This window comes from Varroa destructor, unplaced genomic scaffold (genome assembly GCF_002443255.2).
Source record: "Varroa destructor unplaced genomic scaffold, Vdes_3.0 BEIS01000007.1, whole genome shotgun sequence".
Classification (NCBI taxonomy): Eukaryota; Metazoa; Arthropoda; class Arachnida; order Mesostigmata; family Varroidae; genus Varroa; species Varroa destructor.
The window spans coordinates 22971115-23259472 of NW_019211460.1; the positions used below are offsets into that span (position 1 = coordinate 22971115).

Below are 288358 nucleotides of genomic sequence, written 5' to 3' on the forward strand. Positions count from 1 at the left end.
CCTTTTTTTTTTACTGTTAATAAATAATTGAATATCCAAAAATAGCTTGGTACTAGATGCCCTAAATTCGCGATAGATGGGCAGACGGCACACGAAAGCGATTTACGTCGCTTAGTTGCCCACACGGTGAGCAGCGGAAGGGCAATTCTAAATCGTTTACGAACGAGTACCCGCTCCGCTTTCGCCTGTAGTCTGCTTGGTCGGCCTTGCCTTCAGTGCAATAAGGAATGCACCGAGACGCAGGACGGTTTCAAGGAGCAAGGAGAGCCTGAAACGGTGATCTAAATTCGAAGACACTGGCGCATCCGATGAGCAAAGCATACCATGGGGATGTTGAAATTCAGTGTGTTAGAAGAGAGTTGGTGCTATCAAGATATCATCGGATCTAACAATCGCACCTTATTGCAACCAACCCTTTTTTGTAACCCATTTGATATCGGCTTATCTTAGGATATTTCGGTATGACAACTATGTAATGATAGTGTTTATTCTATTTTAATGCAATTTGTTCCCAGAGTGTATTTGAGTGGTATTTTTTTTTAGTAAAAAAAAATGCTGTTCTCTTTAATGTCATATGTTATGGCAAGCAACAATGTTTTAAAAACAGCTTGTACATAAATTTCAAGGTATGCCAATGAAACTGTCATGCCAAACATCTTTGTCCAACAGAACCAGCAACAGATATACTCTCACAAATAGCTCAAACGCATGCTTCATTCATTTTTCAACACACAATCAACCCTTAATCTAACACATACTTCAAACTATTAGTTTTTATAGTGATAAATGGCGCTTTTTAAACAAAGATTTTTCGAGATTTACGCCCGGACTCAGACAATGCGTCAGACGGCTATCAGTCCCCAGCGGGACTGCAAAAGAAACGCGTCTGTTCCGAGATGAAGCCTTGAACCGCTGATGTTTCTGACCTGTCAAGTAGGATAACTACCTTTACTTTAAAGAGGAAGCATTGACTGGACTTTACGAAGACGTTCATGAGCGTAGGTGTTTGATTTGAATATTAAATTAACTACAAAGGGCGAAAGTTAAAATCGTTCGTATACAACAGAAGCTACTCATTTTCTCTCGTCAAGTTATGTAATCCTTATCGTCTATTCAACTTTTCGTCAAACGAATTTATTAGTAAGTTAGAAGTTGTTAGAAAATGAACAGTCACTGCTAAGGGATGCATTGCAATTTAGACGATTAGTTCAGATTATAAGAATGAGAACCTTCAATTAGCCTAAGTAAAGCGGCCAGGAAGGCAGTTGTTTTAATTGCATTACAAGAACTGCCTCACAATCGGTCCCTAACTTTAAGTACACTTTAGATACGTTTACAGCCGTAAGAATAAAAGATCCATATATCATAGACCACTCTTTGTTTAACCTACATTCTGCTAGATTCAGAGCGTCACACATAAACATATTTAACATTGCGCTGAACCTTTCCATTAGTTGCCGTTATGTAGATTGTAGAAGACGACTTAATTTCTACATCTGTCATCTAAAATTTTCTGTTTTCCGAAATAGGCTAATCTCACTCTTTATATTCAAGTAGGCCTATAAAGAAAGTTACCGACCTGACAGACACCATTAGCACTAATACATTTATTAGGGCTCGAGGTTTATACGGAAATCGGTGCGGCTCAAAAGTCCTGCAAAATTGTCACCCCGAAATCTCTACCAAACTGAACTTTATGCGTCTATCCTGAAGTCTTCGTCCCATCTTATCGCAAGCTGAATATGAGCTGATGAGAATTTATCAGACGAACAGAAGCTAATAGGTTCAGCATTTAACAACAGGCTATCGTCGCTGTTCCTGAATAGGATTCTTCAATATATGACAAAACTCTAAAGACCTCACGCAGGTCTATTTTTAATAAATTAAAAACGAAGTGATAACTTTGACTCACTGCCCTTTACACTGCAAAGGAATAAGAGGCCTTGAAAATTGTCAAAATGTGTAGAGAAGACACAGACTGTTAGTTAGCATACTAGTTGGTGGCTTTGTTACATTATTTCCTATTCTACAGATGAACGACTTATATTGAAAAAAAAATGCCTGACTGCGTAAAATCTCTATGGAAACGCTTAATTTCGGTCTAATATATTAGCCACGATTTGCTCTAAAGGAAATGATTATAAAAATATCGCTGGTGCGTAGTATAATATAGTGTAATGAAACGTGCAATGTTAATGTGCTCCACGATATCACGTACTATTTTTCTAGAATCCATCTATTTTTAGTTAACCCCTATGTGGCGCGTGCAGTAGATTATGCATCGTGCTTGCTGCCGCAGTAAGGTCGTTTGTTATGTACTCAACGCGCTAAGTAAACAATCTTGTGCCCTTCGTAATTTTGTTCGAGCTAAGTCTTTTTCATAGCCTTCGCTTGATAGAAAAATAACAGTATATCCTTGAAAAATTGATCCATGAACGACTGACTCACTTTGCAATAGAAGGCTTGGAGAAGGTGTGAACGCACTTCTTAGAAACACATTTCTAACCTATAAAGAATTTATTTGATGAGGAGCACGCTACCAGTGATGTGAAAATGAGACACTCGCATCATTTCAAGTACCTTCACTTTCAGCCCTACATCGTCTTTCTCTTTGACGAAGTGTTCTTCTGTAGACAAATTGTACGGTTTGTAAATTTCAGTATAGAGATTTTGGCCGTTAAGATTTTTTGAGGGAATTTCAGTGATAAAGAAGGCCGTTGTATACACTCATGAGTTTCAAGAAGTCGTACTAGCGGTGAACTTAAAGATGGCCGCAGTTTTTGAACTGCGAGCTGATACATCATGGACGTACATCTGTGCTATATGCTTTGAGAGTAAGCTGGTGTGATTTGTGCGCCGAATAATCGTGTTCTCACGAGAGACCACTGAAAAATTCTGTCGGATGGAAACACCCATATTACTGATAAAAGCTTCTAACGTATTCAGTTTTTTAGCAGTTACTGAAATGGCTTTCAAGTTCATCAAATCCATCATTAAAAATAAGCTTTTTTGCTATCGCGCAATGTGGCGTAAAGTCAAAGAAGGTCTCCTAACTCTACCGACCTTCAAATATAAGTCTGGCTCAGAGATAAAGCTAACAATGTCCCTGTTCATAGGTGGATTTTGCAACTAATCTGTCCCTTGTAATCCATGTGAGTGGATGATAGAAACGTAGACGATATTGACTCTTGAAACGAATTATCAGCACTCATCGGTTTTTCGGCTAAAGAAGCTTCGCAAATCTGACCTGTCCGATCCTATTATCTCTACCCCATCCGCTGTCCAAACAAACGAATGTCGTCGTTAAAAGGGTCGAAGGTTATTCTGCCGCCAGAATCTAATTTACACTGACACAAAAAATCGTAGGCCATAATGAAGCAAAAATAATTATCAGGCAGCGGTATTACTACGATTAATATGACGAGCAGCACTGTTCAAATAGCCGAAAACATACGGCGCTAGAAATACGTTTTGATAGTTATATTGATTTACACCTTCACAGGGGTACTTGATCTACACACAACAAAATGTTTAGACCCACCTACCCACCCACCCACACACGCATTTGTTAAGCGTCGACCTAGTTGCTGACGCTCTGGCATGAAGGACGCAACAATAGACGCAACGTTCGTGCGCACGTTGTTACACCAAGCTTTAAACTGACAAAACACACAAGCTTCTCTCTTTTTGTTTTCCGGGCTCGCGATTCAGCTGTCGCGTAACTAGGACAAAGCCAGCCTGAGAGGTTCAAACTCTTATTTATGCAGCTTTTGACGGATCTAGGACAACCGACAAAAGGCGAACCCAGGAGAAGCCCAAGCGCGTGGCCACTTATCTCTATGCTTTGGGTGACGCTGGGGTAAGAATACGTGACAAAGGGTTCAGTTTTACGGGCTATGTCTTGGTTACGTTGCTGATGGCAGTGGTAAACACTGAGTCGCTTGCTGGAGGCCATTTCCACGATTTTTTTACGAGCCCCACAAGCTGATCTAGAAGCGCAGCAATTACAGATGCATATAGATACAGGGTGGGATAGAAGTATTTTGGTAACATACTTTTACACGTGAACCTTGACTACATCTTACACTTATTAATTCTGTCAGATCTAAAAGGACGAATTCTAAATGGTTAGATGACTTTTAATTCTAACTTGTCAACAGACTTTTGTCCCATCATATATATATTCTTCCTTGTAAGCATTCGATGGCTCTGATTGAGTCAGCACTTATGATAGACACATGTAAGTAGTCTCGGCCTATGGCAGGATATTGATGCTACTTGTAGGATAGACTGTGAGTTCGAACTAACGTCCGCTAGCAAAACGCTACCGGTTCGTTTGGTATACTCTTTTTGGTGAAAGTATCGTCAATAGGGGACATTTTTATAACCAATAGCTTTGCATTAGCAATTGTATTCCTACACGTGAATGCATGAGTGGGCCTGTTAGCTTACGCACCTTAAATGCGTAGGACAACAGATCATAAATCAGTGAAGTCAAACATGAACTAACATGCGTAGGAACTCCTGATGTTTACCATATTATACAGTCATCTATGGAGCAGCGTTGTAGCTAATGGAGCCGGAATAATCGGGCAATCATGAACGACGAATTTTAAGAACGCATACCCCACTCGACTACTGAAGTTCACGATAGGAATTTGTGTTTGTTCGAACTTAATTCGAGACGAACGTGTAAATAAAAATTCAAAGCTAGCATGAACGCTGGCATTACTTTGCAACTGAATATAGCGAAGGCTTGAGTAATTGGCCTGAAGTTAGTTCTATCGAGGAAAGTTTAAACGGACTCCTCCACGAAAAAAAATCATTATCCAGTCAGTTTGATTAGAGCACATCCTAGACTTCGACAAACAAATGAGATACATGTAACAGAAAAAATCATTGTTGTGTGTCTAGTATTTAAGTGCTAACGTACATAGCGTAGAACATATAATAACAATAGCTACATTGACCTTCTCACGTGAGAAGAGCAAAAGATCTAACATATTGGAGATATAAGCATGTATTAGTACTGGCTACCTGCTGTAAGGCCACAGTGGTGCTAACAATATGCCGAGAGCCAACTATGACGAAGGTCATATAAACAATGAAAACAAGAACAACTGTGACTCATCGTGTTGTCTTAACACGTATTGATATCATTATTGGAAGGTTCTTCTGTGAGTTCGTCTATTACAAAGTATTATATTGGCTGTTTTAACAAAACATGTTAGTTTTGAATATCAGATTGCCTTAGGCCTTGTAATAAGCATAGCGGGTGCGATCCGGAACCCAAGCGACCGTCAAGTCGGGCAAGCGGGACCTTCCGATCAAGATGTCACTTATTACCCGTTGTTATTGCTCTTCTCTGGTGTTCTTCCTTTGTTGTTTTACCAAAAACGAACTTCTGCTGAATAAATAGAGAAGTATGAGCCTTTCCAGCCAAGCCTCATGTCTACAGTAAATACAAAATCATACTTTAATAAATAGATTTGATATCGCCATAGCCATTCACAAGGATACATATACAGGAGAGAACTAGCAACAATGAGCGAAGCACTGTGTCGCTATTTTGAGAATAAGAGCATCTTGCAAACATCTTGAGACGTCAGACAAATTGTATTCGCCGTCATGCGCATTAAATCAGTTTCCCTCAGCTGTCAGATTTTTATAGCAGGGGGTAAATCAGAGTTTATAGCAGAGTTAGGGCCCACGTCCCGCTGTTTCGCTAAGAGTGAGAGGAAAAACTGAAAGAGAGAGAGAGCGTAGCTGGAAAACAAGTGGAATAGCCTAGGCAAAATGCTAACTCAATGAATGACGCCAGTTGTTTTTTTTGGGGCGAACCTGTTTGAAACGGAACGCTAGAACGGGAGAAGACGAGCTTCTACCGACGATCTGAATGAGGCAAATTCACACGGTATCTGCGTGCGATATAGCCAACAAGCGTTATCTGGGTCTGTGGTCCAAAGTGGGCAGCAGGAGGCGACAGTAGGAGAGGTGCCTTTCGCGCAGCATATAATTACTGCGCTCGGAATTTTCCAACTCTTAACCGTAATGGCTGGTTTGACCTCTCCCCGTGCCGAAGAGAGCTCCTAGCTATTCTGTCTTTTCGACCCTCCCGTCTAATCGTATATCTTAATTATAGTCATTTGCGTATAAGCAGACAGTACAAATTAATGGCTATCATTAATACGATTAAATTCTGAGGAGTGAAGTTTTATTTCGACGTCGGGACGAACAACTAGAGTACCTACTGGCACTGCTTCACACCGATAGATTAGGCGACGTTAACAATTCGGGACCCACGGCCAGCCATGCATGTAATTTCGCCTGCGCATGTCTTACGGTTGAATCTCTAAGTCAGCTTCAAGAAGTGGCCAATTCTGTCAACCTTACTGTAATCAACAATGTCGGCCCAAGTCCTACTAGACTTAAACCTGAGCTCGCGATACGGCGCAGACTATCACAGTCCCGTGTCCTAGGATACTACTTGAATATTTAGGATTGACTGTTTCAGTCTGCCAATGGAGTGCAACATTTACGTGCCAACGTTTATTTGAGCATTGCACTTCCTGTATAATGCCCCTTGTTAAGGCCGATTTCGAACCTTTGGCTGCACTTGAGCTGGATGTGAGGTGCTGAGGCAGAGTCCAACTACAGACGATAGCTGTCAGTGGTCCGCGATGAACGGCGTGGACCTGGCACGGCGGCGAATGGGGCACTGTAGGGGGGGGCTGGTAGCAATTTAACATGATAAGCTGTGACTGCTTACCATACTAGGCTCCTATTTGAGTGTCTATAATATGCCTGTCATGTATATGTACTGACAAATGTACTACTTGGCCCGATTTCGAAATGCACGCGTTTTATCTAGGAAGACGCGACGACGAATATACTTTTTCACTAAACAGCAGCGTTATCAGCCGGCGCAGTAAAATCTAAATGGCCAATTTCCTTTCACAAATAGTATATTTCGATTACAAGTTTGCGATTTGATGAGGTATTGAATAGCTATCACGAGGCTTTCGTATACCGCAGGAAAAAACATCGCAGGCTAACAGCTAAATGTGTAAGAACAGTGCCAAAAGAAGTTTGTTAACTTCGGTGGCTGGTAAGTAGGGTGAGGCATGAGGTAGGCAAGAGGCTGAGACTAATTTCTAAGCTAAAAACATTAGGGCATTGTCGGTTTTCCATCAGCCTAAAGGAAGCCCGTAAGGTATTTTGCTTTGCTTTTTAGTGGTTTTCGTGTCGTCAAACATTTCCGAACGCGATAAATACCGAACTGAGAGAAAATAAAGTCATCATATTATGTGCGGAAAGGTTTGCTCTAAAGAAAATCCGATGTCCAGAGTAACAGCTGTAAGGAGACAAAGCGCACCTTCACTTAATAGATAAACATAATTTTGGTGTAAGGTCATAGAAATTAAATAGTCTCTTGGACAAAAGACATCGTACCACTAGAGAACAACTAGGTATTATTATATATACAAGCGAGATCTTAGAGAAGTTATTGTCCCGTTAAGTTCCATGAGCTGATCAGAAATGCTGGGCATGTAATGTTCCTCATTTAATGCCGATGTGGTTCATATTCATATAAATGCAAACACTAAGATCTGAAAACCGTCAGAGATACGATTCGATTCGGACTGACTTCGGCGGTGAAAATTTGACCCCAGTAAATGATATTTAGATAAATTCGGTGATGATGAAGTAAACTTCAAGTGAGTCAAATAAAAAGAACTTTGGCCGTCGTCAAAAACTGCAAGTCCCAAGCTGACAAAAATTAATTTAGTTACCTTTTATTTGCACAACAACCATATTTAGCTAGTGTTCCCTTATCATTTTCTATTTTATGAAATAAGCAGAGAATTAAGCTTGATAATTCTTCCGTCTGCTTCGTACAGTTTAGATTAGACCGATCAGATAGATTAGGTAGACGATTATGGATTTCTGCGGAAGGAAGTTTGAATAACTGTCTATTTATTCTAGTAGCGGATTTTATGTGCTACCTTGCAGGCTTTATTGAGTCTGTATGCACTAGTCGGACCCGTGTGCCGATTCACTGATTAGCCGATGCCAGACGACCAGGTTATTTGAGTACATCTTGTGTACTTATTTAACAGAAAGCCTTTTTCTCATATCTCCGTCATAGATCGTTCACACCGAAAGCCGACCAGAACACTGCGATATCCTTCCCATCTTTCCTGAAGACTATAGACATTATTGTTGAATTGGCTAAACACCTTTTCCACCTGTGAATTTTTACGTGGTATACACTCCAACTGAACGGCTCATCATGTACATCGCTCGTGTTCTTGTTCTTCTACGGGCCTAGCTGTTATTGTGCATTGAACAACAGATGGACAAATTCAATACGACCAATTTTGAGGTCGGTAATGAAGGAAGCCTATTTAAACGATTATTTTACGCGATCGGCAATGACATTGATGACGAAAAACCTACTGTACATATTGCGGGCTATATGCTGTAGCTTTTTGACGGAAACTATTTTTAACGTTGTGAAAATCAGTCCACGCAGACTGCAATTTAGAACAGACTATACTCCAAAAATTTGATATTTTTCTTCAATACCAAACAGCGTGCTTTTCTCGCGAAGGAATAGACTTCGTAAGCGGCAACAAGCGGAGCAGCTGCACGTTTACTCACGTTCATCTAACAGCGCTTTTTCTTAGCAAAACATACGATCAGTTAACTGGGGTCTACTCCGCCGTAGTGCCGTTGATGTATAGCTAGTCCCTGAAATCGTATAGTTTATCAAAACCACACTCCCCATGTTTACTCTGTAAAAATAAAGTCCGTCGCTAATAAACTTGTTTAGAGGAGCATATAGAGATCTTTGTTCTAAACCGACTGCTTAAACGAAATGTAGCTCCGTTGTAGATCTGGTATAAGCCTAAATCATAATTATTCAAATTTTTCACGCCCTAAACATCTTCTGTATGTGTATGCGATAAAGGCAAAATTTGTGCCGGCTCTTACAGCCCCTAAAACAACGTAATGCAAATGAACTCGCCCGAATGTTACCAAATCACTCATGTGTAATAGTACGTTTTCGGAATGCGCTTGGTAAAAATCATCGAGACATATGAGGGTGGTATAAAACTATAATTTAAATACCTGTCCCCTTTCAAGTAAGCCTCTCACATATCAGTGCCGTCATTTTCCAGCTAGCAATAGACATTGGTTCTGCTCTGTTTTTTCCTAAATTTCCTCGGCGGTTCCGAAATACTTTATCCTTCAGGTACTTGCTAGGCTTTGGTATTGGGGCGGAAGAGTACGAGACTTGATACGAGCGATGAAGTAATGAAGGTACTGATACTAACCAAATAACGCATTTTCAAAATGTTTACTAAATAAAAATCTAGGATTTTCGAGAATAATCTTTCTGCAGATATCTAACATTGTTCAGATTCGAGGCTTCACATCTACTAAGAAAGAGATCTATGTTCAGAAGAGAGGAACATATATTCATCGTAGGGTTGCGTCATCATTAGATTAAATATAATATTGCAGACGTAATATAAACTAAAGATAAATATTAACTTGATCAGAATGCAACACTATACTACTGAATCTAGTATGAAGGGTAATTTTTTGCCCTTGACAACAGTTGTGGCTAGACACCCTAAGTATCAATCTTACTCTTGACACCGAACGTCTGAGGTAGAATGAATGAAGAAATGAGCATCGCTTATATATATATATATATATAAAAAATTATATATATATATATAAAAAAAAACTTTTTAAATGAAAATAATACTATGTGATATGACATCTATCAGTGTGTACGGATAAGATGTTTACGGTTTATCAGAGAAGTCGATTCGAAATGCACGGATAACGCTTGAGGCATAGATACTTTTACCGAGGCGAACGCTATACATATTTATTTACACGGGCAAAATGGCTTTGTTATCCGGAGACGTTTGTCCTATTTGGCATAAGTGTAACAGAATACGATCGAAGGTAGATTCTAGCTTATTTTGCTGACATAGGTCCATGTATACGTCGGCACCTCAGCCTGCACGTTGAATCTGCATGATGCATGTTGAATGACAGCTAACTATCGGCTTGAAACATTGTTTATCATGGTAACTTTCGGTTATGTACCAGTAAAGTATGGCAATACTAGTTCTGCCCTCTGTTCGTTTCAACCGGACATAAATCAAGTGAAGAGGTTCAGACAATTTAAGGATTTCATCCTATTAGTCACTTGTACATTAAAATCAGGCACTATTTAGAATTCATAGATATGTTCAACACGACGGTGAACATGTCTTGAACCAATTTTCAATTGCCAGTTAACATTTGTATGTTGTTGTGGATACTCTTAGTAGAGCTCTCAAAAACCCCTATAGTATTTTTCGTAAATATCTTTTTTACTAAATACAAGTTGCGAGCGTAAAATGGCGCAGCCAATGCTTTTAGGGCTCGAAAGCCCAATGATTCTTTTTGCTTTGCACTTAGTCACTGCCACATGGAGTTTAAATATTATCAAATACTTCAATACTATGCTTCATTGCATATACAACCTAGTGTATGTCGATGGCGGAAGTTGGACCAGTGGCCCCCGGTTCTTACGATGCAAGGTTGAGTGCGTGACGGTTCCTCAGTTCGTGTTTGTCATTGCTAAATTTCCATACACGTGCTTCGGTGCTGTTCGCCACTGCACATAGAGCAGCAATGATAAAACCATTTGCCCTTATCAGCGAAGCGTTCCATTACGTTACTTTAAGTAAATGTACTCCTCACGTTCACTGCAATTGAGGAAGACGCGAAGAAACTATGTATTTCATATTGCTTCAGCTAATCTAGATTACTAAAATACTGACTTGCCGCGAATCAATTGGACTCACACGGTAAGTAGCGTTATTCGGGCCAGATGTATTTTGCTTGGTACATATATTCTACCGGTGCATAGGAGATCAAACTTTTGAGCTGGCGTATAGCGTTAGCCTATCGAAGGCATAGAACAAGAAAAAACCTCGCGTTACTCTCTTCGCAAATACTGCTTATTTTCGCATAATACGTTTGTTATTCGTGGTATATACGAGGTTCGAATCTTTTCAAAAAAAAAAAAAATCTAACACCCTAACGCACGGCCCGAATATTTCCGGTATAATACTACGAGTACTTGCACCACACTCACCGGACCCACCACGCCCCTTAATATACACTGCTATCTCTAACTCTCAATAAACGAAGACAGCTGTGTCCTTAAGTTATATAACCTAATTATATCTATCGTTAATAGCTGAATCATGCGGAACGAAATCTGTACGTCTATGATTTCCTATAGCAAATTGCCAGTTGCCCGTTGCTTGCTAGCTGTCTTGGTCTGTATTCCGCCGCGAGTCGTGAGTTGTCAACGAAAGGATTCATATACATGTACTTCGAGAAGAATGAGTAGGCAGTGCCTGTTTCGGGTGTCCCACAGGGCGCCTAGAAACAAGGCAACCCATAAATGGCCGTTTCGGCGACAGAAGGTGCTTCAGTTGATTAGGGGTAGGAACAACTCGAAATTGGTACGGCAACGAAACGGAGAGGATGACAACGCTGGGGCTAAATCCTTGGAGAATATCCTTGGGGCCTAACGGCAAGAGCCTGGAATTCCAGTTATCACTGTTACCACATTCGCATAAACAGCGCTGCTCCTGCTGCTGCTGCAAGTCCTAGCTATTGAATAAACGACCGGTCTTTTCCTTTTCATTACCGATCTACGAAACCAGTCAATTGGACCGGCTACACCGAAAACTCGAAATACCATAGTGGAAAACTAAGCTACGGACCTCGAGCCTTGAATGAAAGGAGATTGTCTAAGTATTATTATATGAACATATATGGTTTGTACAGACGAGTTACAGACGATTTTACGGTGTATCTGTATACGATATCAGATTAAAATTAATAACGCCTCATACGGACGAGTTAGTAATGGCAGCCGTTTACTTTCTGTTCGTTTTAACCTTGTCCTTGTTGTGTATTGGAAAAGCCTTGAAATACCTCAGACTTATAGATAGAAATGCTAGCAGATCTTTATACGGAAGTAAACGACAGTCAATAATGGTTGGATGCTATAGTTAATTCAGATATCCATTCACCATGCTACAGAATCACAGAACTATATATTCAAAATTAAAAAGAAAATCCTAATAATCATTATAATACAGGTTAATAAATTTATAACTTCTATGTCTTACCATAATTTTCTGTCCTGTCTTTCTGCATCTTGGTTACCAATGTCTAAAAATTGAAGGCTACCTTCAGAGCTTCAGTACACATATGCATATGTACTGAAGCTCTGAGGGTTCTGGAACAATAGTCACGAATCGTCTTTAATTAAGGAATGCTTAAGAATTTCCTTCTGCCTGCAAACAATCCGAGGTCGCTTGACGTTCCTTGCAGATGACAGCCTCTGGAACCTTTTAAACTTTCTGACTCTTACTATAACTGTTGCTGTCGCATTAGCCTGCTACCGAGTGTCACTTCCCCTGGCTGATGTCAACCCAGAATGTCTTCTCCTAAAGGCCTTTAAACGAAAGGCGTTAGTTGGTCGATTTATATGGCGTAGGCCAGCCTTACTCAACCGATTGATCTGAACCGAAACCGGGCGACTGTTACTTCCACTAGTGCTTCTACCGTTTGCTTTTCTGGGTTGGGTGTTCTGAGGTTATGGCAGGCAGACGTCACGCGGCTAACTTGCCCCAGCTTCGTTCATTCGGCTAGTTCTGATTGCATGAGGTGGAAGTCACATGCACATTTCGCTCGTGTCGTTCCTTCACTTTACGCTGTCCAAAAAGGCAAGAAAACCACAAGACCAAACGACGGTTCTAAAGGATAGCAACGATGGCAGCGCTGTTGGCAACTATAACACTTTTGTTGCGGCAATAGCTGCCGTCGTCACATTTTCTGCAAAACACTGGGAAAAGGAGGACACTACTTTGAGTTGATTGTTTCACGCCAATGGACGTGCAAACGTGCCTCCATATGTGCATTGCACATGCACGTCTTTAACTTCAATAAAGTCTACTGACTTCAGTAAAGTGGTAGTCACGCATTCCTATTCTATTATTGCTATGAGCGAAGGATCTAGATTCCAATTTATTGTTAGAGTTATAACCGGAGCCCCATTTCCCTAAGCCAAGTACTCGTCGAGCCTTAATAAATGTATGGAACTGAAGTCTGGCAGCCTCTTCGAATGCACTATTTAGCGGGTCACAACGGTCCATGCTTTTGACTGGTGGCACGAACGGACTGCACGGTGTCGTCGTGTGGTACATAACCGGTTAAACTCCCGTGTGCGTAAGTGGCCTTGTGTTCCACAGTAATTAGGTCTGGAATTTTCATTGTCGCTTGATCCTTACTATTCATAAGATGTATGTTTGCAATTCATTTAGGTTGATCAACTTACGCTAAGGCGAGGTGACATAATTCATTCAAAGAACTGCTAGCGTGCCCTTAATTAATCCATACTCGAGCAGCAGCTTTCTCAAATACTAAAATCTGGTCTTGATTATAAACCAGTCATCTTTTTTAGGCAGTGGTATAGCGTGGTCGAAAAAGCTAGCAGGTCCTACGATCATGATCAGAAATGTGGTTGATTTTGTCATAAATCATTTTACTGGTTCTTGCGGGAAATGAGCAACTAGCACCCTATAAGGTCCAGAAAACGTACAATAAAGCTAATGCAAGTATATGATGGGAAATAAATTAAAAAAAAAAAAACATTACAACGAATTACATCCTTCACGTTTGCTCGTTTAAATATTTATAACCGACCAGATAAAATTAACTGAATAAACTTGTGTAAGTCACTACTATACACCAGTTTTCAATCAAATTCAAAAAATCAAAGTTAACATATTTTCTTTTAGTTGACCTGCTACTGTAAACGTCAAGGTCCGCTATCTTGATCGAAGTAGTCTCCACAGTGCCTCAGTAAAACCCCCTCTAAATCTTCAACCGTTGTGTATTTTGATGCGTCTGCACTCGATGCTATGCGTACAAAACAGAAAGACTTACTACCCTACTACGAAATTCGGTGTCGCCCCATTGCAAACGATAGATAAGCCAATATTGGATCAAACCAAGTACTGCAAATAAAAGCGGTTTCGTCCTTCTATGCCTGCATGTACATATAGTGATCGATTCGATTGGACGGCCTCTGGAGGATCTCCTCTATGAATGGCAATGGCAAACAGTCTATGGATAGAAGTTGGATCCGATCTAGGTTAACATCGAAAATGCTGCTGGCCTAGCAACGTTTTATCCGTCAAGTGCTTCTAAAGGCTATGGGCAACATTGTGCGAATAGACTCCATCTACCTGTCTATGCGCCTTCCTGCGCACAAAGCTGTGTTTTTCAAACCAAAGCCCAAACAGAAGTGATCTCCTGCAACTCGAAGGCGCAAGGCTTGTCTAAAACAACAAACTACGAAACAATACCATTCGGCTTAGTGCATCAAAAAATAGGTCTATGCGAGGCGGTGTAAGGCCGCCAAGTACACTCTATACAATGGCCCTTCCTCAGAAGGCCCTTGCATTTGTCGGTGGACCTTTAATGATAATGTAGCCTAACATCCAGAGCTAGCGGCATGGCAGAAACAAGCAAGGAAATGAGACTAGAACAGTCGCGGCTAAGACAAGACGTCTTAATTACCTACTTTTCATCGACTCCTCATCGCCTCTCTGTGGAGTGCGACCAGTTGTATACCCGCATCAAGCTGTAATCCAGCCCATGTACAGCTACTATGTGATGTACCAATGGAGTGGCAGTGCGACCGCCTGCGTACGCATTCGCCTCACAAACATACATATAGTAAACGAAACCGTAGCCACGAAACAAGCTAGTTGTAAGCATGCTCAGGCGTAGAAGGCGCCCGACGAATCGGGAATGTACAAAGTGTGGGATCATAAGAAAGCTAGAGAACGCTAACTTTAACAGTCCTGTGGCTTTTCCGTATGTAGATTTTCGTGTGGGGGCTTATCCCATGTTTTGTATTAACACTTACGTTAGACGCCCAGCAGCCGCATGGCAGCTACACCACGGCTGCTGGAACCCCGCCGGCTCTTTGACCGTTCGCAAGAGGATTGTTAAGCACTACAAGCGAACCAGCTCGTAACCGGTGTTGCCCGCTGATGCTATTCATTCAGCGAACACTACTAGTCTGTAAAATCTGAAAAAAAAATCCGCACCTATCCTAACACCGTTTGCATACGACGGATCTGCGCGCCCGTGTTCTCTGTTCTGCTACGTCTTGGCCTGTTTTCACGACCGAGAAGTGGCCGGTTGAAAACTCACTTCTTGGCTGTTGCGGTACAGTGCGGTGAAAACCAATGGAGAACGCCGACGGCGCCAAAGGCTAAGTGGAAGGGGAGGGGGGATCTCCGAAACGTAAACGTGTCTTCGCATTGAGCCCGAATAAGGCAGTGTTTTGGTTGGTTGGCCGTACCACATTCTTGGTCAGTCACAATTGTGCAATCACGAAGCACACTGAGGGCAGAGGCGCGTATTCATACAACTGGGCAACAGCGACTTGCGTGGGCCGGCCGATACTAGGTACGAGCCTGCTAGGTGAAGGGGAGTGGAGGCGAGGGCGGTAAGCGGAGAAATTGAGGGAAGTTCACAAACAACAAAAGCAAAGCGGATCCAAAGCCGGCCATGACTTTTTAACTTATCGACAAAGGAGGGGGCAAGTTCATTGTTGTTCTCAAAGTCTCACGACGGCGATTCAATAGGCTATCGTGTTGTATTTATTTGGCTCTGATTACCTGACAGGTTTAGTTTCGTGGTCATTGGTTCGAGCTGGAACTCGACTCGTCGAGCAAAAGTACCTTCGAACCTGGCTAGTGATGCCAGAGTAAACAATTTGACATGCGTGAGTGCGCTACCATTGTAAAAGTGGATGTCGAAAGGTAGCTTGCAGTTCGATGGTCTTATTATAGACGAAAAACATTTTGTGGACGAGTTTAATCACACGATACTCGAACGTTTCTATCGCCTATCACATGAAACAGGTATATTCAGTAAATTAATTTTCGCATGTTATGGAAACCAGCGATTATTCTAAGGGCCGACAAAAATAACTTGTATTGTACGTTCGATAACTTATATTTTCAAGCAGAGATTTGTATTGTTTCGCCATTTCAATACGCCATGAACCGGTGAAAATGAACTGCGAACTAAGTCGAAACGTTCCGTTTCCTAATGTTTTCGTCCGCTACGTATGTGGCAACCGTCACGATACAATTAAGATTATACCCTTCTTCCCGCTATACGAATCGTTCGTAGCTCGCACTTCTACTGACGTCGCGTGAGTAACTCTCTGCGCAAGGCCGAAACGGTGGGTACAGATAGCACTAATTATTTTGCTCACTCCGTAGATTACGATGGCCAGTCTGTAGTTGCCTACACCTGAGCAGGCCGTTTAATTTATCGATCGTTTCAGCGGATGTATACATATAGATATAGGCAAATATGGATCTACATGAGGCTGAAGCTATATGGACAACTCCCCTTGTTCTTGGAAGGCAGCGTTCATTTTAACTTTATGAAACTTTCAGACATTTTTAGATGTTCATGGGTTAAATTTCATTGGATTTCTTTTTGTCCGAATTTCAAAAAGTCCGCTTATACGGAGTATGTAAATATTTTTTCGTATGTTGTCCTAAGGCCACAATTTTAAGGACAAACTGAAAGCAACTTATGTTTCATTTCAAGAATCATCATGATCAACCTGGGGTCGTTCCGTCGTCGCGGAAGGAAGATCGGGCTATTGCATTTTAAGCCTACGCAAAATTAAATCTAATTCTAATAGCCAACCTTACAAAAAAATAGTCCTACAGTAAGAATGCATACATATTTAGTCAAACTAAGGCCTGCGATATATCGTTGTTGTCAACATGTTACAACACAGGATGAAAATTGTGCCAATTTTACGCAGCGTTCGAACAAAACAGGTATTATCAACATATGTACGGTATAACCGTAGTTATAGATCAAAATCTGTATCGTCATGACCGTGTATTAGAATTTTGATTTGCCCCACACTATTAAACTAGCATATGGCCAAAGTATCTTTGCTTAATATCTTCTCGAAAATGAATAAATTATAATGAGCTCATACTGGTCACAAAATAGAAGAGTTTTTAACGAACATATTGCTCTGCTGTTGCGCCGTGACATCAGTTGCTCGCAACAATAGCAATTGCCGACCCATATGGCCCTGGTCTCCCACATTAGAGGCTACATACATTAAAGATGATTAATAGTTCACTAGCAAAATGCCCCCGTTTGTATAAACCAAAATTGCATATTGTATTAACGATACTGACGAGGTTCTGTGCTGTAGCGCTGGAGCGGTTGACGAAACGCAGGTCCTATAATCCCATGGCCGTTTTAACTGCTCATTTAGCATCAAGTGTTGCCCACGCTTAGACGTCTGATCTAATTAGTCGTCTTAAAGCTGCGCTCCATGGCTTGGCAATAACTAAAGATTCCCACCTCGATTAGTCGTAAAGGACGTGCCTTGCCTTTTGCAACCTGTGCCCTGATCCTGTGCAACAATCGATTCCTTCTCTACGAGTCACGTGATTTAGCGAGGCATCGTCTATCAATCCGCATTCTGCAATACATGCCCATTTACGAAATAGAATAGGCGGTAGCGCCGGCGACCTAAAACTAGTAGGTCTAATCCAATTGGACGCATGCAAATTGATAAGGTCTTGTACTTCTAGATTTGTTAATAAAATGACTTCATTATACCTTGCCGTCTACGTTTTCGTGCTGTGCAATACTGCGTTATTCTCATTGGCCGTCACTACATGTAAACGTTATGAGCTAGTAGGGTTCAATGAACTAGTAGGGGTCGCATGACGTTTTCCTCAATGCAAGCAGATTTTATCATAAAGGGTATAAGTAGGTTGTTTGTTCATGAAGATCTTTGGCTTACCATGTTCACCCAGAGTAAGCTACGCTACATGTCACACTGGTCAGATCGCTAGGAATAAACGATTTCGGCGTTCTTTGAGGAATAAAATGGCTGAATAAATAATTAAAGAAAGCAGGCAAACGCAGACACGACACCAGGCCTGAGAAGTCGATGGTTTTCTTCGTGGTTCAATATGATCGCCTATACGGGTGAAGTTGAAGCAGACTCGATCGCAAAGTGAAAACTTCTTCGTTGTCATCTATTGAGATGCGTCTCCGTCGCTCGACAACAAGCGAAGCGTTGCCAATCCCAAACATTTGAGCTATAAAAGGGCCGTGCACATCTTGTCAATGGCATCGTGGCAGCCAGCCACCGTTATACCTGCAAGTGTCCTCGCTGTCAGCGCGTCGAGGTCACTCAAACAGAAGTTCTGCCAACATTTAAGTTACTCATATGCCTGTTGGAATGATCTGCACACAGGTTCCTTGAACCTACAAGCATCTGTTTTAGGCTCGCCCCTATAAAACGAAAAAGTGTAGTATTCGCGGCTCATGTGACGAATCAGTCCTCTTATCGTACCGTCTATTGGTTTTATAAATGAGGTCGGCTGTAAATAAACTTCGCAGAGCGAAAACTCAAAAGACAGCGTCAAACAGTGCGAGATAAGTCTGTATGAACAACAGCTGTAAATATGAGAAAATACTAGTTTAGTATATGATTGTATTACTGCATTTGTTATAGGGAATTAAAGAAGTGCGTAGCATATTTAACTAAAAAGAGCGATTGTTTCTTTTTGAATATCTGAATTGTTGAAGTTAGCTTGAATACTGGCAACAGCTTTTTCTTAATAAGGTGACGACAGGACACTACGAACTAAGCAGCCGACCTAGATGCTTATGACAGTACACGATACATTTACAGCGAGGCCAAGAATGATGAGCTATTTTTTAGCACATTTGTAATATGGCGCCCATTTCTCTTGGTACGGATAAATCTAAAACTTACTTAATAACCTGTAATTAGGTGCAGTGGTGACCTGCCCATAGGTAAGGGAAATTATAGTATATATATTTGTTTGTAAAGAGTCGGACGTTTCCCTCGAGGGACTTGCTTCCTTTTTACCCCCCCCCCCCCCTGGTTCACATAAAAGTCAAGCAAGATGTGCTTCCATCATATATTGCGTACATTTATTTCGGATTTTGAGCCTGTATCATACAGCATTCATTTTAATAGGTTCTGTTCCACACTTTAATCATTTTCGAACTGATTTCACTACACTTCACTTACATGGCACGTAAATATTTCTAGCATCACTTACCTTCCGTCTGGGTTTCCATGCAACCATAGTTAATGAATCCGAGAATGATTCAGCGTAAACAAAGTCAGCTGGGCACTTTAATCTTTACGACCGGTGATAGATAAACACCACTGGACTTTAACTCTATGCCATCATACAACCATGTCTACACCTTCATATTTTACTTACGAAGCCTTTTTCCTCAAACTTGTATAAGTTTGTCCAAGGACGAAATTTGCACTCTCATAATCTATTAAATCTTTGAACCGTTTCAAAGTACACGCTGGAATGAGAAATGCAAAGTACCACATTGAACTTGAACGGAATTTCTACAGGGACGTTCGCGATAACAGAATCGATTGATGTGCCTCTAAGTTTAGCTTTTCTTTTGCACTTCTTTTTTTGTCTGACGGAGAAAGCATAGTTTGGCTTCTAAAACTTGTCTATAACTCGTAGATTGGCGTATGATCGCTTTCCTTTTGTGTCAGCTTTTGTTTCCAATATGCCAAACTTCGTTTGTGGATAAATGAGTTCTAAGTAATCTCTCTCTTAAAGGCACCATCGGGATCGAAGGCCAAACGCGTTCCGCGTGATGGAGACCATTTACTAGATTTGGTGAAGATCTGTTGTGTCGTTTTAAAGAGCCACGCTAGAGTCAAGAACTGCGATCAGTCTCTGTCAGCCGGGCTTATATACATTGTCGGCTTAAAGCGACAAACTATAATCCATTGGGTTGGAGGACATCTGCTAAAACAAACTCTGCATTGACACGTTGATATAATAAATCGGCATTGAAGCTTATCTAAATCGTACTGTTATCATCCATGTAATTCATATGGAATGGGATAACGTGAAATGAAAAGGTTCGTTGGCCTAATTATGGTCATGGTCAAATGTTTAGACTAAGTAAAGCAACTTGTTAATTTGGCCTAAACAGCACTTAATAGTAATGAAATCAAGTGGTAGCTTGAGTTTATTAGAAGCTGTTTTTCCCTCTTTTATAAGAAGTGCTAACAAAGTTCCGACATGCTTTAATCAACTTTCCTGAACAAGACCTGCGCCATACGGTTCTCAGCTGTACCTCCATGTAGCAATATCGGATCACCCATGTACTAGTAAGATCAGCAGCAGCACAGAGTGACCGCATAGATTCGACGAGATTACGCTCGTCGCCGTCGCCGCTTCAGAATTGTCCAGTACAATTTTCCAACGAACGGGTACCCTAACGGCTCTGTACCAGTGGACAAGTCGTCTTAGATCGATTCTCGGTTGTCAACACTCGACCGCTTGATAGAGTCCCAATGACCCTGGGCATTTCGCCAGCTAACCGTGAAATGGAAGAACTGTGACCAACTATAACCTCAATTGATCAACGCGCCCAAAGCCAACCTATTAATCAAGCTTCTGGCTAAACATTTCCGCCAGCGGAAAATAGACGGAGTTAAAGGTAAAAAGAAAGAATGCCAAGATTAGCTGCAGATGGATTGAGTATAGTTACTTCCTGCGGTAGTCAGACCTAGCAGAGGACCAAGCTGAAGTAGATAGGCTTTAGTAAGCCTTCGCTAATACAGATAGTAGCAGAGAACAGGGCTGTTTAAAAGAGTTTGTCGGTTCGCTTTTTTTCGAAAAGGCCACAACACAAGCATCTAGCAAGGAGGCCTGAAAGAACGATCAAAATATATCTGACTTGATTGGAAATTAACGGCAGGGAGTGGACAAACCGAAAACTAATTTGCATTAGTTTGCTTGTCTACTATTGATCGAGGTAGAATCGGTTGTCGATACAAAACGGCATCAGAGAGAGAAGTGTCATTCAGACAAAGAGTATATGCCCCGGTTGTGCTAAAGGCGCTATTGCCCTAGCGACATGGTAGCGTTCATTCCCAAAGTCTCCCAGTTTAAAAATGGAGCTATTTATAGCATTTAAATGAACAGAATAGCACAGAGGTACGATCACTGTCATGCGCCGCTGAAAGCGCTGCCTCTTAAAAACGCCAAATTTTGGCTCAATTTGGTGAATTTTGGCTCATCAATCCGAAATCTAAGAAACCGTTAAGCACATCAGCAGAACTGAATTTATTTGCTCGAAATGAAAAGGACTTTTAATCGGCCGTGTCTTAATCACCTGTTTGTCGCCCCCCAACCCACTGATCTAATAGACTGAACGTTTCTATTTCGGCCGTGCTATCAGATCTTGAGAGACCGAATGTTTTCTCTTGAGCAATACTATTCGGGGTGGTCTCAATATCTTTTTCAGGCAGCACCACTGCCAGACCGCTTTCACTGTACCATCACACCGTTCAGTACACACGGGATCTTCTAGTTGTCCCGTTTTGCCCCCATACACTTGCCGAGTTTACCACCCCTGTTTTTGCTGTTACGGCCCTTCTTGATCTACTGACGAATTGAGTTTGCCCGCCTGCTCTAGTCTGTGTAAAGCCTTACTAACGGCAATAGTCAGTAATGACGGTAGTAGAAGTCACTGTAGTATCATTGAAATCGACCATCGATGTAAGGAGGCCCGATATAATGAAATCCTACTGGGTTGCCGGTGCATCCCGAGCCAGTTTGAGCGTGCACTCATTGCAGTGTCACCCACCCCGACTGCCTCTGTTGCCACTATTCAAGACAGGAAAGTTATATAGAGATAGTTATATAAGAGGGTAAAAGGGGACACAAGTTCAAACGGTGTCCTGAACAAATCGAAAAGGAGTCTTCAGCTACAAAGGGAAGCTACAGTTGCATTGGATCGCAGTCTGCTGCGAGAATCGATTCAATCGAACGCGCTCAAAGGAACTTAGGTAAAATAGGAATCGGCTTCGTGTAGAGCGTGGTCGCGCAGATCTAGTGTGGTCGCCATGTCCACGGCGATGGCCTACGAGTGAGCGGGCCTGACCGAGCTAGGCCCGTTGCACTAGCCTTATCTTGGCGTTGCGACGAGACATTGCAGGCCACCGCTGGAACTCAGGGGGCGTGGTAGCGCAAGAATGCACCTCTATTACAAACGAGAGAGTGAAAACTCAACAGTCGTCCGGATAACATCTAACTTCCCTTCTCCAGCAGTAGCATTATATTATATATTGTAGTAGAGTAGTGGAGAACACTGCGAAAAGAGGTATACAAGGAGCAGGCAAAGCGAAGTCGTATGGCACACGCCTTGAAGATCAAGTAGACGCGTGAAACGATGTGAGTTTCGTTTCCTCGGGCTCCTAGGCGAAATTTCATAGCGAGCTGGTAGCATAAAAGGTAATGTGCTTTTCATGTAGATAGCAAACCCGACGATGAGCTAAATTCGTTTCGCTGACCTGAGCAGGACCTCGGCGTGCAAATTCACAGTCCCTAGTCAACAGAAAAATCCCTGGCCTGCGAAAAACCCCAACGCACATCATAATAACTTACATCTACGGTATGGATGTGAAAATTGATCAAACACGAGCTTCTACATGTTTTACTACATCGTACTGGAAAATCTCTAAAAGGAAAGGTTGCAAGGTGAAAAGTACACATTCTATCTGCTCACTAGAAGACTAATTGATTTAAGGAACCTCACTCCAGAACTTTCGTTTTTGATAAAGTGACAATGTTTTTTTTTACATTTTCGTGCCGCATGTGCCCCGTCTATACAAAAGCGTTGTGGGAAAAACCTAGACAGTGTTTTCTAGCTTGGCAGAAAAACGTCAAATGATCTTGCGAAGCTTTGGACCGACCAGGCGAAGCAGTCTTTCCTCAGAACACGACGTGAAAAAAACTTGACTACTATTTACTGAACAACCAAATTAGTTTGATCTGCTTTTTTAAATGACTTCATGGACACATCTGCGCGCAACAAAATGTAAGGGCTGAAAGCATTTCAGCTGACCACCCCCCTTCCACGACAAAAATGTCTCATTAGAATTGAGATTGGAAGCTGGAAAACATGATATTTCTATACCAGCGTTCGTCTCAACTTATACTGGTAAGTCGCTAAAGCTGAAAGATGTTGGCTTTATTGAGAGTCGGAACAGATTTGATAGGTCCTCTCTCTGATTGAATAGTTAACTGGGTGACTCATGGGGCAGCGGCACTACAGCATACGCCCGGATCCAGATCAGGTCCAAGATCTTGGCTGGCTTTGCCAGTGGACTCTGCCCTCTTTAGATACCGTCAGCTGGAGTAACGCGATCCAAACTAGAGCAATACTATCGGCTCAAGTTTGTTAGTAGCAGATCGCATACGAATGTAACCATTGATTTGCAAAACAATTGGACGCAAGCGTATTATTTATATGTCTTGTGACAAGGCTAGCACAAATCGGCATCAATAGCACTCATTAGTTCTAACATTACGTTTTTTTTTTAATGTTAACAACTTACATTGTATGTGAACCCTCGACCTTGACCACAGGAGTGTTTTTTAGTTTTTTTTTATAAAGATACAAGGTTTTATTCCAAGAGTCCAAGAAGCCGTTTTCGTCAAAGTCTTTCGATTTCTGTTAGTACTTTTTGGAACCTTTTAAGAAGTTTCATCTACAGACTGGCGTCTAAAGAAAAACATGTTAATCGTTCATCTATTTTTGACACTGAATGAAACCTTTACCGTAATAGTGCTCAATCTCCTCATCAGAGCTTGACGATTATCCACGGTTTTTGAAAATCTTATATGATATCTCCTGTAAAGAAGATTTAGTAGCAGTCCTTTTAATTGCAGCAGGTATGTGTGGAACGAAGAAAGATGCTAGAAAAAATAGTCCGAAGTCTTACTGAAATTTTATCTATTGTGAAGTAATGATATCTTCCTTTTTATTTCTAAAATTCGCATTTGTTAGCAGATCAGAACTTTAGCGCAGTATTAAATTGTTGGTAATAACCTAAAGTCAGTCAGTCGGCCCATATGGACTGGCCTGTCTATTTATTTGTGGTGTCCGTACATCCTTTTTTATACGCCTTACCGTATACATTGTACAGCACACAGTGTAGGCCTTTACACATCAACATGCCTCATCTGGTACTATATATGCGAAGTATATGTGAACTATGAAGGAATAGCTCTTATTTATAATTTGCCTAGGGCCTCGAGGAAACTTAGCATTATACTTTCCATTTTGACTTATATCAAATTTGTTAGATTGTACCATGATATTTTTGCAAGACTTGAAATCCTCAATCAGTAGTACGTAATCAGCGATGGTTATATTGATTCCGTGTGGAGTTAATAAACGGGAAATTTCGAATCACTGCTATTCAAAAATTAGGGCAGTGTCAAACGTGGGTAATTGCGTAAAAGCGTAGGTAATTGAATATGCAATCTGTTTCTAATGTTTATTCTTCCCGGCCTTTGTCCGGTGGTAAAGTTCATTGTTCATTCCCACTCGACATAGAAACTGTGGAAATGCTGGAAGTAGTCCCTCGCAGGTGCCCCGCGTACGTTATACGGAATATGCATACTTTTTATGTGTCACTTCTATCGGGGTTCATTGGGCATTCTCTAGCTAAATTTAATTGATGCTAAATAACTACGAACGTCACACAAAAGCATAATGTGATATTTGTAAATATAATTGTATTTTTTGCTTGTACCATTAGTGTGATTTTGAACTGAACGAACCATTCTATGGGCCTTTTTGCAAACCCCTTTTTCTGATTAGTGCTAACCGCTAGATTAGAATTCGGATTCGTAGAGCTAATGACGGTCATTTGTTTCATTGTCGAAACTGCCAATAAATAGGTTTAGCAGAGGGTTATAGGTAAAGGGTGATCATAAAATGCTTAGAAGAACTGGAACATACATGGCGTACAAGGCCCACAAGTTGATTTCGGGGGCCACGATTTACCATGTATATATATATATGAGCTTCCACATCCGCAAAATGAAGACCTCAACAAACCTATCTCACGTAGTATTGCGTCGTGTAAAAAAAAGCTACCGTTCAATTGTGTTGCATTTCCAAAGCAAATAGGCATATTACAATGAGCCTTAATGCAGAAGGAACCCAAAGTGATAATGTTTACGTACAAAATTATTTCCCGAACCCAAAATTGCAACAGTATTTTTTCCTATGCTTATGTAGGCTACCTGGCGCCGGCTTGATAACTGACGCAATGTTGTCGAATCTAGTCTCTACACACCTACTATAGCGTGGCCGTTAGACGCAAACTTATTTAGTTACAGCGTGCAAATTAAATAAACGGACATTAGCCCCTGTTTACTTTGTGCCTTTTTTAATAAATAGATATTAAGGGTTTTACATCTCGAACTACGTTAGCAGTACGTTAGCTCCTAGCATAAAAGAAAAGAAGTAATCTCGCACGCTCCTAAGCCTTGTGGGCAGACAAGTTCCAACTGAACTATCGAGAGTGCCACCACCGCAAACATTGCGCTATCGTATCATAGTACGCAACGTCCACATATGTGCGTCCGGCATTCGTAGAATTTTTTTCTTATTTCCAACTGTAACTTTACCTTCTTTCTATCATTCCCGTCCTCGCATGTCAGCAAATTTGTCAGCCACACACAAATTGCTCATTGATAAGATATGATGTTTACTCATATGGACCTGCACCTAAGAAACGACGGTTACAATGAAATATTCCTAGATAAGTCACAGATCTGCTGAAACGCACGAACGATACAGAATTTGCAGGAGCGTGTGGCGCAAAATGCTACCAATGCCGGAAGAATACGCATGCGGACTGCGTGAACTCTGGTTAGAGTAATAGTCTCCGCAGTGGTCTGGGAGCGATACACGACAGTGGTCAATTAGATGAAAAGCCATATTTTATCGGTACTATATAAAATCAACTGGTCTAAGTATTAACTTTCAAGCGATTTATACTACATAGTAACAAATAAAAATGGACGAAGTTTTCTTGTCTCAGCGACATTTATCAGCTGACCTCATCGACCTATTAAGCATAGCTGAACCATACTTGTTTAAGGTTTCCTAGCGATTCGATGAGTGGTAAACCTCATTAATTTTTTACAGATCATTTCACATCGGTTCGAACCCCAATCGAATTATGAAAAATTTACAATACGAATAACAGTTGCACAGTTGCAAGAAACACGTTGCTCTGTACGACAATTAGCACGATTAGATATTTTACTCAAACGACATCGTCTTCATTGAGTCCGTGTGTCCTATTCCTGTCATAGAAACACTGCTGCTGATTGTCTATGTGAATTACCTTAAAATATTTATTCTGGACACAGTAACACTTACAAACCCATCTGCAACTTCATTTTCTGCCCGACTATTTAGGGGGTGTTCAGCTTCCTAATGTCTGCTTGTCTAGAGCAGCGAAGTCGACCCTATTGGCCGCCTTGAAAAACCGAGATTATTTGAATTTTTTCCGGTTTCTAGATGTTTCGAATTTTACACCGACGTTAGGTAGTCCACCAGTTTCTCCCTGTTTCCAGTTGCATTACCATTAATTAGGGCTGTCCTTTGCCGTAGCTTCATCAGCGAATTGCAAAATTTTCTTCTCCTAGAGTTCAAGCGTGATAATATACTCGACTAGAACGTATCAGCGACCACATCAGTGGGCAAATCCCTCGTGCTATTTCCTTTACGAGTGAGTAACGTTCGTGGTTATAATTTTGTCTGTTCTTAGTTCCCTTTAGCGCAATATCGCTGCGCGAGCGGAGTTGCCTAACGGCCGAGCCGTATTGTAAGCATTACTGATTCTTGACCCTCGATACGACTATCAGAGAATCTGAATTCGTTCGATATGAGGTCAATCCTTCTCTTTTCACATGTGTGCTGCATAATAACTCGCGGGGTTCTTCTCTCTCTGTCTCGTACGATTGGATGCTTATCATTGAAAGCCGGTTCTCGAAAGCCACCCGCTGCTGGTCCGGCTAGCATCACCATAGCTGCACTGGGTATTGTAATTGGGATCAGACACAGATAGTAGAGGGGGAACAAGCGATACTCCAGCTCCATTTTAACACTTGCAACGTGAATACCAGACGTGTCTGTTAAGTGACCACGAGGCCGACGTTGGAGTACCTCGTCTTGATGCGCTAGAGCTCGTTGTCACCGTCGGATCAGGGAGGCTTATGGATATACGGCGATTTCATCAAGGTCATTTTATTCGCTGTTAACCTTCCGTAACAGAAGCGACATCTTAGCTTAATAAAGTGGCCTTGTAGCCACATCATGCCAATAAGTGCAATAGGAGTGCAGATAAGTGCAGCCTCAAAAACATTCATTTATCTGTAGCATCCACAGTATAGAGGCGATACGCCATATATATTAGCCATTGTTATTATGGTTGCAGGGCTTAGATTTTGCTTAAACGAGGATGATGCCTTACTCAAAGTGCAATGCGTGCTTTCGCTTGCAATTGTGGGAAGTACCGAAGGGCCGTCCTGGATAAGACCTGTGACACCTTCAAAAAACGAACGCAAAGAATATAGCGGTTTGAGACAGTTAGGTTGAAGACACCACTTTTTCTATGAATTGCTTTTGAGATCGTTACCTGAACGACCAGCGGAAGCAGAACAAGAATATTTAAAGTAAAAGAATGATACAAATCACCCAAGAACTTCTACCTATTTATATGCATTTATTGTTTAGTTAATAATGATTGTATATCAAGTTGCAGGATACATGAACCTGGCGTAGCGGCAGCCGGCATACTATGACAGCCTGCACTATTTAGTAAGGACCACTGTTTTTTTGCTGGAAGAGGAAAGACAAATAAATCATTAAAATTGGTCTTAACACCTTTTCGGATATTTGTCATCCGGAAAGACATTTTAGAAGAATTTTGATAATAATTCGTACCAACCATGTTTTAAACCCTGCCTTGCAGCATTATGTAGAGCTTTAAGCATATGCCTGAGGAAAACTTGAAGCATTAATTAGAGATCGGAAACATATACGTATAGAAAGCACTCTCTGAAATGCGCACTAAGGCTGCAGATAGTAACTTTACGAGCGCTAAGTTCATTGTATTCTGCCGCGTTTCCAAACTCAACAGTGTCTATTGTTGTGAAGAAACAGGCTGTAAAACTTTTCTTTTTTTTTTCCTTCTAAACATAAAGGGTACTTCGTAGTGAAGTGGTGATTAATCGATTATCGCATTTAAATTAGCCGTGTCTCTATCAGCGTCCTTCCTTTCAATCTAACCGTTGAGGATCGTTGACGAGTCACAATAGGAACTTGAGTGAAGTATGTCCAACGAGATGACAAGAACCCTGTCGGCCAGCTATTTAGATAGAACGTTAGCATTTTCTCAGACATTTCATTCGGTTCATAGGGTCCTATAATGAGCTTCCTTGCTTAGTAAAGAAGGCATACAGAAAGTGGCATCTGTATTTAGAGTCTCAGAGATAACCATACCGGATTTCTAGAAAAAAAAAACTTGCTATAATTATGTATTAAATTCTTTGCGCTTTTGATAGGTTGTTCTAGGCAAAGTTGCCTCGTTTGAAGATAGTTTATAGTAGGCTCTGTTCCTTAATTAGCGTTACTTTTTTCCCTTTTATCATAAACTTGGAGAGAGCCAAAGTATTTATCTAAGCTATACTACAAGAAAAAATTCATCGATTTTTTAACCTATCTAGTTTTAGCTTCCGCGATAAAAACGCTGTTTATATCTGCTACGGCTACCAGCATGAATGTGTTATATCTAGCCACCTCATCTAAATCCAATTGCGTTATCCAACGGTAAGTTTTCGTCAGAGACGAATTTAGGATATCCACAAAGCACCATACGATTCATCCATTGGAGGCTGACGAAAACCGCTAAGAAGAGGACAGAGACCCTACCAAAAATGGACTCTGTCGTATACAGCTGAGCGTTCGGCATTCGTTCGTCAAGTTCTATAGCTGTGAAGCGTTCTGTCTTCACGAAGACATGTTTATACGCACAGCCCGATGCGAGCCTCAAAGTCGTTCGTTCTCGTCGTCACATATAGGAACTGCGCGCGACGCTTTTGCTAGTTGGCTACGTAAATTCACGCTAGGTTGGTTACGGGAAGGGATCTGCCTGGAGCAGCGTCTAATTCAAACTACACCTAAATCCACTCAAACGTCAGGCGAGACTCACTGATCATGGTGGATAGGGCCTGGTCTGATGACGGCCGCCAATTGAGAGCGGACGCTGCAGCAGGGCCGAGGCTGTCGAAGCGAAGCATATTGTATGGGGGACATTATTATGTTACACGGTGGCCACGGTCACCACCAACCTACTGTAAAACGAAGCGTTATACAAAATATTGATTCGAGCAATTTTTGTGTACGCTATCACAATGTCTGTGTATCTGTAGGTATTCAGTATAAAAGTGATGATAAGTTGACGACGAAACGAGCAAAAGCCGAGAAAGAGAAACTGGCAGAACGGAGAATTGTTTATTGAACGAAACAAAAACAGTACTAGGAAGTTTACGGGGATTTTTTGAACGATGGCCGCTATCAATTTACCTTGATCAGATTAATGTGTGTAAACGGCTTTTTGCTTTCGGCTAAGATACACATTTTTTCAGTTCAAACGATAACTAGAGTGGTGCAATTAGATTAAATCTAAGTCGTAACAATCGTTAGTAAATAAAATGTACCCATCATGCGTGTTGCCGGAACGGAAGTTCCGACGGGATCATAGAGCGATCGCAGGAACTTCTCACTACAGTCGATCAACATAGGGTTGCATGAAACCTCGAATTGATTTCAACACACAAATTCAATGATCACTATGGCGCTTGCAATCGACAAGCTCTCAGACTTACAACTATTAGTTGGCCATTGCTGGATTCAATGGTCTGGCAGAGAATATTTAACTAGTGCAAAAGTAATGGATTAGCGGTAATTGGAAACAACGTATCTAAATATAATCAAACTTGTATTATGGTCGAGTTAAATTATACAGTATTAGGAGACGGGAAGGCCTTTCACTCGAAAAGCAGAACGTTGCTACACGGGCTGTTCACGTTCGAAAGAGCTACACAGCTTGCCCATGAAACACTGCGCGAAACGCCCAGAAACGACACGTAACATAACCTTTCAGACACGCATCTCTCAGCAAGTCGTTTCGACATAACTGTTCGTTGTAAGTTAGTGTGGAGCTCCTAGGTCAGATGCGACTTGTAGTAGAGGATCACGGCTATTAGGTACGGCTGACCGAGTCCGGACCCGTTTAGCACATATGATCTACTAGATAAAATGAGTAGTACAGCAAATTCGATACCTGGTCCAGAGGAATTTTAGCCCTTACGAAATTAAAAGTTCCCTGTAAGTTAAAAAATGCCAGCCTATTCGTCATATTTCATGTAAAAAAAAAAAGCTTTTTTATTAAGTGATCTTAGAAACAATATATATACTTTTTATATTTAAGTAAATATATTCGATACAATAAGATGGGTATTAAATGTCACCAAATAGCTATTAGCTTAGAGAAAAATCTCGAAAAAAATCGCTCATCTTTATTCTATTTTTCTACTAAAATTTAATGCATGTTTTATATCAAGGCACAGAGATAGTGTAGCACAGTTCGGTGACATAAACGTAATCCCTAATGTGTTATCTAGTTATGTTCAAATTCCGGAAACAATTTTGGGCACCGAAGTAAGCTCAATGGAAACCTAGAAACCCAACAAGTTTTCATCTTAAGTTTCTCTAACAAAAACATCCGCTGAGCGAAATATTACTAGAATATTGAGTAAAAAAAATCTTTAGTAAGCCAAATTAATCGACGTCTTTCTTAAGTTAATGAGTTTGCCCGTATGCACATAAAGGTCGCTACCAAGTTTGACACGTTATACCGTTAAAATCGTTCATTTTTCATAGAACATTGGCTGACAGCCAGATGTATGCGGGATGCTTGGAATTGTGCGAACGAAGATTTCAAAGGACGATCAATCACTTTCCTAGGAGGCAATACCCCTTGTCCTGCCCGTGAGCAACGGAGCGATGCCGTCCTCATATTGACAGAGCCTACCCTTATTTTTCTATGGGCTGTAGTTTTATAGAGTTAAATAACTTCTCCGTAGAGAACCGGCGCCAAGCAGAACTTGGCCAGGCACAGAAAGAGTAAAATTTCTATTGAAATAATAACAGTGCAGCCAATGTGCAACCCAGTACTTCGTTCAATAATATCCGGTATATCATTCGTGCAAGTTTATACCCTCTCAATCATGAATGTTCTGCCATGTAGGTAAATTATTTATTATTAACGAGCTGTAAAGAAGTTGTCTGCTTTTTCTTTTTGCATTGAACTGTCCAGCAAGTTTCATTGACTAAATCAGGTTTATCTTAATTTACCTATCGTTTTTTTAAACCATACCTAAATGCTAAGTCTAAATAACAACAATAAATAATTACAAATAATTTTTCTACCAATGTTTATTAGTATGATAATGTTATATCCTAGCTTTCCTTACATGTCTGGCAGTACAGAGCGATCACTTCCTCAAACTTCTAACAGAATATGTACTTGAAAACGTCTTGTTTCCGTTATCAATGTCCTTATACGATTATATGTATCATCGGTTATCTTCGAGTTTGATGTAAGTATGCTTCATTTCGACCTTTGTAAATCTACTTGTCTCAACAGATCAGTATTCCAGACAACCTGTAACCTAAAGGGGTCCCAACTCCAATAGGAAGATGGCAGTTCTCTATGTACTGGATCCTTGTGTACGGACCGAATACCTCCAGTTTTGTGCAGCTCAGTTTCGGACTGACGACGATGTTCAATGCAGACGAGTCATACACCGCTAGTCTAGGCGAGCGGTCCTTCTCCGTGGCAGGTACGAGACAGAGTTAGAAGCCGTCACTCGCTAGATTTGCCTTTGTCGTCACTTGCGTCCACATCTCTATTGCGTTCGCTCTAAGTCGCGTTGGCCCCTATGTTTTGCCCTATATTCCCCTTGTCGTCTCTTGTGTATACCTTCTAGGATGATCGGTTTCGTTCGTATCTGGGAGCCGTTATACACGTGTAAGAGTGTCCCATCTCTGTGTTTACCGCCTGCAAGCAGAGCCTGAAAATAAAAGTTTGGATAATGCAAACATGAACCTAACTAGACTTTAGTACAGCTCGGATATATAGTCAACAGTACCCTACCGGGTGCGATAGGCGCTTTGGTGGCTAATCTTAGACAAAAGCAACGTTTGGCAGCAGGAACAGCGGCGAATTAGTGCGATTCGTCACTGTGCCTGCGGAATTAGTATATTTAGGGGTCCCTTTATTGATGGCAGAGTTAATTGAGCTATAGTTATTGCTCAGCCTTATATAAAGATGACTACCAGGCGTCCGGCGACGGCTGTGGCTAAAGCGTCGTAAGCCTGAGAGGTTCCCTTCATTAAAGTCGTCTCTCTTCGCCTTCGTAAACGGCGACTCCATTTGTTATTGCTTACCCCATGCCTTCCTATCGTCATCACCAATAGTAGCGTCGGCTACAGCTTGCTGCTCACACAAACCAAAAAACTAAGCGTTACGCAGCCGCCACACTTCACGTCCCTGCGTCATGGTTGGGGGGCACATGCACCTTTACCTATTTTTACTTCGGAGCAGCTGCCGCCATTAGCGTCATTCTTGTCAGCCGTTCTGCAGTTGGTTCACTTTGCTCAATGTCCCACATTTTTTGACGACGCCGCCGAGATGACGACCCTGCTATAAAAGTATCGCGGTAAAGTGGCATAACACATGCACTAAACGTACAGTCTCTGCCGCTACCAACTTTGCTTGTCTCACCCAGTTCTCCAGTCTCTTTGCATGTCCTGCGGTAAGGTTTTCCTAAGTAGTTGGAGAAACGGTGCGTGAAAAAATAAACGAGACAGGCCAAAAGAGAAAGATCAGCACGGAACGAAATGGCATAGCCTCGACAGCTTGACTGGCCTTCTTTCAGGTCTCGGTGGTAGTCGTTGATCATTTCACGACCAATCGGCCAAGTGGCAGCGAAATCGGCAGACAGAAAAGCAACAAACCACGAGATGAACAACTCGTATGTATGTGCTATTCGTACGTTCCATGCACGTATGTGTAGATGGTATTGTTGATAGAGGAACACAGAGTGCTGTTAATCGAAGTTGTGGCTGTTTTTGCTGAGGCCAGACGACGTCGATGACGGTCACGGAACGACGATACCAAAGAACGCAAACAGAAACGCACTTAATGAGTATGGATGATATGGCTCAATTGGTAATGCAGTATCGCGAAACGTTTGCGGCCTCAAATGCCTCAGTCAAAATAATTTCTGGATCTGGTATGATCGTAGAACTAGCGATTACCCCCTGCACATTTTCCCGACCTCCATTGGTAGGTACATGAAAAACTAGCAAATAGACAATATATTGAAAAAAATAATACTCAATGAAGCCGATGAGCTAACGTTTTTCCACAGTAAAGCATAGAACAGATTCGCGGCGGGCACATTAAGCGAATTGTTCTTCCACTCCTAGTTGAGACATGGATAACAATAAAAAATCAAATCTGGAAGCTCCTTGTGGAACGGACTATTGAACATTATATCAAGCCGTAGTAAATCGAAGAAGAACGTTTGCAAAATATATATTCAAAAGTTCTTCTATTCTCGTTGAAGCTCGTCGAAAAAATTCAATTCTATTTTTATAATCTAAGCGTCACCGTTGGAACAAATAGATGTTTAACGTTTGCGCTTTCTTTACGCACTGCCACTGCTGGAGATCACTGATCGTACCCGTGCAAAAATAACGCAATGTGGCGAGGGTTCTTATCAGATCACTCGGTGGCAATAGAACGCCATATAAGTATTCCTAACACGTCAATTGATTCCGTTGGTTTGGAGGTCAAACGCCCACTTTTTCTTGGTTCAGTCGCTAGTGAAGCGTATGCGCATAACTTTTTTTCACCATTCCGCAATTGTGCCGTGTCCTTATACGCATATCCTGCACGATACCCTGTAGCGGGACTGTATCGTACCGTGATGAAATCAAATGACCGGTCAATAATTCGACTCACGCCGAAGTGTGGCGTCAATCCAAAAAAACACATCCTACTCTATTGTGGGAGATATTCCTTTTGTAGCGTGACCCTACGAAAGTCTCTGAAAGATCCAATTGCATAGATCGTTTGGGAGCCCGTAATGCCAGGACGAGGCTAAAGTTTTTTTTAATCTTCGCAACGATTTCCACGACAACAATAATGGCCTAGTGCTCTCATGGCGGACAGGGAAAACGAGTAACACCAAATGTATCCTGAAATTTTCCAGTCCTAAAAGCAACACTGTAAAAAGATCAAAATCAATTTCGGTGAGCTTCACACGAAGTTACTCACATATTGTTTTTAATTAAAATTAGCTTGCTGCCATCGTGTTCGTTCGCTATACTGTTTACATCTTGTTTCAATCAGTGGTCTGCTGCGACTGAATCATAGGACCGAAAGGTTGCCCGTCGGATACTGTGTCATCAATTTGTCCGTTAGCTTACCACCAGAAAAGGTAAGGTCGAGACAGCGGATAAGTTAAGACACGTGATACAAGGTAAGCAGTATCCGATAGAGCTTGCCCAAACTAGTTTCAGTGCTTTAAGAAGTTAGACCTGGATGTAGAGCAATAAGAAGCGGACGTCGATAAACTGCAGGTTCTGGCTACGCGGAACTTTCATGTTCTCAACTTGCGAACCTTTTGCACGGCCAATATTCGATTGCTAGACTGTTTTAAATTAGCTGCATACACTAATAACTATTGTAAAGACAGGGAGGTGAGTCTCACATAAACTCACTTTAAAAGAAGACACTTCCAGTGGCTTTAGCATGCATTCATGTTAATTCGTACCGATGTTAACAACTAATCTCTGCACAAGTTTGGCGTCAGGTACAAATGTTGCGCGACAAGGTTCATCAGTAGAAGAAAAATAGAAGACATTCAAACGGACCTCCTACATTGACACCGTACAAAATTTGGCGGGTCTTGAAAGGGATCTGACCGAGTACATGTTTCCAAAACGCAGTGAAATTTTCTATGAGAAAAGAGGCTCATTCGACCGTATCAAAAATAAGTAGCAAATTGCCAACATGAACTTCCTGGCAAGACATTTTCCCTTACAAATTTCGTTAGAGTAGATGCATTTTACGTTTATGTCGCTATTATCAAGTCGCTCCGGAGGTTAACGGGTGTTCGAATGAAAGGTCTTTGCCATTTTCTGCAATTCAGATGGACGCGATAGCGTTTGGTCATGGCGAAACCTAACAAGTAACTAGAAGTTTAGTAATTTAACATATAACAATAAGCTGGGTTTGAGAATTTCTTAATTGAAAACTTAATCTAAAAATCAACCTTGGTACTAGGTTCTTCTTCAGCTCGTAAGGATAATAACAGTCTACACATTACATATGGTGCTATTGATGTTCTTTCTAACCTATTTATATTTAGAGCGAATACAGAGTTGCAATAAATGGTTACCTTAGCGTATATGAATTGTATTTGTAAGAAAGTCTAGCCCAATGTATTATTATGTTTTTTATATAAACGTTTTATTTATAAAACGTTTATAAAACGTTTAATTTTATATAAAACGTAACACGTAAGGCTTTAATATTTATCTCATCTTGGCATATCTCTGAGGCAGGTAGAAAACGCTTTTCTATAATTTCAAAATTATATCATATTGGCTAACGTAGATGGAGAGTCAGTAAGGACTCAATGTAAGCCTCCGTGGACTAACGGAAGCCGAGCTTTTTATTGTATCATTGTCTATGTACCTAAAACGTTGCCTTAGCATTACCAAGGGGCCCGGTCGGGTCGGCCCTGTGGTCGAGCTCAACGGTATTTTCACCCCCTTTATGCGGCGATAACTTCATTAGCCTAATCCAAACAGCGCAGCAGTAAAGGGGTGCTTCAGCGATTCCAAATGTCAGAGCTGGTCGCTGAAGTACTCTCATGAGCTCTGTCGATTTTGGCGGTACCCTATTCCTACTTCTTATTCGTTGAGGACGACGGCTCAGGCTAGGATTATCCGTCATCGCTGACTTCTGCTAGCGAAACCCGCGGACATGTCATCTAGTATCTATTGTTATCGAGATACTGCTGAAAAGAGGCTGTTAATTAGACGAAATTAGCAAAACCGTTGGCATCATCCTTCCAACGTTTTTAAAAGCAAACATACGCTGCTTAGACCTGTGTGAAAGCGAACCTAATAAATTACCCATTTTGGTGCCAACGGACGAAAGGCAAATCTACCTATTTGTATTATTTCAGAGTTCGTATATCGGCAGCATCGAATGTAGGCCCAATGTTGGGTATGCGATTCGTCTATCTTGCCAGAGGGAAAAACTACTACCGAACCGTTACTTCGTTACCCAGGGTTCGGCGAGACCGATGTGAATCACGTTATTCAATTCAACTCAAGAGGTCACTTGCTGTTACGCGTAGCGCGCCCTAACGGTTCTTTTAAGCACCATTCTACAACCAGGGTATATATATATATAAAGGTTATCTGCGTGAAGCTGGACGTCCAACAGCGGAAAATGTCATCGGCTCCTGTTGAATCATAATTTAGTTGAGGTTTCAAGAAAGAAATATCAAAAGTACTATTAAACCATTACTGCCGTGTATAGCACAGACACGAAATCAGCTTTACGTTATACTTCAGCTTTAACGTATATATATATAAATAGCGGACAACCTAGCGTTGCCTCCAAAGTCCAATCAGGCCGCTTGCTATTAATATGAGGCATCTACTTCTTTGAAGATTCGTAGCCAAGAAATTTTCGTCTGCATGGAATAACCACGCGTAGCGGAGCATTCACATGTGTTTATTTGATAACGTATTCTTACTGTTTTTTCAGGGTGGAAAAGTAAATTTATGCAAACCCATTTGGTGTTCTAAGACCAGTTGTTCAACGAGCGATAGTAATAGTTAAAAAAAAAAAAAAGAAACAGTGTTTCAACAATTACAAGTTATATGACAAAATTTAAGATAACACTTGCTTACTCTGAACTAGCAAGAAGCAAGGGAAAGCATTAGTGAATGCTACACAAAGCAAATGCTAGCTAAAGCCCTATACGGCAGTGATAAGTATTTAAAAGTGCGAACCAGCCTTCTATGAAGGAAAAAACTTGATATATTGAGTTTCATAGACGTTCCTTTTTTCCTTCATAGACGAGTTCATATTATAGTAACTTCTTACACAAAACAAAATTAGTTTGTCCAAAGCCGACTTCGGTGGCTGCGATACGAAGCTTTCTACTTGTTTCCATTTGTCACTTACATCGTACCACCGTTATTGCTTGAACGAGCCTCAAGAACAATGAATTTTGCTGTTAAAAACATTTTAGACTTATTGAATCAATCATAGACATCGGCACCGGATTGCATTTGAGAGACGAATTGTAAAATTATCATCAATAACATGACTTTTGAGTCTCGACCTTGACTACCGTCTACAATACGATGTAGACAATCAAAGTGCTGGTCAATAGTATCAGAAGGTTTACATTTTTCTGAGTTCATCGAAGTTCTCTATGCTTTTTAATCTAATCCAACGCTTGAATTATAGCCAAAAACCATAATTCTATCACGTAATGCCTATTTAAAGTGTGCGTCTTTGAGTCTAGGAAGTAGACATGCATTATTTTAGTTACGTTTTTCACGTTATACCTTGCCTTCGTATCTCCACATACGACACATAGTGAATCACGTCCTGTGGAAAAGTGTTTAAGAATTGGGCATTTTGACGCTTTTATAATAGCTACACATTTGCAGCTTTTTGCCTCACGCAACTTGCCTTTACAGTCATTTTGCGCCTACGGATGTCTACTCCTATTTGCTTATTTCCCTGCATTTATGTAAAATTATATACATGATATATGTAAACAAATTAGTTTGGTCGATAGCAGCTCTAGAGTTGCCTATGGCGTTTCTACAGGGTGTGTCGCCTGGCTACTACTACTTGACCTGTAATTTTCGGGGTCTACGGATGCAGCTCTGCCGAATCATCTAACTCCCTTCCACATGCTTATCCACGTACCCCCCCCCCCAGCCCCCGTTTACCCCCGTGAACACCAACGCCTACATAGAATACAACTAGTGAAACTGCTATCGGCCTTGCGGCGTTGAGCTTTTGATTCTCCTGTAAACATGTATGGCTATATATGAATCTTTGTTCAAACGAATGTTTGTACAGATGGCAAGCAGGTCAGTAGAACGTAACTCCCTAACAACGACCGGCGGAGTTTGTGATCTACTGTCCCGTACCTCTCAAGCTGGTGGTGGCAAGCTGGCTAATTGGTCCTGGTTTGCGATGTCCATGGCAGATCTGGCAAGGCCAGACCGACCGCGAACACCGCCAGACCAAACAATCGAACCGGGGTAGTCCAGTTGGACCGGAGAGTTTCCTTGTCTGTCCCGTTGTTCTTTTCTGGAATACTTACTGCGAACAGGGGGCAGCTAGATAGGCAGTGGGAGAACGCGAGAAAGTCGGAGTCTTTCATGTGCCCCAAGGGAGTACTGAAAAGCTCTCACACCCGCAGGCAACGCAGGCCGACAAAACGGTCAGAAGCTGTCTGTTCTACTGCTCGGTACCTAAGAGGACGTAGGGGCGATAGGAGAAACTAATCATCCATGAATGCTTCCTCCCTCGGCGAGTGGAGGCGACATCAAGCTCCATAAGGAGAAAACTCCCCAGACCCACTCTAAATAAAGAAACGGATATAGACAAAGACAGAATGGGAATGAGCAAGAGCAGTTGAAGTCACAGGGATTTTCCTCAGCACAAGATAAACTTTTCGAGCAAGAGTAACAACCTCAAGAGCAAGTGGATAAGGTTGCACGCTAAGTGGGTCTGTACTCGTCGCGGCGGCACTCTTAGCGTCCCGAAGAAACAACGATCACGTGGCACTAGATAGTCTTTATCTACGCTAGAATCGTGGCATTCGGTAGTAGTGATCTCTCTCTTTATTACTCGATGCTTGCGTTCGTACAGATCTATATATATATATATATATATATATATATATATATATATATATATAGACGGGTTATATACAGCTCGTCAGGAAACCGCCTTATGACCTTGGCGGCTATCCTTGCTTCAAGCGTTAAAATTCATCGTCAAAGAAGTTGTCAACAGACAGCGGGGACTCATTGTGCGTCTTCATTTGTGGCTTACAGAGATGATTCATGTGCAATGAGCTGCATACATGTGCGTGTCGGTATAAAGACCTCGTGTATACCATCTAAGTCTTGACAATCTTGAAAATATGGTATTTTAATAGATACGTTGAGAGATTTTTGCTATTACGACTAGATAACGTATATGATTAGTACAGTTTCATTTCACTTGTACGTCTAGGTACGTATTTGATTCTCACACATCTCCTAACTAGTACTTGCTCTACCTAGCGTTCAATAGACCCTTCGCTTTACCTTCAAGCTAACCTATTAAAACACCTCGACGCAAGTTATCCAGTATTTAGACATCAAAACGTATATAAATATTAAACCGAAGCCAAAAACAAATTATCATTTGTTGTTTGAATAGCCCGTGCATTGATCCGTTACAACATATCGCTGAATAAATCTTCTCAGCAGGCGTGTCATGGTGTCCCGCCAGGCTATTGGCTTAATGTCTGTTGGGCTTCTCCTATTTAATCTTTCTCTTAAACGATTACAAGCGCGTCCCTGTATGTAGTCCAGCCATTGTCCGTGTCTGGCAGCGTCTGTACGTCGGACCTGTTCACGCTTCGTCGTTAAATATATAGCAGCAAAATAGTTCGCCTTGTGATGTCTATTAAAATAGTCACTCGCAGATATCTACCTACCTGAGAGTGGTGGTAGCGTGGATGGGGGGCGAGGATGGCGACGGATTATGGATGCGCAATGAACGTGCCATCTCGGAGATATAAATGCGAAGTTTTTTTTTATGGCAGACATGCGATGCACAGATGCGAGAGGGAAACTGAAGGACAAAGAAATGGAACAAGAAAGACAAAAGAAAAAGAAGTGACTCTTGGAAAAGGTAAGAACTTGATTATTGAATGGGTCATCGCAAAAATCCACGAGAGCGCCAGCGGCTACAATTATACAATGGGAGCAAGCACGAAGCGACTGACGACAACGAATGGTCTGACGGGGCCCTATCTGTCTTCAAGGACACGGCCGTGTCTCGCACGTTTTTGCCAAAGCGCCGTGCGTCCTTTTACTCTTTTGGAAATTGTAACGTCCACGAATACTCTGCGCATGTTTCTCTCCATCTCCGTTATTTCCTGACTTCTTGCGAGCGCTGCAATCGTTAGTCAGTGTCATGGTACTGCCTCGGTTCATAGTTCAGGCCATAGGTCGACACGCAGATAAAAACAGACTCGTACAAGTAAGGCATGTTCCTCTTAAAAAGGAATAGGTCTGGAAGGCGAGACGGGACTCACGAGCGTGGGTATAATGATAGTGGTAACGCGTCTTCGTAGCTATTGTCATCTCCCGTCTCTTTGATCCTCTATCGTTATTTTTCTTGCCTTGTCACCGTTTTATGTTGACTGCGTTCTTTTTACATTGACAAGAATTGGCCTCAAGCTGACATATTGAAGAAGCTGTCTTTTCAAACTCCAGTAAAGAATATTGGGAAATGCACCAGCCAGTTATTTTAGCGGTGGCAGATATATTCGAGACCCCATTTGAAATTGCGCATTGTGAAAGGCACCTAAATCACAGCTGCTCTATGGTTATAGTCACAGGTTCTAATAAATACTCAAACCAGTACCATTGTTATTGACTGCACCTTTCTATGTGGTCATTGCCCTTACGGAGAGATGGTGACAAGGTGCCTATTTTGTAGGTACTTTTTTTTTATTTGCAAGTGTTTTCGTTTGGTCGTTTGTTTAGTTGTTAAGCGGTCCACGCGTTATCTATTTGCAGCATACGAGGACACGGTGCGTACGGATTCACGCAATCTGCGGCCCAGTTTATTGGTGTTTAGACAACGAAGTAGTTGCAGCCGATGCTGAAATTTTGATCACGTGTTGAGCCACATCGTCGAAGAGAAAAGGTCAAACAATAAAGAAAAGCGCAAAAAGTGGACCTCGAGGCAAAGTTTGGGTTTAACATTGATGGCCATTTGCATACGGATAGTAAGACCAATAGTAGTAGCAGTTATCAGATGGTTAACGTCGCTGTTACGGAAGGGTTTTCATGATTATCATTTTTTATGCGCCCATGCTCCTGTTGCTGTAAAAGCGTCCTGATGATTCAACACAGTAAATATGTACCATAGAACAGATTATGCATTTTCACTATAGAAACCTATAGAACAACTCTTAGCAGGACTACCGACGACAGCTTCAACTATACTATAATGTATGGCCTTGAAAAAAAAAATGAAAGAGCCGAAAATAACTATAGTATATTGGAATAATATATAGTTCACGTCGGTCGCGAAATGATTTCTGAATTGACGATCATCTGTACATTCAATAACACAGATTATAATAAATTTATAATAAAAAAATAAATAATAAAGCAACGGTTGATGCTTTACTAAACTTAACACGCATCAAACCTAATAAATCCGGATTTTTCTTTTTGCAGTTTGACGGATTTTTCACACTAAGTTATAACGATTCTGTTCTGTCTGGCTCTGGTTCTTTTCTTTTCTTTTTTCTATTCAGGCACATTTTTATTGCAAGCTATTGACGCATTAAAAATTGATTCAATAAAATAGAACAGTATGGACCGGATGCTTGACATATGCGTTCAATGGAGTCATCAGCAGGTACGCATAGAGCAGTACGATAAGCACAAGCCAATGTCTGATCCGGTTTCCAATCGAATCTGGTTCTCTACATACAACACGTTCAGTCAAACAGTGTCGCTCTTACCAAGGATTCATTTGCCTATAACTACCTTCCTACCGAACAAGCTTGCATGTGCCTTCTGCTACTATTATTCTTACCATTATTATCCAAGGGCTTTCCGGACATTCATCCTTTGTTTCTATTTAATGAATCCGGTGTATTTTCTGCCGACGCAGAACAACCTGAAAAGTACGAAGACCCACTTTTTCGCCACCATGTCGAAGCTAATGAACTTCTGAAACAAGATAAGCGCTCTGACAATTAAGAAGCAGTGTTCCTTCGAGCCTCCACAGCCTCTTTCATGGTCGTCGGTGCTAGTAAAATAGCGCATTCGTAATCCTGATTCTAAGATTTCGCTCTTCTAACGTAGGGAAAAAAATGTTCATGAATAAGTTTACCCTTCATTCAGGATCCGATAGTAGCAAGATTGCTGGCAACATGTCACTTACCTGACAACTAGTACATGCTCAAAGACAATTTGCCTTTTAACCACGTAAACGTGCAATCCTTACACAAATACTATTCCAATAAATGTTTACCCAGCTTGCGTTCAAAACCTGCGCGATCAGGAAACATTTACCCTAGACCTACCCCTGACAGATACTTTGGAAGAGTAACCAAGGGCCAGCAAAATCGTTACTCAAACATGTCCTTACGCTTGAAATTACATCATGCACTATAGCAATGGAAATTCAATCCATGGCCCCTGTCAGCACCTAAATCGTGGTTAGATTTCGTGAGTGACTTGTTTGCAGAACATAATCTAATGAATGCCTTTAGGAAATGTCGGACATAAATACTATTTATAGCTGCCCAAATAATAAGCTAATTAAAGCTTTTGTTTCGCTTAATAATTAAACTGTTCAATTGTCAAATAAATTAACAACTGAATAGAACTGTTTTCATAATGAAACATTTCTCTAACGAAATATTTGGGTTGTGGCACTCTTAACGAAATTAAACATAGTAATAACTGGGTTTTACTTCAGCTCCCGCTTTCGCTCTCTATTGAAGTGAATCTATCCATTTTCATTACGTCCATCATGATAATCCCTTATCGAACTAGCGCCAGGCCGAACTTAGTTCCTGCAAACCGTGCGTCCACTCAGTTTTATCAGATATTTATTCTTCACTTATCTGTAAGTGGCTTTTTCTTATAACTATCTTCATCTGATCGTAACGACGTAAAGAGGCACGTGATAATAAGCGGCTATTCAATGCGTTCAGTTATTCTGTACAACATATCCTAAGTTATGGGAGCAAATTTCAAACGATTTGCTTGCCCTGATCTCTTTTGTTTGTTAACTAGTCGCGTAGATGCTACGTATGAGAACGTTCGTGCACAAATTCTTTTGTTGTATCAACATAACCACCAAAAACGCTTTACCTGAACATGCTATCAGACGCAATTCAGTCAAAGCCAGACATCGAAGCGTCAGAAAAAAGCGTATAGACTGATGAGGCTAAAAAGAAACCCAATACGAGCGAGCAATCGCTAAGTGATGCCGCGAGGCTCTGCCAAGATTTCCTAGCTCATGTAGTCTCTTCGTCGAGCAGAAATTAAGCAGGGCAGTTAACGACTCCGGGACTGTTAATACTTCACTTGAAGCTAAGTGAGGAAATAGGCCCCCGGGAGCATGCCCGTTAGTCTTCGTTTAGCAGAAAAGACAACGACGCAAACAGTCTCGCTGACGCATTTTGACACGCCATCACGCAGTTAATTCAGTAATAATCACCCTGCACCGGTATAGATAAACACAATTTTAGCCACATGGGTGGGTCACTTGTATGAAACAAAGACGCTACACGCCATATAGGCTAGCCGGGCATGTACGTGGACTAAAAGGAAAGAAAATTGCAATATTTTACTGCAATAAGTACCCTGCTTAACGTTAGTAACTGATAATTAGGACGGTAGGCATTACATCGCCTAATATAGATACGTTCTTCGCACGACTCTATATAAGGGTAGACGTGTACTAACTAGGAATTGCTATTCTTATGCATAAACCAATTATATCGAGTCTACTGAAGGCCTTCATGGTTTATGTTTGCCTAATCAACTTTATATCGTTTTTTTATGTCTCTAATAAACTATCCTACTTAACGTAGATCTTAGGAGAGCACGTATTTACGAAGCGCTTCTGAAACAGGCTACCTCAATTTTAAGCACGTTGCATATACTGCCATCTAACTATTATAGGTTTAAAATACATGCTCCCCTTAATACTACATCACACTAAACCGTAACACGGTTTCACAGAAGAAAGCGTCGTGGGTGAGCGCAGGACGACCGAACGGATACCTATCAGAGTCTAAAATTATCTATTTTAAATTTGAAAACTCATATATATATGGTAACAAATAAGAAGGCGATTCTACACGTACCGAGACGCTAATTGCGGGCGTTAACTCGAGAAGTCATCGATGTCGAATGAAGACCAGCACGGCCAACTCATATTTACAATTGTCTTTTCCTATCTGTGCCTCAGCCTGTCTGTGCTTCAGGTATAAAAACGAGTGCTTAATGCAGACCGACCGTGCCAAATTTTTGAGCAGAATAACGCCATCCATTGGCAAAAAAAGTTTGCTGGTATCGGTGAATTGTGAACTTTGAGAAATACTACTCTATTGTGTTTTACGTCCAGTATTGCGGTTAGGCAGTCCATCAGAGTTGCCTCCTAACACAGAGTGTCTGAACTCGGGTTCGAAATTACACCTAAAATTAGCAGTCAAATGTCTACCCGTTAAGTTACCACGAGAACGTCCCTTGCTGAACGTAGAATTTTCAACTGAATCTGAAATGTCTCGTAGTATCTGTTTGTAATGACTCGCAAGTAACTTCCAACCCCGATATATACGGCGTAATCCGATAACTTTCGACTTGAACCCTGATAGTAACAGTCTAGACTGGGCGGGAGGGTAGGGGGCAGGGGGTCAGCTCAAAGTTGATTAATATCTTAAAATTGGTTATTAGCAGTAATTATACTTATATATATAGCGGTTATATTCACTATAGCTCCGTCGAGTGAAATACGATAAAGGTTAATATAGGAAACAGCATGCAACAACGAGATTACTTGAGAAAGTTGAAACGAGCGCGTCTGGACACGAGTTTTTAACGGCAAACACAACAGCGTTGAGGGTAATAATGTCGTCAAATCATACTTTCGATACCAATTTCAGCTTTACGTGCGGCTCTAATATTAGAGTTCTAGATATGTTTTATGAAAAGTTCGCTCCCACTCAACCAGTTAATCATACAGCACTTTTCGAATTTTTCTATGTAAAGCCGAGGACTAGACTTGACCGATTAAACCTAAAGATGTACCAATTCAAACTGTAAGCAGCGACTGCCGCACATGACACACTCTAAGTATAATAACGTTGAAATAGTTGAAAGTTAAATTTTGCATCGAAAAATATTTTCAGAAAAAGCGGATCCACCTCGTCCAAGTTAATTAGTCATTGCCTTAAGCAGATAGAACTTTTCTGTAATGATATTTATATGTTTAGATGTTCATCCAGTAGCTTTGATTGCTGCAGATATCGCCGTCGTTCAGAAAAAGAAAATTCTGGCCTTTTTTTTTTTTATTTCCCTCTTGGGGCGTGACTCTGAAGCCGCAATTCGCTCGTAAATTTGTATATAGTGTTTATTGCTAATAACTTCCACAATCACCCAAATAACTGAAACCCGGTGGATCGAGCCGTTTTGGTATACTCCGTGCCATGTGTAACGTGCGTATTGACGTGTATTGAAATGGACTTTAAACCGACTTTAAATCGAACATATTCGGTCTGGATAACAGTGGAAATCCTAGAGAACACGTCATTGTTGTTTCAAACGGGCATACGATAAACGCTCAATCAGAATACAATCCGATACGATTCCGCGCAGAGCTGCTAGCTTTTTTTTTGTAGCGTTTGACCTACACGAACATTTAAGCCTACTATTATAGAGGAGGCGCTTCGAAACGCCAAACATGCAGCATGAGCCAAGCCATACAGAGTACGATTTGTCCCAGTTCTGTCAAATTATCGATCAGGTTATTGACACTACGGTACGTGTGTGTCAATGTGCTGTTATGTCAGCAGTTTTGTGTCCTCGTTACGGACTAAGGATAGTAGAGAACTTCAAGTCGACTATTTTCCCCCAATCGCGCTTATTCTCTTGGCTGCGGTAGTTTCTTCAGTCGCCGTTAATGTGGTTTCCTTGCTTCGTTGGTTAAGTGTACACTACGATTGCCATGTTCGTAGCCACCGTTTCTGCCGTCGCGAACGTTGTCGGGTGCGTAATACTGGGTGAATGACAAGTTGATGAGGCGACGACCTGTTCTCTATTACGTCGTACGGTCGTCGTGGATGCAACTGCAGCTGTTGTTGTAGCTGATGTCGTTGTCATCACCATGGGCGGCGCTGCAATAGCTATAGCGGTCTTCGTTGCACCGAGCAGTCTGTCCTGCCCTGTCTTTCCGAGGCCTCATCATCGTCTCTCACCAGTGTTCCCGGCGTGTTTTGTTATGTCGTAGCCCGTTTCCCCATCTCATGCCTTTTCAAAGCTTACTCCTTCCACAGAGTTGGACCTCTTGACGACATCGGTGATGTTAGCGCGCCATAGGGACAGAGTACAGCTGCCTAGAAGAAGTGAGCCTTTTGTTAAGTCCCCGCCCTCTGTTCCGCCTATGGCGTGAAAATAAACGTGTTGTCCTACTGTTACCAGCCATCCCTACAACAGCATCGTCGACTGCAGAAAAAGAAAAACGGAGAACGAAGCGTAGTATCGAAAGCTCGAAGCGCAGCCAACGGCGACCTTTTACTTTCAGGCTCCAGCTGCATCGTACAGGCCTACTCCTGGACCTACAATTTCCGTAGTTTTTCTCTTCACATTGCTCGCCGTGTCTGTAATGTCCGCGGTAGTGGAGGCAGTAGTAATGTGCTCACATGGGGTCCTAACGTGTGTGCCTACTGACTTTAGGCAGGACTCACGTGTATATTAAATGCCGGCTGTAGACACAACGTTCCTCTTGCTGAACAGGCAGGAGGGACAGTGGCTTAACGGCGGTAAAACGCGAAGCATTTAATTTAACTAGTTGTACAAGTAAAAATAGTCATAGCTCCTGGGCACTAGCTTTCTTCTTCTCCTCTTTGAAATACTTCACCCTGTTTGCTAAGTGTAGGGAAAAGGCTCTGCGAGCGGCACGGGTCACCCACAGTCGACCAGAACAAACAGCCAGCAACCAGGCGGCACTGAAGTAAGGATGGCAAGAAAGGAGTCGCGTAGAGACTACGGGATCAGGGCCTCCCGATGCATTGAGGGCCACGGCGTGTGACGGCTGCCGGACTGACGGGAAAACGGCCCATGACAAATAGATAGCACAAACGAAGACTCAGTCCACAACACTGGAGAATGGCAACACGGAAATCACGTCCAATTTGCCCTTTAGCTATGGCAGACAAGGTAGGGAAAAGGCAAAGTTTCGATCGATCGTACACATAGTGCAAACAATGAGGATTACAAGAGGCCACTGCTTCCATTAATAATATTGGAAAGGCAAAAGAGAAGGAAATAGAACAACACAGAGACGTGTTTAAGGCCAATACGAGAATGTAGGAATACGAAAACAAAGACGATCGGTTGATTTTTTTTTTATATTACAGCGTACCGATATGGTAAGCAGGCAGCCTCCATGTTGACCTCAGTCGGTCGACGAGCTCGTAGTTTGTCAACAAAGCTTTAGATATCCATGAAATGCGAATTTATTATCCTCTGGATATTATTTTGTTGGAATTTAGATATTTGTAAGTATAGGTAAGTGAATTTATAAACGAACATGTTACCTGTTTTATTAGTTATTTTCGACACGCCTAATAGTTGGTCTAAAATACCATCGATAAACATACGCGTAATGAGTGTGTTCCTGCGTATTCGTAAATAGAAACAAACAGACAGTGCTGATAGTCAGTTAATTAATACAGAATCCTATTTGGGTCTGGGGTCTTAAACTACGCTATAAAAACGATCAAGCTACCTAGCCACCTGGAGCGGGAACAATGAAAGGCCATCACATATGAGCGTTGGAATAAATCTCTTCTTTTAAAATAACCACATCTATATTTGTGTTTCATATGCATAGAACATATAGAATAATTGCATATATAATACATGGAATAAACATAATAGTTTTAGGAAAACAAAAAGAAACCAGCTACGTCCGTATTAGGATAACAAACCTATAATATATATACGCTTGCAATGGAATCATCACAGTAGTGTTTAAGATGTAGATCGTCGTGAAACAAAATATAACGCCTTATACTTGCGATGTTTACAATAAATCTGAAAAAATATGATAAATTAGCTAGCGTAGCGGACAGACCAAGATGATCGACTACACCTCGATAATGAATCATAGGATAGATCTGATTCTATCAAGGAACAAGGTGGCCAAAAAATCAATATATAAAATCAACTGTTCTACACTACGGGCTGATACTAAGCTGGAAGGACAGCTGGTGTGGTAAGTATTGGGAAATTCTAGCTAAGAAGAACACCGCGCAAATGCTGCACTAGTTTCTCTTACAGTGACCAGCCTAAGTTGGCGGACACTTTTGATTTGGGTTGTGGACCTCTTACCTGTACACAGGCTGTGTTAGGGTGGTGAAGTGTCGGTGTGTACATGTATATGTGACTTTTATGATCCTTTATAATAGTACTATCTACGCCCGGACTGTTTTCAGATGAGGGTCTCAAAACACTAATGACCTCTTAGTCTGGTCCTGACCATTCCTCATTATTCTATACTTGATTGTCATTTTGATGAGTATCAAGGTTTGCTGTTTGGTTTTCGTTTGGTCCTTACAGGCACACAGAGTCGTTGTTCTGTTATGTTTACGGGAGTCGCCATCTTCACGTGGAGAGCACCTTAAAGCGGGTCAGATATCGGACAGTCTGCCCTATATTTCTATATGTTCGACCACCGGCAAAGCGGCAGCTGTTAATCTCAACAGCTTCAGTACACCAATATGGTAAAGAAAATCTTGAGAATTCAGTAATAAAATGAAAACCAGCAAACTCGTCATTGGATGAATTTAATCGACTTCAGCATAACGAAGATGTGCGACACACTAAACTCTATTTTTATCTATTGCGCGCTACGATCTTCACATGTGCTTTAAGGATAAATATGTTCGAGTAGACATGGACAGAATACGGCTCAGACATATCGCCCTTATGCATATCACCAGAATGTTTCTATCATTTAAGACAGGCTTATATAAAATAAAAGCGGTAATTGCAGAAGACAAAAAACTGAATATGTCCGACAGATATGCTCAACGAGATTACTATATCTTTGTCTTCTCAACGACGCCTAGTAAGGAAAATCTACTGAATCTAGTCCTTTGTTGGCCTATGGTAAATTGTCATTTTATGTGTGATGCATATTGACGCTTGCTATCCACTGTGGTTGTGAATATCAATGACAAGCTACGTCTGAGCTACGCCTTAGGCGCAAAAGCATCAACAACAACAACATGGACAACAAAAATAGCCCTGGTTTGTTTTCGGTTGTCTACTTACGAGCGTAACTTTATCAGTATGACAAGTCTGCCTCTCAACTTCCGAAGCTGCATAGCCCAAGGGGGTATTCGCCGCATCGCAAATAACAAATGACCTTGCTTGTTTCTTCTTTGAAACTTTCGCATTCTTAGGAGGCAATTTGAATTCTCCTTTTTTCTGAGTATCTAAAGAACCCCATGAATCTCAATTGGAAACTCTTCCTTCAAAGTTCTGTTCCGCTACACTGCAGGCGACGGAAAATTGTTTATGCAGAAGTGGCATACAGGTGCTGACCTGTTAAAATCTTCTTTTTTTTCGCAACACAGTGAGTGTGTTTGTTGAAAAGCTAATTCAAAAGAAGAATCAGGAGACTTTACCGACAACTGTTCAAAGTAGGCTGTGTAGCAATCGGTTGAATGTTATCTCCTTCCATTGATTGGGAAGGGTCGAAAGCCTCTGTTACAACCCATAATGATATAACTCTTGCAGTGAATCCAGCTAGGTCTTGAAAAGCACCCAACAGTTTCAATAACAAGCACAGCTAGTTAGTCGTTTACAAAATGACGGCCAACAGCCACCTGATTATGACCTGAAAATACTTCTGGCTGACACTAATTAGCCTGCAACTCCTTCGGCCTCGCCACCTTTCCTGTCTCATCCTATGTGACCTGATGGCAATATTCCTACTGATAATTACGTGTCTTATTTGTTAGATTTGCCAGTAACAAAAATGGCATACCTTATTTACCCTTCCTTCAGGTCGATCCGTACCGGTAGCAGCAGAAAGCGTTTAGCATACTCGACGAGTTATAACATAAATTACTATTTCTACATTTACGTAGCATATATTCGTCGCACCGTCGAAGTGTGATTCTCTAACCAGCCGGAGGAGTTCGAGTGGGCAGACGTTTGTATCGAACAATATATTCCCTCATAACTTCGGTGTCGCATTGTTCCACTGATCCGTTCAGATGCTCGTGTACAGGCGTGAATAAATGCTGTTTTCGTAGCAAAGATCCCATGCACTCTATGCGTAGTCCACACTGAGTGGAAGTTCTTATGAATTTTCCTCTTATGTTAGAATAGTGGTGAAAAGTTACGATGTCGTTACTGCTGTAGCTAGACACATAACAGAAATGGCGAAGGTGACGAGTCCTAGGAAAAACTGATAGCTCAATGTTATGCAGATATGTAGCAATTTGTTCATATAATACTCAAACATAATTTCAGCACTGTGGATGATGTTTCTGGGTTGAAAAGTATTATGGGCCAGCGCAAAAATCTAACCCGAATGCTAAAATTTACGGAACTCTCTAATTTCAATATGTCTTTTCTGTTAGCTAATCGTGGTTTGGTCTATAGCATGGCCTGTGTTGAAAGTTTCAGCCGCTTTCTTTACATGAAGATAATAGAAGTTGATATAATCAACAAGCAGTCCACGGCCACTCTTTGCATTTAAATATACGCAACAACTTAGACGTTCATTGGCAAATATCAGCAGGAAATCGCTGCACTTTAGCTATTCGAATACAGAACTGGGTCACAATTAAACACTGTAATATAAATAAATTTTAAAGCATTTACCTTTAGAAATCAGTGTTATATATATATATATATATATATATATATATATATATATATATATATATATAACCGTTTGTTACAGATTTCCAGTCAGTTATATGGAACACTGCATCACAGACTTTACGCACACAAATCTTACCATCGTTATCAAAACTCCACTGAAGTACACGTTTGCTGAAGTCGAGCAAAGAAACTAGCTGGTATCTGCGAACACGAGTATCTCAATAGTAATAATCTACCGGCGTGTACAACCATCCTCACGCTGAGAAGGTCCTACTTTACTGTCTTCTAGTTGCCTTCCTCCCTCCGTCATTCAGGCAGCCCTAAGCCGCGTCGCGAGTACGCTCATCGCTAATTACCACGTTTTCACTGGGCTCTAATTACCTCAATTTTTAGCATTTTAAGAAGCTGCTACTGTTCTTTTGCATAGCTTCAATTGTGAGTATTCTATTTCTCCGCACTCCACGTTGTCATGAGTCCTACTACGCCATCCGCAACGAAACGGCTGATAAACATTTCAGCCGAAGTCGCACTATGTTCGAGCTTTTTCTGACACCTCCTTTACCCTCAATATACCCTTCTCTGCGTGAGCGTGCTACAAAACAATTGCCCTACTTCTTGTGGTAGACACCTCAGTTTTGCGTTTATTCCATTAAAATTAAGAGTAGCTATCCTGCCAGATCCGCTGATAGAGAACTGAGCTCATTGCCGCTTTTCCACTTGCTGCGCGATCCGGTTGCTTTATCTCAAACCCTTGTCCGACGTATTCGAGGGTTTAGAACGAAAACTGTTGGGATATTACTCAGTGTCCCGACGCGGATATTGCCAGGGTTGCCGAAACTAGGGGATAGGTTGCGAAATGGGGTGCACAGCAGGCGGAGACAACCGCACTGTAGGTAACATCAACAGCAGCGGTGTGTCAAGAGAAGTTGGGGTGCCAACGCTTTCCAACGATGGCGACGGCAACAGGCGTCAACAACAACAACAACGTTGGCGTCGCAGAGGATATTAAAAGTTACCACTGACTTGTGTCATGCAGACACGTCGAGTGCTTGTCTTTGTCTCAGTCAAAAGCTACTACTTTCTTCATTCTCGCTGTCTATCCCTCCCTCCCTCCCTCCCTCCTGTTCGGGCTCATTCTTGGTGTTTGACGCAAGAAGCCACTGCGGTATTTCTAAGCGCTATCCGATGCTTTCCCTTTTTCCTCATCATTCATTGTTGTTCTCTGTCAGCTCTACAACGTCCCTATCCTGAATCCTTCTCGACAGCTTCCTCGTAGTTGTGCTCCTGGTGTGCCATGACGGTGGCAGCTTGCCATTATCATCAACAGCGCCTAGAAGGTTGTCGTTTACTGTCCATAAAAGGATGGCGTTCGTATTAGACCGTACGTGGCAGGTCGTTCGATCAGCCATTCTACGAGCCGGTTGTTCGAACACTGTGCCAACGGTTTTAGTAACTAAAGCACCGGCGATAAGCTGGTGTAAACGCCAGGCGAGATGGTTGCGCTGAAGTCGTCAGCCGGCGCAACAGCGGAACGTCTGCTTGCGAAAGCGGCGTGCACCGTGTATGTTACTGTTACTAACTCCAGGTTAGCTGCGAGTGCAAGAGTGATTAGATGTTTGTTGTGTACGATCCTATTAATGGATGTTATTAGTGTTATTGTTTCGCACAGGCGCCAGTAAGCGTCAACATTGCCATGTTGCAAGCAGAACTGCTCAGTGGTTTCTCCTAGGTTTTAGCGAGCTTTGCCTACAACCAAAAGCGGGAGAATAACGTCGAAGCTGCTTGCCGTTGTGTTAACATTCTGCTCATCTAGAACGACTGCACCTGAAGATGAGGAGTGGCAAGTGCCTGCATGACTAATAACCTAAGATCATATCTTCCATATGAATACACTGTTGATTGTTGGAAAAAACACATCGCACTCACCAATAAGCAGCGGGGTTTGCGGCGGTCAGCCATACACCTGTGACAAAATAGGCACACGAGATTAAGAAATAAGACAGGACAGAAGGTAATTTTCTGTTGCCTATAAGCCACGAATAAGATGACCGACTGGAAAAACAGTTATGAAATTGTATGGACCGGCGTAGAGAAAAAATGATGTCGGCTTCAGCAGCCAGGGCTATTTGGCTTTTCGAATATCCCGCATTTGATCGATTAGCCATTACTTTGAACGGCTGGCTTCTGCTAGTCCGAAACGAAGTTCGTCGACGCCCGGATTCAAACCTAAGTGTCTTTAAACTGAGCAGGGGAACACGTTACAAGCTGCGCCATCACGGGGCTATCCACGAATCCTACCCAGTCATATGACAATGACCATAGCACCAGTGATAACGGAAAGAAGTCGGCTATGGCCAAATGCACCTGCGTGTGACTGCTGCGTCAACGGAGGTCTGACTCTACATGCCCTGTATAATAGGACGCTGACTTAGTACACATAAAGCACTTCACATTTAAGGATCCAACTGGATAAGCGTTTTAACGTTTCAGGTCATTGTGTCTATTTCAGTTCTGTTCACTTCGTATTGTTGCACATGGCTGAGCTCCAATAAAATTGCATTTTGCATTATTACTGTATCTTTGTTACACACGAATTTACGTCAAAATTGGGCACCTTTCAAATCCACTTGAAAATGAACACTATGATTCTATTAGGTTAAAACGTATAAAAGTATTCCTCAAAAGCGATACAGGTTCTATGTACATGGTAGTTCGTGACCGCAAAGATCAGATTAACCCGATATAGCGCATCTGCAATCAATGCTTACGATACCTATTCTCGCCTACTCACTTCATTAAACTATATGTGGCTTGGGGCACCCAAGGCCAAATTTCTGGAAGTTGATGAAGCAACAAAAGGGCCTAGTATATTGAGTTTGGCGGTCGCCGGTCTTCCATAGCTTTAGCTTCTCGTGGCGTCTGCAAGTGGAAAAAACCGTCAACTGAGCCAGTTAGACGTAAATCTTTACTGCTCCATTGCACATCTCACTTTACGCAGCCACGTATAAGACTGTCATATCGTGGTGCTGTTGTACGAGATCCAACATACCAATAGACTTGTTCTTGTCGCTTCGTTAGCTCATCAGTCAGTCTCCTCAGATGTTAGGAACTCGAACGCAGCTCTTTTCGTCTCTCTTTCTAGCTCCACCTTACCGTACGGCTGCCCGTCAACGACGAGAGTGTCATCTGCTTTTTCATCTTACTATTCATTTATTTCTACTGTGGGATATACAAAAGCAAAGCCGAATTTTTGAGCAGAGAAAACAGCGTCCTGGCAAGCCGTAACCACCGCTAGTGACCCAGCCCCTCCGGCACCCGACAGGATGTTCCGGTAAGCAGACTACGGCCGTGCTGGCGGCCCTTGAGGGAGGATGAAGACGTGATCTGCGTCTTTATGAACCAGCTGAACAACGAGGAAGGATGAAGACCACGGATCCGACCTTCCAGCGGTGAGTCAACGACAATAGACTCTCGGCTACCCTCAGTTTACACCGCACATGCGACATCTCGGCATCACAACGGCTGCCCAGTGAACCGTTGGCGGTCATCGGCTCGATCGCTACCGCCAGTCCCATCCACAGTATTGATATAGCATTGTGGCAAGGAACGTTGCCTGCTGAGCTGTCAACCACACGCTTCCAGCAGCTCCTACTCAGCCCCTGCCAGCAGCGCTCCTGTGCTAGTGCTTCTGCTATTTTTGCTCAGAGTTCCGCTTGCTGCACTTCATGACCAAAGGCTTCGGACTTTAAGGATCGTAGATCTATAGACGGCCAAACATTTCCTGTCTTTCCGATTCGGACAAAGATTTCAGATTTAACCCCGTTTTTACCCCCTATACACGTCGTTACCTCATATATTAGGTGACGACGTGTATATATATATGCATATATATGCATATATGAGAGAGAGCGACGGCTTAGACGGTAAAAAAAGCCTGGCTAAGTAAAGAGGCATTATTTTATTCAGGCATCGCCATCAAACGCACACCTACTAAACGATGACTACGAAGAAATGCATAAGTCAGTTATACAAGTGCATCTTTTTCGTGTTAACGGGTAATTCAAGTTTGAAATCATCTGGGCCTTGTTTTTAGAATAGTTGTACAGTCAGTTTCTATCAGGAAGTCATCTTTTGCCGTACGATTTCATTACACTTAGTAATTCATTCGAAATTAGCTTTGTGCCAGTTTTCAAACTACATAAATATCAACACAGCACTAGGATCCAATAGATACTGTGGATCTGTCACGTCGTCCTCTCTGAACACACCGTGTCGTATTGCCTGGCAGGCACAATAACATAGAATTTGCCTGCTCGTTTAGCGAGCAGATGGTGATTTTTGGAACAGTGTAGGCTTCCGGTCGCTGATAAAGTCGCTGCAACGACAGCGTCGCGTTGACCTCGCGTATCGGGATCCGACTATACCTAAAATTAAGTAGTTAACCCTCGTGCTCGATCTAACCTTGTCATTCGAAAACGCTAAGCGTCACTTCTATTCCCTTAACGAATTCCCTTCCACTTCTATTCCCTTATAAACGAATCGAACTTGTAAAGAAGCTTCGAACAATGGATTCGCAGCAAAAAGAATATATTGGATATAATTTTCTTTTTCATTTCTCACTATACAACAATCAGATACTACTTGCATCGAACCTGTAACTATACCTAAACGTCCTTGATGATCCTAATGGCCTTTAGCTGGACCGCCAGCCGGTGAGTTGTGCGAGCCATCGCCCGTTCCCTTAATCGCTTCTTGCAGTCGCTGCCTTGTCTTGTCTGCACACTATTCCGTTACGATAGGTGATAAGGTTTTTCAGATTATTAAGGGTTCAGTGTGCAAATGCACGGAAAAGCCGAACCACCGTCTGCCATTTCTAGACTAATATGTACCAACAAGTAAACAGTAACCACTGTTATTAATGGCTTTGGTAACCACAATATTATTGTCATTATTTAATTAAAGGTGTTCGTTTTTTCAAGTATCAAATAAATATCTGAATAGCTCTGATTTGCTTTTTTACACATCCGCAATATTTTTTAGAACAGCATTTTGGCTTTATTTAATTCTGATATTATACTAAGTTTACATTGGATTACAAATCGAGCGTCCGCTAGCGTTCTCTCCTGTAAAGTTATTTTTTTCCGGGTTTTGCGTTATCACCAAACATCACTGTATCATTTAACTGCGTGCAAATTAGGACTCCTTGTTATATATTTTCAATGTTATTATTATTATTATAAGTATTGTCCGATTTCCACAAACTTATGAGAATATGAAAAAGTTCTCGAAATTCGCTATTCGTAATAAAAATAAAGAATATATATATATATATAAAACGTTCAATAATCATAGTTAAAAAAAATATAATTAGAAAAAAAAAAAACAAATTTGAAACCCGTCTTGTAAAAATCCGTCCGCCATTTTCCTTCTAACGCGATAAACGGTAAACACGATAAACAGCAAAATATTTTTACTGTTTCAGGTTAATCCAGCCAAATAAATAAAAAATGTTCACCATCTGTCTGTTTTCGAGTGGAGCGTGTTTGCAAATTAAGCAATGACTCAAGCCTGAAAAATTGAAACGACCGCTGAGCCTCAAAAGGGAAAGACCGATTCGTACGCGCCATGCCCGAGGTACTTTCGGAGCATGTAAGGTTGATTGTAATTGGCTATTAGACCTGCTAGCCTTGTCATCCAGGATTCTCTTGTTATAAACTGCCATTTCAGTCGCACGGATCGAACGTGATCAACTTTAAGTAGTAGAGGTAGTTATAATGATAAGGTCAACTGTAGTTATTTTATACTGTTGGCGACCTTGTAGTTCTTTGATGTCCTCGCCGTTTGCACTTTGATTGATTGCACCGAGTAAGAATGGTTAGGAGAGTTCGAAGGCTTTGAGCCAGCGTACGCAGCCTAAGTGCCTTGACGCATTGAGGTATTTGAAAAAATTGAGGAGCTTGGATGGTCAGTCGTTCATGATCACTTGAGGAACCTAGGCCGTTCGGTGTATCTAATGTATCTGGGTCACCTGGGGTTCCAATGCCGTTTCATGGCTCTTTGATGTGCTTGCAATCCTTGAAGTGCCATAACCGTTTGGACTGTCTGGGTTTTTAGAAGGTATGCAGTTTTTCGAAGAGCTGCCCTTTGTTGAGGCGCTACCGTCTTTCAAAGTGTTACGGCCTTTTGTGTTATTACGGCCTGTTGAGATGCTATTGTTCCTCGAAAGATTTGACCCGTTTAAGTCGACTGTGCCATCTGGGGTGCTTGAGTGGCTTGGAATGTCTAGATCTGCGGATTTGTTTAGCCAGACTGAGGGACATGATGTATTGGATAGCTCTTTAGAGGCAGACTCATCGGTAAATGGTGAAAAATCCTTTTTAGAACAAATAATCATTGTGCGAACTAAAGGCCAGTCGTATTCGTGGCACTTTATAAGCTCCCATACATCTTTATATGACCAGCCTGATTTGTGAGCCCAGAAGCGAACTTTGTACGTAAAGATCGCACTTTCCGTCAAGTTGACCTTTGCGACTTCTAAATCGACGTCCCAAGAAACGTCATTTAAAACTTGCAGCATATGTGATTCATCCATACCGAATTGAAGCGCCAAAATCCTGACTAGAAGCTTATTCTCTTTACGTTGCATCTCAACAGTTTTACCTGTAATCGGTAACAGAACACATCGTTGCGTTTCTGACACGTCTACGAGTGATATTTTACATTTGCCAGAGGCTAGAGCTTCCTGACTAATGCCCCCTCTAAAACCCTATTGTTCGTGGGACAATAAGAGCGCATATATAACAATACTGGTAGTGAATGTAATGCGCTGGTGAATTAGCTACGCTATGAGTTAATATTATTATATTAACAAATCCTTTAATATCAATATGGAGATCAGCTCATGTGCAGAAACAGATTTGTTTATACTTAGTACCCTTGAATAAAATATAAATATTCGGTGCAAGCACGAAGCCAAAGTATGCTTCGTCAACATTTTATCACTATAGGCAATTAAAAATGATTTAATATACTCCAATATATTTTAAAAAATGTGCCGCAGAATTGTTAGAAATCGAACAGAATACATCGCTCAGAGATAGTTCAAGCTAACAATCAATGACGAACGCCACCATGTAAAAATAGTAACTGATTGGGCTTCTGCGCTTGAGCAATTTCTTCTAGTGTTTCGTATTTTTCCTATATTTAGCACGTACCTATTCTTAAGCCAAAAAAAAACCTATATGTTATTTCAAAGTCTCATAATCTCCTTGGTGTATAAAATGCGCCCAGATAATGAATGAATGGATTAAAAGCATCATCTGTAGTCGACATTGTGTCAATTTTGACATTTATCAGTGGAGAATTATTTTATTAAAATTAGCTTAATCCATAGAAACTGTATTTATATTCAGCAACTTATTTTTCTTTTCTGTTTTGTTGTTTCAGAGTGTAGGACCCTTTTACGAAGATGATACGTAAAGGTGCTCCAGTGAAAAGCAAACTCGGTAACCAGAGCACTATTTAAGGGGTATACCTGCGGGATAATCAGAGGAATCTAGCTCTCTTTGTTAACTTGGCTACCTAAGTAATTATTTATTCCCAGTAGCGCAGAGCAAGGTTCTGGTAAACAGTTACTCGAACTTCCTACATTAATAAGTTGAATATCTAAATACGAATTGCCTTTAAGTCTTTATACTAAAAAGTTACTCATTGCTGAAGGAAAACAGAAATCGTAGCGAACTATGCGATCATCAGTTTGACCATAGTCATTTATTTATGGAATATTATTCTGGGCGTACTTCGAAGTAACGTTTCTATAATAAGTGAAACTTGCGATGATTAATATCACAGTATATATATATATATATATAAGCTGCTGTACTATTTGGCATCTTCTTCATGCATGAAGGGCACATGAACACATAGCAAAGTATAAGATCGCGTCGACCTGGAATGATTTCTTATTTGAACGGTATCCAGAATCAATATTATCAAAATAACCGTATTGGCTTAAGCCTACCTGAGGGGCGAGGAATAGATTGCTTAAAATTACGGCTAAGAAAACAATCATTTGTTCCCTGGATTTACGGTCTTTAATTTTACAGTTTTTTGAAAAATAATTGTTCTTATATAAACTCAATATTTATTATAATTATCAACGCGATTCATCAATGATATATATGTGTCTGTGTGTATCTGCGCGTGTGTGTGTGCGTGTATGTACGCATGTATATATGTAAATGTGCGTGTGTATGTATGTATGTATGTATGTATGTAAATATGTGTGTGTGTGTGTGTGTGTGTATGTATGCATGTATGTAGATGTGTATGCGTGTATGAATGTGTGTCTGTGTGTATGTATGAGTGAATGTAAGTGTGTGTGTCTGTGTGTTTGTATGGATGTTAATGTGTGGGTGTGTGCGTGTGATTATGTGTATCAGTGCTGAAGATTTACAGAACAGTCTAAATGTTTCCATTTGGTATTCGCCTTGGACGAATGCGTCTTACCTGGGTTAATTACTTTAAGTGAACGTTTATCACTCTTAGTCGTGACCATGATGTTAATTCTGCACAAGCGCGATTTTTTCACAAATTTGCTAAGCCAGTTTGTGTATTGCAGCCTTTTTTTACACCTGTGTGTTTGCTGCGCCATCATTTCGAATATCAGATGTTCTTCGCTGTCGGTAAAAGGCGACCTTTGCCTAGAACGGTGCAAACAACATCGCCAGTTGCACGCATAAGGATCAATGAACATCATATGCATTCTTAGCTGCCGATCGTCATCGACAAGGAGGTCTTTAGCTTTCTGGATACACGTGAGTCTGTCGAGTTCGAAAATACGCCGCTCTGAGTTTTAGCAAACTATTAGACTCAACAAAATTACTATTAGCAAAAGGCTATAGATTCAATTGATGAAGAAGCGGCGATGTAGATGCTAACCTCGAAGGTGGACATCATCATGTTTTTTGTTCCTGTTTTTTTGTTTTGCGACTTTTGTTCCCTCGTTACCCCCAACCCGTAACATTTTTATATGTACAGCAGCATTGAAAAGAATACAATATTTAAAAAAAAAAAATAAAATAAACGTGCGTATAAATAATCAGCAGTGTTATTTACTTCGCCGTTGTAAAGCCAAACTGCTTTCTATGTGCCTTATTGGAACTAGACCGGATTTTCCCAAATTCATTTCTGTAAATGTCTATCTTTTTTGTGTGATTCTGAGACGTGTGTTCTAATCGTATCGATTTGCTACGCAGTTCGTCGCACAGGTATTCATCGTTACGAAAACAAGATAACCAGAAGTTCACAGGGAAATACTTAATTCCTTTATGAGGTTTATGAGCTGTCAACTAAGGTAAAAAGAGCCCCTGCTGACTGCTTACTATATACTTAGTACTAATTGCTATACTATAGTTTGAGATCGGATATTATTTTTCCTAAACATACTATATGCTAATACTCTCTTAAGGCATAGATAGTATATACTATATCAGCAACATGATTTTTGTGTAGGCCTTGACAGTCAGAGTAATAGGTATAATTTTATAATGGGCGGCTATAGTACAAGAAAAAGGGATGAAAATTGACGTATTTTTGGATAACGTCTAGTCTACGCATGCAAAATATAAGTAAAAAAAAGAAAAAGTAGAAAGTTTAAGCTAAGACGAACGCTACTTTTTTTGCTAAGGAAGTTATTTTCTTTGCCTGATTGTCAACGTTTCATTGATCTTTTTTAACTGACCCCCTTTCCAGTGCGTTCCCCCTGAAGAATACGTATAGATCTACTCCTAAATGCGTTTATCTACTTCATACTACAAATTGAATATCACGCTTTTAATTCAGGCGTGTTTCCTCTCAGTACTGCTACTTTAAAGCACCTAATATGACTATCAGCAGATTACTGTTATTCGATATTTCTTATCTATGCATTCGTCTCTGCCAAAGCCTGCCCACACACAATTTGATCGCTGAAGGTGCGGAAGCCGTGGAGACAGCCCAATTTCCAGTAAGGTCGTGGTGGTATCGTTAGAAAAGGCGACGCAGCTCCGAAAAGGTCGACAGTCAGGTCAAACCAAGACCTGTGGACATGAACAGCTCTTAGTGTACTTATGCGACGCTGTTAACTTTGCATGCGTTCAGCCGCACCCAAGTAACCAGCTAAATGCCGATAGACAAGACTAACCTTAAGCTTCACACGCAAATATTTTACAAGTATGGATTCAGTTTCTTGAATAGTACCATATTTGCTAAATGGCTCATTCATTGTGAAATTTTAACTTACTGGTCAGTAAATGGCGACTTGATGATAAGTGGTTAGCGGCCTAGGTTTATCCTAAAGTAAATATGGATTTATAGTTTGAAATAGTTTCTTAGGCCACTTTCTGATAAGACTGAATACCTAGCTCTTTTGCGTTCTATCTTAGAGCTGAACACTTTCGCTTTGGTATTTCTGTTGTTACTTGACACTGGCCTAGAGGCGTTCGCACAGAGTGTCAGACCACCCGAAAATCTTTGTGGGATCAATAAGCTAAGCTGTAAACGCGTCAGACGAAGGACACATTTGCACTTCCTAGGCGTCTAGGTTGTTCTGACGACGAAAAACAGCTGACTCTGCAAGCACGTTCGGTGTAAACTTCACTTTGGAACTTCATGAAATAGACTGCAATCATGAAGGAATCGTGCTTAGAATGTTGGATCATTTGTTCATGTAAGAAAAAAACAATATAAATAACCTATCGCTGAGAAGCTGAATAGTGCTGCTTCTTTCGATTGCACAATTGGACCGTACGTTCACTTATACTGTGCCGTAGCATTGGGTCGGGCTGATGAAACAATTGCTATTGGGCTGTTTCGTAATAGATATACTGTTAAATCGGCATTGAAAATTCGATCTATTCAAGACATTGTCAAATTGCATTTATCGGTAACATTAACATACATATTATCCATTGCACCGAGTGTTTCCACCTGCCAGTGAAGGCACACGGCTAAGATGCACGTGACTATTATAACGTCGGTATAAACTCTTCGTTTCCACGGAAACACTTCGTTTTCCACGGTACATACAGTAACCTTCATAATGTATAATAATCTACACATTAAGTTAGTAATGCATGTTTATAAAGGCGGTCAGGGTTAATTTATTTTTATCATTAATAATAGCAAAAGTCTTATATATACATGAATTTATAAAAATTAAAAGAAAAATCTGGAATCGTTTCTAGACTACGGGAAGATTAGGCGTTAGAGATCGAATGCTGTTCAACCTTTATATATGAACTTAAATAGTGTGTATTATAACAAGATAGGCGAAATAGACGCAAATAGACGAAGTAAACACAATTAGGCACAAAAACACTTATTGAAATGTGTAACATTTGTGTAAAAACTGTTTGTTCAGATAATTATGAAACGCATCTCCACGACATTTTTACTCTGTACCGTCATTTCCACACCACAGCACGATCTATTACAAACACTTACCGCCATTAGCGGGTTGGCTGGCACGTGAGCATGCCAATGCTTACTTCATAAGAACATCACGCTGCAGCCAATCGAAAAGTCGTTAGACTCGTGTGCAAACGAGGAAATTATATACGTATTGCTTGGTACACAAGCAAGGACCGTATTGACATAGTTAAAACTTCCGCAGCTAATCCTAATTGCCAGTTACTTGGATCTTAAATGGTGCATTTGACGAACAGCATCTGCGCGGAAAGCTTTGTTTACGACAAGTTACTTTGTGCTACGTTAGGTGTACTTAAAACAGCCTAAGTCTGGTATGGAGACGAAGTCCCATGGCAGTTCGTAGGAAGTGCGCAGGATTCGTAAAAATATTCGTAAAATATATAGTTATGTTCCCTTAATTTTAGGATTATCGGAAATTAAGCTAAACCGAGCGCCTTTTAAAGGCAATTGATTTGTGTTTCATTGAAGTAATCGGCGTTTGTCACTGTAGATAGGCATGCTTATCCTGTGGAAACGCTTCATCATATGCTGATATGGAAAATTTACGCCTATTTGTGTACATATATTTTGTTGATACCAGCGAAAGCAATCGCGCAGCCTTAAAAATAGGTCCTAATCAGTAAAAATCCTGAAAAAATATTAAACAATAATAGAAGTGCTCATTAATTATTATTATTATCACTCTTATCGATTAATACAAGTGAATGGTATATTGCATTAAGGTAGGTAATACATTGTTATTATAATACAAGTATAAACGCGACACAAAACTTAGCGAAAGCATTTGTTCCTATATAGCCCTGGTGTTATGTTTACAATATACTCTTTCGGAATTTAAACCGTCCTTCTTCTACAAGCTCCCATACGAAAATCTTGTCTATCTTCCATATATACATGGTTTTAGCAATAATGTAATATTCAAAACACATCACGTTCTTTTCCCAGCTTCCAGATCGCGATAAATGATAGTCTACGCTTATTTTGCGTGCCATTATGAACCAGTGTCTCCGATCGAACCGAGTTTTCTATCAATTCGCTCGTTCACTCAAATATACACTTGAGCAGAACGCTCCAACTAATTGATCGCGTACGCGATTCTACTTCTCAGTCCCTCAAGCTTCTTCAGTAACCTTTCAGCCCCCTGCTTTGTTCCGAGTAGTACCTGAGAATAGTTGCTGGCAACATCAAGAGCAGTAATAGCGGCGGGGGTGCCGTGCGCTGCAGGCGTGCTTGGGCTAACTGGGGTGAAACGAATGATAAGTCAAACGTCAGAAAATCGGTCTGGCTGAGAAGAGGCGGGTAACTAGCTAGCCAAGAGGCGAGGTAAGCGGAGCGCAATAAAAAACTAGACGAGCTCTAGCTACCGACTGACGGCAGCAGCTACAGTAACCGGCAAAACGCAGTCCCGATAAAACTAATTGAGTTGCCACTCTTCTTCCGGAAGTTTTCCTCAGGAAACGATAACTGCCGACTCAAAGGGGCTAGGGCTAGCTGACTGTGTCTAGTAGGTGGGTGAGTCTAGAAAAGCGCTAGCAGAAGCGATTTGGTCTCCTGCGACTGAAATTGGAATTGCGGAAGCTGCCGTTCTTGCGCGGCCTGCCGTTTCTGCAGGGCATGTCTGTCTTTTTCGGGGATAATACGGACACCTCTAACTTTTTTTGGTCAACAGTCTACACCAATATTTGTGACTGTAAGGCGGCTGGCCAAGAAACGTTGTAAGGAGGACACAAAAAATGGTTTAATATCGGGGCCGTCAAGATAAAGGGTGACATTTCCAGATTTGCCATTTTTGTCATGTTACTTCAAGTTGAACATTTAATAGGTATGGACAACAAGAAACTTTGATATATAACCGATTGTGATCGCTATCGACCGGAAGGGGTATGTGATATGGGTCCGTAGCAAGCCGAGCAGCACCGGTTAGGGATGTTGGTTTAAAGCGCACGAACTATAATTGAGCACAGATTTTTGTTTTCTAGAATATCATATAAAGGGAAACGGTTATGGTAAAATTGAGATGGGAGACGAAATTATCTACAGATGTCTTATGTGTATTACAGATTATCAAACAATCACCATTGATTCCCATGACAACAAGAAGAAGGTACGAGTATAGAAGTGGCAAACGACGCTTGAGTTACCCCTGAAAAGAACTGTATTGTTCCTTAAGTGAAACAAAATACATATATATTTTAGCATATGAGAATTTGGTCGTGAGATTTGGCCGCCGCCATGTTTCCCATGCCGGCTCTCATTATACATATGCAAGGTTCATCGCTAAAAGCTGCTATGTGGTGTTACCGGTATAGAAGGGGTACGTTGTAAAAGTCGTCCAGTGCATGGACGTGAATTTAGAAAAAATGTTCACGATCTCGTTGTGTTTTTATGTAAATTTATCGGTTCGCCCTATGGCGATGTTTTCTTTAGCCCGCCCCCGCCGTATAACAGCTCTAAAAGAGGTAAACAATGTCAATTTATCGGAAAACTAACTCCAATAGTAGTTCCCCTGGGCGAACAGATTACATCTACAATTGCGAATACGTTAAACAGCTACACTTAATAGATGGATGTAGTAATCTTCCAGCGCAGATCCAGCTGTATCGATCACGGCCAGTGCATGAATTAGCGAGCATTCGTATTTCGTGCGTTGAGCCTTGAGTTCATTGTCTAGAACCTGTACGTCCTGAAATGATCGACTGAAAAAGTCGAGTGGGGTCCGCGGTCACATTCATACGGCACACTCATCTGACCTCCCAAAAGGCGTCCGCCTCCCTCGCAACGTCACCCGGCGAAGTCAAACAGGCAGTGACTAGTGGTTTAAGCCTTAATCTTACTTCTAATTTTTCAATATGATGTAACCACGTGTGCGGCTCGAACGCAAGGTTCGCATCTACTGCCTTACGATTACTGGTGCATCTTGCTGTATAGCTACCAATGTACATCGGGCCGTAGCTTAAAAATGAAATCTGCGACCTATAATCACTCAAGGGAGCGGAAATCAGTGCTAGATGACCTTAGTACTATGCAACCTATATTAGAGTTAAAGGTCGGCTTTGGTCCGGTAGTTTTCGATTAGGCAACCCTATAGCTTCATAAATCATTGCAAGAGACAACTCGTATCTATTCCTGTATGCTGCTAATTGTAAAAGCTGGTATAAAACCAGGAAACATGCTTTTCGGAGAATTTTGGAAGGAAGTGCAACATTTCACTAGCTTTGCTGGCACATGCATGCAGGTGCTTCGACTGCGTAAACCTGTCACAGACGACCGTTACTTTGAGCGTAAGTATTCGTTTAATTTGAGCCAACAAGCCTATCAGTGCTATTTAATAACTTCTAAGGTTCTTTGGTTGGTTAGGAAAGGTATAAACAGCGTGCGATGGGGGCACGTACACAGTAAAAAAATCTAATGACCTTACAGAGAAAATCATTTTACGTTACAAACAATTATTTTTTAAACATGATTGTAAAAATATTGGATTGTCAGAAAACTGCTGATGGTATTTCTAGCTAAGCGGCTTTAAAGTCACCTATCTCAGGTTATGTGAGCGGCATCGAGTTGCTGCTGGTGTCGTTTAAAAGTCAAATATGGACAGCAGTAAACGTTCTAAAATTGTTGAAAAGCCTTTATTCAGATTAAAAATGACGCATTTTAAAGGTGAGTACAGTTTCTTCAAAAAGTCATTATAGTTTGCAGTGTCTTAGAATAAGGATACAGCACACAAGGAAGCCCATAAAAATGTGATATTTATGATCAGTAGCTGAGTTATCGAGCGGCAAGGCTCAAAAATGGTTATCGCTTTTGTTCTGGAAATTTCGATGCGAAGTACACTCCTCGTAGCGATAAAAAAATTAATGAAATTGAAAAATCGACCGAAACCATCATAACAATGCCAGACTTTCGTCTTACGTTTAGCTACTCCGGAAAAATGGAGCTAACTTGCATTGGAAATTTTAGTGCATTCACCATTTGAAACGAAACCTACACCATCAGACTATAACCTGTTTCGGTCCCTGCAAAATTCCAATTGTCTAGGGAAAGAAAAATCTGTTTCCCTCCCAGAAACCACATTTGCACAGTGGTAGGATTATGGTGTTAAAAAATTATAGGAAAAATTGACTTAAGTCGCGCATATGTAGTTTACTAATATTATTGTGAAAAGAAAGAAATATTGGCTTTAATGCTAGCCTGAGAACTGATTTTTTGACTGTCAGCGTTCTCTTAGATATTTGAAATTCAGATCAACTGTCGTCTCTCGGATACTTTAAATGGTGCCCATGAAAAACATTATGCTGATTGATATTAGTACTCATAATCACTCTTACTACCAATAAGTATAAACAACTTTAGACATGTACTTCACTATTAAAAAAACTGTTGCTATGTTCTCACTAGAAGAGACAACCTTAATGCAGGCGTAATTTATGAAACGAATAGCGAATGATTAGAGATATGAGATACGAAATAAAAAAATTCTACTAAATCAGAAAACCTTCGACCCGTCGCCATATCCAGCGCCCCTTAAGATGAACGTCATTTTTTCAACGTTTGGCGTGAGTTCACATGCGTCCCTATTTTGATTCTAGTTGAGCAACGCTTTTACAATCTTTTCGCATTCCATTACGGACCGTTACGGTACATCACGGAACGTTCCAACCTTTTCCCACCAGATGAACACGCGTCCCGTTGCTTACTCGTTCAGGCTAGATCTACGCGAGCAGAATACTATGGGTAAAACAGGACATCATTCCATGATCTCCCGTGATCTTCACTTCGACGACGGTTCGTCGAATTGGCACTTTCGGTACGGACATATTGAAACCGCCTATCACGGGTTCGTCTTTGTTGATCGGGCATCGTACTGCCGCTTTGCAGAGATCTGGTTCAATTCCAGGAATACGGATAGTGAAACCCATTATGCTCACGTAAGCGTCGACCCTGAACGTGGTACTGGTCATGTCGGGAACAAATACGAAATCGAATGTCGTCACTCCGCCCTTCTTAATCTCGCAGGGGTCTGAATGACATGGCGTCGCAGTCAACATCCTTAGCTTGCCCTTTCCAGGGTTGGCGCAGGGAGTTGTTCGTACTTCATTTTGTGCTGTGGTGATTGCGGCCATCAAGACAATGGAAAATACGGCGAAACGAAACATCAGTTTAATGATGCACATTTCTACCAAGCACAACAGCAACGATAAGAACAATTTGCTTGTCGAGACTCAATAAGGCACAGCAGCAGGACTTTGTTGTTGCCTGTAGCTGATTGAAGCATACAGAATAGAAAAACATAAAAAATATTAGGTGTACTTAATCCTGGGATACGAACGGATTTTGGGTTAGCTGACTCATAAATTCCACTGTCAAATGACTATATTCAATGTATAGGTTACATGTTAAACGCTAAAAGCCAGGAGACAGTCCTTAGAAATCGGTAGCAGCTAAGCCGTCTTCCAATAAAAGCGTCGAACAGGTTGAAATTAGACAAAACGAATGCTCAGGGAACAACTACGCTTCGATACTATCGGTTACAAGTCAACGCAGCTAGTATAGCGGGATGTTGTCAGCATTTCAAGTCGAATTTAAATGGAAAGGTTGGTCGGGCAAAAAAAAAGTGTCACAAACACAAATGGTTGAAGCACTCGACATATTGAGGAATTTTACACAATTACTGAATAGGTGAAGCAAAAAAAAAGGAGACCAACACATTGAATACAATTTAATCAATCGCAAAATAGGTATGATTCAGCGCAGTGTGAAGAGGTCTAAGCCTTCTAAGTCTTCTAAGCCCATAAATATCGTTTGATACTGTTTTCTTCAGGTTTTAGGTATAAGGTTCGTTACCAACAAATATTCACGTTTCGAAGGGGTTATCGTATGTGCATGATGCCTCTATTCGAATAGTGGTATAGTGAAGCGAAGTTTTTTTAATCAAAGTTTTAAAACGTCGTTCTATGGAGATTTTTGTGACGAGCTTTGTGGAATCGTTAAGCTTCTCCACACTTTGTATTCGAGAAATACCCGTCGTAAATGGGGCACAGGGTACCAAGTTTTTGTACTTCTATAACAATAAGCTATAACAAATGAATTGGGTAGTACTGTACAATCGATGCGACATGTTGTTGGGCCGCTAGTATTCAACGAACCCTTCTATAAACCTTATAAATTTCTAACAAGGCAAGGCCAATTACTAGTATTGTAGGATATAAAGTTGCTTTTGTTATTTATCCACATTATCATTAACCGGGTTTCCGGCAGTGACCTTTCCTCTCTTTTCCGCCGTCGATGTATAAAATATGTGATAATATATATGTAGAAAATTATACTTTATCGAAAGCACTAATTGTAGGCCAATAAAATGCTATTATGCAGCCACGATATTTTTGCTTAATAGAAGAGAAGACCTGCATTTAAACTTAAGGTCGGTAATTATCAGCCACTGTGACAAAGCGTAGGCTCCACCACGCGGTAAGGGTTAAATTTGCACGACTTTTACTTAGTCAACCAATTTTATATGATTTTAAAAATCAGTAATCAGCAGGATTGGGTTTTTGGGTATTTACGTTGTAGCTGCTTAACGAAAATACTGGCATGTCAACCAGAGCCTATTTTTCTTACACATTTTCAGGTTTAGCCATATGAGTATATTTACAGATATCTAAGAATTACGCACATAAATAGGCACACGCAAACAACTTTATGAATAAAATAAAAGAAATTGTTGGTATTATAATCAGTTTTACCACTATCCTACATTTACAAATGCAGGAACTTGTAGAAATACATTAATCTCACCCTATCAAATGCTTACTTGGCACATTTCACGAAATACATTTTTATTTCCATACCATTCACTCTCCGGTATCACCCCCAAAAGTCGAATCGATTTTTATTGATTAAAATAAAACAAGAGTATTCTCGAGTTCGGTGCTCGTTTCCATATCTCGGATACCTTTACTATACGTGGAATAGATACGGCGATCCGACTGCCCACACCTTGGTGCACACACGCTAAGCATCCGATATTCGTGTGTACGATGGAAGTCTTTTGAAAGGCAACAAAAGCGACTGGTAGGGTTAAGAAGCTCAAAGATGTTTATATGTGTTGGATACTTGTCATAGATTTTCTGGGTCGAATGCTATTTGCTATGATTAACTAAGCATTATTAGAACTAACGGAAACGTAAAAAATGACGTCAGAGACAATACGCTACTAAAACTCGATAATAATAATATGAGTATCTATATTAGTAAATATACTAGGAGTTAATCGTGGTCCTGTTTTAGGTAACAGTGAAAACGTATTTCTTTCTCCGTAGCGTCACTACACCAGAAGGTAACGATAATAGTTATGCTTTCAAGCGCATATTTTACGTAGAACCCTAAGCAAAACGATAAAATCCACTATTACTAGATATTTTCAAATGTGTTAAATAACGTACTAAAGTGTAACTTTCCGGCTACTTCTATACAAAGCGCCAATGTTGTGTCTCATGGTGGTCCAATACACAGCTTTAATTTGGGCTTGCTAGTTCTGTCTTCCTAGCTTTGACAGTGAATTCTCTTCTGGAGACGAACTAGAGTTGAGCAGATCATTACAAGCAGGGAGTGGCTAGAAGGCTCGTTATTTTGTTGAAAAGGACCAGCTCCCGGAGCGATGGGCACACATCTTCGTCATTTGTTGCTTGGCCGACTAAAGAAGGCTAAAAGACGAGTCCGCCAGAAACGTTAGGGTTTTGTTGAATGAAAAAGAAAGACCCTTGAGAAAGCAATGAAAAGCGATGCAGTACGCTCTTCGCATCGAAACTCAAAAGGATGGTTGTCTGACATATTTTAAAAGTTTGGGCAACCTATGGTGTAACTATCTATTTTGAATTTTTTGATTCGGTGACGTTTGAGCAGTGCGCACCTCCGTAATCCACAACATCCAGGCGGAAACGAAGCTAAATTCTTGCAATGAGGTTCATTACTCTTTATTTGTCATATTCGTGCATAAAATTACGTTGTTTCATGACTTTTAATTTTATATTAATAACACTGTTTCAAGTAACGTACCTAGAAAATTAATTTTTTTCTACCCAATGTTGTTTTACAAAACACAGTTAGAATGGTGTTTTGTAACGTCCACTAAGAACTTGTATAGAAAATAGCGGTAATTGTTTGGAATATACTGTACGTGGATCATTCGACGCGCGATTCCGGTACTGCTACAGGATATGGGTCAAACTTCGGTTTGCTATAAAAGCGTAGAAAAAGTTAGTCCGCTCAGAAAGTTCCGGTCTGCGTGAGCAGTGAATATATAGTATATAATTAAAAATTAAAATTGAATAGATAGTTGACAATCTGATATGATTGGCACAAATCTGCAATATCCAACATTATCTCTTAGACACGTCTAGGATTAATAAGGGCTTTAGAAATTCCGACTCGAGTACATATTGTATAAGCACATGGAAATATACTATCTAATCAAACGGTGATTTAAGACGAAGGTTAAATGGTTTCTAAACAAAACCAATGAATACTAAAGAGGATATTTGGCTGCAAATAATGTCTTTGGCTTACAATGTAAGATGAAAAAGTATGGCTCGCATGCCTCTATCATTTTTAACAGGCCTTAAGCAAAAAATGTATTCATTCATTCGCAGGTTTTCATGACAAACTATTATATTGTTGCCCGTTTTTAATAACAATAAAAAACTTTCCCGCCAAACAGAAGCAATTATTTTACTCGGCTGGGATCGACGATACGCTGAGCCAGCACAGTATAATCTAATTAATTTTCTTTGCAGGACTACACAGCAGGTTAGCGTGACCCCGTGTAAGCCATGCATGCAGTATTCCCAAAAGGTTAACCTCTTTTGGGAACAAGCTGTGCAGAACTTCACCCAGAAAACGTTTTATATTTTAAATATATTGGACTGGGCATTGTAAGACAAACATTGTTTTGTCATCGTGTTCAATGTACGGTTAAAGTGAGATTAGAAGATATATCCTAGAGCTTCATTTGTGTCAACTTATTCAGAATTTATGTATACTTTATATATATCAAGGCGGGCTGGGTTATCTTTGCTGGCACGTCATTGCTATTTATATAGTTATAATCGCGTATATATTAATTAAGTTATATTGTAATGCTTGTACCATTCGAACTTGGCCATGCTTACCCGACGGGACGTCCTCATCCCGCGGCTGGTGTTTCCTAGCGCTTAATGGGTTTTACTTCATATCGCGATGTCCAGAATTCCTCGTGATCTCTTCCTGTGTCGGGTAGGACTCCGTTGTTTCCGAAACGGATTGCAGAACTTCCGGTTCCCGCCGCCATCGGGGCGCCTCGCACGAGCCCTTGGCAACAGGCCCACGTAACTAGATTTTTCGTCCTCTCGAGGCACGACCTGTTGTCATGGCAATACTCGTTTTGACCGCGATAATGCGCTATGCCCAATAAGATCCCGCGATCCTCAGATCCTTATCAAACTAGATAAATAGGGGGGCACGTACCTTACCGGCTTTTTCACACAAGCCGGCACAAATCGTATCCGCATGTGTACTCATTTGCTGTAGTCCATTTCCTCTTTCGCAGAGTAGCACGTCGTCAGTGGGTATAAAATTTTGTCTACATCTGGGTGACGTCGACTGGGTGATGGCAGGTTAGAAACACCGCAGCCTTTATTAAATCAAAACCGGATTCTGGCGGATCTGGTTGTGTTTTCTTCAGACGTACCTAGGGTGCTCTCGTTGAGAACAAATTCATGCAATTTTAGTTCTTCCTGCCACGCCCGTGTTACCGTCGCTCACCGAGAACTGTCTGGTTGATACGCCATGATCTGTTTACTGAAGGTGATATTTTTGGTGGCGAGCAGATGGCTTGGCGAATCCGAGTTGCCGTACACATGTATTCATTCACTAAATCATATTGTAATGCTTGTATCACTACATGCTATATATATATATATATCTTTTCATCATATATTTGTGTACAATTCAAGTTTGTTCGTTGTTTATTCCCCTTCTATATATGTGTCATAAAGAACCTTATCTCTAGGCAATCTTTGTAGTAGCAGCTTCCCTCCCAGTGCACGGATTGAGGTATACCCCATGTTTATTTGTGTCAGTTTTTCACATATTACCGACGATTATTTACGAAAATCGGCCGTGTAACTTTCCAAAGTTGTTAAACAAAATAGACAACGCCTTTTCAGGTAGCTGTGTAGTATACGCAGAGAGCACCGAAGACACAGCCCTTTACACCCTAGTGGCATGACCGACGCTTGATCACGTGAAAGAGCGTTTCGAAAATGCACGCGTGCTGCATTCCCTTGGTGAAAATGAAAGGGTTTATGTCTTGCATGACTCGCTCGCGCCAGCGTTCAACTTAGAGGGATGTCCTGGCTAATGAAATCTTGAGGGAAAAGGATTTCCTGGCCAAGATGTGTCTAAGCAGAACGGACGGCTCAAAAAATGCTCTGGCCTCAGGCTTAGAGGACCCATGGGAGATATGCCCTAGTGCTGATAATTAGCTTGTATAGTGAAGTGTGAAACCTGACCAGAACGACTTCGGCTTGATGATCCAGTGGTGCTAACCTTCCCTTCTTATTAGACTATAGAGATGTGACAGGAAAATCTGGATTGATTCGAAGTGCAGCAGAAAAAAAACTAAAAATTTGTGGGTACTGGTCAGGGCGGAAACAAGCCCAAGGCTGAACCTCACATTCGGCCGACATAAAATAAATTTAGTTGCGATAGCGTCGCACTGCTTAAACCTTATTATAAAAAAAAAATAAGGAACACGAATCCAAGATTATTTAATGATGAACATTAACATTCTAATTAAACAACTATAGCAACAATAATAACTACGCCAACATAGCAGGGCGGTGGTCCCCTATCAACAAGTGCACACATATACAAACTTACATAGTAAACAGGAAAACAAATAAAAAGGACGTGAAGAGGCGAATAGATGATTCCAAAAAGCCGAGACAGATACACAGCAAGCAGAATTAATAGATAAGCAGGCTGGCAGACAAAGTGCTAGCAAACTACTGAATCATAATGAGAAAATCCGTCGTTAGTGAATACAATAGATCGATCAATGTATGCCACTAGGATGATACAGTCATCGGAGTAGTGGCAGTGCCGGAATGACTATCAGAGAAAGTGGAACTCTCGTTGATAACGCACGCAAACCGCACCGATGCCGCGGCCTGGGATGCCCTGCAAGGCCACACATGAACACATAAATACATACACGCATAGACACTAAGGGTGAAGTATTTACATGACAGTGAGCCACCGGCAGCAGGCGGCTGCAGGCAAAGTATCAGGCTAGTAGGGAGTGCGATCCCTCTTCGCTTCTTTAGACAGCAAGACCTAAACCGGCCGTTCTGATCATACATATTCATGAGACACAGTAACGGCGCGCAAATAGTATCGCTAGTTATCCCAAAACCCATGCAAATACTCAGGCCGCAAATGGTCCAGCAGAATCGGGCTGACCACCTGCACCAACAGCAATCTCACCGACAAGTGACCACGGTCAACCTACAATCGACATCCGGGCAGCTGTTATAACGCTATGTAGCAAATGTACATCAGTTTGTGAAGCTTGGCTTCCACTAGTGGTTACCCCGTACCCCTTCGCACAGAACACTGTTGGCTGCCTGGCAAAGTGCTTTACTGAATGCTGCCGCTACTACTGCTGGGTACTACTAGTAATACTCGTAAATAGCTATTTCATGCAGCTAAACGGTTGATATCTCTACAGAGCCTGATTATCATTCAGCCATGTTCCTTCGATGCGGAGTTTTTACCACGAATCGAAATTACGGCCCGCCTAAGCAGAAGATACCGCTTGAGATACATTGATTGGGTACAGCACGCGTCGAATCCTTCTCGGAAGAGAAAAAAGGTAAGTATATTAGGTATTGGTTAGTCGTTACATAAAAATAATGAGACGATTTAGTTTAGACGTTACAGGAAAGCATAGATCCAATGGATTTAGAGAACGTTGTATTTTCTATCAGATTTCATTTAAATTTAAAGATTGAAATAATAATAATAACACATATATGTAGGCACAGAGTTTTCTCTACGTGTGTTCTTAGTGTAAGGAATGAATTGGTAATTTGTCTTTGCTACGGGTGGCCCGCTGCTCGAGATGATAGGGGGTGATATATCCTTAATGAGAGCGACTAGATGAAATTCCGATTCAAAACTACTGTTAAATGCAATAGGAGAAAAATGCACAGCCATAGTGTTTCGCATTTTCCTAAATATTTCCACTTAGACACACTAGACAAAGGCTTGTATCTCTACTAAGCTATCCTTCCATATGTCACGAAAACCTACTTTTCCATTAGCTAATTTAATAGAGCATATTTTCATGTTCATCAGTTCTTCTGACCAAGAATGAATGGCTCTCAAGGAAGCCTCAGCGTAGCAATATATAAATTGTCTTCTACACGCAAACGAAACTATGTTTTCTAAAGACAAGCTATGGAGCGTATGTGCCTGCTTTCTAAATAAAGCTCCTTTTTTCAACTAGATGGCGGTACAATTTTTGCATAAACAATACGACGTCTTGCTATATCACATTTTTAATGAATTGCTAACAGGGTTTGCCACTGTTCCAGGTTATCAGATGTGGCATTTCTCTACGACGTCAACGCCCACAGGTACGATTAACTGCTATTTACAGATTGTCGGATAAAGTCAGGGTACGGTATCGTCTAGCTCAACGTTAAAAATTTAGGAAAATCGCGTAAATTCATAGCAAGATTATGCATTTCGTACCCTACGATCCAGCGATTCATCCTTCATGTACACGTTTCTTTTTAGTGCCTGTTCTTCTGTCTGACAGTCCAACTTGTTTTCGATCTCTTTTAGGTGTTCCTTAAGAGGATTCTTCATAGGTCTATAGAGATAAAATGTATGAACGGTCCGACCAGTAGCAAAGACGATGGACATAGTCATAATACCTTCCCCTGCTCGGTCCTTCCAGACTGTCCCCGTGATAGCATAGCGAACGACATATTTCTCCACTGAACTTAAAAACACGTTATAGTCTAGACTTGGACCTGAGTATAGACAGATTTCGCTTCGTGTTGGGAGCCAGCCATCTGATAGAATACCTGACGGCGATATCGGACGTAACATAGATATTATTCAAAGTAAATTTCCATGCCTTGATAGATCTTTGAAGTGATGCTAAACAGCGGTACCAAGTCCTAGGTTTATAAGCGAAACATTTAAAGTTAATTATGGGGAAACTTTAGGTAGATCACATAAGCTTAGATGATAATACTCTTAGTAAGAATACGAAAACATTTTTTTCGAAACAAAGTGATGAAACTACAAAAAGTAGGCTTAGATATCATTTTTTCAGCTCCCATCGACAAGACTACAAAACGCGATTCATGTTTCTCTACCCACACAGAGCATCTTGGGTCAAAAACATTACTGTGTTTAGCGAGGGATCTCAGTTTGGTATCAATCGATCGTTGTGGACTAGCAGGCCAAGCGCATTGTTTCTACGCGTAAAATTGACATTTCGAATGACAGTGGAAAATGACATAATATAACGTTATCTACCATGCGTATTTTCCTTACTTATCTATAACTCCCGCATGCGCTACAATGGAGTCCGTTGTCGAAGTTTCCTTTAGTCTTTTTTTTAAGTGTTTTAGAAGCAAAGCAGGTTATTACGAAAATCGATCCGTTCTCGGCAGATTCAAAACATACAGCTGATACTTTTTGTGAGCTAAAATGGCTAGAAATGACGTCAACCTAAAGGAAGTCTATACTTTAGTTAATATACACGGCAAAGAAGTCAATTTCGAGTTCTAAGCTGCAGAAATGTATTAAAATAAATCCAGCCAAGGTCCAAGCTCAGTCTATCGTTGCTTGCACGACTGTTGGCATCTGTCTCTTTGTCCTTCGGTCGAGCTTGTGTCCGATAAACGGACATCTACTTTATGTTTGCTGTGGAACGGCGATTCGATCGACGTATTCGGCCGAGATGTACCACGCCCGAAACCCATTCGACTATTCTACTACATATGCATCAAATCATATATGCCTATGCATAGATCGTATGGGTAGATTATGTGGCAGACATGGGGCGAAGACTCGTATCACTTTCACTAAACTTGTTAAAGTAGGGAATTCGATGGCTTGCTTTTTACAAAGAGCAAGCAAGACCAGAGGCTATATGCAGTAGATCACGCTATTGGGTCTACGAGGCGCTAAGTTAGGGATTTTTTTTTGTTTAATTATAATTATGAGATATCACAACGAATATACGGAATATTTTCCGACCACCGCCAAGATATTCTCTAAGGCGCTGATGATGTTATAATTATTTATGGCCAAGCTAATAATGTAAGCTTGTCTTTGGGTCTGTTATGATCAGTACCAAGTTATTCAATTAGTAAAAGCAAGGACAGTATACACCGCATTGCAGAGATACATATAATATAATTACTAAACGTCCAAACAAAAACTGTATACAAACGTTTTACACAATGTTTAGGATTAAAGAAGAATTATACGTGTGAAAAATAGTTCCTTTTACGTCAGTGAACTTTTCGTCAGCGAGGAAATTTCCTGTATGGTCTTAATAATAGAACATTGACTCATAAGTTAAATCATATCTGTCCTGTTGGACCCTCCCTAAGAGCTAAAGGAATTAATAATAATAATATACACAAAATACTTAAGATCCAGTAGCTTGCGAACAGTTTCACCTGCTTTTCGACAGTAGAACCCCTGAGCGATGTGTATTTAAGGACTAAAAGCTCTGGCAAAACAAAGTAGAAAAGCAAATGTTTGCTCTTCATTTTAACTTTGGCTTGTTTTTTTTATATATTGTTCCTTGGACCAGTGCTTTAAAGAAAAACGTTCTAAACTTTTAGGACTATTCTATCTGTAGTTGCTATTCAAAGTCGGTCAAGCGTTGTTGGCTTCCAGCTTCCCCTGGCGGCTCCGAGACACATCAAGTAGGTGCACAGCTTTATCAGTTTTTCTAGACTTCAAAGAAGGCGGCTCCTTCAGCATAGTTCGAAGCTCACCGGAGAACACCCCTTAACTCACTAAACTTCATTTTCTTTATGGCTAGTTTTATTCGCGACAATGTGGATGTTCTCCGAAGCGCTGCTCCCAAGGTTACCTGTTTCTAGAGAAATCAAGAAGTTTTAACATTTAAACGACGCAACCCAGTGCTTAATCTACCATTATCACATTTCCGGTTGACACATCCGTACGTCGTATCCGTTTGGTCGATTGAGCTCGTTTCTGCTACCTAACCCGAACTACATGCGAAAAACTTATTATTATTATATACGCAGTTTTCTAGCCTATATAATTCTGTACTAAACCACGAAAATTACGATCTGTTTAAATACACATAGACAGCTGCTAACAGATTTTTAAAAATTTTCTGGATAGACCCGCTTATTTTGTCCCACGCTTGTTTTGCTGCTTATCTTTGCTGCCGATTTGTTGATTTACAGTTTACACATTCTACTTGTTGAAGGTTGCCTGTTCCACCTGGCTCGTTAACCTTTCGCAGATTTTTAGCCATACTGTTTTCATATGAATAAATTTATTACATCCTGCGATTTTAATGAGGTACGTTATCTCTGTAAAGCTAAGGAAGCGTTAGGCCTTCAAAAACCTGACGTTTCGCTGGGATCGGATTCGCCCTTTACCACTTAGTACAGCGTGTAGGACAGAAGACCCTCACTAAGACCCCGTGTTTTCTGCTGAGACAATATTCGAACAACTACTGCATGCAGCCCCCTTTGCAGCTTCGGGAGTACCACAGTTTTTTAGTGATCGCCATATTATTACTAGAGCGTACGATTATCTAATACACTTCTTTTTACGCTAAACATATCCAAATGTTAACGATGTTACTTGCTCTAACTGTTTAGTCAAATCAATTGTTTATTGCAATAACAGATTCGTATTTACTTACCTATGCGGCCATTCTCCAAACTTCTACGTTTATGTTGTCTCCCTCGTCCAACCAACTGATCTGATCTTTAGAAACTCTGCATATCATTTTTAGCGTATGCGAACGATAGTAACAGTGTGCTCAATTCATCTCGTCGCTATAGCCGCTGCAACTAAGACAAGGCGGCGTTCGCGGACGGGCTGGGCAGTCTACTTGTAGAAGTGGCGTTTTACAGCCAGTAGAATCGTCCGCTTTTGTGGACGTAGCCAACACGTATTTATACTAGCGTAGTTTTCCTTTTTTTTTTTTTGCTGCATGAAGACCTTGTGCTCCCGACTACCTGTCCGCGCGGTCCGGCTCTATACTAGAATACTGTATAAACTTTAACTAACCCAAACAGGATGTAAGTGGCCCGGTACGCTTTTGGCTATCTTCCTTCTACATTTCGTTGTTGTGATCGGTAGCGGGGTCGGTCGCTTCTTAGTCGACATCGTGGAATATGACTGCAAGCGAGGAATGCTTTCTGACCTAGAACCAGCTTATTTTTCATTTCGTGTATCCCTTGCATGCCGCATCACATCATGACCTTCAAGTTTAGACCGGTGGTGGAACCAAGGTCAATATAGGCTTTTCCGCCTTCTGCTTCCCGTTGAGCATTGAAGCCACTGCCCACAATAGGCAGGACCCTGGGAGTCCTTTGGGATTAGTTGAGATGAAGATTAGAACAACGCAAGCAAACCGCCAGCAGGGTACCAAATACTGGTAGACAGTTGGGCTGCTAGACAAGTAGGCACAATGTCAGGAACAACAATACCTGTGCGCCGAACGAAAAAAGTCGACTGGTAAGAAATCGGTAAGTTGACCAGGCAGCATCTATTCTCAAGAAAGAGAAAAACGCTGAACCAAGATGTTAACCAGTGTGCCCCACTAGACTAATTTACCTCTCTAGATCGACCGTACAGCACAAGGCGACCACGTACGTAGGGTAGTTGGTAAGTTAGGTAGCTATAGGTAGACCATTACCGTTGTTCGCTCACATAGGCTAGTACTGATGCTGTTGTCAGGTGCCGACCACGCGCGCACGTATACTGTCTCACATGGTTTACGGTCTTAATTTTCAAGCCGATAGCGGTTCCGATAGCGATAATGCTTTGGCTTGCTATATGGGACTAATAGTAGTGTTTTTCGTTTTTTTTTATAAGTGGTAGCCAGCTATGTTTACTTGAGCTAAACTGAATCGTTGACTGTCCTTCAAAGCGGTTGGTATTATTATTGGGAATGCCAAACAGCATACCTTTTGTTACACATAGCAAAAAAATCAATCTTATAAGATTTCTAGTACAGAAGATATGGCAATTTGTTTCAGGTTGACTTCCTGTAATTCATTGTTTGATCCAGGAATCCAGATATTCGATCGGTTACTCGGATAAGATTTACTTAGAATGATCACATTCGGCTTAACTATAGTATTGATCTGCAAACCCTGACGAAACTCTAAAGAAAGTAAATACTGCAAAATTAGGTGTGAACGTACACCACTATATTTTTCGCGGGTGACCTATAAGGTCGGTCCCATCAAGTTATATGCCTTACAATAATCACCGTGTTAATCACAGAAAAACTTCTGAAATTGTCAACCGAGTAAATGCGTTATGTCTACCATTTTGGGTAACTCTTCAAACCTTGACCTCCTTACGGTGAGCTAAATTAGCCATACATTTTCTTACATTCCCTTCCTAGAGTAAGAGGCGTACATACACACACATGTATTCAGACACCTCGAATCTAATATTTGAAACCTTTACACGTGAATTTTGATTCAGCCGCAGTCCTTTTCCTAGCATCGACACTGTACTGGATAAAAGCCCTCCCAGTAAACAATTGCCCTTCGTCTCTCGTTAGATTCACAAGTGCGTTTCTGATTACCACAAGCAGAGTATAGTCATATTTCGCCACCGACTAAAGGTTCTATTGAAGCCCCCCAATAATTTCGGTTCTGTAGAGCCATTCGGCTTCTCAATTTTCGACGCCCCGTCCCTCTGGCACCTTTTCCGTAAAGGCTCCCCTGTTCTACCAACACCTTGCTCGCATTAGGTCAAGCTGGGTTCAATTTCGATTATTGTTATTTTTATTATTCTAGTATCGTTACATAAGCCGAGTCGTGATGGGGGCGCGGCGATGTAGTGAGTCGCCACGTCGGTCCTTAGCTCCCTGCTAGGTAAAGCCTACGTTCAAACAAGATTCCGGAAACTTTTCGCTGTTTGCAATGCTTGCCAGGTCTGCCGTCACTAGTCTCTTGTGAATGTTCCCGAATTCGATGGCTGATCCTGGTGGTAATCCGCCAAAGTCATTTTGTCGACTTTGACTTGTGCTAGCACCCTCTGCAACATCACGCTTCTGCACTTCGCTTTTGTGACAGAGGGCGCAGGATGCAGCCGACCGCAACAGCCACAGTTGGAATCGGAAATACAGAGTGGTTATAGCAAAGGTGGACGGGGTTTTGGGGGTCTTCGTGGTGATAAACTGGTATTTGCATTAGTTGTTCGTTGCTATATTGCAATGACCGCATAATGCAACAGTAGAGTTGGTGTGGTGTAGTGCCGCTGCTTTGGTACTGCAATCGGGACGAAAAAAGACGATACCAGGGCACTGGGATAAGAACACGTCCGGATCATAAGTTACTGCTGGAACGGCGTTCGACAATTACTGTAGATATGCGTGTCATATCTATGTCTGGCAGTCCACACCTGGTATTAGACAATCCGGCTTATTTTAATGTTGCTGTTATTGTTGTCACAGTTGGTTTTTACGCCCGCGTTGTGATATATACTGGCACAATCTTCCACTTAATCTCTGGTGAATTTCCGGGAGACAGAAAGTCCTGCGTCTCAATGCGTAGTCGCCAACTGGATGGAAAGGGGAAAGCAGCCAAACGATGAAATGAGAGCATTGCTCGGCTGGCATATAATTGAAACATTTGAAACGGATCAATTTATTCTCACGAGGAATACCAGCGACCACGAACGAGATTAGAAAGACGGAATTAATCAAAATCAACTCGGCCTGTGAGCCTTTGGCCTGCTGGTCAGTCACCCTTGTGGCCTCTGCCACCGAACCAACAAAGTTTGTCAGCGGTCGACAGAACTTGGAACGACAGCAGTCTAAACGGTAGAATAGTTAAACGTCGTTTTATAAACGTGTCATACAGTCATGTTCGATGTCATGGTTCTATGGTGTGAAAATTCAACGTGATCTAATATATGTCGTATAACGACGTGACGCCACATGTTTCATTCAAATTAATAACGTATAAGAACAAAATAAAATATAAAGACTATGTTTTTGGAAGCGAGTAGGTTTAAGGCTACGTATGTGCTAATAATATTAATTATAACAGTTATCATTATCATTATGGAACTGTCGGCTACGTGCGAGTAAATTGCTTGATAAAAGCTGGCTTACTAGTTGTATCATAATTGTCACAATACGAAGACGTAGGGCAACTAATTTAGATAAGCAGTGCATTTATCTATGCAGGTACGCCGAGGCCATGCACACTTTTTGTGCAGGAGACAATTTGGGGTGTACTAAAGCTGTGCATTTTTGAAAAAGCCTCCACATATAATATTAGATAAGCCCTATCAGCACATTACCACTGTCGGGAAAGCAAAAACCAGAAGGCGCGTGAAACATCACTAAGTTTCGTAAATATTCATGAGAAACTGTCTTTTTGGATATTACCAGCTATTAGGTAACTAGACCGTATGAGGATATTGATATGTAATCCAGTCTCAATTCAACTTTTCTATACGGGAATAAACATTTATGTTATTAAAGGGTGATTTCAAATGTTCGGTTAGTATTGGCTTAAACCGCCAGAACTCGAGCTATCACCCCACTTCTATGATTATTGTAAGGTATATTAAAAAAGTCATCAAATCAATTGGCTTTCTGCGAAGTCTAATGCATCTACGGACTAGCGATACGTTATACGGTGCAAAAAAACGTATTTATATCTAAGCTTTCTACGTGTTTTCTATGCCGCTTCCTTATATGAAAGTATATCACGCCATGTCTAATTGATCTTTCTCAAGCTCATTTATCTAAATAAGTGTTATAGAATTCTGATGAGTACCGTACGTTTCTCGGAAATGTGTGCTCAAATAAATACGGAATGAACGCTAGCAGTATTATGAGCTATAATATCATTATATGTAAATCTAATAATATATATATACAGTGGCAATCTTCTTGCCTGCCAATTTTAGAATAGTAGTTTAGGTTTAAGGCCGAAAACAGGCACGCGATTCATTTCGTGATCGAATCAACCGCTTGAAACAAAGCTTAATTAAGATCATTTGATTAAATCGTACAATTTGAAACATTTATCTAAGACTGCGTATCTGGAAATATATATAGGTTTAGGGTTATAGGGCTGGCCAAGGTGGAATTTTCAAAATCTTATTACAGTCGAAGTATAACTAATAACCGATAGTTTATTTATGTACCATTTCTATATCACTTGGAGATCGATATGTGTTTTCTTTACGGATTACGTATCTTATGTGTTTGATCACGGCCATTTAATCTTTCTGCCGATTTCAAGGTTGAAGCCTGTAGCTTAAAAAGCTTATCGAGGCCATTGCGCGAGCGTATTTCAAACTAATATATCGAGTATCAATTATGTGCTAAGTTGACCGTAGTACTAGAGATTTACCGTGGACGGTACATAACCTGGTGGATGCACGAACGTCTGGTTTTTTTGGCACAAAAATTAAACGAGACCTCCCTGAACCTTAATTACAGTTTCCGAGATCCTCAGCCGATATCGTCCATAGATGTAGCCAGGGCAAGGATAAGTAACGTTAACTCTTTATAAACAAACCGGATTCTGAACGTATAGAATTTTCGATTATTTCGATCATTTTCTTAGTCGCGATGATGCTACGGAGTCCTTGTTATACTTCTCACTTAGTAGCTCATAACGCTGCTGTAATACTCCTTTGTAACAAAAGACATGTAATCTTGATTTGTAATTAGACCGTTCCGTTAACTAAAGCAAGACCTGACTTTATTTTTGATATTTCTTTGTCATTTTCGGGTTTCGCAATATTAAACCCATAAAGCAAATCAACGAATTACAAAAAAACATGCCACATGTTCATCGACTCACTGATCTCATATCAGAGTCACATGTTGCATAATCCTGTACCGTATTTGCTGTCTCTACATATGTATGAAAGCCATACCATGAATTGCAGATGTGTATCTGTAATCAAAATGTTCCATTCAATCCATTTGACTTGAATCACAGTCACACCCTATACTAGACCCAGCAGCATTTCTATTTTATACGCGTTACAGGCTGCCCAGCCAGCGTACCCCAAAAAGCACTACTACTGCATTGCTTAGTCGGATCGATTCCCAATGCTCAATAGTCGGTTGGTCTCGCTCGATTATAGTCAGAGTGAGCCTTTTTCCTGCTGAGAGTAGTCAAGACTAGCTTGACAAACCGAGACAAACCTAGAGCTGGTGTGGCCGTGGAACAGGGTAAGTTTGTAGTAGGGTTAAATAGATCCCAAAGTCGTAAGCTATGAGGCACTCCAGGCCGGCACGTCCGCCAAGGCCCAAAAAAACCTCAGATAGCCTATCTAATGGGTGAATAAATGTCTATTGTTTTTCTTGTTATTAGAAAAGGAGGTGACAAAATTACCTTAATAGCCTAACTATATTGCTTGTTGTATCCGTTCATCTTTCGTCCATTGTTTTCGTACGGCTCTACAACCGCCAGCAATAATTAAGACCTGTTCCACACCAGTAAAACACAAACAAACACTTAGATCAAAAAGTAAAACTTAAAAGGCACAAAGAATAGATATCCATATCCTTGCCATAGTTTGACTATTATTACTGAGTAGAACAATATGGGCTATCATCGACTTCAAGCTAAATTCAAGGTTTTTCTCGTCAATGAACAATAATATTATCAACATAAATAAAAGGCACCTGTCTGATATCCCAAGCTTGTATTGAGAAATAGAGGGTCTCACACTATGGCCTGAGTGTTCCTATAGAACACTTCATTCCGCGTAGCTAAAAGCTAATCGACTAAGTGGATAGTTTTTAAGTTGGGTTTATATGATGAAATCCAAAATGGCAGCCGCTTTTATTTGCAGTTAGCCACATGTGACATCGATGAGAAACTATCGGTTTATAAACGAAACACTCTTCCTTCGCGTCAATTCAGGCATACGCGTATGCATACACCCTCGTGCTATATATGACGAACTTGAACAGATGATTTATAATAGAAAATAAGGCAGTAAAAGTAGCAGCACTCGGTGGCTGGTCGAGGAATGGGCAGACGTTTTTTTTATTGATCCAGCAGCGAGGGAGATTTCCTATATTTCTTGCTCTTTTAGTTGTACGAGTCGCAGTTTCAGAAGCATTTTTCTTTTGGGATTTAAGAAAAACAATAAAGTGTGTTCTATGGAACCTTAAAACTGTTTCTACATATGTATCGTCATAAAAATGCTTCCATGGTTGCAAACCGTTATATGTCATCGTTATCAACAATTATTCATTACCAGACTTAAGCATTTCCGATCTGTATACATGCATATTAGAAATTTAATTACATGATAATTAATAATAAGTATCCACGGATGATCTGCTTTTTGAAAACGTATTCATAATGGATTCTTCTAGGTCCCATTTTATTTCTGCTATATATGTACCCTCTTTTCCTACATTCAGCCAACCAAAGGCCTTGCATATCAAATCGGAAAGTGGTAACCCTTAATTAGGCCCTGGCCCTTGGTAACGACCACCTCTTTATTATAGACACCCCTGTCGATCACTTTCTAAGACAGCCAATATTTTCAAAGGAATAATGGTTTTTTTTTTGAAAAAGATTTTCGCCCAACGGACTCTACAACTTTGTCCACTGTGAAATATGTAGTTTTTAGCAATTTTACTTTTTTAGCTGGCCTCCATTTGCACGGCAGTTTCTGCCGATCGCCTTCTTCGTAGACATCTCTGTGTCCAGATTTCCATCTATTCCGGCTCAAATCTTTTGGTTTTTTCTCCGAAACTTAAATTTTTGTTTCGAAAATTTATTCTTATCTCTCGCGTTCATTTATTATGCGAGAGTAAGGAATTAAGTTTTCTGTAAGGTAAAATAATTTTAAGTTGTACCAAATGTTGCTCTTCGAGCCATTTCCGAAATTATTCGTGTTTTATCTAGATAACTTATATTTTTGTGAAGGCAGCCTTTACTTGTTAGCTTAACGTTATATTCATCAGAAGTTTTTACGGCACTAAGCGTAATTGCTGTGTTCTGTGTTCGTTTACCCCCGACGTCCTCAGCTTTTGCTCACTCTCCTAGTTTGCGTTCCCCATCACCAATCGTTGCAACAACGTTTAAGCTATAACTTTCTGTATAACATCTCAAAAATGCACTCTCTTTGCCCTACTCCGCCTTAGTAAGTTGATTAGATAAATATGGTCTCACAATATTTTCTCTTTATAATTTGATTGATCGAGTGATTTTTCATGAGGCACCTATATTGTCACTAACCACAGAATGCTAAATATTTTAGGCACAATTGAAATAATTTTATCTTGGTTTCATATTAACAGCAGTTAATCCTTTAAGTTAAGCCTTTCCGAACCTCTTAGTGAGATATGAAACTTTTCGCAGCATATACGCGCCTACCGCATACCTATTTAATAGCTCCCCGTAGCAGCAAATCGATGTTCTCGTGTATTCATGACAGCATATCTCGACCGGGGAAAGAGCTAGTCAAAAAACCTTGAACCCTACCGAAATACTGGTAACTGGTAAAGACGAAGAACGTGTTCATCGTTAAGTTGATTCATCGGCCTGTCTTTGTCGTATGTGCGGCTGTACTCTTGATGGCAGCCCCGCGTTCATGTCCTCTACGTTGGTGGGCGTTCTTGTTTGGAGCTCTTACAAAACGGCGTCGTAAGTGAGCATCTCTCTTTGTACATCGCTGCGACGTATTTACACTCAGCCTTCGTCAGTGAAATCTCAACGCCGTTGACGACGCTAGTGACAGCTGAGGGGCAGGCCTATTTCACTAACTAAATGCGACAATTATCGGATGTCGCAAATTTACATATTAATAGGTGGCTAAGGGCTAAGCTTTTATATTTTCTGCTTTTGGAGTCTGTCGCTTTCGTGTCTAGGCCCCTCCTGACCCGCCCGTTTACGGAAAACCGTAAAGTGACTCAATTTTGTGCTATATACAATGCAATAGGTTGGGTTTATCGCGTTGACGGCCATAGCGGCGCTTTGTGCGCCATGTCTAGGCATGTAGTGACGGCCGATATTGCTTTCATGTTTTGTTTGTACGCGATTTCATTGGTTAGCTTTCGCCTCTGTTGGGCAATGCAAGCCAAATAATCGTTGGCAGACTTCCTATTTTAGTGTTAGTGAGTGCCGACAAAGCGAGTGTTCTGATGGCCTGAATAGACCCGAACTCTAAATGAGGCACCGCGGATCTTATAGGTGCCATTTACTCAGTTATTTCTGTAATAAGCAGAAAAAACAACTGTTGGATATATATGAAATAGAGACAGGTGCTTCGACGAATTTGTTGCATGCGCTAGAAATGTGTTTCGAAACGGTTATGGTTATTTAAGACAATTATCAATCATTGCAATGCAACTTTAATGCAGGACGTAAGCCACGGACTAGTTTCAATATGTTCCTCTATTTAATTGATAGTTAACTTAGCTGTAACTGCACACTGGCTAATATTGGTAGGTGTGAACTTAGTGAAGTGCCACACATCCAAACAGTTCTAGCGGAATTACATTTCGACCTGACAACAGCCTAAAAGTCTTAAAAAACGATTGTTGGGGGTTTATTTAAGCGACCTAATTAGTAGTCAATATGCTCCCCTTTTAAAGGATCGTTGATTTCTGTAGAAAAATCCAAGTGTATCAAAAATGGCATTATTTTAGTAACTTTTGGAACCGTTCGAATTGAAACCCTACTGAGAATCTTTCGGTTTATCTCATAACAAATCTTTCTCGTTTTTTCCATAAGCCATATAAAAACTGACGACAGCGTAGACGGTTCATTTCGGACAAAAGGAAAATTTCTATTACTTTATTAAAAAAAGAGTAGCTTTTTTCTGGTATTAGCAATGGCAGACCAATGTGCGCCTGCTACGACAAACCGTGAGTCAAATTTTGAATATCGCGCGCTATGTATAACATAACTGATTGGTGCGTTATGTGAAGTTGCGGTGCGGACAACGGCATGTAGTTACGTGACGATGCCATATGAGATTATGGCAAAACGGACACGTTGAAAACGGCCGTATTTCCCATAATAATCATCGTGCCCGAAAGAATCGCGACGAAGGAGTCTTTGCACGAGATACAACGAGTGTACGTGAGGCAATATTTGTGTGTGCTGTTCGAAGTGTAACAAAGTGATATATATATATATATAGCCTGTGGGGCTAGCTATCAGGCTGATCTGACAATCGACCCAGCAGGCAAGTTGCGTTATAGGGTATACTCTGTGCCAACATTAGGCTGATCAATAGAACAATTTATGAAATGCGCTAAAAAATTAATCAATAGGACGTTCCTATGTCATCAAGCAATAGAGTTGGGAAAGCAAGTACCAAACAAACAAGCAAAGCAGAAAGGCGGAGAGTTAGGCAATCAGCCCTTTTAACGTACCGCGTTTCTATTGTGCATGCTACTTTTCAATAAGGAGAAACAAACCAGGCCGCCCTCGCGGATGCTTCTTCACTTTCTATAGTTATAAGATAGGCGGCCTCACATCGTGCCTAGTCATTGCTTTACGTGGCCAACGGCTAAATTTCGTAGCAGCCCAGTTTGGCCTGCTGAGTCGGAGTCAACGTACGTACCGGTGAAGAAATCCGTCAGCGGACCGGACAGACTGTCTTCTCATTCTGCCTCCCCTCTAATGATTTCAACGCTTACCTGGATCAGCCGAACTCGAGCAGCACTATCGCACTTCTAAATACGCTTATAAAGTTTAGTTGTGATGTAGTCAATTTTATTTCGACAACGACTTTCGTAGGGTAAAATTTCCTAGACAAACGTAATCAGGGATAGGGTAAAAATCATCCTCTGACAGACGAAGCAGACATTTGTGCTCACATACTAATGGCGATAGACTTTACTATGTCAAGTTACACGTACGCCATACCATTAGCCAAGCTCAATCGTGATGCCTACTTGTAGACAAGCTCCTATACGACACTCACGAAACTCTCTATGTACCTAGTCTGCTTGATACTTTCCAACGTACAGTCTCCCTGGGAAGCATAGGCACTAATTCAGTTAAACTTGCAACGTTGCCTAGAAGGCAAAGATGGCCTTCAAGCTTATAGCCGAGGTACATGCAGCCCGAGTTCTGCCCTTTAGCCTACATTTTTAAAGCGATTTATAGAAGAACGTATGCGTCTCACAGGCAACAATGCCTTGAACGACAGAATACCTGTTTGATCACCGTTGTAAAACGTCGACCATAAAAGCGGCCAACGCACCGCGACAGCTCGGCTGCTTGTCTAATTAGCTCCTCCATAGACCCTCATAACTCACTTCTCGAAGCTGATTGCCTCAAGGGAAACAACACCAGGCGCGGTGCCTTTTTTCGCAGTAGTGTGGTAAAATGGGATCTCAATAGAACGCAATATCCTTACACAATATTTCGAAGTGCGCAAACTTATGCCTTGAGAGCCTATAGGTTTAGATAAAGTTTATAATGAGCAAAACCTAAAATGCGCCGTCATTCTCGCGCTTTGTTGGACAACACTGTTTAATGAATGTTTATATACTGGTACATTTCCAGCCCAGTAGAGAGATGCTACCCTACAAGTAATTCCTAAAGAAGAGAATTCGGCTCGACAAGAGTGCCGAGGTAAGTGTCCTTATAAATATACTCAACATTTTCATTGCGATTCTACAGCACAACAGTAGTACCGTTAATAGTAGAGTGGTTAAACTACCGCCCTTCACAGAGATACTTCGTTTGGTTCATGCAATAACCTATTCTCCAGCTAGCTAAAGGGTGTCTTTTCAGGAAGTCGAAGACATCAGTCGAAGTTATCTTCTATGCAGATAACTTAGTGATGTACGGGTTTCAAACACAGCAAGCTCTCTCTTGGTTTCACGCAGCAGCCACAGATTTTAGACTGATGACAAAGCTAACTACAAAAGTGGAACGTAAAGGTTAGAAGAAAGAGCAGGACAGCGATCTTTAACATCTTGTACTTAGCCAATTGTCTTCTTGCCTATGCAAACCGTTCACCGTACTGAGGTAGCTTTTTCCGCCGCAAACAGCAAATGTTCCGCTACGTACATCACTGAAAGGTGCAGAAGATCGAATCACCTCATTACTCGCCTACTTTTAGCCTTGTTTGATTTCAAAATTCCTCTAATCGCAACCTAGTGCAGTAGTTCCTACAGTGAAGAACCTCGAACAATTAGATCGTGTCAAAGCCTCCTTTCTAAAAAAGCACTAATACTATACATAATGAGTTGAAATCGCTTCGTGTATTTCTTAGCAGATTTCTTGCTACTGTTCGAAAATCTATGTCATTGCTTTGGGCTTCCGGCAACGGAAGCATTCAGGACGAACCTGGAGAACTCGAACGAAAATTCATGGAGATTGGTGAGAATTCCTTTGTTTTGGGCGCGATGAAGATGTACGAACCGGCTAAATAACTTACTTTGATGTCAACCCGCTTGATGGACGTTGATTTAAATGGTTTAAGTTGGTTACCCCGATAGCGGGATATTAACTTGTATGTATGACGGTTTCGACCCCCACCACCAGCAAAGATGGAATTTTTATGGCGGTGGGTCCATGTAAGATTGAGTAACAGTTTCTAGCTAAAAATGCACACAAAATATTAAATATGGAATACAGCTCTAGCTGAGGCGTAATCGTTTATCACGCATTAATATGCTGTCCTCATATATACTAGTGTTTGATCAGCTGCCTTACGTTTGATGCGTTATATAGCTGCGGTGCTCAAGGGGCGGTTCGAAAACGAGTTAACCCTTAGTTGCATTATACAGAAGGTCGATCCACGAGCTAATACAAGCCATCTATACAAAATAGCATTTTCAAACAATCTCGTTAACTAGGTTAATGAAGGTCGTGTTCATTTCCAACAGTCCGATTGCAAGCGTATTTTCTCCTAAAATCTTTAAGGTAAAAGAATTCATCAAGAAGCATCGTCTCAACGAAAAAGAAGAGCTGCCACGGTGTTAACGTAACGTAACGTAACGTAATTCAGATAAGCGTATTTCAAGAAAGTTAGTTCGTACAATATCCGTCGTACAATATACATTGACATTCTATTTTCCATAAAGCTTTGCAATAGGCTCTCTTTACTATAACTTGAATTTCCACTACTTCTGACTCGGACAGCATCAGGCAGTAGTCCAGCACAAGCAACATAGTTTGCCATTAACTGGATACCCAAACGCTCACTTAGCACGCGAAGCGATGTTAACCACATGCATACGTGCGTTCCCGTCAGATTACCGAGGCTAACGTATAATAAGTCTGGTTACAATTGTGAAATGCGACAGGCAATTGCCGTACACGCTATGCACGCACACCCGATGCTGAGACAAATGTTATTATACTTGAGATGATAGTCTCGCGTATGCTATCTACATACGACCATCATAGGTGGATCTGAAGATCGAGCATGTTCGTATCAGACTTGAATCGTTCGGGCTCATTATGCCAACAAGCAAATGAACACTTCATGATGAACCGACATGCCTCTGCAAGGCAGTCAATGGCAGAAGCTCATAACAACACACGCAATAGATTCCACAAAACGTTTGCTATACGCTCATGTGCCCAATTCGTTCGCAGAGTTTGTTGACGAGAAACTGGACCTTTGCATGCAAAGGCTAGACCCGTCGGCCCGACAATGGACATCATGGCTACGAACGCTTGGCCCTTCCCCTTTTTCATTAACTGAGCGTTCTGCGAACTTTTCTATAGACAGTTTATAGCCGTAAGGTATATGCGGGTACGTATGTTGCTGTTGGTATTTCGTATTGGCTCGCCTATTTTTCAGCTTGTACCGCACTTCTGATTAAAGCATCCCTTAGCTCTAATTAGCTTGCTGAATAGACAATCTTGTTGCAAATTGCCTGTTACAGTCTACAAATCTACTTTAGCAACTATAAGGTTCTAAACATGAACCTGATGTATTAACATCCTCTACTATTCGGCCGAGATCATGGTAAGTCACCTGATTTAAAGCCGAAGTCCTGGTAATTGTCGAGTAATTCGTACCTGAAACCGTGCTAAGTGTCAGATTTTGTCCAGCCGATCTTAAAGTAATTTTGAAAAAATTGAGTGCCGGAAGCCAAGGTTATGATGATTCTAACAGAATCTTCGGAAGGAATCAAGGGTCGAAGTTGCAGTGTTTCCGTTATGACTGAATTTTCTGATGATTATTCACTACGCACTAGGTAACGGGTTTGTTGCCAGATTACAAATCGGTCGTCGAATTAAAAAACAGAAGTCGACACGATGCTGATCCGGAACGGACCGGACGTTAAGATTATGGGCTGTTTGGGTCTTGGCCTTGTTAGATATGATTGAGCTTATACTGGGGGAAAGCAAGCTGGTTAAAACCAAAAGGAATATATGGACGGCGTTCGCCATGACGGCTCTTTAGAACGTTCGCCGATTCGCAATCTAAGCTGATTTGTTTTAGGGAATGTGCACAAGAAAAAAAAAATATATATATATATATATGTATATATATATATATATATGCTGCTCACGGCGGTAGTGTAAAGGCAATACGGTACGTGGTACGCTTATCAGCGCGCACATATTCACAAAATCTAGCAACATCGAAAAACGAAGAGCTCGACGTCTTTTCGTTAAGACCTTGTTTCGTCATGTCATCACTAATACGGCAGAATGTTTTATGCATCACCTTAGGGGATTTACAGCTCCTGCAACAAACACTGCTGACTATAAGCGGATTTTCATTTTGGTGTATACATTTTCTATTCGAATTAATTTTAGCGGGATTGAACCAAGTCAGTCATCCTCTATTCAAAGTAAACATGTTTATACATGTATATATAGATATATACATGTTCCTATTTAAGTAGGCCAACAATACCTGAATTTTCAGTTTCAAATACGAAGCTGAACCGGCTTAATGTTCTGTAAATATACAGCAGATATTTTAAGGCAGAAAAATGCACGTAATCAATTGCGGGTATTCTGTGAAAAATCAACCAATTCTAGTGGAATTTCATTTAGTTCGTCTGATATAGCGCACCTGGTACATATTGAACTTCTGCTTTTGAGATGGATATTGTTTAAGAAATATTCCACAAAGTGCCTTTTATCAGGCCACATCGTGAAGGCTCTATTTATTGAATAAGTTCATAAATGTATTACATCTAGACTTACAGAAATTAGAAGCATATGTGCGATAGCACAAAGCGTCCTCGTACGTGCAAGGTCATACCTTTTCCTGTATCGCTCATATACTCTCGTCTTTGAGAACATGCGTCCTTCGAAGTCCCGCCACAGCCAAAAGGTACAAACAATCAATACGGGACGTTAAAAATTCGACTTCGTTGACGATCTCAACGATAGCCGGCATTAAGGTTTTACCGTATTTTTCACAAGATCTGTGTAGATTCGTGTTCATTCTAGATAGTAGATTTGAACACTTCAGCGTAGCTTATTGGTGTTCAAAAAAACTATGGACTTTCTATTCATTGTCAGCATCTGCTCTGTTCGTCATTTGCGCTTCTGTTTTCTGCCCGACATAAAAACTGCATAAGAAGTGCATAACTTTTCTACACCAAGAAAAGGTCGCCTGATTATAGGACGAATCTCGACGAGGTGGCTGGCGTAGACGTAATTCGTTGAGTTGACCGTCGGCTCGCTCATTAAGTTTTGTATCATTGAAAATGGTCGAGCTGAGGCAGATAAGGCGATGTAATGTATACTTTTTCAAGTAACTTTTGCTTATTGTAGGTTATAGGAGTATAACAATGATGCGGTAAAGAGTGCTCTGTTTATCTTAAAAACTTGCTAGATTACCATTTACTTTGTGCCGTTTCGAGAGGACCTGATCTATAAGAAGTTGTGACGTCCATTTAATTTCAGTACTGGTAAAATACTGCGACATAAAGGATAGTATATTATAGTTATTATTATCAGTTGTGATGATGATGATGGTAATCATTATTCAAAGTCAAACATATCACAGCTTTTATAGGTATATTTAATCCGTAACATTCAGAATCGTTAACAATGCTATCCATTATGATTGTATGGATCGCAGTTAGCGTAGGTGTATATTACAACCTTCTCTATTTGTAAAGGTTACGTACTATGTATCATTCAAGCAGTGACTCCTGGTGTTTTGTAACCCGAGGCTTGGCCTTCCAAGTTATCGTGCCGGCACAAACGCGTATAATAACTAGTTATTTTGGTTACTGTCAATTCGTTCGTTTGCGGGACCGAAAGGCCAAATAGGTATTAGACATAAGTTGTGGCAGTTACAGCATTAACCCTACCGCTCTTTTTTATTTGATTCGGGCTGAATAATTCTACTATACAAATCGGTTATTAAGAAAAACTTAATTCAAAACGAGGATTTTACATGGAGGGTGTCTTTATTGACAGCTGGTGTGTAATGCAGAGATTTTACCCCAATAAGCTTGTCCAGGTAATACGATCTAACACAAGACATAATAAAAAAGCTCTGTTATTTCCAACCAAGGACAATCGTTGAAAACTCCCACTTTCCAGTCCGGAAACTTGTCTTTATTTAAAAACGTTTAGTATCAACAAAGCGCACCATTTTGATCTAGCTATCACTGACGTTTAGGAAAATTACGAGTAAGAAACGTATTACGCTGCTCGCACTAAAAGGCCTTGAATGAAACAGAGTAATTCCGGATTAAACTTCTCTTTCCGATGAAAGGCCCTATCGGCGGGGCCGTGCTTTTCAGCTTTTTTGCTGGTGCACGCAGTGCCACTGTACTCTCACTGCGGACAAAGTTTCGAAATAAAAATACTATAATATAGGCCATTCTTCGGTGTCTGCGCTTATTGTTCGCTATAGAGGAAGACATTTTACGCGCGCCCAAATCGTAGTAAATGAGAGCGCCGAAAAATAAAACGATTTTCCATTCGTGCTACAAAGCAAAATATATGACGCCTCCCAGTGCACAATGAGAAAGTAAACATTCACTGCGTAACAGCACATCCCATTAGTATTTAAAAGATAATTACCATTCAAGTCCAGAAAACTGTAGCATATTGAGTAACAAAAAAATTAGTCATCACTTTGACTAATCAATATACCGTTGTCGGCTACCATCAAATATTTGGGAAAGCATACGCTAAAATCAGCTAGGTCATTATTATGGACGACACCCAGCACGTGAACATAGGATTTTAAGCAGATAAGGCCTACATTGTAATTACTGATGGCTTAATCTTACTATTGTGCAAATACTTCATGTGCTAACCCGTATATTTGTCGCGTCCTATCAGTCCTATCTATGAGATGTCCAGCACACACTGTTTTGCTCATACATAATGCCTCTCTTCGCGCCTGTTGTCTTCACGGGTCATGCGCGACCCACAACGTTACTTCACTGTTTGCTTCGATGCACCGTAGATCTTATGATGAGCTATTTTTTCTTGTCGCTTCTGGCCGCAGTTTCTACTCTGTTCGACCGAAAGCACGCCTGATGAATAGAAATGGCGACTTTGACCACCTTCCCCCGTAGAACTCCTCCCCGGCTTGTATGTAGGTGTTCAAAGGGTTTCAAAGCACGTTCGGTCCATCGCCCTTCCACTTCCCGTTTTCGTACCTAGCAAAGTTCTCGACCTGCCCGTAACCGCCTTTGGCCTTTAACGGGGTGTAAGAAGTCAGGGGGCAAACGGAAAAGGGCGTGAGGGGAAAGCTGCCTCTAACCGGGGCTTTTCCATCACGCTGTCTAGGGGGCTTTGCTTGCCTCATATAGCGTTGGTCGCTGGACCCTTTTTTACCATATCATCAGCATCGAAAGCAGCAACCACTTGGAAGTAAGACCAAAGCCGGTTCAGGCACCGGTACTCGCTCTGCATCTCGGGGGACTAGTGCAGTTACCACTTTCTTCTTCACGCTGTTGCGGCAGCGGCGATCAGTAGCAGTGCACATTGTCAGCAGTGTTCCCTTTTTCGCAAAAAAGCGAACAATAAGGAAAAGGTTGGTTTGGGACGCCAGGCTAACAGCGGAAGAGCCAACGCCTTCGATCTTACGCTTTGCGGCAACCAGCACGAGCGCATCAAATAGGAATAGCTATAAGAACGGGAAGTTGAAGGTGAGGGCAGGCCATTCATACGGACGGTAAACGACTTCAGTAAAGGGTTAGGGAAATTGGTGAAGCGGGCGGTAAGAAGCGAAGATGTTCGAAAGCACCCGTTGAGGTTGAAGATAGGAGGGTTAACGGTAGTAGCAAGAACACATGTAGTAGCAGTAGTGGGGAACCTCCTTGGTATAGCCCCGGCGTGGCTTGTGTGGCCTCATTCGCTTATGCTACGGTATGCCTTGCTACTCAGGCTCTGTTCTTCTGTTCTATCCAATTTTGTTCCAACTTATACTCACTGTTCGCTTGCTAAGGTTTCTTTCCCCTCGTGCGGGAGTGACATGGTAGTTATGGCGGGAGGGCGATGCCTCGACAAGTGTTCCTGTCATAGAAGCTTCTCTCATCTATTTTTCTTTTATCGCATTCTCACTATTTGTGTTTGACCTACCCTGCCTTACTGGTCGGCCGCCACATCCTACGCAGCAAAAACATCACCGTTGAGCGTAGTGCAGGCGAACATCCGCTGCAGTGGTGGGGGATTGCAGCTATTTTTCGTTTCTTTGTGGTGTAGGTGGTCTTGTTTTCCTCCGACTGCTCCTTGGATCTTTGAAGATTTGGCCTCGTCCTCGGAGGCGCCGGTCAGTCGGTTCGAACCACCACGAACACGAAACATTTGTCCATCCCCAGCCATTTAACCAACGAACGGTGCTTTTGCCACTATCCACTAACATCTGTCTATCCATCTATACCCGTTCTCTCCATTTCGACCTGCTCTTACCGCTGAGCAGCTGATAGATGTTTGGTTTGACTAACTCGGTCGCCTGCTATGGGACAAGGGTGGTGGAAAAGGGGGCAGCGGATATGCCCCGACTCTACTCTTTTAACTTACAAGATGGCTGCTTGTCTTGTCTGACTAGTACAGCTGATGGTAAAGCTCGGGACTACTAGCACAGACAAGCCTTCTACAGACGGTAGGTGAAAAATGCCAAGAAGTCGCCGTTACCGAGCTTTTTTGCGGTTTTCGTCTGGACGTCATTGAGGACTCGGCAGTTTATGTTAGTGCCGCCTCTAGTGACCCCTGCTATTATCCCGGTTTTACTGCTGATATCCGCACAGAACGACTTTAGCGACGGACGAGCACTGCCATGAGCGAAGTTTAAGAGACATATTTGACCGGTAGCAGGCATTCAGTTGCTGCAACCATGCCGGGGCCTTCATGCTCGAGCAGTCTACTGGCGCCCATGGAAGCTTGCATTGATCGTAAGTAATAGCTACTCAACTCACAAAATTGAGATGTCAAAATGCAACGTGTTATTAAAAAAACGACCGCGGTAAAAGTCAGCATGAAGAAGCATGAAGACGCGTGGAAAAGACTAATATAGCACGCTTAGATGTCTCGAACGGTTTCACGAAGGTAGACGGTAGTGAGTACAGAAATGGTAACCGGACTTATGATAGCCGTAAGCATTGTATATACTGCCGTAAATATAAGTACCGTTCATTTTCGACTTCCATTATTTTGCAGAATGCGCCTTTAATCTAATTGTTTTCATATCATTATTATTAACTTATAACTACTGGTTAGCTATGGCTATAGCTTTCGACCTCGTTGCCATGGCTTCACAAACTTCCGCGGTAGTCTCATTTTGTTGTTGAGTTGATACACACTGAAAATTATTGTGGACTTCATACGATTTCTATAGTAATAAATGCAGCAGACGCTCAAAGCAGAAGATTCCTGCGCTGCACAGATATTGTATCATAATCGAATAGATAGGCGTAATGTCAATAAAAGCATTTCTGTAAATTCATTATCGATCTTGAATTTAAAGTACATACGTCATGACTGGGTCTGTATATACGAAACTGCCAGCTGTTGCTGAAGGATTGTTCGTCCCTTTCAAGCCACCTTCTCACAGACTCCTGCCCTAACTTTCGTTCATAAGCTGCCAGTTCCTCATAATTGCGTGTCTAATGATGAATCCTGCTTCAGATTGGTTAAAGCTTTATCAAATGCCATATTCCTTTAAATAACGGGTGAGTCTGTATTTCATCATCTGATGCTGGAACGAGTGTCAACAGAAGCTCTCACTTCTTACCTTATCAAGGCCAAAGAGCAATAAGTTTTACTCTTGCCAAAAAAAGCAACCGTTAGTTTGAAGTTAGCCTATCAATCTTTCGTGTGGCCGTGAGTCCGGCTAATTTCAAGTACTTTCAACCTGAGGGATGAGCACGCAACTATTTATCAATAGCTTTAATGGTCTTCTTCTTCACAAAATTGGTGCCAGTGTGAAACTGCAATCATCGGTGTGCGACTCGTTGACAAGAACTCGGCCTTCAGCCATATCTCTTTAAATTCGACTGGAAGAATCTCGGATTGAAATGCCAGAAGTCTTGTCGTACAGATGGAAGCATTTTTGGAAATACATGAATTAGATCTAACATTGCTAGCTAATGGCAAACATATGGGCGCTTATTTTTATAATTCAGTCCTCTCATTGATGACAAGAAGTCATCACTAGATTTTATTTGACCATCTTGTGTCTTATAGACGTTGTCAACTTTTATACTAACGACACTACGCGGAACACGTGGTGGTAGAAGCCAATGTGCTTTTATTGGGTTTCTTGCTTTTCTTTTATTCATAGTCACCTTAGAATGGGCGACTGGGTATCACCCCTGATTTATCGTAAGTTATAGCCGTCCTGTTTTTATCTGAACGAAGCGATTACGATTAGGTATAACGGGGTTCGGTCTCATTAAATTGTGGGGGTGCAGATGTGTGCGTCCAAAACAGCAGCTTGATCGTCGTTTAATAAGCTAGTAATGTATTATGCAAATGACTAAGAAGTACGATAAACCTTACTATAGGTAATTATAGTACTAATAACAACAATAAGATGCTTTTTTAAACGCAACCAATTTCCCAGGTATTTCACTTAGGTTGGCCAAGTATACATTTAGAGTTATTTTGAGAATGAATTGGATTTAATTCAAAAGTTGCATCGAGATGTAACTAAAGTTTAGGGCCAAGAAACATTAAAAAGACGTCTCAATTGAAAGCGAAGAAGTTCAGTACTTTCAGAAGGCAAAAAAACTACATTTTTTGGCTATAATATCGATTATAGCATCAGGCAAACTTCAAACTAAGAAGATGTCCGAACCTAAAAAACAATCATCATTTGTACGCAATTATTAATACATCTTAGGATGACACAGAGCTGCACGCACTAGCAATCTCTGTAGCATATTCTATCAGTTCGAGGGGTCAGAACTACCTATGATTGCAAATATCTTCTGAAGGGTATCTGGGGGCATAGTTGCAACTGATTAAGGTAACGTATTACGTCGAACGAAGTCGATGCTGTTTCGTTAGTGTTTGACTTCGACCGTTTTCTCGACGAACCAGGGGCATAGATGGATATAGGAAACTTGAATCATTAAGCTTGATAATTCGGTGTTTCGCGCTACACAAACAGTGTGAATTAACATTTATAATTTGATATTCCATTTGAAAATTGTGCTCGTTTTACAAATCGATCACTCAATTAACGTTTCCCTTTTTGAGACTAAAAAACATTTTGTTTGCAATAAAAATTTCACAAGTTCTCTTAAAGAGAACTTTTTTCTTGACTCTGATTACGGCAACGTAAGACGTAAGTATTTGCCGCGGAAGCTCCGTATTCTTCAGTTAATAATTATACACTTCATAACGCGACCATCGTAAATTCGTTTACTCTTATAGCTTTGTCCGTATTTTGTTAGCACTTTCTTGCTTACTTGATTTAACATTATAGCAAAATGTCTTACAACGACAATCCAAAAACAATCTGTCTGACCGCCGACGGCTGTATTGGCAAGTACATCTATCCGAACATTGGCAAAGCACCCGTCTTCAGTGAACACCCCAGTGAATTGCGCTGTGCAAAACATCTTCTTCTCCTAGTCGTCACTGTTCTACGTTGTGGTCCGTCTGTTCATGCTTCATTACGTTCCGATGACAGATCTTCTCTGTGTCTCCCTTCCAAAAAAGTTGATCCTTTCCAAAACCTCTGACTAAGCCAACATGATTCTGTCAGTGCACAAAAGTCGTAAAACGCTTTCTGATCTGCTTATGCCTTCGTTGTCCCCGATAGCTACAAGTACAACTGCGACCTTTACCACCGCGGTAGGTAGGACGAATAACTAGGCGCTATGCTCGAACGAGAAGAAACGATATCAAAGTCTTACAGAAGCGTACAAGCGGGTTTGCACGGGTAACGACGAGACCCAGCCTTTGCTCCGTCGTGCACGAGAAGAACCGGAAAAAACTTGACATAAATGGATAATCTGCAAGTTATCGTGAGTGAGAATCTATAATCACCGGTCGAATTTTGCAGGAGCGATGCAGAGACGCAAATATTTGTCAGGGTTGAGTAAGGAAATAAGCGGTTAAAGATAGGAGATAAAAACACAGAATCATCGATGGATTATATACAGTATCTGGCGGTAGATAAACACACTGCCATACTGACCTGAGAGAAAATGATGAATGGAACTAAGAAAACGCTAATATCGGGTCCATAAAAAGGCTCTGGCAGAATGATTTTCAAAAGATCTGGATACAGTCGGGTACCACCATGAGATATCGTCCTAGCGTGAAGGCTAGAAACGAGTAAGCATGATTAATGTAAGTAAGCTAATAGTTTCAAGGTTCTGTTGCATAGGTAAACTGCTACCTCTTAAGAATAGAACCTCGATATTATGCAGAATATGCTGTGGAAACTCTAGTAAGTCGTAGTCCAATTCGTTTGCCAGATGAAATTGTATATATTTAGTCGATTACATGGCTCTTTAGTTCGCTGGGGAGGTAATATAACTGTCGTAGGTTGCTGACATATTTATTTATTCCATTCATACAACTTCAAGTTCTCGTTGATCATTCGTGCAGTCAATGTAGTGTTTTAACCGGTCCAAAAAAGCTTCTAAAGTGACAAAATCGTAGAGTTTCGTCTTGTGCACAGCAGACGAATTATACGCGCAACGCTGGGTATCACCAACGCACTAAAAGACCTTTGTTACCTGTTACCAAAACAGTTCAAAACAAGAATATAGTTTATGATAATATTGCACTTAATGGATACAAACAACATACGTTCACGTTATTATATGCGGTCATATGTTGAATAAAACTATCATCCATCCTAAACGTACAATGTCAGTGCGTCACCTCACAAAATACAATATGCACCAACAAGGCCTTACTGGGGGTTGTCCATACAACTTCATTTATAAATTCGGCAATATGCATGAGCGCGGTTCGAAGCAATCTTTCACTCCGAACCCCAACTAGCCAAGCTACCGTATCGGGCACTGCCCATATGAGTGTACGTCTAGTAGTTGCTTATTAATCGTTGGTATAAATTATCAGAGGCCGGGACAAGAGTTTATTCCAAACTGCTATTGAGCGATCGAAATCCGACCTACGGATACCCTAAAAAAACGCAATACTTGTGTCTGTCTCTCTATCTCTAGCATATATTACAAGTCCTGTCTCAAAAATGAACGATCCGTGATTTAGCTCCAATCGCATCTATTGAACGGAACACCGAAAAGAGAAATTAAGCCGCAGGAATCGCTTGCAAAGCGACTAGCCGCAACGGAACGGACGCGGCAGAATGGACGTCCCGTCGCCCATGTTTTCCATATGAACCAATGTTGAATTCTCCCACTGTTTCTCAGTAGGGCGATTGTGGACAGAGCACCACAGCATATATTGTTGAGCCTGTCACGTAGCGTTGGATGGTTACAAACAGCTAGCGGCCGTCACGTTGTCCTTATAGCTTTCCCTGGGGAGATCCTATTGTTCACATGAGCTTTCTGTGTTCACCCGTCAGCTCGGGCTACGGTTGTGCCCGGAACTGCCACAGGAACTGAAATGGCTGATCACGCTGTTGGTGAGGGGGGCGCCAAAAAGTTCACCGCGAAAGCTTAAGCGAGACGGCTTAAGCCTGCGCGAACGCTTATTTCCCGTCGACCCGATCCACTATAGCGACTCCTCGACTTTCAACGATTATATATATCATGATTGCTTCAACTGATAATCACAATAGGATGGTCGACAACAGTATCGGATAGCTTCATTTCGCTACTATATTACAACGTCTTAGCATTTATGTGTTGTGGCGAATTGAAGAAAACGGTGAGAAACCCTAAGTACTGATACATAGATGAAAAGGGGTGAGAGAACCTGGCATGGTGACTGTATACAGACTGTGAAACATGATGAGGAGAAAAACAAATCTTGGATGCGTCTTAGACCGTTAGAGTTAAAATTTTGCAACATATGCATATAACGATGACGGCGCACGTTGCTAATATGGGCTAGAACTTTCCGGATCAGAATTGTTTCTTTTTGGTTAAGAAAAACTCTTGCTGCATATATGCGTGTGTCGTAATATTAGCGCGTGCTACGTGGGGAAACACCACAATAGAAACAAATTACAGCTGTCTACGGCAAATAGTGGTATATAACTTCTTTGTATTAGTATTCAACCCAATAAACTAACACTTTGGACTATTACATTCTAACATAAAACCATCAGTTTTCGTTGTTAGTGGTCCTTTGCGGGTTTGGATCGGGGAACGTAGGGCTCCAAACCTGGATGGCTGCGCTTATATTCTTTTGGACAAGATCTAGTTAACATTGACTTTGTGTCAGAAATTGTATTTCTCAAATCGTGGCAATAGAAACGTTACATCTGGTATGCGTTAACCGTAGGTGTGCTAAAATCCAGATTTATACCCAGTTCGTTTGATATATGAGCTGTGCATGCAGCCCACAAGCTTCGTCACGTCAAACAAGATTGGGTGTCCACACAACCTATAATTAGTTTTTGGAATAAATCTGTATCTGTGTTGGGGCAGAACTCAAAGTAGGTCTTTTCCGGGGCTGACCCTGATGAGCCATAACCCCTCGGATGAAACTACTAGATCCTGAACACTGTAGGTATGTGTACTATAATATCGAATTATCAACAGAATGTGCAAAAAGATCTTATGTCCTAGAAAAAAAAAAGGCGAAGACTTAGCACTACCGCCTAAAAATCGTAATCAAGATGTAGATACACTATGATTTTATATCGGGTTTAGAGTGAACGCTTTTCCTGTATATACAGTCATAAGCTGAATTGCGGCCTTTCGTAGGTTATAAATATCTTCAAAGAGGCGCATTACCGATCATTTCTAAGAGTGCTTGCGCTACTAGGTCCGAACGTTGTTGTATTAGAACCTTAAAAACTCACACTTATGGATATTGGGTTATTCAGAAAATATAACGCTTCATAGTCAACCGACTCGATACTGGCTATACGCCGACTTACGTAACATAGGACGTATGATTGTTTTAACGACGATGAAAGATACACTGAACTTCTAATAGAAGCAATAATTCGAAGCCTTTTTTCCAAGTTTCTTTTTAAAGCCTTCGGGACAATATATATATATATATATATATATATATACATAGACAGAAATTGGCAAGAATTTGGCAACCATTTGGTCGGTGTGTATTATATATATAATATTACTAATGTACTAGTGTAATATACCAATGCAACAGTACGAGGTCTATTCACGTATAAATAATCCACCAGTAATAAAACACGAGAAAATACAAATCTAGCCTTCGAACCCTCACGGCTTCAGAAAGGCTTGCAAAGGTAGTTAGTTATTCTTGACAAAAAACTGTGATCGTTCTTCAACTCTTGAATGCGATTTGAAAAGGATTCGTCTTCATATGCCATAAAATAAACGAGTCAGCTAGTGTGTTGGAATCGCAGGTCTATTTCGGTCATATTGAATATAGTTTTTTTTCTCCCTTGTACATTTTTGTTTGAATCATAACAAAACACGCCGTTTATATCTACGAAAAGTCTGCACTTTCCCCGATAATTTCAGCACCCACTCAAATTATCGATTTACCTGACGGCTTATAAGTAACCTTCGAAGTAAGTGGATGCGGCGCGCAGGCTCTTTTATTGGGCTCTGGAGGAGAGCTTAAGCACCGAGCTGTCGTTGACTCGCACGTTTGTGAGAGAAACGCTAAAAGCAGAGGGAGGGTGAATGGCCTTTCTTGTAGGATAATCCCGTGATTCAATAAGGACATAAAGAAGGAAAACAGCCATGAAGAAAGCCCGAATAAATATATGACGACCTCTAATGATTTGATATGCATATTCGATATCTTCTCTAAAACAATACTTGCCGTACTGGAAAATGTACGTCTGTATATTTAACACAAAGGTAATATTTTGACAAAGGTTGAGTTTTTGTACAGCTTCACGAGTTTACCCATATAGGCTCGGGGGGGCATTCGATATACTTCGTAGTCGATAGCATCCGTAGTGCGTTATCAATCTTGCTTGCCTCAAGCACACTCTACGGAAGGCCATGCCAGAATATAACTAACTCGATTACCAGAATGTGGCTTCGAATAGAAAAGCCATCGGTCCTCGGCTAAAGATCTTCGCGGCGGGAGTACAGAAGGCTTTCAGCAGTAATTTTGGTGTTTAACAGCTACGTAGCAAGAGTGTGGCTTCTTGTTTTTCGAAATCCCTTATTTCCTAGTTTAGCTTCAGGGCCTTCACAATGTATATTAGCCCATCTCAACCGTCTGGAAGCCTTCGTTTACATTTAGCGCGCTTGCTTGTTAATACAGGGTCTCGATTAGACCAAGTCATCAACATGATTGTTTTCTCTTTTTTTTTTTGAGCCAAATAAAGCATTTGCGAATACTACCAACGTTTCCTAAATGCTATGAACGCTTTATTTATTTTTTGGTTTCAGGAAGGCCTATCTCAAAAATTAGTTTTAGCCAAATTAGCTTTTTGCCAATATCTGATAGAAATAAAAACGATGTTTAAACAATTACGCGTCATAGAAAACTATTTAAACCAATAAGGCTTATTTTATCGTATCTCGATTAGCTTAATTAATACTATTGACAAAAAAACACTGTCGCTTAAGACCGCTTAAAAGAGCCCTTTCAGAGTAACTTACGATCTAACTGACATAGGATTGGAGCTGTTTTGTTACTGCGAAGAAGTGTGCCACTTCGTTTATGTTACAGTGACACATAGTATAACTGTAGTATAGCATGAAGTACATCGTTCACAAACAGATAGTTTGAATCGCTAGCCCAACAGGCATAGCCGCAGTTACTACACATATAAATTGATATACAATAAATTCCCTATTTCACAATAGCTCGAGCTATCTCGCAGCGTATCTCTAACATACTCAATGGCAGTAACAATCAATACGATTACTTCTTCAAGCGTATTTACAAGCTGGACAAAACAAAGAAAAAAAAAACCGGGAGAACAACCACTAACACTCCTGGTAGATGTGTATATATTATATGTGGCTTGACTTCATTATAACGAGACATGCGACCTCTATTATAGCCGACCCACGTCGATACGGATGAGTCTTACTAGTTGTATAGCCGCCGGTGTCGCTGTTACTGTGCTAGACCCCTAGAGCTGCTGTCGCCGCTATATCTCTTTCTTGCCATTGACGTCGACAGGAAACGGCCCCATGAGACGTGAGACCTAGGGTATTTCGGCCTCGTTCCCGGCTTTATTTTTAGTTTCACCGCGTCACAAGCTTCAGGCTCTCTTCTAACGTAATCCACGTCCACTAACGAAATCCCAGCGAGATCTGCGCCATCAAGAGAAGAAGAAGAAGAAGAAGAGAGCGATGCGATTCTACCAGTAGGTTCAATCCAACGACGGTCTTTGACGCTGCGAACAGACACAGCTCCGTTAGTGCTCATCCGCTAATAAGTGGCCCGAATAAGCCTGGCAGTAGGAGCAGGCGGTACCAGCACGAATATTGGCTGTGCTGTGCGATGCAGTGGGATACAGTTGGTCGGTAGCCGATCTCTCACTGGGCCAACAGATGAAATGAGGTACGAAGCACCTGCGTCGGCGACCGAAGGCCTGAAACGGGGACTGCGGAGCTGGGATTGTATGGTGGTATCTGACGTCAAACTCAGTAGAATTCGCAAAGCATGTATATCGCCTCCTCTCTCTGTATCTTTTACTGATTTAAAGGTTAAACCTAATATAGGACCTTGCAGGGGTTGTCCGTGCAACTTAACATACGAACGGACCTCTGCTGGTGAAGATCTATAAACACACCTTTAGTATAAGCACCATGATAATGCCAAACAATCTCATCCTAAGAGTAATTATAATCTAAGTTAGTCTTGGAGTTAGTTACTCTACGATTTAAATTGGTCTTTTGACAGGGGATTTGTTAGTATTATCGGTTGTCGTGCTTCATATTAAATGATTAATATAGCCAAAATGTTACTAAAAAAAATTAAAGGTGGGAAGTTTTTAAGTTCCAGAGATCCTGCTGATACTGCAATAGAAAAATAGAATAACAATTATTCAATAACTATTAGAGCCTTTCGCTCGTACATCATACAGAATAAGTAATGATACGTGGTTCGTGAGTATAATGTTTTGCAGGTCGCAATGAAAGCGCTAGCAGACATGACGAACGTTTTACTACCGAGATTGTGAGTGGGTTAGCAGATCTAAGCACATCCGAACGCCTGAATCCCATAACGTGATTGTACGTATTTTTTTTGCGTCTAAGTGCGTTGGCCAACGATCGTCGAATCGAAAACTGCTCTGAGTGAATGCTTACCACCGTAAGCAAAAGCCAGTGTTTACATTTAGCGACAAAGAGCAATTAATACACGGAATAAATGAGGTGACCAAACGTGATTTGTCAGGCACGCACATCCTAGAATTTCTAATCTAGGCACAAGCCTAGCTAAGGTATGGGGAACGCTAAAGCTATCCTAGATCTTCGTAATGTTTGAGGCACTTCGTTTGTAAAAGCAGACGCTGCTTGAAAAAGATTATTGCGGTAGGAACGAAGAATATCAAGATGATTTTACACCTAGTGCGATCTAAGGTATCTATTAAGTAACGCTTTCTAAAAGGCAATTTAATATAGACAGATAATTACAGGCTTTTTTGATAAAGTTGTCTTACAGCCCGCAGCGAGTTTTTTGAGGGGTACGTAATTTGCGACATAGCTTCAACGGGCCAGTGGATGAAGCAGGAACAAGCGAGAATCGAACAGAATCGTATTCGCGTATTCTCGGTTTTAGCTGTAGGTGGGTCTCGAGAGGAGGTTTATATGAGTGATATGGGACGGAAGGGCAGGGTTACTCATCCACTCGAACAGAGATAAGCCAGCAAACAGGCTGGCAATGGGAGGAGTTAGCAGACGACGATAGGATGTCTGTGTGCGCTCCGGCACAGAGGAGAAGCGCATCGCGCAAGAAATCGAAGAGCTTCTCGGAGCAATGTCGGCCAGCAGCAATAGTGCGCTTCAGGGACGAGCTCACCTGAGGCAAACACGCAAACTCAATTACAGCCGTTTTCCGTTTGAAGGAGTTTTGGCAGTAAAGACCTCAGACAAAGAAGAAGAGGCAAAGGTCTGCCAAAATCCGTCAAGGTTTTCCTCCGCTGCAATGGTAAAATCCATATCCGAGCAAAATTTATTCATCCAAACTAAACAGCATGTCATTCCCTGTCATAGCACTGTTGGCTGCCTGTCGGCCAAGCGGCTCGAACATGTGGTATACCCCTATGGACGGTTCAGAAAAAGTATCTATATGTTTTCACGTCCTAGGACGATCCTGGATAAAACTCTTGAATTGAAATACGTCTATATGTTAGCGTCAGTATTTTCATGCAACTGTACATTGACTTGTATAGCATCGGCCGCAGTGCCCCTATAAACTAATAGGGCATACTTACAAACTCTTTCCTCAGTTGCTGAACGATCGTGACTTAAAACGCATTCGTATTCATTGAATATATTTTCAGTGTCTATGAAAGGTCTGATAAGTACAGGCGCTTAACAAAAGGTCTTGACAAAATCGAGATGGAAATGTACCAAAATACGAAAACTAACTAAGCAATGTATAACAGCATCTAGACGAAAGCATTGAATACAGACAAGATATGGCCACCCATTGTAGTTTTCTTTCTATTTTTTGCTATAAAAATATAAGAAAATGCAGTCCTATTTAAACGTAAGCAAAATTTTATGAATATGACTTAAGTTTGTCCAGATGAGAACACATGCTTGCGCAACGTTTTTACATTAAACGAAAGGGGTATAATTTGCAGATGTCTTAACTTAACGTAGCTACTACTTAGTCAGATCATGGCTTGAATTCGGATACTAAACAGCTTGCAGTCCAGTAATAAAACCTTTTTGTACGGATACATGGCAACACTGAGCGAGTGATTGTTGTCATTTCATATATGCTACATGTATTATAGATAATATGCTCTACATGTATTAATTCAACTGAGCTAAATATGGGTTGTCAGATGGCCAACAGTTTCCATTCCGATATGTTCAACTGGCCACCCCTCCAGTATTCGGAAAATATGGAACAAAGTACTATCTTGTTGAAACGTGTATGTTTGTTGAAGACGATGCGGCAAAGCCACCATTGGAAACTACGTATGGAACGTGAATACTAGTAAAACGGTCGGTTATACTCGCGTGTTTAGATATCCTCTAGGTCTCTCCTTCGATTAATCGTAGCTTTTCTAGCAGATCCTTTTCCGTTAGAATCGAAAACGGTCCGCTGTTTTCGACACGTACCTGCGGCCTTCGTGAGCGGTGTTTCGTCAAGCCATGCCAAATCTAGCCGCCAAAAACGTCCGTCGAATCTCCTCTATACGTTTTCGAGTTTTTACTATCTTTCCTCTTTCATGAATCATTAGCTTTGCAATTTATGTACATTCCGTTACTGTTGAACCGTTCTTCCGTCTATGATGTAGTAAACTGCAGCTGTTGGGTAACCAAAAAAGCTGATCGTCTTTATCTAACGCGGTGACATTGGTGAACCGTTGTATTTTCGTTATACTATAATCGAGTTTCCGCTGCATTTTCACTATGTTTATCTTCTATTTAGGTCATTTTTTTGCAGTAGTAAAAACATATTTCTGGAAATGATACAGAGAGAAAAGGCTCTCAGTTTGAGTGGGTAGTAAATTTGCCACGCGCTGACTTGTGTATAAACTCTTAACAAGAAATCAATATTATTTGATACGTTTCTCGCTGGCGTAACTGACATTGCAGACAGAAATATCGTTTAGTTTTAGAAATCTGTAGATTATGTACTAGTTAAACAGACATATATGGGGTTCATCAGTCAAGTTAGGATATTGTTAATTACACGTTAGAAACCTGTAACACTATGCTTTTGAACTGTATCTCAACAACTTCAAAGGCTACCACAGTATCATTTAACGACCTGGACCTAAACAATGTACCTAAAAACATAGTGACACAATAGTCGTGCATCATTTATGGACCCAAACACAATATATAAAAGTATAGTTCTTCACTTACATAGACCTTTTAAGCTTCCTTCGTCACATAGAGCTCGTAGCTTTCCTGCTGCACAGTAACCGTGTGGAAGTCCATCTTTAGTGTGTATTAAACCTATTTCGAAAATATCGACTCGTTCTGTTTGCTTGTTCTCCGACACAATTTATGCTTCCTTAGTAAAACTTCTTCAACGATTGGTCTCGAAAATAAAACCGTTGTCATAGCCATTTGGCCCAGATATGGAAAAATCACGAGGGTGCTTTTGGACGACAGCGCAGGTCGCCTGTCCTAATGGTGCCAGATAAATCAATCAGCAGTAAAGTTCAAGAGCTCACAGCGTTAGCCATTGAATTACTATTGGCTTTGGTGTTCGTTCCAGTCGTCAGCCTGGACCTGGCTGTAGCCTCCACATCAACGTCGCTCGCTTATGGGAAACCGAGAACAGCGACGCGGAGAGCAACGTTAGAATGTGTTTGTTCGTGCCTCTCGCACACATTCTGTCTTTCGCTGTCTGCTTGATCATACTCCTCTCCTTTAGATCTTTCTTTTTCTCCCTTTCGCCATTTTCCTGTCTCTTTATCGTCATCTTCTATGTTTCGCACCCGATTTATTTCACCCACCCGTTTTCAGTTCGTTTGGCTTCTCCTTACCAAACGAGGTCGATGTAAAGTTGAGTGGCACACGACAAAAGCAGCGTCAGACTGGGCACAATAATGCCAGTGGCAGAGCGCTATCCAATAGCAGCGTCACTATTGGCGCAACGGTCTGAATCGCTACTGCCACTTTTTGATAGGGGGCGTTGCCACCATCAATTATCGATACATCGGAGAGAGAGAAGGTTGTGGCACACCGGGCTATCAGGCTAACTGACAGAGCCTGCCTACTGCATGTCCTATTCTGGATCTTTTGCGCCCTCGCTGCTTTGAAGTCCGTCTTAATGTCTGAATAGAGGCAGCTAAAGAGTAAAGCTAGATGAGGTTCCGGGGTCTCAGTTCAGACCAACAGGAGCGTTTGTTGCCGTCAGTCAGTCAGTCAGTCAGTCAAAATGAGCGAACTTCGTTACCCGACTCCAGCCGAATGTGAGTAAGCGACCACCAACGTATACGACAGCCATCGGGCAAAGCCTGAACTTCATGGTGTTCTGTACTCGTGCTGGAGTTTTCTATTGCTAGCACCATTGTTGCTGTTGTTGGCAAATGTTCTAATTAATTTGCTATTTCACAGCTAGAGGCTTCCGTCGCTGGCGGATTCATCGGAAAGATAGACGTGGGTAAACAAAGCTCACTAATAAAACGGAGACTCTGATACAAACATCATCTGAACAGCGGACGCAGCTGTGGCACGAAAATTTAACAAAATCGTTGCTACACAATAGTATCATGGGGATAATTTTAGCGATTCCATTGTAGAATTTACTAAGTTGGGAAGAACAAACAAGGCATTCATAGATGTGGCACTGCAAAATCGTTGTTTGCCAGAAGAGGATGGCGCATAAATATCTGATGACATTTTTCATAATCAATGTATAAACCATGTACTGGTACATGGGCCCAGTAACTTGGCAAAAAAAAACTTTTCGAACCTAAACCAAGCTGTGTCTCACAACTTTACGAGACATAGTTTAATTGTTCTGCTCGTTGTTGGTTATAACTACATACAGTTAAGTGTGCCGCGACTAGATAAAGCACGGTCTGAGTACGCCCATGTTTTGCCACCAGTAAAGTTTACATTGGAATATAAGTAGAAGTGGTATCTCCAAGAACGGCCTGTCTCCCCCTAAATTTTCCATCATTGACGATCCTGTATCGAACAATATCAAATCTATTTTTCAAATGTCAACCTTAAACTTGCGCCATCTATTGGATCCATTTTAGACGTGCCCGACGCCGATGACAATAAGGGCACTGAATTTCCACTCGACAGATAAATAATCGCACACGCAGTACAGTACCCATCTAATGGAACCAACCAAATTCATGTACTGGTTGCACAATTGATTCTAAAACAAAATGACAGTTCCACTGCTAAGTAAGGGGCACACAATAGGTCCATAGGTACGCTTCCGAGCCAACGATACACAGCACGATTAACTGCCAAAGACACTTGGATCAGCCTAACTGCTTACATAGGTCTCTAGGGCATGGTGAAAGTTTCTTTCCACTTGTCCCTTTACCCGACTACATCCATCTATTACAACCTATTTAAAAGCTGGTGTCGCTGAGCCAGATTCGCTTGCCTTAGGATAAATGTTTGGTCCCCGAACGAAATACCAAGTACCGCAGAACTCCACGCCTTCTTGTAGAACGAGATCACTAAGCGATGGAAAGGCCTGGAAACGTTAGTTAAGAAGCACTTGTTTCTGCTCTTCAGGGGGGGGGGGGGTGCTGGACGCCCTCTGTTCCTAGATGGCACCGCGCGCGTCACCGAAAAGGCGTTCGTCACATCATTTGAATTCACGCGGTCACTGTAAGAATTTCAACGGGGTGGAAACGGCTGTCGGAAACATTGAAATTAATGGAGAATTCATAACGACTCTTCAAATGTCTAGCGGTAGCCTGACAATGACCATACCGGAGGAAGTAAAACTAGCCATCAAATAAGCGTATATTATATCGATATAGTAATGCAAATGAATGGTATGTTATAGCGTAACACTTTAAGTTTTGTCTTTACTTTAAGTTAAAATTTAATTGGTTGAATTTCGAATCTCCGCTCGGGCATATGCTTTCCAGTCTACATGGATGTTCGGGTCAGGCCTGTGTAGTTTCGTATGGCTCTCTGATGTTATTGAAGCGGGCCTGAGAGCGGCTAATCCAGCTAGTGAATAGGCGTCCGATGAATATAAAAGAAAAAGCAGAAGGTAGACTTTCAGCTAGACACGTCAGATGTAGTGGTTTAGGATGAAGTCAAATTTGGCCCTGCTCAGTTTTCTGTGTAACAAATTTCAGCCTGCTAGAGTTATCGCCTTTCAATAGAATTGCGTCGGCTACGGCTGGACAATAACTAACTAGTTTTGCTGCTTAAGGTAAAAATATCCATAAAAGTAATAGGTACCGAATTGTTTTTAAGTTTTGAATACGTATCCACCAGGCATGCTGGAAAATCCAAGCTATATTAAAGTACAAAAATGGGAGGACAATTCACTTAGTCGCTCGATGTCTGCTGGGAAGTATTAAGCGATAAACTAGCAGAATTTCAATCGGTTAGAGTTATTATAATGAATTTTTGTGAGAGCTCAAGAACGGCGGTCGACCGGGGAAGTTCTCGAACGGGAACGAAAACAGTAAATCAGAATCAAAGACAGGAACTGTCCCACGGCGATGTCAACAAATCTAAACCGTCGAGATGTCATTATCACAATTGGCATTTTCTTACGTAGACAGCCAACGCTAGCTTCCCTGGGGATCGTAAGGGCCAAGCAGTAAAACCGCTGACCAGGCCGTCAGGAGAAGACCTGGGAATGGGTTTTTATGTAACTCAAAATAAAAACGTAGAGGAAAGAAGATACTTTGCAGACGGTAAAACCACGTATAAGCTTTGCGTTGCAGCAATGGACATATTAGGATAATAGGAATTGTGGAAAGTGCGTTTTGTGGTGTTGTTTGCCAACAGAGTTAAAATCATTATTTATTCCTATAGAATTGTTAGTTAGAGGCGTGACAGCCTTCATTTAGTTGCGATCCGATTTGGGAATGCACGCCGCCAAGAAAATCGCCCATAACAGAAAGGCCACCGCTGTGCCTAGGCCGGTAAAAAAAGGTATTATATAACTCGCAGTACTTAGAGATATATAAGCCGTAACAACTAATTACACTAATCATTTAGTTGCAAAATTAGATAACTAGGACAAGTTTTAAAGCCATTTCTACAGATAGCAGATCGTACCTATTGAGGACGATAGTTATCGATTTTGGCTGAAGCTGCTCGTTGAGCTAGAAATAATGGCAAACCCGCTTGTCTACCCTGCACAGAGTCCTCATAGATTTGCAATCAAATACAAATAAACGATTAGATCAGCTAATATGGACCAAAGTGCTCGAATTCATTTAGGACTCCTTTTGATGCGTATTTGATTCAAAGGCTTCTTTTTTTTCCTTTTTCTTTATCTGACGACTTTTTCTAATAACCTAGTTTGATATCGTGCTGGTATCAAAGTTGAGTTGACTTCCGTTTGCTAGTGCCTACTTTCTTCAGAGAGCAATAACGCAGACATAATTTATGACGTTTGCTATGTTACTTTATGTTTCCACCAATGAAATCTACTTGTAAGCTAGATACTTATGAACATTTGCATGTGCCACACGGTCAATGTACTCCCCTAAAGAGACAGCACACTTCGCCTATTAGTACTTTGGCCTAAACGGGCTGAAGACAAACAAGTTTATCAAGAGAGTTAACCCCAAACTCTTCACAGCGCTATCGTAGGCGGATGTCTTCTTGACCAGTTACACTAATACATTAATCGAGATGCTCCCAGTTCAACAGAGTGGACATTACTAGAAAAATAATCTAGGCCGGATGCGGGGTGTAGTACATAGGTTACATTCCAAAAGGTAGCAATTTCCATATTTCATTAAATAAAGGACATTTAAAACAGGAGAGAATACAAGATATGGAGAGATTAGAAATCAACAGGGAACAAATGAGATTTGAAAAACAAGTTGCCCATATACTACACAACGCACCATTAACGAATTGTACGTGGAAAAAAAAAGAAAAAATACTTTTTCTCCAACGGAGAGGCACTGTGATTACCCCCTGAGGTAATAATCAAGTTGAAAACAACGCGCAGCTTTCATTCCATGTTGAAGTGTCTCAACTGGATATGATTGATTCTCTGCTGTGGCCTTCATTAAACAGAACCGGCGATTCTATGTACGCCATATTACAATTACAGTACGCCTTATTGTACCCGATATTGATGCGCCGGTAATATCTGTCTATTTAGGTCCTAATACGAGTAAGATACAAGACACACACATCCACTTGGTTTAATTAAATCGGACCATTCCTGCGTATAGCTTACGTAGGGCTTAATCAGAAATGACTCAAGAAAATTTCAATAGGTAGACACACGTGTAACCGCCTGTTCGACAGTAAGTGGGCATACGCTAAAACGACGACGGTAAAACGCTCGCTGCATGCGTACGAGTACATCGTAGGCGTTTTAGCTATCCGAGTAGTTTCTACTGCTGCTAAATTAAGCCATTATCTCTATCGTAACGCACCGTCAAGTTTCGGTCGTTCGAGTACTCACGAAGTGGGCGATAGTACCCTGCTATTGGGCTAAATGACACTGGCTTATGCAGTATTATCGTTTCGTAATCGATAACACCACAGTACTAGCGACAATATCGATAATACACCCCTTTGCCTATATACCGAGCATTAAGTGTCTCGATAGGATAACATTACCATATAGTATATGTAAATGTATGCATATATGTGCGGGTATATATAAGATGAGGTAAGAGCATGCACGCAAATACTTTACCCCACATCGAAGCTATCAAAATCGTAATTTTTCTAAAGTAAATTTTCTGAAACGAAAATTGCGCTTTTGCACAATAGGCAATGTCCAATTCTAATCGTTAAGATGCCTCTATCAGGTTCTTATTAACTAAGACCGCAACAAAGTCAGTAGTGAATGTACATCTAAAACCCACCGTCTCAACAGTGGTCAAAAAATTTCATTCCTAAAACAAGCCATTGATGTGTTTCTGTTTATGAAACGTTTATGAGACAAGGCTGAATCATCACGTGACTGTCAAGAATGGTGGTGAATAGGAATAATTTTGTAAGTATTACCCGCGTCACTTGAATTTCTTCAGTATCAAACGCGTTCTTGACTAACCCTAAATAGCCTGGCTAAATAAGTAGCCTTTTGGAAAAACAGCTATCGAATAACTCTATACAAGGTCCAGTCGAACCAACTACAGCTCCTCACATATTTCGAAGGTTTTCCAGCACTGTGACCACACAGTACCCTAAAGAACTTCAAACACAATTTGTGCGGATGCCCTGCTAAGGCTCCTTTTTGCGGACGGACTAGTAAGAGGCTAGGTGACAAACCGGTGCATTCCTGATACCGGACGCAGTGTTCGGCGTCACCATTATCGCTACCGTTGTTGTGCACGCAATCTTTTGTAGCCCGCTATTTTTTCCCCTAGTTGGCTTTTTTTTTTAACTTGCTTCTCTCAGCGTCTTCGGATGCTTTTAGATGCAGCTATTCAATTCGTTCGAATCATCCATAGGCGACGAGCCCGGCTACCGCTGGGGCATGGCAGCACTTCTTGTCGTCGCCTCGTCTGGGCGTTTGGCCCACCCATCTCGTACACTTTCCTTCCTATACTTTACCGTCCTTTATAGAGTGCGTTTCGTCTTCAAGGTGTTAAAGCTCTGGCTTGGTGATATGTGTCTCTGTCAGCGTCGTAGCGTCACGATCCCATATTGCCTGGCCTACGGATCTTTGGTAGCAGTCACTGATGTTAACAGCGCCTCCTTGTCGTGAATTACAGCCCTTTTCCTCTAGTGAAAAGACGTCGAGTGTCTTCGACGGAATTGAGTGTCAAGGCCGTCGACGACAAGGATGACGATGGCTGGTGGGGCAAGTGTAATACTACGAGGTATTGTACGGCAAAGGGGGGCACATAGAGCCCCATCCTCGCGAGCAAATACCTCTTTATTCTACCTCTTACTTTTTTCGGCCCTACTCCCTCTTGCTCTGTGTTTTTTGTGGGTTTCGTCCGCACCATCCGCAACGACACGTTGCAAAGACCATTCTACTCCGTGGATTACCTCGTCGGTGTCCACGAAATAAATTAGCAGGGATAAAATGTAGCCCACCATCCCATCCACCACCAATTCATATATATATGCCTTGCATATGTTATATGGAATTAAGCGAAACGCGTATTAAAGTCATATGCGATATTCTTTAATAATCAATGTTAGTTTTTACATCGACATCTGTGACAATCCGGTTGAAATGCAAGAGGAATGCAAAGTTTAAAATTATTAATTTGTTTGACCTAAGGGCGTGAAACTGACCAATAACAATTTAGCACAGGCTCGAAAAGCGTGGTTTCATTGAAAGGAAAAACAAGTGGTATATAATATAGAGACTAGCCCTTTAGAAACAGTGTTGCAACTGGCTACGTGCCGTATCTCTTGACATGCTCGTTGGACAACACATGTGTTGCCCCGTCTCCTCATGTCCAGAGTTAATAGTAGTCGGGCAAATGAGTTAGCTTACCGGATTTGTGTCAGCGTTCATCTTCGACAATCTATTGATATCGGCTGCGTCGTACGAGGCAAGAAGAAACGGTCAATGGGCCAGACATTACTAAGCAACTCTCGATAAATAGATAGGTTGAGCGGCTAAAAAGAGACCCACAACATTTAAAACCAGTGACATCGCAAAGTAGATGAACTATTCCTTATTGGGAAAGCGACATTTTTGACAGCACTCGGACAGGGCCGGACGAGCTCGATGTTACGGATGCAATGGGTGATTCCTTAAAATTATCTATCCATCCAATATTTACGTCAGTAGATCCACATGAGCCTTCGAGGAATTTTTTTCGGCGACACTGTAACCTTTCAATAAAAGGAAAATGAAGGAGAGACTGCCGTGATCATCTTGTACGGATAGTTTTCCCACTAATATAGTCGAGTAATTCCTATCTGGGTACATTTCCTATAAAAATGAATTTTTGCTCGACAACCAAACGACGTAACTTCAATCGAATTCAGACCTATTCTGAATAATCCGTATTTCGACTTAATGTCAACTTTTTATTTTTAAGAAAAGCAGGTAGTTAAAGTTCATTTAGACGGAAGTAGTCTAATAGATATACGTACCACGTTTCAAGTAATGCTAAGTAAAGACTAAAATATTGCATGAGATGCCGACATGTTGTAACGATCCTATTTTCTTGTCTATTAAACAAAAATAATTTGTCAAGTAATCTTGTAGATGATTATTTTGAGATAAATTACCTCTTTTACACACACACGTATATATATGACAAATGTAAACCTCACATTATATGTAGAATTTTGCTTAACAAACGATACCTCCTAGATTAAAGAAGAACGCTACGTATGAAGCCGTCTATAATATTTACATGATGTGAACTATGCAAAAAGACCTGGTACGTTTTGCGACACTAAACGAATCTAGAGTCGTCGGAAGATCAGCATCACGAACTTCAGGCCCATTTGGTTTTAAAGCGTAACTAGCTATCGGCGTTCTTGTTTGTCATTGGAAGTAACTAACTACAAGTTTACCAAAACTTCGATAAACCTATTGAATTGTAACGCTGTTTGTAAAGGCTTGTGCAAAAATGGATTTCAGCCAAAAGTCCACGATAAGGCATCGTCGTGCGCACGACAGATATTGCTTTTTGACGTGCGTATCTTTTTGTGTCTATATTAATTAACAGCGTGTGGCCAGTAAGATCATGGTAATTTTAGTCAACAATAGTTTTGTATTGTTAACTTTCTGGCGTTAATTTTTCTTTAATTTCAATTTCGCTAGACGACCAGTAGCTCAGGAACAAAGGTGTTTCAAGTTTTACGTCAGGTACGGCGCCTAGATATCATATTAGATCACTGGTTCCCAGCACGCAACAGGCGTATTTAGAATCGTTTTCAGAGCCAGACTGCCTTAAATAGCGCAAGTCGTTATATAAGTTCAGTAGGCAAATATGATATCACTTTACTATCGCAGGGATAGGTCCGATGAGGTTGACAAATAAGCCGGCAAAAAGTTTCCACGAACATTTTCTTCAGACGGCGCCGCGGGCCTGAAGCATATATACGAACTTATACATGTATAAATACATGGTAATTTTGAGAGCCTAAAACATTGTATTAAACGCTATTATTATTATTATTACTAAAAATAAACCGCTGTTCAGGATAATAATATTATGTTTTATTATAGAATCTAATATTTTTAGTAAATTGCTATCCATATACCTTTCGGTAGACAAAGCTATGCATCGATGAGAAAAACAATAGAGCAGACTGGCTGCTTGATCTTCTTTTACAAAACCGGTAAATCATTACAAATTAAACAGATCACTGTCGATTTGCATCTTGACCGGTATCAGTAATAATAGCTTATGGCCCAGCATTTTGTCTAAGCGACCCAGATCAAATGCATTGTCGTATCAAAGGTACGATTGAAGCACATTCATACACATATAGAGATTAACGAATAATACAAGAAAATAGTTTCTAAACAGCCAAAATAAAGTCATTGTCATTTGTTCTCGTGTGGTAAAGCGTCAAGAACGGCGGCGTGCGTCTGCTATCAATGCAAGAGTCCAGATCCTATCCGAGTGTGGTCGGCTGACGTGACGTGCGTTCAAAGGGCGAGTGTTAAGCTTCCATCGAGAACAATACATTTAATGGTGGGGGCCGAACGGGCCCTGAATCGGACGTTCGCTTTCAGCGTCGGGAATAGATTTATTATCCAGCGCATGTAGATTAAATTGCAAGTACAGCCAGTACGCCTATGTCAAGGTGACTGATATATTTTGTTAACAAAAAATTACAACATCTGTTCGTGTCTGTATAGTGGCTTTAGGAAATAGAAAGGCGTAGGTAAGCGACAAGGACAAGCGCTGTTACTAGGAGATAATTCTAGATGGGTAACTTGTAGCAAAACATTGCGCAGGTATTCACAACGTATTCGTGGACTGGGCGCGTTTTGACGGCACCTTGGATGGCTGTAGGACTGATGGATAGAGAGCACAGGATAAACACATTTTATTCAGTGCTAGCGACAGAAATAATGCTAAAATTATTCCAAGTGTTATTACTAACAGAGTTACAATATGAATAGTATAACAATATTCCCTGTTATTAACAGGAGATAAATAATAAACCTTCGTAGGAACGTATTCGTGTAGGAATTTAGCCGGCTTTCCAGCACTACGCGACCTTGAGTGCGATGACCCCGTGAGATAGCAAAGACCTAATAGGCGGCATACAGATGTGTTACACATGGGAAAAACGTGGAAATTATGAGGAAAGATACACGCGACGAAAGTCAGCTAAACAAATATCTATACTCATTTACGAAGCGTCGCTACATCAAAAAAGTGTTTATTACTGTGACCGCCAAATACTACAAGAGTTCCTACGATTGTTAGATCTAATGTCCTGATTGTGTCTGTGAATGGGTACTTACCATTATCAGACTGTAACACAGTAGTATCGTATATATCGTTATGTTCTGTTAGTTTCATTGTATAGCAGTGCTAAATTTCTGTTCACAGCTGACACTTACAATTTTTTTAACGATGTTTTCGAAATTGGTCTTGACAGCTTTGCAAGCACCGCCATGCTGCCAAGGTGCCAAGTAGCTCGAAATATTCTTCAATACACCTAAATTTACAGACAATTTACAACAACTTCTACAATAACAAAACACGAAATGGTTTGTCTTGTAGCAATTTGCAAAAACAATATAGATCGCGCATAAAAATGTTTAAGTAATTATCGACTGCCTGGAAGGTAATATAAACTTCTTACCGGTCGCTCACATGCCAGCTACCTGTCCAGCGACCTTTATGCAGCGAAATACGTATACTATTCAGGACATCGCGACTTTTACTCTTGCTATCGTCACTTACCCTAACTGCACTCATCGTCCCATTTTCGACGGAGCAACCCCCGCAATACAAACCGGAGGCGTGTATCCTCCCAACAAGAAGCCTTCGCCTGAGCCATGGCTTCATTGCTGCTCGCAGCCGCCTGTAAAGGCAGCAGAGAACAAAAAGTAGTTAACTTTTTGTGCGGCATTATGCATTAATCTCAATAAAAAAAAAAAAAACTGCCTTTAGTTCTTATTCAGCGTTCGTTGTTTGTCGGCGAGTTTCCAGTCATCGCCGCTTTCGCCGTTCTCATTCGTCGGTGGCAGCTATAGGGATAGAGTGTGCAAGGCGGTGCCCGGCAAGCTCGTGCAAAAAGGAAGTCACGCCCTGGGGCGAACTTCCCTGGCTGCCCTTCACCTCCTGCACCCTTAGCGGCGGAGTCTATCCTGCTGCTGTTCCTGGAGCTCATCGAATCGACTCGTGGCTTTACTGTCAACAGGTGTTGCCCGCTCCCGTCAGTTCGGATACCAAGAAACTATTTCTTGCTGTGCAATTTATAATTACGGTGGCTGTTGTCACACCGTCGCCGCCATCAGCCACTGCTAGAAATTCAGCTCGGAGTATAACATCGTTTTTGCCACTGCTAAGTAACGCCTGACCTTCCCATAGTGTACCTATGTCCAACCGCACTTAAGCACGTAAACGGCAGGCAACAACACGAGAGCGCTTTCATTCGTATCCTAGATACTTAAAGATAACGTAGCCCTTATATCTGCTACTTCACTAATGTAAAATTAATGCGTGGCGTTACGTGAGTGTAAATACGTATATGTATATACGTATTCACACTCACGCGAGTTAACCGCACACGGTCACGCAGTTTCACTGGTGTTGTTTATAGAAGTTGTCGCGAGAAAAGAAATATGGGTGTTGATAGATTGGTCGTAACGCCCGGCTTGGAGAGGTGGAAGACAATTGGGTGTTGTCATTAATTTTGTGGGTTTATGCGTATTTACGTAACTTTTTTGCGCCGCAATACGACTGCTCCACGATAGCCCATATAGTACAAATGCCACATGACAGACACTTTTACTGGTAGGCTTGTCACATGTTTCGAGACCAAAGGGAAACAGGATTTTATCTGTATAGGATTTTCAGGACGCTCAGTAGATTCTACGTATTGTTGCCATGATTCAATTTCATCCTAGACACTTTTTACTACACAATAAAAATTGATCTAACGCGTGTAAATAAGGTCACTAACAAGGAGGCCTATTTGTAGTTCACGTAGAGGAATATGGGTAGTTGTTTTAAAGGTGACATGGAGGTCCTTCCAGCCGTTTGGGTGTACCAATTGAAACTGTACTGCTGTCCTAAGTACATTTATAGCTTATACGAACTTTTCGACTTATTTCGTAGATACAACATTTTAATTCAGTGCAATTTCAGGAAATGTTTGGATATCCCCTTATTTGATGCTGCACAGAGGGTAAAGGAAGTTGCGACTCTATTGTTCGAAATTGATTTGGTTTCCTTAGTCTTCAGCCTACACCCCCAGGGTAATTTCAATCGAGCCTTAGTTGGTATGTAAAAATTTCACTCTCCGTTTGTTGAGGGCCTTCAATGTTAATTTGTCATTTCATTTCCACATGCTTTTATCTATTTTCATTTTATACGATTGAGTCTGTTCCTAATCTGGAATCGGGTACAAACTTAGATCATGTCACGTGTGATTCTGTAATATTACCTAACTTTACGTGTCAGGGCCGCCGAAAAGCGTTATCAAAATTCAGTTTGTATGCGTGCCTTAAAGGGGTGCTGTATTTAATTACGAGAGGCATACCGAGAGCTATTTTCCCTTGCGATCTATTAGGGTTTAGATGTGAAGCTCACTTGCTTGTTCGCGAACAGGCGAATCCGCACTCTCACAATTCAGGGTATATAATAATATTTACTAAACCGCTATCCCCTTTGTTACTCCTTCTGAGGCCTGGAACTGTTTCCATGTTTGACGAGCATGTTCGATACGAGCGGAATGAACTGGTAAATGAGACTTGTATAAGTGGAGCATTTGTAATGAAAGCAGCTATGGTATATTTACTTAGACATTGATTGCTAAATCTCTAGCTACTGTACCTGATAAAGTAGAGCATTAGATATCTCTACGAGCACCATATCAAAACCCCACGCCCTTTATGAAAATAGAATTCCCACAAAGACAAGGCCTATTGCGTGCGCATCTAGAAGGTTGTTGGAACGTCGAGTTGGACGTAGACGTACACGACAGACTTGCTCCTAGATAATTTTGTCTCAATATTGCACAGATTAAGAAAAATTATATCGCTCCGGATTTGCATGTCGACGAAAAGTTAAGTAGATCAAGATCTACCTTTTTCAATATTATGAAAAGGTTGATTTACTGAAGGAGTCACCTGGTTAATGCAACGAATTTGTGGCCCCATTGCACAGCCAAGCGGCGCCTATTAGAAAACTTCTAGCTAACGCGGGCCGATTTTCAGATTAAAAGGCGTATAGCATATGCCTGCGTACTTTACTTTTATATAATCTTTTGGTTTGAAGGTGTCACAAGGGCCGTGGGAAGCCACGTCAATCGTTCATTGGTATGGCCGAGGCGTGAAATACTGAAATAGGTTCTAAAAATGATTTCAGTTATGTCCTGTCCAAGGTAGATAAGTCTGTCATTTCTGTCATAGTTACGTCTTTAGTATATAATTGCAAGTTGCTGATATTGCAAGTAGTTCTTTTCGACTACTTTCAAATGCCATCAGATAAGTTCTCTCTATAAAGATTTCGGTCAGTAGTTTCTACAAGCCCTGAATCGACGCTCTAGGATGGCATATAAGGACCTAAACAAAAATACGCAGATTTAATCTTACTTAAAAGGATAAAATTCAGTGTTGATTCCGCAAATTTGGATTGACCGAAATAGCTCATAATGACAAAACAGAGATAACTTAAAAAAAAGTAAAGGTCTTTACGTCGTTGCCGATCACTTTGTCGACGTTGTCAGGGCCTTTGACTGATTGTAACTTACTACATTGTCAACATTTTTTTTTGGCCAGATAGCAGTTTTTGCCGATGTTTTTCATATTACTTACATAATAAAATCAAGCTAGTACGAATATAAAACGTTTTCTTTACAACGTCACTTCTTTTGAAGGGCTTCTCTATTCTATTTGATTCACTAACGTTATTTTGTGTCCTTTTCATAGTAGCTCTTCTTTGTGCTGTTTGCGTTGGATATTTTCCCATTTATTCTAAGTGAACAAGGGCCTAAATACGATGGCAATTGCCCGAATTAATAACAGCTTACATAGATACTTCTTTTGCTCCCACTGACCGTAAATATATATATCTAAATCTGTTATCTCCAAGTCAGCTCAGTCAAACGTCCGTATCGATGGTGATAAAATGGTGTTTTGGTTCTTGCAGCGGTTGCTTTAGCTCTACTGCTATAGAAAAATATCATATGACAATATGTGCTCGCTTAGACGACATCCAAGACAAGGGCGCTAGTTGGATATTTACTCCATTGGCAAGGTTAGTGATTCTTTGTCTATTTCTACGTGCGTTTGTGGCGTCTTTATTGAACCTCCGTGGAGTTACTGCATTGCCCAATATTGACACAAAAAAAATTACATAGGAGCGCTAAATTGGTCAAAGATTTCCTCTTATAGTAAAACTCTGCCTGTTCAGGTTCCGGATAATAACCAGTGTTTTAAAATGGTAGCGTGGAAAATTGTCGGTAAGCTCTATCATCAACTGGTGCTTCAACTTTATATCGAACGAAAACCCTAATTATTACTAACGACAGAACTCCGTTTAACCAACCTCGCTTAAAACAGGCGGTTACCATAACATGGAACTTTTCCCCCAATCACTTGGGAATTAGGACAATCTCGCTAAATTTGATGTTAAGGCAAAAGACTATTATTTGTAACTGTGCTCCTAATCTATACATCGAATACTTGGATAGGGAACATGCGATGGGCAATGTTTCTCGTATATCTCTTTATTTGGTCACAAATTGGGCGCACATTTCGAACAAGCAAATAAAAAAGGAAAAAGTACCTGAAAAGAGCGTATGTAAGCTATCTATCATGTCAATCCAATTTATTGTACAGCAGGCTAGTAGTTATACTTGATAAAAACTGGTATTTGTGCCATTAACTCTGTACCCAATAAAGGATATTACATTTAACCAGTGAACTGAATTGGCACAGTAAACGCTAGAATTTTTCGTTATCAAGCTTTTCAATGACAAGTTATTCATCTCACTGCAAATGTATACTTCATTAGATCAATATTTTTATTAAAATAATTTCTTAAGTAGATCTTTACTTCTTGATGGTCCAGACCAAGCTAAAAATATGCTGTATAACTATGAGATCCATATGTATCACAAAAATGTCAGCGGGACATATTATCTTGAATTATCTTGCATAAGCCTCTACCGTCTACTAGCATATTGAGTGCATATGAGACTTTGCTATCACGCCAATAGTCCTAACTTCGTTCTTGACAAGCTATTACATACAGAGAAAGTGGAGAAAAAAATTACGCCAAACATGAATCTCAATTTCGGAGTTACGCCAGATTGGTTCTCTTTCACACGAGTGAGCAGGAGTAGTAACAGAAAGATCCGGAGGCCATCGGTAGAGACGCGTCCAAGTTACCTTTTGGCTACTGCCGCTGCTTTTGAAGCACAAGTACGCAATATGATGTCAACGGGCAGACGCGCTGCTCGTAGAAGGGAAGGCAGTCATCGGTTCGCGTACGACCAGAAACATATACAGCAAACGCTAGTGGACAGGTAAGTCTCTTTTGAAGGGCTAAGCGCAGTTTTCCATTCAGCAATTCCTGTTCACACAACTCAGCGCTCTCGTTTTGGTGCTTCAAACTCTAAACTGAATGCGATTGCTACGTACGTGCATGTGGCTATTGGACCACCGTTAGCTAGTGGTACTTTATGGCGAGCGAATGTTGAGACGCCGACTTCTTGCCAGAGACTCTCGCGGAGTGCCCGGGTACTCTTACATGTACAGCCAGTCATTTAGCCCAATTTTACAGCGATGTCTATCCTGCATGCTGAAGCAGAACTCTATGCCAGCAGATCCCAAGTGCCAGTGTACTAGTACTATATTTACGATACTTGAATAACGTACGTGAATTGCCACTTATTTGCAAAAATAATGCTTAAGCGTCGTAAATATTCAGTATATCTAAAGTACTACCATGCGCCTAAGCTCCAACATGAATACAGGGCCCACATATATGTTTGCAATGCCTATGGAAAATCCACTGAAAATGTTGCGCAAATTCTTGAAGATCGCCGAGATACAACCCCAGACGTCCTTGCTCCCTTACCATCTGGGGTTGCCTTATGCCATTGTTTCAACGTTACGTTGGTCTAGCATGACTGACCTGGCCGTGTCGTCTGTCTCAACCAAGGTTATTCTGTAGCTTGCCCCTGTTTCGTCCACTGCCCTCGCTTGCACTTAAAAGGGGCCGCCCGTTTTGCCTCTCTGCCTTGACCTTCCTGGTCTCAGCTAATGGCCGCCGTCGACTCTGTCTGCGAACGTGATCGTTACCTACCACGGACTGCTGGAAAGCATTCGCTACATTTTGGAGACTTCAAATGATCTTGGAGTGGCTGACTACAAGGGTGGATTTAGCTCGACATCTATGAGAAGGGAGACAATGTAACTACGCGTCCGCCCAGGAAACAAAGCAAAAGAAACGAGTATCTGCTTTTTGTAGTATTCATTCTATAGGATGCCCAGCAGCAAAACTGTGTCTCAACCCCATCTTCTCCCCGTCTTCGAAAAGGCGCAAGGGGGGGGGGGGGTTGAAAAAGGAGCAGGATAGTTAATTGAACCGTTGGCTCGCCCGTAGCCTGAATCGAAGTGCCGTGAGGCCTGCGCTAAACACCGCACAATATAGTCGTGAATAGCTTAAGTGCTCGTATAGGCCAGCAGGCTGCGGGCGCTTCAGTGGTCATAGAGGACGACGAACACTTCTTAAAAGAGAGAGAGAAAGGGGGTAGCTGCTGCAGCTGCCATAGAACAAAAAGCTCTCGACAAGGAGATTAACGAGAGAAATTGTTGTAGCAACTAGAGCCGCCACTGCCATAGCGCTGTTCGTAAAGCGAACAACTATGTAGCTGGCGGCAATGGTGAGAAGGCCACAGCAGATTTTACTGTGCAGCGCTTAGCTGAGCTGTTTGAGATGAAGTAAGTCGTGCTCGACCCTGTAACGGATGGTCAAACACCGGAGGGAGTCGTTTCGACTAAGGGTCGGAGGTCAAGGGTCACCCTTCCTCTTCAGGTTTTTTTTCCTATTGTGTCTTGAAGACTGCCTGACTACCCCAGAGGGCTGAAGCAAGCGGGAAAAGGCAAAAGAACGAAGCAAAATGGAAGGAAAGCGTCTGTCTTGCTGCTGTTGTTCAGCGTGAAAACTAACGTGAAACCGTAAAGGCAACTGCGAAGGACAATGGAATGAAAGCAGGAAGCGAAATGTTGACGGCAGCCCGGGACTGCACTCTTCGCCTAACAAGAAAGTGGCCGGTGGCATTCTGTCAGCTCTTTAGAGACACAGACGTATAGATACAGTCATCGTTATTCCAAAAAGAGAAAAGAGCCGACCAGTTTGATTCGTCCTGTCACTATGTGTTACAGGAAAAGAATTTATCTATAGTAGAAAAGGCTAAACCGATTATTGGATGTACTGCGCAATGTCGCTGCTGTGGCAATATTAGCGTTTTCTGTACAGTCTGTCGACAGCGGGCAGGTCCTGGAAAACGAGTCAGCTTGTAGCTAGAGGGAGGAGTGATATAGTTTGAAAGTTTATGGTTGAGTGTAACCGCAATGAAACCAAAAGATAGATAGAAACACGTCGAAGGCTTGCACAAAGCAACATGAATAGAAATTTACGCGCAAGTCAACTGATATACGGGCTACGCAAATAATATGAAGTAAAGTATCATGCAATGATGTTTTAAACTGGGTGGAAATATTCAGTAGAGCTCAAACGAGACCGGAGTTGCTCCTGGAAAGGATATCGATATGCAGTTTCATTATTATATATATTGCTGTGGTACCGATAAGCTTTCGGGAAGTTTCGGGTTTTTATTTACTTCTTTCAAGAAGTTTCTCATTGAGATTAATAGATCGGGTTGTTTCTGGGTCCAAACTGTTAGAGGTTCAATGCCCTATACCCCGTCCATCGAAAATTCTCCCAGCATAACTACATGCGCCTGCTTCTGAAAAGGATTATCGATTAGCTGCAAATTCAATGACTGAGGTATAACATGGGAATCCGTTTTTATAATCTCCTTTTTTGTCGTTACTTCGGAGCCAGTTACCATGTAAAGTTTCTAAAAAGCTAGCAAAATAGAAAGTTGAGGAAGATGGTTCCCATTTTCTTTTGCTTTTTGTATTGTACCTTCCGTAAATTCTAATCTTGGATACTGATCGAGTTACTGACAATTGGCTTTTGTCAGAAAAACTGTTACTTCTACAGAGAGAAGACAAAATTGTAGCATATCTCTTTTCAATTATTCAACCACAAGCTACACAGGATCGATAGCTATGGCCGCCCTGAAAGTCGATTGCTTCTGCGAACTTCTTTCCTGTCGAGCGACTTCCCACTGAAGCCTAAGATAAGTTTTTCCAACCCCTCAATGACTGCGTGTGGTCACGTGTACAAGGCAGACTCGGTACTTTGTTGGCACTACACAGCAAATGTTATCATTGATGGAAATCTTTGAATTTGAACCGCCGCAAAATCGGTATGCCAGAAGCAGATGACTTCGAATAGCGATTATTATCGATTTTTAAATCAACCGCCATTAAAAATAGAAAGACTTGACGGTTCGGGAGAGGAGAAATCGCCGCCAAGGAGAGACGTTCTGACGTACAGCGTACGAATCAGTCCGTACTACGTAACTATAAAACTACAGAGGCAGACGAAATAATTATTGTACAAATTGTCAAATCATACGTACTACTTGGCCTTTTAGTTGTAGAAGCTGTAAGCCCACGCATTATTAAGCTAATCAGCGTTCAGACAAACGTAAAGTAGCTCTCAACCGCAATAAGTTTTCGTTATCCATATGTCCGTAAACGTAGTTTATTTTCTGTCTGTAACGGCCGCATTTTAGTGCTTGGGCGTACACCTTGTAGCAAGTTATATTGTTAACTACAAAAGTCACGCTGAGCTTGATATCGGTGTACGTTTTTTGCCGACGCTGCGGCATGTTGTGCAGCATTGCTCTATAGCTCAAAGAAGATACCCGAACAAAAAGAAGTCGACATATTTCTATTTCAGACAATGAATAGCCAATGGGCTGCCCTTGTTTACCATGGAGACGAGCTTTAGATCTGATAATAATTGGACCTCGGCGAGATCGTCTTGAGAAGTATCTCAATAATCTATTGTAAATAACTGTACACGAGAAGCGTACGTAAGAGAGAGATCAAACAGGCGTATATCAGGTAATTCTTTGAACAGTTATACTTACATCAAGGCAAGTCCTCTGAAAGTATAAACTAATTTGAATGAGGTCTCGCGAAGAAAACACCTGAACATTCATTCTGTGATATGTTTCAGAAGCACAAGGAATGGTAATAATTAAAATTCGATGTGGCTTGCCTGCAGATCTTCAGAATACTCTGTTAGTAACTCTGCAAACGCAACGTTTTTTTTGTCGTTAAGGAAAACGCATATAGAGGAAGCAACCAATCTTCATCGTGCTAAGTTCGGTGCACAGGCTGAAAAAAGTATCGAACGATTATTAAACACGGTTTTACGTTGTTGGTGCCTTCTCGTTGAATATTATTTGAATAGTTCTTTTCCTTTGAATAGCATTATTGCTTAATAGTTGGCCGGCAGTATTATTTCCGTGAACACATACGTCACGAATATAACAATCTACATTGAATTCGAGATTCGTTTCATACGCGTTTTGAAGCCCTGACTTCAGAGTGCGTTTGACAAAATGGCGTCTAGCCACTCAGTTTGTCGCGTCTTTCTTTGGTGCCCTGTCACGACTAACATATTGAAGTAATGCACCGAGCCGGAAAATAACGCTTCGATCGCCTTTACGGGAAGCACTTACTCTAAAGGATATGGAAAAATACCTCAGTGCGGATTTTCTCAGCCAGTAGCAAAAAAAAAAACGGGTACGGCGATGACTGCGGCAACAACCCGACAACTGAATGCACAAACAGTAGGTTCGGCCATGCCGGTAAAACGGGTCGCGGCTTTCCTTACTTCATCTTTGAAATCTACATCGAACAATAGTAAATTTAACGTAGCCGTCACTATTATATCTATTTATGATGGACATTGATGATTGCTGTGCTAAGCGTCTGCAGGTGAAGTCTGATCCATATCGATGTATTTCTGCTTTTCCCTGTACCATGAATATCAACACTTCAGTGATTCATCTAATATTGCCATATATATATATATATATATATATATATATATAATGACACGTCAAGCGTGTTGTACTCAGCGAATTAATTTGATGAAAACATGGCCTTAATAGTGACAGTATTTAAATAAAAAAAAGCAACTCTACAGAATTTAACATAAAATTGCACACGAATTATACGGTTTTTCGCTATAACACCTGCGCATTCATAGCTAGGTGCAGTGTGAAATAGTGCTTATTTCAGTACTATCGCAGCATATACTTTGATAGCATAATATGATAGAAGGGGTCGCGGCAAACATAGACGATGCTGTGTTTATCCTTTTGAATTATGGTGGGGCCCGACCAAAGAAGACGGTGTAGATCCGACTCGACCCACAATGTCGGGCAGCTCGTCTAATGTTATCGTCTTTGTTAAATAGCAGAATGGCAGGAACGGATTTTATGGGAGTTTTGCGGTACGAGACAATGGGGCTTGTTCCTACACTTCGCGTCATTTTCTAACCACACACTTATTAGTAGCCTCGCCCTTTCCGCTACCACGTCCGTTTCCGTGTTCATACGAACAGATACGTAAATACAGATAATGCGTTCAGACATCTTACACATACACATTGACGTGCACGCGCGTACACGGCCGCACATACAGCTAATGCAAATGGTTACAAGGAATATTTATTTGGAAGGGCCTTTCTGTCGGTCGTAACGGCGCCATCATCACCGGGCTGGCTAGCATGCGTTGATAGTTTGCGCCGACACTTGAGAATGTGCTCATGCGAAACTACGCATGAGTTAGAAGGCACAGATATTACGTACGTTTTTAGCTTTTGCTTCTCCACTCGTTTTCTTAAAATATCGCGCCTTTCGCCTGCCCTGCCATAAGGCACGCTTCTTCCCTGTTTTACAAACGGAACAAGTGTAATATAAAAACGCTCTCAAGCCAGCAGTATTATAACTACGAATTAGAGGGGCGTACAAACCAGTTGGTAATCATACGAATGGCTAGAAAGCTAGAAGAGGTGCGTTTACAAGCACGTTATTACCATGGCGGAACGGAAGAGAACGCTTGCCGGCAAGTGAACGAATATGTTTTGGGATTCCAGTCGCGTAGAAACATGTTCGTGCCCAGCAACAAGATATCGGACTGTTTCGTTGCGAAATCCACGTAACGATGAACGAGACCCAACGTACTACTAGCGTTTGCTTTGAAGCGTCGCATAGTGGACTAATAGAACAACAATATTATTATTGATGACATCAAGCTGCCTGATCGAATGCATTTGTGCAGATTTCCATATGAAAACGCTTTCTGTCGATAATGTCTACGCGATTAGGATATATAAGCGTTTACAGCCATCAGATCATGAACAATGCATAGAATCACGGGTCGTCTGTCAAATTTGAGACCGAGAGACGGCCCCAGCATTTGTACAAGGCGCTGTACAAGTGATGTGGTTATCGGTTGAAATTAGCTTTGTTTTGGTTCCATCTTATCTACGCTTCAGATGCCAAATCAAAGAAAAAAAAAGAGTCGTTATCTAGCGCTTTTACGGCCTGAGCCAAGTGAGAACTAGAGAATCGTTTGTTATAATAGCGCTATAGAATTCGCAGTAAGCATAACCAGCAGTTGAAACATTATAACGATACATTTCACCCACAGCGAAGTCGGCAAGTTCAGTGATCCGAGGGTCATTGTAGCTCACACAGCCGGTAACTGAAGCTAGAATTTTTCATTTGGAAGAATGTCGTAACTTTTTAACACCTCTTCAGCCTGATCTATTCGAGTGAATATACCAAGTATAAAGTTTACCTGAATTTATAGCCATGATATGTTCGAGTTACTGTTACTATATAGTCAACGTAATAAATGCATAAATACTTTTAGTAGTTTGAATGAAAAAACTGTGTTTTTAGGCTAGCTTGGTGACGTATGTTTTAGATGTTATGGCAATCTGTTCAATATTTATAACATTAGCTGTAACGGATAGGGAGAACAAATAAGGTTTCACCATCGGAACCAATCGTAAAATTGTATGTGATAGAATAGTGCTGTTTTTTTGAATTTAACGATTCCATTTCTCCTCTGATTTCATTTGCATGAAAGCAAAGCGTACGGCTGCCGGTATTTGCTGGTGATCACTCAAGTACAAACATATAGTGAAAAACTCTATTCTATAGACGTATATCGGTGCATAAAACATATTTTTTTGGGGGGCAATTTAAAAAGATGGCATTTGACTTAATTATAGAACAGTATAAATGTGTTAGTGCGTTCCTATGCACACCCCACAAACACACTCACAGGTACGCCGTTGTTCCTCGTTGACGATGAAGACTGCCCCTCTGCGCAATTAGGAAGCACTTTTTTCCTTGTAGATTCATGATAAGAATCGTTAATTTGCTAAGATGCTGCACGAGTGCGTTTCTGCAATTTTGTAGGAAGGAAACAATATGTCTGCCTGTTTCGTTCTGGCTTCGTGAACCATCTTTCTCATTCATCCGGTCTGCCGTTCCTTTCAAGCAAGTGAATGCAGCCGAACTTGAGAACAGTTTATTCTTCGAGAGGATCTATCTATGCGGGCTGTCAGGAGATGATAGGACGAGATGAAATAGCACAAAAAGAATGAATATCTGCCAGGTCTTGAATTTTAAGATTCATCTTAGGATCAAACTGGGCTATATCTGGTCCAGCTACTCGGCTACGCTGGAGAGTCACTCATCAGGCCTTACGTAATTCTGGCATCGAAATGATTCCGTAACGGCTGTTGGCGTAATGTCTTGTAATAGAATTGAAAGTCATCAGCTTTGTCATAGAGAGGTCTGAATGGTTCAGCTGGAGATAACAAACTTTCGTTTCGTTAAAATAAAAATCGTCGACTGCCTACATACATTTGTAGTATCGTACTACAAATTGATTGCAGACCGGTGATCAATCTTCATAAAAAGGGGAACGGCTCTTTTTAAAGGACTACTCTCTTTCGATAAATTGGTCCATTTTAAATATAACTATAATTTGAGTAACATAGTTAATAGCTACGTACTGTGGCCAGACTCATAGGCCTAACAAACGTTTGCAAAGAGCAGTGTATGCGGCGTCTCCTGTTGTCTACTGTGATTTCAATTCTCCACGAGCTGTAATAACGTCTTATGGTACAACAATTGTGTTTTATATCTTCCTACTTGTATTCCAAGTAATGTCTAGTGTTCTATCACATATAGAGCTATGTTTTTGCTAGTTTGTAACTTAGTTTTAACTTATAGTGATGCGACAGTTTACGAGTCCATAAGTTAAATAGACTATAGGCTCGATTTAGTAATTTGGAGCTACTTTCCTTTTGCCTGGTGCGAACTCAAGGAACTCGGAGGGACCTTTTCCTACTTGTGTTCACTTAATTGAAATTTCTTAGATTTTTCGATAAAACGTTCCCTCTGGCCCGCTTATGTATAATATGTCGCTTGTAGCTAATATAAAACCCTATATTTCCACATGTACTTCCGTAGTGAACGAAAGCCTCTTAAAAAGTTCTAAGACCACATACGTTGCTCATTCGTACTTTGAACTATTCCAACAAAGACAGTTGCTCTCCCGCGTTCATTGAATTATAACATATTAGGCCACACAGAACAGCGCATTTGAAATTAAATAAAACTATCTTGCTAACGGCCTGTCAAAAAAGGTTTAGCAAAGGTCTCAGTATGACGTACGACAGGAGAGTGTAGAGAATGGAGTACCATAGACGTGCTTTTACTTCAATTTAGAGAAGAACAAAGTGTGTGCTCATTTTTCCGCAGAGGTTGAAGCCGAGCCGTGATTCCGATGCCGGTGCCTCATTAGCCGCCGTCAATATGGGAAGTTTTGTTCATTATAAATGGCCTGTACCGATGACAGGCGTATCTTCAAGTACGCAAATTCGGAACTATCGTTGGCTCCCAATTGCCCTTAACCAACTTATTTCTAGAAGTGTCCTTCTTTTAATATGAGCAGATACATATTTAATTTGGCTCTCCTCCGGTTATCTATTTTTCAAAAAGGACCCTCTTAGAACCTACGATGTCAACCTATAAAAACAATGTACAGAGCCAGCTAGTCAGCGGCCCGCCAGCTCATGTATACTATGCAAATATGTATATTTTTTCCTTCCTCTAACTTGCTGAGTGGTACGTACGTCCATCTTTTTTGGAAGTTCCTTCGGCTTTTCGAGGAACCGGGCGCGTTTATGAAGCTACCACAAGCGTTAACGTATCTCATTCTTTCTCTTGTTCTGTGAATTCGTTTCTTTCCCATTAATCCTTTCTTCCAAAGACGTATGTTGCTAAATTACGAATTTCACTAAATTACTTCGCCATGCTGTAACTAAGTGGAATGCTTACAGCTATGACGTGTTATTGGGCACGATACGGCCCCTATAATCACGTTTGCTAATCTACGACGCCTGATTTGATAGTGGCTGATATGAGCCACCTACAGATCAGATATGATAACAGTTCCTATCTAGACGGCCGACTCGATCTGCGACATTGTATAGAACGCTTCCGCAGATGTTGGATAGGACAACACAAAGCTATTCGATGTTGTTGTTATTGTTGACATTCAGAATCAAGTAATAGAGTTTGTCAATGATAAGTATTTGATTAAAAAAAAAATGTTTGTTTGATGAAAAGTTGTTAGATTTATTGGCAAGCATTTTATTGCTAGGTTCAGCATTGAGGCAGCAATGATAATCTTGACTGGCATTCTTGCTTTTCTCTTCGTTCAAAAACTCTCGTTTGGTATTCAAGCTAATTGTAATGCGATTTCATCAAAATGAAGGCTGCCGACGTACTTTTTATTTAAAGATATCTTCGCACGCTCGCTTTTTCAAGGTTGCCTCTTGCATCAGGTTGCTGGAAGGACGAAGCCAGAAAAAGCGTTAAACGAGATGAGGACAAGGTAAGCGAATCTCTGACGCTTGTCAGGAAACTGAACAAGAAAAGCTGATTCCAAAAAGCTTTTTATTAGGTCTCCTTCACTGCAATAATACGACTCATACAAGAGATTACCTGGGGACTTTGCAGCTAGTAAAATATATTAACTTCTGCTATATTCTAAAACATCTGCAGTAGCGGTTCTATCACATTTTAAATGGAAGATTGCGCTGTCACATGATGGAAAAGTTTCTACGTTTCATAGGACATATTGTTTTGTGTCAGATCATCGTCGGAAAACAACTAGGGTAAGTGTCAATTAGAACATCGCGGTGGTTGACATAACAAATATACAGACCGAATTTTTGCTCTGAAGTTTTCTCTAGAAAATTTTTTCCGTGACTCATCAAAATAATGTTTCTTCTACGCCTCGTGGCGCTTTACTGACGCCAGCACTTCATACAGACTGATAGATCTTCACGAGCTGAGTAAACATGCATTACATCCTCGTATAGCTAAAATTGATGTTTTGTATGAAATAAGCTATAAGCACATCTAGTAGTGATCTTTTTGCTGAGGTAATGCTGAAATGAATTTTTTTGCGTAGAAGTCTGTAGCGAAGAGGTATTTCTCATGAAAATGCGTTCCGAGCGATTTTTTGAGCGAACTTGTAAAAAAACGTCAATCAAACACTTGAAGCGGCGAACATAAAGTTGATTTTCATGAAAATGATTATTTTGTTATTAATATTTAGGGAAAAATGCCCAAACGCCAGATAAACATATTTAGAAAAGGAAACAGGTAAAAAATCATAAACTTTTGATAATGTCCCAGAAGTAGATTGCACAAGAAGATAGACACATCAAGTCTCTATGACATGTTCATTCAGTCTCTATTTAGCATAGTATATGCAACTACTTGTTGATAAGGAAGTAAGACGAAAAATCTTTATGCCTTGGTGACGTCCTAGGAATCGATCGACCACACAAAACGCATCAATAGAATTGCATATATAGATCCATAAGTAAATATATTTTCATTTAAAGAAATGTCTAAATAGAAAAAAAAAAGTTTCAATTCTTTAGAAAAATCTAAAGATTCTCTGAGCTTCACAGACGTCCCATTAACAGAATCAATAACCTAGCCTACTTCATCAGTAGTAAGACTCCTCAAGATTTCATATGCGTTCCGCAAACAAAGACAATCAGCCAACATTGAAAAACGTTGTCGAAAGCCAACACATAACAGGCGACAGAAATTCGAAGGTGGCTAAGCCCCCTGGCGAACAGGGTACAGAATTAAGTGCTAAAGGATAAGGAACAGGGTAACTGCTGATGTGCCTATTTGACCTACACTTTTCGCTAGCCTAAATGAACGAACTGGATTAATTAAAATAGTCAACACAAAAGAGACGCGGGGTGGAGCTCGCAAGCGGAAATGTCTGTTTCATCGTACATTCCACACGCAAGACACTTACAAGATAAATTCTATATTGCTTTAAACATACATTGATTAGCCAATTGATTGCTAAGCTTTTTAAAATGGCAGCAGGCCAAATCTGGACGAAACGAAATTACGGGAATTTGTGCTAATTATTCGGAATCCCTCCAAAGTTCCTGCCCGGAGCAGCTTTTGCTTCCATCTTGCTTCGGACGCCCTAATGACCAGTTAGATTGGTTGAATAGTACTACTGGCTTTTACTACTACACCCGCATCGCCGAAACGTCAGCGTTTACTGTAATAATTTATTAGGTAGTGTTCAATGGTCTGCGACTAGAAAAGTCATGTTCCAAGACAAATGGCACGAATGACAAGATGGGAAACGTGTAAGAACATTTGGCATAGTAATGGATAAATGATTCTATCTTGTGACCTTATCGAAACATATTTGAGCCGATGATTAGTAAGTTCGAGCGGGGCATGAGTGACGGCTGATACGGTAAGGCATTTTGTGATAACCTATTGTGGTCCAACTGTGAGCGAGAATACGGGATACAACAAAGCATTTGTCCTCGAGCCTTCTCAACACTCTCTATAATTTCGTATGGTATTGCCATTAGACGTCCCGTCGCATGGCTGAGTCCCAGAACGAAACAAACCGCGTGTCTCTACCCGGCTTTGAACCTATAGCAAAACGTGTCCTAAATAAGGCGTTACAAACTAAACTACCACAGAGGCAGGCGTCTATAACTGGACGTTCTTTCGCCATGAAAAGTGACAACTATGAAATCAACAAATTTTCGAATTTTTCTTTAATTCTACTCTAGTTGTACATGACAAAACACAGACTATCCTCAGCACCCTATTTAAAAAACTGACGAGATGTTCTGCCAATGCACGCTGTTATTTTCCACAGACTAGAAATCAATTGAGAATTGTTCAAGCTTAACCTCTTTATCGATCAGTCCAAGTTGGATCAATGAATAACCACTATTGAATGAACCATTATTCCTTACGAGAAGTTCACTATTTCAAGTAAACATACATTACGGCTTCAATGTGCGCTTATGTTATTTTCGTTTAAAGCGAAGTAATGAAATTTCAGTAGTTTCCATGTAAAGATTTAGCCCGCCCAGCGCAAGCTAATAGTACGTTAATGTCCTTCTTCATATACAAAAAGGCCTTTTAGCTCCATCTAAAAGCCTGTCGACGATACAACTAGACTTCATTATCTGATCCAGCCTTGTCGCTCATTTTTTTCAGAGCTGCACAAATGGCAAAAGTGTGATCTTTTAGCCATACGTGGAATTTAATGATAAGTACACATATAAACTTTTTTTTCTTTTTTTTGCAGAAGTCAACCCTTCGGCCAATAGAATCAAACCGATCCGGTCCCTTTTCCTAGCGGCAATTCACTCGATTCGCAGGCTGAAAGACGTAATCATCTCACGCGCAAAAAAAACAATTGCCTTCGCCAGGCATAATTAGCTTGTTCGTGATGAGCATCTCCCGTTAGTCTAAGCGTCGTACCCACAAGGTGATTCCGTACAGCTGAAACTTATCGCTTCGATCATGGCGTAACGAACTTCACTCATTGCACTGTTCTTTTTTACTCTTGTCAATGATCTTTTTAGTTAATAATACGTTTCATAAGATCATAACCGTTCATTAGCTCATTTGCGATACCATCAAAGAACTCTGAAAAGAAAGCACTAAAACCAACTATGATACGGACATACATAGTGCGACACTGACTGACTAGCTGAACTTTATATTAGAAGTTTGAATGTAGAAATCCTTTCAGTATCTAGATTCGAAAACAAATAAATCAGGCTGAGAACTTATGGCGGCCAAATAAGTATAATGGTAAGCCAAACGTCCCATTGGGTTGACTTAGTGAATTGTATAAGGCCATACGTGATACCCGACTAGATAAGGCGGAAGCATCCATTCCTTGCTGTTGGTCACGATCACAGGTATACTGTGGTCGGTCTACAAAGTAAGCCAACAAGCAGCTTGCGTCAACTGTTGAAATGCGAAGTATACGCAAGTACATATATCTAACTTAACACATAGTTATATTTGAGTAAACTTAGCTCCTAATGTTCGAAGCTGCAAGTTTGCCACTGAATAGCATACCTTTTTATAGTTCTTTTTCATACGATAAACATAAAATGCACTAGGAATAGAACTTTATAACAAAATGAGTCACGCTACCGTTGTGAGATATAATGAAATACATCGTTGACTTTCATATCGCTAGGTAGGCACGATGCCGTATCAATTGGATACGACATGGCCCCGGGGAAATGAGGATGATGTCAGACACAAATTGAGTCCGAAGAGGGCCGGCAAAAGGGCGCCGTTGCCATTTATCGCTTGAAATGAGCTGCTCCTCTATAAATAAATATTTCCATTGATGTTTGGGTCTCATTTTACTGTTGGCTTTATACAAACATAAGTGGCATGGTGACACGTTTAGCCACTAAACGAAATCGTTGAAAATACACAGTGAAGTGACTTCCTAGCTTCATTCCACGCGTTTTTTGCTTGTTTCTAGATGAATGTGGGTGGCGTATAGATCCTGTCTGTACACAGCGTTGTCTATGAGCGGAAAATTGCACACGTAGGTCACTGTCGGTTCCAATAGGGCGTACAGAAAGAAAACTGCAACAGGGTAGGTAAACAAAGTATACCAATTTAGAAGAAAAAATTTGCCACAGAGGAGCATTTGTCTAGAGAATGTAGGTGTGATTTTGAGCAAGAAATCATTAGATTTCGCCATAAGTAGATTGATACGTGTGATTGCAGTTGTTAGTCCGGACCGCCTCTCTAACGTCTCCGTCTATTGAAGTCATTACAAGAAGCACGGTGATGAGCGAAGATAACTTGGCCCATAATGACACGCGTTGCTGAGTTTTACGCTGGTATGAATTTCCCAATGTTTCGGTGTTTGTTACAAACGTTCGCCTGCCTCAGTAGAGTTACATATACCGGAACAGAACCTATTGTTCAAATGCTTCCACTCAACATGAATATATATATACAAACTAGATTAATCAACTTTCCCTGAATCTATGACTATTTTCACCTACATATTTGTTATTACGTATATCAACGAATCAATTTAGGCGGGCCAACATAATCTGATATCACTTAAATGAAGGATTTATCGGAAAACCCAGAATCTCAAAAAATTAAATTGTCCCTATGGCTTCGTTTTGAATTCTGTAATATGTTGTTTTTGATAGACACCTCTAAAGCTAACAAAAATCAAACGGAAACTTGCATTCGGTCATTCCTCTGCCTGTTCTTCGACACGTGACTTATGAGCCGACCGAAAGCATACTAAGATTCAGGAAGACCTGCCCACCAAATTCAACTACCCTATAATCACAGCAAATGCAATTATGAAATCCACAGGAAACACCATTCACCCGATCCGACCCATCACATAGAATTCAGGAGAGCATCAGTAGTCGTAGTAACGGCAAAGAGTATAGGGGAGTGAGGCAGCCACACGACGCTTACGCCGTCGTAAATGTAGCTTTTGTTAGTGCCTCCTCTGTAAAGGCCACATATGCCGACGGAACGACCACTACATAGTAATAGCCACGATGGTGACCACCGTCAGAAAGGTGTCTGACGAGGCGCGATGATTTATGTACGCGGACAGTCCCCTGCTGTCTTGACCGCATTCGCAACTACCACTACAATAGTTCCGTTGCAATAGCGAGATCGCGGACTCGCTCTGTACAGGTTCCTTTTATACCGGTCATTCTCGTTTTTTGGTCAGCGAACCAGTAGCGGGTTGTGGCCACAGTGAATCTTTTCTCATAACCCAATGTCCGACGCCGACGCTAGCATTTGGCTTGTTTCCCCTCGATACACATCAGCTGTCAGGCTCTCTTAAGTCCCTTGACGTCCGCTTAATCCTAAAGCTTTGTCTGAAGACTACGCCAACCCCAGCTAAGCCACTCAAGCTTATTACCGACAGATTTCCGCGATCGTTTTTGACGACGCTTTTGACTTTCCCTGCAGAAAGACTCGTGACAGCAGCAGCCGCAGCGATCGGTCATCACTCGTAGTGACAACAAGATTTCTAGCGAAGTCTAGTAGTCCAGTAAAGAAGCACTTTGGAACCTTGATAAGTTGCACCGAGTTTGCCAGCATTAAGTACGCGGCCACATGATAGATAGTACACACGAAAGACAGGTAGAACCGCAAAAATTAGGAGGTAATTGATTGGGTGGTGAGGCAGACGGGGAGTCGACGACGGCTGTTTTCATTGAATTCAAAGGTATTGATTGTTGGTCGTGCCACGTTGGTTAGCTTGTCGTGATTGGTGTTAGGCATCCGCTAGTTTCAAGTGGTCTTGTAAGCGTTCAATTCTAAGGAAGCGAAGCCTACCAATGGATTTGCTATGCTGTGTACATAACTCAGGGTGTGCTACTTGCAATAATGTATAATTCTTAGGAAATTTTTAGCTTTACGACTGATACCAAAGGTCACGTGATCGAGTTGAATAACATTCTTGTACGAATGGAAATTTTGACGCCTGACTATAGACGCTTCGGTTTTTCTAAATCGTTAGTTATCGAAGCTGTTTTATACACTTTAGCGAGTTGAGGTAATAATAAGAAAAACCTAAATAAAGACAAAGCTGAGTTGAGAGGTTTGCTAATCAAAAAGCTCAACCCTCTTCATCCAGCAAGGGCATAATATAAACAAGTACTAAGCCGAGGTTCAAATCACGATACAGTTTATATCGTTGACGTTGGTACTAGTTGCACCTAAGTGTGAGTTTTGTAAAATTCAAGGTCTACCTTTATTTACATAGTCCAGTCAAAAAGAACTACTCATATCGGTGTACACAATGACAAAAAACGTGCGTCCAACGTGCAAAATGTGCGAAAAAATAGAATACAATACATTGAACCCAGGCGGAAAACGATGTCCAAACGGTACTTACGAATAGGTCCAGGACCGGCAAAGGTTCAGCGATCTCGGCAAGGATCTTAGCTTTAACAGCAGTCTACCTTGGAAATACGCAGATACATTTTTTTATAAGAATACTCCCAACTGTAAGACATTGCTTTTATATAATATTAAAACCCCGCAGCTTGAATCAGTCTCAAAAGCCCCAACATGATAGTAAGTAGCTTTTTTTGCATGTTCTAGGTTTGTCACATGGCTATTTAAGCGCATTTACATACAACGAGCCTGGAACGACACTATCACAGGATTACGACAAGCACGGTCTTTAGGAAGCTGTTTGAGTATGTATCGAGGGGGAAAAAGTCTTGTTTCTAGGGATGAAAACTTTACAGACACGATTACCTTCTAGACAGAATGGACAGGGAAAAAAAACAGGTTATTTCCAACAAATGAAGTCCGAAGTCCATTAAAAGGTGAAAGAAACGTGCATTTGCACGATGCATTTTGAGTTCGTCTATTAATATTGTAGTACGTTGCGTCTGCTCCGAGTATGATGAATGGGCACAGGAGAAAAATTTCGGCATATAGTTTACTATTGGTACAAATGAAATTGATGACGTTGCTACATGCTTTAAATCATATCGCGTCGACTTCTTTTAAACGATTATGGCATTACCTGCGGATGAAAGCCTGCCCTCAAATATTTGGTTTCTTTGTTAATACCCAACCCATAAATTAGTCCATCAGAGCAACAGTTGACAATTACGTTGCCACGGTGCCATAACTAAAAATTCATGCATGCAACATACACACTGATAGGGGGCAGACATTCCGGAAGTTCGCTAGCGAAATTTGCAAACCCAAATATCAATCCCGCGGCAGTTACCGCATGCAGCAACGATCTGAGTACATCTTCGTAATTCTTCTGTGCGGAAGAAAGATGGAGCCACCAGCCAAGAACCTTTATAAATATGCCCCCCTTTGTGCCCCTGTGAATATAGGGTAAATACGCAAGAAAATTTGGCCTTTTGAGTACGCTAGAAGAGGAAACGTCAATTGCTGTCGAATATCCTGCCTGTAGGACATGATATTTGCGGAATTTCTCAGTGAAATCTGAACGCAAATATTGTATTTTTCACGTAAATCTTCCCATTGGTATCTCGATTGGCTCGTATAGGAAACTCATGTCGTTAGCACATCGTTAAAAAATTTCAATACGAAATTGTCTAGTTCTCATATACTAGTGGAAAGCTTCGAAACCATGTTCTGCGCCTCATGTCTCTATACTGCTTGGCTAAAAAAAACCTACCTTTCGGTTTAGCATATGATTGACAAATTCAATGCTGAAAATAAGATTCCGGTCGACGTCTTTTCATGATGGTTATCATATCGTAGGGGTATGTTTTCCCTAACCATAGGATTTATCTGGGCAACGCAGCTCATTCAGCGCAAACGTATAGCTGAGTCAGTATCTCACAGTAGCTCTATGCTTTGAGTTTTACGTTCGGTCCTAAAATTAACAGGCAACCCATTGACCTACCACGGGTACTTATATTTACATATAGCACTAGCTCAGATAACTTTGACAGTTCAAGCCAAGCAGTCTAATCTATGCCATGTACTATACATACGTCGTACCTACGCAATACAGGCCGAATGTTTGTTGAGCAGTATTACACATAGGACACCTACTGTCGTTAAGCCAAATGGTCATCGAGCTGCACCGAACGACTCGAATCGGCGTATTAGCGCTGGACAGAATTTCGGTCTTCGCCTTCCGCCTCAAGCACCTACATAAGCGAGTACATCCATGTAAACACATTATTCTTTTTACTATGGCGAGGATAAAAATAGGTCCCGCCGGCGTGAGGATTCCTCGGTCCTGCTATGTCTCATACCTGCCGACATTGTAATAACATATAACGGAAATGCAAGACGGGTAGGCAGCCATTACTGTTCGAAAATGGTGGCTCCATAAATCACAGTAGAATCCCTCGGCAAACAATCAGCCAATACAAAGGCTTACGCTAAGTTAATGGCCTGTTTAAGGCCCTTAGTAATGCATTCGTCCTACTCATAAAGACAAGGACACGTAAACATAGAAATTAGAGGCTTGTCCTTTTTGCTTAAAAGTAATCCTGTAGCACGTGCACGATTAGGCAGTTCTGGTATATGGACAAACAGAATATCGAGCTTTAATACCCGAACTCTGATCCCTATAGTACCCACAGTTCGACCCAGATCTATTAATAAAGATTTAAATATTGACAGTATTGACAGTAAATTGAAATAAAGATTCATAGATTCGCACTATATTTCATTAAATTAAGTTGGTAAACTGTTCATGACTAATCATTTTACAGAATAAACTCGCACACTCACACAACAAAGTGACATCCGGCGGATAGCGCAGAACGGCCCACGTCAGGTAAACGATCATATTCACTACTTCCTCTAATAGATCTGACAATAGCACAAGAACAGAGCTAACCCAGAAAACGGCTCTCATTGTATGATAACCTAAGATCAAAAACACTCAGAAGGCTGGTAGAGTCTTCGATCTAATGCAGGTATACGAAGTGCTACGCTCAGCATGGCAAATTTACGCCTGACAGGTTGGATGTTTACCACAGCTTTTAACGAAGATGTTTACTGCTACCATTTAAAATCGTAATCAAGATTTTTTTTTTTACATGAAATGTCATTTCTTGCTGAAACTGGCCACTTTCTCGATATTTCTCAGATTTTTTTGGCGCGGCTAAAATGCAGATGGACCTCAGATCGCACATAACGAAACGAAGGCCGTGTCGATCCACTTCTGCGACGTTCCTCTCTGTTTTTATAACCGGGCCCGTTTGAAGTTGATTGCAGGTCACAGAGTCTGCAGGCGAGGACTCTAAACAACCAAGCGAAGGAAAAATGGGCTTTTTAGGCGTGTGTTTCTTCTCAGCTTTGCCTTCACCAACGAAGGCAGGGGGACATATACCCTTTGGAAACGACAGATAGATGCTTCTCGACTACTGTTAATTGAGGGACCCATCAGTTTAGCGTTGGACAGTATTGACAATATTTCTTTCCTCATAGGAATAATTTTGATGTAAAATATGATTGTAAGTATAACATGCAGTAAGTTACAATCGAAGGGAAGAAGGTAGTTCGTTTAACTTGTAGTTCTAAGACGATAGAAACAAATATAACTGAAGAACACCGAAGAACGCTTTTATTTTTCATAATTTTCAAAGGAAGAGAGAATGTATTTAAAGCGAGACAAACATTACCGTTAAATATATCCATACGTACTCATCAATAAATAAATTTCGATGTTCTGTGTTCATACAAACGAGGCAATCAAATAGACGCGTTTAATAATCAGTTAAGGCAGCTTTGTTCGTGTGTAGGTAGAAATCACAATAAATGAGATCTATCATGAGACCACTCAAAAAGGTGAAGCTAAGCTATAAAAAAAAGGACATAAGTTGGTTCGAACTTTCGCTGAGTCAGTGCTTGCATTGGCTTTATAGATCTGTAGAAGCAGGTACGATCCAATGACAGACCGGACAAGGCATTTGACCTTTAGGGTGCAGGCCACATGGATGTATTGAAGAATGAGTCAAAATTACTATAGTGACAACGTTCTGCTGTTTACCTTGTACGAAGGTGGTATGCACGTAGCAAAAAAAAAAGTCTGAGACTTTTTCTCTCTGAATATTGTTACTGCTCTATGTCAAGAAATATCGAAGGTAATGTAAACTCTAGCTAGGTGGGGTGTAGCCTCTAATCTATCATGGTGAAGTACAGGACATTTCGTAAGTGGGTTGAGGGGATGTGTCGATTGTAACTGACCACCGCTCGGTAGCTATAGAAAATTTCGGCTGGAAGCCTTCAACAGTTGTTTTCGTTTCTGGCAGTACATTATTTCAAATGTTTTCTTATGAAAAGGATCGTCGGTGAGCCTTTATAGCTTTTGCCCGTACTTGACCTAAAGGAGGGCAGGGTATTGGAAGCCTAGAGGAGTAGCAAAATACATACAAAAATGAATAGCCTCTATTGAACTGCATTTGTATGGTACCCGACATGCAGAGTCACGGAAACGAGAATACTCATGCGATTTTTATCCAGTGGGAAATACGACCATGATCATAACGGAGAAAGGATTTGTTGATTAGCGAATTGTATGAACAGTTGAAGCAGACCAGAGTCTGGCGCATTCCTATACCAAAGTCGTTAAACGAATTTCAAGAAGAACCTTGAACCGACTGCCGGCAACGACCAATAAGGTGGAATTGAAAACTGAGCATTACTTCGAAGTGCCACAGCTGAGTTTATGTTTACTTGGATACTTTTCTTAGTTTTACTCAGAAAACAACACGAACTGATGTGAAATTATGGTGCAGTAACATCAACAATATCATTGTGATCGTCACGGCCAGTTATTTTTTCCATAAAACTTCAAAGGAAGAGCAGGCAAACTCCACAAGATGATTGTAGAACTCTTGTACGCATTTCAGATATTGAATATTAGAATAGCTTGTTTGAAGAAGAACGAACGCCTATTCTACCAATTTGTTTTGTGGACGAAACTAATGATGTAATGTCATACATACTTCGTTCTTACAGTTTAAACTTCTTCTCATCGATTTCCTTTTTGCGTCATTGACAACAAGCCCTTCCACTGACAAGCGGCATCCTTCAGCGCAAATAAAGGGAATTCGACTCCGGTCGTAGAAGTCGATACCGCAAAACTAGCCGAAGAAGGATCGAAATTTAAGAAGCGTCGCAGTACTCTTTTTCTACAGTGCATCGCATATGAAGGGGCGGTACTTTCAAAAATTTTGACAACAGCGCCATCACCGTCATGGAAAGACACCCTTTCTCTTAGTGTCAAGATTGAGCTTTACCTTAGCCTGTAACCTGGTAATCAGCAAATTCGTGACTGACTAGAATCTATCGTATCTCGCCCTGTGTGGCTAGATACACCCCAACTCGTATATTTTCGTTACTACTAGGCATTACTGCATTGAGTTACCTTTGTCGTGAAAGTCTTCTCTTTTTTAAAAAATGGACTAGGAAGTGGTTTGATTATTGAACTTTCTTAGAACGGCCGCAGATTATTGATTAATAATGTATAATACTAAAACATTTTGTGAACCTTGCCTATCGCGCTTAGTATTCATACCATTGAATCGAAATGGAAGATACAGATATTGAACTACCAAATTTCACACGTTCCTAAGTTAAAAACACTTGTAAAAATGTATAATGTGTGGAAATTACACCTAACTTAGCTGAATTAATTAATTCCACAGAATAAGCCAATCTTTGTTAGCTAGTTGAGTTTAGAAAAAACAAGCCGCATTGTGTGACAAAGGCGTCAGAGCCGCGCTTTTAATACACACCTTTTGGGTTCAAGGACGGTATAAAACTAAACACCAGCTTGGCTGACGCCTATGTACGTATACGCCACTAAAAATGGCCTTAAGCTTAATTGACGTTTGATAATCTTTCTTATTTCTCGTGTTTGCGAAACAGTTTTCCCCTGCGTTTTCTGACGGCGCCTAATGTAGGATTCACAAACACAAGTTACTCCTTTTCCTTGATCGAAAAGTCCTCCATATAGTTCTTCCACCCTAAAACTAACCTAAGTTTTTCTACTGCTAATATCCACAATTCGCTTTGAAACAGACCGCGCTAAGTGCACGCTCTATTTTGCTGCATTTTTTTTTCTCTTTTCGCTGTTTGCTTTCGGCTTTGGGACATTATTCGATTGTTCTGTATCATGATTTCCCAGAAGTTTAGCTCCCAGGTGTCAAACAGAAAAATCAATGGTCGTTTATAGATTGGGTGTCATGGTACAGCCTTTGGCCGTAGCACTCAATTGAAAACAAGCTATGGACACTCGTTCATTATGTACTACCTAGCGAATTCTCCTACTTCACGTGCATAGCGGCACACAGAACTTATTGCCTCGCTAGCTGTGAAGTTAGGCTGGACCGCCTGATCCGAGGCCCTGCCATTGTGAGAAACATGTTATGCAGCATCCGTGACAATTAGGATCGCTGAACTAAATGCGCATGGCGTCGTTAAGTGCAGTTTATCGCAGTTAAACGTGTAGTCAATTGCTACACGTTTATTCAGTAGATAGCACTATAATGAGTAATATCGTCGCTATTCTCGACGATTTATCTGCGTAAAGACAGAATAAATTTTTGTCTATACATTTCCTAGCATGTTTAGTAGAAGTTTCGCTAAGTCAAACGCAAAAAGATTATAGACAAGTCTGCCACTAAATAGCGGTAAATTAAGCAAATCAACTGTTTGACATTGAACATATCATCCCATCAGGTCCATTTTCTCTGTTCCGCACCTGTTTTTTTTTTCAGTCATATTATACAATACTATACTGTACGGTTTCAACAGGTATGCGAAGTCGCTTACCGAATTACGATCGGAACTTGAACTTAAAAAATGCGTTCGCGTGCCTTCTTTTTAGTATATATATAATGGTAAACAGTCTGCCTCTTATTGTGTAATTGCCATATAGCGAAGCTAAAAGTAACTGTGTTATTTAACAAGAATTGCGTTTTTGATCGGTTATAGTTCTATATCCACATATATTTTTTACCTTAAAATAAAAGTAAAGCATTTACAAAGCCTAACAGTTTGAAAAAACCATACCAATGCATAGCTTTTGTTCAAGAGAGAGAGAGAGAGAGAGAGAGAGAGAGAGAGAGAGAGATTCGTTGGGTACACATTTCTTTTAGAATGCAAAGGCCTAGCCTTCTAGGCTGTATCCACATTTCGCTATGATACAACATATCCATATATTCACGTAGTCAGCAGGCGGCCTGATATATCGCTCTCCATTTACATTTCGGCTGATAGAGAAAACGAGTGCACACGTACATCAGCGACCTCATCAAGCGCCCATCTACTTCTGTGCTATTGTGCGGTGCTTGGTAGCACAAAATATTACGCCCTGATGCGTTGACGCAAACAAGGTAAACGTGTAAAACACGAATCTTTCTTGACAAAAGTGCGCAGGCTGCATTCGGTACATCAGGGTATTGATGTCGTCCGCCATTGTCGCGACATTTTCTTTTAGACCACGAGAATCTGTCATGACAGAAAATCAAGAACAATTGCGTTTTGAGGAGATAGCCCGGGCTCACTGCTTCTTTAAGATGAACGCCGCAATCTTCTATCAACCGGAAAGAAATTACGAAATATTATGTACTGCTACTTCTTCGACAAAGGACTCTAGCCAACTCTATGGACACCACTAAAAATGTGTACGAACAGATCTTTGTTCGGCGACTCGGAAATGAATACTACGACAAGAATAAAGAACTTCAAATGATACTTGTGCGTGCATGCGCAGGAAGACACACACGTAATTCGGTTGCAAACGCAACGAGCCAATCCCAAATCCAAAGTAGGCGGCAGTGGGCGGTGGACTCTGTGGGAGATTACCTTTCTACGTCCGTGGAATGACGTATTCCCTGACGGTCCTATTTTGCAGAACCTTGACGGCCATACAACCGCACATGGGAAGTCGCTGGAAAAACATCCGTTTCGCCTAAGGAAAGGGAACGCTTTTTTTATGTTTTGCCTCCCAGATTTCCATCTAGCTATTTCTTAATGTAGCCATAAACAAGGCAAGCCATCTTGTAATTAGGAAACTAACTGCATCAATTTTTTTTATGAACCGGACTAGTGGTTGAAAACACCGTGTCATCTTGAGCCTTATGTATATCGGGACATAAAAAGTCCTAAAATTTAAAACAGGAGCATCCGAGTAACTGACTGGTGGATACTTCGCAGGATTTTGTGGCAGTCATCCTGGTAGTTGTTGTAGTAGCTGGTAGTAAAATCTGATAGCATTAGAAAAGAATTCGGACATATCAAACAGTTTGAGAAGGATCTACTATCACATTTGCTGGTATCAATAAACAGGAAATATGACATTATATAACAGAAAATAGACGGTAAGCTTTGAAAGCTGTAGACGTAAAAAATAAAGATTTGATTTAGTGGCTTGCTTAATACTCTATTTTTCAACCGAACGTTGACTCTTTCGTCATTCGTTCTGTCATCATCCTTTCTATTCGCTCACTCGGTGTCGCCTAGATTTTATATATATATATATATATATATATATCATCAATTCATCATTGATCAAAAATCAAAAAAAAAAATTGAAATAAGTTACATGTGTATACAGACAGCCCCGAAGATCGTGCCCAGTTTTCACTGGACTTCTGTGTACAGACAATTTGTTACTGGACAATGAACGAGAATTGTCAGATCTCTCGCTGCTGCAGCGCCAGTAACCGTAACGACGCGAAAGTTGAGTCTGTTCATGTCTGGTAGCTAAATTCGTTGAATCCCAGGGGACATTCGAAAGCGAGTGCAACCGGCGTTCGACGCTGACGAGGCAATACCCTTCTCCAGCTAATGTTTGAACTCTTCGCTAGCTGGCGCACTGGATCTTTTGTTTTCTCATCCTGGCTCCCCTAGAATAGACGGAATAATGATCGGAAGAGAAAGACCTTAGAGAATTCACCATAAAGAGCTCAGTCATATCCCTCCTCCCGGCCAGAAAACAGCGAGATAAAATGGAGTTCAAGTTTTCTTCAGGGTGGAATTTTTGACCCAAATGTAACGCTCGATGTATGACCGTAATAACCGGTTGCTCCGTAAATAAACTTTGGAAAAAATTAATTGATTTTCATACCCAACAACCCATTGCATACAGAAATAAATAATATGTGATGCATTTTTTTTAACAAAATGACTCCATAACGCTAGAGACAGTACATGCATTTTGTTATACCAGCTGTTTTTGACTCTTCTGGGCTACAACTAGATGTCTAAATTATGTTTACAGCGAACCTCGTAACCAGGATGCTCCGCTAACAAGATTTCTTACTGAAATACCAGTCAACACATGTTCTCGTAGATTTTTCTAACGAAATCTTTCAACATCCATGCGTTAATTCGTTATATGGTAGTACTTCAAGGCATCTTACTAGGAATATCACTCTGCAAAATTATCGTACAGCTAACTATGCTTGGTGGATTGATTGAAGTCAATAAAAGGGAGAAGTCCAGGCGATTGCCCGAAGTACGCCTTTTTCACTAAACAAACATAAACGAAAAAAAAAAAGTCGTAAATTATACTGATTGATTTTCTGTTAATCACAAACTACATCAATTCGACAATACTAGTCGTCTTATCAGTATGAATTCTCTCTACTAGATAACTCATCGTCCGTATCATACACTTCGTTGATTCCTGCATGCTGCTAATGTTGAGACTAATACCAAACGCTGCGCGCACTCACACGCACACACATACACACAGACACACACAGACCAGTGTAGGACTCAGCCTGATTGCTTTCTTTCTCGCCATTTTTCCCCGCTCGGATGACTTTGCTATCGATGTGATGTACGTTTCCCTCCGATCAGTGCCTTTCGCATCCATTTAAATTGTAAATCGTCACCAATGCACCAACGAACGAATAGCAAAGGTGGAGACAGCGCCGAAAGCATAGAGAAGAAGCAGCGGCTGAAGAACGATGCTGCCGAACAGAATTCTATCGGAATCAGAGTCGGACGCGATGGGATGAGGCATCGAACGCGAATTGGAGCTACCAAAGGAACTGAGGTGGTAGAGGCTTGAAGGCCAGATTCTCGTCTCAATCCTCGTGGCACTGCAGAAATCACCAAAGTCACAAAAAAGATCACCCATTGCTCTGTGCTCTGCAAGAACTGTATTCCGTTGACAAACATATGTATGTATGTATGTATCTAACGTATGCAGAGATATGCAGCTGCACTACGCTGCTTTTACGTGCACGCGTTGAATCGATATTGTTCTGTTAACAACGGCAATGCTAAAGCTGGCAGCAACTGAGCGAACCGGGCAAGGACAAATCGAAGCAGCTGGAGAGGCACCCGCATCCAGAATGACAAAGACTTATGTCAGGAGAAGTAGAAGATACTGAATACTTATTGGAAATGGCCTAGTCCACGCAAAAACGATTTCTTACTACTCGTAGAACAGGACGAAAATCAAGGTGCTTGATTTATATTTCGACTTGTACCTACACAATCTGTACGTATCAAAAGAAATACTGCATCGACAAGTGGAGTACGTAACATATAGGGCGCATAGAATCGCACTACAATATCGAACGAGGCATCTATGATGCTAAAAGTAGGAATCTTATAAGCGGGATAATCGTTTAATAGCTAAATAGGATAATAAATTACAATATATTACATATTTAAAAAGTAGAGATTAATTCTTCACAAAATTATAAGACGAATTGTTACATTCGTTCTACTAAATTCCTATTTAGTAGACCTTTTTGTTCAGATTATCTGAACCAAAAGGTCTACCACCGGCATCATACCAGCGACAGCTAGTAAAGCGAACAGCTAGTACTCTCAAGACGCCTAATCAAACACCGTTGTCAACAAGTTGAAGACAGTTGATCGTCCGCAATGTATGAGGTCTTGTCACTAGTTCTTATAAGATAGAGACTTTGCCTCTTTTACTTAAAAAGTTGCCAGTACACGCAGAAGTATGGTTCACCAACACAGTGCGTATCAGTGAGTTCTTAAGGATTCGCATAATACACCTCCGTGCCTTGATAACACCGTTTTGCCACTAACGTTTGGCAAGAGAGGTCAACAGGAAGTTACTTCCTAGTATTTTTTCTTAGTACCCTGATAGAAGTAAGTGTCTTTCTTAAGAAAGCGGGCGCTCTGGCAGAATATTCTAGATAGAAGGAAAATATGTTCTTATTGCGACACATGAACAGTCATGTATATGTTGACTCATACGAGGACTCGGTTGAAAAAACGTTTGTCGCTGCTGTAAAATTTCGAAAAAATATTGTTAGAGTAACACATTACTTTATTCCTCATATGTGTTGAGCGTACGATACGGGTCAACCATGACAGTTTGACGTGGGTGCTCCTGAGGTGTGACCTTCAATTTCAATCAAAGAGAAAGTACACATGTACATTCTACAGCATTAGCATGCTTCAAAGTGTTGCTAGCCTAAATGGGCTTTTGAGCGATGCGATGAATATCAATGAACGACGAGAATCTTATTTTTATGCAACAGTTTTTATGCTGGCCTCCCGAAATAGCAAATATCTTTGGTGTGCCCCCTTTAAAGCTAAAAGGGTATTGCTCACTATGGATTCAGAACGGTGTTATCAATACAATTACATATATCTCTATGTGAGACCTGTAAAAATTAAAAATGTGCCACTTCACAAAAAATTTTACATTTTAACGATAAAATCATAATTTTATAATAGCTACTGTATAGAACCTCCTCTTGAAAGCACCCAAATCAGACTAACATAGAAGACACGATGAAGCTAGAAAACTTTTAACCTACTTGCATACAAAATATGAATCGATGTAAAATTCTACATTGCGCCTTTATAAGCTCGGGCAATACTCGATGCGCAGCATATGACGTGTGGCTGCGTTCGCATGCACAGACGCTTTGAAAATATTCAGAATCATCGGTCATATCAGGCGTAGGGAAGGTCTTCGAATGCAAGCTGTGGCGGCTGCCTCAAACAAAAAAGGTCCAAAGTGATAGTAACGGTAGTAGCAATAGCAGGAGCAGCGCAGGGTAAGCCAAGCCAACTAGAGCGCGCCAGGCTGCCTTTCCGTTAACTATTGGCCGTAGTAACGGCAGGCGTTTTCATGACGAGGAACAAGAACGGCCTATAGACGAGAGTAGTTACTGGAAGTTTTAGGGGTACAGCCCTCTACTGGTCTGACCTGCCTACGACTAGCATCGATATATGATAAGTGGACGATGTTGGTTAGGTTAGAAAACATACGATTTATCGTCCGTAGCTAGGACTTTTCTATTTCTTTTCGACAAGGAGTACCGTATAGGGACAAAGTGTAACTTCACTACGGGATCGCCTCTTTCTGGATCATTTGGTTCTTGTCAGCGCCATATTATTCTTTATAGCCGTAAATTTGTTTATCAGTGAAACGGTAACGGACAAAAGTGCTATTTTTTTTTAGCTAAGAAATACATGACGGCAGCAAAAGCAAGAGACCATTAGGTTTCAATATGACGGCCAACAACGACTAGGTCGTCGTGGTATATTGGCACTTTTTACAAGAACGCTACTCTCAATGATTGTGTTAGCCAACCGTGCGCTGATCTACGAAATCTGCTTGAAATGTGGGATAAGGGGGAAACTAACAATGCAAGAAAAAATTAAACTATGTTTTTTGATATTAGAAGGTAAATGTCCAAGACGTGCGACTATATAAATTCAAGTTAATCGATGTGCAAGTATACAGAAGAAGTGCAGTGCATACGGTTACAATATCCTTTATATCTGGCATTAAACAAACAATACACAGCGTCGTTTCCTAACTATCGGCAAGTCAGTGGTACGCAAACGATACTCCGAGTAGATTTAAAAGAAGAATTGAATTTTTCCTCCGACCTACGATTTGCGCACGTGTGAGCTGCAGCATGCGTCAAGCTTCAGGCCCAGGGCCTAATCTTGCGGAGTCAAAACGAGAAAACATCACAAACATGCGGCTGAGTCGCAAGCTGTCTTGACTATTTCCTTGCCTTTTTACTTTTGCTTTCAACTCTGTTTTACTTTGTCTATCAGTGGTATTTTGCTCATTAATTAAACTAATCTCAAAAGAATAGTTGCTTTCACTGACTCAGAAATCTGCCTCCCTGTCGTTTTCCTTTTGCATCTTAAACAACATTACCTTAAAGAAATGCTACAGTTTTAGTTCGGAAAAAATACTAAAACCGAGTACGTAGCAGTGGGCATGCAACATAATATAACCTTACGTCTATCCAGATCATTCAAAAGCATCCTAATTTTTCAATCCAACAACTATATGTAACTCTCTTGACTATCACCGCGTGTTCCTTGAAGGACCGAATTAGACATTGGTCGAAGACATCTACAGAGCGCTATTAAGGCATGAGAAGATCGATGGACCACAATCAGACCGGCTAATACGCAGTCTACGAGAATATAGAAAAACAAAGCTATTGCACATATCACAACCGAATCTGAATTACATGAAACATCACATCACTGATGCATAAACTATCGACAAATAGGTATAATTATACCTATAGTACTGTATTTACTCAAAAAGAAGAGAAGTTCAAACGACTGACATCCTGTCTGAACATGGATGCAGCTATCAGCTTTGTTACAGCCCCGCAGTGGACAACATCAAGGATAAAAACTAAATATTATAAGAATGCTAGCGTATGTAATAGACATATAACAGTAAGCCTGATATAACTAACGCGCTAACTTTGGATTATTTCGAATTTTTCGTAGTTCCTGCAAGCGGCTTGAATACGCATAGTGGCCATGATTTCCGTTGGAGTTCTCAAATAGCAGAGCTTTGAAAATATCTTTCTCCAGATAATATGTAAATGAACTTATAAAACATCCACATGTGTTTGGCATGTCTAGTAATCCGACAGCATAACAACATAATAGATACCATTTGAATGCAATAATATCGAAACAGCAATTAGGAGTTGGACGCAAAAACACGTGCTTTCATTGCATCAAGTTATTCTGACAATAGTTGCTATTTAATTATGTCGTGTGTAACGTGTATATAATCTACTAAGTAGTTTCAACTCACAAGTTCAATACAACAGAGAAGCTGGTTAAATAAAAAGGTATCAGACCCACTAGAAGCGTGTCAGTGCAAACATGAATAACGGGGTAACTTCTCAGAGAGCGGCGATATTAGCGACTACTTCAAAACTAAATAAATTACTTCAGGGTTTTTTATTGAACACGAAGACGTTAAGCTTGATGTAGTTGCTAATGTTTCTGCTTCTTGCTCGGTATGAAAATGGTCAGTAAATTTCGGGGCGTATGATATATGGGGTCTATGTATTCAAAAGACAAAATCTGTATGATCTATATATTAGTGATTACTTATGCTCATTTTTTTAAATTATTGTTATCCTATAAATGGACATATTTAAAAGTATGCTCAAACCGCATTTGTCGTCTTGACAAACGTTATCCGCTCGTTTGTATTGGAGCCAAGCCCTAAGCGGGGAGCACGTGCTACATCAGTATGCAAATACCCTGATATTCCAAAAATTAAATGCAAAAAATGCCAGAGTAAACTTTTATTAGATCAGCATACTTCTTCATCATATACTCGAAAAACGGCAGCGACATTAACCGGTTAGCTAACGGGCTTTGCATGGCTCTCTTGTAAAAAAAAATGAAGTAAATTGTATTTGGACAGTTTTGAGTAGAAATGGGGATTGGCGTAGGATGTCTTGTCCGCACGATGAAGCTGGTTTCAGAAGTATATTCTAAGCAGTTAGAAGATAAGTTAATCTGATAATAAACTTGAGCATAGAGATTTTCCATTTCGGTAGCCAGTCACTATTTTTATGGTAAGGGTATTGCTGTTTACATTTGCAATGTACAAAGAAATTTTAAGCGCTGGAACTCATTGATCTCACGACATTAAAGCTGAGCCGTATTCGAAACTATGCCAAATACCACATGTTAAAGCCTTATTAGTTAAAGTGTCTAGATTCCTATACGATAAGAAAAATTTAAATCACAAAAAGTTACAGATGAGAACGTCGCCAGTCAATTTCTGATATTGCTCAAATTCTTCATGTAGTCTAATGTACGCACCTATTTTCCAAACGAACATCGACGATAAAGCTAACATTCTACCGAAGTTCTACTAGTTCACAATATGATTCACCACATTTTTCATTCTATTAAACCTGTCTATAAAAATTCAGTTGCTACAGAACGAGCTGACAACATTGCCTAAGTTTATGCGCTAATGTTTACATTATGGTGTGTGTATTTTGGCGCAATCTGCGTATGCTGGGCGTAAAATTGATTTCTGCACCCTCAAACACTTTCAAGAACTACAATACACTTTATCCACTATGTAAAAAGATGGGTTACACGGAAAAATACGTTGTTTGGTTCAGGGGCGTCTCAATATATTCGATCTTATAACATCTTTTTGGTCTTGAGACATGCTCAATTAAAAAAAAATAATCATCGCTCAATCCGTGCTTAAACCATGCATATAATCCGAACTGGAAATCAATGACTGTCTTAATTTTTCATAGGACTACTATATCTCAGTTAAAAAAAAATCGTCTATTAGTTGTTATTCTTTGAACTTCTGAACGCGCACTTGGGTCGACCTTAAAACTGAATATGATGTTTATCAGGTTTGTGATATTTTTCAACACAGGCCAATTTGACTGCAGTGAGTGTCTTAGCCTTAAACCAAGTATGTGCAATGTATTTTAACTTCAATATTTTGCTGTAAGCGCCGAAAGAAAGTAAAACTGACCCAAGTCTAGCAAGTTTTATACAAAATTTACTACTGATCTGTCATTAGCTTGTATACTTGATTAGTGTTCCGAAAACACACCCCTGGTTCAACAAGAAATCGCTGACAGTCTGTTTGAGTAGGCTTAGCCTTAAAAAGGCCGAAGATTATATTTTTATGGTTCTTCAAATACTAGATCGTTTAATTATAATAATTACGATTACTCAATAGTTTCGTTGTGTTTCTCTAATAATTTTCAGAAAGAAGCCTACCGTTCGAACTAGTCGCTATACCTAGAGTATGCCGTAATTTACGTGACATAGTGCGAGCTTTTTCACCCTTTCTAGCGGAAAAAGGTTAGAAGATACTTATTGCTACCTACTAACGTTAAACCTTATAAATGTATCAAAATGGAAACGGTCATACTTTGTCCAATGCGACTAGCGCAGATATTTGCCAAGGACGTAAAGCAGCTCTCAGTGAACCTTGGTATTGAACTTCGCGTTCATAGACTATCAAAACAATTATATATACATATATATATATTATTTACTCTTTAGGTACTGTCGCACCTTGCTATCGTTACGGTATGCGTTGAGTAGAATTCAGTTTATATATATAAGTATATAAATGATATGCGAGGAATGGTTAAATATGCTAATACAATGTTTTTGGATACAAAAGGGAACACCCTGCACATGTGTATGCATTTAGATACTTTCCTATATACTTTTGTCCTAGTTAGCTTCAACACTACTGCCAAGTCGACTGCTACCCACTAGGTCCACTCATGCACAATCATTGTTTTTATTGCCATGTTAAAGCCAAAACGACTCTACGGTAAATAAACTTTTTCAAGCCAGTAACTTAATTAAAAATTATCCTTACAAATTTATACTTTTTCTCGAGTTCTGCAGGTACACAACGCCAGTAATTTTCACTGCAGTTGGAGAAGAAGTCGTTCTTCTCCACTTACGTATAAATTTAGTTATCCTGCTATTGTTGACGCCGCTGTCACATCCTATCACAACGTATCCGTTCCCGTCTCTTCTTTATATCCCCTGTTGCCTTCGTTCTTACTTGGTACCATACAACCCTCTCCTACGCCGGAGTACGCCCGTCAGTGTATTGTGGCGGATGTACACCCGCTTCCCTATCTTCGCTTTTTCGAGCAGCGGGAGCGGAAGGGCGTCACTATAAACATAGGAACGGATCTTTTCTATAAGACTGCATATGGGGAAGTTACCCCCCGGGCTTCGTGGCTTCCTTTCGTTAGCCTCTAGTAAGCTCGCTCAGCGCTAAGATCCCCGACACCCCTTCCCTTTACGATTCTCCGAAGCTGCCTCCCCAGACTCTCCCAGTAGCCTTAGCAGCAGCAAAAACAAACAACTGCCCGAGCAGAAATCGGACTGGGTCAAAGAGAAGGAACGGCCACAGGATTCAGACCACCTTCCACACAGCAGGACGTACGGATGTAGACAGAGGTGTAGTTACACGCACGCGTCGCGTTACCCCCGTCAACTATCGCTAACGTAGCGGCACTGTGACCGTTCTTATTGGTTCCATCTCTACTTTCAACTAGCTGTTGGCTTTGATATTTGATAAGCCACTACCAATGCTGCCGTTTCTAATGACGTTGTAAAGAAGTGAACTGCCAGGCAAACCTGCTGCTGTGGCCAAGGGATAAAACAGAAACTTAGCTTATGTGCAGTTCTACACCAGCTAGCATGCAAGCGTTTTTCAGCATTGCCGTATTTTGGCGAATTCGCTCAGGCTGTTAGTGAAATTACGTACACGTCAGTCTCGTGCAGTGGTGACATAGTCTTTTTGCGATACTTGCTAGTTGGACCTTATTAAGAGGAGGGGATCGACAGAAACAATAGCGACGTCGCTGAAAGTAGGAACAACGGTGAAGAGATAGCATTTCAGATATCTGTGTCAGCTGTTGAATTTGGTTCAGCAATGGCCGTTCTACCATACAACAGATTCCACCGCCTGCGAAGGGGTCTCGTTGTGCTTAATCTCATCTACATCGTATGTAAACTCTAGCAATTTGTAACGTACATAGCACAGGGGTAGTAGCACTACTGATAAGGGAACGACTGATATTAATAGTAACAAGAATAAGGGTAGATGGTGGTTATGTCTGTTATTTCGTCTATAGTTTGGATGTCCGCTTGTCTGGGGGAATGACAGAAAACGATAAGTTCCAGCGAACTGTCGCTAAGTGGAATTAATGTTATGCTTCATACGACATCGGGCTAGCTACGTGTACATGGAACAATAGGACATAGGCAGCAAGCGATACTCAAGCGTTATTTTACTGTGTGCCCTAATAGAGGTGGGGAAAATTTGTTACACGATTTCAACAGTTTTTCAGCTATCTTTTCTCAACAGGCTTCAATGAGTGAATAAGTGCCAAAAACAACATAGTACATACCATACATTTCATCAGCATACTATGGCACGTTTGACGGCTCGAACCTTGTAAAGACAATACCATATTCAGTTAAATTATTCCGTTAGGAAGTTCGTTTGTGCTACGGCAAAGGTGACATGCGGCGATCTTCCCGACTGTCAAGAAACGACCATAAATGCACTAGTACTGGGACTTGTAACTTCGTATTAGACAGGGTGGAAGTTAAAACAGTCTTTTAAATAGAAGATGACAATAGGAAGTACACATTGATTTCTGTCCTCATATACGTAGGTGGAAATTTGGACGATAGGTAAATGGTATTTCCTCTGGCGATTGTAGCTCGATAGTTGTGTTGTGAAAACCATATATTTGAGCATATTTACGTAGAGTTCGTTGTTTAGGCCGCTAAAGCACCTATACATTGTTCTACATACAAAGGAAATAGGGCACATTAGGTTTGTAAAGGGCAGATGTTACTTCATACCTTATTGATATATATATATTATATGATAACGTGTATCTTCGTGATCTATAAATGGCGAGAGAGTTTTCTACGCCGTTTCAGATATGCTATGTTTATGTGTGATGGCCATAAGTGTTAAGATGTTATTATCGTTATTATTATTAATATTTTTTGTGGCTGGTAGGGACAGGAGGATATTGGCGTTCGTTTAAAGTAAGCAAGTAACTTATAAGGGTAACTGAACATGAATGAATGGGAAGTGAATTTTGAGTTAAATGACTGCTCAGCCACATAATCCACCGTTGAAGATTGATATTTGTCATACAATATGCAATACATTGCAAAGAATCGTGCTTTACTTCTATCTCGCATAACGTCGTCGTATTCATGGCCTTCCAATTTGTCCTTTTTTCAGTTTTCAGCACTTTTTAATAGCAGGTTTGTAATCAATCAATCAATCAATCAAGAGAAAATCGATCTACAGATTTCTAGCTGCGTTGATATGGAAGCGCATTGTTTCTTTCCTTTTTTGTTACTATATTTCGTTCAATCTGTTATTGTCCATAGGTAGATGTTGTCCCGATCAGTATAGAAGCGACCATCCGATGCCAATCGGATCAGGCGTGTAGGCCAGTCGTAACTCTATTATTATTCAATGAGACCGATGTTTCTTTGTCTCTAACAACACAGCATGAGCGTTACGCTCTTGAGCCTCATTATATCTCACTGTAAAATAGACTACGATTTCTACAAGGATCTACAAGTATTACGTAATTCTGTTTGGCTGCAGCTGGCAAACGCACGATCCTCTTAAAGGAGACTGGCTAACTTAGACTACTAAAAATGAATGAAGGACTAAATTTAATCAGGCTTAATCTAGAGAATTCGCACAAGCTACATTTGTTTGTTTTCTGAGGTAGGTAGGACAAAGGAGACGCATAGAAGTCAATGCGAAATCGTAACTAGGTTAATTTCCATGGTCGAAAAGACGCTTGCTATAGGATAACACTGAGTGGACCCTATGCCACCCGAATGTCAGTTACATACTATGTTTTCCTGTTAGAAGTTCATTGCTTGCTTTAATGATCAAGCAATATACAAACTAGCAAATAGATAGCCGATTTCCGTACGCCCTATAAACACGCACAATTTTCATATACGCTATAGACAGATACTTGCATCTTGTCAGTATATGGATCTAGTTTGATGGGACCTTGTGGAAGTATAAGTGTGCTTAAATGAGCCTAGTATAGTTCATTGAGAAGACAGTCTAACATTGATGCTCGTATTACTCTGTGGTCATTGCTTACCTGGCGTGTATATGCTCTTAGCTATTGGCTACCGGTTTGGTTACCCTCGTCTGGTTGAATCATGAAGCGACCGTGGTATCGTTACGTGCCTATGGAGGAATTTTATGGTCAAGCGGATTGCTTGTTCTGATCGCACTAATTGGACTCATCGGAACCCTTCAACATCATCAGGTTAATTGACGTTTCAGTTTTGCTATAATATATAGAACAGCACGTTCAAGTTCTTTCAACGATCGAGCATAGTCAAATACTTATACATACTATTTTTTTTTTTAATTCTGGTCGTCCGTCTTAAGTTAAGCCACTGCATGTAGATAACGTGAAACCGCTTAGCCGGAAAACTTGCAAAGGTCACTGCAGAAATAGGCGAAATCATACATTGCACGAGCACACGACGTAAAACATTAATTTAAAGCTATATTATATGGTACATTTTAAAGAAAATGCGGGTACAACACCGAGGCCACATGAGATCGTTTTTGTGTACTTTCGAGGGCTTGCTGCTAGAACATGAAAATACCATATAGTGGAAAGGAGTATGTCTTCGCAATATATACGCTTGATTTTGCCGTTCTGTCGGTGACTTCATCAGGTAATTTTGTTCTTCTACATGGTGATTCTTTTCGTCGTGTTCGTAGGCCAATTCAGCGTCTCATGCTCGCTGCATATCATCGATAAATCACAGCAAAAGTAAGTAATTTCAACTGCAGATGACGCAAAGAGGACGTACATTTCGAGAATACATTAGAAAGCTGGAGCATTTGTTCAAAATGTTCGATTCTGCACTACCAGGCTAGTTTTGATAGGCCGTTCCGTACACATTGCACGAGGACACACTTTACATATGTATGAAACGAATAGAGAAAAATAACATCTATAGAAAAGAACTGACTTTTATGTACGGAAACGTATGTATGGTTTAACTTACCAGATCAAGGGTTGTTATAGCCTTGTTATTTGCCCTTTGTAGCCTTGACGTTCAGTTCCACTGGCATATATTTGCTACAAAACCAAACGATTGATATATATATGGTCATTGTTGAGCTTGATCGAAGATATCTCCGCACTCGAACACAAAACACTTCCCGCTGGAGAGGCATTTCCAAACCGCTTTGGAAAAGCAGGTACATAGTGGAACTAATTCTTCGTCGCCCATCCCTAGCAACGATCGCTCTTGCAATTCGCTTTTATATGCTTCGAATTTTTGTCTTTCAAATTTTCGGTTAGAACGACCCTGTCTTCTCGCTGTTTCGTACACCGTTTTTAATTTTGATCTTCTATTTTATCGGATAAAAACACCTTATCTTTACGTTATAGACTGCATTCCGGTAGTCCGATTCATTAAACAGTTGCTTTTTGCAATTGCTTCCCTTGTAACTCCGTAAACTTGTAAAGTCTTGTAAAACCTTGTAACTCCCTTGTAAAGTCCGCTACTCTTCCGTGAGGTCTTTTCGTAATCCCATTGCAAATTTACCTAATAGTCACGAAAACCATTGAAATTTGCTTCAATATCGTTGTTATCGGATAGATAAGAGCGACACTAAAAAAATAATAACGACATTTCGACGATGAAAAAAGAGGAGGAGGAGGAGGAGGAGGAGGTCAGATACCCAAACCGTATGTAAGGCTCGAACGTTCAGACGCATTGTGCTGACAACAACTGCCCCATAAGCAAGTGTCGTCATGAGGTAGCAGAAAGAAACCGCAAACAAATATTTAATTTAGGCGCGATTTCCTTAATCAATATGCGAAATCTCTAAATAGCTTGATTAGATTGCCCTACCACTATATATGCGTGTATTGTATTCAACACTCTAATTGAGCGTAGTATAGGCTTATAGTAATACGTGCAGTGACATTGGCTGGTTCCTATGTGGGAATTGCAGAGAACTTGCACACGAGAGCTGGGAACACGCGTCGCCAGAATTACGCAATGATACGGAGGTCAAGCTCCGATGCTGCGGCTTCGGCGAGAACTCGACCGAAGCTGAGGCAGGATGTTTTTCTGATGCTCTCTGCTGCTCTCGGCCCGGAAACGACTGCAGGTATGCCCTTCAATATTATCGCACGTTCTTGGTTCTTGGTAGAGCCCTAGGTATATGAAAACCAGTTTGTTATCTGTGTGTGAACTTGGAGGAATCAGGAGTGAGCACATGGAGACTTGTTATTTCCCTGTGCCCTCCAGTTTTCTGAATACGATAATTTGTAATAAACAATCTCTATAAACGGTCATATGTTGCAAGTACATTAGGGCTAGATGTAGTCCTCGCTAGCTAACTAACGTGCTAAGTACTTTCATGTTATTCAGGTGTCCACCCTGTTGGCCAGTTCTCCAAGAGAGATTCGAGCGCGGACTTTCTATGGTAGGCACCATAGGAGGCCTGTTCTCATTCTGCCTTCTACTTGGCGTATGGACGACGTTCTGCTATCGCAACACCAAGGATCCAGCTAAACTGATGTCGCCTAATGCGTTCCTCTAAGTAACCGACATTGCATCAACCGGATAAAGACTGTGCTCGATGAAAATTAGCGGCACCAGCCAACGTCTCGAGAATAAAAATGGAATACCCATCAAATCGTTGCTAGCACCATGTCCTTCAATGGTCCATGGAGTCCGACTCTATGATTAATGCCCGAATCCTCTGCAACGCATATGTTCAGCTTAATAATCGGCCATCATGAAACGACCTGAAGAACGGCGTTTAATATGATTACGTACATTATCGTTTGCACGGAGAACTGGGCAAGTTAGAATTCAGCAAGTTGATCTAAAAATGAGAACTTCACTCAAATAGACATTTGGAACAGGGACTTCACGGTTAGCTGTGGAGCAGCTCTCGTTCAACAATTGGCTAAAATGCAATTTGGACAACCTTATAACAGCTTATAACGGAAATAGATATGATGTCATCATTCGTATTAATGGCTAACTACTATTAAGGATTATATGCCTCATAACGATACACTTTTCCAAATTAACCTCAATAGGGAACTAAGGCGCATCATATACTTAAATAATATTTAACTGGAACCCATTTGTAGCGTGTCTCCCTCTAGCGGCCACTTCGTGCTGTAGTACAAAAGCTTCACACGCTTCAGAAAGCGGAAAAAGTGACATACAGTCTTACATCAACTGTGAGCAAACATAGTATTCAAAGCTACAAAACGAGCTATACAAAACTATAACTTGTTACTTTTTTTTGTTACCTGATTTTTGTTACTTGATTTGTTTCGGGTAGTCGTTAATTAATTTTAATGATATGGAGCAGAGAATGGAGACGATTAATTATGTACACTTAATTATATTACTACCGACGGAATGTAAAGGGCTTTGAAATGACGAGGCAAGCATATTCGCCAAAATGCCGCCATTGGCCAAAGCGATCTTGAATAAACGTATAAAATGAGAATTTTCAGCTAACCAGTTTATCATACACTTTTAGTGATAATCGTGCTCCGCAAGCGTAATCTGCTACCCGATCTAACCGCTCGATATTTTCTTTGTGTAGAAACCTCATTGTGTCCCGTATTTGTCGGTACTTTATTAACTTCGATCACTCATCGACGACCGTGAATTTGCAGAAGGGAAATAGTTTTTCAAAATGGATAATTTTACATGTTACAGAAACTGGATTGAGCAGAACTTTTAACTTTACGTATGCGACCCATTCTCTGGCTAATCGTGCGTAACAACTTGCAAAGAGCCTGCAGCCTTGACAAGAGAGGATCTTGGGTACAGCAAACTTCAATGAAACGTTTTGTGATACTTCGCCACGCTTGAAAAGAAACAAGGAACGAAGAATATTTGACTCTATTCAACCGTTGAGCTTCACAAACTTGGCATAAGGCAGACGTTCAGACCGTCCGCGTCTTATGCCGTACAAGCAGAGGTGTAACAGAAATCCCGATGGAATATCACCAGACCCAGACACCTGAAATAAACGTGCAGGATTAATATTGACCTATGAAATGAATGCTCTCCGCATCAGTTAAATCACTGGGCAGTTCTCTTTTTCTGTAGCCCGATGTAACTTGCTTGGTTCTGCTACACGACAAATAGATCTGCAGATTTTTCGCTCATGAAAAAGCCGTAACAAGAAGATATTCAACGTTACGATTATTCCATAGGTTACTGGCCGATGTATTTTAGACATCGTTTGTTATAACAACACCAAACGACAGCGCTAAGAGGCCCTGATTGGAAAGAAGCGATTTTATCTATACTCGAAAGCATTTCTATTCGAGCCGTTAGCAGCATTGTGCACTAACTGACATAAATCAGTAGCAGCGAGGCATATTCATGACAACGTATAATAACAGACAATAGTTTATCGAAGGCAACCATATTAGAAAAGTCAACTGAGAGTACAGAGGCCTGCATCGACCGATAGGACCTTTTGCTAAGGATCAATTTCTAAATACTGGAACAGAACGGCTGGTAGATAACGGTCGGCATAGGTATCATAATGCAAGAACCCCAAATCGAATTTGTTTAGTATGAGTTAGCAAGACCCGTAATTTTTTGTCATGTTTATTAAGAAGTCTCAGGAAAATCTGCACAAAGCTAGATTAGCCTTCAAGATCTAGCCAAAACATATGTAGATTCTAGAGGAAAGGCTTAAGAGCTATGATCGTAGGGCGACACGAGAGGGCGATCCGATATTTGCTTGTATCACTTTTAATTATTTGCAGTTTAACGAGATTCGAAACGGATAAAAGGCTACTGTGCATATAGGAAATATACGAAGAGTTAGGCCAGTTATGGTGATTTAATTTTGATTATTGGTAAAAAGTGACAGATTCACGAGCAGACCCATCCAATTACCAGGCCAACGAATTGTTTACAATTTGTCCACAGCACTGAAGCAGTTTTGGAAAAATGATCTAGGTCCACAAAGGCTCCCCCAAGAGGTAATTGCGTGTTACATTATTTTGAATGAAAGATGCAAAATATTTCGGATTTAACGTTGTAGTCGAGTTTCTAAAGCTCGGTTGATAATGTGTTCTAAATATCAAGGCCTGAGTTAGCTATAGTTCTGGGAATTTCAAAAAGAAGCTGTAAAGTTTACAGTCGTCGTCAGTCATTTCACCGTCAATAAGGTCGTATCTATTAAAGTTTCTGTTACACTATATAGCTATGCAGCTCTCTCTGTGTGTTTATGCTCGGATTCGAACCTAGGCCACAACGTGCACCTAAGATTAGCACGCGATTAATCAGCTATGCAGCTCCATAGAGAGGTGACCAGGAAAAGATGGCTCTTGTATTGCGCGAATTTTTTTTGGTGGCATTTCCAAAGTGATTCCTTTCTTTTATCATGCCTATCACATGATTTCGCTTACGGATCGCAGAACTTCTTCTGTTTCTTCATGAATGTTCAGTTTCAGTTCTCTGGGCAATTCCGCTTGAAAAACGTAAATTTTACTATACCCCTCCCCTCCCTCCTACACACACACACACGTAAGCCTCGTAGCTGGTCACCTTTGTGTCATTCGTATCATTGAATATTGCGAGTATATCGGCGTTAAAACGCTTCAGCGATTACAAAAATGTAAGAACGCATTTCCAGGAGAACGAAGCTTGTTTCTATAATGACAACACTTCAGTCTTCTCAGTGAGTATTGCCTAAGTGGCGTCCTCAATAACTTTATAATCTTTGCTGATTATTTCGTCTTTCTTTACGTTGCACCGCCTTAGTCTGTGTACCGAACCGAACGTAACAAGAAGACATGATGGTTTTATTTAAACGAAGTGGAAGAATTTGGGTACACATTCAGAAAAGATCATGCGTTTTCTGATTGATTTAACGCCTGAGGCAAGCGCATTTACTAGGGTTAGTTGCACTCGGGTCCGCTACGGACGAACTATGAGTCTGCCACTTTATTTATTAATACATGACTAATATTTGAAGCTATCAAGAACCCGCTGAAAACCCTGCCGGTATTTGAACTTCAAGAAGCCAATTAGTGCTTAATAACCAAGGCGAACATAACGTACCAAAAAAAAACTAGCAGCTATAAAGTGATGGAACGGTAATGCGACAATCAAAGGATACCTTACGTCATCTGTTTAATGTTTGGCAAGCTCTGAGTACTTTTTAAACGGATTTCTCTTAATTTTCAATTGAAATGTTTTAGGGAGCCTTATGAAACATGCTTATCGAAGCATTTCTTGAGAGAAATGCAAAAACATTCTTTCAACCCAAAAACACTACCTTGCTGACACGCCTCAATAGACCTTGACAATTTTAGTGGAAATGCAAAAAAGTGTATATTTTGCCATAAAAAAGGCCACAAACTGTAATAGCTTTGTCGTTTAGGTGACACTGAGATGGCATTTTTTTTTTACGTAGAAGTTTATGTAAAGGAGGTATTTCGTGTACCAATCAAAAGCTTTTGCTGAACAGAATTGATATAATTTACGTCCATGAGCCTAGGTCTCAGTCTCAGTTTTGGTGGAAAATGCCGTTTAACGAGCGAAAGTTTAACTGGAGAATCTCTGTCAGGGGGTTTATACATACGCACACGTCTAAAATTAATATTTTTGGGTGAAAATTTCCAAACGGGTTTCCCTGTGAAACCATGAGCTGAAAGAATGTTTTAAGTGTTTTTTAAGCGAATTCCTAATAAATATCGATTCGAAAATTGAAGAGGCAAAGGTGAAGTTGATCTTCCCTAACGTATTTTTAGAGATAAACGCGTAAGTGTCAAGCAAATATATATTTAACTATATATTAATAATGAAAATAAAAATCAATACCGAAAGCAACAAAGTCAATACATCAAATCATACATACATATATATCGTCATGAAGAATAAAAGAATAAAAACTTCTATCAATCTTAATTTTATACAGTATATGTTATTATTTCTTAGTAAAAATATATTGAAATTCCATGAACCCCATTGATGTCCAAGAACAGGATAGGTTGGTCGACACCATCGCCGATAAATATTCATTGAAGATCAACGAAGACCAACTCGATTCACGTATGTTCCTTAAAGGTCGGCCGACACTTTTCATATGGGTTCCGAAAACGAAATCAATCATTACATTATAGAAATCTTACGGGACAGTTACTAGGGCTCCTGAACACACCTATTAGAATCAGAAATAATAGCACAATCGTAACGGGCTGGGTGGAATAACTCTTGATGTATATTTACTATAGTCTATGTTAGACTGGCTGTAAAATCAACAAATCGAATAAAACAAAAGTAAAAAAAGTGTGGAGTAAAGCCCGCAGGTCCGCTTAGTAAGTATTATATTTATCTGCTTTTATACATTTATCGCCATCTCCGAAAGCGTTATAAAATAGGTCACCGAACTGACTCAAGGCTTCAACGTAGGCGAACGCGTAGACGGAGCGCACTTGATTCTTTATCCTATTATATTCTACTTTATTGTTTGCCGTAGTATGCTTATCAGTCGGAAATCAAAATGATTTTGTGAAATGACCTGGGGAAGACTGTTTCCGCGGATCGTCGTTTGAGAACCGTTTATCTGCGAAAGTTTTATCGGAAAAAACAAAGATAACTGGGATGAAGAGGAAGTTGTATAAAGTATTTTTTATTTATATAAAATTTTCCACTGATAAGATGAACGCCTTTAGACACCATTAGGGCCAGACTTTTCCTTTGAAGTTATTCTAAAATAAACACGGCTGTTTTAACGATGTTTTTGCACGTGCTAGCAATTTTGTCCCTAACAATAATGCTTATCTAGAATAACCATTGGTCACCGCAATGATATTTTCCACCTGAGATCCAAACTAGTTTGAGTCATTTTCAAAATATGCCTGCCTGATTCCGCAAGTAACTTTTCAATAGTAACTATACGTCAAGCTATATTGGTAGGTATAAGCTCGCTGAAGTGTTGCTTAAATACATGACATCAAAAAAACTCTATCGTGTTGGTAGTGGGCCGAAACTCCTAAAAACGCATGGGTTCATAAAACTGGGCTCTTATTGATATCGAGTTTTGGCGGAGAACATATGCTAGCTGCGACAAGATTCGTTAGAAGTTCAATGCTGTATCTTGTATACTACCATGGTACCTCGTTCTAATAGTTAGTTCCAAACTCGTGTGCTGTATGGCACTTAGAGAGATGCCCTATACTATTTTAAAATACGTACACCGTTTATTGAATTTTTTATAAACGGTATATATAAATTTATATTTTAATTTATATAAACGTACTCTTACCAATCGTCTAGTCATCGAGCCAAGCGACATTTGTCCAGGTAAGCCAGTTTATCTATTCGCAAACCCATACATCAACACCAATATCCGATAAACATTACTTTATAAGAATTCTAATACAATGGTTCCAATCATCTCATTTTACTTATTACATACATATATATATATATATATATATATATATGCACAATCGAACGAAACAAGCGACTAAAACTTAAAACGGCATTTTGCAATTATAAGGTTGCAGTTGGCTTTTGTCCTTGTATTAGAAAAAAAAGCCGCTGATGTTGTCGATCAGATAGAAGAACAACGCTCAGCTGTATGCATCTACTAACAGATGCAAGCATAACGGTACGAGCCACTGACATTGAACGCACCGTCTTATCTCGTTCACCTTTTTATATTACTAATGAATAACTCTATGGATACACTGTGATCGTGAAACAGTTCGATCGTATTCAATCATCTCCCAAAGGCAAATGGTCAAATTAGCGTGACCAACTCGAGATATGCCTGTGTCTTTTAGCATCATGGGCGACGCAAACGCGCCCCAACCAGTGATACCAAAGTTGAACAATGAATAAAAATGTTTTTTTTTGCGGTTCACTTATACGTCCTCCAATGAAGCAGATGTGTGTACCATTCAAAATGGTAGCAAAAAAAAATAGGGCAAATGGACTAGATATACCACTCCGGACGCAATCAGGTCGCGAACGTCGAACTATCTAACGTAGTAGCATTAATGAGAGAGCTTTTGAGATGCGAAACATATACCCAGCATATAACATTACGTTCTTTGCTGTGTCAGGCGTAGCATTCGATTGTTTAGCGTTTACGTCGTAGTGCGCGGCAAAACGTTTCCGATTACTATTTATTAGAACGAGTATTTGGTTCTATCTCCTCACAGAATATACAAAGGTATTACGGATTTGATGGCGCGCTAAAAAGCTAGTCTTATTCCTCTTGAAATCCACTGAGAAAACAAGGGAACGGTTTGGTCCGCTTGTATCAGCGTTCGCGTTAGTACGTGCACGAAATCTTTAACGATGACGTAAAATCAACAACTTAAATACACTGCCCGAAAGCAGCATAGAAGATATTACAGAAAGACATGATGGTCAAAAAGCCAGGAAAAGTAGAGACTAACCAATAGTCATGAGCAGTTTCCAAATTAATGTAAAACCCTAAAGGAACTACGTATGGAACAAACGACATGAGCATTTTGCCGTGACCGCATCTGCCTAACGGTGCGTCCCTTCCTGTAAACTTTCAATAAAACTCGTTCTTTTACCATATTAATTTAGGTGTTCGTTAAGTAGTAATACGCGATAGATGATTACTTTACGCATAAAGCCACGACCCCCATGAATAATATTTGTCATTTTTGGCGAAATCGATTCCACGATTAGGCTACGGGTTGTCATTGAAGCGACTGACCACCATTAAACATTTAATTTCCGTTCCGTAAAAAAAAAAAAAGGCACTCGGATCAATCCCTCAACTATGCATTTGTTCAGTTCATGTCCATTCAGATCTTCGTGGCTACTGCTCACCCTTCGACCCCGAATAAACTATTCAGAGGTCCGTGGAAAGAGGTGCCTATGAACAGTTTCTCTAAACCTGTGCCCGGCGAAAAATTACTAATCAGGTCGGTCAAATCTTCAGATTTATGCTAGATAATTGTACATATATATATTTAAATCGCTTTCGAGTTCAATGGCTGGATATTTATAAATGAATAAGTAATAAATATAATAATAAACCAATAGGTTTATGTTTAACCTATGTATGGTCAACCAATAGGTAACAACGACTGATTGTTATTTTTCGAGCGGCTATTTATTTAAAGTGCTATTATATTCCCCTATTGTCCTAATACAAAATAGCTCTTTTCGCGTTTTGCGCAATTACGCCACTGGGAATTTTTTAATTTATTAAAGACAACTCTTTAAATTAGCGTTTATAAGTAATGTTCAAAAATTTTCTACTGATTTACCGTATCCGTCACGTTAGTTTCTACTAACATTTCAATTAAACTTTTAGTTACGTTGTTTAGTCAGTTCGGCGTGCGTATTCTAGCGTCACATTAAAGTATTGCTGATCATTTCCAATAGTAGAGCAAATCTGAGAAATTCGCAGCGGTTCCCAAAGCTGAATATGCCTGGCTTCGTTACGAAGTGGCGAAGAAGAAGCTCTTCTCAAAAATCTACGGGATCTACCGACGAAAAAAAACAGGAAAAATTGTGAGTGTTACAAAGACCGTTTTATTCGGTCTTCTAAGCGTGCTACGATTCGACGATAGCATACAATCGTTCACAATGGCTACCGCTGTTTTATTTAATCACAATCGTTGTTTCGTACATGTGGTTTAAGCCAGGGAATCGTAAACAAAGATAACAACGAAAATAGCGTTTTTATTCATTCATATTGCCTATGTAAGAGAGCCTTAAATGAGAGACCCTCAAAAAGAACAGTTTGTTTTTGCACAATGATTTATACAACTAAGGCCCAACGCGTCCGTGTTTTTTTAGAGCGCAACCTGTATTAATGAGGAGCTGCTGTTCGAACCTACGCGTGATGATGGCTGAATCTCAGGTACCTGGACTTAGCTCGATGTTACGAGGCCGTTCGAAGTGTCGTGTCGGAACATGGGCACTCAGTAAGTCGAAGTTAACTCTCGTTAGTTTTCTGCACAAACTGCTATGGTGTGTTATGGTTTACATACGTCTCACTCGTAACATTGTCCTTTTATCAGAGTTGTTAAAGGTAAGCTAGATGTATTTGTTTCATTATTGCGTTAATTTTAGTGTGCTGCTATCTATGACCTGTAAATCATTGTAAATATTAGATACATCAAACCTAACAGACATAGCGTGGCCATTTCTATATTTTTCGAGTTTTTCGTTTAGTATCGCTGTTAAGCATACCATTAGGCAGCTGACTCCCAGCATGATACAAAGCCGCGTTTGAACCTAAGCCACAAAGTATCGCCAAGATTAGTTAGCAAATACGTTATCCAGGAAGTTATCACGGGGCCCATTTACCACCTTAATGAAAAGACTGCGTGTTGCCGAATATCATTACGTACGGTAATGTACGGGTGTTTCCTACTGCAGAATGATGAATTAATTTAAGTAATTCAATTATATCTCACTTCAGCTCTGCAGACAAGAAAGGGCCGTGCCTAAACAGAAATCAGTGCAAAAAAGCGCTACCAGGCACTGCCCCTTCTAAAGGTACGTAGCCTGTTAGATGACACCACCCTTCCAGTAATAACGGAACTCCACAATGAGGATCACCAGTCGCGTGGAACTGCGCTTCTTGTAAAGTTCTTGTACAGTACAACGTAACGTTGGGGCTAACGTCCTGTCGAAAAGAGGCTTCTGATTGCTGGTCACGGCCCGCAAAGGTCGATAACAGCAGGGCTCGGTGGCCACAGTCAGCTTACGATCGCATAGTCGACAGCCACCAGGCCTGCGCAGCAATTATCTAGATTTCTTGTGTTTGCGGGAAGTCCCTTAATGAAATGTTGCGCTAATCGACGCTTCTGCATTGTTTATTGTAAGTTCTGCATAGCTGTTTCCAAAAAAATCGCATTTAGACTTCAAACATACGCTCACCAGAGAAAGCAATTTTATGTGTCCCGACTTGCATGCCAGGCTCTATAATCTAGAGTTTGCTTGATAATGTTTACGAAACGTTGCAGGCTTTTGTAGAAGGAAAATAAGTTATTATGACAAAAGGTACCAAAAGAAAACCGTTTTGAGCGATCCATAATGACCGTGGATTGCGAAAAATCCCTCCCGTGTTGTTCAAACCTAAGTGTGTGAGGAAAAAAAACTAAAGCGAGCTGGACTTAGACTACCTTCTGGCCAAACTATGGAGCCGTGAACATTTTTTTTTTTACAATGAAGCACAACGTGCTTCACCGGTAAAACGTCGGTGTATGGTCGACCCACAAATATAGCAAATCACACCAGCTGAAAATCAATAATTTGCCGGATTGCTTAATCATTATGGCTCTCTGCGTAGAAAACATGTTTAGAAATATAGTTTGGGGGTGAAGGTTTGTCTTAAGACCTAAAATATTTTAGTGTACGTTACAGAGCGAAAAATCTGAGATGTTGTCGTGTTTTTTCATCCTGACACAATCGCATAGATTGGTTATAACCGCTAGACTTGGCTTTATATGATACAGGTTTTAATTCCTAGCTCGTCTTTGTGATTAACTGATGATATTAAAGCTAAGATAGATTAAACACGGTTATATATATTCGTGTCTTTATATGACGCTAATTATAGTCCGAAGCGGAATGTTACCCATCATCTTCTTTAGGCTATTCTCATTGATTTCCCATTGCTTCATGGTTTCAGCATACATTGCAATGACCGCGGTGGCACTTCATTTTCTCCGACTTTTGTTCTCAGACTATTTCTCCTATCCAGTATCCGTTTCTATTCGGCTTGAAGACACGTCTGGTCTACTGTTTCCTGCGGTTACGATTTGTAATCTCAATCCTATACGTCGGCATTTGATTTGTGAAAATGCTGATAGCGTCTTATCGATTCCTGAAGAAGTAAAGGACTATATTTGCAATGAAACCTATCGTGAATCCGTGAGTTCTGCATAGAGTTTAGTAATTTATAAAAATAGTGAAAAAAATGGTTAGTTAATTATTCTAAGTGTTAAATCATATATATATTATAGTTAATATATTTGTACCCCAAATGACTGCTTTGTGCTACCAAACAGGAGCCACCAGTTTGGCTACGGTGGATGAAATCTGCAGAATCTATGTTCCATTCAGAAATATATATTATTATATTATATTATTATATTCATTCATTATATTATTCATTATAGTCATATCTATGTCTGACTGCGAGAGCTAACACTGCTTCAGCAAGAGAACTAGACAAATTCTTTTCTACTAAATAATATACACAGCGCTTTGATGGCCGTGCAAAGTGGCCATAGCGATATCAGAACAGAGGAGGTCATCCGAAATGGCCAGCTTTTATCGACAGCATAACAAACATTTCAGTTTTCTTCCCTCGTATTTAATCGTTTTTCTTTACATTTGTGAGCCATAGATCCAGGATGAGAATCTGGATGTGATAGAGCAATTCTCATTCTGGCTAGCTCACAGCCAACGACTCAATAAGGAGGCAGTAAAGGCTTTAGGACACCCGATGAAGAAAAATGTGCGGGCCTGCACGTTACAGGGCAACAAATGCACGAACATCAAGCAGTGAGTTGAGAATTAAAAGGAGACATCATGCATTTTATCTGTTTAATTAAAATTAATATACATTCAGAAAATGCAGGCGTTATGTGTGTACGTAATGCTCATATAAAGTTTAGCTAGATGTGTCATCCAGTTTGTATTGGGCAGTTAACTTATATAATCAATCTAATGCGATTCTGACGATAATTATCATTTTATATAAAAAAAAATATACATTTAAAAATATAGCTAATTTCAAATTCCGTTCTGTGAAAGGATACTTTTTCCTTTATCCTAATTTTATCGAAAATAAGAATATATGGGGGCCGCGGTGGGATTTTGCTCGATCAAGTTAACATTTGGTGTTTTGAACTAGGAAAGCGGTCGATAGATAGGGGAGGAAAGGATGACGGAAAATGGCTTAAAATCTAAATACGCCTAGCGCGTCTGTCCGCAGCTTCTGGGGCAGTCGTCAATTTAAGCCTTTCGCTTGTCCTCACGCAATGTTTATAAGTAAGATAAGCTATCGAATAGAAATACAGAAAAATCGATTGCCAGTAACTTTTATAATATATCGGCGGGTATCCATTGACTAATATGTTCGGGGTTATACGTTCTTAGCTTTTGGTCTGATACATTTAGCCAGTCCTACGGGAACTGCATAACGGCAAACAAACAGGCCCAAAGGACCGGTGATTTCCTCTATTATCGTCTCGGTGGACCGGAACAGGGGCTAGAGCTTATACTTAACGTAGAAAGTAAGTAGGAACAGCTATCTAAAACAATTTGCCTTGTAACTAGCTGACGAACTCTAACGTGTATGTAGAATAAACATTGGCTCCGTATATTTTTTCCAGATAAAATGACAAAAGTTTTAATTTGGGTATTCTCCTCCTCTGGTCGCATGAGACGAAAATTGATGCTTTAGCAATATCATCTGACAAGATCTACCATCTTGCAATGTTATGTTACGGTATTAGCAACTTTTGGTCTTTAAGGGCAATATTTATAAAATGCCATATTCGCTTTTACATGAAGTACGTTTGGCAGTATTTTTTAAAAGCCAGTGTTTTACTCAAAGTTGAACTTTAGAGGCCTTCGCTCTATCTATAGTAGTCAACGTCCATTAGACGTGTTCGTCAAGGCGTGTTTACATTAATTAACTCTCAGTTGAAGGAATGATAATGTATTGGGCTACATCTTTTGCCAAGATTACCGTTAAAACTCTAGCAAAAATTACTTAATTCGGCCAAATTCTGCACAAATCGACTATTTCGTGGCAAGAATTTGCTCAGATTGGACCATTAGTAATTACTACTACTTATTACTAGTATTACTACTAAATACGTTAATTACTAATAACGTTAGTCGATATCAGCGCTTTAATGAGTTTTTCTTTTTCTGTTATTGGTGCTAGTAAATGAGTATCTCCCAATCACCTCGGAAGCAGGTTATCTAGTGATGATTCACTCCCATAACTTGGAACCTGACGATGCAACGGATGGCGTGTTTGTTTCACCAGACGGAACTACCTACATCGGAGTTACCGTGGTAAACACTTATCGACTCGTATTACTGACCGAAATGTCAAAAATATGTTCAGTTTCCCTAGCAGTAGATAGCAGCCATTGTCTGGTGGTTAAAGCTTCGATTTGGGCAAGAGCCCAGATTCACAATCAGTGGTTGAGAAAAGCGGACCAATTTGTTCTTTGTGTCTGCACAGTACAACGCAGGAGCAAAGGATCAATACGACAGACCTTTATCTAGCTGTTCGTGGTTCTTTAACACGCATTGCTTTACAGCGGAAAATCAATCGGCTGGCTACTCCATACCCAGCGCACTGTATTTCGAAATGGTCGAAGGACGCGATCAAACCCGACGACGACAATTCGTACAACCGAGGCGTGAGTACCCGGTCGCTGATTCCAGGTTCTCTATAAAATAGAAAGTATCACGTTAACGATTCGAGTTTTACGACGGGTATTTGTGCCAGAATGTGTCTACGCCCGGATTCAAACCTAGACTGCTAGTTGTCCTCTTTTTTTTGGAAGTGTTGGAGGCAAACACGTCACCAGGTAAAAACTATCACGGGAATAGATGACACTCCATGAGATTGGCTGGCAGAATGTTATATATCGAACCGAGATTACCTTTCTGCAATATATCACCGCCAATAAATTTCCCACCTCAATAGAGTAATCGAACAACCCCTTAAAGGCACGTTCCCAGGTGCCTGCACCTCGTCTTTCTCTCGTTAGATAAGTAGACAAGATTTCAGCAGAACTTTCGAATAGAATTGAATGAACACGATTCGTAAGTGAAGCACGGAGATATGACCAAACGGCCTTTGCCCTTAAAAGATCCTCGGCAGTATGGATGGATCTTTGCGGCTTATTGGTTGCCCTGTGTTGTTTCTAATGTTATTGCAGAATTGCCTCAAGTACTGCCTACAGGATGCTATTTTCTCGAAATGCGACTGCGAAAGTGCACAGCTTCCGGCGCTAAGTAGCGCGAGAAATATATGCAATATCATTGACTATAATGGTAGGTTTATATTGTGAGCTTACGTTACATGACACACTGTAGTGAAGAGAAAGTGTCTTCGTTTTGTTACGCCGAGTTGGCTTCGGATCGTTTGAATCCGTTTGATGGTTTTGTATTTTTGGCCATTAAGCAAAGGAAGGCAGTGAATAGCTTGTCTAATGTTCTTTGAAGTGGACAAGAGCGAACCATATCTGAGATGACCAAAATGGATAAATTGAAATCGAGAATATGACACTGGCGTAACGTAAAGAAAACAAACGAAAGATGGCAAAAAAAAAAGTATGATTTTGTAACAACGATTCCTTACATGTATGTATTGTACTTAGCGAAAGCTTTCAGAAAGTATAAGGAACTATTTTAGTATGAAAAATTAGTCTTCCTAAACAAGTATGGTCAGCTATTCATCCCATACTGTTGAGACCATATGTTGTTTTGGGTGTTTTATTTGGCGGTTCAAGTATTTTTATTTACAAAAAAATACTTACTAGATTAGGTAAATAAGCGAAGTTTTCCAAACATATTGCCAAAAAGGCATTTTTGGAAGCCCGCTTGTACACTATATAGTCATTATTATTAGTATTATCAGTGTTCAAAATAAATAATAAATTACTACTTAGGTAGGCCATATTTAAACAGGACACCTATATCGGGCGACTTGTTAGTTATTTTGTCGTAAGCTGATAAAAGGCTCAAAATAGATGCTGCTATTTGTACAGTTATGTATTCGTTAGTTATTGACAAATAACTAAATGGATCGTATCTATATTATCCTGATTCGCGTCCAGCGGTGAAATTCTGATCTTATAATCTATGCTATGGTTCACAGTCTCAGAGTCAGGTGACGATTATTTTAGCAAACGTATGCTCCTGATCTTCACAATATGTGAAATCAAACACTGCTTTTAGATAATGTTTAACTCATCAACACCGCGTAACTCTACTGATTATGTCAGCTATATGTACAATGGAAAAATGCGCAACAAACTCAGGACAAAAACATGTCTGGCCAGCCGTCTCACCGAGGCCACATATGCACCACCAAACGATGGATTTTCCCGCCCGTTTATGCAAAAACGTTTTTCTCTGCTGCTATTAGTTTAACCGTATTTGTACAAAGGCTAAAAGTGTCTTGCTTACACTTAATAGTGGAGCCTGTACCGCCGTGGTCCTTGCGATCAAACACTGGTGACCTCTTTCGTTCGTATGCTTGCCTATATTATGAGTAAACGAGATCGTAATAGGCTAGAGAACGTCGTTCTCACAAGTAACGCGCAAAAAAACACCAGAGCCAAACAAATGTTGCTTTTCATGCCTTCTTACACTCTATGGCTTACTAGTGGTGGCAACGAACCACCCTACCTAGAACGTGCTTTGCACCTAGTGCCTATTTACTTTTGTCCGTTCGCATAGTCCCTTCTCAGAGCTGGGTACGGTTTTATTGCACTCGAATTCTACACGATATTCGCTATGGGATTTTTCGCGCTACCTGAATGCTAGCTGGTCCCTAACAAACTCGACGTATCGGCTTTTCGATGCGAGCAAGCAGCAACAATCTTCAAATATCAGCAGGTGACCGACAACAACGGTGGCAGCTTGTCTCTTTCTATATATATATCCCCCCAAATCATTCAACGTGGAAACGCCAGCTATTTCAAGGGGCAAATATTTCATTTTGACTATCTTGATTACTATAACGACTGGTTCAAAAATCACCCCTAAGGGATTGGCTGTGCGTGTGTGTTATTATGAACGATAACATCCTGGTGAGCGTACGCCAGCAAGAAGCCGCCCCGTGCTCCGGCGAACTGTCGTAACCTGAAAAGAGCAGTCGTCGCAGTAACTCATATATCGAATGATAGCTGCAACGATATTGCGAGGTATAAAGGTGTACCTTCAGCCTAAGCAAAAGACTGGGCAGGCCGAACATTTCAATGTCGCCAATTGTGATGGCTGCGTGTGTTTAGATGTTCCTGTGTGCATAGATCTGGGTTAAGTTCCGCATAGGTTTTATCGAATCAATCCTCCTCTATGCCTACGTTAATTGCGTCTCTTCTCTATCTTCAGGTTCCTAGACTCGTACCAGTGAAGAAACATGCTCGAGTGTTGTGTCAACATCATCCTGGTGATATTGTTATGGAAGCATAAAAAAAAAACAAAAAACGGCCTTGCTTCTGTAGATGCCGCCTAAAGATCTTCGCAGAATTTAAACAAAATTCAAATTTGGTACAGTCAAGATGGTGTCATATAAAAACGAATAATTCAACAGTTATGCTTGCCTTACATTGTCACGATATTGTGAAGCTTGTACATTGAATAGCGCTGCACTACTGAACTGCAAAGAGTAGGAAGACGTAACAGCAATTATGGCACGGACTCCGTATCTAACAAAATAAGCACAAGGTCCTCTTAAATAACTGCCGACACGCTCAATTTAGGCTGGCTGATATTACTCCATATAGCTAGTCGAATAAGGCATATATTTGGTAATCCATCTGGCCATATGTATATATAGAGGTGATCTTTTTTTTTTGTTTTTTGAAAGCTTGAAAGCTGGTGTCGATAGTCGTCGTTTCAAGAATTGTTGGTAACATGCCCAATTTGCAAGCGCGTACGAAAGTCCTAGTACGTGTACAGTCGCGTTTTTCTACCTGTTATAGCTCGCCATATCTGATCTGCTCCTACAGAAAAACACAGTTTCTGTCTAAGCTATTCGGGTCTGAATTCCTGCTGTACTCCTTCGACTCGTTGTTTTTCCCGTGCAAAATCGTCCTCTCGCTGAGTAGCCTGTTTACCAGCATGACCATGCTTTTGTCGCTCTTTTAGCGATTGGCTTCCATAAGGTCGTATGTTCTCGTATGACCATGCGCCGAGCTCGAATCGCAATTTCCTTCTCATTTGTTTATCAGGAAGTTTATATTTTCCTTCAGCGACTACGATAAATGAGTCGTTTTTGTATATCCGATCTGAAGAATACTATTCGTACAGACAACAAGGTATAGGATATCCCGCCTACGCGGTATTTCAGATCAGCTGAAAAGTGCTCCTTTGACGTATTCCCGCCATCCGAATCTGTACGCTGACTGTACGAAGTACCCTTGCATTGAGGCATAGCCGTGAAGATCGCGTTGATCTTATTTTCAGGGCCGAGAAGAAACGTACCGCTGCAAAACGTCGTACAGCTTGCCTGTTTTTAGCTATTGCGATCATGCTTATCGTATGTACACTCCCACGAATGATAATGTAGAGTATGCTGACCGCTAAATTCGATACTCCCTACGCATTTTTTGTGACGATTAGCATTTCCTTTTGAGACATATTGTCGACGCTAAACGAAGCAGGCGGCTTCTACTTGTATTGTATGCGTTCTTCTGCTGTAAGAGGTCTTCATGATATCGATAGAACGAATTCCAGAACCGATCTGTAGCGTTTTAGTAGACGTCGTTTAAGAGGGAATAGTCAAGCAACTAACAGCTACGGTGAGCTCTAGATTATGCATTTTTGCAGTCATATGTAAATATATTATTAAAGTTATACCAAGATAGCTGTTAACAATACGAAATGTGTCGCTTGCAAACGAACCCAAAGTGGTTCAAGCTCGGGATGAAGGTTCAAAAAAAAGCTTTCGTATTACTCTTTTTTATTCGACACTTAGTTTTGAGAAAGTGCTCTTTTTGATTTATTATTGTGCTGAAACAGTACTATAATGAGAATGCAATTTCAGCTCAAAAGAACTTTTAAAAAGTTGATGTTCCAGACGAAAAACAAGAAACTCTTAACACATTTTGTATTATGAGGACAACACTGAGGCTGCTGAAACGGCTTATGAGTAAAAAGACTACTCAAGAGTAGTTTGCTAGGTTTTAAAACGCTCGATATGAACCAGAGAGAGGAACACGGGGCCTCAGGAGGGTCAAGGCCAAGAGTCGAAGCAGATTTTCATTTGAAAAGAGGGTTATGCGTTGCGTTTGATGGGACTTTGAGGCTTGATTCACTGGGAATTACCTCTTGCGAACCAAACAATTCATCGGCACGTTTATTTTGGTCTTCGAAACCACATTGGATCAACCAGGCTATTTAAGAAAAAAAAACTCAACAAAAAAGCTCAGGGGATAACGCGAGGCCACATACAGCAAGCATCGTGAAATCTGCCCAACTAAATCTCAAATGGGAAGGTTGGTTCTACCTTCCGTATTCCCAAAACTTCACTGAAAATTAGACCGTCTGATGTGGAACTTTGAAAGCGATTCGTGGTTTCGCTGCATATTTAAGGTCCACTGTGATAAACTACTTCCAATAGATTCCAATAGAAGTCCACTATATTGGATAGGACCACTATGTTGGACGTTAAGGATACTAACTTCGCAATAACTTCTGTTTGCCTTTTTTTTTCCGACTGCATATCTGTATAGCACAATGTATTTCATCATTTAAAAAACAGTACTGGCAAAATCCACAAAGGGTTTTTGTAGAAACCGTAACACTTTGCTTAAAATATTGACACAACTTTGATCGAACCTTGACGTTCTCTTCTGTGACGGAAATCAGAAAAACCTGATGCGTGCATCTTCTGCGCATCTATGTGCTCTACGTGGTTACTATTTGTTTTACGCTTTGAAATTTCACGTGTCATAATCGATGATCAGCACCCATTTCCAGTTTTGCCGCAGTCATCCGTCCGTTTCTGTGGAGGATGAAAAAAGCAGTCTGACACATTAAATTTTACTAGTAATACCACCATCTCATAGACAGTATCAGGTGATTGTGTCGTCTACCGTTCAGTTTATGATTACGCCTTAATAGGTATGATAGGTCAAAGCATGCATATCTAATTAGTTTGTCACGAAGAAAAAAAATCACGGTGATTTGATTCTGCTCAACGTCACAGAAACGGCCGTATGTATCGAGGAGGTTCGTGCGAGCCAGGAACAAGGAAACCTTCAGGAACTCTGTGCCTGTCCGCAGTCCTGCGAGTGAGACAACCTTTGCTGCTTATTACTTAAGATAGGCTTATGTAAGATAGCATACAAAGCCCCAGGGTTAACGTTCAGCCTAATCAAGTACGTTGCGAGATGAAATAGCCCCTGCAAGCTAATGCTAATTACTTTATAATATAGAGCTCATCTATGCATTGAAGAAAGCAAGATGGCTTGTATAAACAACGTTCCATTATTTATTCAGCTATTAGCTATTAAAGTGCGCGCCGTTTTAGAATAAACCATTATACAAACAACGTTCTCGAGTTGGTTTCTCTTTTTTTTTCTTTTTCTTTTTTTTATTGTTCAGTCCATGATAACCTTTAACGCCTTCGACTTGTTCTAATTGTAATGAATTTGTTCACGTATTACAAGGCTTCTTCAAAGTAAAGGTTGAAAATTGTTTACTATATTATAGATTGGCTCTGCTGGGAGATTGTACGTCTCAAGCACCGCATCAATATCTAATATGGAACGAACCACGGTTTGTTTATACGTAAATAAAAGAAAAAAAACTGTTAGTTAGGGTGACATGGCAATTGATTGATTTTAATGAAGGGTTTCGACTATTTACAATTAAATTAAACGAATGCGTATCACAGTGGTAAAACTTAGCACGCTAAAAATCTAGCGAAGTTTGCTTCTTTGAGGAAAAACGTACCTCACGAACAAAAGTGTTCCCTTATTTTATTGGTCTCTATAGGATTAATGACTCAGGTTCAAAAGGCAGGACAACATCACAACGAAGCCAATACTGAAATCATGAAATCCTACATTACAGAGAGTTGCATTACGAGACAACAACGTCGACGGCGCATTGGGCGAAGGACACTCAGGTACAAAAGATGACCTGTTCGACTTTCTTTGATTTGATCCTAAGTGCAACCTTTCTGGTACTATTCGACTGGTCCAGTTATCTAAATCCCATGTCAACGTTCTATTTTGCCGTTTGACGAAAAAGGTGAAAACACCCATTCTATAAATATGATTTAATAATACTCCATACGTTTTAGTTTCGCAATTCAGGGAGAGCAAAAATCGCACACCTTTTCTTGTTATTTCGTAAAACTTCATTGAAAAATAAAGCCACAAGTACACTATACAGAATTATATGAAAAAACACCGCCCTTTATTTTATTTAATCCCACATAAATTTGCGCAACAAACTATTCAAGAATCAAACTATCATGAGCAGCATCTGATTAAACATGCAGTCGGCGTGTTTATTTATTATCAGCAGTCATTGTTTCAGCCTGAATCGCGCAGAGGGGTTGCTTGGTTAAAGAAACTGGCAATCCTAATTCACGTAAGAAACGTTTTGATGCCGATACTTAGTCTTGACTTGTCATATATAACTGTGAGGTATCACTGCGGGAGGACTCGGTAACAATATGTCATAATAACCAGTTTTTAACGCTGAACTACTGATAGCCACATGCCCATGGTGATGGCACTTAAAAAGATCCACGTCAGCCATCCAGAACCGAATTGCTATATTTTTTCAGAGCGTACGATCGAAAACATTTTTGCTTGCGAAGGAAATGCGTAGAGGAAATCCACTCCGGTCCATGTCACGATCTCACTATGAGACTGAGAGATTTGCTTTTCGTTCGTTACAAAATGCTGATTCGAGCGATTGACCATTTAAGCGAAATGACAGAAATTTATAAACGATTAGAACTAAGGCGTTCCTCTAAACGCGTACAACAGCTCGCGTTTCGTATAGACGTAATTTCGTCATTGTGGCTTGCTTACTAAGCTTTGGAACACCGTTTAAGCAGGAAAAATATGAAACAGTTGAAAAATGATTTGAGAAAATGCTTAGGGGCCTCTATTTGATCAGGTGGGGTCAACGACCACGACCACGACAATGACGGCGAAACCTGGACCTTCTTCGAACAAAGCATCTACCTCGTCCGAGTTCCAACGCCTCGTCACATCGAAGCACTCGTCGGCTCAAAAAGAGACCCGTGTTAAGATAATCATCTATCTCCAAAGTCTTATTATAGAGACTATAAACCAAGTTCCCCAATACAATGTTAGTATATCTAGATACAACGCTTAACGCTGCAACATTTATTTCGCAATTCGTCGCACCAACAACAAACGGTACCTGCGCCGTTCAACTGCAAAGCTAACGCACCAAGGTGGTATAGGGTAGAGAACACAACTTGCGAACAAGATCTTCAGACAGTATCAGTGATCGGCTGCGGGACCACAATAAATTAGAGCGTTCAGAATAAAACATACCTCTTTTAGCGTTTACCGGGGTGACGTTTAATCGTCAATAATGCATATAAACGATTTGATGCAAAATCTACCCCCCATTGTTGCTTAGATTAAGTACAAATGATTCTGATGCGGATTCTTTTCATGACTAGAGGGCACATTCGAGCATGGGGTCGTTATACTAGATTGCAGAACAAGAGCTTCTATTTATCCAGATCTAGATTCTGATGATTTTGCAACACAGTTCTTGAGTTGCTATCGTGTAAACTTGAAGTTGCGTATGTTACATTATTCAGTTTTCTATGGTTTACCATTAAGTAGACAATGTTTCACTACAAAGCTCATTTACGTAATTTTCAGTGTTCCTAAATCAATATGAAGTACCCGAACTTAGTTAGTAAACATCGCAACTGCAAAAGGCTCACACACATCTTACTAACTCAAGAGATGGATCTAGACGCACGCACATTCAATGCCACTTTAATTTCTGTTTCCTCGATTTGATGATGGGGATCTGCGTACTTGCATGTTGTTCATCTACTGTTCATTTTTTAAATTGAAAACTATTGAATTAGCCAGGCTAGAATGGTGATTTTTTAGTATGCATCACGGCTACTACTTTTTTTTTTTAGCTTTACGTGCTTGTTCCAATCTCTAGTAGTTTCTGAACAGCTACATACCAAACACTAGTGTTTCCGTGCGTAATATATGATTTTTCTATGAAATAAATTGATCGTGGTATGTGCCTGCCCACTGGTTGTCCTCGTTAAGCCATAAAAAGTCCCCTAGCTACACCGATATAGATTGGAAAAATAAACGCATCAAGTATATCTTTATTCGGTCCACGGAGTGACTCAAATGCGATGAAGTCTGGCGTCGTCATTGGGTAATCAAATTATACACCTTTGGTCCGTGAATTTCTTGAGGAACTCGGATAGCAGGCTGCATTCATTCTTTTGTTTTCGGCGGGTTTTTCATACTGGCAAATCCCGCTAATATCCACCGTAAGTATTGGCATAACCTTACATCCGAATCTACTCGAGCTCTCCCCAGGACGACCCTATTTTCTTGCCGGGTCTGATTGAACCATGCCTTGCCTATGACGACCGTATGCTCTAGACGATAGTTTTTTCAGCTAAAGCTCACCGCACACATTTTCAACTGGCCTGAAGTCAATTCACGGAGAACTCACTGTTACTCCGTCTGCGTATTTTTTTATTTAACAATTTTACAATTGTTTTTACAACGGAGGGCCGACAGGGCCTTTAAGCTTTGCCTTCGTGAAAAATCTCCCTAGTCAAGCAATGCGTTCTAGTCCTTCATTCAGGTCTCGACATCCGGCTGCCTTCCCGCTGGCCTGCGGCATTCGGACCTTCGTTTTTGGACGCTTGCACCATCAACATTCTATACGTACGCCTAATGGCCTCCTTAATCTTCGATGATCTTCCGCATCCTTGTGATCTTCGAATAACAAACTTGACGACTGAGCGTTGACTTTCAAGACTAAATCACGTTTTTTCTCCGCACTCATTTTTCCTTTAGAAAAATCCACCGAGCTTCGCTCACAGGTTTTTAGAATACTAGGGCATTTACCATCCTAATTCCGTCTGCTGACAGTACGCAATTAAAAAATTATTCGTTCTGAAAGTCCGCCGGATTCGCTTGTGACAGCCTGTTTACGTATATCTCTCCGTATCTGTTCCCGGTACCAATATCAGCCTGCAGGTCTCATATCGAATATGGGCGGAATTGTTGGCGTGTACCTCTCCTTCGGATTTCTTGTCATCTATGAAATTGTGGAAATCTTCTTTCGAGCCATGTACGTCGCCGTAGATTTCAAAGTAAGCCTAACCTTGAAAGGACCCCCATATACTCTTAGAGATTAGGGACGTTTAGAATGAACTTATAACGAGATAACTTGTACAACATACAGCTTATATTATAGTACAACAATATGATATTTTGGGCCGACTTCATCCACTTGGAGTAATCCAATTAACCCTTAACTGACATGTGTATCAATCAACCTGTACAAATATTTTCTCATCGTACTAATTATTATTGAATGGTCATTATTATTATTATTAAAGATATCCTCAGTGAGCCCGAACGCTTTATATGCGTTTAGATATATTGAAGGCTGAAGATCACCGAGACGAAATACAATCGATGTCACAGTTATGATAAACCGCTATCTATCTAAACGTAAGAGTAATCTATTTACGTATTTTTTCTTGATTTGGCATACTTCATAGTTCTGGAATTTTTCAACTGTTTAATGCTGCTTATAAGGTACTATTGAGATTCACGACCAACAAAAACAGGGCGACGTTACAGGCATGTCACAACAAATACTAAGCTGAGAGCGCTCAACGCCATTTCTGAAACATTAAAAGAAAAAAAAATATGGCTAACCTCATGATTTTCATAGTATAGTTTACTGTAAGGTGTAATGCTTTTATCTAGAAAAGCATTATACTTTATAGTACATTGTACTATGAGAAACATTCATGTATCCGACCGTATTGAAATAGACAATAGGACCTTAACTGTAGCGTCCGTTTGTAACATAGCTCAGGCTCCCATGGATTTTCTTGGACATGTGATGACTATTTTGTACGCGGACTGTTACCAAGGTCATTACAATTTCGATGATCAAGTTTATGGTTGAGCTTGTTAAAATTTATTAAATAATTACAGGTTCTTGGAAAACGATTTCACCAGAAGGCCAAACACGTTCAATCGAGTGCGTTGACCAGAGCGATTGAAGCAAAAAGGCGTCTTAAATTTAAAGCCCGCAATCGGACGATTGACGCGCAGCCCAAGTACTTCAATGTCGAACGCCGCGAGTCTCATCCGCCATATCGGCTCACCGTAGGTAGTACTAATACACTGATGCAAGGCGGGCAGCGTCCATAGTACGATTTCTATGCAAATAAGGAAAATAGTTTTTTACTAACGTATCGAACGGCGAGCCCGAACTCGTGTGTTGGACTGAAACGCACTCGATAAGCCTACTATATCAAAAAAAAAAAAAAAAGCTTTCATTATGAGTAAATAATTAGCTTGTTTTTATGCTGTAGGTTCTATACCAGTACGTCAGTACTACTGTATATTAAACCCGCCTTGCATTAGCTGGGTATATGAATTTTACATACGGGGTGAAATAGCTATACAAAAATAGCATCTAGTGGGGAGTGATGTCACAACTAGTGGGGTAGACGATCTGACCTGGTCAACACACAATACCATTGTGTATGATCGTGAATTGTAACGTTCGAGTCATTTAGTGCCCAGACCGTGTACCCACTGAGTTTTGCATATCTATCCTAATTTGTCATTGATTTTTTCCTTTGTCAGGTGTGGGACTATCCGAATCGTCGACAGCGGCCACGTGACAAGAATGAGGTGGCCGCTATCCATCAGGCGCCGCAGTTACACGTTGACCTGCAGAACTATATTCGAATGAGCGATGCGTTCGGGAGGTACGCTAGGAACTTGTCAGCTAGGGAATGTATTTGTCACATTGTATCGATGATAGATATCATTCAACTTCTGGCAGCTGATATAAAAAAAAACTATCTTAGTTTCTTAAAATTCAAAAGCTATGATATTCCATATGACAACTGCCTGGATTAGATCGAGTGACCGTAGTATCGCATGACCTGAAGTTCTTTTTGGATAACACTTTAGGATGTATATCATCTTCTTAGAACATGGCCAATCTAATTAGGAAATTTCTGTCTACCTAGTAAATTGTCTATTGCAATTTCAGGTACCATCGGCGTGATAAGCCCAAAGAAGTTATCCACCAGTGAGGGCTTTTAGCTGTCAGCTAGTTTTCTAAATTAACCGTGTGACAAGCGAGGACCTTCAAAATCGCCTGTACAAATGCCTTCATCAAATCGCGTTTGTACATTAATCACATATATTGCCGTGTAGATAATTAAACATTTCGAATAGATAATTATTTATTTTTTCCGTTCCTTTTGTAAAAAAATCATATAGTTACCCGTTCACTGATAAGGACGGAAGGTACGAGTAAGCGTTTAATGCTGTCATAGAAACGTCTCCTCTTTCGTAACAGCTAGTAAAGGATAGCAGTAGTAACATATTCCAAATCGATTAAATTTACAAGGTCGACGTTTCGTTTAATGAAAAAAATATGCAAACAGAAGACGTTTTCTTAGGAACTATCGGAGCTTGACAGTTTCCGCAAAATCTATCGAGTGTTCTTGATTCAAGGTGTTCGTTGCAGCCTATGTCAAGGTCTCCGTAAATTAACGCATAATCAATTATTGAAGGTATTGCTAGACTCACTTGAGTCAATACAAAGCATTGGAATATCTGAGACCTTTTTCCCATCCAAATAGTAAGCTGCGAAACACTGGAAGCAAATAAGATCGGATGCTCTGGACTTTTTCAGCAGTGAACGAATAGGGGCCGTACTCTAAGGACTGCATAATTGTCGGTGACTACCGGCCACTGTATTTACATAGCCATGATTCTTAAGCAATACCCTAGAGCATTCACTAGGCAAAACACCAAAATAGCCAATAGAAACCCTTAAAATTCTTTTCATAGAGCTATGTGATCCGAGTCGAAGCTCTACAAGTTTGTTTTTGAGCGGATTTATGAACAAGCCGTTTCCGTTGATGTTCGTTCTAAATTAGGTACAAGCCGGCCGGCGTTATAACCGGCTCTGGTTAGAAAGCTTCGCGCTATGCGTATCGTTGCCCTGTTGCTTGCCCTGCCGGCGATCCACCAGGCCTTTTGATCTCCAATAATATCTGTCATGAGAAACTGTCAGGTATTTTCAAGACGAAAAGAAGTTTCACGATGCATCCGTCCGGAGATGCCACACGAATGTGTCCGCTATGTTCTACTGAGTGAATACTCCCAACCAACGCCAGTGGCACATCTTAGAAGCAATATTTTGTATTTTACTTTATACTGTTGTCAGTTGTCAAACACATTTTGATATTTGAAAAATGCTCGTCCTAATAAAATCATCTCGTTCTAGTATGATCCTGAATTATATAGAAATTTATGCGGAATTGTATGAATGAGCAACTCGTCTTTTCTGCTTACATTTCACGTTCGTCTGCCAAGTAGTCGTTTGTACGAGACCACCTAGATGTTGGACACTGTTATCAAAAAGATTTTGTCTTTTTTGAACGATTATTAAGTTTGTAGCCACTGAACGACGTCGCTGCTCCCCTATATCCTAGTTGATTTATGTCCCTATGAAGATTTTCTTTGACTAGGAATAATCCCTTTGATCCAAGCTGCTGTTATAAATTTCCGACGCTTTTTACAGCTGGTTATATCGGACTACCAGTTTTGAGTTATTCAATCCGCACTCGAGTCGTCCTCGTCAGTGCATCCCGCTTTCTCTCATACAGATTGAGATCCGTGCTCACACAAATCCTTCTAGAGTATTCTATTCAGGAGACAGAGCCAATGCGTCACGTGTTTGACTCCAGGCAAGGAAGGACAAAGAGTCGCGAGCTGCATAATAATTTAGCCGCCGAAAACATTGGCTGGGGAAGTCACAATTCAGGTGCCGGTCAGGCAGAAAAAATTGTTCAGCCACAGAAATAGGCCACGTTTAAATAAACGAAAAAAAAAACATTCTACTAAAATAATGACTGTTTAAGACTGACAGTTCGTATTGCTTACGTCGTTGTTTTCTCCAACTGAATTACGCGTCACAACAATCACCCTCGTTGGGGTAACAAATGATACCTTAGTTTTTAGCCTACATGCTTGACCGCTACTCGATTTTAACAGCGCACATACGTTTCTATCCTAACTTGCGCATGATCTTAGTAATGGCGGCCCTGTACGTACAGCTCAATAGCGTGCAAGGTGCGTCGACTCTTTTTTGCATATGAACTAGCATCACTCAGTGTGTTGATATAATGAACATATTTTACTCTGTTTCTGGTCTTGGGTCGGTATTTGTCTCAATATTATCTCAATGAAAAGCTATGCGCTAAGCTATGAAATCACGGAGCTACGGAATAATTTTAAGCAAAACATCCGAATGTGTCAGATAGTTTGTCCGTACAAGTGGATGCGCAAGTATTGATACAATTTGGGTGCAATCTGGGTCAATGAGAGCATCATTAGAGGCGTGCTACAATCCAGGGGTTGGCTTCAACGTACACTTCATACAAAACGATGTCCATTATTTGGCTGACGTTCTGTCCGAAACGCCTTACCAATTTCGGCGTTCGGGCCTCTTTGGACACTACTCGACCTCGATATAGGGTATGTGATGTACACCTCTATATGTAAAAGGGTTTCGACCACTTGAAACGCTTGTGCCTATCTGTGTAAACTCTTCATCTTTAAGAATTAATCATTGATGCTTCGTACGTCGTTCAGACAAAATGAATCACGCATGTGTATCATATCAAATAATAATAGGTCGTTAAGCTGTCATAAGCCTACAGAGTCAAATTTGTTTAAGTTAAATACATTTTATTATTTTAGTGTGTCTGCATTGAATTATTAGGCCATCCCTTGTCCATATATATATATATATATATATATATATATATCACACACAACAAATTAATTCTTCTAAAACCGAAATAAAAGGAACCATTTTTATGGCATAATCGGTACCTTTATTTTCGGGCTATATGTGTCGGGTGGGAATGAATCAACGCTGTACCCATTTGTTGAATTTGCGGCAGGCGCTTGTGGCTAGTTGGTAATCGATAGAACACAAAAGTCATTACAAATGCAGTTGGCTAGCTTATCTTAAGAGAAACTGAAACGTTTTTTAGTACCAAATAGTTTAGTAGGCACGATTTGCTTTTTTTGTTTTGGGTAATTCTCATAATTTGACAGTGTGATGATACAAAACCAATCAATGAGCGAAAGTACACTCAACCGTTGATTATGCGTGTTCTTCCTAGATACAATGCTGTACATGCAGTACAACAAAGCGTAGGGGGCGCTAGTGCGGGAAGAACGAGTCCTTAAGAAACAGCAGTAAGTGGTGAAGTTAAATACTACTCCTTACGTTGCGAAATAAATGATCCTAAACCTGTGTAATATTAATTTAATTCTAAATGTACAGAATGAAGCAGTCAAATTCAAATGAACTTCAATGCGGATTACGTGTCGAAGTGGCCATGTGCTTAGTTACTATTTTTGACATTAGCAGGAAGTTAGAATATAATAATAAGCAAGCTCATCACAAAGAAGGACTTTGTGTTGTTTCTGCAATCTGCGCAAAGGTCAACTATAGTCTTGTGTGTTCACGTAGAATGAACCCTCACCGAAATTATAAAGTTTGCTTGTCCGAAATGTACGTCATTGCCAATTTTCATGCGACTTGTGAAGAATTCAAGAAAGATTTCCAGAAGGCAAATCGGAAGATCTTCGATAAGCTTTACATTTAAGGCGTTCGACGACCCGAAACGCTATTTTTGATTAACCTGGATTTTTTCTTATACAGAAACTAGAAGAACTAGAAGAGAAACTAGAAAACTAAGTGTCAGAATATTATTTGCCAGTTGAATGCTTAGATAAGGTCTTAGTTCTTTCTGAAACTTTCTGCGCCTTTTTGCATGTTTTCTAATTTTCTTTTCTGAACCCGTACTTTGGGACTTTCGTTTGCTACTAGCCCAAAATTAAATGTTTTTTTTCATAGTTCAGTGACAGGTTAGTAAGTTTACACCTATTAAAATTGTTCTGCTTACAATTACTGCTAGTAACGAAGGGCTGAAAAAATGATCAGCGACTGGTGTAGATTTTAAATTGAAGATGTAATCGCGGTGAACGGTACTTATATATTATAAACGTAACGGTCAGGGATGACAATGATTCGTTGAATTATGCACTTTCATTTAGATAAAGTTACAAAACAGTTGAAAAGAAAAGCTCCATATTTAGATTCCCTGCCCTGTATAGGTGACTGCTATAACTTATCTATATTATCGTTGAAGTCTTCATTAGCACACAACTATTCCAATTACAATTAGTAATTAAAATAATTTTATAATAAACAATAAATATGTAATGAAGGAACTAAATATAAAAGCTGCGAAGCAACACTGTCCAAAATGTGGGAACGGTTTATATTACAAGCTGGTTTGAATTGTTTTAATAGCTTCCGCACGTTTTGCCCGATGAGGCCGTCACACTTCATAACCGGCAGTAAATTAAGTTCCTGTATACTGTAAGGTAAAACTTTTTGACAAAAGGGAGTATTAGAAAACAAGGCAAGGAAAGTATTTGTAATGATAAATATAAAATAAAGCTCTAAGCTCATAAAATTCCATAAGCATAAAAGTAACATTTCTACAAAACCTCAGTTAACTTGAAGGTGTACTAGTTGAACTTATATATTCCATTTGTTATTTATTGAGTTGCCTGTACATAACTAACATATATCCTGCACGTCAGTGCCTTACGGTTGAATAGAACAAATTCGACCCTACATTGATGCGCTCATTCTATAGTATAAGTTACGAAGCAGCAATTTGCAACGGCATACCGGAAATGAAAAAAATATTTTTCCATAATTCACCATAGATGTTCGGAGCCACTTAGATCTGTTACTTTCAAAATGACAAGTAACATTCCGTGATTTTCAGTCCATCCATTCCAAGCTCATCGATGTCTTCCACACGAACTAAACAAGCTATTTGTTGCTATCTCAAAGCTTCTTCACTGCTAACAAGCGAGGCAATCTTCTGCTCGGCCCTGAACTGCAGAGCCAACGATCAGCAATCGTTAAATTCCTGATTTCATCGCTTCCGCTGACGTCAGGAAATGTCCATTCTGTCTCTTATTGCCGTAACGGCAGAGCCGTGACGCACCACTCACGCCATTCGGCGACGCTTTTCCCATGTTTCTATTCGTGTTACTGCCAGCCGAATAGTCGCCGAGCGACAGGCGAGGTGGCGCTGTTCGGGATCTTTTCTCTGTCTCGCTTTGACGGATATGTGTGTTTGGCTTTCTCTGCTAACGTCCGCCTTTCCCGAAGCGTTGAAGCTTTGCCAGCCGATGGATCCAGACCGGCCGTGTGCTGAAGTACCAGTCTGTTACTGAACAATGTTTGCGCTTTCGCTTAATAGCAGGAAAGTTACGGAGTCTTGTTGTTGTTGTTGTTGAGTTCAGCTGTTGCGTATGGATCCTTGCCGAGGGAAGAACGTTGGACAAATTCGAAATAAATTTCCTTTGTTTATTGTAAGTCTTTAGTGTGAATGGCGCATGCGGGCAGGCAGAATCGACCCGATACACTTGAGCACGTATCGAAAAGGAAATGTTTGCAAGACGCATAAACAAATAGTGCTGCTATAGAGTGCGACTAGGAGTTCATGGAGGTGCGCTACAGCAAAACGCCAATGTTGTATAAACCTACAAGTATTATAATTAGTGATTGTGGTCTAAGCAGTTAGATGTCAGATTTGTAGGTAGCGTTAAGCCATTCTAATATATTCCAGCTGCTGATGACAACTGGTAGCGATAGCCCAGGAAGGATTCAGCGTTCCTGCAACTACAATCATGTATTAATCTACAACAGATAGCTGTAGGCAAATCTATGACACGTGGAGTTTTCGAAAGCTCAATACAATCGAGGTCGCTCCGTGTGTGTGTGCCTGCGCGAGCGACCGACATGTCCGATCCACCGGCTGCCCGCGGTTTTCGAATGATCCGACTCACTGTAAATGAAAATCTCCGGCCTTCAATGGTTATAGAAGATCTCCCATTTATCCCCATTGTTCGACGATTCGTCGTTGAAAAATATCGGCAAATTAGCGATTTTGCCAAATTAATGTTTACTTGGCGAACAGATATATGGAATATTATTATGGCCTTAACTGGCCTAACAATACTTCTATTGTATATACGTTACAAAAAGCTGGTACCGAGCCGTTGTCGGAGGAAAATTGATTAGTCATCTGAATGATATGTAAAGTGAAGCAAAAATTATGAAAACGGAATTATATGAAAACGGAAACGCACATAATGAGTTCGGTTTACGTGACGTTATAACACATATTTGTGATGGCTATTTATAATCATGAACTGTTCTGACATGTTTTAAAGCGAGAAAGTAGTCTAGTAATAAACCAAATATATCCTATTTTGTTAGACGTGCTTCATTTCTTATAACATTGAATTATACACGATCATCATTGGAGATAGATAGACAGATAGATAGATATGTCGTTTCTGAAGTATAAATATTTAGTCTTAGTTCGATAACGGTCTTTTACTGTTTCAAATCCTGCCGGCTATCGGGCTGCATAGCGTTACGCAGGCAATGGACGTAGTACACTCTATAATAGATATAATTCTAATATGAGTACTTACACAAAACAGAGGTGGTAAAAGAATACAAATACCTCATTATGTGCATCATTTCTTCTAACCCACTTCGCAATAACTACGTATTACTGAAAACTTATCGGAAGTTCATAACAGCTGAATTCTATTGTATATAATATCTTCACAAAGATAGTAGCTGTGAATGATATCCTTATTCTTCATAATAATAATACGGCAATTAGCTACCTGACTTTACCACTCATTGGCAATCAAAATCAGGAGTTAGCATTCGTCTCCTACAATTTTTCGCGAGATCCACTTTTAGAAATATGGCGAGAAAAATAGGACTACATTCAAAGCAGCTGGGGCTACGGGAAAAAAGAACGATATTAATTTTTAAGGAAATCTTAATCGTAGACACCTATGTAGTTGGCCAAGATGAGGTTATATGGACTAACGACGTTTAATCACTGCTGTAAAACGTAAGTGGTTTCCAGTTTAAATATAGATATAAAGTAGGCGGAAAAACGAACTGGTTACTTTGCTTTTTTACCGTTAGTGGAAGTTCTATGAGATCCAAAAGAGGTATCTAAATGTCACATAAAGCCTTACTTCTTTAAATTTGACCAGAGAATACGTTCAGTTACGTAAATTATGCTACAATTCTGACCCTTGTGCACCTGAAAAGCTTTGAAAGTTTGAAACTATTAACTTCACATCAACTTTTCCTTGTTAGAAGAACTAGAATGGGCCATATAGCCTTTGTCTCATATCGTTCCACCTTCGCCTACTTTGAATGCCATGCATTGGCAGAGTGTCCCGTTAATTTTTGCAATAATATTGCTATAAGTAAATAATTATTTTTACTTTTAATTATTATAGTGCACAGAACGCGCCTGCAACGATGATGCGACAACGTATTTCCCCACTAAACTTTAGGCATACACGAGCTATCACTTAAATAGTCTTAACATTTTTCTTTCTTAAAAAAGCCTTGTCTGTGTCGCGTAAAGTGCCGTTGGTCTGGAGGCACTCCAAAGCCAATGAATTCTGCGGTGTTGGCCTACTTGATCGCCTGCAAATCACTAATCATCCGAGAGCTCAGGAGATGGTACGCAGTACCCGAAACATGAACATGCCAGCGATTGATCTAAAAGTATGAACATATACCAGACCGTTAACTGAAAGAAGCCATAACGAGCGTTCTTCGGAAGAACAGCGATAGGATTAGCAGCGCGGTTGAAGGTTGAATCATGTTGTGTGTCAACACTTTTGCCTGTCGCGACACTCAAAGAAGACTGCCGATGCCAAAAATGCAAATATTCATGTCCCAAATAGCGTACTCGACACTGCTTCAACAAGCTTCCTTTTAATTAATCAGTTTTCCGTAGCAGTATATATAGGTGTGGTCAAATTAATTTGTAACATAGCTTAGTTACTGGATCTTGCAGTCTTAGAGTTAATTAACTAACTTGGTAGTAAGTTAATGATAACAAGTAACTGCGCACAGTCAGTACTCTTATAGAATAACTAGTATATGTACAATCGTTACATTGTCTACAAATATCTGCTAGCCTATTTAAATGTCACACCTGATTTAACTTTGCTTAACTGTCGCTTCTGTATATTTTATAAGTGTTATCTCGAGCAAACCGTGCTAGTAGTACTAAGAGTATTATGAATAACATAAATTAGGGGTATTCGTTTTTTCTAAAAATAAAAAAAAACTCTTGGCAAGTAAACTGCATTGAGTAAGTGAAGGAGTGGAAAATTCACTTATGAGAAAATAACAAAATTGCATCACCCTTACCATAGAATGGGTTGCAAATAACAGACGATACTAACTTGAGTAACAAGTTAAACGTTGAAGGCAGTCAGGAACAATAACTTATGACATACTGAAATAGTAGCAGCGGTAATATGATTGAGTATTAGGAGGAGCTAAGGACATATGGGGCTATATGCATATTTTGGGACAACGCAAAACGTATTCATAAATACTATAGAAAATTCATTATAAAATAGAATGGTATTGCTATAACGTCAGCGTTTTTTTTTTCTTTAATAATTGTTACCCCTATCACACTTGGAACTCCTTTTACCAACCAAGAGCTCTGAGCTTCCTTTACGCTTCGTATTCGGTCACCGCAAACCACTAGAAACAAGCTAGAAAAATCAGTGCTCGAACCCTGATAATATCGGATTCAAACATAATAAAAAGGCTGTCTTAGTTTATAAACCCACAGTTTACATTTAGTGCTTCGCAGGAGACTTTTTTTTCGCAATATAAACAAAAAAAATCAAATAATTTGTTAACGCAGCATAATTAACGTTCTCCCTTGAAGTCTTCCGGAGGTGCAGTAAATTTATCAGTCAGCATTTTTAGCGATTGACTTATCCAAAACTTCGAAATAAGACTCCTCCCGTAATAGTTTTTTAAGGCGTGACGCAGGCATGTTGTGGTCTAATTTCGAACCCTAGCGTGGACAGACTAGTTTCACTTCGTGATAACTAGGAACCAGGCAGCCGTTTGATGGAACTATGTCTAGCCGCTATGATACCAGACGTAAAACTAGAAACATAGAAGAAAATGGAAAATTATTGTTTATTATAAAAATAAATAAGAACGATACTCTATGGGTAATGCGGTTACTATTTTTATTAACAGCGTTAGTCTTTTATGGAAAACAAACGCGATTCTGTTTGCAGGCATTAAATCTGCCTTTTTACATACCCATATGTCTTAGGTTCCTCCTGGGCTACTCCAGTATATAATATAACAAAAGCCAGTAAGGTAGCCAAGTTTTATAGAAATGCAGGAATAATGCATGATTTGACCTGGGCTGGTGCTAGCCGGTACATGCGATAATAAAACAAATCCGCGTTTATCAGAGATTATAATTGTAATCATAAAGATCACGATGTCAACAGTATTAAGCGCGTCTGATTGATAATAGATATGCTAGATGAAAATATCAATTAAATAAATGCAACGTCGTCTTTTTATACTAAATACGCCTGTAGCACCTAGTCACCGCATCATCTGATGTTCATTGATTCAGTATCGCAAGCGCGCCACATCCCAGTGAAGTAGAATCTCGATCACTACGATAATGTTACCGTTTTGCAATGGAGTAAGCTCGATATAGTAATGTTTAACTGGAACCTCATGAACTAAATTGGACTTTAGATAGAAAAAATGTACACTCTTGGCAAAGGCATCTGAATCCGCACGGATAATTTTGTACTCATTATTACAGTATTATAATAAATTAACTCATATTTTAAAAACCACCTCTGAGATAAGTGAGCTATCACCGAAATACCGCATTGCATTAGAAATTTTAGTTTAAAAAAAATCACCGCACCCAACGAAGTCCTCCTTCTGGCTTCAAGTACAATGTTTTTAGGCTAAGAGTCAGCGAAACGACAGTGCTTCGATCTTGCCATTTCTGCGCGTCACAAACCACGTCGTTTACCTTCCAGTGAAACATCTTAGGGATGAATCGTTTATGTTATGCTATAATTCTAAAAACTAGTTCCCCCAAATAACACCAAGCCGAAAAATGTGCATAAAGGAAAATATTCGCATCATCCCGTTGCTTGATACTCTGTCATGACAATTTTGTCGGATTAACTAATGCCTTACTATTAATTTGCAGGAAAATGGCACGAATAGTTGAGGTTGTGATGATTGCGATCTAAGCGCCAGCTAATTACTTTATGTTACGCTAACTTACGTGTAAGTTCCTATGTAATATTTCACCGTCAAATTTACTCTGGGTGTTTAAGAGTAACTAAAGAAAAGGATGATTCAAAATCAATATCTTTAACTTCCATCGCCCATCGTAAGTAATTGTTCCTATTAGCTAGATGGCTTCTACCTTAATTCTTTTGCTAAAAATGCCAGGAACCACTGGTTCAAGCGTGGTCATTGGCATACACCACAGAACAGACGTAAGTAAATATGTAAAGCTGCATAAGCTTTTATTCAATTATTCCCGCAGAAGTGTCCGCCTTTCACAAAACACCATCATTGATTTTTTTATTGATATAAATTACCTTCTGCTTCATCAATCAATTTCTTTAGAAACAGGTGGTCGAATCTGTCTGACGGTCACTGCACAGAATATCGTCTGCTTATCGATAAAACAGAGGCCAAAACAGCGCAGCATGACTGTGTCCCTCTAATGTATAATCTCGTCTTCGAGAAAATTCGGTTTATTCCTAACGTATTAATGCGTAGTTACACTGAATCTAAACTTTAAATGCTCGGAAAACAAATAATAGGCGTACGGATAGATTTATTTATTTACATAAGTATAACTTACTTGAAGACGCTATTTCAGGAAGCATTTAATATGCATTATTACAATGGTACGCCCAGCTGGCTTTTTTTTTTTAAACAATGCGGGGACTCTTGGTGTAGGCACCTCACGGATTTCGCTGCTGACAAATCCTCATTTATCTTTATTTCCTTTTAGTTTTCCTTTTACCATTTCGGAGGCAATGAATAGGGTTGATATTAATAGTGATTGAAAAAACAAACAGATTACGTGATCTGTGGGAAAAAATTTGGAGAACCTCCGCGGCTTAATTGTTCGCAGCCGATCTACGCTGAAAGATATCGCTTCTTATATAATCCTAGATTTAATTTCAATCGAATCACAAAGTCTAATAACAAAAAGGATGTTCTAAAGTTAAAAACAATTTTTCAAAGTCTATAAGAAATGAGTAAAATGACTTAAGCCCCTAGCTAAGATCAACTCTATCTAAAGAACTATGTGGACCAACAACTTCACAAACAGCTCAATGCAATTTGTTTAGAAACGACATACTAATCAACTTTATTAATGACAGTATCAGTGACACGCTCACTCTTTTACAGTAGCATAACTACGCGTTGTTTTATCGGCTGAACATGGGCGCTGAATGTTGATCGTCTGTATTTAAAGATTTGATCTGTTCTGATAGGTCGTTCAACGACTGGTTTTTAAGCAAACGTGTGTTCTTTAGGTGATGGCTGATGTGGACTCGATACATGCACAGCGACAAGAGACTGACAGAGCTTGCTGATGAAAGTAAATACTGCTGGTCGACGAAACAGAGACAAAAGGGATGGACATCGTTGACTTAAAGGTGACTTTTGCTTGAAATCATGATAATGACATGGGCTTCATCAGCTCTGAGCATACGCTTCTAATAATTCAGTATACAGGTGGATCGTTATATTTGAATTTTATGACAATATCGGACACTGACAAGTAGAGTAGGTTATTTCTGAGCTTCCATATTTTCCAGAACCATCCCTTTGTTCAAGCTCGAAAAAATATCTGTTTCCAGGAAAGTTCAACCTTAAGACAGTTACATCGGCGCCGAACGACTCGTAAGTCCTAAGACATTCTCTAAACAGTCGTCTATCCATAAAGGTGTAACACCTCATAAAGCAAACTTGTCAGTGACCTACGATGGACTACCATTGCACATCTAGGCATGAACTGCCTGGTATCCCCTGTAGAATTTTTCAAATCCGTTCATCAACTTAATTATACTTTCGTTAGGAACATTACGTTTTCTTCGGCCCGCCACCGTTGCTGTGGTAACAGCTTGATTCAACGGAAAACCAATTGGGGCAGAGAATTGCGTCAATGAAGCCATTAGCGCCCCTGAAAATTGAAATATGCTAGCATGATTATTACTATTATATATATATATATATATAGTGGGATTACTATTGTGTTATGCTGTTGAACGGCCGATGAGCTGTAGGGTTTGAACGCTCTAGTAACGTTACAACAATCGGGAAGTGCGGCTTTCATTTAATAGGATATTGCAAAGGATGCATACATATAATATAGGCTATAAATTAATCGTCCGTTTACCAACGAAAATGACGTGACGGGACCCCTCGAAATGTGTCAACCGGAACCAATTATTGCTAAAGAATGTAAAACACCTATTTTTATATATAGATCCGTCATAAATCAATGGAGATACTTTCTACTTATCCTACATCATGCAATCTAAATGAGTTAAATTTGTATTTGAATCGACCAACACTATTACTTCCATTCGTTTCGCCACTCCGATCACGATTTCCGAAGGGAATTGCTTAACAAGGCGAGTATTTTTTAATGGCTAAAGTTATAACGAAGTAAAGGTTGCTTACAGATTAGGGGGTGACGTTCGATTTCATCAAAGTTTAGGAACAATTAAATTTTCTATCACAGGCAGCCTAATCAACGATGGCCTGTAGCTGTAATTGAGAAATTATCCGAGTAAAAATGTTTCTTGGATTAACAGACGTTTCCTACTCCAGCACTGCCCTTGTTGAATGAATTAAAGACCTCAATGTCAAAGTGCCTCATGCAAATGTAAATGGTTCCAATTCTCGATATGACATGCCTATATTGGCTGCTTCTTGACTAAAGCTACGATATATTTAGTCGAGCTAGTTAGAAGAAAGTGCGCATCTATTGCTCCCCTAAAGGTATCCTGACTAGAAAGTACATCAAGATAATGGAAATTTTCTCAATACATTAATAAAATAAAGATTCTTTGCTCAGTTCAACTATCTACTCACCCAGTACAGGTAGAAATATAACGGCAAACCCAATTAAGGCAAGAATTGGCAGAAAATCAGTTCCAAACCCGCGATCGATCAGGTCATGGCCACCGTATCCGCCGTAAAAGCTGCGCGGTTGAGGGGCAGTTCCAGCTGTCTTAGACGACTTGATACCAGCCGCTGGTGACGAGGAGACCGTTTTAGCTAATTTAGATCCCGACTGTAATGAACTCATCGAAGTGTTCGACGCAGCTAACGCTAGCGAATGGTTTATAGACAGATACCAAAAAATCAGCATGAGGAAAAAACCCACGTTGCGAACGAGAGAACGCGCCAGTACCATCGTGGACCAAAGATGTACAAAACTACTGAAATAAACAAAAGAAAACATCACACGGTACGCGATGATCTGTAGTATAACAAATTATGAAAATTATTTATAATTTTCATAATAATAACTCGATGTCTGATGAGATAAAGAGCCAATCAAGGCTCACAGTTTTACAACCCATTTTAGATTGCGTTCCGATATTTAGTTATTTTTTTTTTCGCTATTGCAATGTTTTCATTTAATTATTTATAGACTAGAAATAATAGTGTCCAGTAATTTTTCACGATTTTAGTAACGAACACAAAGCACATTTGCACCGTACTCCGTCGCTCGAGTTCGAGTCGTGCGACAAGTTCATCATAATACTGACATCGTTTGCAGCTTCAACTTCAACTCGAACTTTATCAGACAAGTAACTCCCAACAGTGGTCTATCGCTAATTGAACTGCTAATCCAAGCGAAGTCGAATGATGCTTCCTCTTTGCTTGTTACTCGTGGTGTATTCCGTAATTTGGTAGGCGTTGAACTTCGGTTCTTCACCACACGCACGTTTCGCCTATTAACGCAAACACTGCCTTAATCATACACGCACAGAGGACACAACAACGAAGGGTACACATGTCTCCGCCGGTGTTTTACAGGATGCTTATATTGTCTGTCATCTGAACCTCGCGACACTCTTCAATAACTCGCCCTCAGCGCCATGATCACCCTCTCTCAAACATCGTGAGATGCGAGACCTGACCGAATTCACAAATATTCCGACTCAATGGTAAAACTATGGTAAAAGCAGGATCTTCATGCGACGGACTGATCTTGTAACTTCTGCCCCCTCCCGCCGACCTCTTACACACCAGCAGTTCTCGAGGGGGTAAAGGCGGGGGCGAAATTGATGCTGTTTTACCAAACTGTTGCGAACGCTCTATATGCGCGCACACCCACGTTTCTATGACTGTATCAATGTGTGTGAGTGTCAATATGTGCCAGCAACTGGCCAATAGTCCTCGCGGTTGGCTAGTGCAAAATGATTGATGCAAGCACATTTCTAGTGGCAATACCTGTTGCATTTAGATAATATGATCACCCTATGGGGCAAGGGGCAACCAGTATAACGCCCTGTTGCCCTCCGATCGGCGTACCGTTTTATTAGTAGCGTTCTTCATTGCTATAGTTTGTTACTGATCACAGTGGCGACGTTGCGCTTGGTGTCATTGTCGTAACTCTTATTGGTGCAGTGCCCCAAATGTCGTTTGAGCTGTTTGCCCCAAACGAAAATCGAGAATGGCAGCTCGGCGGAAGGGCAGGGCGGGGCATTGGTCGTGGGATGATGATATACTTGAGAAATAGACGAAGTGAAATAGCTATGTATAGAGCAGAAGAACTTATTGCGATTCGCAGTAACAACAAGAACAGCTGTTACAACAACAAACGGTTGCGTGACAGTATTCAACACTATCACAAAGAAAAGAAATCATCTCTACATTATTACGCTCCTTGAGCACAAAAAGCTCTTCACTTGCTTCTTTTCGCGTCGATCCTTACCTCGGGGCTGCCACTGCACCCACTCTGATTGCGGCCGCATAGGTGACCCTTGTGTCACGTCTACCGCCCCGCGGGAGGAACGAACGGCGTTTTATAGTGTAAGACCCGAGAACTTCGGCAATAGGCCCTTGAGCGGCATTGCCGACTATAGAGTAGCTTGCCAGCATAATAGAAACGTTTAGTTCATTCCTATCGTTAAAATTCATAACGGCCACCTATTGTGCCATGGTTTCAAGTCTTTGCCACGAGCGTCACGACCAGCGTAGCTGCCGATCCCGCACATCCGCTCACGAAAACTGCAACGACATAAAAACAAGTGCGTCACGCTAAGTCCGCTGTCCTCCTTCTTTCTTGCAGGTTTGCCCGTTTTCACCGTTTGGTGTCGCCTTAGGGACCACCGAAGCGCGAAGGTGCGGTCAGCGCTGAGGATGGATTCGTCTTATTTACTTAGGGTATCGACTCCGCTATCTGCGATCGTAAGCAAAGGCGAAAAGAGCCGAAGTTAAAAGTGTTTGACAGGCATCGCCAATAGCGAAACGGCTAGTTTTGCGAGCCCAAACGAGCAAACGAGTGCGATCATCTCTATCAAGAAGAGCAAGCGGCAGAAGTCGCCAAAACGAGTGTTGTAATAAGCTACGAAGGCGAGTACAAATTGGGTACTATTATCAGCTTGTGACGGCGCCAATCTGCTCACCGATAGCAGTGGTATATGCCCTCAGCGATTAACCAGACCATTAACTATAAGCAATTTGAACGTGCTGTCTCTTATAAACCTTTAGGCACGAAATAATCGTCCAACCAATCGATAACAAAAACATGTCTTAGGCATAGATACCTTTCAATCAATACCAATCGTTAATGTATACTGAAGGTGCTCAAGGTCAAAACATTATATACCATAATATAATAATATATAATAACATTATCAGTGTAATGTAGTTCATCGCTAAGTAACTTACATATATTATTACATATATGAAACAATATATTTTTCATTAGATCGAGTAGAAGCAAGTAATATTTACGCACTGCTTGCAGAATTAGGCATGTTAACGAGATTTGACTCGGCTAAAGTAAAAATAATACGTGAACTCAATGAAAAAAATACAATATCAATAATTAATCAAAAGATCTCATAGTTCCGATGTTTCAGAAGCTGGTCTCACAAACTTCCGATTTTGTGTGATGCCTTTTTCAAATAACTGTTCCATGTACCAAATCGGCAGGTGGGGTTCCACATATGTTTTCGACTTAATGCTGATAAAGCGGATTGAAATGATCTTCTTCGATCTGGCTTGACCGATGAGCAATTTGAAGGTTTTACTAATAGCAGTAAAAAGACCGGACCAGCTGTTACGTTCTTCTAGTTACTGTATGAAAATAGAAATATTGTTGCATTTATATTGTATTCAATTCCACTATTAGGAACTCTACCTTTTATGTTTCAATTTTTACGTCCGGCGTCGCTGTTAGGCATAATTCCGTCAGACAATTAGCCCCCAGAACGAAACAAACAGTCTGTTTATGCCTGGGTTTGAAGCTCGATTACAGGCGTTAAGACTAAAGGGAAAATACGATACTCACTAAGCTATCACAAGAAGCCTCCTTAGAAATTCCTAAGTGTCTTGGCACAAGTTACTAACTCTCGTTGGAACGGAGTAAAAAGAAAAAGCTTGATTAAATGAAAAATCGGAATTAATAGAAATAGCGATTAAGTAAGAAACTGATGAGTTTTTCACTCTAAATTATATACATTACTTTAGCCGTAGCCTTTTCAGGTTTATTTATTTCCTGAACAGAAATAGCACCACAGATGTAAATTAAATAGCGTTCAAACTTAAAAAGTGTTGATTATTAATCAATATCCTCAACACCATATCAATGACCTCACATTTATCCAAGCAGACGGAGTCAATCAGATCTTTTATTTCCGGAAAATACAGATCGGTACTATCTTTACCGCAAAAGCATGTGTAGACGTATTAGTTGGTTTAAGCCCCGCCTTTAACCTTTACGACACGACAAAAATCATTGAGTAAAGGAACATAAAAGCCAAGTGTCTTACAAAGAAATTAAAAATATATTTTCATTGTTATTCCTGCTTTTTGTTGGTAGTTAGTTATTTAGCGTTTCTCGTAAATAAAGCTATGTTAAATGCAGATACGAGTAGAAATAAAGTTCATCTTACGAAGATTAACTTGTTTTTTTTTACTCTACCTTGTCTTTTAGTATACACCAAGTTACTGGGTATGAAATCATTTTGGGGGTTCGCGGAGAACTGCCGACAAGTTCTAACAGTAACTTTGTGTAATTATAAATGCAGTATGATATCTGAGCTGAGGGCCGGTAAGCCTACTTTTTTCTGGGCGTCGATAACGTCAAATACGATGTAAAGGGTTAGTTGTGTTCTAACGTAACATAGCCATAGGCCTACGAATAGTGATAGCGAGATATCAACGTTTTTAATGAGTTCTTCCACAACGGTGGCATATTTTAGTGCACCGTACGCAATAAATAAATAACTAATGATTTTCAACAATCGTTCCAAACTAAGAATAGCTTGTTTGGAGATTTTGACACATTTATACGAAGCGAGAACATAAGGCACAAAGAGAAACATCTATCGTTTAATGGGATCAAAGGATCAGAACCGTTTCTGTCAAAAGCAAGCATCTGCAATATACCACGGTAAAATAAATTTGTTCCCACAACAAGCGACGTAATAAGACGAATGATCAGTGGATTTAGTATCATTCCGTTATTCTATTAGTGGGTGGCACTTAAATGCTAACCCAAAACGTCGGTGAGTAGCGGTTGATTGGCGCTGACCAAGCGTGTAACGTAACTCGGCATCAACTGAAACTAAGCCGGGAACATAAGCCATTGAAGGATCCGACAATGTTCAACGCTAGCCAACGAGAAAGAACGCCAGGTGCTGTAACTAGATTACAACGCAACAGGTTGTTCCACTAGGACTCAGCCCAATGTGAAGTCGAACATCGACAAAAACAAGCTTGCCTCATAATAACTAACCCCTATCGACTAAAGCAAGGAATTTAGATACATATATTGCCGTTAATGGCGTTGATGTTAAATTATATGCACATTTAGCGAACTAAAATATTAGAAATGTAAAAATTATTAGCATAGTATACTAGATTGAGAGCTATAGCGAACCGCAATTGTTTACAAAAGTTCTTGACAAACATGTTGGAACACCAGTATTGCGTGAGTAGTAGGACGCTGCATGGCAACATTATATCAAGGAGGTAAGTATGTAAAGGTTATATCTAACTAGTCCACGAACTCCTCGTTTAAAGCCTTCGGAATGTAATGTCCTAAGAGGCCTTTCCTGAGACACAATCCGCCGTACATTCCAAGATAGGTTTCTAACACGAGAAAAGCAACATGTTCACTTTCGGTGGCTTTTTGGGAGACAGTTGCGCAGCAGCAAATCACACTGGCACGAAAGCACAGAATATTCGTGGTCTTTTGTTAGCCCGTGGGCTTCTTTTTTCGGTGGGACGCACACCGGGCAAAAGTCACGATCGCAACAACAGAGATCCGTTTGGGTGGCGGAACTAAGAAAAGTATAATTAGGCGCAATATTCCCCGGTCCACACCATAACGTGCCTGTCGAAGCATCAAATAGCATTTCGATATAAAAAAAAATTAATAGCAAACGAAATACGGTGTCTGACTTTTTCAATCGCTTCTCGAAAACAACTGCATTTACTGGTTCGACAACAATGAAGTACTTACTTGCAGTATGCTATGGAAATAGGCAATACCTATAGCTTCAATAGAATTCGACAACCCATATTATCTCACCTAAGGCAATTCCGTACTCGAGCAGGTTTACCACCTGCTGATAGCTACTCTGACACAGAACATTTTGTCCTACTTGTCCACAGAGAATGACCCAGTTACTCATTATCATATCATCAATTTTGAACCGTTGCGGAAAGAAGAAGAAAGAAAGGAAGCTTTAGGACTCTGTAAGAAGTACGGAGAGATACGAAGCAAACGTTTGTATTCTTCTGTACTTTACATTATTGACGCTTTTAATTTGTACTCATTTTACGGTGTACTAATATAAATTCTATGATATCGATCTTAGCTACATACAAGCATCAGATTGGAATCTCTACTAATTCCTCACTGTAATAGGCGGATAGCTGAAAAAACCGTAATCCACGTGGTGTAATCACCAAAACAAAAAAAAATCTGCCAAACAGAGCTGATACTAAACAATGCTTATCTTTGAGTTACCAATAAAACATTTCAGATCTATCTTACCTGTTGTAGGAATGAAACAAATGAGAAATTGTTTAGGCAGTTCTATCTAAAATTATATTGGACAGTTTTGTATTTTAGAATGACGAAAACGAACGCTTTACTCAACCAGAAGCCAATAGACCACCAAAATTACCTACAGAGTCATCGCTACCTGAAACAGGATAAACGCTATTTATCGATTCTGTTTCAGATAGAAAATTATAACGTCTACACTGTACGTTAAGTCTTTTACGTGTGACTTTCTCTAAAATTTCCATGTCAGAGTACAAAGCGACCACAACAAAACTGTGCATAGTAAAGATGGTCAAGAGAGCGAATGGAAAATCAGCAAGGAGAAAGCCAACAATTTAATTTCCGACATAGGCGTATCGAACGTATTTTGATCTAGATGACTACTTACATTTTACAGATTAATTTTCTAAAACAAGCCTTTAAGGGATTTTTGTACTTTTAGAACAGCATCGATATTTGCTCTAAGCCAATTTCAATCGCTGATTAGTACATCGTCGATTTCATTACGTATCAGCAGTACAGAACATCCGTAGCCTATAGCCCAAGCTTATAGGTTCTATGGTATGGATACTCTGGTATGGAACGGATTATAGAAAAAAAAAGTACTACTAAAAATACTAGAAAATTGTACTTGGTGATTCCAATCTAATCTCTTCTAACCGCTGTTCTCGAAATTGACAGCTTATTTCGACATACTCTGGTAAAAAGTTTCTCACCCCACAGCCTACCTTTTTTGTATCGAGAGTAAGCGACATCGAGTAACATTATTACCATTGAAATTCACTTCCGCTAAAATGAGATCCGACTCAAAGGCAGATACATTAGTTCTAATGACGCCCAGGTCATCCTTGGCCAATACCTACACAATACACAAAGCCTTTAATTAGTGGCTATTAAACTTAGCTAAAAAGGTTTTCGAAGGTCAAACGTATATCGTATAAAATCTCTTTACTAGTTCATTACAAGTAACCAATTCAAGGTGTTCCCTTTATACGCAACAGGCTCGTATCATCGTCTTCTGCAATACTGGCAACACCTTTCAAATACGACTGTCGGGATAGCCTACAGCTTTTTTTTCTTATCTCCTTTGCTGTGTCGAAATTCTTAAATTTCAAAGTTTTTTTAACTTTGGTAAAAATCGTAGGGAGCTTGATTTAGTGAATACGGGGTTTAGGGTAACATGTACATCGAGTTTTTCTTTCTAAAAACTGGTGTACGAGTAGTAAAGTGTGTGCTAGCGCATTGTCATGGCGGAAGACCCCCCAAAACGCATCGTGCCAGAGCTCTAATGTCATGCGTCGGACAAGCTCGCATGTTTTTTTGAAATTTTTCATAGTATTTTTTAGAGACTGTGAAACCGGGCAGTATTTTTAAAATAGTTCTTCACTGGTTCTTGTCTGTCTTCGAGATGCCCAAACCATCTTTTTACTTAAGCTTTACTTTCCGTAGACGTTTCGTAGCATTCGTATAAGCTCTGTGCGGTCGAATTTAATACACACTCCGTTCTTCATATAGCAAAAATCGCAAAACATCTAATATATAGAATTACTTGATCTCATCATCACGAACTTGAGATTGCATCCTATGTTTATGAAATGTTTTTTGTGTGTAGCAAAGCTTCAATTTATTACGCTGTAAAAAAAAAAGCATGGATAACAGGCACATTCAGTTGCGCGAAAATTCGAATAACTCATTCATTTCCGAACCAAGGCTTCGCGCTAAAGAAGCTACTATAACCACTTTTTGCACGACATTCTTCAATAATTGCCTGGGCCAAATAGAAATAATACATTTTTTCTGACCGGTGATCTCAGATTGGGTAAAGGTTCAGCTTACACGGGTGGATCCGGTCTCGAAGCGAGTGAAAGAGTTTGCGACCCCGACGGGACTGACCGTGATTGCAAATATTGCCATACAAGACGACGGAATCCCGTAAGATCGGATTTGAGGGCTTAAATACGTAAACAGTACCCTAACTTATAAGAATAATAACGATTTTTATAATGCGATTGACGTATTTTCTTCTTTACTGTTGTGCAGTAAGTAGCAGTAATTTTTAGGTAGAAGAAAAACGTCTAGTTTAATTGGCACCCAAAACCCACCAGTCATGTGTCTAAAATACTCGCAAATCACATTGCATGATGTCGCAGTATCTACACACTGACGATCACTATAGTAGCAATAAGAATTATGATTCATTTCAACTACTATTTAGACTCTCAGAAATCCTCTCAGCCCGATTTTGGCCGTTGTTTTTGTTGATGGCACCCAATAGATAAGCACACGTTCATAACGTGCTTTTCCGAGTCAAAGCCATCCCGTGCTCAACGAAACATTCCCAATATGCGTTCATGCATAATTTGTTAATGTCTAAGCGTGTTAATTTGTTTCTTTCAAAAGCCGACGGCAGCTGTAAAATCAGGTGATCTTCAACGAACAAAGTCCTCATTTCTAATATAGCCTGCCTCCTTAACCGGATCGGACCGGATAGTTCACTTATAGTACTTATCCCAAATTTAATTCTATATTGGTAACCGGTAAGTATTGTTTCCGTTTTCAAATATATGAAAATATCAGAGTCCTAATTTTCCTGTTCATTCTCTAGGTCGCACCCGATAGACTCTATAGGATATATATTTTGAGCCAGGTCTGCTCTTGGACATGACACAATTTAAGTAAATTACTTGAATGAAAGATATACTAGATGGTGTAAAGATTGTGTGCTGGAACTATTTTACCTACACTGATAGTGTGGTCAAACAAAAGACGAATGCTGCAGGTAAACAGAAGGACCGAAAAAAAGATGCGTATCCAACAGTAATGGATTTGTGAAAAAATTTTGATGGATCAAAAAAAATATGGCCAAGCTAGCGACGTACATCATTGATTAATTTAATCTATGTAAGTTATTGAAAGTGTCTTTGAATATAAGCAATCGATGCATCGTTTAGAATGTTATGTCAAATATATATATATATATATATATATATATATATATATATATATATTTGACATATATATATTTTTCCCAAATACCTCTATGTTTCGAGTTTTTACGAGTGTCGCCGTTAGGCATAGTTCCATCATACGAACGGCTGGCTCCCATCACGGAACGAATTGTCTATGTCCGGGTTCGAACCTAAATCACAATATGTCCCTAGAATGTCCTTAGTAGACCAATTCGCTAACCACTCAAATAACACGCGGGCTTTTTTAAACCACCCGATATTCCTCTAGCTGCATATAGAGCCAGTTTTGCATCTGCTCTCATATTTACGTATCCAAGTCATCAGGGCTCACTTATTTGACATTGTTTTAAGTCTATTGACTTACTTATGTGATTCAACGTTTTTTTTATTGTATGCATATAAAAAAAAATTTGCAGCTAAAGAAGAAGCTGAAAAGGTAAACAAAAATTTTTAATTGCGCCCGCCATAAAATTGCTACTTAATCGATGTTGGTGACACGAAGCACTGAGCTGCCCTTGTTAGAAATTCGTCATATCCATACACAGTCGATCCAATTCTTAAATAATGGTAAATACATTGATTGGGCAAATCATGTTGTGTAAGACGCAACCGAAGGATAAATATATTTTTCAGTAAGACATAGGTAAGTAATACTGCGACGAGCATGATATAGTTTGACAAATAATTTTTGAGTAGTCCGAACGACGCTAAACGCTTTGCAATAACAAATCTAAACGACAAATAATGATAAATGTTCTTTTATGATGTTCCATTTCCTATATGGCTTCAAGCTCGGCATGTTTTCGTGCCGTTACGTGTACCGCTTCTGTTCAGTAAACCGAAATAATGTTCATCTAACTGGTGGACTCATTTTTATGGAGAGATGATATGTCTCAGGGACTCTGTGTGTGTACACTTTAGGTACTGAGTGGAAAATAACAGTCTAGTTTGGACAACGTACATTTCGTCCTTCGAAAAGACTCTGTTCCTTATACAGACATCACAGTCGGTATTTGAGGGAAAAATAGTCAAAACAGATAAAAACTTTCTACGAAGAGCATTACATAACAAAACAATTAATACTTTTTCCCATCGTCGACAACTCTCCTTGCGTTGAGCAGTGGCTTAATAAGGACACAGATATATCAGCAGTTTTGTAACGCTTCTTTGAGTTGCTTCATGCTTACACGTTTGCCTCCTAACATCTAATAACATTAGATTTATATGTAAGAGCTGACTGCGGCGGGTCATAACACTGAGCGTTTTTAGGTGATTACGGATTTAGGTAAAAACACCTGGTTTTTGCCTCGGGTCATTCTCAAAATAGAAAATTGATTTTTCATTGGCGCATAGTATAGAGTAACGAAGTACTAATACGTAGGTATAGGCAAATAATGAGATTTGCAAGGGCGTTGATTCGGCTTTGGGGTATCTATGCAACGATAGATGAAACAGTCCTCCCGCATGAGAATATAATGCCTATCGCATAGCTTTTGCGTTTTAGAAAATAGCGTACATCGAGTATGCTTTTTCTGTTCAAATGGTAAAACGAACTACTTTCGAAAGTAAAAAAAATTCAACACCATTAAGTAGAACCTCTAAGTTACAAGTTTAACGCCCGGTACCGCCGTTCAGCATAATTCCACTCGTTGGTCCATGCCCGAGTTTGAACATACACCGCAACGTTTCGTTACTATTCTTACTTAATTACGTTACCCACTAAGCCACCACGGCTACATAGCTTTGTAAGACTCGTTCACTACTTTATAAATATCTATGAAAAAAATTCCTAAACAAAGGATAGGTGTGGATCGTAGAAGTAATGATGAGCACCTGCTCACACGAAAGATACAAAAAGGCATCTGTTTGTCCATTACAGAATCTCTTCTTGCCAACGTGTAAATTGAAGATTCCCCAGCAAATCAGAACATTTTTTTAATCATTTTAAAAATAAAACCTGATAGCCTATTATCCATTGCAGTAGATATGCCTCCACAACTACTGAGTTGTTTTTATATTAAAAGAGATCATCAAACAGCTTTTTTGCAATCCACCAGCCTCCGACAGTCTAATCAAGAGAACGGATCGACTGACCGAAGTTTCCCTATTGGAAACTGGCTCGCGCTCAATGCCGGGATCTGAGGCTGTAATTCTGAACTATCTCTTATCTCTACTGCGACGTTTTCAGGCAAAAATATCCGGCTAGTAAACCTTAAACCGTTCTTGTAAGACCATCCACATGTCACATGGTGCTCTCTCGGAGTTACCCTATACGTAGACTTTTATTTGATCTACCTAAGGTGATATTTTTTTGCTACATAAGATATTATTAATTACGCAAAATGCTCGAAACTATTATAATTCAGGTTTTAATTTCGCCTTTAGCTCTGTTATGTGTCTAGCACAAGCAGCTTGAACTTTATCTTTTAGTTTTCTTGGACTGGTTCCAATATCAACTTGATTGTACTTACAAAACAGTGATGACTAAAAAGAAGCCTAACCTTTCTCAGACTTTCGAAAACATTTTCGAAGTCAATACTTAGTGAATTTAGACAAACCGTTGGTAAACGGACCGCCAGATAATCATTAACATATCAAAGCAACGAGGTACAAGTCCTACTATCGAAGTACAACGCAGTATGCATTTTTGTTAAATGTGCCAAAGCGTAATTAAGATGGTTCTACAGAACCAAATCATTCGCCGAGGCGTGAATGGCATCTCAAAGGTATAGCAACAACCCAACTCTTATCACAATTGTACTTCGACTTCGCAGCATCGGATATCAGAATTTAGGCAGAAGGCAGCTGTGTCTTGCTGACTGCTTTCATGTTCAACTGAACTCGCTTCTTTAGTTTAGAACTTAACGCAATGCTAGTGTCTCATCGCATCGCCCCCATCACCCAACTGCAGTATTAATCGCATTTTGCCCATCCAAAAAGAGTAACAGCGCCTGCGCAAGCTGAGAACTATACTGATGGTAAGTTCGAGCGGGCTCTCCATTACCTGCCTGTATCTGCGTGCCCGCTGTTAAAACATTGCCATTATTACTTCCTTCTTATGCTCTTACTGGGCAGCTGAAGCAGCTGTAAGGTAACGGTCTGAGAACATACACTGTGGAAACATACTTTAGTAATAAAAATAGGAATTATGTGATTCGAACGCTGTTCCTGTCCACAGCAGCAGTCCCGTCTGCGTCGGAATAGAAAGGTTTTCTGTGCTTTTACGTGCCCGTTTGCTACGGGTCCTCCAGATGCTTTCGACAACTCAATTTTGTTCGTGTCACATACAACGCTTCTCTGAGAACCTATGTTTCGCGTTTACACGGAGGGATGGACGGACCAACAAACGACCCTTGGCTTTATTTAGCGTGACACTAAGCCCACGATACGTATTGAATGATTTTGCTGGTAGGCAAATACGTGAGACGATTGCAGACGCTATCCGAACCTGTAGTTTAACCTTTACTTAAAGAATAACGGGGATTAGGGAGGCGACAACACGGCCAACAACAACGAACCTGGCTAGCGATGGATAACGTTTTCTTTTTACCTTACTTCATTTCCAATTGCTGGGGTATCTACCACTTACAATGAGGTATATCTTACCATTTCAATACCTTGGGGCTAGCCAATAATCTGCCGTCCTGTAATGTCATTGATACTGTGTGGACGTCGACCGTGTCCCAAATTAATACACAGGACAATTGGGCTTTCACAGTAAGAACATTTTTGCTCTTATTATTGCTATGGAATAGATTAACACACGCTAGATTAGAAATTCAACGTAGAGCTAGAACCTATCATTCTTTCCACACATCGAAAAGCTAACTGAACTTCCTATTTAAGCCAATTCAGCTGATCATGTAAGTAACGTATTAAAAAAATGGTTGCTCCTTACGGAACAAAACATTCGCATATTATCAGAGCATTTGTATTAAATACGCCTCGTATGATTTGATAAGTATTAAAATTCGAAATGCATCGAAACGTCCTACATTTTTGTCCCTCTACCTAAGCTTCCCTTTTGGATCTCAACTGAAGTCCTGCTTAACACAAATTGCAAAAACATAATGCGACCTCAATGCAACGAGTCTCGCCATATTAACGGAAAAACATTTTGCCAGCTGTCTGCATTCATGTGTTGACAAATTAAATTTTTCGTACAAGTACTTATTTCATTAAAACAATAACAAAAAGCATTTCGAAATTAGCCTATCGAATCGAGTCTAATGGATAATTCATAAAATATTTTTGCAATGGCTATAGTGTAATTTATGCAATATGTGCAGGCCTTAACAACGAACAGTTCTTATCATAGTGCAGATAGCGAAAGGAAAACGAAACCATCCTATTATATGTAGTCAAATATGAAAGTAGCAATCAGCTGGAGCGCAGGTCTGACTAATTTCTAGCTCAGATCGAAGCAGACTTAGGGTATGTTGGCCAGCTAGCGTGGCAGCAGGTGGTATAATAAGTAAAGAAAGGCCACCAATTACGAAGCAATACCTAGCTGATATTATAATCAACATTTGGGACAATCGCGTAGGCGGATTTGCGCGCCGGCGCTAGAGATCTAAATCGAGGAGTCTTTGTGTCCTAGGTGGACCAAAATGGGTATCTACTTTCCTACACCCCTTAGTCATATCTTTGCCATAAAAAAACTCAAGTCAATAATTTATATGGACGATTCGATTAAATGGACGCAACTCGCATATTATCAAGTACTAATCATCTCTCTCTCTCTCTCTCTCTCTCTCTCTCTCTCTCACATTGGAACTTTGCAGGCACGGGCCTATAAAACGGTCACGTTGAAGTGCGATTGGCAACGGAAAACCTGTACACCGAATATGCATTGTATCAAGTTTTTTCTACTTTCCTATGTGGGGAACTTTGTCAGTTTGAGTAGTAATTGCATAAATAAAAACATATTCATTATAGGACATCTAGATAGCTGTAAAGGCATATCGGCCCAAGCTAACAATTTTTTATCATTTTTAGAGACAATTTTACATCTTAGTCAATATTTAGTGTGTGTCTATCAGTATAAAAACACGTCAAACGGTGCTTCTAATTCAGTCTGCGTGACACTTACATGAATTTGGCTGGCATGTACTAAACTACGTTTCAAGAGGGACTGCAGTCATATCGAGATATAATAGTCATCTTATAACTCCGGCAGTTCGATCAGCTGAACCTACCGTAGTAGCTGCAGATCATTAGAATTATTAGAACAATTAATAGAAAAAATAGTCAGCCACCTGTGGCGCAGAATTTTGCTGCCTTTATAGAACACCCTATTACGCTTTTGGACTGACGAATCAAGGGCACACTGAAACATCTGTCAGATTTAAAAGCTTCTTTAGTTTATTTAGGACTAGCGCATCATTGTTTGAAAGTCCAAAGATTATCGTTCCTTTTTGCAAAGGACGTTTTGCAGAAGGGCCCTTTGTAGAAAGACGAGCTTCTCCATCGGAACAGCACTGATTGTACCCTTCTTAGCAAATCTTAGAGCTTTTTCATAATATAAGACTCCACACAAAACCCTACGGTAGCAAACAATAGATTATACATTTGTGAGATATCAATATGGCAACAAAGCATTACAAGTCCCAGAAACGTCTACATTACTGAAAGCTGCATTTGCTATGGTGGACTGGAAAATGTAACTAGAGTCAATGCAGTAAACCTACAATGCTAAAGAAGGCACACAATCGCTAAAAATTGATTGAGAATCATCACACCAAAGTGACTTTAGATAGATTTGGACAATCGTTTTTTACCGATTATTCCAGTTAAAAAAGCGAATATTTCATATTCGTAGGAAATTTAAGGTCCGCTAAAATTATAGAATTATTACTAGTTATTTTTTAAAATAATATCATGTCCAAACGAGAAAATAACTTTATTTGCTGTTTTGAATCGGTTTCCGAAACTCATCATTCAAACTTGCCGCATTACTTGCACTTAGGAAGTAGTGAGATTCTGTCAATTTCCATCGTCTGCTGAATTAACCAACCAGGAGCTAAGGACGAACATGGACAAACGTGGATCCCACTATTTCTTACCATTGTATTTTTAGCCAACCCCTAATGTTGTACGCGATGTATTTATTGACTTATGTCCGTTCTTGTCCCTCGACGTTTAGTATATATTTCTTGTTTAGGTAAATATCTGAAACTGATATACACAATTGAAGCCCAGGCTCAAAAACAAGTTTCATTATCTGGACAGAGCGGCAGTAGTAGGTTAACAGAGCAAATAGACAAAAAAGGGAGATATATATATAGTTCCAAAACATGCTGCAGAGCTTTACTAAACAGAAAAATATTTTTTACCGGAAGTAAAATGTGCACTACCAAGGAAATTGATTGTAGACAGTACAATGGAAATTTACAACCGCTTTAGAACGATGCCATTATTCGAAAAAGCTATTCATGTACCTTTTGGTGAAATGTTCCTTTCGAAGTATAGATAATCTGCACCGTTCACAACTGCGAAGTACACATGAAGTCAAATAGTTTATACGAACAGCGTACTCTTGTCGGAAAAACAAGATTCCCTCTATGTCTTGTAGTTTGTGCACAATTTATTGCTCAGTTCGGCTTAGCATTAGTTCAGTTTGTATTTGCCGTGTTAGTATTGGACAACTATATGTCCGATTTAGCTGTACCAGCAGCAGTTGCCGAGCTTTAAAAGAGCATTAATAGAAATGACAGTAATGCTATACATATATGTATAGTTCCAAACGCTTTGTTATAGCAGATGGTTTTTGTTTCAGAACATTTCATCGCTCGTTCGATTTGTTTCAGATGAACTACGATCAGGTGAACCTCGTTGCACTGAGGTAACTTGCTTTTACTCGTATTTCGCACAGTAGCAGAGTGGCGCAGTGGAAGCGTGCTGGGCCCATAACCCAGAGGTCCGTGGATCGAAACCACGCTCTGCTATCAATTTTTTGATTTTTATTTAATAGCACATATCGACTGCGACGTTTCTGCGAAACGTTCGCTTTGTTAATTCTAAATATTAAAGACTGTCATGTTAATACAATCTGAATAATAGATTACAGAAAGCCGATATTGTATTGGCTAATTCGCTCTGCACTAATTATCTGAGCCAGAGATGTAGGAAAACGCACCCATGAAGCAGGTGAGCTCAGGGCCACCGATAACGATTTATTTGTTAAAACATTTTAAAATTTCGATGTAATGAGTTACAAAATAATGATTATAATTGTAGTAGTCCACCTCCGTCGGTAAAAATTGATTGTAGCGGTGCACTTCCCAACGGTAGCGTGGCCGAGCGGTCTAAGGCGCTGGTTTAAGGCACCAGTCTCTTCGGGGGCGTGGGTTCGAATCCCACCGCTGCCAAAGACTTTTATTTTGTGTGTGTAGTTTTTTTTTACATATATCACTACATCTACACATGAACATTATACAAAAAAGGTATGTGTTACTAATCTCTAGACTGAACTTATTTTAAAAGTATTCAGAAAGGGCATCTGTTATAGTGAATATACTGCTTAGGCAACTTTCTAACTTCGTAGTCAATACTTTTCACCTACTACAAACAATAGTGATAATGAAAGAATTGACAACTTGAACTATCTTCCTGTAGACGCTTATGCGACTCGAACAACTGCAAAAACAATTTCGACACATTCAGTTGTTTTTTGTTAGATCATCGTGCCGATATCGTGGCTCTATTGTAGTCAGCGCATTGCTAACTTGCATATTCAAGATGAAACCTTCGAACCGTTTATCTTATTTCGGGAATTTTATAATCGTGTCAATTATTTTTCGTTTTGTATTAGGTACATATTTATGATAGCCTAACTTAATATTGTTTTTAAATGGTCCCTTTTACCCCAGTTATAACTCATACTTGTCGTTAAACGGAAACATAATTGGACTTCTTATATCAAGGCAAAAATCACTATTTTAGACGCTTATTTATTTTAGCTGCATAAATCTTTTTGAGAAAAACGAGCACTCCACTTGTCTGTTTTAGATCACAACATTTACTAAGCACTTAATTTACATTATACACATAATATTTACACTTTCTCACTGTCAGTCACGTTGTCACTCATTTCGAATATGTTCGAAGTGCGGACATATATATTTAATTAATAGTACTAATGATAAGTCAGATCTTTCATTTACTCGTGGATGGTTCAATAGACAGGTCAACGCTAAGCTCGAGTCCAACAGTTGAAAACATAGTTTGTTCTTTGTTGAACTTCGCGACTGTCCATTTTTAATTTAAGTTAATAGCTTCCGTGTTTCAGACTTTGGCCTTTCGATTATCCATCTTTAGCGGATTTCCCTTTTGACGCAATCTTACGCACATAATTGCACTGATATTGAACAGCGACATTTTTCGTCACAAAGGGTATTGAGTATCGCGTTAGGTTCGATTTGAGTCGCCGAAAAGTTGGGAAAATCTCGGACAACAGGGTCAACCCTCTAAGAATTAATTACCATAGCCGCGCAGGGCGGGTAACTAATAAAACGGTACATGTGCACATCGTCTTCAAAGTGTTTCGCGTTCGCGACGTGCGCGATTGTACGACCTTCAAGCAACGCTCGCCCGTATGAAACAGCATCGTCTCGAGTGCGCGCCAGCCCGACAAGGCACAACCAGTCGCACATCTGCTGTCCGGAAAACACCACGCTCTCGACGTCTATATCGGGACAGATATCACTCGCACAGATGTCCATATGATAGATGCGGAATTGTTCGCACTGTTGTTTGACTTCAACAGAAAGTTCACAGAATGCCGGTAGATCGACACCTCGACAAAAGAAAACATCGAGAATGCCAAGGAACGGAAACAGGACGCAGGAGGCGTCTGCGCCAAATACGATGAACGTCAGAATGCCTTGGCCATAGTTAAAAACAATGTCGAGAAATTCGAGCTCTAGCAGTATCCCGCTAGGCCTTTCGATCAGAAGCTGCCAAAGACATACTGCAATACCAATAAGCATCGAAAACAGCAACATTATTAGGAGACATACGTGTCTGAATGATTGATGAAGATCAACCTCGGGCTCGGTAACTTCCTCTCCCTTATAGACCTGGTTGAGATACGCTTTCACTGTCGACACGCATGCTTTACGTTCAATAACTGTACAGTGGTAGGTGGGTCCACAGTGTAATGGATTGAACCTACTGCCTGATGCAATTAGCTCTTCCGATATTATTTCTCCATTTGCACCTGCCTGCTTCTCGCTGAGACGGCGTACGCGGGGCACCTTTCGTTTGATAAACTTTGGCTTCCCGATGTCTTCTAAGTCGAGTACCAGATCTTGACCGCTGTTCGGTTGCTTGCTGTCTTTTAAGCATAAACAATTGGCGCACAAGTTTGTCGATGTTCGAAGAGCGTTTGTCGAAGCGCTGAGCGATGACACTCGTGGTAGTTTGCCGGATGATGGCGAAAGGTTTCTCACGGTTGTTGTGCTGTTGTTCTCTCCATCGTCAGGGAAGAGTATTGGCCTATATTCGTCACGCGACCGGAACCTCTGCTGGCGTACCAGGCCGTACAGACTTAATAGGAAGGATACCAAGAGAACTATTAGAGCCACAGCGGCCTGAAGTCTGCCCAAATGGAAGTTCGGGTCGTGGACGAGGGGCTGGTGGCTACCGAACGGAATCCCCGCAATTAATATGAGGGTTCCTATCAGCGATGCCGCAAAACCTGCAAAGATTAGAGTGCTTCGGATTTTCAACACGTAACATAGGCTACGCTGGTGAGATAGCATGAGAACAACTGCGATAACCGCAGTCCAGATACGACTAGCGAAGATACCACTCATCGACACCGCGGTATGTATGTGAAAGAGCACATTTCTATCTTCGCTCATCCAAAACAGCATCAAACCTCCGAGTGAAGTGAAAGTCTGCGCCGCCAAAAGCCACATTGTCGATGAATGTGTCACACGTTTACGCTTCGGCAGTAGTACAAACATGGTCCACAGACAAAATGGGAGCGCCACAAGGCTCGTGCATGATATGGCCGTGCTCAGTGTTTGTTGATACGAGGGATTATCACTAATCTTACTCATTGTGGCCGTAATGAATATTAGTGGCGCTGAGACGAACGTGCCCAAGACCACACCAGCTGACACCGCGTCCTTAGGCAGGCAAAACTGAGTCGCGAATATCGCCACGGTTGGAGCCGGTGGCAACATGCCATACAGAAAGCCGAAATCCGTGTACGCGTTGTCCGGAATGCCGATATGCGATATCACCTCTCGAATAATAATAGGCGCAGCTAGTACTTTAACACAGACTAGCAACGTCGTTATTAGAAGGGTGTACTTACACATAGTATCAAACCCGCCCACCATGTTCTGTCCAAGTAGAAACAGAGCGCACGCCGTAAATCCGGCACCAAGGGGCTCCACAATAGTTGCGATCACGAGAGGTAGCTTTCGTTGAAACGCAAAATTGGCCGCAATACCCGCAGCAGTCATTACAATGATTGGGTTCTTGAGGACACCCATCATCGTTCTTCGAAGATGAGATGAAGGTCTCGGTTGACACTGCACTGGCCGTTGATCATTTGAAATACGGCCGTACTCCATAAGAATGAAGCCAATTGGATTTAAGATCATTAGCTGAATTGGCGCAATTAGGTAAAGGTAATGGGAAAACTCAGGGTGGTCCTTCTCGTACAGATAACTTACGAGAGGATAGCCTAGAGCAAAATCATTTGACTGACTGCAGAAAATTGCAAATAGGCCCGCAAAGCTCGCTCGATTCTCGCGCTTGAGCAACCATGTGAGCAGACCCGTTGATACAAAGATGATCATTTTTCCGATAAAAATGGACGCTAAGAACTTCAGGTTAACCATATATAGATCGATGGTCGCCAATGAGCGGAACACCAGCGCTGGCAGAAAGAAGTATGACACCGTCATCTGAAGACCCTTAGTCTCCGATTGTGGCACGAGCCGACTACGACCCGAAACATATCCCAGCGTTACGATGACGAAACACTGTAACAAAACTGGTAAGAGCTTTTCGTACACTTCCGCGAACGTTCCCGATGGAGCATTCATGGTAGGTATCGTTGTCGCATTTTCAAACAAGCTTGAGAGCACGGTCGAGACGTCTTCGCCACTCCGTGGTGAGATCGAGACCACAAAACTGCTCGGACTAGCCTTTGTGCCACTCATCGCAAATGCCTGCAACCGAATAAACGCACAAACTGAATCAGACTGATGATTGGCCATTGGTTGTACTGTGGTTTTCATGCATACGCGACGCGTGTGATTTTAAATATTGCCTAAAAGCATATTTATACCGCAAACATGATTACACTATTGGAAGACTATGGAAAAAAGAAACATTTGCCCTGTCCATATAGATTACACATACGCAATTTTATAGCCAGACAAAAGTACTAAATCTGAGTCGGTAGTCATCAATCAATGCTTCTCTTAGTTGAAATGGTAAATTTATCGTACTGACGATTAAATGGCCGAGGCAACGTGTGTAACAGAATTCCTCTCAAATTTAACAAAACGCTTTTCAGCATTATCACCTTGAGCTCTCTTAGTAATACCGATTCAGATTTCTTTTGCCGGTACTAAAGTTGAACGTGGTGATTACCGTTTATGGTACTGCATCAAGGAACGCACTCGTCAGCTTAAGTGACGCCTAATGGCTGATCTACATGAGCGCCTAGGGAACAAATTGCAAAAGAGGTCACGAAACAGCGATACACTGGTTAGTCATTTTATAATTAAGTAAATCGGTGTATACATACCTTTACGTGTTCACGTTCAGCTGTCTATTGCCAATATACTATAAATACACACAGTTATTGCAATATGCCTTATGACGTTTATTTAGAATGGCAGCAATTTTTACTCTGTTTGACTAAGTGGTGATTGCGATTGGTTTCGAATAGTTAGGTTAATAAGACTCCTCTGACTGATTAATGCCCAAATCTAGTTTTTCTGTGTAGTACCCACATATGGTTCTCTCAACTTAATCTCTAGCTAATCCGCCCAGTTGTTTTTTGGAGGTAGATTTACTTTGAATTTTTTCACACGACGATAGTATATGCTCGTTGACGTCAACAAAGGCAATATTTACCATTATTTACATTTCTACTAAGTTAATCATTGTAAGAAATCGGCACCCATACCTTTTCTACTCTACTGACTTTTGACTACTTGCATTATTTTACATTCTGCCGAATATTTATTCACAATGCTACGTAATCTTTTCGCGTAACATGCTTCATTATAATTTTCTGCTGCTAAGAACCCATTATCTCCACAATTTCATACAACAATAGATAATTTTGCAATACCTAACAAAAATCGGTTTTTCACCTTTCAGCCGTCACAACAAATGGCATTTAATCCGTTATTTTCTTTGTTACTTCGTCCGTTATTCCCCTACCTGAAAAACTTTTGTCCAGCTGAACTTTTTTCGTAGAACTTTCTTTTCGTAATTAGAACGCCATTGCCATCATTGACGATAGCTGTTACAATTTTCTCTTTATCCCAAATTTTTCTTTGTTGCGGTGTTGCTAGCAGATGTTAGCCTAGAACGTCTTACCACGACGAAGAGACTGATAGCTCTGGTTATTCGTGATGACTACCTGGAAAACGCATAGTGTGTAACAGGCGCCTAGGGCCCCTTTTCCCTTTGGGCTCGTCGCAGGTACAGTTTAACAGAGAATTTTCTTGCTATTTCTTACGTATCTCGTCGTCGCTAGCCACACGGCGCACGGCAATCGCATCTATTCCAGACACAGAAAGGGGATTTGGGTTAAAGCTAGGTTAACAGTCAGTTTGCGCCTTATTATCTAAGCGCACACGCTGCTATGCCCACTTTCGGGATGTCCTCGCCCTTCAAGGACGTTAATGAACGGAACAGACGATGCTCATCATTCCGCGCAGTAGTGAAATGAGACTGGTGTTTGCAAGTTATAGGGGTGTCTGATACCTACCGATTTCATCGATCTTTATCGACAAATCCTTACGCGTTGGCAATCAAATTAGAATGAGGACAACAGTGGAAATAAAACTGGGGGGCGGCTAGTTAGTGGCGGTAGAGAGGCTAAAGTGAAATATGCACAACTAAAACTTTATATAAAAGAGGTCTGTTACTTAACATGTAATAAGCAAAACGTTTTTGCTGCGGACATCTTTCAGTTTAAAAAAATGATTAGATCCTACATTAGATATAGTTTAGAACAACTGTTAGAAGAACTTGCCAATTAGGAAGAACGAGAATTATCCCGGTAAACAGAGCGCAATTATATTGAGCTGGTTAAACAAATAAACTGTAAGAGGAAATTCCAAAAGCACGTCTACAACCACAAATGACTCAGCAATCTGTGGCCCATTAGAGTGTTTTAATAATGCTTGAGGTAAGTTAATTGGACGGGTAACTCTTGGAAGTCGACATCGACATCTCACGTTCTGAAATCGTCAAACACTGACATTGTAATCCAGAAGTGTTCTCAAGTTATTTACTGTCATTGGATTATTGACTTTTTGACAGAAAGAATTAATCTAATACGATTACTCACCACAACTGAATATTTGCTACGCGCTGCAGAAGTCCACTATATTTACAATGGAGGATTTGTTTTGATGCCAAAATTAGTTTGTTTACAAGTGCTGAAAACATCTTTTATATTACTAGTCCACGATAAAAATAACCAGAGATGAATGGAAGCTTATGCCCGACCAGTTTAAAAATGAACATGCAGGCAACGGCATATAAATAACGGACAACTACCATGACCTACTTATATATTGCGTGCGTTGTTTACAATACGACAGAATTGTTATTGGCCAACTATCAGCAACCGTGACTGAATTGGAAATTAATTTTGTAAAGAGCAATGAATTAATGCACGCGACTTCAATGTAGAAAACTGCTAGATGCGTTTGCAAATATTTCTCCATAACGAATCATTGTTGCCAAATGAGGAAACTCTGTCACAAAACCAGTATTTTTACAGTAAGTCAATCACCTAAGATTAAAGAATGCATCTTTTAAAAGAAAAAGAGTTCAAATGTATACTTCATCTATCGCTTCTCATTTTCACCTTTTGCTGTCAATATAAGGTCGAAGGCATGAAGGAAATATTGACTCGACGCGTATTTGCCATTAACGGTGTCAAAATACTATAAACTTTGTACACTTATATACTTGATATGAGGATCTCTTTGGCAACACTTAAGGTTAATCAGAGAAAAGTGCACTCATAATTATTATTATTATTATTAGTATTATTAATTTTATAGATATTTGTATAAATTTTGAAGTATAATATTTTATGAAAATGCGTGATGATTTATTGTGCCAACACCTTTATTACCTCGGATCCGTAGTACATATATATACCTACTGACATTACTTACTGACATTTCATGTCTAGTGACATTTGCAGTTGCCACGAGGCTCTAACCAGAAGTGTCTGGTTCCACCGTAATGATACTCTTTTCTAGATAAGTTAAAGTTATGAAAACGAATGTTTCTAAAAACGATGATATTGTTCTATTTTCTTTATTGACTGAAAGTTACTAGACTCTATTATGCCTCTTTCCTTATCCACTTCTATTTCTCCGTAACTAGCAACGATCGTCATTAGCCAAAAAGCGCCTTTCTCCCTACGACTAAACAATTCAGTATGCTGCACTTAATCAAAATTACAGCTTCGTCTATTCCTCTAGAGGGCCGTATCTGTCGTACGGTTTAACGTTAACCTCTTCGGATCCTTCGTAAAGTGAGAATCGCCTCAGATGCCGATACTTGCCCATCTTGGAACGTTCACGGCTAATTTCTGTTCGGTACCACGATGGTGTACCCTGTGGAAACGCGTGAGCATGTGGGAATTTCAGGCCACTCGATTCTTCCTAGAAATTACAATATATATTGAATTTAGTATCAGATGAAATGCGGTGCTCACCGTATGTTGCATAAGAACGCTACGAACATATTTAAATTATGCCAATCTTGGTATTCACTGGAATTTAACACCATCAATATATTCATAGGTTAATACATGTATTATATGATCTTGCCTTGAATATATTAATTCCTGCGCATCGTCCCTCTCTATTAATACAAACGAAAAATTGCCATATTACCCGATTCAACCGTGATTGAGGATATGAGTCTTAACGAGCAAGGAAAGTTTTCTCTTCTTATACCTAATAATTAGCCGTACGACATTGGCAACATTAAAACTACTAGTGCGCAGGTTTGATGATACTAATGGCAGGGTATGGTACCTGGAAAGGGTTGAGTGCTTTGAGTCTTTTGCAATAGACTTCTTCGGCGATCTCCTTCTCATCTCGGAAGAGGTCAATGTACTCGTTAAATGACTCTCCTTCGGGCCATTTTTTAAAGCGAAGTTTATCTTTATCCAAAGGTATATGCTCAAACACTGGAACTTTCATTTCTACATCGCAAAGCAAAATATTTCACATGTTAGTCATTTACACGGTACCTATTGTTTTCAATAATTAATCTTTTCATGGCAGTAGCAATCTTCCTCTACATAGACCAGTCGAATTAACATTAATCACATTTCGATCAGTCGCTGTGCATGAAGTGCAACAGCAAGTTTGCATCGTAAATTGAATATACGAATAAGAGTCGCTTCTACGCCCTATGAGCTTCTTGAAATTTGTTTCTCTCTATATAGCCATTTTATAATTAAAAGCCTACATCAGTAAAATTGCTCCCAGCCAACAACAGATGCCTGGGTATGACAAATGTTCCGAACCGAGTATGTTGTGGAAGAAATCCATGAGTGAATCGTCCCACTTGCATTGAAAGAACGAAATGGCGCATGGTGTCAGGGTATCCTGATATTTTCGGTAGAAATCAAGTGTACGGAAGGTGCGCTCACGTAACGAAGCTCTACAGAAAAACACAGCATATTATGGCACAACCAAGTATATTATGGTAACACGTTCACAGTATTGTTATATAACGATATTTTACCATATAGTGATTAGAAAGATATTATTAAGATATAATTTCGTCAATTATTACATACATTTTCACAAAAGTAAGCGCCCAGTCGTATCTTTCTATCGGGGCCGATGTCAAAGACTGCAATGTGCTTCTACCTACGTTTTCGGTGTGCGCTTTTCATCGCTCAGATCGATTTCTCCCTTCATATGCTTGTAAAGTACAAATACGAAACGATGATAACCAGCGCCCTTCGGCACGAATGGGCGCATGTAGTCACAGATAGATGTTCCTTTCGAAATATCGTTACCTGGAATATTAGTTCTACCATACGCATATCGGGGTACAAAAGTTATTCCTCTGAATCCAGACAAATATGAGTCTTTCTTGAATATGTATTTCAGTTATATTTCATTACTCGCTGATAGCCTGTCATAGCCACATACCATAGTCTTCTCTCAATTTTACACCACCTCAATATGATTAAAAAAGCTTAACAGTAAATTATTATCTCGAGTACATGCGTTCAATGTAGAAGGTGCTCCTAGCCAGAGATACTTACAAATTCCAAAGGCCCCCAAACGAGAGACCTGGAACGAAAAAGGACGTATATATATATATAAAATAGCAGAATGATTCAAATGTACAAAGATTGCTCAACTCACAACAGCCAGTGGAGATACTCGTTTTGTGGCACTTCGAGGTGCGAATCAAGCGAAGTCATGACCAGGGTAAAGAGCTCGCCTTCTTCGGCAGCATATGCCACCTCAGGCACTGACGCTGTATCCGATGCGGACATGATATTACCCATGTAGACCGGCGCGAACTCTTCTTCGTTTAATGGATAACGCACCTGCAGAAAACAAATAGAGATGATTAATCCTATCGACTAAATTTCCTATGGAACATATAATACTCCAGTACAAAATTTTGTTGGAAAAAGTCTACTTGTTTACATAATAGAAAATAATATACTTATCTTCTGTTATAATAACAGCAGCACATACATTGAGAACTGTGGTTGGGAAGAAGTAGCCGTACTCGTAGAGATCATGAAATATTTTGTAGTGGTCCGCGGCTAATTTAATATGAGTACGGAAATTGCCTTCTGCCCAGATTTCTTTTTGCTTATCATAGTCTAGTAGCACTGAAAAACAAAAACATTAGTAGAACATTACTGTTGATTTTACCGCTATCCTGAAACCAAGCTGTAATTTATTCTGTAGGTCTGCGTTACTTGAAGTGAAAACAAAGAAGGCGTATCGCCGAAAAAAAGCAGGTGTATCATAATATAATAGTCAGATATTAGCCGGCGAAAATAAAAACGCCAATTTTCAGTTGTTTTATATACCTAGGGGTATTCAGTAAACTGCCAGGGTGGAATCTGCCGAAGCTGAATTGCAATTGGCTAAGCCGAACTTTTGCAGCCTCAAACCCACATAGAATATTAGTGTTTATACATTGAGTATTAAGAGCTCTTTGATAATTATCGACCAGTGTCTATGCTTGTATAACTGCGGTTATACCAACGTTTTCCACTTTTGGCGAGCGCCATTCGTTCGTGATTCCTTTTCAAGATCTTCCACTGTGCGAGCCGTTGCTTTGCGAGTTTTTTCGATTGAGGAGTCTTCCACCTCTCGTAAAAACCAATATTGACTCTGGCATGCAGCTCCTGATTCCACGGGTTTAGCACTGGAAAATGGATCGTAAGTCTGTTCGGTCATTTATTCTAAGTCAACTAATTAGATATCTCGTTGTGTTGTGTGATGCAGCTATTGCGTAGGATAGCACATATGAGTCTCGATCAAAGGATGTTTGTTGAGGTAGAAAGGGCGTATTAGTATTATGGGGTCTTAAACTTGGAGAAAAAAGTTTTCACTTCTTTAATTGCATTTGTAAATTTAAGTTTACTTAGACATAGTCAAAAAATTATTCAAGAGTTTATCGGCGCGGTGGCTTTGATGCCTAAGCTTCTTGCTGAAAAACTTATGGACCTATGTTTAAACTCCAGCAATAAGATATACTTCGTGACAGCGAAGACTTCAGAACAGGTAAAGCAACAGATGTATTTCAAGCACCTGTATCGTATGCATCTAAAAGCCAGAAACGGAACCTTCAATAGGAAAATTGCTCTCTGTACAAATGTAATGAAACCATCTCAAAAGATGTTATATAGATAGATCGGCTTACAAAATCTGTTTATTGTTTGAAACTGAATGCAACAAAATCCAATACAGAGATCGAGTTGCTGACCATGGTAGATCATAACGAAACATTTACACGAGACTATTAACTAGAAATCTAAATCAGTAGAAATTTAAATAATACACTAAGGCAAGCGTTTTCGTCATCAGTATAAAGATTTCCCTCTTGTATGTACATTTATTAAGCACTCGTATTTCACTAACTTTCCATCCGCTGTTCTAAAGTGGGTGCGAGCTCCGGTATGAGCCCGCGGAGGCCTCGCGTAAGAGCAGGAGGTTGCTTGGATAATTGCCGTACCGTGCGAAGCATCTCGAGTTACCCTTGATAACTAGCGACCAGAACAGATTACAACACTTAACTTATTATAAAACGTCTTTTATCCGCGCGGTGATTTTGAGAACAGGCACATGCGACGCCAATGTTCTATTTTCATGTATGAAAAACAATTGATGGTGTCGTCTGCTCAGTTTGTCAACATCGTTTTAGCGGAGAGGGTTAATGGTGAAAATCGTCCATCGGAACACAATTTATTTTTATCTATTCAACTTCAATTTCCGAAAAGGATATTAGTAGATGTTATTTGAAAATCAAACAACGTTCTTCTACGGTTATAAATTACATAGAGCTTACATATTTCTGGTGACTAAACAACTAATTGGAAAATCCAAAGTACATTAACACACGCCCATTACAAGATAAAAGAGACAAGCTTTTTAGTACGGGTGGTATTCAGCCAAAAGCTTTACCACTAATCTATTTCCAAGTTCTACAATTCTTATATTAATTTTTTAAGTTTCTCACACACTCATATTTCCCATTTTCAATTTAAAGTAAAAAGTTTTTTATCAAATAATTTTTTTTATTTGTAATAATATTCATACCTATAGGCTAAAGATGTAGGTCTCTTCTAAACACAGATGCCAGCTTCTTATGCCAGATTAGTTTTACCTCCCTAGTACTGTTATTAAACAAGTGGACCGAATAGATCTATTACTAATTCAGTCAAGTATCTCTCCAAATTTCCGTCATAACGATCCTATCATATTACTTTACTTTCCCCGATACGAGCTTGGTACGATTCCTCATGCATTTCATCAAGTACTTGCAACTAAGTGACTGGTATGTAACCTCACGTCTCTGCCTAGTCACGTTTGTCGTCAACTCATTTAAGCGAATCTGGTAAGTACGCCGCCGAGATCAACATAGCTCTCGCCTAAACGTACGCTGTGAATGAATATCAGGACGTCATTAGTTCAGCTTTTTTGCGCAAATTTCCGCTTTTTCTTTATTAGCTCTTCAGGTTTAGCTAAAAGATAATGGCTGAATATTACGTCGCTTTCAGAAGCTCTGTATTGTTGACCTGAGATTTACATGTAAGACGAAGCTATTACTTACGAGACCAAGTATAACGGTCAGAAAGTCGGCCCCTTCGTTATACTTTAAATTAATCTAGTCTTTTTTTATATAATTATGGACATTCAAAGCTCAGGCTTTTAAAGGCTCAAGAAAAATTTTGGAATATTTTGTCAGATTCTCAGCTAGCATTCGAGTTATCAAGTACATTGATTCAGTATCATTAAATACCTGCTTCTCAATATTAACTGAGTTTAGATTCGGAGCGAGGCAGGCTGCCTTCCTCACCCACTGCTACACACTAAAAGCACTATCTAATATTATATTAATCATTTAGGCAAAGGTGCTGTCGAGCTGGAATTGACTATTCATACAATGTTTAACAAATCTTGACCTGTTTTGTGGTCCTATCTGTTATGCTTTTGGTCGTCTAACAGCCGTGTCTGCAATAATTCGAACAGGGAGGACCTTGAATTCGTTGCGCGGCTAGCTTTTGTATACGAAAATATTCTTGCCACGTATGAGAAAATGATTTACTGTAAAAACATTTCCAAAAGCCCACTGTTCGCTCCTTGCGTCACCGGTTAAGAATCACAGATAAAAAAAAACGTAACGTTACCATATCGTCGGCTGGAAATACGAATATGTAATTCCTTATTGTCAAGGAACAAGTGGTGAGTTGATAAGTGAGCGAATCTTCGCGCTTGATATTATGCCAGCGTATATTGTTATTTTAGTTATTACTGACGAGAAGAAAGCATGGACCGAATCAACTAAGAACGGACTGATTAGTCTTTGCGAACTGTTCTTTTATGTCACACATATGTTTTTTTTTTTATTTATGTGCTTTTATCAATGATATATTAACATCGAAGATTAGTACTGAATTTATCACACACCTGCCATGAATTTAGAGCAAACTGAATATTATAAAACAAGAGATAATGTAGATGAAAAGGTCTTCTTTCTTTTTTCGATAATTCAATATTTATGAGTCAAACTGTGGCAAAGTTCTAAATCCCGTTTCGAGAATGCTAGAGAAAGAATATGGAAATAATAGCTCTGTCAATTTTCATTTCCTATCTTATACTCAGCACAATATCACGATCAGTACAGATAGTGTGATTTGTGGATATCTATTACTATTATCGAAATGATCTTACCACTTCTTGTGAGTATGTATGTTTTATATAAAAACGTTTTCTCTCTTCGCGCATCACACTGGAAATATTTCTGGCTCATCTGAAGAACGGCGATACTGCTCATTAAATGATACGTTGCGGCAGTTCAGGATGTCCGAACGTCCGTTGGACTCTTGTAAAACAAATGCCAAGAATACGAAAACAGCCGATTATGGGGAATTACTGACATGAACGACTCTGTACTACACCCAGAATCTCCTCTATACATATATGGGAATGTTGTTTTAATGTATTTCATGGCTTTCTGTCTCATATAGTAGCATCTGTGATTCTGGTTACTAGCTACAATCAGCTGGACTTTTAACAATGAGACAATGGTATTTTTTTAATTATTATTATGTAGATTCTCTAATAGAAATAATAGACGAGACTTAGATGCCGGTATCTGCTTAAAAAGGTATGCCTAAAATACTTAAACCTTATAATCCTGATTTAAAATAACAAATTTGCAGTATTTCAAAAATTTTTTTAGCTATTTAACCTGTAAAAAGGAGCTTTCTTTGAACTTGGTTTTTGCGCACTCATAATTTTTTTCGCTGTCGAGTCTTTTCATTTTGCTCGGGACCACTCAGGACTAATGAAAATCATGTGTCTTTTTTTTTAGAATTTACCTGAGTAATTTATATTATTAAACTACAAATATTTTTACAAACATAACTAAAAATAAAACTGGCTAAAAATACTGAAATTCAGTATTGCACGATGTAGGAAATGTAGCCATTCAGCCTATAACTAAGTATCTTCTACTGTTACTGAAACGTCAATGCGGAAAACAGTAACCCTTAATACGAAAAAAGGTAGATGTATACAGAATTGATTTGCTACGACCTCCGCAATAACTCGTTCGGTGTCTTCGTTGATTTTACGTATTCATCGAATTTTTCGACACATCCGCGTGATCAACCCCACTCCTGGCGAAGTGATTTGCTTGAAACGTCGTTGAAAAAGGAGTGGTACATGTCTATATGATCGTAGCAGGGATGCATCGGACGTTATGTATCACTGCTTCTCTGCGATACTGTAACATCCATTATCTTTTCCGGTGCTCATCCGATGTCCGATATATGAAAAATTAAAGACTTTTGTCGTTTCCGTGCTATTTTGGATACAAACGTTTTAGATTTGTTAGCAACGTCGCTAAATAATTCACTTAACTATCGACAGAATAGATTTTTCAGTGTTTTAGCGAGAAACGAGTGATTATTTACGAGAAGCAGTTTCTGATCGAGTTTAATTCACACCCATATGTTAGGACCGACTGTTGCGTTGTTTCTAAAACCCATATCATTATTGTTACGCGTAATATACCTATAGCGTCTTCGTGCTAGAACCTATAAAAATTCCCAATTAGCTATGTCTGAACACAGATTAGATGGAAAAAATAATCAGCCCGTTATTGCTCAAAAATATTCGATAAAATTCAGCGATTCAATGGAAATGCCAGCCACGCGTACGAGAACCATAGCCAGAATATGGCTAACCCATATAAACCACTGACTGTTCTCACAACAATATTACATATTCAATATTCTTATTTAGCCGTAAATCGTTAAAATTGATTTCGTCGCTATTTACATAGATGTGCATGTATTTGCAGATATCAGGTAGACTCTTCCTGGGCGTTAACTATCTGACACTCGTTGCTCGTTGACCTGAAAGATCTACGTGTAATAAAAAATTAGGCCAGCGTTTCGTATCAGAGTGTGCTTGAAGTGGCTTTTCAGGTCGTGCCATGCCGAAATGAGGTTAGTTCCCTAAAGATTCGCGACTTCGAAGGCAGTTGAGCCCAACGTGGATTAAGGTCACTAATCAGTATTTGATGAATTGTCAACATTCGATACCCATATGATACGCTTGTATATATGATATAGTTGATTTTCATGTCGAGCGCTGCTGAAAAATGTCTACACTAGGGGCGGAATCATTTTCCCTATTGGTCACTCTGAACAGCAGCAAGATGTGATACGATGTCTGCCTTCTCACATAGCGATGTGATCTACGGATAAACCATCTTTTACTAGAAATTGCATAAAATCGATTTCGACATATCGCAGATGCAGACTGAAACTCGTATAGGCGCTGGTGATTTCAAATTGTAATCCTAATTACTTTAAAGGAGTGGAGGATCTGCTGGCATTCGAAAATTACAGGTATATTATAATTCAATAGCGAGATTACTAGACAAGTTATAACGAGTTTTAGATCCTGAGTTTTACTAGCAGTCGACAGGTCACGGAAAGGTAATGCCTAAGAAGTGTACAAAATATCATAATCGACTGTAAAATACAAAATGTAGAATATAGCGAAACTCGATATTTGACGCCAGTGATTTTTCTCTAGCAGTACAAAAGCTTCACGCGGATATGCAGGACTCAACTCTTTCAAGCCTTTATTTACGATAAAAATTTTCTAAAAAAGCAAATCTTTTTCAACTTTTTTCGTTTATCTTCCGCCTCCGTAGATTTCCGCCTCATTATTATGACACTACTTCTTTCGTTCTATTTTGGCTTTGGGTACAGTCGAGGCCATGTCGACAACGGGCTGTATATGCTCTAAAAAAATGAGTGTTGACTAAGACTACTTTTTTTTTTAATTTATCTCTCACTAATAAAATTAGTGCGACGATTTTTGCTTCATACATATAACATCTGTTTGTTTGCATGTTTCGATTCTAGAAATCTATTCCTTCACCGCCCGACGTGTCCACCCCGTACCCTCAAGTATTGCGGGTTGACTTTAGGTATACCTTACTGCTCAGCGCATCTGGTGTCCTGGCGCAGCTGCTCTTAGGCTTTGTAAATATATATGTATTCATATAGATGAACGTCATGATGTTTTCTCATATATGTATGTGTATCGAAATGTATGAGTTCGGTGTGAAGTGTGAGGCCGACTTCGCCGCCGAGTTAGGTGAACGTCAGTGCAAGCAGCGCTCGCGGCGTCCGCTCGAATAATAGCCCAATAGCAGCGACAACATCAGTATCGTACAGAACAGCCATTCGTAGCGCCAAACAGTGGTCGGAATCCAACCGTCGGGACCGCCCATCTATTGCAGTAGTCGCCTCACGAACTCAGACGCTGGCAATAGCCGTTGTCACAAAGTGACTTCGATGCCCACAAAGTTGTTGGTCGATTTTGCTGTCCAGTCCTATCATACATTTTACTACCGTACGTTCCCCCGTGTCAGTTTCGTGTTCGGCCAACGGCTGTCGCTGTGCCTGCTGTTGTATACACATTTGCGGTGTACGTATATATATATCGGCAATTACTGTATAAAGCATGACAGGGCGCGGGAAGAGCGGCCTCGGCTACCGTTCGTGCGCGGTTGTGACTCGTGGGCAGATACACAGCTGCGCCGACTCTCCGTGTTTGCCTCTAGGCACACAGCGCTTAGCAAAGTGTCGCAAAATGAACTTTTGAATGAGCCGCTACTGTCACTGCTGTTGCGGTACGCGGTCGCTAGACTGATTGTCGCGTTGATCTGAACTGCCTAGTAAGACTGAGCCAGATGATTGTTGACTAGGTACCGGCAGATACACTGACAAGCCAAGTAAGCCAGTTTAATTGTTCATTCATCCGTTGTCGTTGTCATTGGGTGCTGGCCATTTTTTTCCACTGCTTGTGGACAACTAGCAAATGGGCTGTCTTCCTGTTCGGCTGGCCGGATGATCCGACGGCAATGCGTCTAAGTGTACTGGCACAAGACCTTGGTAATGGCCCCCCGTCCATCATCCAAAGTCTCTGTGACTCACTTCCCTTCTCAGTCCTAGATAGACCAGTACACGCCGATGGACGGACGAGAAAGACACGGTTAGACGTACTCTCATCAACGGCTACCAGTTTTTGCTGCTACTGCTCGTAGCACACTGTTCACACCACGGTACACTGTACAGTGGCGCGGCATTGTGATATTACTGCTGATATTATTATTATTGTTATTATAATACACTTAAAATTGAATGACAAGCTTCGTGTTGCCCTTGAGAATGCCTCAGAAGTGGCACAATACTGCAACCAATGGCGCTGCTATTGTCAACTGCTTGTCATTGCAGGAACCACCGGTCACCGTCGCCGTGTATGGGTACTAACCGTCCATAGGTTAGAGTTGGATGGTGGGAGCACTGTGCAGCTAGCGCTGTTGACGCTGTTAGCTATAAACAGCTGCAGGCAGCAATAGGAATAAGGAGAAAAAATATCTATAGAGAAAGAGTGGTCGTATAAATGGTGGCTATTAGCGGGAAGTCTCTGCCATTTTAGCGCGCTCATTCGAATTCTGCCGCGTCCATGTCCGCCAGGAATGGCGCCGTCACAAGCAGTCTGCTCGCGAAAGGGCGGAGCCTGTTGGAAGTCCGGTTGGAAGACCATCTACTGACCAATGCGGAGCGCGCGCGCTCAATTTAGCCAGCCAATCAGCATCTCTATCTCGGAACGACTGTGCCGGCCGGATCAGGACAGAAACCGTGAATTGTCGTTTCACACTTCAGGCTAAGAGTGGATTGAGTTTAGTCTGTCATCCAGTTACCGCTGGCTAAGTGCGTGTCGTGAGCTAATCAACCAGGACGATCTGTAACCAATCATTTTGTGTTGCCTTCGTCAATTGAAACGCCAACGAGCCGGTAAGTTCGTTCCTGTCCTACCAGCGTTACTGTCAGTGTATTTGGTGACTATCGGCCCATTTCTCTCTATCAGATATGCGTGTAACTGCTGTGTTGTGGGCTCCGTGTGGCCGTTGCAAATAGCCGAAAGTAACAGTTTTCGTGTAAAGGATTTTCACATACATCAATGCTCATACTAGAAATAGAAGCCTAAAAAAGCCAGTCAGAAAGGCCTTTGCTGGCAGAGCTGTTCACGAAAGGCTCGTCACGCCTAGGCTAAGTCAATTCTCTCACGTATAGTTAGCAAGAGGGCGATGTTGGCAACACGAGTCTCATTTATCCGTCAAGTTTGCTTGACAATGATGATGCATCTGTAATGACGAGTTACCGTTATTGTTAGTATCAGGGGCCACATCAATAAATGGCTTTTCGTAGTCGTGTGTGCGTGATCCTCCTGTCAACTGTTTCTTTCTGCTTTCTTCTCGCCAGCTAGGAGTGTGGCCTATCCACTGGTCGTACGGTTTCTACGTGAAGAAAGCCCAGCTATTTTTCTATAAATTAAAACAAACACTTCTAAGGTATGGTTATGAAATTGTTCGAAATATACAAGTGTTACCTTATATGTCTCTATTGTCGTGATTGTTGCTATTGAATATGAGTATGTTAGACATTGATGCTTCGGTGTTGCTACTAGTTTCTCTTCGCAAAGAAACCTATTTTTTAAAGGTAACTCTTTATAAAGAAATGTCTGGAATTTTCTAAAATTTATAAACAAAGTATGGCAGTTACGTAAAGCTCTTTTCGTCTACGTGTACGATGCACATAACTTTCGTAGGGCGTGACTGCGCCTCTAAGGTGTCTGCGATGTTCCTGTTTTACCAGAAAGTTTGTGTAGATTCATATGACCGATCATTATATCGTCACGGTTAGGAGAATTTAATACTCACAGCAGGAATAGCTGACGGCCATCGCTTTTAGTATACTTGGCATGACCGTATGACTCTGCACCGAGGGTTCAAGCAAAAACGGAGAGGACTGAATCATCAAATAATGACCATGTAAAATGACGCCGACGTAAAGCGAATAGGGCATAGGTTGATTATTAGAGCGGTGAGCGTATTATAGATTTAACGTGGAGTCCATCAATGAGCTTAAAGGACTGGCGAGCACTAGATTCACCTCAATCGAAGTCCAATCGAAGGCGGGGCTGGCTAATACAGTTGATATGCTATGAGAATAACGTTTTGCACGACCTTACCCTGCGATACGCCTTTTGAGTAAGGTCACGCCAGATGCAACTTGAGTTAAACTCCAACCCTCTTTGGTCGAGGGACCTCCGTTGTAAATTTCATCTATCAGTTAACGGTATATTATTCTTTGAGATTCTCTCTTGCCGAATTACATGGCTATATTTGTCTCCGACCATGCTTTGTGTCCAGGGTAGGTGAGTTTTGTTTTGATTTAGGTCAGCGTTTGGGTGAGGTCTCGTAAGTGATTCAAGCTTTTCGTTGGCCTTTTGTTCCTTTATTACACAGCTTGAATCTTTAGCTATATGAGTAGGAATAGGTGCCGTTGATAAAATTGGTTAGAGAGTGTACCGTGGTGGACATGTTACAAATTTTAGCCAATTATCAAGAATTAACCGATTTCTAATTTGCTTTTTTGCCAACGATTTATAAAAATTGCAAAACAAGAAGCTCGTCTATTTGTGTCCAATCAAATTTTATCAAAGACGGTGCGGATGCCTTTGGCGCGAGTGTTTTGGCTCACCCGGCTCTTACTGCGCCTACTTGCATAACAGAGAATTTTTTACGGCCACTTAGTGATTTCGACGACAGAGCGACACTGAGCTGCTTTCTCCTAGTGGTCTCCTAGAGTTGTATAAAAACAAATTAAGATAACTGAAGCGTTTTAATATGGTAGCAATATGGCGTAGCAAAATTGATCTTAAATTAACTGTGGTATAAATAACTTATCAAACAAAAATAATATAAATTGTGCAACTCTATTTGAATAGGCCTGTACTTCGAACCCGATACAGGACAGACAATTATACAGTAATAAAAGAACAAGTGTTTTTCGAAAAAGGGTTTGATACCGAATCAATGTTTTGCGTTGCCGATATGTTGATGCATACGAACGATAAGTGCGAATACCCTCTTTCATTGATTTCTTGTGAAGAAATTTGTGACTCGGACTACTCTTCGAGGCAGTGTCTCTTATAGGTGATTTGTCAAACGAAGGGTCTTAAGAAGTACCCATGATATATATGAAATTCGGCATGCTGTACCAGATAGCTGTCGTTTGGTAAACTAAGCATTATGCAGAGTGCGTGTGTTCGCTTGATCAGAGTTAAAAATAACAAGCATATTTAATGATAAAAACAAATACACACGCTGAAGGTCGGTAAAAGAGAAAAGACACTTTTGCGCAAAACGACACGTTGAATGTCTATGCAACATTTTTGGCCATTTTTTTGATCATGACTCTAACATGATGGCCGATGTAGGCATCAGCGTAGACCTGTTATGCATTATCTAAATATCAAGACGAGCGACTCTTAAAAGATTGTTTTGAAGGGCACATTCAACGAAACAACTATATTTCGTTAATTTGCCACTTTGGTGATAATACGTGAGCTTGTTCACAACGAAAATAACAACACGTACCGTTTTAAACTTTAGAACAATGTTTATCTTGTAGTTACCGCTCACTGAATTGGTGTCCACTTCGCCACTGTTCCGTTATCTAAAAACTCTTAGCGACCAGCTAGTTTTTATCTATTTTTCGTTCAACTAGCGTCTTTAACGAAAAACATTTATAAGCGCCGTTTTATATATATAAGTTGTAAAAACATTATTATAACTTATCGAGAGTCTGACCTACCTCTTTCCACTTGTTTAGTCACAGCAGAGTTAGCGGAAGTGCCTTCTATGAATGGACGTTATTACTCGGTACATAGTATTTGTCCTTCTCTGCGTAAGTCAGATTAGTCAGATTATTGCTGGCGTGGAAAGAAGCGCTTTGATAACGGCGAACGTAGAAGGCCTTTTCCCATTGCGGGGAATCAGCGGTCGGAATGCGCTGTGGTAGAAGGTATCGATCGATGCAAGCCATTCTGTTAAAGATGACGATTTCGAGATTTAGTCTGCATTTGGAATGAGATTTAATTTGAAACGCACTCAAATATATTTTAAGTCGTCGTATTCATACGAATTATTGCCATATTGTAAACAAGCGTAACTGCAATCATCTGATACGGCAACAGTGGTTCCTAATTGTAGTAGTAAATCTAGAGTATATCGTGCCACCTGTCTGGGTTTATGTGGTACGATCAAACGTATGTGCACGTACAACTACGCAAATTACGCCACAGTAAGCACGTGGTACGATTTTTACGAAAGTGTTCATTTCTCATCTGACCCCAAGGAAATACTGAATGAACTTATACAAATCCATATCACATAATTTACACATAACCAATTACGGTATAACATGCCCTTAAGAAAATAAATACTTTCTTAGAATTACGTTTCTAGAGTAAACAATTAAGCGAACCGTATCTTAGAATACATGGTATTTATGCAAAACGTATTATATGAATATTAGTGGTTTAATTACTCTATCAAATTTATTTTTAGTTTATATTATTATGTTTACATTAAAAAATTTAAGTTATTATATTTAAAAAAAAAACATGTTGCGAATCACAATTGAAAAGGGTAAAAGTAACGACAGATTACAATTGTTACAACAATAATAATTATAATATTATATATTACACCCCCGCGCCCCCTACGGCAAAAGGTGTCCATTCGTCCCCTCTGTATGGCATTCCAATCACGAACTGCAGTATGATTTAACGCGCTAAATTTATTTTTTGTTGTTGTGATTACTGTTAGCCCGATTTATCGATACGTGTAATTGGCAGAGATCGTCCACAACCGTTTACACAGCAAAATGAGCAGTGACAGAAAGGCCGTCATTAAAAATGCGGACATGTCTGAGGAGATGCAGCAGGATGCTGTCGATATTGCCACACAGGCAATGGAGAAATATAACATCGAAAAGGTAATTATCTATCACCGTGACTAGGTCCGGAGCAGTCATGAAAGATAGTAAGGGAAACGTTGCGTGAAATTCGTCTAAATTCAAAATTAATATTGAAAAGTGAACTTTGCATGAAAACAACAGTGTATCCATTAGCGTCGACGTCGTGAAGACTCAGCTATAGGATAATGGTCGCAACTGCAGGTACTACGATGTCAGCAGGTATAGGCGTTCTTCATTGCCTCATCGGTCAATGCATGTGCGTGAAGACACTTGAAGAACAGTTGCCGATGAGTTGTCATCTCTGTGTGAAATTGATTTTGAATCGAAGTTAATAAATTATTAACTGTGTTTTTGGTAAATCTAGTTTTAGATTATTTGTAGATTTAGAAGATCCATAGATTTAAATTGTGCTAAAGCATGGAACGCCAGATGCCTCATCAACTGCGCAACAGATTATGTATAGTTGCGATAAAGATAGGACGGGGTTGTAATGGCGCTTTTTTTCAGAGATGTTTCAGAGAGCTATCGAACTTCTGATTACGCTGTGCCGTTTCAGTGTCTAGGACACTGTGTTATATCTACCCAAGTTGTTCTACATATCTTGGCACGCCTAAAAGTCAAGTTGAAGTAAAATTGCCGACCACCGACTTGCTTTATAGGACGTTCATACTGCAATTAACGAACTTTTCGCGAATAAATTAAGTTTTAAGTTCTTAGATTTATCTTTCCCCATCCCCTCGATGGTGACGCGACAGCATATTTTCCTACAAAGTTTCGAGACACGGTAGAGCGATTTAGGTTCAAAATCGAAAGTGAAACACCTTTCTGAAGCAATGCGTAACTGCGGCCAAGGTTCAAACCATTACTGACACTTAACATTTGCTAGAAAACAAACGCTAATGTCTTCTCGTTCTTCTGTGCCGATGCTTTTCGTTTAGGACATTGCGGCGTATATCAAGAAGGAGTTCGACAAGAAATACTCGCCAACATGGCACTGTATCGTTGGTCGTAATTTCGGCAGTTATGTGACACATGAGACAAAGCATTTCATCTATTTCTACCTCGGCCAGGTTGCTATTCTGCTCTTCAAGTCTGGTTAAGAAGCGAATTTCATGGATCCCCCACTATTTGGCTACCAGTATGGATGCCGCTGGAATCGGCTGCTCTTGCTTTGTACATAGTGATAACGATAATGATGATTATTAGTTTGATATGATGGGAAAGTCTTGTTGAACGGACAATAATTGATTCCGCTTCTACAGTGATGTCAACGGCAAGGATGGAGAGAGGATACCTGTCGAGGAAAAAGCCCTTATTGTTCCGGAACAAAAGGAATTTTTATTTTCTGAGTTTGACTGATGTGTCGCTGTCAAAGTGCATACGGTACACGACACGCATTGAAGTGTCGTACAATATAAGGCAGGTGTCGCCGTAAAACTGTTCCCGTTATATCGACAACATTCAGGTGGAAATTAGATGATGGCCGTCAGTTGCTAAATTGAATCTTGCGTGCTTAACGACCCTGCGGTCTACCTATTGTGTCACGCGCGCAGACCCTGCCTGTTCTTGTAATCGTGTTGTTTCTCTAGATGTTGAATAAGGGTAGGAACGCTAATTTTGGATCTCTTTTCCCTTATTGACGACAAAAATAAAAATAAATCTCTATTCTTGTTAAGTCAAAGAATTGTTTCATCTATAAACGAGGGACGTTGAATGGGGGAGGCGTACCTTCGTTTCGCTATAATGATGTTAATAGTTATTTGGCTTTTTTTAATAGGAGGCGATAGTGATTATTGCGGTACTACCCGCCAAAATCATTGAAGCTGGTAAAGGCGACCAGGTTTGTGCGGGTGCAATATCTGCGTGCGCGTGCGATCCTGGTCGACGATTTCTTGTCCTCTAATCCCACCTAATACGTTACTCTTAGGTATCTGTCAACGTATCTATTGCATTAGCTATTAATAACTCCTTCCACTGGCTCTTTTTCGCCTGTTTGTATGCTTTCTTGCCTTAAGCACTAAATTGCGTTTCTTAGTTTGAGAAACATACACACAATACAGAACAGCGCGATAAGGCGGGGAAAGAATACGATACGACTATTAAGTAAACGGATACAGACATATAAATGCAATAAAGCAATTTTACTATGCGAAAATAAAAAATGAAAAAGATCGTCCATTATGTGGGTGCGGGATGTTTTTTATCCATAGCCTGACATAACGGTTCGGACAAACCAAATATGAAATTGCATGTAAATTGGAAAACGGTACTTCTTGGCACCTAACGCTCTTAACTGTACGTTGATTATTACCAGCCTTAGCAAATATCGCTGTGCCATTTGCAGTTTCTACGGTTCTATGATAAAAGACAAATCATACGCAATTGCTCTCACTCCCTTTATGTCCAGTGTAATTTGTGTTAGTGATACAACTTGCAGAAGTTAAAATTCTGAAATGATGACAGAATCGAGCTTTTCAATTGCCTTACTTAATTCGTTCGTTGTCAGGACTCGGCAGACCTTCCAAAATAATCGTACAGCGTTTTAACTTGGTCGCTTCCATTATTTACAATGACTTGACACATGACGGATGGTGATCATCGGCCCGATTTTGAGTAGTCGTATAGAAGTACACTTCCCTCACAGTATAGAGTAGATAGAAGTATATAGCGTATATATATAGTATATAGAAGCGTATAGAAGTAAACCTCACAGGTCGTAGGAATATTCGTTTGGACCTCTTGACTCGTTTTGTTATCATTTCCTTATTTGTCGAATATATACGCATAGGATTATGGATAGATGATAACCATCGTAACTGTTGAACAACAACTCGTTTGTCGACAATGCGAAGCCCATTTTTTTGACCTCTAAAATCCTCACACGGCAATTTATTTGGGCTTCGACCAGTAGTTAATGATCGACTCGACTAATCCGCCGATTAAACGGTGATCTGCTATGAGCTTTACGAAGCCGTGGGTTAAGCGATCGTTCGCCATCTGTCGTTCGACGCTAGCAGCGAACTCAGAGAGCAATATGTTTCGGATGAAGATCCATTAAAACAGTCGTCCTCCCGATCCTAAAGGAAGCTCTTTAAATTGAACAAAAACCTCTCAAGTATCTTGTGCACTATCGGAATACCAACAGATGCTTTTTGCGTGCAAATATTCACTAGGGTCTTAAATGCTTCAAGGCTACCATGAAGCCAAGACTGACAGAATGAAGAACTTCGAATGAAGTTGTTCGAATAAATCGTATAGACTTACGTCTGTTTTCCATAGAGACATACTTGCTTCATTTTTAACATAGCGTAATGTTGAAAATAATCGCAATCGTGTATGAAGTAGAAATAGCATACGCGTTTAGAGCGGCTCCGTATGTTACGCTGTTCGTCCCGATAGAATAGGACATTACAGATAGCAGCTGACAATTAGAGATGCCTATCGCTCGCATCTTCCAGTCAATTTCCAGTAGAATGTCAAACTGATAAATAAAGATATTCTAGCGACAGTTCCCGGTACCGTGGTGCGCTTAGTATCGTTATGAAGCTACGAGTTTAATCGCTGCTACTGCTACAGCTGCGACGATGAAGATGAAGACCGTTGGTGAGCCAGGAAACCGTGTCTGTGCTACATTTTTTTTAAGCTTCGCTAACTGACGAGTGGGGGAAAAATCGCACTTTTTGTATGGCATCAATTATGCGCAATACGACAATGTGTACATGGATGATCACTTCATAGTGACTTCGATAACAAACATAAAGCTGTTGGATCAACCATTCACGAATAAGGCAGTAGAGCTATCGTTAGAACCGGAACATCTAAGTGATTATCATATATATATATATATATGTAGAAGATATATTCAAGAAGTTTTGAAAGGTTCTGTTTCGCTACCGTTCGAAAGATACGGAAAAAATACGGAGCGAAAAGGGTCCTGCCAAATTCTAGACGTTATTTATGACAAACAATGTCTACGCATAGATGATACGATATAGACAACACGGCGCGGTGACATCTGGTTTCTATGACAATGCGTATCTGAGAAAATAGAAAACCCGTTGTCGAAGTCTTTATTGAACTTTTGGATTTTTATACGTAGCGATCGCGTTTGTGTATGCACTCAGTATATTTAAAGCTTGCCCGGTTGACATGCAGCGCTACGATATTTACCTTATGAGATTAACTTAACTAACCAATTTATAAGTTGAATCAAGTATAGTACCTAAAAACAAATTATCATCGCTTCGTCTTCATAGAACACACTACTTGACATCTCGGTGTTTGACGCTGAAAATTTCTTACAACTAGATAGCTATTGCGTCGGCTAGATCATCTGGAAAATTTATACCATCTATAGAAATATGAACATTTATGTAAATGGCGTACATTAAATTCATTATAGCTGTACTATCGAACATGGCCTATCTCTTCAATAGCTTATATTGCGAGCTAACAGCACAAGACGCATTCGTTATCAGTCGCAATGGCATCCATTTATCAAAAGATGCCCAATGTGTTTAGGGAACATAGTAGAAGTAAAGTACGTGGTCAATTCTATCGTTCGAAATTGTGTTTTGTTGCACGCGATAGACCTCAGTAAATAACCTGCCTTTCTCCAGCGGTCCATGCCTGTGCAGTCTATACCACATTTGCCTATGGCGTCACTAAATTATGAAAATAAACGCTGCACGTGGCGTCACTGTGCTCAGTCGCTGTCGGAGGAGCTCGAGTAGTCGAAGGCTTTCATCATTTTCTTCAACTGAAACCAACACGAGAACATTATAATGGAATTAATGAACAACAGCCAGTCGTTCACTCACTATCTTCCCACTGCAAAGAGATAGGGCAATTCCGCTTAGAAAAAGATGGTCTGAGGGACGAAGACCGAAAAACGCCAATGGAAACTTAGCACCGAGGACACCGAAGGTCGCGCGGACAACACTTGGTAACGTCAATTATATCCAGTGTTAGGTCCCTACCATGAATCGGCCTGGGTTCCGGTGATGTACTCTAGGAAACAATATAAATGTCTTTCAACGGAAAACTGTCCAAGACAATACTTTTCGATATATATATGCATATATCTTTAAGGCAAAAACCTCACTGTGAGCGGCATTCCATCGGAAAAAAACGAATAATAGGCATTAATGAAATTGGCAAACTTGACTCGTCCAGTGCAATTTCAACACGTGCTGCTATCGAAAAAAGTAAGTATAACTTAGCCCAAAGGGATAGTTTAGATTCACCAGCAGTTCCAATACGAGAAAAAAGAGCAGCTGATATTTATTGGCAATATAAGAAAATCGATCTTTTCTATTTCTGCGAAGTGGCCTTATGCCGCTTCACAGGAAAGCACTACATAATTTCAGGCGATCATTAAAACAATCCGACTCGAAATTATACTAGCTCAGGTGACGCCCGATGGTAGAAATGACAAGACAGCGAGAACAATAATGATCAATGCAAAAAAAAAGCAAGTCCTTTTTGCCATTGGGTATCCTAACTCTGTTGAACACTTACCGGATTAGCATGTTTAAGTATAGCACCAGCTGCTAAGGCACCAGCTCCCACGCCCAAAACGGTACCTAAGGCTGAACCGCTTGACGAATGTCCAGAATGTGCTCCGGAAGTGTTTTGCTATAATTTACCAAATGCATCTGCAGTTATTTGAATGGTACAGCATCACGAGGTAGTACTCTGAATTCGTAAATATTATAGCACAGAGAATCGTCCATTGGACTTTCAGCAATTAGTAAAAACTAAACAGAACCAGTAAGATAATTAAACAATATACTTTTTAATATTATTCATATTTGAGTTACGCATTGTCTCATGATCGTTCTCTCTTAGCGTTGAAAATCTCTTAGGTACTTGTACTTGAATTCGTCACGCGACAGAGGAGGACATCTCATTCGCATTATTTGTGTAGCCTACCAGATGTTTCTTGCCGAAAATTTTCGATGCGGCAGCACCAACGGCAGCCCCGATGCCACTGCTGCTGAAGGCGGTCCCTAACCCGCCCAAAGCTGCGCCACCACTGCTATTGACAGGAGATGGTTGGCCAGGTTGTGTAGGATATCCTGGGTATGGTCCTGGTGGTAAACACCCCGTACCAGAAGGATAACTAGGTTGGGGTGTGTACTCTGCTGTTGGTGGGGGCACAGGGAAACCGGCGGGCGCTGGGTAGCCCCCCAGTGCAGGATAACTTGGCTGAACAGCTGGCGGGTATGGCGTGACGTTACCGTGAGCCGGCCGTGGATAGCTTGGATTTGAGGCGCATGCGCCTGGATACGGCACAGATTGTAACGTATAAGGGGGCGCTACAGAACCTATAGGAACATAAGAGCAAAATAAAGCAGTCAGACACAACATGCTTAGAAATGGGCCAGAGAACGTTGTTCAACTGTATTGGAAGTAAAATAATTGGATAATAGTTGCACTCATGGAAGTTGATGAAGCAAAAGTTCCTTGGCACTTCGAAGGCAAGTTTCTGGATATTTACAGGGCTGTTATAATAGTTTTATGTTAACTTAACAAATATAAATGGAAATTCTTTACTGTTAACTGATTTTTTACTTTATCCTGTATATAATATCTCCATAAGCAAATGGTATAGCAGCAACGTGGTTGACTACGACCTTGCAACCGTAAAGTAAACGTAAAAATCTGGAGAATTCTTTGAAAAAAGATCAAATCGTCGAATCTTACTAAGATGCTGTACGGCTGGTGTCGTTGCTACCATAACTATATGTTGCAAGCCTCTTGTGAATAACATGAAGGCCCGTACTTACTAGGTCCATAGTTGTTATTATCGCCGTAGTTGTACAGACAGTTGGGATAAAAGCTGCCCGAGGAAACGAAGCCCGGCTGCAGAGAAACAGGAATTGTGTTAATGTTCCCAAATCAACCGTCACAGAAATTGAACTTTAAATAGCTGAGGTCAAATACGTCTTATCTGAACATGAAGTGTCGAATATGAGTGAACAAGAAATAACGATAAAGGGATATGGTAATTTATTTACTTTATTGACATGGCATCGAAACTCAATACAATTCGTAGCTCTATATTCCCATTCCAGTCCTCTAACCAAATATGGCCAGATAAGATTTTAATATAACGCTATTTAAGGTCACTGTAAAAAGGTTCCCATAACTGCTTTTAACAAAGAAAATTTGGACCCATCCACGTTATCGATATAACAGTTCCAGTAAAGACAAGTACAGAAAGTAAAAGCTCCGAGGCTAACTTCTTTTTTTATAATAAAGTTTTCCAACAACCCACGCAGTTACGGACAGAACAAATCCAACTGGACAGCCACCTGGAAGATTTGTTGCGTAAATAAACAGTGTGTTAAGGTTCGATCGGTATCATGCACAATTCTACGGCTCCAAGTCAGGCAAAATTACGAATTACACGAACAGGTAATGCGCTAACATTGACCTTCGAGTGACGAATTCTACTACTATTCCCGTGCTGAATAACTGTGAGAAACTTCAAGCACAGCAGTCAGTTATGATGGCAGACAAAAGCCCAGCATTTACACATTTTTTTCTAGTATGTCCTCTATTATTTTGAGTACTATTAAGGCAGGTATATTCGTATATCAAGTATCAGCTGTTAAGCTATGAATAAGCACCATGTGTTAATGCATCGTAACTTGAGTCACAGTAAATGCTTTAAGTTACTAACCATTATGATTTTAAGTTGACTCCGTTAGCTGTTCTAGAACATAGATCATGCTATAAAAAACACTGACTTCTCGATTTTTCTTAACCCTTTGGCTCTCTTCTCAATCGACGTACATACAACAAATCAGTTCCAAGTTACAAACACTAAATGACTCAGACCATCGAACCCCAATGTCGCTTTGTCAAGTTGCACTGCATCAGTTAACGTACTCAATTGAAGTTCGACAGTAGTGGGACAACTGCTTCACAAATCATTGACATCGCTACGGGCCTTCACTGTCACTCTTCTCGCACGTTCTGTCTGATGCAGTAGGCCTAGATGGCAAGGAGCAAAGTGACTACAGCAGGAAGTGGCTGTGTCAGCGAGCCTTTTGACGTGTTGTCCTACAGCTAGTTGGGATCGGTCGGACTAGCAACAGACGGCGGATATAACAAATAATCGCTGCCGTGGTATCTAAATGCACCTTTCGTAAGAGTGAATTGATGACCCCAGTCGCCGACTCAAATATCGACATTGATTTGGATGCTAAGTGAGAGGTTTGTTCTTGCTGTAATATGGTCGGTACAAGATAATTATTGCGGATGCAGAAATGTTTCCGCGTGTTAGACTCAGACCAGCGATGTCAGCGTTCTAAAACAGAACTCACCAACTATAGAAAAATGTCATCAGCTTTTCGTGCATCACTACAGGGCACAGTGTCTATGCATCGGTGAAGAATAATAAGATAATGTATAATCTTATAGGAAATCAGCTAATAACTTCATTTATTTCCATGTGTGAGACGTGTATGAAACATCCGCTGCGTGTCAGTGCCGTTGCGGACGGCAAAGCCGTCGTCGGTCCAATGAAAGGAGTGTAAGTAGGAAAGACTGAACGTGAAGGGGCAAAGAAAATGCCGCATGATGACTGAGAACGGGTAGAGAGTCGTGTTATCAGCGATGACGTCACAGATTATGGGTGCACTGTGTATCAGGGCTTCACGTGGACCCCGAATCAATGGCAAGTAGAATATGACGGAAAATATGGAGAGTTACGGACAAATGTTGTATCAATACGTTATGCAATCTAAGCATGTGCGAGCGAGATAGCTCTGGGACCGGACGTTAACGAACTAAACGAAAGGATTAAGGTTTGGAAGTTACGTGGCCAAACGGGAAAAGCTGTTACAGGGTCTCCTGATTCTCTCAACGAATTAATACGCTCTAGTTAATAGCATTTGGATATTAGTTTTAGCTATTGAATATTGTAGTAACTGAGCTACTTACGTTGACAGTTCCTGTAAAATCTGCCCCAAGATTTATCTTATCGATTTCGATTTAGAATAATATCTTCAGATAAATTACAATGAAGTATATGATTCTTTATCGATGGTTTGATATGCTGTGTCGAACGCTCGAGTTGACATATTGTTGATGGAAGCATAGTGTGGTTCCTATGGAAAATATGGCTATTTTCGTACGAGTCACTCTAATACTTTCTCATGCCCAACTCTCCTCCACACAACACCTTAATAATCTCTGAAGATAAGTACCTGAAGAAACTTGCTTTAGTGCTGGACTAGTCGATGCTAAGAACCCTAGCCAACAAAAAGGACGGTCTTAAAGTTTAATGTCCGGCTAAAAGTTATTAAGACCAGCTCGTAGTTGAAACCTACGTATTACGTACACAGAATCTTCGCACCTAACTGTAGTTGTTACTAGCCAAAAAAGTTACTGTTAAGCCACAGCTTAACGGAGTTTGTTTGTTTGTTAGCTAGGTTCGTTTGTATTTTTAAGACATCGATAGCTATTTATATACTTATATAAGTAAGCTTCAAAAAACTGTAGCTTCGTCCGAGCATTATATATAGTACTCACTATAGGAACGCTGCCCTTAACCTAATATAGCTTATGTAAGGAACATTTTGCCATTGTATTATAACCAAGTTGAAAAACGTGTACAATCGAAAACCGTTACCAGCATAACATTTACTAATTGTAATAGTGAAATACTTGAAAAGCTTAGATTCATGCGTACATAGAAGATGAAGTATGCATAACTTGAAACCACTGTAGCATCTTTAACAATTCTGTTGCATAACTATAAAAGTTACTTTTACCTCAGGTGGCGCCGTCGGGAGGTCAGTATCAATGGCCGATGTTTGGGTCACCTCGACTAGGTTAAGGGTAACATCTCCATCTATCACGAGATGTGTACAGGTGAGATACGGAAGTCGGTGGAAAAAATCACAGAAGTGTATCCCATCTACAGCGATCTGAGAAAGCAACAACAGCGTATCACAAAATAGTTAATTGCGGGTAACTGGTTGTGGTGATGAAAAAATAAACGAAATCCGACGTCGTATTGAATTCAAGGGGCATAAAATATGGAGTTTCCCGGGTACAATGTAACCTATGGAGTTTCGGGTTTTTCGCCATGTTATCAAAGCGAAAATCTACTGCTGATTTAAGAATAAACGTAATGGTATTTTTTGCGTAGTGCAACACGACTAGTATTTCAATAATTTGTCTACACCTTGTAATGGGCGTCCTGGACCAGCAAAAGTACGCTGAAAGGCTTGTTTCTAGCAAAGGGCATTGAAGGTCCGTGATTCTCCTCTACACCCCAGTGTTCTCCAACTAGGTGATTTCGTACCACACGTCCGGTTTCTCCAGTGAATCCTTCGAATAAAGCAGCTAAATGCAGTATAATTGGTGAACGAGGATTTAAACCAGGACCCTGTTGCAGGTTAATCGCAAAGCTGCATAACAAAAATAACAACTAATCATATAGTGCAAGATGTATTGGTACTCTAGTATCGAGGTAAAACTTATTCAAAATTAATGCATTTTTTCCACTATTAAGTCTCTGCTGCTCCTTCTACGGCAGGTCTCGGTATCTCCACTTTATCACTGCCTAATTACCAATCAACAGGAGCTATCCGAGGTTCTATCCAAGACTTATCTAAAATATACACTATAGATAATATATGCTGCCTGAACTGTTACTTACGCTCTGGCGTCAGAGTTTGGACGTCCATCTACTCGGATTTGAACGCCCGGAACTAGTTTCAACGACTCGACGAAAGGTACATTCTGCAAAAGTTGCTCGCATCACAATGTAGATATAGCTTTTAGTACCATACCAACAGTGCTGCACTATGACCAGTAAATTTAGGCCTATCTAAGGTTTGATACAAACTGATAAAAACTCAGCTATAGTTTCTGTTAACGGTAAGTACCAAACGCAGACGTTGGTCTGGAACATTGGTTTTCATCGTTAGGGTTTTTTGTCCACAAGTCAAGCGTTTCCTTAGCACAATCATAATTACCGAGACCTAATCTCATGAACGTTCCGAAATTTAGGATAGTGAAATAGCTATTTCGAACATTCGAATTGTACTATAACGCAAATACTCTTCCCTGGAAGTCGTCAGTAGTTCTTATAATGAGCGTTCTTGATGAATGATGACTTATATAAACCGTTCGAAAAACTTCTTAAAACGATAACGTGTGTAAATATCGGTCCGTATATTAGATCGTTAGCCATGTGGGCAGAGCACACTTTTGCATCTTACCGTAAAACGGTGTGAAATTTACTTGAACATGGGGTATTGACAACATGTTGAGGTAAGACATCGTAAGATCATTATTCAAGGCGAGTTCATATAGGGTAGGTTATGTTTCCAGTGAGTCACGTTTTATATACGCTGTTAGTCGGCAGCTAATAAATAAGAAAAAAAAAAAACATTTCCATAGAAGGTGTCTTTCATCACGAATATATTTGTAATACTGAATGTATCATCTAAGAGAGAACTATTCATCGATAAGAAAGTTACCCCTAAGTAAATAGATAGAAAAGAACAGTCTTTTTGAGATCATTGTTGATACTTGAACTTGACATTCAGCGTTATTTCCAAGGCAAAAAACTTCGAGATACATGATCTAAAAACTTTTATTGATTCTTTTTCTTTTTATTTTAGCCTTATGCACCTTTGTGCGCCTAGAGGCTTGTGAACAAACGATGCTAGCATCAGATGAATTTATTTTAGCTCTTCTCCTGACTGAAGTGAATAAGTGACTAAAATGCAAAGACTGCAATCCCGTCCCAGTCGTCCCTATTTTGGGAGCTCGCTCTTATAGAAGCGAAGTTATTTATACCAATAGAAAATGCTCGAAATGACTCTTTTTTTCAAGCTAGAATACACATTTCTCCGTAGCCTTTATCTATGGCAGGTTGACTTAAACAAGCTGTCGTTAACACTCAAACTATGAAACCCTTAGTTAAACATTTTATACAGATATACACCAAAAAGTAATTGCTTACTGTAACTGCAATCATGGAGTTTATACCTGACAATAACTAGGATGCTGATATGCGCATTATGTTTGAACTACGGACAAATCTAAAGTTTCTAATGGTAAAATCTACCTTCAAAAGTAAATTTTGAAATTTTTAATCGTTCTTTGTTTACGAGCACATAATCTAATCAGTGATTTACTCTTAACGGTTTTCCCCTTCCCCCCCCCCCCCCGCCCCATCGGTTAGTGTCACTCACCGGATTGTATGTAAGCATTGTGAACTTAGAGGTAGACGTCACCACAACCTTGGCTCAAGATTTTTACATCTATTACTTATTTACTTGACATAATTTCATATCGTAATGGAACTTTATCGTATCGAGTTGAATGCGCTGGGCCATGAACGACCAAAGGTTGGATTGCACTGCATTTATAAACGAGACGACAAACACGTAACAGCCCGGTTTGAATAGAGCTTGCTTCTCTGCGAAGTCTTGTTTTGTCATTAGATTTACCAATAAGCCGCTAGATGGCGCCACCGTGTACACGTAAATTGAAACGCGCTGTCCCAGTCTAAAATAAGTTTTTGTAGAAAAACACCAAACAATCTAATCTGCCTCAGCGGAGAAAAGATAATGACTGTACACGTACCCCATAATAGGACTGGTATTCAATTAAATACAACTTAGTGAAGATAAGTGTAACATTTAAATGAAGATGAACAACTTGAAAGCAATGATTGGTTTTGAAAAAGAAAACAATACTTATTTGAAATATGAAATGAAGTGTTCTTATTTGAAATAAATTTTACTAGATTCAATGTTAAGTTTTATAGCCGATTCGGTGGGAGACTGACTGCCGACCCAAAATGCACCATAGTGAGTAGGGCTAGTCAATACGTTTTCGATGCTATAACGTGCAACAAGCATATTCGTTCAATCAAAATATTTTAATATATATTTTATATATATTTTAATATATTAAGAAATAGTAGGGCCGTTAAAATTTTTTTCGCGTACTCAGTTATACATATACATTTAATTATGGTTTATGATTTAGGAAAAAGTACTTTGCGATATTAAGTTGAGGACAGGTAAGTGATCAGATCGACTCTGCAAGGATGAAAACCTATCTCTACGTAGTTGTGCGATTAGTAATTGCAAGTTCTGCTATTGAATCCCAGTCAGTTTATAATGATTTCAAGACAACGAGTGGCTTTAATTCGATGTTGAAATTTTTCGTTTTCATTTACTCCGCGTGTGGCAAATTATCCGGTAACTGTATTTGTACTATTGGTGAATGTTATATATACAACAACATCAGAGAAAGTTTATTGGAATTGTAAATAGACTTTTCTTTAGGGCAAACTAGTTTAAACACAATAGATAGTCTTGGCTTTAAATTTGATATCAATTGCTACAGTTATTTTTGCTGCTGGAATTTTGGAAAGCTTTGGAAATAGTTAGATTTGTATTTGTATAGGAGTACGCAGGACGCCTGCAGGACAATACAAATACCTGTATGTAGGATGAAAATTAGCAATAAAGGATATCCACGTTTCGTAGGTTACCGCGGGACACGGTTAGTCAGTTCAATAATTTGACGTAGGTGAACTACTATTAGAGAGAATACGTTTATTTTCTCTTTTTAATTGAAAGTAGTTAGTTATACGTATTCATTAGCTTTTCACGATATTGTATGAAAACAGGAGGAGGAGTGTTCGACGACATGACGACCGCACGAAACGTTGAAAATGAGGTGCCTGAAAACGTCGACCCTCAATATCCTCTGCTGTAGTTTTTTGTTGGTTGATTTAGATCGAAAAAGGGAAAATTTCTGCCTTGTTTGGGAAAAACACTTACTAGTATTGGTTTATACTGGTATTGAGAAAGAAATAGACAATGTCTAAGTCATTGCTATTGGTTGTTCATAGGTGTATATTTTAATAACGTCAGAACAAAAAAAGAAATCGCTCCTGCAAGGATGTTTTGCATGTGGGCCTTTGTAGGTAACACAAATATATTTAGCTTTTACATTTGCTGCTGAACTATGTCTGCGATGTGATACCCGTGTTTTAACTCAATGATCTAGAGTGCGTAGCATGACCTTTGGTCCGCAAAAACTAACACAAACCTAAACTTGAATTTGGCATTATTATGCCTTGAATAGGATTCATAAAATGGGTTATGTTGATGTGCCGTAAAAATGAAGTGATTTCAATAGAGTTGGATCTTCCAGAACATCAATTTACCTAGCTCATCTAAGAAATGGTTAAATTTGCAATAGTAAAGATGTATTTAATTTTCTAAGTTATAGTAGTTCATGGTAATTTTCATTTACCCAACGTAGACCGGGCAACCGCTGTTCCACATGACGAAGCAATACGTATTTGTAAACCGCGGTTATAATAACGACCCGTTTGAACTTATTTTATGTGTTCAAACTTGAGCATGAACCTATTTTTGGTTTCTTACACTGATTCAGTTAGTTGATACAATCCCGCGTTCTTCTCCCATTGAAACATATCATAAGGCTATATCTTCCAACGCTTATAGAGTACATAATGTTTATTTTTTGATGAACATGGACAGGTAGATTGATAAGAAGATTAACTGAGACAGAATTGCTGCTCGCAACCCTGTTAACAGATATTAGCGACTGTACGAAAGTAAAGTATGATTTTATTTTTCTGTTCAAAGTTTTACCCAACCCATCGATCCAGACGCTTATATTCGCAAAATTCAGTCCCAAATTGCATTTATTAAGGATGAAACGCATTTTGATCCACCAATATCTACACCTTGTCCTAGAAATTGTAAAAAGAGGGTGTTAACTAAATCGAAACTTCAATTTCAAACATGGCCGTTCATTCTCAGGCTGTTTAAGACGTGGTGCCTATTTAGCGATTTTAGAACGGTCAGATCGCGCTGCAAACTTTCTTATCGAGTACCTTTTTTAAGAGGCCGGCATTTCTTCCTCTTGCAGCTTCCTCTGGACGTAGTAGTAAATCTGCACATCTGTAATTTTGGATGTGTTAAGATGCCTGAAGCTACATTTTATAATAATTGTACTCTTGAAACGATTCGCCATTTTTTTTTTCATAAAAAAGGCCTTTTTTATTCAATATTTGGTAGGTCGTATGCTGATGCTACCGAACTTGAGTTATTTCGGCAAACCAATTTCGAGAATCGATGGCCTAGGCTGTAAAGTTTTTGAATAAAAATCGGTGATTTATTCAGAGGAAAAATTATTGACTTTTTTTTACATCCAGCACACCACGGTTTTATTCCATACTGCTATACTTACACGCAACTCTTAGAAACGTGTCAAGATTATGTACCGTAGACAGCGCATATATTTTGACCAGAAAAGTGCGGTTTATAGAGTAGATCATAATGGGTTGCTAGAAAACAAACATCGTTCCATTTTTATAGTCGTTTATAGTAGTTTTAAAGTCGATAGTAATGTAAGCCAGTCTTAGCCACCTATTTCTGATGTCCCCGTAGAAAAGTTGTATCTTACCACTCTGATATGCTATATCGGCTCTAGACATTAACCGATAGTTGCTAAAGGACCTTCGGACACGTTGACAGTCTTTTGTGAATCGAATGAACGCTCCTATGAAGCGTTGCAGTCGTGGACTATATTTTTTGTTGGTGCCATGATAACGGCATGTTTCTGTCAGATGATAAATGCGCCATTTTAAAAAATGGAGTATTCATTTGTTAGTACGAGCGTGATTGATAGTGTAATGCTTCTTTCTGCCGTCGTACAACTAATAGACTAAGTTTTAAATAGTCTTCTGAAAGACTCTACCGGTGTTGTGCACTCGAAGGGAACGACGTATCGCTTTAGCCTTGCCAGCATCTAAAGAGTGAAACATTTTTAAATATTGGACGAAGTAATTGGCAGAACCAAAGTTTCGTAAAGGTAATAGCTCGATGCATGGAAGTGTCCAGATGTCTGCACAAGAACAATGCCCCTGCCAACTTTATGTACACTGCTTTACTCACTAAAGATAAATAACCTTTTGCCGTACCGTCACATACCGCCTCTACTATTATGAATCCCTTTTTGACATAATAAAGCTATATTAAAAACTTGATAAGTGGCATTATGTGTCGGGTATCCCAACAAGGGCACAATATTAAAATTCTGAAGAAAAAATTCTATTTCAGTATTAGAATTTTGATTTGAAGTGGACGTGTGAGCGTTAAATATGGGACGAGTTATCTGGTGAAGCCCAATACTACGATATTTTCAATCACCAATTGGCATCACTATGACTAAATTTCAGACCCGATTTCCTCTTACAAAGTTCGCATGGTCGTTGGCTCGTTTATATAAATTTCCGTCTTCAAAGAAAGTCTAAAAGCATGATGTCGCTCAGTCCAATCGGCGCCTTCTTTGCCCGGATGGGCTAACCGGAGATTGTGTCGTGCAATAATGTTACTGTTTTACTTTGTATTGTAGCAAGTGACCTTATCTTTTTTTGGATCACATATCCATATTGGAACACATATTAGAACTTTATACCATTCTTGACACGTGCTAGAACAAGAGGATCTTATTTTGTCGGCTGTGATAGAAATAGGCTTTGTTTTTCCAGAATTTTCAACTAACAGGTGAAATTTTTATTTAATTACCGGCAGATTCGACGACTAACATATGTCTAGGGCCTTGAAAATACGTAAATGAAGCGTTCGAAGCTATATGGGAACCCGGCAGAGAATTGACCTGGCATCCTTGCAAGTGAAACGTTGCCTGCGACCTTAATATGTGTTATAAACCAGCAGCTGTACAAATAAATTGTTTGCACTTTAATACTAAAGGTGAAGCTTGAAGAACTACTCACGTCGCTCGCCTAGGTAAATTTTTTATCTCATTCTCGTTTACACCATTTCGTTTGGCAGCCTAGTTTATTCAGCTTTCCTCAAAGCAGTGGGCCGAATGGCTTATTTGGAAATGTCAGGGTTATCTTCAGGGTCAGAACTGGATGGTCTAACATTTTGTCAAGTCTAAACGCCAATCTGTCTAAATACATGCAGAAATGAACCAAGGACAACTGGGGAAAGACGTTGGTCATTTTTTTAAAGATTTTAGTCTGTTCAGTAGCAGTATTTAGCTCCATTAAAGACGACCGAAAGCCAGATATGACCTCGGAATATACTAAATCAAGTATATGCTTGCATGTTCTGAAATAACAACACAGAAAGCTCATCGTAATCTTCGGCATGTATATTAAATTTATTTACAGTTAATATATACATTTCTTGCACATATTGTCCCTATCGTAACAACCGACGCCTTCCATCGGTGTTATCCATTTTGGGCGTGATTCATTCGCGAGTTTCGGCTCCCAGGTGTCTTGTTTTTCTAAGTCTTTCTTGCAAAACTGAAAAATTTCATAAAAATATTAGTGGTTATAGTCATGTCTAGAACGGAAGTGATATTTCACGGATCGAAGTATACGTTACGATGATGAATTCACGTAAACAAGATTCTTTTACCGAGAGAACAAGTTTTTTTTGAACAAGTAGCACCGCCCACCAATACCGTTCAACGAGTTTTCCACCAGTTGTACATCGCAGATTTACTAGTCTTCTTCGAAGGGATCTGATGAGAAGGAGTTCATGCCAGTCTTAATAGTACGGTACCGACATCTTCCTTTCGATTCTGTGGACTATTTGCTAGCCACGTATCACCGGTAGTTACTGTACAAAAACTTTCCGTTCCCCACGTTCGTTCTCGCGGCCATCGCATGAACGTCGTCTAATCAAGAAATACCCTTCGAGTTAAATAGCTCTGTCGATTTTTACGAATGTCTCTTGTAGTCGTTATTATTCATGCGCAGGCTCGAAAGGTCCGCTGAAGTCACCTGCTCCCGATTCACCGATTGGCCTGTCGCCGTCGTTGTCGCTTCTGCCGTTTTTGCCGTTGTGTTTGACGTTCCAAATCCTCTACACTATCTTTGTGAACTTTAGGTCGGCGACTCTGATTTTGATTTCGATGTGATTTTTATTGTTTATTGAGCAAATGTTTCAGTTTGGCCAGATTGCTGGTGGTCTGGCCATCACCTGGCCGTATGTCCAACGCGGCCAGATAGGCAGATTCGGCCTCGGCCAACTTGCCGTTGACGTGAAGCATGGCGCCAAGATTGAGATGGGCGACGTGGTCGCGAGGCCGGAGTTGGGCGGCCTTTCTGTACAGAGACTCCGCCTCTTGATTGCGGCCCGCCTCACGGAGGGCGCTCGCGGCCGCGAACACCGTCTCAAAATCGTACGAAACTAGGCGGGCTGCCTTAAGAATCACGTTGGCTGCGTCACGGTACCGCTTGTGGTCTTGAAGAAACTGGCCGTAATGACGATACGAGGCGGTGTCACCCGGCCGGATTTCGATCGCTCGCTTAAAGTGCTTTTCTGCGTCGGCAGACTTATTAACACGGGCCAGAAGTTTGGCGTACGTTAATAGCGCGGGTACATGGTCAGGCTTGACTTTGAGGGCTTCCAGGTACCACTTTTCTGCTTCGGAAAAATTCTCCATACGGGCATAAGTCTCGCCAATCATATTATAGAGCGATTGAGGTTGGTATGAGCGGGGCATCGTGGTAACAGCACGTTCAAATACTTTCAAGGCCAGACGATGCTTGCCGTCGTCGGCGTACAGTTTACCCAGGTTGTACAGTGCAGAAGTCTTGGTTGCCTCGTGAAGTTTCGGATCTTTCAAACCGGTACCATCAATGCCGGCAGTATGTTTAAAAACGGTTTCAGCTTCGTATTTCCGTCCAAGAATGACGAGAATTAAACCAATGTTCAAATGGGCTAGAGCAAGTGTGGGTCGATATTGGACTGCCAATTGGTAGCTTTCAAGAGCCTCATCATACCGACCCTGTTCGTGCATGAGTAGGCCAAGATTATAGTGAACATCTGCCATATTTGGACGATACTGTAGCGCCTTGCGATATGCCTGCTCGGCTTCACTTTTCCGTCCCGCTTGGCTGAGAATGTTTCCCAGATTGCCGTAGGACTTAGGGGGGTTAACCGTAATTCCGGAGCGATATAAACTTTCTTCATTGAGCCAGTTTTCATTGCGTTGCATGGTTCGTGCCATATAACTGATCACGAGCAACGCAAGTGTACCTATCCAAATGTATTTGATATTGGGCATATTCTTGTACAGGTAATCCGCGCCGATAGCGATCAGAATGCAATAGCCCATTGACGGAATATAAAGAACACGTTCGGCGACAACGAAGCCCACGTAGAAGAACAGATTTGATGCAGGCAGATACGGCAGTACCAACATCGCCATACCCAGTACGCTAGCGTCAATCCGAACATTCGTTTCACATTGACATGGCTCGTTGTTGTTATTCACGTTACACGTGATGTCGGCGCGGGCGTTCACTGCACGCAAGAGCCGGCTCGTGATGAACGTAAGCACCGCGTAGAGGAAAAGCGACAGCATATTGCGCGGATCTTGGAAGGAGCGAATTAGCGGGATGGAGCCCATTGACCAATCAAAACACAGCCATTTCGGATAGCACAACAGCTGAAGATTGACCACTGGTAAATATAGGAACGTCAACGTGCGAGTCAACAATGACTTATCATCGGCTGCCGGATTGTCTGAGCTGGAGAACGCTGGCGGCGACAATCCCATGAGGTAAACACGAAGCGCTAGAAGTACCATAGCGGTACAAGCCAAATTCACTATCCCCTCAAGGTGTAATCCTTTTTTCCGCTTATTCCGTAGGAGGTTCACGATATCCGTTAGGTTACAACGTTGCGCCACGAGTAGATCGTACACTGCACACACCGATAAAACGGTGATACCGTGTTCTTTTGTTAGCATGCTTGCCATTGTCAGGCCGAGCGTCGTTCGGAGATAGGTCTTTTTATGCTGTTTTGACTCGACGCTGACGGAATCGTCGCGACTTTCACAATATTTCATATACGAGAAGAGCGCAACAAGAAAAAAAGCGCAGGCGCCCACATCCGCACGTCCCACGACGCCTGCTACTGCCTCCGTGTGGACCGGATGTGAAGCGAACATGATGCTCGCCAGGAACGTCGGCACTTCTTCCCAGGCGAACAGGGTTCCAGCCAGCCACGCGAATAATGCCGCTACCATAGCGTGAAGTAGCACGTTTAACAGATGATAGCTTCGGGGGTCCATTCCACTGAGGAGGTAGTTTAGCCGGAAGGATAACACACACAGTGGCCGATACGACTTGTGCGATCCGGAATGACGCAGTGGCGTGCCCCAGAAATCGTTAGTAAACACGTTCCGCAGAGGCTCCGTTGGTCGGACGTCTTGGTTCGATACGATTGCACGGTTGTCATCGTAGGCAAAATCTGCTGGCAGAGTATTTAGGTAGACGGCTGTGGCCAGCAGGATGGCCGCAGCTACGACGAGCGTCGTGTTGGCAGCCATACAGCCGGCATTCAGTTCGGCCCGGTCTCTCGGACTGAAGGCCGAGACGGGAGTGTTTTGGCTATGGCCTCCCGGCCTGACCCCCCCCCCCCCCCGCCGCTGGAGCGCGAGGGCGTCTAGGGGGCGCTGCATCCAGTGTCGTGCTTGTGCCGGTAGCATTGCCTTTGATAGTGGAGCTGGAGTGGATGGAGGTACTGCGCTCTCTGCATATGGAGAATGAGTAGTTGGGAGCAACTTCGGTAGGCTCCGATTCCGAGGCGGCGAGAGAGAGAACGACAGCTGAACGAGTCGAGGCGAAGGAAGAAGCGTCATGGAGCGATGACTCCAGCGACCGTCGCGTTTCTTCGTCGTGTTGCTGGCGTCTGATCTTTGTGGAATTTTTTAGTAGGCCGTTTTCGAATCTCGTGCGGGCAGCCTGGAAATTTCAAGCAGTTAAAGTCTACTTGAGAGAACAATTTCGGTTAAAGAAGAACTCGTAGATAAAGCGCTCAGTAAAAACACATTCTGATAATTTCTGTCATGTCTATTGCTCAACCATTGTTTATTGTTAGACGTTCCTTTATTAGCTAAATTATTATTAGATAAACGTAAATATTTTGTTACTTATAACCTACCTGAATAATATTAAGGAAATGGTTATAGGACACACTGGATATAACACCTAGGGCATTTCTTCATGAACTGGCTTGTCCTAGCTTTTTAGGGTTTTCTTTAATGTGTCATCTCTTTTAGGATTGTCTGGACGACTCCCCTACCTCACTCGCTGTTGCAGTCGTGTCTCTCATTAATCTGATCGAACGAAATTCAAATGACAGCCTGATTTTGCCATGAATAGTCACAAATCGTGGTGTACTTCACGATATTGTTAACTACTATAATGTGAACAGCTCCTCAGGCTTCGTTTCAATCTGCGTTAATGGCGGGGCCTTGATTGCGTACCTCGGATAATAGCGCAAGAAGTGATCCTTTAAAATCAGGTCGGGTTCTCTATAGCTAACTGAGAACTACCATACTATGCATTAACATTTATAATGATACTTCTATACCATCGAAATGATGGCGTGCAAAATCAGCTGTACGGTACGTTTCAAACGATACGTCGCATGTTTTTACATGTATTAAAAGAAATTTAACTACCTAAAATAGTTACGTAAATCCATTGCAATGCACATTGCCGGTGACTCGTTTCCGGATACAGAAGTAGCATTTCCCCTATAACATTTTTGTCATCTAGGTATAAGGCAGAATTCAATAAACAGTGACTAGTTTATTCATCAAGGCATGCTTTTAAAATCTGGCTGGCATCTTTTTTAAGCCAAACACAAACTGTGTCAATTAAGGAAATCTTCCGGATTGTCCAGTATGAAGAACACGTGTGACTTCTCCACTATCTTCAAACAAATATCTTCGGAGCGATTCAGTTCGATCTTCCGGTGCTAGAAGTGCAGTTGTTGAAATGAAACATATTTTTAACCGGAGACGTTTCTTTTTTCTTTTTTAATTCATTTTCGCCGCTTCGCAGGTCGGTGATCGGTCCAATCGGATTGCTATTTTTAAGAAAAATTCATTTTTGTCTTAACGATGAAACTGGCGGATTTGGGGGTGAAGATTTAGGGTTCTGTTGTACCTCGTAGGACAGTACCGAACGGATTCTGATAATAACTAGATTTGATTTACTCATAAATATAGCTACTTTGAAATTACGGACGTTTGCTTTGCTCACCGTTCTGCAGTTTGCCATCGTAATCAACGTTCGATTTGATGCTTTCTCTTTATACTTATTTTTTAAGCGTTATATTCTACTCTGGAAGCAAGCGAGATTCGTGTTTGTTATATGATGTCTCGCTGTGATATTTTGTATGGAGGTTTGTCCTAAAGGTCCACTTAATCAACCTTTTTTTATAGTTTTACAAGTAGTCCTTTTCAATGCGGTTCCTGGCTTACTTTTAGTACTTTTAATTTACTCTATAGAATGGTATAAACTTTTCCAAATCTTCCGAAACGAACTTTTTCATTGTTCTTATCCGCGGGCACTACTTAATTTTACCCGTCGCTTTGGGAATTCAAAGTAAATTCTGAATTGGAATAGTTGAGAAGCAATGTTGACTTAGGCTGTTGTTTAGGTTTATTTTTCTCGCAATCTGTAGTCAAAAAAAAACAAAGCACGTAGGTAGAAATGCTAATAGTGTTACATTCTAACAATATATTCTTTGACCATAACCGAGTTGTCTTTCAATTGTCTAAAAGTATCATGTACTCTTATGAAATCCGTCTGTTTCGTGAATGTTTCAGTTCTTATAGACTACCTTATCAATACTTTGGCAAAATATTTGGGGTATAACGTGTAACCTTAATTACCGTGACGTATCGGCATGGTCGTAGTCACGTTTTTCTGTTTATGCGAACGGACCCGTCCTTATCCTTTGCAGTTGTATTTACTGTGTTAGTCCATCTATTTCTAGCTATATAGTTAGCTTGCAACTTAATTTTCGGCAGAAGATGGTCTTTTTTCTTTTTGTCCATTCCTGATTGCAGTATTTTCACTACACCACCCTTTGACGTCTTTGGCTTTTTCGAATTATACGACCATACCATATATTTATTTCATTTCTATATCCGTTGCTGCTCACTATAATATTCCTAGTTTGTTCTCGTTCTGTTTCCCTCTTGTTGTATTTCAATCCAAGACATCAAAGTTGCCGGCAACTTACTTTAGTGTACGCATTTCCACTCAACAACCGGACTCTCAACCTACTCGTCTCCTTTACTCATTCGCGCCCATCGTAACTTGCGTTCATCGGCCGGGCCTTTAATTATTATTGTTATCATTATTATTATGGGTGGATTAGTTGGCTGGCTATTGTTTATGATTACCTGTAATTACCATAGCGAACAACCGGCAGGCAGCGAAGGCAGGCTCGCCACCGGTATCCGGTCCTAGCAAGCATTTAGATTGGTGGTCGCATTTAGTATTTGGGCAGCCCTCCCTCCCTTCCTCTCACTTTTTCATCAGTTACCCAAGCACAGGCACGTTCGATGAGTCCTGAAACAGTCTGAGTGTAGAAGGGGATAGATCAAAGATGCGATGGCTGTCCTGCTGTTCAGAAGCTTAGGATTGGGCGTCGTTTTTACCGAAAGGTGAAGATTTGCTTCTTGTTCCCTTGTTTGTAACTGCGATCGCAAACCAACAAGGACTACAAAACGTACGTGATTTATGAGTTCGATCCATTTTTTGTACGTTGCTCCGTTCCCGACTGGCCTCGTTCTCTGCAGCGCTCTTTCTACAACTGCGAGAGCCAAAAACGAAAAAAGAACCAAACAAAGAAACTAGGTTTGGTCCAACCCAGCCGCCGCTGATGCTTCGAGGGAAGGCAAAAAAATAGGTAATATTGCCGGTTTGCCTATAGTCACTTCCCTATGAATGGATTGTAGTTATCCAGTAGCTTGCCATTAATCTGAGGCAGAACGACGGAAGTGCTGAGTATTGTATGGGTGAACTAGGCCCGGATCTGAAGATTGAGTCGCGCCGCGTGCATCAGTAATACACAGTTACAATAGCAGCAACAGCAGTAGCACTAAAAACTAATTGTTCGAACTGTTACTTTTCTGGTGATTTTCATTAAAATAATAGTTGTTCGCGTTTGTCAGGGGTAAAAGCTAATGACAAGAATGCGGGAAACAAGCTCTTATGCATGAGCGTGTCTGTGTTTTCTATAAGGTACATAAGCAAAAGATGAACAATGATAAGGAGGGGCCAGAGCAAAAGAGATTATCAAAGACTAATAATAAATCACGCGGTTTTTACAGTAGCGGCCTGCTTGTCTGGGTCCCGTTCACCTTTGGCGATAGTAGGGCGTGAATTGAATATCGGGGCTAGGTCTGCTTGGTGGTGACGAACGCATGGACATGGGCGGATGTAAGACCACGCTAGTTTTCTTGTGCTCTTTTGAGATTGGGCTGAGGGGTGCAGTGAGGCACACAAAGGAGAAAGAAGGAGAAGCTTAGATAAGTTGGGAAAGCTACGAAATGCCATCTTTCTTTTACCTGGGAGGTAGAGCGTCTTGCTACCTGAAGCTGGCGAGACAGGCGCGACGCGCCTAGGGACAAGACCTCCTAGGCTCTACAGGAAGCTGTTTGCTTCGATCGCCGATCTGACCCGATCTTCAGCCTGTTTCAATAGATTCACGCTGAAGCCCGCGTAGCACTGTCTATAACGCTCGTGCACGATCCCCTTCTAAGCCCCTGTCATCGGAGATCGTTAAGCTAAGATGAAATCGAACGAAGGAAAAGGAGCTATGAAACATTCATTCAAGCTGACATTACCTTTCAAGTAGAGTTTGCAAAGCTTTTCGATTTCACCACGCACATTGCCTCTCGCCTATCAGTTGAATCTCACGGCACCGAACGCCCAGCAATCCTCGCCTTCACCTGGGTTATGGGTTGCGTAGCACATTGCCTTCATACAACAACATAATCAAGCACAATACCGGTTGACGGCGTTATTCTGAGAGGAAGGATTACTGCCCTGCCGGAAACGATGAGTTCGCATCGAAGGGCGCTAAAAAAAGATACGGTAGTGCCTTCCAATTTTCCCGACAGTAGAGCAGATGCCACGAAGACGGCTAGTTGGAACCAGCCAACTGTACATAAATAGATTTAGCAGGAGCTCATTCGGCAATTTCTATTTCTACTTCGCCGATAGCCGCTTGTATTCAGTTATGCAACAAAATCATTCCAGACAGTATGTCCCGTACTAGCACTTGTCGCCATAGACAAGGTACCGATATGTGTAATCTCTTTAGACATATTCTACAAGTACGATGCTGCCATACATCTATTCTGATCGCTGTCGCTTAGCCAGCGAATGGCATAACTGGACAATCTAGGCAACTTCATATTCTTTGATTTGCAGGCGCGGACCATGCTTCCCTTACTGCTGCTGTCACCGTTACTACCGTTGAATGGGGTTGAGGCGAGGGTAACTCATGAATGTTTCACAGAATCGTGACAAGGTCCCATATTCAGCCCAAAAGAGTCCGCTCGCTACTCAGATAGAGTCCCACGGAATAGTCAGTGGGCGACAGCGGGGCGGACCACAGCAGACTGAACCTGACAAGGATTGCAAGCATGACAGCGAGGGTCCTGTACCAGCTGCAACTGAACTTAAGGCAACGGCACGCGACCTCACAGAAACGAAGTGCTTTGTTCTGTGTTGTAACCGCTAGACGTAGGAGGTCGTACATTGTCATTTGTGGACGGCGGAGCCCATGCGTGGTTATAGGCTGTGCAAAACGAGGTATAGCATTCACGGACCTTCTCCTGATTCACACGCCTACGGGTCTGCCCTTTGTTGTTAGTTAGGGTCTGTGGCGACAAAACAGTCTGTGTGTGTCGTTTAGTTACGCGTATGGCACACTCTACGATCGAGTGCTATCATTGTACCACTCTATTACTGTTCCTTATATGGAATATGGTTATTATATTATCTGCATGAGTATGGTACTGCGGTTTCAGTGAAATAGTATGTGGTATTTCCTTTGCTATGATGTGGTATAATAATGATTAGCATACAGGGATCAAAAACCGGAAATCGTAATATAGAAAAAGACATGTAACGTGTTATGGTCTAAGACTTAGTGGCCATCTGATAGATTTAAACGATTAAGCAACGCCTGATCATTCATTGAGATAATGTATTAAGCTCTTACAAGCGAATCTGGCGAATTTTAAAACTAAATTACTTTTAAATTTCGCGGCGCTTGCAGACGAAAGAGCTGGTGAATAGGTCAGTGCTCTAGAAACTTATGATTGAATTTCTGTCAGGGGTTAGCAGGCTCAGAAGAAAGACAACCTTTGGTTCCGAAAAGTAACATTTATTGCTTAAGTTTTTATTCGTCGAGAGCCACATGACTGCGGAAACCTATCGAAGATCGGTGACGACACTAGGCAAGAAGCCATTAAGCAAAAGTATTGTGTACATGTTAAGAACAAAGACCGGGACGCACAAGGCCGGCGAATAGTTGACCAAATGCCAGGACCCGAAAAATAAAAACGCATTGCCTCTATTGAAGAAGTTATCCACGAAAGCAGAGTTTTGGGCCTAATATTGTTGCCTGTTGACCAAAGCTGGCATATCACATGTAATGTGTTACGGAATTATAACCTAAACATATCCACTGTGTGTTAACTCGAACCCAGTTAAAAATGCGTATGGTACATTTTATGGATTTTTAATCAAGAAAAAACCCGTCCGCCGAGATAAGGCATGCTTCGGCCTCTACTGCCAGCCAGAGAACGTTTAGGTATAACAATGGCATCAGCCGAAAAAGATACCCAATTGAGCCATCGTATCGAATAAGTTCGAACATAAGGTGATAGCAATAGTTGTAAAGGAATCTGCTATTATGAGATACTCGCAGAAAAAAAAGGACATAAATGCAGTTTGCTATTTCGAGTTACTCAAAAGGGTCGTTCAAAGGACCAAAAGGATGACACAGTAATCGGTGATAACGCTAGATTTCATCGCCATGCCTCAATGAGGTTTTGAATTAAGCAAAAAAATATCCAACGTAGACTTCAGTTCACCTATTTTCTCTATCTAAATTCGTGTGATTACGGTTTTCGTGCTCTAAAAACGGCATCCGATAGGCAAACATATCCCAGAATAGACATACTTTGAACAATTATGGAGAAAAAAAATTAGCTATGGCAACGAGGATGGTACGTATATAGTTGTTCAAAATCTGTGATAGCGCTGAGACAAGTGAATGGAAAATAAAAAATACTATCTGCTTTTTAACATATTATGAAATCACCATTCCAGCCAGATGAGTTCAAAAGCCACTTCATTTGAAAGTTTATTCGATTTGTTTGTAAAGACCTAATAGTATGAGGAAACGTGAATAAAGCAATAAAATTTTTATGTTCTTTATATAATGTATTAGTATTCACACTTATATCCAAAAATATGCCACTATAAATTTTAAGTACGGTTGTTCTATGGAGTGTATTTAAGAGCTATATCCATTCGTGGCAGCGTTAGCAAATTTCCTGCGGTAATCCCAAAAGTAATAAAGGCTAAAACCAGTTTTTTTAAATATAGTAAAGATTTCCTTTAATTTGTTTTCATTCAGTTAAATCTATGTGTAATTTATTACTTCGCCCATTCACAGCTGTCATTTTCTAAAAACTGCACACGCACACACTTCTTGTTTCGCGCCAGCTTACCTATTCATTTTCATTGTTCAAATGACGGCTCTCGTCGAGTAAGGAAAACATCCATTTTGAATTTCCCCGCCTCTTCATGGGGCGTCCTAGGAACACCACCTTTTCGACTTGGGCCTGCCTATGTATTGATCTCGTGCTGCTGATGTTTCCACAGCCGAAACCTGTTCTTTCCGCTAGAAAAATTCGTGCTCGATGCGATGATTTGAGATAGCAATCGATATCGCTCGTTATCCTTTCTTATAGTCCTCTTATCGTCCGTACCTTATGTCCTCTCTCTACTAACTTATTCTAAATAGTGAATTGTCACTTTGCCTTAAAACTAGCGAGGGCGCTTGCCTAGCAGCATCAGTCAACCACTTGAAGCCTATTGTTGCTAGACACCAAGTACGATACCCTAACGCCCTTGAGTCGGTTAAGAAGTGTTCTGGGGCTTTGGTCTCTGCTTAGCCTACTTGTATAACCAATCACGCGGCCGTTGAATAAAAATGCGGAAGGTTTAGAATTCATGAGAGAATATCTTGGCTCTTACTGAATTTTAGCGATCTTCATTAGTGCAGAATGAAGATATTGTACAGTGCTGTGCATATGCATGAACTTAAGCGTGTAGAAGCTATGAAGTAGTGACTAGCCTCTTGTCACTGGTAGCGAAGATGATTCGCAGCAAGTACATAACGCATCACGGCAATGGAATTCTATAGAGAACTTAAACTTTTCATAAGAACATATTTTACTTTATCCATCATTCCAAGATGTGAAGCTCTTGGGTTACATTGACGTACTTAGCAGAGTGCCGAATCAATTTACAGGCAGAATCAGCGTGAAATAGTCGCTCTTAGAAATCGTACTCAGGTTTATTAAGAAATATTGTCAGGGTCGTAATCTTGTTCGGTATGGTGGCCGAATCGCAATTTACCTAGATTTATTCTTACCAAGTCCATAATGTACAAAATTAACTATAATTAATTTTAAGTTAATCGTATAAAATACCGTAGCATATTTAACGATGCATGTTAACTGCGTTAATTCTATCGAAAGTAAAGTTCTCCCAATTTAACATAGCAACAAATTAGTGTGCCGTAAAATAGTAAATACAGTAACCCATCGGTTGCACCCAGGAAGGTACATCCAGGGTTTTTACTTTTGAAAACCCGTAATTGTTTCCACCTACCTGCAGCTTAAACAGCGAATAAATAGAGCATACTAACACCTCGGGCCACATATGAATAGTTTTGTTGCGGAACTTCTCTGTAGGCATCAGCTGTTGTCGTCCAATGCCGTCCCGGCAAATTCATAATCTTCAAAGAGCGAATTTTCTACCCAGGGAATACCCATTCAATAGCTGACGATCCAATGGTTCATACTTGTTTGAGCCCGTCTCGTCGCCAGCCTTAGAACAAGGGCGCTTTCTTTGCGTCATCTTGCATCTGCTTTCGTGATCACCTGCATTCCTTCTCATAGTGCCAATGCCTGTTATCACCATTCCATCGAAACGGAAACCCCCTAGCCGGTGAGGTCCATGTGCGTTCGCTGAGGCATCGACTAGGTTGGCATCGGCGAGTAGGCTTCCTTTCGCCTGCTTTCGCGTTTCTTCGCGCCCTGCGTCAGTTACATCAAGTGTTTTTTGTCGCATCGTCAACCAGCCAGCCAGCCGTTGCTTATGCTACGATGGTGCTATTCCATGATGTACCATGGATGTTGTCCTGATGACACCTCAACGAACACTAGGCCCTTACCATGGCCCGGCCAGTCAGCGGGATAGGATAGCCAGTAGCACAGACGACGCCTTCGGTCCAGGAGAACTCGCTCACAAGTCACAGGCGTCGGAGGCGGTCACACAGCACATCTGCGACAACAACACGATCCGCATCAGCGGCAATAGACATCTTACGAAGACTGGCCATGGACGGTGACAGGAACTAAGAAGCGAAGCACGCGCTTCCTGAAGACGTACCCCCACCGGTGTCTGAACCATTGCTGCTGCTACCACAGCTATTGCTATATAGTTGGTACAGCTGGTCGTTGCTACTTCGGCCTCCTGCATCTGCCGGGCAGACGTAAGCCTGTTGTATTGAAAATAGAACGAGGTGTTGGCTTACCATTAAGGCGAAGCAGGATTCAGGGATTCATCGCCCTGCCTCACAGGTCTTCTTCCGCGTTCGTGGTCGTAGATGCTCTGTCTCTCCCTGCGCGATCACAGCCCATAGGCGTCATAAATTGCCACGAGACTGTTAGGACAAATGATAAATAAAGCGATGGACCAATGTTAAGATTAATCTTTTTTTTTTCTTTTCACTATTCTCTCCTGCCTCTCTGCCTACCTGCCTTTTTTCCTCGCCTATTCCTAGGAACCGCTCGCTCCTACCGGTGACGTTACTGGAAGAAATGGATGGTCGAACGACAAAGCTAAATCGGATAGTAGGAAGGATGCACAGGTAGGAAAATGATCAGGTATCGCACAAACACTTATGTATACTTGCGTATCATATACCAACACACTGCTACGCCATCGATACAACGCAAGGAACTTGGTCTACGTCTGTCTGGCGTGTATTATGATTTTCCGACTTGTGTTTCTCTCGCCCGCTTATCTTCGGCCGATTAGAAATGGTTTATTTGGTACGGCCCGCAGTAACATACAGCATATGTATAACCCACACGGTCATTTATATATTCCGCGTGTTTACTTCCTAGTTTACGGCGATCTGCTACGCTGTAAATCCACCGATGTAATGCAGGACCTACATCACCTTTGCTTCAGGAGCTCTACCGTTGCGCAGGAGAGCGAAGGGACAGGATTGGCCTCCTCTCTTTCTCCTCCTTTCTCTCTTTCGTTTAGTCGGCCATATGCATCCATCACAACAACAAGTCTAACGCAACGCGAGTAGAACATGGATAATATATAAACATCTAGAAGCAGTACTATGCAGCAACACTAGTCGTACATTTATATATTGTACTCATACAAAATGCTGTTCTGAGAGCATCTCCTCATTTTCGTTGACTGCTAAGGTTTTCACTGTTCGTAAAGAGGCAACAGACTACGGACGCTTGGTCTTTCTGCTCCAGCTGTCTAGCCAGCTGTTTCGCTTTGGCCTCCGAGCGACTACGATGCAACACCCGACCGCCGCAGGGCACGATCCGCACGGGTACGTTGCCACTGTTCAGTTTGTAAGTCTGCATGTGGGTGACTATTGCTACACACCGGCGTCTTCAACTTCGTTTTCTCGATTTCGTCTTCTTCCTCTCGTTCATCTACAGCTTCTAGAGACCAACTTCTCTCTCCTCGTAGAGACTCTAGCAGATGCTGTATAAGAAGATTACCTACGACCATCTCAGTGCCTCCACATCACTTGAAATAGGAGACCGATGACGTGTGGGCACAGACGGGGAACGAGGGTAGCCGGAACAGTGAACAAGCCACTGTGAGGTGCAAGGCGGTGGCGGTAACGGCGGAGGTAGGAGAGGTTGAATGCCCCCAGAATCGCGCTTGCAAGTGTAGGTTGGTAGTAGTAGTAGTAGTAGAGTTCGCTAGGTTTGGCGACGAAGCGGTGGTAGCGGCGGTAAAATCGGCTACCGGCTACGAGACGTCTGCTAGGCGAGACAACGATGTCTCGAGGCCGCTTGTCTGTCGGCCACCGGCCGGGTGGGTATACGGCGTTTGTGACAACAGCAGCGCTGTTGCCGGGTGAGGTAATTTCCCTAGCCCGAGGCAGCGGACGGATGAGCAATGGCTCTTCGAAGCAATGCCATTCTTGCCCTTAAAAGGAAGGGACAGTAGCTACCTTTGCCTTTTTGGGGAGCACATATCGTGTGAAAGTGGGACTAGGGATGTGGAGGGGGGGGGGGGGATGAGAAAGAGCACAATAGATAGACGAGACTGTACTTCGTATTTCTATTCGAAGAGGTAAACGGAAATGGGTAGCTCTTTGTTAATAGCTGTGCGTAGTAATAATTGTGTGGGACCGGGACGGATTTGTGCTTCGCTGTCTGTTCATATGAACGCATGTGTATATACGGGTATGTATATAGCAGAGATTCAACTCAGTGGGTTGCTCTCAACGGATTAACTGTGTAGTAAAATTTTTCTATTCGATTTTTCTGAGCACTGTGTTGCATTGCTTATTCCTATAAGATTAGTTTAATTTTAGTAAAATATAATTGATGTTGTCATGCTTTTCTATTTTTATACGCCCCGTCAATTAAGGACTGAACTTGATGAAGGAACTGTGCAAAAGTCCTATAATTATGTGATTTTTACTTTTATATCTTACAGATCATTTTCGTGCAACTACATTACACTTCAGCAAGATATTATTCAGTTTTATTCATTAGATCATTTTCATTGGCGCGTTATTTTGTCCTACCAACATATATCCCTCATATATAGATTTTATGTAAAGGTGTAGATCTACCGTTTAGCAGCAAATGCCTAGCATGGGTCGTACAGAAAATAGTAAGGATCATACGAAAAAAGGGGTGCGCGAACGTCCATTGAAGAAGGAAAAGAAATAGGGTACGTGCCTGCACCCATCGTCCATGATCTCGCGTGTGAAGTCCTGCGCGTAAAAAAGCGGCGTCTCGTTTATGGCTTGCCAAGTGTCTGTTCTATAATGGCTCATTTGCAGATAATGCGCTCAAAGTAGCGAATTAAAGAAATCACGCGATTGCTGCCATCCCTAAAACGTGCATAGGAGTTCCAGTACATATCTGACTAGAGGTAGATGCCCTTTATGTAGGTTGCCTAATTGTAAAGTCCAGTGAAAATAACAATAATATATGTTAGTTTATTTACCCATTAATTCAGTTAGCTTAGAAAATACAACTAACAAATTAAATATAAGTGATATATGAGTACGAAACAATCATCGATAAACGCAGAGGGAATGAGAGGCATGTTATGTCCAAGTATACATAGTAAAAAAGAAACAGCACTATAGGGTTCGACAGCATGGCGATACATGCATTGTTTCGGTCATTCAAGCACAGTACTCATACCTTTCTTTGATGTGAATCGTATATAACTAAATAAATTATAGGTCTACGCAAAAGTATTACGAGTTCTCTAAATAGCGCTTCTCGACACTTCGCTGGCTAACATCATTCCTAAACTCAATTAACTTTGTCTCAAAAGCAGCCTTTTACACTACGTACACTTTTAATGATCATTCGAACGACACTGGAGGTGTCCAACGTGAACTCTCTGAAGCAGGACACCACGATGACCTTATCGATGAGCCTCAGCCGATATGAAGTGTGCCCGTCTAAAATGAACACTCAACCCGCGGGTTTTGCTGCGGCCCTTACTGCTACTGAGTGTTGTGGCGAAGCGTTAGCGAAATTTCCTACTAACAAAAACCTGCTCCGAGTAAAATCAATGTTATCAGTCACCTTCATTACTTCCGTCGGCGGTCCTTGTCCCTCAGTGAAAAATAAGGGAAGCGGTGGCGCCGGCTGCTCCTGCTGTTATGGGTCAGTGGTGCCGCCATCAGTGAGGTAAGCGAGCACATCACACCTTAGCATTTTGCCGCCGTTGCCGTTGTTTTTGCCGTCATCGGATTTTTATTTAAAAATATGAAGTTTTCCCTATCCCCACAAATATATGAGCTAAAAATCGATTGTGCTAGGGTAGAATTACTGGAGCGCTGTGCAATTTGGCTGCCGGTTGAAGACAGCGTAATCATCTGTCCAACTACAATCTTTTCAAAACCTTGTGAGAAAGGCTATTTTATGTACATATAGCTACCAATAGCCCTAAACATTGCAGCCCTTCTTCGATCTGAAAGGCCCGTTATTTTGCAAAGGTAGGACACCACACGATTTCTTTTTGTTTTCGAAATGCACCTATATTCCTAAAAATCTAAGACCGTCCAGTTTTATATTGACGCCACTCGAAATTTCGGCAGGCGAAAACAGTGACCCATGGGCTATCGGAAAGCTCGACTGGTCTAAGAATCTGTGTTTCGTCTCAACATTACGACGGCAGGCGGAGTTAGCTTGCAGTGTAAACCTGGTATTCAGTGCAGGTTCTATAAGTGGTAAAACCTATATTGTAGGTTAACTTCAAAACAGTTCTGCAAGAAAGCTTAGATTCGCAAATGAGTCTTGTGGAAGACCTCCAACAAAACTAACGAAGACCTGAGAGCTGTGGCGGAAGCCGGCACATCTCTCATCTGCACGGGTATTAGGACTTAGATTTATTGTATGGAAAAGTATTATACTCGACGCTTTAGATCAGCATAGAGAATGTACAGCTGTAAACGCTTCGTGTGTTCGTTTGGTAATTCAATGGAGATGTCATTTGCCACAGGCCTTCAATGAGTCCTGCCTCATCGATCAAAGCTGCGAGGTATACCTGTGCAGGGGCTAGTGCATGCTTAGGAGTTTGTTTTGATGTATTTTTCGTTAGCTTATAAATAATGAACAATCAGGGTACAATCCTATTCGTTTAAGTTTCTGTAGATTGGATAGATGCTAGCCTTTGTATCTGTATGACCTGCTAGGCAGGTTAATGGCAACTGAAATCACTTGAAAAGGCTTGCATACTAATAGAATAAATGAAAAAAAAAAATCGATATTCCTTCACAAGTAGAAAACTTGCATACAAAACTGTAAGTAATGATGAATGAATAGAAAATTACGTTGTTTTTTTTTTCTTTGCACAATCTCACACATTCACACAAATGCAAATTCGTATTAATACAATCCGTACCCTAGTGATCTGTGGTTCCACTAAACCACAGTCAATTCAGCTTAGCTCGTGGGCGCAATATGTTAAAATTCTCAAACTGCCTCCCTGGGAAATGTTTTTAGCGGCTTATCGTAGGGCCATCTGCAACTGCTGTAATTTCCCTCCAGTTGCCTAAAGGCGAAACTCTGCAGTCATGCCGAATTAAACAGCATCGGGTAGAACTGTATCACTTGGAAATGAATCAGCGATGTCTATTGCCAGCAGCATCTGCATGTGACAATCTACCGGACGACCTTTCCCTATTGTCTGTCTGCCTTCCTGCCTGCCGCTGAACGGAAGCTGCAATCTTCTGTCTATATAATAGTAATGATCGTATGCGTCAGTTGTCCTTTGAGATCTTCTCGACCCATATCATAGCATAAGTGTGTACTTGACACCGCTGTGCGTTCTGCATATTAATAATAACTTCCCCTTGAAGAAGATGATCTAATAAGGCTTGATGATGTCAGCGAATTAGCGCACACTTTCAATATATGCATGATCATGGTGATGAAACAGTGACAAGGTCGAAAATGCGCCAAAACATTACTCACATAAAAATCCTATTATTTTTAGAAAATCACATGTCTAATACCTGTACGAGTACGAGCCGCTGAACGGGAGCAGGCTTTATCATCAAAATGCGTAATATAATGATATGAATTTCTAGTTCAACTGAAATTACAGAGGGGCTCTTTATCAGGGCCGCGGTTCGAATCGAGCTCACCGCGGCAAGGTAGGCCAAAAGTTTTTCTAGTTCCCTTAGCGTTATCTTGCACCATACTTTCGCAAACTAAGCTTCTGGAGTGTGTTGTAGCATTTTAAAAAAAATACTACACTGCAAAAACGTTTTACCTATTTTCAAGACACTCCTATTCGGGGGTTATTTGAACGACTTTTTCCTTTTCGACAGGAATTGCTCAGAACAGTGCTAACTACTATATGCACATTCGTAGATAGGCCGCCGTACAGCATGCCGTCGGAAAGTTCGGCAACTTCTATCAAGTTTTGTCCCTTAAAGCAGACAGCATCTATGTCTCCCAGGGAGATTTGGCCATTGCTTAAACCTTACATTTCCAAACATCTGAATTCTCGTTTAGATTACCGCTACGACGGTAGATAAGTTCATTTGTCCCAAAATATGAATCGATCAACGTTTATACGTTCGACTACCGTTCCGCCTGTGATAATGCGATTACGTTAGGACTACTTCATCGATTAGGTCTGGCGTTATAGTTTATGAGTATTTGTAGCTTTACTGCCACTGAATTTTCCTAGTCTAATTAGGACATCTTTGTGAGGGGATCTCTATGAACCGTAATAGTTCACTTTCTATGAATTCCATGACCATACAATGTTGATGAACCTATAAAATCCGCTAGATACGCTTCAGCCTCTCTATATTCTGGTCTAAAAATCTTCGCTACGCAAGCACCAAATCTGTCAAACTTGCATAGTGCGTTACTGAGCTGAGACGAGTCATATAACTATCATAACTGCTCATCGCTCAGATTGACATAGGGCAAATGCCCTATCTCTAAAAACTGATCTGTTAAATATACGTGATTTTATAGAATTTGAGTTTTATAGACCTTTGAGTACATTGATAGGACGCATCAGCTACACAGAGGAAGATTCACAAGCGAAATTGAATCTGTCGAGCCAATTGCTAACGTATTCATAAGAATTTATGTGAAGATAAATGAGCCTCGTATAAAAACGTAGCAACAGCAGCTGGACCGGCATGAACGTAGTGCTCGAAATCCAGTTTCTTGTTAATAATGGTTTTCGAATTTATCTTTATTTGTTTCGTCACTCCTGCCAATGCAGATTTCCGACGTAGGCCGAAAAATAACATAGCTTTGCGTTTCAATTACGTATCCTACCATTAACACTTTGGCTACTGGGGGTGGGGGGTAGTGCGGAGACACAACTGAACACAAAAAGTGTTAACGGTACAAAAATACGCGACAATTATTAAAGGCTAAACTCGACTACCACGTAAGAAACTTTTTTAGCAGTTTTGATAATTTCTATAAAACGATCCATCAAAGTTGCCATTTGACAAAGGAAATCATTTGAAACATCTAACTTCAAACGGTAAGAACAACTATTAACCAGCTCTTCCAATCGTCGGCAGCTGGGTCTGTACCTCCAGTCAGTTTGCTAGCTTGCCTTGAATCAACATAAGGCCTTTGTGGAAGACTGTCTGATCTTAGGGTTTTATCACGTTCACCGAACCTCTTGCATCATCCTGCCGGTCCAATCGAGGCAGGACCATGACCCAACGATTATCCAGCTTCACTGCAAGCACCAACGACGGCGGCAGTACAATCGTAGGAGACCCACCTGACACAAAAACTGTACAATCTCTAGCGCCGATCAGACCATCAAGTGGAGCATGCGGGTCCTCTGTAAAAATGCCGTTGTGGCTGGGTCCCGCGAATAGTACCTAAAACCAGCTGCCGACCAACGGAAGCAGTTTGTTGTTAAGACCAATCTTACTATAGTCGTGCCGGCTATTTTGCAGGCCGCGGTCGTCGAAAGGTTTGCTTTGGTCGTGTTTCCTTTTCGTTTCAAAAAAGCTGCCGACTTGAGAACGCAAAGAGAGAAGTGTGATGGTACACAAAACGGAAAGGGTGTTGAACTATCAGTTCCTTACATGTTCTTATATTTTCCGTTTGAACTATAAGAAGCTGCTGCGGCTGCGTCTGTTTTGAGTACGAGATGATGTAATGTTGCCGGCCTGCTGATGAGGGCCACTCACAACCCCTAACGCTTCTAGCTAGTCTTTTATTTCCAAGGTGGCCTGTGCTATAATGGGGGCTGTAAAACACGCAGTTCTCTGATGACGGTGTTAGCAGGAGCGAAACGGCGTAAAGAAATAGGACCGCAACGAGCACGAGATCATGAACGGAATGGCGGGGTACCGGTGTTGACGCACCGTCATGGATAAGATGGCCACGGCCGTAGGATACGGGCGTTCGGAGAAATCATGGCAAGTACTCCTTCAGCTATTCGATAGCCGCAGGACTGGATAGTTCGAGAGCAGGAAAACTGAAGCTCGACGGTGAATCTTCCTCTGGCGCCTCGACAGACGGGCCTACGACAGTGAGGAAGATGGTGTAGAAAACTGGGTGGTTACCGCAGGATAAGGTGCTCGATAGGAGATTTGGTTTTGGAAACGGCAATGGTTTTATTGTTTTTTTTTTTTTTATTAAAAATACGGTCGGTGTTTCGTCTCGATGCCGCTAGAGCAGTCACTATAGAGTGGGTCAGGCTTGTGCATGGATCCAGCAATGAAACACGTTTGTAGCTGAAACAAGCTATCTAAGCACAAATTTTTTTATTATGATTTTTCTACACTGTGGAAGTTTTTAAATTTTTTTTTTTTCTTCGATTGTTCCTTATTGATGTAAAACGGAAGCGAAAACGAAAATTTGCATAGCTTTTATCTGTATATTTTTTTATCAACACTTGAATTTAGTCGGACAGTTCCTTCTAAAACTGTGATTTTCCTATTGAAAACAGACGAGCTAGTACTGAAGGCTCTAGCTTCAAAAAGTACGAATTTTACTGATCGCAGCGATCTCATACAGGCAACCCGTAAATTAAAAGGGTTGTCCTGGTAACACCGCGCATATTTCCTATTTAAATGATATCATGTTTTGAATGCGAGGTTTAAGGTGGTCCAAATCTGTTGCACAATATCCGCTAGCTCCATTCCAAATATCTAATAAAAAATGCTCCATCAGCATCTCTGAAGATCATTGCTATGATTTTGTGTATTCTTATTGGCCAGGTTGTAGGTGTCTTAGCAGTCTTACTTCATGATTTTTGCTTGGCTTCGGGAAGTGGTGGATTAACGTACTATCAAAAATGGGACATTCTTTTATATCTTTTCTAATGAGGTCTAAACGCCTGCTTGACTTGCTATTTCAGTGCCGCTTACAGGTAAGTGCGGTACGCCTTTTTCAAAGAGTTAGTTTATCATTACATGCTTGTGACTTAGGGGCCTGTTGGTATGCAAAGTCCTGGATCTGTCTATTATTACATGGCGGGCGGTCGTTCGACTATGCTAAGCTAAAAAATTCAACGATAAATAGCAGAAAAAAAAATCATTTAATTTTGAATATCGTTCTTCCACCTTTATCTTTAGAACCATAGAAATACTTAATGAGTGTAACTATAATTTGAATATATTATTTTTCCACGCAAAACCCTAAATCTACCGTGTCTTGCCTTGTCGAATGTATGATCACAACGAGAGAACTATCGCTACAAGCCGGCGCCATCTAAAGGTTGCGTGCATTCGTTATCAAGATATTCGTATGGGGCTTAATAGTACTCCTCATAGAGGATTCTGAATCAATATATTTTGACCAAGTACTGTTTACAGTAACTTCCTGCGCCTTGAGCATTTCTACCCCAGTAAACCCCAGTCTTCCGTTCTCTACTTAGTTTCGATGGAACGCAACCGAGGCGCTTGGATGATTCGCCAGTTGAATTAGATGATATTTTTCGTACAGCGACTGCAGTGCTTTAGGAGATTGTCTACTTTATATATATTGGCCATTTAAACTGTTTTTTTGGTCTTTCTCTCTTTATATCGAACAGCCTATCCTGTATGGGAGCATACGTTAGTGCTTAAGTATTATAGTTCCAATGTTCCGTTCGAAGGTCTCTGATTGGCGAGGATTCAAGAGTTTGTTGGAGAAACGCAGAACGATTAGTTACAACGCCACTGTCGCTTGTTGTTGTTGTAAACGCTAGCTAGCTAGCTTCACCAATCGGCCTTCGTGACTCACCCTCATTCTTAACTTTGTTAGGTGCGGTTTATGCAAGACGAGCACCCAAACTCCTAGCAGAGACGCCGGGACTTGCCATCAGGATGTCCCTTAAAACTACTAATATTTATGGACAGCAAGTGATCACAAGACCGGAGCTTAGAGAAGCTGAATAAAATGGCGTACAACAGTTTCGCTTCAGAGACAGTATTAGCACACAGCAAATAGAAAACTTCCTGTAACAATAAAGAACATGAACAGCTTGGAAAGGCATAACGACGCAGAAATTAAAAACTATGATGTAAGTTGCGGGCGCTTGGGTCAAATATATAATAAGCCGTATTGGTAAGAGCTTTGTGGGCCAGAACTGAGAAAATCTCTCGAACAAAGGTGGTTATTTGTAGCGTACTTCCAAAAATTGTCCGGGTGTGACAACTGCTGGTACTCTAATACACTGCTCAAGTACCTGCTATGTATATAAATCGGCTTACTAACGCAAGTTAACCTGTCGATAAATCTTCAAGTTGGACATGTATATATAGCTGAATAATAATAATAGATTTTTTGAGACCTTAGTTATCTACAATACAGCGTGGTACGTTCAAATTGGAGAATCCTCAGCGGACTGTCCGTCGCGTGCGTTCATCCGTCACTCCTATTACTAGACGAAATGCGGTGTTTTTGTTAGAACAAAACGCGTCAAGACGAACAATAGTGCGTCGTTTTCTCAGTTGAGCAATGATCAAGCATTATTATTATCCGATCTTTCCACGCTGAGCGGGCCCCCACCAAATCTGAAAACCTTTTTTTCTGCCCGTAATCGACAGTTTACGTTATTGCCAGTTTTCATACGGCTTCTGAAATGTCTTTTATAAGGCAAAGTGGAAAATTTTCAATAGAAAAGGACTTGAAAACAGATCGAGAAGCCATTTTTAAAACGACACTTCATCGACCTTACATCTACCAACGTTGCTTGACGGACGGCTGCTGAAGAAAGTTGTCGGCGGATCAGAGCAGAAACGTGTTGAAAATAAATAGTTAATAGGTTAGGTCCCGAATATGGGGCGCAATAATGCCCGATAGTGGTTGCCTTAAACAATATGTTTTATATTTAACTATCAGGAATAGTATTTTTGCCACAGGCAAAAGATTCTGGTAGAGCCTTTGTTCTTGTTCAAGCACAGTCACAGAAGTAAAGCATAAGAAAGGTTCTCAACTTAGACATGCCATTCTATCGTATGAGTCAAGATAAACGTAACTAAATTTATACTGCTCACGAGACATCCACATAATGACTCTTTTAATAGTTGACCGTCTTATAGAGGAGAGTGTTTTCGGTAGTATGAAGCTGCTACGAACAATCGAACGAGGCGCAGTATTACACGACTTTCGTGCTCGTCATGAATCAGCTGGCCTTACTTTGAGCCTCTCATTACAACCTTAAGCACTTCATAATTAATGCCGGATAGATGTTGTGCTTCTCTTGATTGTCTATACGAATTTATATGAACGAATAGATGTGAGAAGTTGAAATTGTTGGATCTCACTCAGCGTCGTAGTAGGTACTTACCATACAATAGCTAGCAATACATCTACCAATGAACCAACGCATTTACCCAGCACCGTGTTCTCCCCTAACTGCTCGAAGGTTCGCTATACTGAATGTGTGTACTCACGTGTACAGAAGATGGATAGGCCAGTGTCATCTCGCCTGACCAGCGTGATACAGCACAACGCCACACCCTCGAACCGCAGTGTTGCTCTGCGTGACGAATGTTACTAGCTGTTACCTTCCGATACGTCTTTCTGTCCCCACTCAGCGACCTCTTACCACCCCTCTATGGTCCTTGTTGTTCTTTAATGCGTCGCCCACAATTGCCCTCCCCGGTTCGACGGTTCGAAAACAGAGCTTCTGCTCTGCTCAGTGGCAGCCTTAGCAGCGGCCTCATTTGTACGTCAACCTTGTCGAATCTCTTTATAACTCTTATATCCCCGTTCCTTAGGCCCACTTCTATCTACTTCCACCTCATGCTACCCTCGCCAAACCAATGGGTAAGCGAACCCTAAATCCTGGCTAGTCTCCCTTTCTTTGTGTCCCTAGTCGTACAATCCGTGAAATAGCGATCACCAGCGAGGCACAATCGCTAGCCCGTACCGCGAAGGATTCCACCATCCCTTTAGACCGGGTCCCTCTTCACCTTTTCCACTCGCTATGATTATCACGACTACGAGCATACAAATTCAGCGCGTACACTGCAAAAGCGAAAACAACAGAGATGGAAATAGTGAGAGAAGTGCATCTCGCAGGAGAAGGGGGTGCACTATGTTCCCTAAAGCCGAACACGCGTATACTCCGTCCCGGCCATTCAAGGGAGAGGACGAATAAAGACGGTGAGAGTGAAGTAGATAGGCGATCGTAGCGAAGAAGATTGGAAACAGTATCTTGCTTGGATTCAGTGTGCCTGCCTGCCGCCGCCCAACCGTTTGATAGCTACTATTCTTTGCTTTTCCTGAAAATGCATCCGGCTTTCTTTCTAACCTGTGGGTGTCCAGAGAGACTCTAAACTTTCGTCTACTCGATTCGCTATCAGTGCGCTAGTGATCCAGCGTGATCCTTGGCATAGAGAAACAAAAAAACCTGACCCAACACACGTCTCTTCGCCGTACCAACGAGCTTCCGCATCCTCGTTGGCGCTCGCCGGCAGGTTCAATGTGTCACTAGCGTCGGGTAATCGCTGGGGCAAGCAATAACAGCTTCGTTTCATGCGGAGAGCGGAGACCAGAAGATCGGTAGGCAACTCGACTCTCCTAGGAACTCTCACTCTTCTCTTTAATGGGACTGCACGCCAGGCACTCGAGTTGGTAGGAAAGGAGGGGCAGCTATGCCATAGCCCCTATATAGAGTTGTTTCGAGATGCCGGACTATGCTCGGCTCGTCCCTGAGGACACTGTCCCTGGTCGCTGGAATGGACGTGTCTGATGGGTGATATGTGATAGTAGAAGTGATGCGAAAAGATCTGGGATTAGACTAGTGGGCAGTGGTTGCTGCTGGGAAATGCGAGAGGTTTCTCGTGTGTATCTGACTGTGTTTCTGTGAATGAGTCTATGTCTGTCGGCTTGCTCGTGTGTGCATGAGGACGGCGGTCGGACCGATTTGAGTTTCAAAGGATCAAAGGTCGTTCGTACGCCTACCGCTCGATGATTGCATAGGCTTATCCGATTCCGGTAACAATGTATGTTGTAAACACACAGGTATGCGTTCATAAACGAAATGCGGTGTAGTGCCGGAATGGACGCCATGTAAATATCCGTGGAAATGTATATCATTGAACGACTGGAAAGGAAATTGAACGAATAAAGCCAAAGGAATCGGTATGCTTGTACAAACTTGCTAACAAGTTTGAATGAGCGTTTGTTAAAGCTGATATCCTTAGCAATCAGAAGTTAAGATAACCTGTTGCAGATTTCTATTTGTTTATGCATTTTATTGTATTATATATGTTATTATACTAGTGAAGAGAAGCAATCAATATTAGGCGGCCAGTTATTTGAATAACGCAAACGTTGGTAATCCACTATATATAAGCGCCCATCTTTTTTGTTAACCATCGTAGTATTTGCAATGCAAAGCAACAACGACAGTTCTTACTTATCTCAAACGCGAAAAACCCACTGCTTAACGAGCGTTGTCCACAGTGAGATATGGGCGCACACAAGTCCATGATGATACCGTTATGTAACTACAGGCAATATTCTGTATGGCAATGGATAATTTTCAACCGGCAACAGATAATCTTCTTTGAGCTCATATTGCTGAGTCCTTTCTTAGATCTAATACTGATACAGAGAGAGCCTCGTGTTTCTCTCGATTGTTTCAGGACGTGTCCTTTTTCTTTCTACCTTTTTGTGAGTGTTTCATGCCTTCGAACTTAGAATTACGACGCCGGCGCGAAAAAGCCGAAACAGAAAATAAAAACAACATAATGACGTCGACGTCGCTGTCGCAGCGTTGGCCCAGGGTGTTTCAAAGGAGCTTCAAACAAAGTAGGACGGGAATAGTTAAAAGGCAGAGGCAACTGTAGAAATCTGTTCGCCTTATTCCCCCGAGCGGCCATAGAAGTCTCTCTTGAAAGTTGCTGTTTCTGCCTCTAAATCTCTCTGTCTACTGCTGACCCGCCCGGTGCCGTCACAAACTCAAGTTCATAATTAAATTAGTTTAGTTCTTTCTTCGTATCTCTCATAGTCTTCGCTCCATCCTCTCAGCCCTACGTGGACAAAGGACCGGATACCCACTAATTAACCAAATTTAGTTGCGTTTTAACTTGCAGCGGAGAGCCAATGTTGTTTTTAACTTAAAAGAGTCATTTTGCAGTGCTCTGTATATTTCGGTTCTATATGAATATATCTGTACTCATATTTGGGTAGCTGATTAAGCTGGCTTAAGTATAGATATTGAAGTATATCCTGAAGGTGATATCTAGCAAGGCTCTGACAGAGTTGGGAATTAAGGTCGAGCTCTATTTTGGGACGTTCAAAACGACCACGAGGACTATTTCGACTATTGCAAGTTGAGAAGGGACATCATCATGCACTTCGAATGAACTCATTAAGTTCGCACATGATAGACCGTAGCAGAGCACAAGCTCCGCTAGTGAAACTGGCCTGCTTTGAGTAACGGGGGCTTTCAAAAGCTTTCAATCCGTAAGTCCTTCTAATGGTTCAGAGCAAGGCTTATTAAAAGCGGAACGACCGCCGAAATCAGGTCTGAGTCCCGACCGACTGCAAAATATTTGTATTGAGGTTTATGTAGTAAACGTACTATCTTTACAAAGATCGTGGCCTAGAGCTACGCCAAAGTTCGAAAAATACTGTTATAGTTATTATTGGAAAGTCATAATATAGTAGCAAGATCATAATAATTACGTTCTCACATTTATGTCCTGTACGAAGCCTACGATATAAACGGGTAGAGTCTATAAATTATAATGTAATATTATGCTTTCTTGTGTGAACACACATATCGAACTCCCAGCTGCCTAAAAGAAGGCTCGACTGCCCAGCGGATCGATGCTGCATTATTTTTATTATATTTTAACTCTACAATTAAACTTAATACAGCGTCCTTCATTTTCAGGTAAATACCAATTTTTCTCATATTAAATAGTTTTTCATTCGGATGGTAAGTTATGATTACGACACTATATATGAAGATATTGTCGCCCGCGGTCGAGGTCGTTTTGAGACTTGGAGAACAATAATCCTATCACATACAGCACAGAACTGCTTAGCAGTCAAAGAACGAAGAGTACACCTATTGAGAGAATTTCTCGATCAGCTTTTATCTTACTATCGTTTTTGCTATTCGTCTCATTGCGCCCAGTCTATAATCGCAAACCGCCTATTTCTTCATTGATCCTATCACCGGGCGGTAAGTTCATAAGGTCACCCTAAGGTCTTGTTTGATTTAATACCGTATGACTGTATTGCACTATAGGATGTTTTGTTTCAAGATGCCATACAGAGGCGAGTGTTTTGATTTCCCGACAAGTCGTAGCTCCCTAAAACGGCCACAGCCGGAGAAAAACTAAACCGAAAGATATTAGCAATCATGTAGCAGTGAGTGAAGGTTGTTGGCGGCAGCCTGGCAGCCCCGGTGATTCGAAAGCAAGTCAGGCGACATGAAGAGAGATAAGCTAAACAGTTACAAAGTACCACAACATATGGTGCGCTTCACAGAGGCCGAGCGAGGGGTGCGTGGGGAAGAAATCAAGACACAGACATCTGGACCATGAAGGACTGTGAGTGCTGTTTAAAGCAATTTTTAGAGCTCCACGGGTAAACATTGACTAGCCAATGGATACCGCGCCAACCGAAAAACCTGCCTGAGGGAGAGTGATATACAGCTAGGGGGTTACTAGGAAGGGGGGCTAAATATATTCGGTGCCCTTATTACTGCAAGGCTAAGTACTTTACTCTAGAATTGGCAAGCTGACGGTCTGCGGTGTGGGGAAAGTAGAAACAATGACTTTACGAACTTAATAGTCTGGCTCTATTGCATTGATTATAATTGCTATTCCTTGCCGACCTGGCGTCATCGCGTAGCTTTCAATGATTTTAGCAGCAAACGGAGTACTTTTGTTGTTTGTGGATACATATTTTATAGTTTTTTTTTTTTGCAATTTAGGAGCTATACCAAAAATAACTAACTATGAAATTGTTTAAATTCTATAAAATCTAACACAGATTGTTAAGTCTGAAGAACTGATAAGTTGTCGATAAGTAATTGATATCACTGTTTCATCTTCGCTGTCGTAAGCATGTCTGTCGTCATATATTAAAGTGATACCTTTGTTGTAATGACACTACCTCCAGAAGTGGTAACTCTTGCTGAAAACACTTGACTCTACTGCAACGACTGCCAATTGTTACAATGGAGTTACCAAATTTTCTTTTGAGTTGGAAGAATAATTTGTCTTTAACCTATAGCTGATAGGCAAAGCTATCACGTCGCAAAGTATGTCTGGCCTTCGAGTTGTGCTCTTTTAGCTTTGCATATACATACTTTCAATTGACACCACTCAGGCACCCAGGCCCGAAGAACAGAATGTCAAATCAGGCCTACCCATACAAGACTCTCTTCTCGTTAGTGAACGGGGCAAGAAAACCTTTTCTCTAGCCTATACCAAAACGAAACGCTAGATGGAAGCCTTTTTGTCGAATACTTCGCTGGCAAATCGAATCGACCTGTCCTTTTGCCTTCCTTAACCGAGTTACATCCTCGCGAAGAGTGACAGCATATGGCTAACCAGTGTATATTTCCTGCATCTCGACTAGAGAAGCCTCGCTGTCACTTGTCAGGACATCCCAGATCTCCTATACGATTAGAAGCGCTGCTGAACGTGAATGGGTAAGAGGAGAACGCTTGGTTTCGATTAGCCAACCTCGGGCCGATTCAGGGACCTATAGGCTTACTACTACTATATGGTAACGAATCGACTGCACAGAATATAACTGAACAGGTATCTTTTATATAACTACAGATATCAGGGACTGTTATGCTGTGGTGCCAAACACACTTTTTGTGAAAGAAAGTTCGAAGGTATCCAGTAGTTCTTTGATTGTATGTAAACCTATGATTAACTCCTCCGACCATGGGCCATTTCAATCGTCTTTCATATGTAGCGCAAAGGATTAGCGTTAATTAGGCTACTTTGAGCTTTGAAAGATAGAAAAAAATCAGTATATCACATGAGTGCACTATAACTGTAGAGTTCTACAGTATTATAGGATATCTGCCACTGCCCACTGTTGGACATTTACGCTATGCGACGCAGCTGTGCCATGCAGTCTCATCACGTCCCCCGAGGCAAAAACCTCTGTCCGACATGAACAACGAACGGAGCTAGCCCACGCGCACATAAACACGACATCACGCATCCCCCTGCGTCCTTTATGTTCACGAGGCGTGTTGGCTTCCCTCGCTACCCCCAGGCCCCTCTTTCTGCAACGGCAGCGGGTGGCCTGATGGAACGCCTTTGGCCAGAGAAAAGCCAGACCACCGAAAGACCAAGTTAGCGAAACAAGCCAATGGTTGAGGCGTGGTGGATATAGGAGAAGGCATAAAGGGCAACATGGCCTCGTATGAACGGTAGCCGTTCATCCCGGGAAAACGGGTCCGCTTTCGCCTGACTGTCGATTAGCCCCAACGTAATCTTGGCAATTTCCGGGTGCCAGTAAGCCAGACAGGTTCCCTCCGACAAGTAAGCAGCCTGCCTTAGGGCTATAGACTGTATGTAGACTGGTTTGGCGGTAGGGTAACTTAGCGTTCGTTGGATACACCCGGTCGACATTCGTCGAAGTAGCGAACGATGGGGGAACGTGGTTACCACGACTCCTTTCTGCGCCGTGGATAATACAACTAGTAGCGGATCTGCAGGCGTTATTTGAGTCCCAGTGGTAGTTAGTTGTACTATGCATTGTTGCCAGGAAAGCCGACAACAACAAGAACAACACCACCATTAACGGCACTACAACTGGCGAAGAGAGAGAAAGAGAAACGAGCTGAAAAAATATGTGTCACCGCTTACTGAGAAAGAGCGCACACCCGATGCTGCTTCTACTTGGTGAAAATGACCATAGCTACGTGTCATGCAGAGCTAATCACGCAAACTGCCCGTTATTGCTACATGTCTTACTCCAACGAAGAAAGACTTTTACGTCTGGCCTATGGTCCAGCAATGTCAATAGCTTTCGAAAATAACCTGGCCTCTTGGGTTCATTATTTTGACCTGTGGGGGCACTTGGATGCAACTTTCGCACTCCCGTTTCAGTCCATAAACCAAACCCAAGATAGTTCTATGGTTCTGCTTGACTGATAAGGACAGCAACGACTTCTTCCAAGGACGTTAAAGGTCAAAGAGGCATTCGATATAGGTAAGGGAGCGATATTGAAGGGACAAGGAAAATAACGTTATTGTTGGAGAGAGAAATGCTTTCTATTTATTGGATTGACTAGTTCATTGAGCGAACATAACTAAACAAAAAAGAAAATATCTATTGCCCTATAATACATTTGATTAAATATTATCGTTGGGCTTTGTAACCGTTCTATCGAAAATACATTTTCTCTCTATCAGTGATCAACTGAGGCTGAGCAACAGAGTAGCTTAGATCGACTTCGATTGTCGGGAACGAACGAATTATGTTGGAGTGAACCCCTCAATGAAACTCTTTTAGCCTTCCACATCTCCGCAAACGGCAAGACGGAAGAAAAGTTGATCGAAAAGGGAGGCTCCGAATGATTGAAGACGAGTGTCCATGTTCAACAGGAACTTCAACAGCCAAACAGGAAACCTTAGATAGATGCCCTTTCAAACTTTTCATTTGTCCCTTTGGTCCAAGTCCATATTGCGCTGTCAAGATCTGACCATCATAGAGTGTCTGTCAAGAGGGAAAAGCACGCCTCTTGACAACGACGCTTCTCGTTTAGAAGAGTAACTCTGTGGAGAAACTACCTGGTCTAAGCCATTGCTGTCCTTTGAACGAGTAGAGCTCCAACGGAAAATTAGGGCACTTCTATAGATATGTTTTAGTTGAAATGAATAGGCACTAAATTATTTCGTTTATTTTGAAATAAAATGTCTTTCTTTCATTTGATATAAGCCATGGCAAAAATCAAAAAGTTTAACTGGCTCAACTTTTAGAATAGCTTTCGTTTGCCTACTATAGTCCGCTTCTAGATTATTATATCCATGATAGAATTACCTGTGATACCGTTCCCTGAAGATTATTTTAGATAAATGATAATTACATAGCTAATACGGGATCATTGACTATCGTATCGATACGGAAAATTATAATCACTTGGTCGATTATCTTGGTTACTTGAGAATTTCTGAACCCTGGAGCCGAGTTAATCTTCCGAGACTTACTTCGTTAGCACGAACCCAAAAGAAAACGTATTTTCCTTAAACTCTGCCAACTTCATTCTCTCGGCTAAACCTAGTTCATGAACTTCAATTGTACAAATTAAATGTTTACACAAAGAGCCAAAAGATAATCTATACAGAGTAGCAAAGGTTACCTCTGTATTGACACGTAAAGGCTAGCATGTATTTCTTTTTCTGATCAGACGACGTTCAACACTAAGGAAACGCGCGCGGCGAGTAATCTCGTGTATCTTAAAAACCTCACTTAGATGACACTGGACCAGACCCTGCGTTTTCATTAGACCTTTTCGAAAGCCTCCGTTAGGGTCACACACAGACAAAGGGGTCATATGAAAAGGGTATCCAGTTGGAGGTACTAGTGGTGGTAGTAAATGGTCCGATGAGCGATCGCAGCCAATAGTGCGTCGCCGCCTCGTACTTTTTTCCTTGCCATCTACCTCTTCCTGTTGGCATGTAGGCCGCTGGCGTCGTCATAGCTTTTGCCCCTGTTAGTAAACAAAGCAGACACACGCAGCAACTGAGTCTTGCCCTGGGCTTCTTGGCGCTTTCAGACGCGGTGGGACAAAGAAACAGACACGGCCTCAGATAAATATACGTATATATACATCGTAGTTATTCGGCTGACGTCATGACGCCTTACTTGTAACTAGTCTAGCAACTTGGTGCCCACCTGCGGCCGATCGAAATGCTCTGCTTTTACCGAAGTGCTAGTATTTAGCAAGGTGCTGACTTCAACCATCAGGTCCATCAGGGGTCCTGTCAGGCCAAATTCGAACCGTTATTGTGGCATGCACTGCGGCTCGGATGAGTCTTTCTGGCAAAGGAAGCTTGCGGCACGCCCTCAGCGTGACCGCTGCGCAAACCATTCAGTAAGAGTAAGGCATGCATCTATTTATTCAT

The 288358-nt window shown here is 40.7% G+C and overlaps 12 protein-coding genes, 6 long non-coding RNA genes and 2 other non-coding genes across 66 annotated transcripts in view; 9 read left to right on the plus strand and 11 right to left on the minus strand.

Annotated features, from left to right (window-relative positions):
- Positions 1–31544: 31544 nt before the first annotated feature.
- LOC111254983 (uncharacterized) lies at positions 31545–111520 on the minus strand. Of its 19 annotated transcripts, XR_015317407.1 has the most exons (6): positions 109391–109989; positions 108638–108981; positions 53062–53098; positions 42089–42225; positions 39966–40102; positions 31545–32207 (listed from the first exon to the last, which is right to left on the minus strand). It is a non-coding gene; the product is annotated as an uncharacterized LOC111254983 (long non-coding RNA). The 19 variants fall into 19 exon arrangements; XR_015317406.1 differs by lacking the exon at positions 53062–53098 and having other exon boundaries at positions 109391–109985; XR_015317408.1 differs by lacking the exon at positions 53062–53098 and having other exon boundaries at positions 42089–42172; positions 109391–109980.
- LOC111254981 (uncharacterized) lies at positions 56143–61189 on the minus strand. Its single transcript, XM_022816512.2, has 2 exons — positions 59644–61189; positions 56143–57795 (listed from the first exon to the last, which is right to left on the minus strand). The coding sequence occupies exons 1-2, from the start codon at positions 59897–59899 to the stop codon at positions 57146–57148; spliced, it is 906 nt and encodes a 301-aa protein (XP_022672247.1). The 5' UTR covers positions 59900–61189; the 3' UTR covers positions 56143–57145.
- On the minus strand, positions 66209–71761 carry Npc2e (Niemann-Pick type C-2e). The gene has a single exon (XM_086975274.1). The coding sequence runs from the start codon at positions 67773–67775 to the stop codon at positions 67314–67316; it is 462 nt and encodes a 153-aa protein (XP_086831400.1). The 5' UTR covers positions 67776–71761; the 3' UTR covers positions 66209–67313.
- Positions 87949–144062, plus strand: LOC111254985 (uncharacterized). Of its 11 annotated transcripts, XM_086975275.1 has the most exons (11): positions 87949–88092; positions 89424–89492; positions 123433–123540; positions 124625–124813; positions 134303–134369; positions 137139–137321; positions 138345–138461; positions 138596–138711; positions 140966–141063; positions 143086–143150; positions 143466–144062. In XM_086975275.1, exons 3-6 carry the CDS (start codon positions 123470–123472, stop codon positions 137187–137189), a joined length of 378 nt encoding a protein of 125 aa, XP_086831401.1. In that variant the 5' UTR covers positions 87949–88092; positions 89424–89492; positions 123433–123469; the 3' UTR covers positions 137190–137321; positions 138345–138461; positions 138596–138711; positions 140966–141063; positions 143086–143150; positions 143466–144062. The 11 variants fall into 11 exon arrangements, 10 of the variants coding, with proteins under 10 accessions (XP_086831401.1, XP_086831404.1, XP_086831406.1 ...); XM_086975278.1 differs by lacking the exons at positions 138596–138711; positions 140966–141063; XM_086975280.1 differs by lacking the exons at positions 138596–138711; positions 140966–141063 and having other exon boundaries at positions 143584–144062.
- Positions 118289–132175, minus strand: LOC147754463 (uncharacterized). 3 transcript variants are annotated; one of them, XM_086975271.1, is made up of 5 exons: positions 131742–132175; positions 120019–120139; positions 119673–119799; positions 119269–119357; positions 118289–119117 (listed from the first exon to the last, which is right to left on the minus strand). In XM_086975271.1, exons 1-3 carry the CDS (start codon positions 131936–131938, stop codon positions 119788–119790), a joined length of 330 nt encoding a protein of 109 aa, XP_086831397.1. In that variant the 5' UTR covers positions 131939–132175; the 3' UTR covers positions 118289–119117; positions 119269–119357; positions 119673–119787. The 3 variants fall into 3 exon arrangements, with proteins under 3 accessions (XP_086831397.1, XP_086831399.1, XP_086831396.1); XM_086975273.1 differs by lacking the exon at positions 119269–119357 and having other exon boundaries at positions 119673–119770; XM_086975270.1 differs by lacking the exon at positions 119269–119357.
- A 13264-nt stretch (positions 144063–157326) lies between the features above and the next one.
- Tsp97E (Tetraspanin 97E) lies at positions 157327–167151 on the plus strand. 2 transcript variants are annotated; one of them, XM_086975262.1, is made up of 5 exons: positions 157327–158144; positions 160324–160473; positions 160941–160992; positions 162189–162347; positions 162611–167151. In XM_086975262.1, the coding sequence occupies exons 1-5, from the start codon at positions 158073–158075 to the stop codon at positions 162667–162669; spliced, it is 492 nt and encodes a 163-aa protein (XP_086831388.1). In that variant the 5' UTR covers positions 157327–158072; the 3' UTR covers positions 162670–167151. The 2 variants fall into 2 exon arrangements, with proteins under 2 accessions (XP_086831388.1, XP_022672248.1); XM_022816513.2 differs by having other exon boundaries at positions 157329–158144; positions 160895–160992.
- Positions 167152–172888: 5737 nt separating this feature from the next.
- Positions 172889–183225, plus strand: LOC111254302 (epithelial sodium channel subunit alpha-like). The gene is made up of 7 exons (XM_086975054.1): positions 172889–173119; positions 173598–173755; positions 174353–174489; positions 175149–175282; positions 175534–175635; positions 176161–176275; positions 183092–183225. Exons 1-7 carry the CDS (start codon positions 172889–172891, stop codon positions 183223–183225), a joined length of 1011 nt encoding a protein of 336 aa, XP_086831180.1.
- An 8239-nt stretch (positions 183226–191464) lies between these two features.
- LOC147754464 (uncharacterized) lies at positions 191465–192166 on the minus strand. Its single transcript, XR_015317393.1, has 2 exons — positions 192029–192166; positions 191465–191688 (listed from the first exon to the last, which is right to left on the minus strand). It is a non-coding gene; the product is annotated as an uncharacterized LOC147754464 (long non-coding RNA).
- Positions 192167–192550: 384 nt separating this feature from the next.
- On the plus strand, positions 192551–193599 carry LOC147754465 (uncharacterized). The gene is made up of 2 exons (XR_015317392.1): positions 192551–192690; positions 192948–193599. It is a non-coding gene; the product is annotated as an uncharacterized LOC147754465 (long non-coding RNA).
- Positions 193600–198594: 4995 nt separating this feature from the next.
- On the minus strand, positions 198595–216368 carry LOC111254238 (uncharacterized). Of its 8 annotated transcripts, XM_086975266.1 has the most exons (4): positions 215935–216368; positions 215560–215671; positions 200360–200709; positions 198595–199442 (listed from the first exon to the last, which is right to left on the minus strand). In XM_086975266.1, exons 3-4 carry the CDS (start codon positions 200682–200684, stop codon positions 199264–199266), a joined length of 504 nt encoding a protein of 167 aa, XP_086831392.1. In that variant the 5' UTR covers positions 200685–200709; positions 215560–215671; positions 215935–216368; the 3' UTR covers positions 198595–199263. The 8 variants fall into 8 exon arrangements, with proteins under 8 accessions (XP_086831392.1, XP_086831391.1, XP_086831390.1 ...); XM_086975265.1 differs by lacking the exon at positions 215560–215671 and having other exon boundaries at positions 200360–200706; positions 215935–216367; XM_086975264.1 differs by lacking the exon at positions 215560–215671 and having other exon boundaries at positions 215935–216367.
- Position 216369: 1 nt separating this feature from the next.
- TRNAM-CAU (transfer RNA methionine (anticodon CAU)) lies at positions 216370–216441 on the plus strand. The gene has a single exon. It is a non-coding gene; the product is annotated as a tRNA-Met (tRNA).
- Positions 216442–216782: 341 nt separating this feature from the next.
- On the plus strand, positions 216783–216864 carry TRNAL-AAG (transfer RNA leucine (anticodon AAG)). The gene has a single exon. It is a non-coding gene; the product is annotated as a tRNA-Leu (tRNA).
- A 566-nt stretch (positions 216865–217430) lies between these two features.
- anchor (integral membrane protein GPR155 homolog anchor) lies at positions 217431–223686 on the minus strand. 3 transcript variants are annotated; one of them, XM_086975258.1, is made up of 4 exons: positions 222735–223686; positions 221915–222257; positions 221114–221185; positions 217431–220686 (listed from the first exon to the last, which is right to left on the minus strand). In XM_086975258.1, the coding sequence occupies exon 4, from the start codon at positions 220675–220677 to the stop codon at positions 217963–217965; it is 2715 nt and encodes a 904-aa protein (XP_086831384.1). In that variant the 5' UTR covers positions 220678–220686; positions 221114–221185; positions 221915–222257; positions 222735–223686; the 3' UTR covers positions 217431–217962. The 3 variants fall into 3 exon arrangements, with proteins under 3 accessions (XP_086831384.1, XP_022671348.1, XP_086831385.1); XM_022815613.2 differs by having other exon boundaries at positions 222117–223686; XM_086975259.1 differs by lacking the exons at positions 221114–221185; positions 221915–222257; positions 222735–223686 and adding an exon at positions 221271–221825.
- Positions 223687–223825: 139 nt separating this feature from the next.
- On the minus strand, positions 223826–230324 carry mRpL38 (mitochondrial ribosomal protein L38). Of its 2 annotated transcripts, none has more exons than XM_022813519.2 (8): positions 230176–230324; positions 226985–227146; positions 226462–226601; positions 226120–226307; positions 225617–225778; positions 225264–225400; positions 224767–224936; positions 223826–224388 (listed from the first exon to the last, which is right to left on the minus strand). In XM_022813519.2, the coding sequence occupies exons 1-8, from the start codon at positions 230276–230278 to the stop codon at positions 224194–224196; spliced, it is 1257 nt and encodes a 418-aa protein (XP_022669254.1). In that variant the 5' UTR covers positions 230279–230324; the 3' UTR covers positions 223826–224193. The 2 variants fall into 2 exon arrangements, with proteins under 2 accessions (XP_022669254.1, XP_022669253.1); XM_022813518.2 differs by lacking the exon at positions 230176–230324 and adding an exon at positions 227863–228106.
- Positions 228696–241043, plus strand: LOC111253716 (dynein light chain 2, cytoplasmic). 3 transcript variants are annotated; one of them, XM_022813524.2, is made up of 3 exons: positions 228696–228838; positions 238712–238880; positions 239801–241043. In XM_022813524.2, the coding sequence occupies exons 2-3, from the start codon at positions 238770–238772 to the stop codon at positions 239960–239962; spliced, it is 273 nt and encodes a 90-aa protein (XP_022669259.1). In that variant the 5' UTR covers positions 228696–228838; positions 238712–238769; the 3' UTR covers positions 239963–241043. The 3 variants fall into 3 exon arrangements, with proteins under 3 accessions (XP_022669259.1, XP_022669257.1, XP_022669258.1); XM_022813522.2 differs by lacking the exon at positions 228696–228838 and adding an exon at positions 234631–234830; XM_022813523.2 differs by lacking the exon at positions 228696–228838 and adding an exon at positions 234923–235387.
- A 1828-nt stretch (positions 241044–242871) lies between these two features.
- Positions 242872–251330, minus strand: LOC111253715 (galectin-4-like). Of its 2 annotated transcripts, none has more exons than XM_022813521.2 (8): positions 251090–251330; positions 249544–249626; positions 249067–249227; positions 248651–248806; positions 245654–245729; positions 244797–245191; positions 244383–244499; positions 242872–243621 (listed from the first exon to the last, which is right to left on the minus strand). In XM_022813521.2, exons 2-8 carry the CDS (start codon positions 249569–249571, stop codon positions 243568–243570), a joined length of 987 nt encoding a protein of 328 aa, XP_022669256.1. In that variant the 5' UTR covers positions 249572–249626; positions 251090–251330; the 3' UTR covers positions 242872–243567. The 2 variants fall into 2 exon arrangements, with proteins under 2 accessions (XP_022669256.1, XP_022669255.1); XM_022813520.2 differs by having other exon boundaries at positions 249067–249292.
- Positions 245868–247192, minus strand: LOC147754466 (uncharacterized). Its single transcript, XR_015317416.1, has 2 exons — positions 246553–247192; positions 245868–246181 (listed from the first exon to the last, which is right to left on the minus strand). It is a non-coding gene; the product is annotated as an uncharacterized LOC147754466 (long non-coding RNA).
- Positions 251331–256049: 4719 nt separating the features above from the next.
- On the minus strand, positions 256050–260005 carry LOC111254635 (protein O-mannosyl-transferase TMTC2-like). Its single transcript, XM_022815692.2, has 2 exons — positions 256343–260005; positions 256050–256227 (listed from the first exon to the last, which is right to left on the minus strand). Exon 1 carries the CDS (start codon positions 259578–259580, stop codon positions 256851–256853), a length of 2730 nt encoding a protein of 909 aa, XP_022671427.2. The 5' UTR covers positions 259581–260005; the 3' UTR covers positions 256050–256227; positions 256343–256850.
- On the plus strand, positions 258358–266381 carry LOC147754467 (uncharacterized). 2 transcript variants are annotated; one of them, XR_015317095.1, is made up of 3 exons: positions 258358–258497; positions 260001–260245; positions 264181–266381. It is a non-coding gene; the product is annotated as an uncharacterized LOC147754467 (long non-coding RNA). The 2 variants fall into 2 exon arrangements; XR_015317094.1 differs by lacking the exon at positions 264181–266381 and having other exon boundaries at positions 260001–260561.
- A 21708-nt stretch (positions 266382–288089) lies between these two features.
- The window catches only part of LOC147754468 (uncharacterized), a 5830-nt gene continuing 5561 nt past the window's right edge, over positions 288090–288358 (plus strand). Inside the window, exon 1 of one of the 2 annotated variants that reach the window (XR_015317320.1) lies at positions 288090–288333. This is a non-coding gene — a long non-coding RNA (uncharacterized LOC147754468). The remainder of the gene's footprint in view (positions 288334–288358) is intronic. The other variant, XR_015317321.1, reaches the window with a different exon arrangement.

Coding starts and splice junctions, on each gene's coding strand:
- LOC111254981 (XM_022816512.2), bottom strand. CDS start 59,899: ATGCATATGATGTTCATTGATCCTTATGCGTGCAACTGGCGATGTTGT. Junction 57,796..59,643: donor ACTTAAAGTAATTAACCCAG/GTAAGACGCATT, acceptor TACCGATTACAG/GTAAAACTGTTGAGATGCAA.
- mRpL38 (XM_022813518.2), bottom strand. CDS start 227,968: ATGCTTCGCACGGTACGGCAATTATCCAAGCAACCTCCTGCTCTTACG. Junction 226,602..226,984: donor GCTCGCCAAAAGTGGAAAAC/GTTGGTATAACC, acceptor TTTGTTTTTCAG/TGCTACTAGACTATGATAAG. Junction 224,937..225,263: donor TTTCTTCCACAACATACTCG/GTTCGGAACATT, acceptor TTTGCGATGTAG/AAATGAAAGTTCCAGTGTTT.
- LOC147754463 (XM_086975270.1), bottom strand. CDS start 131,938: ATGAATGAGAAAGATGGTTCACGAAGCCAGAACGAAACAGGCAGACAT. Junction 120,140..131,741: donor CGAGGAACAACGGCGTACCT/GTGAGTGTGTTT, acceptor CTGCCTTTACAG/GCGGCTGCGAGCAGCAATGA.
- LOC111254635 (XM_022815692.2), bottom strand. CDS start 259,580: ATGACGCTTCTTCCTTCGCCTCGACTCGTTCAGCTGTCGTTCTCTCTC.
- LOC111254985 (XM_086975275.1), top strand. CDS start 123,470: ATGACAATATGTGCTCGCTTAGACGACATCCAAGACAAGGGCGCTAGT. Junction 123,541..124,624: donor ATATTTACTCCATTGGCAAG/GTTAGTGATTCT, acceptor ACGAGTGAGCAG/GAGTAGTAACAGAAAGATCC. Junction 124,814..134,302: donor CAGCAAACGCTAGTGGACAG/GTAAGTCTCTTT, acceptor CGCTTTTTCAAG/GTTGCCTCTTGCATCAGGTT.
- LOC111254238 (XM_086975263.1), bottom strand. Junction 199,443..200,359: donor TATATTTCTACCTGTACTGG/GTGAGTAGATAG, acceptor TTCAATTTTCAG/GGGCGCTAATGGCTTCATTG.
- anchor (XM_086975258.1), bottom strand. CDS start 220,677: ATGAGTGGCACAAAGGCTAGTCCGAGCAGTTTTGTGGTCTCGATCTCA.
- LOC111254302 (XM_086975054.1), top strand. CDS start 172,889: ATGACCGCGGTGGCACTTCATTTTCTCCGACTTTTGTTCTCAGACTAT. Junction 173,120..173,597: donor ATGAAACCTATCGTGAATCC/GTGAGTTCTGCA, acceptor TGTGAGCCATAG/ATCCAGGATGAGAATCTGGA. Junction 174,490..175,148: donor GCTTATACTTAACGTAGAAA/GTAAGTAGGAAC, acceptor TATTGGTGCTAG/TAAATGAGTATCTCCCAATC.
- LOC111253716 (XM_022813524.2), top strand. CDS start 238,770: ATGAGCAGTGACAGAAAGGCCGTCATTAAAAATGCGGACATGTCTGAG. Junction 238,881..239,800: donor AGAAATATAACATCGAAAAG/GTAATTATCTAT, acceptor CTTTTCGTTTAG/GACATTGCGGCGTATATCAA.
- LOC111253715 (XM_022813520.2), bottom strand. Junction 249,293..249,543: donor CCAAACTCTGACGCCAGAGC/GTAAGTAACAGT, acceptor TTTGTTATGCAG/CTTTGCGATTAACCTGCAAC. Junction 243,622..244,382: donor TACTTAAACATGCTAATCCG/GTAAGTGTTCAA, acceptor TGTTGGTTTCAG/TTGAAGAAAATGATGAAAGC.
- Tsp97E (XM_022816513.2), top strand. CDS start 158,073: ATGGCCGTTCTACCATACAACAGATTCCACCGCCTGCGAAGGGGTCTC. Junction 158,145..160,323: donor TGCTTAATCTCATCTACATC/GTATGTAAACTC, acceptor ATATGCTCTTAG/CTATTGGCTACCGGTTTGGT. Junction 162,348..162,610: donor CGGCCCGGAAACGACTGCAG/GTATGCCCTTCA, acceptor CATGTTATTCAG/GTGTCCACCCTGTTGGCCAG.
- Npc2e (XM_086975274.1), bottom strand. CDS start 67,775: ATGTGCATCATTAAACTGATGTTTCGTTTCGCCGTATTTTCCATTGTC.